The 288,358-nt window shown below is 42.5% G+C and overlaps 4 protein-coding genes and 2 non-coding genes across 11 annotated transcripts; 4 read left to right on the forward strand and 2 right to left on the reverse strand.

Annotated features, from left to right (window-relative positions):
- Positions 1 to 2,711: 2,711 nt before the first annotated feature.
- On the reverse strand, positions 2,712 to 43,712 carry NSUN3 (NOP2/Sun RNA methyltransferase 3). The gene is made up of 6 exons (XM_038766092.1): positions 43,624 to 43,712; positions 37,291 to 37,400; positions 34,275 to 34,618; positions 32,392 to 32,546; positions 31,794 to 31,915; positions 2,712 to 3,229 (listed from the first exon to the last, which is right to left on the reverse strand). The coding sequence occupies exons 1-6, from the start codon at positions 43,633 to 43,635 to the stop codon at positions 2,968 to 2,970; spliced, it is 1,005 nt and encodes a 334-aa protein (XP_038622020.1). The 5' UTR covers positions 43,636 to 43,712; the 3' UTR covers positions 2,712 to 2,967.
- Positions 43,713 to 49,799: 6,087 nt separating this feature from the next.
- ARL13B (ADP ribosylation factor like GTPase 13B) lies at positions 49,800 to 97,054 on the reverse strand. Of its 6 annotated transcripts, none has more exons than XR_005456145.1 (10): positions 84,201 to 84,271; positions 82,257 to 82,506; positions 66,933 to 67,038; positions 65,499 to 65,701; positions 62,400 to 62,517; positions 60,792 to 61,026; positions 58,110 to 58,226; positions 57,056 to 57,124; positions 52,477 to 52,723; positions 49,800 to 50,897 (listed from the first exon to the last, which is right to left on the reverse strand). XR_005456145.1 is itself a non-coding variant. In XM_038766089.1 (10 exons), the coding sequence occupies exons 1-10, from the start codon at positions 96,925 to 96,927 to the stop codon at positions 52,647 to 52,649; spliced, it is 1,305 nt and encodes a 434-aa protein (XP_038622017.1). In that variant the 5' UTR covers positions 96,928 to 97,054; the 3' UTR covers positions 49,800 to 52,646. The 6 variants fall into 6 exon arrangements, 4 of the variants coding, with proteins under 4 accessions (XP_038622017.1, XP_038622016.1, XP_038622015.1 ...); XR_005456144.1 differs by having other exon boundaries at positions 49,800 to 51,496; XM_038766089.1 differs by adding an exon at positions 96,869 to 97,054 and having other exon boundaries at positions 49,800 to 52,723.
- On the forward strand, positions 77,199 to 78,350 carry STX19 (syntaxin 19). The gene has a single exon (XM_038766093.1). The coding sequence runs from the start codon at positions 77,199 to 77,201 to the stop codon at positions 78,078 to 78,080; it is 882 nt and encodes a 293-aa protein (XP_038622021.1). The 3' UTR covers positions 78,081 to 78,350.
- A 9,737-nt stretch (positions 97,055 to 106,791) lies between the features above and the next one.
- On the forward strand, positions 106,792 to 171,646 carry PROS1 (protein S). The gene is made up of 15 exons (XM_038766163.1): positions 106,792 to 106,873; positions 127,876 to 128,033; positions 130,116 to 130,140; positions 131,496 to 131,582; positions 133,165 to 133,287; positions 133,398 to 133,529; positions 140,292 to 140,417; positions 142,702 to 142,823; positions 148,023 to 148,141; positions 152,161 to 152,350; positions 155,541 to 155,708; positions 158,080 to 158,248; positions 160,408 to 160,556; positions 165,604 to 165,829; positions 170,095 to 171,646. Exons 1-15 carry the CDS (start codon positions 106,792 to 106,794, stop codon positions 170,244 to 170,246), a joined length of 2,028 nt encoding a protein of 675 aa, XP_038622091.1. The 3' UTR covers positions 170,247 to 171,646.
- An 11,561-nt stretch (positions 171,647 to 183,207) lies between these two features.
- Positions 183,208 to 183,278, forward strand: TRNAG-CCC. The gene has a single exon. It is a non-coding gene; the product is annotated as a tRNA-Gly (tRNA).
- A 61,740-nt stretch (positions 183,279 to 245,018) lies between these two features.
- LOC119945320 lies at positions 245,019 to 245,135 on the forward strand. Its single transcript, XR_005456189.1, has one exon. It is a non-coding gene; the product is annotated as a U5 spliceosomal RNA (small nuclear RNA).
- The last annotated feature ends 43,223 nt before the right edge of the window (positions 245,136 to 288,358 follow it).

Consider the following 288,358-nt stretch of genomic DNA (forward strand, 5'->3'; position numbering starts at 1 on the left):
GGATATCAAGCAGCATATGGAACCATTCCTGGATGGGACCGCACCTACAGGTAAGCAAGAAACATTTTCTATTAACTGCAGTGGTGGAAACTGGTGAACGGATCTGTATTTTGCTGCAGAGATTTTAATAGTGTGTAGAATCCCCACAGGAAAAAAAAGGCTGGTTTCCCTTTCCTCCTCACCTCTGCCACCTCCACCTCTCTGTGTCTGTCTCCCCACCTTTGGCCCATGGGGGCTGTGTCTGTACATCTGTACACACGGTCCCTCTTCTCCATCTGCCAGGACCGTGTTGGTCTATTCAGCTCCCTACCCGTTCCCCTGGGGTCCTTTCGGCTTTCCCCACAGCACTGTGAATATTCCTGGACCCCGCCTGGTTTCTCCCCACCAACTGTGGGTTTCCCTGAGCCTCTCTTCTCACCCCCGCTGTGTGGTCTCTTCTTTTCTCACTCCACCTTTCCCACCTCCAAGCAGGTGTTCTGGGAAGCTCGCTCACTCGCTGTCTCTCTCTGGTTCTCCCAGTCTCTTTGGCTAAGTATGTGTCTCTGGTTCTGACCCTGTTTCTGTCTGGGAATCTGGCCCTCTCTTTTGAACCCTGTCCTCTCTCTCTCTGGGATTCTTTCCCTGGGACAGTCTGTGTCCGCCCGGGACTCTGGCTTTCTCTATCTCTCTCTCCTCAAACTCCTGCCCTACACCTAGGAACAAGACCCAGTGAGAAGGTTCGGTTGAGAGGAGTAGAGTGGGAGCAGGGGTATAGTGAGAGAAGAGAGCGGATGAGAGGAAAGGCCAAACAGGCGTGCCCTTAAGCCGGTTGTCAATAGCTTCTGCTTGTTTTGGAGAGGAATGGCTATCACTGAAGGGTTTTGGGAAGTGGGGAGAGATATACAGAATGACACTTTATAAGCAGGATCAGGGCAGCAGAGTGAAGTTGGGACTGGAATGGGAGAGACTAGGACTGCAGGAGACCCGTGGGGAGGCGGATACTGTAGATAAGCCAGGATGGGACACGTGGCCGAACCACGGTGTTGGCTGGAAAGTGTTGTGGTGGAAAAACGGGCAGGATTTAGCAACAGACCCTCCTACTCTTATCAGTAATGTCACAATCACGGGACAACTCCACGACACCTCTGCTATCGGGAGGGACCCCAGCCCAGGGGTTGGGTAGGGATAGCCTCGCAGAGTGATTTAAGCCAAAATGAATCACGGCAGAGTGGATAGAACGGCGGCCTGGGTTCTAATCCCGGCTCCGCGGCCTTGGGCACATCACTTAACTTCTCGGTGCCTCGGTTACCTCATCTATAAGATGGGGATTGAGACTGTGAGCCCCACGTGGGACAGGGACTGTGTCCGACCCGATTTGCTCATATAATAATAATGACTGCATTTGTTAAGCACTTACTATGTGCAAAGCACTGTTCTAAGCACTGGGGTAGAGATAAGATAGTTAGGTTGCCCCACGTGGGGCTCACAGTAATAATCCCCATTTCACAGATGAGGTAACCGAGGCACAGAGAAGTAAAGTGGCTTGCCCAGGGTCACACAGCAAGTGGAGGAGCCGGGCTTAGAGCCCACGACCTCTGAGTCCCAAGCCTGTGCTCTTTGCACTAAGCCACGCTGCATCACTTAATACAGTGCCTGGCGTACAGTAAGAGCTTAATAAATTACCACCGTTATTACTACTAATTTGGATAGAGATGAGATGGGCAGAGAAGGAAGTAAAGAGTAGGTTCTCTTTCCTGTTTTGCTAATATCTGCCCCTACCCAATTTGAACCCAGCTGTGCGGGGGGCTTAAGGGGAAGCTGGCAGTTTAAACCTAAAGTTTTAAGTATCGTTTGAAGAGCCGTGCCAGGCAGATATAGAGCCAAGTGAATCCATCGCTGGCATGTAAGCTGGGCACTGTGGTAGAAATCAATACGACAAAGGCACTGGGTTTTCTGATGGGACATAATCTGCTCATTAGGATTCTCTTGTGTGCACCTCGAACGTGACGTCACAGAGTCACATACATTTCATAACCCAGTGAATAAAATGCAGCTCCAGATTGCAAGTGGAGGGGAATCATATTCCGTACTGCTCATTATGACGGCAATTATGTAACAAAACTCCAAAGATAGTCCCGTTATTGCAGTTATTAATCATACTAGTTTCTGTTTCAAGTACTTGCTTTATAGCCTGCTGGATAGACTACATTATTCTGCTTGCTGAATGTCGGAAGTCAAGTATGTGCACGTGAATCCACTGTCTTAAGGGCCTTCCACATAATTCAGCCTTTCAATTTGTATTTTGTTAATGTGTTAAAAAAAAAAACAGAAAAAAAAGAAGTCTGGTGTCAACAGAGTCACTGACCTTTGCAGTAAACAGAAGATAGTCTTTACCAGTAAGCAACTTGGCAAATAAGAAACCTATTTTTCTGGAGCTTGGAACAGTGCTGCTTAAGAAGCTCTTCTCTGAATACAAATCAGTCTTTCAGAAAACCAGTGAAACTAAAAAATGGGAAGGCCAAATGCCGAGTGTCTCCCCGTTTTAGACTGTGAGCCCACTGTTGGGTAGGGACTGTCTCTATATGTTGCCAATTTGTACTTCCCAAGCGCTTAGTACAGTGCTGTGCACATAGTAGCGCTCAATAAATATGATTGATGATGATGAGAAAGGTTCAACACATCATTGCTTAATCAGGAAAACCGTTAAGAGGTTTTAATTGCACCCAGACCACGCTGGCTCCAGTACAGGTCTGATGATTTTAAGCCTGAAATCCAGGATAGAAAGAAAGCAGGGGGATGTCTGTGAAAGATGATGGCAAAGCACCTTGAGTCACTGCTCTTGAAGCATTTCTGAAGAAAAATCTGAGCCTTGGTCTCTTACAAAAAGATAGCAACAACCGGATTAGTCTTCCCGCGTATTTATTTTTCAGGTTGCTGAGTAAAGAACATAAAAGGGTGGTGTGGCCTGACTCGGCCCTGCGCCGTAGATCAGGTTTTCTGTAATTTAGCTAGGTACATCGGGCCCCAGGCTCTCCCCGGGTCTGGGAGGACCAACACCCCACATCCCTGGGCCCCGGGGGCAAATGTGAAGTCCTGTGAGACGGCACTGGCCAGTCCTCCAATGTCCCCGGGGAGGACGTCGTTGCGAGAGTCTAAGAGGTGGTTGATGACGTGGCTGTTTTCAGCCTCGGAAAGGGTGCAGGTAGAATACACCAGGTATCCTCCGGGGCGCAGTGCCTTCACCCCAGACCTGCGGACATACAACACACACACAGAGACACGCATGTTACCTCGGAACAGCAGTAAACTGAATTGGGCCAGGGGTGGGGGACGGATAGCCACGGCTAGAAACTCAGCTAAGTAGCAGTGAAATCCGGCACTTCCCAACTCCACACCAGTCAACTGAAACAATAATTGGGCTGTGCAAATTAGCCCATTCCCATTCCCTCTCCTGGAGTCTAAATATTAGCTCAGTGCCAGGCAAAAAAAAAAAAACTAGGGAGTAAAGATTAAATTTAATTCATTCATCTTATCGCATACTCTTTGAATGGAATCTGTGGGTGCAGAAACTCACTGTATTGGCTCTTACACGGACGTAGCTAGAGACATTTAGAGCGGAAAGAAGTGCTGATGTGGTTCAAGAGGAGATGAGGTGAAGGGAGGATGGAGTGCACAGGTAAACATGGAATTCCTGCAGGCTAATTTGAATCTCCACAGGTGTGAAGAACTTTTTGGAGACGCTCAACCGAAGATTCAACACTTCGGGCAACTTGGTTTTTCCATGAGTCTGCAGACCACGAGGATGACTCTGGCAAGCTGGAACCCTGTTCCTTGGTTTCGACACCTATGAGGAGGGTCTCGCTCCCTATCCCTTCGTTTATCTCCCCCTCCCAACTCCCGTCAGTAGTTTCCTGACTTCTGGATGGAAGTTATAAATGACACTAGGAATACAGGGTGTGCATTCCCATCACACACCTTGTATGAGTGGGGGAAGACGGGGTGCTGCTCCCCCCCAGAACATTAAAGGAGCGGCAGGAGTTAAGGTGGAGGTCAGGCACGGGAGCAAGGGCGGTCTTTATTTTTGGCCTCCCCCTGCTCTCACATTTCTTTTTCAGGGGGATTTGGATCCATCACAAAGGTGTTTCAGAAGAAACGTGGAACCCTGATTGTCGCCTCCAAACGAAGTAAGTGGATTCACTTAGGTGTGGGGCTGGGTGGGGGAGTGAGGGTATGTTGTTGACCATAGTGTTTGTTTGTGGTGCATTTTCTCTTTAAAACACTTCAGGACAAGGCAGCTAAGAGGCTCACCTAGGTCTCTGCATTTTCTAGAGTTCAACAGATGTAAGTAGCCTGGGTCACTGATAATGGGAAAGTGGAGCACCCCCTAATTCCAGCACTCAGGCGCCCGCAGTTCACTTATGAAGTCCGTATCATGCAAGCAACAGTTCTTCCCAGCAGGAGGCTGAGTGAAGGGGGCTACCTTTTGTCATGAAGGCGGATGTTTTCATTCTAGAATTTGTCTGTTATAGCTCAGCTGGTGGCATGTATTCCTAGCTAAGAAACTGAGCCAATGGGCACTACATCATTTGGGCCAGTCAGATACTCCGAGGTTGAATTTGGGGGAGTTGTGCTACAAGTCTCTGTTTTTGTTTTTTTAAATCTCAGTGGTGGGGACGCTGTGATTTTTGAAAGGGTCAAGATACAGCTTGGAAGAAACCCAGGAGAGGCCAGTCCATAGTCCAGCGCTTGGCACACTGTAAGTACTGAATCAACATCATAATGCATTGAGCCAATTCACCTTTGACCAACATCAGTGCTACTGCAGAATATACAGTTACTGCTTCATAGGGACACACACTGCTCCAGATAGTGACTCATTTGGAGTGTTTTGGTGGTGGTGGTGGGGTTCCACCAATCAATAGTATTTATTGATTGTCCTATTGTGTGCAGAGCATGTAGGGGAGTACAATGGAGGCAAATGGCCCGATCAGGTGCCTCCGCGTTGGCAGCATTACAAACTATTTTTGGGTGCTATTTATCGATACTGAGGGGAATAGTTCAATAAGAAAATCATAGTTTTCCTGGCATCTGGGCCTAGTACCAGCATAGAAAGTCAAGCAGTTTTATTTGGCTAGATGTCACAGTGGAAGTGTTCATTTAATTGACAGCAAACTTTGGAGATGAGAATCGACACCTATTAATAAGTTTGTCGAGGACAAGAGACCTTACCGGTTTACTAACTCGTAATCATAAATCTTATCAATCAATGGTATTGAGCGCTTACTGTGTGCAGAGCACTGTACTAAGCACTTAAAAACATAAAGTAGGTACACTTACATCCTGCAATTACTGTATAATAATAATAATAGTATTTGTTAAGCGCTTGCTATGTGCCAAGCACTGTTGTAAGTGCTGGGATAGATACAAGGTAATCAGCTTGTCCCATTTGGGGCTCACAGTCTTCATCCCCATTTTACAGATGAGGTAACTGAGGCCCAGAGAAGTGAAGTGACTTGCCCAAAGTCACACAGCTGACAAGCGGCGGAGCCGGGATTAGAACCCACAACTTCAAGCATGGGCTCTTGCCACTAAGCCACACTGCTTCTAGTTATTGAAGCGTGGTTCTAGTCCAAATAACTGTGGTACTTGTTAAGTGCTTACTATGTGCCAAGCTCTGTACAAAGCACTGGGAGTAGATACAAAATAATTAAATCAGTTTGGACACCGTCCCTGTCCCACATGGGGCTCACGGTCTAAGTAAAAAGGGTGTAGGATTTAATCCCCCTTTTATAGATGAGGAAACTGAGACACAGAGAATTTAACTGACTTGCTCATGGCCACACTGCAGGAAGGGATTAGAACCCAGGTCCCCGTTCTTTCCACTATTCATTCATTCATTCAATCGTATTTACTGAGCGCTTACTGTGTGCAGAGAGAGCACTGTACTAAGCGCTTGGGAAGTACAAGTTGTAGGCCATGAGGCTGGGAGAAAACAGTGAGGGAGAGGAGCTCGGACTCGGGGAGAGCACAGAAGCCCTTTGAGAGGCTGGAGGTCCTGGGAGAATGAATCTACACTATGAATTAGCGTCCGGTCATCATCAGTCGTATTTATTGAGCACTTACTGTGTGCAGAGCACTTTACCGGTCAAACAGAAGTCCAGGCAGGAAGCAGGGACGGATTAGCCAAGTGACAACAGGAGCTGAGCCAGGAATGACTTAGGGACATCAGGAGAAACCACGTTGGAAAACAGGACCAGAAATTCAGCCTAGCCTCTTTAGCAGGGTCACCTCTGTTGGAGGGGCACCCATCTAAAGGCCTGAATTTTGTCAGCATGTCGAAAAGACTGTTGATTTGAGGAGCAGGCCTTCCATGCTGCTTTGGTTCAGTAGGGAGAGTACTGCAGGGGAAGAGGGAGGAGATAAACGTGGTCAGACGCCTGGCTCCCTTGACAGAGAGAAACGTCACTGAAGGGCTAAGTCCTGTGTTCCCACCTGTCACGTTCTTGGGGGTATTTTTGGGTGGCCAATTTGCACCAGGCAGCAGCATTAAAGGGGCTATCTTTTTCTGGATCCTCATACTTCAGTGCCCGCCTGAGTATTATCTTCACGCTCACTCATTTCAGCATCTCTCAAAGACCGGGAGCAAGGCTGGCAAGTCATTTAAACTCACACTGCTGAGGCTGGGGTAAGACAGAACCAGCATCTTTAGGGTAGAAAGGCTGGCCCATTTTTTGTTCCACAATGTACTTTCAGGAAAAGGGGTATAGAAACTGAGTGACAACTATCTCTCAGCTACATATCAGTACATATCTCCCTTTGCCACCTTCTTCCCCATTGTAATTTATTTTAGTGTTCGTCTTTCTTGCTAGCTGCTAATCTTGAGGGAAGGAGTCATGTGTTTAATTCTGTTGTACTGTCCCAAATACAGGGTCAGTACAGTGCTCAATAAATACTATTGTTGATGGAAAAAAGACGAATTATGCTAGACAGAGAGGTCCAACCTTAGTTAACTGCAGCCCAGGGCAGTGTTTCTTGGACCTTTGGAGGTAACCTTTTTGGGAAGACACCTCTTTTCTCGAGTCATTATACTACGTACATCTTATACTGTCCCAACATTAGTTCGTCAATCTCCCTGCTAAAATTCAATTCTGAGGACCCAGAAGTACCAGCTGCATCCTGTAATCCCTCCTATTATTATTATTACCACTATATTTGTTAAGCACGTACTATGTGTCAAGGACTATTCCAAGTGCTAGGGTAGATCCAAGCTAATTATTCTACAGGGGAGCATGGTGCCATGGGTCCTTACAGCACGGTACTGTTCAATAGATGTGTTTCATTTGTCGTCCGGTCCTCAAAGAAGCCACTTTTTTCACCCAGCAGCCACTTTACAGGCTCTGAGAAACTGCAGTGAACATGTCTGTTTCTTCCACAGAAGTGTGGTCTGTGTGGCAGGGATAAGTGCCATAAAGAAGCACCTTATTTCTGACCCAGTATCAGCCTCTAAATACAGTGCTGGAAGTTGCTTTGCTATATAATGGAATCCCCTCCACCATTTTCCAGAAGCCCTGGAGGTTCCCCTGAGAAACCTCTCATTTAAGTGCTGACCAGGCTTAACCCTGCTTGGGAGTAAAGAACTGATTCAATCCATCAGTCTTTGGAGCAAAATTGCTGTAGGGGGAAAAAAAAAGACTGATTTCGATTAATAGTGAAACACAGAATCTGAAAGATATTCTTTCCCCCAAGTAGAAGAATCATACAGAGATTGATAGTTCTTTGAACTTGGACTATGTTGTAGTCTTTCTGTGGGAGATCTACAAATTTCACAATTTCCATGGTATGTCATTTTTCCCTTTTTAGATTATGAAAAGCAGCGTGGCTCAGTGGAAAGTGCCCGGGCTTTGGAGTCAGAGGTCATGGGTCCAAATCCCGGCTCCGCCAATTGTCAGCTGTGTGACTTTGGGCAAGTCACTTAACTTCTCTGGGCCTCGGTTATCTCATCTGTAAAATGGGGATGAAGACTGTGAGCCCCCCAGGGGACAACCTGATCACCTTGTAACCTCCCCAGTGCTTAGAACAGTGCTTTGCACATAGTAAGTGCTTAATAAATGCCATTATTATTATTATGAAATTGGCCAGAAATGAATTTTGTACCATAAAGCTGCCTGGTGAACAAAGGACACTAAATAATGAAGTCAAACAGCAGATGTATATTTCCCACAATATTAAATGGCAAATTCCTTGTACTGTTGTATTCGGCCTGAAATCAATACTATTTACTGATTCCTTTTCAGTACCCAGGAGAGCACTGGAAGCTGGAAGACTGCGAATGAAGTTCGGCGGAGGACAGCCCCTTCGGCCTACAGAATTCCTGTTTTAATCCAGACATCTAAATGAAAGTTTTTTACAGCACTGAGCAGGTCAGTGGCACGTACTGGGTGCTACTGCACAATCTCAATCGGTATCACAAACTGGGGGACAGAGTCAGGTTGTTGCCTGAGTTGTTAACAGTTACCGAGTGCACACAGTCAGACTTCAACCAACCAGTGATTTTACTGAGCGCTTACTGTGTGCACTACGCACTTGGGAGAGTACAATACAACAGAGTCGGTAAACGTAATCCCTGCCCACAATGAGCTTACAGTCTAGAGGGAAAAACAAAGCAAAAAAAAAAAAAAACCCTAAAATCATTTTGAGGTAATTAATAGGAAAATCAATTTCCCTGGAGCTGGGTTTATATTAATTCTGTCTAATTAATTCACCTGACTCCTCCTTGCTGGAAAGGGACACCTAAAGGCATCTCTTAAAGACCGACAGAAACGTTGGCAAGTCGCCTCTAGGCAGTAAACCTGTTGTGGGCAGGGAATGTGTCTGTTTACTGTTACTGTGCACTCTCCCCAGCACTTAGTACAGTGCTCTGCACACGGAAAGCGCTCAATAAATAGGACTGAATGAATTTTTACACCTTAAACTGCTGAGGCAGAGGCAGATCAGAACCGGAAACTCCAGGGCAGAAAGGCTGGCCGGTTTTGGTTCTAAGCACTTGTTGAAATAGACATTCCCTAAAAGGGATATAGAAATTGAAAGAGAACTGCTTCCCAGTTAAGAATGAGACCAAAGTGATTACCCACATACCTTATCCAAAAAAAGAGCCCAGCTCAGAGGCATGCAGGCCAGTGACCTTGAAAAACTGATGTATTCAAAGATACCCAAACATGGCAGTCATTAAAAGTACCCAGGGGGAGAAGGCTGTTTCACATTGAAACAATATAAACCATAAGATGCATTATCACTTTGTGTATCATCATCATCAATCGTATTTATTGAGCACTTACTATGTGCAGAGCACTGTACTAAGCGCTTGGGAAGTACAAATTGGCAACATATAGAGACAGTCCCTACCCAACAGTGGGCTCACAGTCTAGCCCTTTCCAAAAGGAGCCCATTCTATTTATAAAAAGATCCTCCAACAGCTCTGGCATGATACTCTACATTCCAAACCCCATTTCATTCATTCAATGTCATATGGATTGAGCGCTTACTGTGTGCAGAGCACTGGACTAAGCGCTTGGGAAGTACAAGTTGGCAACACCTAGAGACGGCCCCTACCCAACAGCGGCCTCACAGAGACCCATTTCTCTGGTCCGTTCTTTCAGCAGAAGATTAAATCGTCTGCATTCCTACGGAAGGGGTCAGAGTTAATCTGCTTGCTAAAATGAATTATTTTCCCCACTGAAAAACCAGACCAAGCCGGGAGTAGAGTAGGGGAGGTGGATAAGGAACAATGTAGTAAATTCAGCAGTGCCATCTTTTGGCCCAAAGCAAAAACAGATTTCCCTTGCATTCATTCCTATCATTTGTGTAGATGGTCAGCGTGTCGGGGGATGTAAGATGTATTTTTTGAAAAGAAACAGAAATTCTTTAGACTGTGCCACCCAGCAGGCTAAATCTCAGTAGCAACCCAATCTTTTGTGAATTTGGGCAAGTTTGAAATGCAGTATATCTCTATGTCATTGGTTACACTTAGGTTTTAATTCATTTTAGTTGCTCTGTGTATTGACGCCACTTAATTCTCTCTCCTTCCTCTCCCTCCCCATCCCCCCTGCCTTACCTCCTTCCCCTCCCCACAGCACCTGTATATATGTCTATATGTTTGTGCGTATTTATTACTGTATGTATGTATTTATTTCACTTGTACATACTTATTCTGTTTATTTTATTTTGTTAATATGTTTTGTTCGGTTGTCTGTCTGTCTACCCCTTCTAGACGGTGAGCCCGCTGTTGGGTAGGGACCGTCCCTATGTGTTGCCACTTTGTACTTCCCCGGCGCTTAGTACAGTGCTTTGCACACAGTAAGCGCTCAAAAAATGCTACTGAATGAATGAGTTGAGGGACCAGAGGAGAGGCGAGGACAGACAGGGAAGAAGGAAGGTACACAGGTAGATTCCTCTGCTCTCAAGATAGACAGGACAAAAGGAAAGTAGGTAGGTGGGTACATTGATTCCTTTCCTCTCAGGACAAAGAGGAAAGAAGGAGGTTAGGTATGTAGGTAGGTAGGTAGATCAGAAGCTCCTCTCCAGACAGACAGGACAGAAGGAAAGTAAATAGGTAGATAGATTTCCCTCCTCTCCTCTGCTCTCCTGCCAAGACAGACGTGAAAGAAGTAAGGTAGGTAAGTAGGTAGATAGGAAATGAGGGAGGGAGGGAGGTAGATTCTTCTCCTTTCCATTATTCTCCAGACAAACAGGGCATTATTCTCCTCAGGAAGGTAGGTAGGTAGGTGGGTAGGTAGGTAGGAAGATATCTCTAATCTCATCTCCTCTCCAGAAAGACAGACAGACAGGAAAGAAGGGAGGTAGGTAGGTAGATTCTTCTCTCCTCTCCAGAAAGACAGGAAAGAAGCAAGGTGGGTAGGTAGGCAGGTAGGTAGATCTCTCTCTCCTCTCCTCTCCTCTCCAGACAGACAGGAAAGAAGGGAGGTAGGTAGGTAGATTCTTCTCCCCTCCTCTCCAGACAGGCAGGAAAGAAGGAAGATAGGTAGGCAGGCAGGTAGGTAGAGCTCTCTCCTCTCCAGACAGATAGGAAAGAAGGGAGGTAGGTAGGTAGGTAGATTCTTCTCTCCTCTCCAGATGACAGGGCAGGAGGAGGGTAAGTAGTTAGATTCCTCTCCTCTCCAGACAAACAGAAAGAAGGAAGATAGGTAGGTAGGTAGGTAGGTAGACACCTCCCCTCTCCTCTCCTCTCCTCTCCTCCCAAGCTAGACAGTAAAGGAGGAAGGTAGGTAGGCAGGGTAGGAAGATATTTCTGTTCTCCTCTCCAGACAGACAGACAGGAAAGAAGGAAGGTAGGCAGGCAGGTAGGTAGATCTCTCTCCTCTCCTCTCCTCTCTAGACAGGAAAGAAGGGAGGTAGGTAGGTAGATTCTTCTCCTCTCCTCTCCAGACAGACAAGAAAGAAGGTAGGTAGGTAGGCAGGCAGGTAGGTAGATCTCTCTCCTGTCCTCTCCAGACAGACAGGAAAGAAGGGAGGTGGTTGGTAGATTCTTCTCCTCTCCTTTCCAGATGACAAGGCAGGAGGAAGGTAAGAAGTTAGATTCTTCTCCTCTCCAGACAAACAGAAAGAAGAAAGATAGGTAGGTAGGTATGTAGACATTTCTCCTCTCCTCTCCTCTCCTGCCAAGATAGACAGTAAAGGAGGAAGGTAGTTAGGCCGGGTAGGTAGGTATTTCTTTTCTCCTCTCCAGACAGACAGACAGGAAAGTAGGCAGGTAGGCAGGCAGGCAGGTAGATCTCTCTCCTCTCCTCTTCTCTCCAGACAGACAGGAAAGAAGGGAGGTAGGTAGGTAGATTCTTCTCCTCTCCTCTCCAGATGACAGGGAAGGAGAAGGGTAAGTAGTTAGATTCCTCTCCTCTACAGACAAACAGAAAGAAGGAAGGTGGTAGGTAGGTAGGTAGATTCTTCTCCTCTCCTGTCCAGATGACAGGGCAGGAGGAAGGTAAGTAGTTAGATTCCTCTGCTCTCCAGACAAACAGAAAGAAGGAAGATAGGTAGGTAGGTAGTTATGTAGATACCTCTCCTCTCCTCTCCTGCCAAGATAGATAGTAAAGGAGGAAGGTAGGTAGGCGAAGTAGGTAGGTATTTCTCTTCTCCTCTCCAGACAGACAGGAAAGAAGGCAGGTAGGTAGGCAGGCAGGTAGATCTCTCTCCTCTCCTCTCCACTCGAGAGAGACAGGAAAGAAAGGAGGTAGGTAGGTAGATTCTTCTCCTCTCCAGACAGACAGGAAAGAAGGCAGGTAGGCAGGCAGGTAGGTAGATATCTCTCTCCTCTCCAGACAGACAGGAAAGAAGGGAGGTAGGTAGGTAGGTAGATTCTTCTCCTTTCCTTTCCAGATGACAGGGCAGGAGGAGGGTAAGTAGTTAGATTCCTCTCCTCTCCAGACAGACACAAAGAAGGAAGATAGGTAGGTAGGTAGACACCTCTCCTCTCCTGCCAAGATAGACAGTAAATGAGTAAGGTAGGTAGGCAGGGTAGGTAGGTATTTCTCTTCTCCTCTCCAGACAGACAGACAGGAAAGAAGGAAGGTAGGTAGGCAGGCAGGTAGGTAGATCTCTCTCCTCTCCTCTCCTCTCCAGACAGACAGGAAAGAAGGGAGGTAGGTAGGTAGATTCTTCTCCTCTCCTCTCCAGACAGTCAGGAAAGAAGGCAGGTAGGTAGGCAGGCAGGTAGGTAGATCTCTCTCCTCTCCTCTCCAGACAGACAGGAAAGAAGGGAGTTAGGTAGGTAGGTAGATTCTTCTCTCCTCTCCAGATGACAGGGCAGGAGGAGGGTAAGTAGTTAGATTCCTCTCCTCTCCAGACAAACAGAAAGAAGGAAGATAGGTAGGTAGGTAGGTAGACACCTCTCCTCTCCTGCCAAGATAGACAGTAAAGGAGGAAGGTTGGTAGGCAGGGTAGGTAGGTATTTCTCTTCTCCTCTCCAGGCAGACAGACAGGAAAATAGGCAGGTAGGTAGGCAGGCAGGTAGGTAGATCGCTCTCCTCTCTTCTCCAGACAGACAGGAAAGAAAGGTATGTAGGTAGATTCTTCTCCCCTCCTCTCCAGACAGACAGGAAAGAAGGAAGGTAGGTGGGCAGGCAGGTAGGTAGATCTCTCTCCTCTCCAGAGAGGAAAGAAGGGAGGTAGGTAGGTAGATTCTTCTCCTCTCCTCTCCAGACAGACAGACAGGAAAGAAGGAAGGTAGGTAGGCAGGCAGGTAGGTAGATAGATCTCTCTCCTCTCCTCTTCAGACAGACAGGGAAGAAGGTAGGTAGAGGAGATTCTTCTCCTCTCCTCTCCTCTCCTCTCCAGATGACAGTGCAGGAGGAAGCTAAGTAGTTAGATTCCTCTCCTCTCCAGACAAACAGAAAGAAGGAAGACAGGTAGGTAGGTAGATATGTAGACACCTCTCCTTTCCTGCCAAGAGACAGTACAGGAGAAAGGTAGGTAGGTGTCGTAGGTAGGTATTTTACTTCTCCTCTCCAGAGAGACAGACAGGTAGGAAAGAAGGAGGGTAGGTAGGCAGGCAGGTAGGTAGATCTCTCTCCTCTCCTCTCCTCTCCAGACAGACAGGAAAGAAGGGAGGTAGATAGGTAGGTAGATTCTTCTCTCCAGACGACAGGGCAGGAGGAGGGTAAGTAGTTAGATTCCTCTCCTCTCCAGACAAACAGAAAGAAGGAAGATAGGTAGGTAGGTAGGTATGTAGACACCTCTCCTCTCCTCTCCTGCCAAGATAGACAGTAAAGGAGAAAGGTAGGTAGGCAGGGTAGGTAGGTAGTTCTCCTCTCCAGACAGACAGACAGGAAAGAAGGAAGGTAGGCAGGTAGGTAGATCTCTCTCCTCTCCTCTCCAGACAGACAGGAAAGAAGGGAGGTAGGTAGGTAGATTCTTCTCCTCTCCTTTCCAGATGACAGGGCAGGAGGAAGGTAATTAGTTTTATTCCCCTCCTCTCCAGACAAACAGAAAGAAGGAAGATAGGTAGATAGGTAGGTAGGTAGACACCTCTCCTCTCCTCTCCTCTCCTGCCAAGATAGATAGTAAAGTAGAGAGGTAGGTAGGCGGCATAGTTAGGTATTTATCTTCTCCTCTGCAGACAGACAGACAGGAAAGAAGGAAGGTAGGTAGGCAGGCAGGTAGGTAGATCTCTCTCCTCTCCTCTCCTCTCCAGACAGGAAAGAAGGTAGTTAGGTAGGTAGATTCTTCTCCTCTCATCTCCAGCTGACAGGGCAGGAGGAGGTTAAGTAGATTCCTCTCCTCCCCAGACAAACAGAAAGAAGGAAGATAGGTAGGTAGGTAGGTAGATCTCTCTCCTCTCCAGACAGACAGGAAAGAAGGTAGGTAGGTAGGTAGATTCTTCTCCTCTCCTCTCCAGCTGACAGGGCAGGAGGAGGGTAAGTAGTTAGATTCCTCTCCTCTCCAGACAAACAGAAAGAAGGAAGATAGGTAGGCAGGTAGGTAGGTAGATTCTTCTCCTTTCCTCTCCAGATGACAGGGCAGGAGGAGGGTAAGTAGTTAGATTCCTCTCTTCAGAAAAACAGAAAGAAGGAAGATAGGTAGGTAGGTAGGTATGTAGACACCTCTCCTCTCCTCTCCTCTCCTCTCCTCTCCTCTCCTCTCCTGCCAAGGTAGACAGTAAAGGAGGAAGGCAGGTAGGCAGGGTAGGTAGGTATTTCTCTTCTCCTCTCCAGAAAGGCAGTATTGAAGGAAGGTAGGTAGGCAGGCAGGCAGGCAGGCAGGTAGGTAGGTAGATCTCTCTCCTCTCCTCTCCTCTCCAGACAGGAAAGAAGGAAGGTAGATAGGCAGGCAGGTAGGTAGATCTCTCTCCTCTCCTCTCCAGACAGAGAGGAAAGAAGGTAGGTAGGTAGATTCTTCTCGTCTCCTCTCCAGATGACAGGGCAGGAGGAGGTTAAGTAGTTAGATTCCTCTCCTCTCCAGACAAACAGAAAGAAGGAAGGTAGGTAGGTAGGTAGATTCTTCTCGTCTCCTCTCCAGATGACAGGGCAGGAGGAGGTTAAGTAGTTAGATTCCTCTCCTCTCCAGACAAACAGAAAGAAGGAAGGTAGGTAGGTAGGTAGATTCTTCTCCTCTCCTCTCCAGATGACAGGACAGGAGGAAGATAAGTAGTTAGATGCCTCTGCTGTCCAGACAAACAGAAAGAAGGAAGATAGGTAGGTAGGTAGGTATGTAGACACCTCTCCTCTCCTCTCCTACCAAGATAGACAGTAAAGGACGAAGGTAGGTAGGCAGGGTAGGTAGGTATTTCTCTTCTCCTCTCCAGACAGGCAGTATTGAAGGAAGGTAGGTAGGCAGGCAGGCAGGCAGGTAGGTAGGTAGATCTCTCTCCTCTCCTCTCCTCTCCTCTCCAGACAGGAAAGAAGGAAGGTAGGTAGGCAGGCAGGTAGGTAGATCTCCTCTCCTCTCCTGACAGACAGGAAAGAAGGTAGGTAGGTAGGTAGATTCTTCTCGTCTCCTCTCCAGATGACAGGGCAGGAGGAGGTTAAGTAGTTAGATTCCTCTCCTCTCCAGACAAACAGAAAAAAGGAAGATAGGTAGGTAGGTAGGTAGATTCTTCTCCTCTCCAGATTACAGGGCAGGAGGAAGGTAAGTAGTTAGATTCCTCTCCTCTCCAGAAAAACAGAAAGAATGAAGATAGGTAGGTAGGTAGACACATCTCCTCTCCTCTCCTCTCCTGCCAAGATAGACAGTAAAGGAGGAAGGTAGGTAGGCGGGGTAGGTAGGTATTTCTCTTCTCCTCTCCAGGCAGGCAGTACTGAAGGAAGGCAGGCAGGCAGGAAGGCAGGCAGGCAGGTAGGTAGGTAGGTAGGTAGGTAGATCTCTCTCCTCTCCAGACAGGAAAGAAGGCAGGCAGGTAGGTAGATCTCTCTCCTCTCCTCTCCTCTCCTCTCCTCTCCAGACAGGAAAGAAGGTAGGTAGGTAGGTAGATTCTTCTCCTCTCCTCTCCAGATGACAGGGCAGGAGGAGGTTAAGTAGTTAGATTCCTCTCCTCTCCAGACAAACAGAAAGAAGGAAGATAGGTAGGTATGTAGACACCTCTCCTCTCCTCTCCTCTCCTGCCAAGATAGACAGTAAAGAAGAAGGTAGGTAGGCGGGGTAGGTAGGTATTTCTCTTCTCCTCTCCAGACAGGCAGTATTGAAGGAAGGTAGTTAGGCAGGCAGGCAGGTAGGTAGGTAGGTAGATCTCCTCTCCTCTCCTCTGCTCTCCAGACAGGAAAGAAGGAAGGTAGGTAGGCAGGTAGGTAGATCTCTCCTCTCCTCTCCTCTCCAGACAGACAGGAAAGAAGGGAGGTAGGTAGGTAGATTCTTCTCCTCTCCTCTCCAGATGACAGGGCAGGAGGAGGTTAAGTAGTTAGATTCCTCTCCTCTCCAGACAAACAGAAAGAAGGAAGATAGGTAGGTAGGTAGGTAGGTAGATCTCTCTCCTCTCCTCTCCAGACAGAGAGGAAAGAAGGTAGGTAGGTAGGTAGATTCTTCTCGTCTCCTCTCCAGATGACAGGGCAGGAGGAGGTTAAGTAGTTAGATTCCTCTGCTCTCCAGACAAACAGAAAGAAGGAAGATAGGTAGGTAGGTAGGTAGACAAATCTCCTCTCCTCTCCTGCCAAGATAGACAGTAAAGGAGGAAGGTAGGTAGGCGGGGTAGGTAGGTATTTCTCTTCTCCTCTCCAGACAGGCAGTATTGAAGGCAGGCAGGCAGGCAGGCAGGCAGGCAGGTAGGCAGGTAGGTAGGCAGGCAGGTAGGTAGATCTCTCTCCTCTCCTCTCCTCTCCAGACAGGAAAGAAGGAAGGTAGGTAGGCAGGCAGGTAGGTAGATCTCTCTCCTCTCCTCTCCTCTCCAGACAGACAGGAAAGAAGGTAGGTAGGTAGGTAGATTCTTCTCGTTTCCTCTCCAGATGACAGGGCAGGAGGAGGTTAAGTAGTTAGATTCCTCTGCTGTCCAGACAAACAGAAAAAGGAAGATAGGTAGGTAGGTAGGTAGGTAGACAAATCTCCTCTCCTCTCCTGCCAAGATAGACAGTAAAGGAGGAAGGTAGGTAGGTGGGGCAGGTAGGTATTTCTCTTCTCCTCTCCAGACAGGCAGTATTGAAGGCAGGCAGGCAGGCAGGCAGGCAGGTAGGTAGGTAGATCTCTCTCCTCTCCTCTCCTCTCCTCTCCAGACAGGAAAGAAGGAAGGTAGGTAGGCAGGCAGGTAGGTAGATCTCTCTCCTCTCCTCTCCTCTCCAGACAGACAGGAAAGAAGGTAGGTAGGTAGGTAGATTCTTCTCCTCTCCTCTCCAGATGACAGGGCAGGAGGAGGTTAAGTAGTTAGATTCCTTTCCTCTCCAGACAAACAGAAAGAAGGAAGATAGGTAGGTAGGTAGGTAGATTCTTCTCTCCTCTCCAGATGACAGGGCAGGAGGAAGGCAAGTAGTTAGATTCCTCTCCTCTCCAGACAAACAGAAACAAGGAAGATAGGTAGGTAGGTAGGTATGTAGACACCTCTCCTCTCCTCTCCTGCCAAGATAGACAGTAAAGGAGGAAGGTAGGTAGGCAGGATAGGTAGGTATTTCTCTTCTCCTCTCCAGACAGACAGACAGGAAAGTAGGCAGGTAGGTAGGCAGGCAGGTAGGTAGATCTCTCTCCTCTCCTCTCCTCTCCTCTCCTCTCCAGACAGACAGTAAAGAAGGGAGGTAGGTAAGTAGATTCTTCTCCTCTCCTCTCCAGACAGACAGGAAAGAAGGAAGGAAGGTAGGCAGGCAGGTAGGCAGATCTCTCTCCTCTCCTCTCCTCTCCAGACAGGAAAGAAGGCAGGTAGGTAGGCAGGCAGGTAGGTAGATCTCTCTCCTCTCCTCTCCTCTCCAGACAGACAGGAAAGAAGGTAGGTAGGTAGGTAGATTCTTCTCGTCTCCTCTCCAGATGACAGGGCAGGAGGAGGTTAAGTAGTTAGATTCCTCTGCTCTCCAGACAAACAGAAAGAAGGAAGATAGGTAGGTAGGTAGACAAATCTCCTCTCCTCTCCTGCCAAGATAGACAGTAAAGGAGGAAGGTAGGTAGGCGGGGTAGGTAGGTATTTCTCTTCTCCTCTCCAGACAGGCAGTATTGAAGGAAGGCAGGCAGGCAGGTAGGTAGGTAGATCTCTCTCCTCTCCTCTCCTCTCCAGACAGGAAAGAAGGAAGGTAGGTAGGCAGGCAGGTAGGTAGATCTCTCTCCTCTCCTCTCCTCTCCAGACAGACAGGAAAGAAGGTAGGTAGGTAGGTAGATTCTTCTCGTCTCCTCTCCAGATGACAGGGCAGGAGGAGGTTAAGTAGTTAGATTCCTCTCCTCTCCAGACAAACAGAAAGAAGGAAGATAGGTAGGTAGGTAGGTAGGTAGATCTCTCTCCTCTCCTCTCCAGACAGACAGGAAAGAAGGTAGGTAGGTAGGTAGATTCTTCTCCTCTCCTCTCCAGATGACAGGGCAGGAGGAGGTTAAGTAGTTAGACTCCTCTCCTCTCCAGAAAAACAGAAAGAAGGAAGACAGGTAGGCAGGTAGGTAGGTAGCTAGTGCCAGGATAGACAGTAAAGGAGGAAGGTAGGTAGGCGGGGTAGGTAGGTATTTCTCTTCTCCTCTCCAGACAGGCAGTAGTGAAGGAAGGCAGGCAGGCAGGCAGGCAGGCAGGCAGGCAGGTAGGTAGATCTCTCTCCTCTCCTCTCCAGACAGGAAAGAAGGAAGGTAGGTAGGCAGGCAGGTAGGTAGATCTCTCTCCTCTCCTCTCCTCTCCAGACAGACAGGAAAGAAGGTGGGTAGGTAGGTAGATTCTTCTCCTCTCCTCTCCAGATGACAGGGCAGGAGGAGGTTAAGTAGTTAGATTCCTCTCCTCTCCAGACAAACAGAAAGAAGGAAGATAGGTAGGTAGGTAGGTAGGTAGATCTCTCTCCTCTCCTCTCCTCTCCAGACAGAGAGGAAAGAAGGTAGGTAGGTAGGTAGGTAGATTCTTCTCCTCTCCTCTCCAGATGACAGGGCAGGAGGAGGTTAAGTAGTTAGATTCCTCTCCTCTCCAGACAAACAGAAAGAAGGAAGATAGGTAGGTAGGTAGGTAGATCTCTCTCCTCTCCTCTCCAGACAGAGAGGAAAGAAGGTAGGTAGGTAGGTAGATTCTTCTCCTCTCCTCTCCAGCTGATAGGGCAGGAGGAGGTTAAGTAGTTAGATTCCTCTCCTCTCCAGACAAACAGAAAAAAGGAAGATAGGTAGGTAGGTAGGTAGGTAGATTCTTCTCCTCTCCAGATTACAGGGCAGAAGGAAGGTAAGTAGTTAGATTCCTCTCCTCTCCAGAAAAACAGAAAGAAGGAAGATAGGTAGGTAGGTAGGTAGGTAGACACATCTCCTCTCCTCTCCTCTCCTGCCAAGATAGACAGTAAAGGAGGAAGGTAGGTAGGCGGGGTAGGTAGGTATTTCTCTTCTCCTCTCCAGGCAGGCAGTATTGAAGGAAGGTAGGCAGGCAGGCAGGTAGGTAGGTAGGTAGATCTCTCTCCTCTCCTCTCCAGACAGGAAAAAAGGCAGGTAGGTAGGCAGGCAGGTAGGTAGATCTCTCTCCTCTCCTCTCTTCTCCAGACAGACAGGAAAGAAGGTAGGTAGGTAGGTAGATTCTTCTCCTCTCCTGTCCAGATGACAGGGCAGGAGGAAGGTAAGTAGTTAGATTCCTCTCCTCTCCAGAAAAACAGAAAGATGGAAGATAGGTAGGTAGGTAGCTAGGTAGACACCTCTCCTCTCCTCTCCTCCCAAGATAGACAGTAAAGGAGGAAGGTAGGTAGGCGGGGTAGGTAGGTATTTCTCTTCTCCTCTCCAGACAGGCAGTATTGAAGGAAGGTAGGTAGGCAGGCAGGCAGGTAGGTAGGTAGGTAGATCTCTCTCCTCTCCTCTCCTCTCCAGACAGGAAAGAAGGAAGGTAAGTAGGTAGGCAGGTAGGTAGATCTCTCCTCTCCTCTCCTCTCCAGACAGACAGGAAAGAAGGGAGGTAGGTGGGTAGATTCTTCTCATCTCCTCTCCAGATGACAGGGCAGGAGGAGGTTAAGTAGTTAGATTCCTCTCCTCTCCAGACAAACAGAAAGAAGGAAGATAGGTAGGTAGGCAGGTAGGTAGATCTCTCTCCTCTCCTCTCCAAGCAGACAGGAAAGAAGGTAGGTAGGTAGGTAGATTCTTCTCGTCTCCTCTCCAGATGACAGGGCAGGAGGAGGTAGTTAGATTCCTCTCCTCTCCAGACAAACAGAAAGAAGGAAGATAGGTAGGTAGGTAGATCTCTCTCCTCTCCTCTCCTCTCCAGACAGAGAGGAAAGAAGGTAGGTAGGTAGGTAGATTCTTCTCATCTCCTCTCCAGATGACAGGGCAGGAGGATGTTAAGTAGTTAGATTCCTCTCCTCTCCAGACAAACAGAAAGAAGGAAGATAGGTAGGCAGGCAGGTAGGTAGATCTCTCTCCTCTCCTCTCCAAGCAGACAGGAAAGAAGGTAGGTAGGTAGGTAGATTCTTCTCGTCTCCTCTCCAGATGACAGGGCAGGAGGAGGTTAAGTAGTTAGATTCCTCTCCTCTCCAGACAAACAGAAAGAAGGAAGATAGGTAGGTAGGTAGATCTCTCTCCTCTCCTCTCCTCTCCAGACTGAGAGGAAAGAAGGTAGGTAGGTAGGTAGATTCTTCTCATCTCCTCTCCAGATGACAGGGCAGGAGGAGGTTAAGTAGTTAGATTCCTCTCCTCTCCAGACTAACAGAAAGAAGGAAGATAGGTAGGCAGGCAGGTAGGTAGATTCCTCTCCTCTCCTCTCCAGACAGACAGGAAAGAAGGAAGGTAGGTAGGTAGATTCTTCTCCTCTGCTCTCCAGCTGACAGGGCAGGAGGAAGGTAAGTAGTTAGATTCCTCTGCTCTCCAGACAAACAGAAAGAAGGAAGATAGGTAGGTAGGTAGGTATGTAGACACCTCTCCTCTCCTCTCCTCTCCTGCCAAGATAGTAAAGGAGGAAGGTAGGTAGGCGGGGTAGGTAGGTATTTCTCTTCTCCTCTCCAGACAGGCAGTATTGTAGGAAGGCAGGCAGGCAGGCAGGTAGGTAGGTAGATCTCTCTCCTCTCCTCTCCTCTCCAGACAGGAAAGAAGGAAGGTAGGTAGGCAGGCAGGTAGGTAGATCTCTCTCCTCTCCTCTCCTCTCCAGACAGACAGGAAAGAAGGTAGGTAGGTAGGTAGATTCTTCTCCTCTCCTGTCCAGATGACAGGGCAGGAGGATGGTAAGTAGTTAGATTCCTCTCTTCTCCAGACAAACAGAAAGAAGGAAGATAGGTAGGTAGGTAGGTAGGTAGGTAGATCTCTCTCCTCTCCTCTCCAGACAGGAAAGAAGGTAGGTAGGTAGGTAGATTCTTCTCGTCTCCTCTCCAGCTGACAGGGCAGGAGGAGGTTAAGTAGTTAGATTCCTCTGCTCTCCAGACACACAGAAAGAAGGAAGATAGGTAGGTAGGTAAGTAGACAAGTCTCCTCTCCTCTCCTCTCCTGCCAAGATAGACAGTAAAGGAGGAAGGTAGGTAGGTGGGGTAGGTAGGTATTTCTCTTCTCCTCTCCAGACAGGCAGTATTGAAGGCAGGCAGGCAGGCAGGCAGGCAGGTAGATCTCTCTCCTCTCCTCTCCTCTCCAGACAGGAAAGAAGGAAGGTAGGTAGGCAGGCAGGTAGGTAGATCTCTCTCCTCTCCTCTCCTCTCCAGACAGACAGGAAAGAAGGTAGGTAGGTAGGTAGATTCTTCTCCTCTCCTGTCCAGATGACAGGGCAGGAGGATGGTAAGTAGTTAGATTCCTCTCCTCTCCAGACAAACAGAAAAAGGAAGGTAGGTAGGTAGGTAGGTAGATTCTTCTCGTCTCCTCTCCAGATGACAGGGCAAGAGGAAGGTAAGTAGTTAGATTCCTCTCCTCTCCAGACAAACAGAAAGAAGGAAGGTAGGTAGGTAGGTATGTAGACACCTCTCCTCTCCTCTCCTCTCCTGCCAAGATAGACAGTAAAGGAGGAAGGTAGGTAGGCGGGGTAGGTAGGTATTTCTCTTCTCCTCTCCAGACAGGCAGTATTGAAGGAAGGTAGGTAGGCAGGCAGGCAGGTAGGTAGGTAGGTAGATCTCTCTCCTCTCCTCTCCTCTCCAGACAGGAAAGAAGGAAGGTAGGTAGGTAGGCAGGTAGGTAGATCTCTCCTCTCCTCTCCTCTCCAGACAGACAGGAAAGAAGGGAGGTAGGTAGGTAGATTCTTCTCATCTCCTCTCCAGATGACAGGGCAGGAGGAGGTTAAGTAGTTAGATTCCTCTCCTCTCCAGACAAACAGAAAGAAGGAAGATAGGTAGGTAGGTATGTAGGTAGATCTCTCTCCTCTCCTCTCCAGACAGACAGGAAAGAAGGTAGGTAGGTAGGTAGGTAGATTCTTCTCGTCTCCTCTCCAGATGACAGGGCAGGAGGAGGTTAAGTAGTTAGATTCCTCTCCTCTCCAGACAAACAGAAAGAAGGAAGGTAGGTAGGTAGGTAGACACCTCTCCTCTCCTCTCCAGACAGAGAGGAAAGAAGGTAGGTAGGTAGGTAGATTCTTCTCATCTCCTCTCCAGACGACAGGGCAGGAGGAGGTTAAGTAGTTAGATTCCTCTCCTCTCCAGACTAACAGAAAGAAGGAAGATAGGTAGGTAGGCAGGCAGGTAGGTAGATTCCTCTCCTCTCCTCTCCAGACAGACAGGAAAGAAGGTAGGTAGGTAGGTAGATTCTTCTCCTCTGCTCTCCAGCTGACAGGGCAGGAGGAAGGTAAGTAGTTAGATTCCTCTTCTCTCCAGACAAACAGAAAGAAGGAAGATAGGTAGGTAGGTAGGTATGTAGACACCTCTCCTCTCCTCTCCTCTCCTCTCCTGCCAAGATAGTAAAGGAGGAAGGTAGGTAGGCGGGGTAGGTAGGTATTTCTCTTCTCCTCTCCAGACAGGCAGTATTGAAGGCAGGCAGGCAGGCAGGCAGGTAGGTAGGTAGATCTCTCTCCTCTCCTCTCCTCTCCAGACAGGAAAGAAGGAAGGTAGGTAGGCAGGCAGGTAGGTAGATCTCTCTCCTCTCCTCTCCTCTCCAGACAGACAGGAAAGGAGGTAGGTAGGTAGGTAGATTTTTCTCCTCTTCTCTCCAGATGACAGGGCAGGAGGATGGTAAGTAGTTAGATTCCTCTCCTCTCCAGACAAACAGAAAGAAGGAAGATAGGTAGGTAGGTAGGTAGATCTCTCTCCTCTCCTCTCCTCTCCAGACAGACAGGAAAGAAGGTAGGTAGGTAGGTAGATTCTTCTCGTCTCCTCTCCAGATGACAGGGCAGGAGGAGGTTAAGTAGTTAGATTCCTCTGCTCTCTAGACAAACAGAAAGAAGGAAGATAGGTAGGTAGGTAGGTAGACAAATCTCCTCTCCTCTCCTCTCCTGCCAAGATAGACAGTAAAGGAGGAAAGTAGGTAGGCGGGGTAGGTAGGTATTTCTCTTCTCCTCTCCAGACAGGCAGTATTGAAGGCAGGCAGGCAGGCAGGCAGGTAGGTAGGCAGGCAGGTAGGTAGATCTCTCTCCTCTCCTCTCCAGACAGGAAAGAAGGAAGGTAGGTAGGCAGGCAGGTAGGTAGATCTCTCTCCTCTCCTCTCCTCTCCAGACAGGAAAGAAGGTAGGTAGGTAGGTAGATTCTTCTCGTCTCCTCTCCAGATGACAGGGCAGGAGGAGGTTAAGTAGTTAGATTCCTCTCCTCTCCTCTCCAGACAAACAGAAAAAGGAAGATAGGTAGGTAGGTAGGTAGGTAGACAAATCTCCTCTCCTCTCCTGCCAAGATAGACAGTAAAGGAGGAAGGTAGGTAGGTGGGGCAGGTAGGTATTTCTCTTCTCCTCTCCAGACAGGCAGTATTGAAGGCAGGCAGGCAGGCAGGCAGGCAGGCAGGTAGGTAGATCTCTCTCCTCTCCTCTCCTCTCCAGACAGGAAAGAAGGCAGGTAGGTAGGCAGGCAGGTAGGTAGATCTCTCTCCTCTCCTCTCCTCTCCAGACAGACAGGAAAGAAGGTAGGTAGGTAGGTAGATTCTTCTCCTCTCCTCTCCAGATGACAGGGCAGGAGGAGGTTAAGTAGTTAGATTCCTTTCCTCTCCAGACAAACAGAAAGAAGATAGGTAGGTAGGTAGATTCTTCTCTCCTCTCCAGATGACAGGGCCGGAGGAAGGCAAGTAGTTAGATTCCTCTCCTCTCCAGACAAACAGAAAGAAGGAAGATAGGTAGGTAGGTAGGTATGTAGACACCTCTCCTCTCCTCTCCTGCCAAGATAGACAGTAAAGGAGGAAGGTAGGTAGGCAGGATAGGTAGGTATTTCTCTTCTCCTCTCCAGACAGACAGACAGACAGGAAAGTAGGCAGGTAGGTAGGCAGGCAGGTAGGTAGATCTCTCTCCTCTCCTCTCCAGACAGACAGTAAAGAAGGGAGGTAGGTAAGTAGATTCTTCTCCTCTCCTCTCCAGACAGACAGGAAAGAAGGAAGGAAGGTAGGCAGGCAGGTAGGCAGATCTGTCCCCTCTCCTCTCCAGACAGACAGGAAAGAAGGTAGGTAGGTAGGTAGGTAGGTAGATTCTTCTCCTCTCCTCTCCAGATGACAGGACAGGAGGAAGGTAAGAAGTTAGATTCCTCTCCTCTCCAGACAAACAGAAAGAACCAAGGTAGGTAGGTAGGTAGGTAGATACCTCTCCTCTCCTGCCAAGATAGACAGTAAAGGAGGAAGGTAGGTAGGCAGGGTAGGTAGGTATTTCTCTTCTCCTCTCCAGACAGACAGACAGGAAAGTAGGCAGGCAGGCAGGTAGGTAGATCAATCTCCTCTCCTCTCTTCTCCAGACAGACAGGAAAGAAGGGAGGTAGGTAGGCAGGTATGTAGATCTCTCTCCTCTCCTCTCCAGACAGACAGGAAAGAAGGGAGGTAGGTAGGTAGATTTTTCTCCTCTTCTCTCCAGATGACAGGGCAGGAGGATGGTAAGTAGTTGGATTCCTCTCCTCTCCAGACAAACAGAAAGAAGGAAGATAGGTAGGTAGGTAGACACTTCTCCTCTCCTCTCCTCTCCTGCCAAGATAGTAAGGGAGGAAGGTAGGTAGGCGGGGTAGGTAGGTATTTCTCTTCTCCTCTCCATGCAGGCAGACAGGAAAGAAGGAAGGTAGGTAGGCAGGCAGGCAGGTAGGTAGATTTCTCTCCTCTCCTCTCCTCTCCAGACAGGAAAGAAGGGAATTAGGTAGGTAGATTCTGCTCCTCTCCTGTCCAGATGACAGGGCAGGAGGAAGTAAGTAGTTAGATTTGTCTCCTCTCCAGACAAACAGAAAGCAGGAAGATAGGTAGGTAGGTAGATTCTTCTCCTCTCTTCTCTAGATGACAGGACAGGAGGAAGGCAAGTAGTTAGATTCCTCTCCTCTCCAAACAGAAAGAAGGAAGATAGGTAGGTAGGTAGGTAGACACCTCTCCTCTCCTGCCAAGATAGACAGTAGAGGAAGGTAGGTAGGCGTGGTAAGTAGGTATTTCTCTTCTCCTCTCCAGACAGACAGGAAAGAAGGCAGGTAGGTAGGCAGGCAGGTAGGTAGATCTCTCTTCTTGCCTCTCCTGCCAAGATAGACTGTAAAGGAGGAAGGTAGGTAGGCAGGGTAGATTCTTCTCCTCTGCCCTCCTCTCCAGATAAACAGGGCAGAAGGAAGATAGATAGGATTATTCCTCTCCTCTCCTCTCCAAAGAGAAAGAAGGAAGGTAGGAAGCTACAGAGGTAGATATCGTTCCTCTCCTCTCCTCTCCTCTCCTCTCCTCTCCTCTCCTCTCCTCTCCTCCTCCTCTCCTCTCCTCCTCCTCTCCTCTCCCTCCATCTTCCTATCCTGGTGAGGTAGGAGAGAGGAGAGGAAGATAGGTTGAGGAGGAGAAGGAATAGGTGAGAGAAGGAGAGGAGTTAGGTAGGTGAGGAGGAGAGGAGTTAGGTAGGTGAGGAGTTAGGTAGGTGAGGAGGAGAGGAGAGGAGATTGGTAGGAGGAGAGGAGAGGAAAGAGGAGAGGAGAGAGGAGAGGAAGAGAGGAGAGGAGAGAGGAGAGGAGGAGGAGAGGAGAGGAGAGGAGGAGGAGAGGAGAGGAGGAGGAGAGGAGAGGAGGAGGAGAGGAGAGGAGGAGGAGAGGAGAGGAGGAGGAGAGGAGAGGAGAGAGGAGAGGAGAGGAGAGGAGAGAGGAGAGGAGAGCGGAGAGGAAAGAGAGAGAGAGGAGGAGAGGAGAGAGGAGAGAAGAGAGGAGGAGGAGAGGAGAGGAGAGAGGGGAGAGAGGTGAGAGAGAGGTGAGGAGGAAGGAGAGGAGAGAGGAGAGGAGGAGGAGAGGAGGAGAGGAGATGAGGAGTAGAGGAAGAGGGAGAGGAGGAGAGAGGTGAAAGGAAGAGGAGAGGAGAGATAGAGGAGAGGAGGAGAGGAGAGGATAGGAGGAGAGAGGAGAGAGGAAGGAGAGAGATGATGGGGAGAGGAGAGAGGAGGAGAGGAAGTGAAGAGAAGGAGAGGAGGAGAGGAGAGGAGAGAAGGAGGAGGAGAGGAGAGGAGAGGAGAGAGGAGAGGAGGAGGAGAGGAGAGAGGAGCGGAGAGGAGAGGAGAGAGGAGAGGAGGAGGGGAGGAGAGGAGAGGAGGAGGAGAGGAGAGAGGAGAGGAGAGGAGGAGGAGGAGAGGAGAGGAGGAGGAGAGGAGAAAGGAGAGGAGAGATAGGAGAGGAGAGAGGAGAGGAGAGGAGGAGGAGAGGAGAGAGGAGAGGAGAGGAGAGAGGAGAGGAGAGGAGAGGAGGAGGAGAGGAGAGGAGAGGAGAGAGGAGAGGAGAGAGGAGAGGAGGAGGAGAGGAGAGAGGAGAGGAGAGGAGAGAAGGAGGAGGAGAGGAGAGGAGAGGAGGAGAGGAGAGGAGAGGAGAGAGGAGAGGAGAGAGGAGAGGAGAGAGAGGAGAGGAGAGGAGAGAGGAGAGGAGAGGAGGAGTGAGGAGAGAGGAGGAAGAAGGAGGAGGAGAGGAGAGGAGAGAGGGAGAGAAGGAGGAAGAGGAGAGGAGAGAGGAAGGTAGAGGAGAGGAGAGGAGAGGAGGAGAGATAGAGGAGAGAGAGGAGAGGAGAGAGGAGGAGAGGAGTAGGAGAGGAGGGAAGAGAGAGAGAGAGGAGAGGTGAGGAGGAGAGGTGAGGAGAGAGGAGAGGAGAGGAGGAGGAGAGGAGAGGAGAGAGGAGAGGAGAGGAGAGGAGAGAAGGAGGAGGAGAGGAGAGGAGAGAGGAGAGGAGAGGAGAGAAGGAGGAGGAGAGGAGAGGAGAGAAGGAGGAGGAGAGGAGAGGAGAGAAGGAGGAGGAGAGGAGAGGAGGAGGAGAGGAGAGGAGAGGAGGAGGAGAGGAGAGGAGAGTGAGGAGAGGAGAGGAGTGTGAGGTGTAGGAGAGGAAGAGGAGAGTGAGGTAGGAGTGGAGGAGGAGAGGTGGAAGAGAGGAAGAAGGAGAGAGGAGAGGAGAGGAGAGGAGAGAGAGTGGAGAGTGGTAGAGGAGAGAGGAGAGGAGAGGAGGAGGAGAGGAGGAAGAGAGGAGAGGAGTAGGTGAGTGGTGAGAGAGTGGAGAGGAGTGAGAGTGATGGAATGGAGATGAGAAGTAGTGAGTGGAGTGGTTGAGGAGAGGTAGTGAGGATAGGATAGATGTGAGTGGAGTGGAGGAGTGTGGTTGAGATGGTGTGGAGAGTGGTGGAGTGGAGTGAGGAGTGGTAGGAGTAGTTGGTGGAGGAGAGGAGAGGAAGTGAGAGGAGAGGAGGAGGTAGGTGTGTGGTAGAGGAGAGGAGAGGAGAGGTGAGGAGAGGAGAGGAGGAGAGAGGAGATGGAGAGAGAGGAGGAGGAGAGCGCGGAGAGAAGAGAGAGAGAGGACAGTAGAGTGGTAGGAGAGAGAGGATAGGAGAGAGGAGAGGAGAGAGGAGGAGGAGAGGAGAGGAGAGAGGGGAGGAGAGGAGAGAGGAGAGGAGAGGAGGAGGAGAGGAGAGAGGAGAGGAGGAGGAGAGGAGAGGAGAGGAGGAAGAGAGGAGAGGAGAGGAGGAGGAGGAGAGGAGAGGAGGAGGAGAGGAGAAGAGGAAGAGAGGAGAGGCGAGGAGAGGAGAGGAGGAGGAGAGGAGAGGAGGAGAGGAGAGGAGGAGGAGAGGAGAGGAGGAAGAGGAGAGGAGGAAGAGGAGAGGAGAGGAGAGGAGGAGAGGAGAGGAGAGAGGAGAGGAGAGGAGAGGAGGAGGAGGGGAGAGAGGAGAGAGGAGGGGAGAGGAGAGAGAGGAGAGGAGAGAGAAGAGAGGAGAGAGGAAGAGAGGAGAGGGGAGAGGAGAGGAAGAGAGAAGAGAGGAGAGGAGAGGAAGAGAGGAGAGGAGGAGAGAGGAGAGGAGGAGCGGAGAGGAGAGGAAGAGAGGAGAGGAGGAGAGAGGAGGAGCGGAGAGGAGAGGAGGAGAGGAGGAGGAGAAGAGAGGAGGAGAGAGGAGAGGAGGAGCGGAGAGGAGGAGGAGGAGAGGAGGGGGAGAGGAGAGGAGAAGAGGAGAGGAAGAGAGGAGGGGAGGGGGAGAGAGGAGTGGGGAGAGGAGAGGAGAGGAGAGGAGGGGAGGGGGGAGGGGGGAGAGGAGAGGAGGAGAGGAGAGGAGGAGAGGAGGGGGAGAGGAGAGGAGGAGAGGAGAGGAAGAGAGGAGGGGAGGGGGAGAGAGGAGTGGGGAGAGGAGAGGAGAGGCAGGAGGACAGGAGAGGAGGGGAGGGGGGAGGGGGGAGAGGAGAGGAGGAGAGGAGAGGAGGAGAGGAGGGGGAGAGGAGAGGAGGAGAGGAGGGGGAGAGGAGAGGAGGAGAGGAGGGGGAGAGGAGAGGAGAGGAAGAGAGGAGGGGAGGGGGGAGGGGGGAGGGGGGAGGGGGGAGAGGAGAGGAAGAGAGGAGGGGGAGAGGAGAGGAGAGGAAGAAGAGAGGAGGGGAGGGGGGAGGGGGAGGGGGGAGGGGAGGGGAGAGGAGAGGAGAGGAGAGGAGAGGAGAGGAGAGGAAGAGAGGAGGGGGAGAGGAGAGGAGAGGAGAAGAAAAAAAAAAGGAGAGGAGATAGTCTTAATTGACTGTAGGTGTATGTAGTTAGTCATTACTAGAGGAGGCAAGTCCCACAAAACCTTTGAATTTAAGCAGCCTGCTCTGTGGCATAGGGCTAAGGGCTTTGCCTCAGGACCTTGAGGTCATGGGTTCTAGTCCCACTTGGGAAATGAGAATTTTTAAATTCTCAGTATTACAGCCCAAGTTGGGAGAGTGGGGATTTGAACCCACGGCTGCCTTGCTTTCAAGGCAAGAGCCTTACCTCTAGGCTACGCCGGCTCTTACAAAGGAATGTGCTCGTTTCTCCTATTTCAAGCACAGCAGGGAATTTAAAGGGAAAAAAAAAAAACCTTCAAACTCTCCTAGGAGTTTTTTTTTAATCTTGTTCTTCAGAGGGCATAGTTGATGCTCCTCCTTTTTTGTGTACTTTAAACAAGATTCTTGCTGTCGGAAAAGCACCGTTTAAATATTATCAGAAATTATTTTATACAAATTTACAAACCTCACCAAATGATCTGTGCTTCCTTTTTCCATAAGTTCACAAATTAAATTTTACATGTCAAATTCTGAGGAGGAAACCAGAAGAGGTCAGTGTTTTAAATGTGATTTGATTTCTTCAGAGAAAATCGGTGACATGATGCATTACTGCAATAAAATACTCCTATTTCTGCTGTAAAATATAACCTTCCTCTAAGGGTTACAAAACTCCCTTGCCCAACAAAGACTTTCCAGGCCCTTATAACCATGCTTCGCCCCTCTTCTGTTTTTTTCTATATTTTCAATCCTACCCAAGTGAAACACTATACAAAGATAAGGCCGTATTCTAATCAAATTCCCTAACGGTATTTCTATTACCTTCTACTGTCTTTTAAACTTCAAAACTGGATTTCTGGGATGCTTACGATTCCTAGCAAGACTTACAAAATTCAATGAAAAATGCTAATTTAAGCAAAGCTCAAGAAATACATTTCAATGCTCATTACATTCAGCATCACTGCAGACCTTCCATGCTGTTTCTCTAACTCCCCGAAAAAGTGGGAGTTGGAGCATACTGCCACGGTAGGATCCCTCCCTAATTTTTCAGCGCTCAGAACAGTGCTTTGCACATAGTAAGCGCTTAATAAATGCCATCATTATCATTTAAGGAGAAACCGATCTGGCCAGACCTTTCACTACAGCTTACAGGTGGATAGTAAGGTTACCTGCCAGCCCCTACAAGTTCAGGCTTCTCTTTGATCCGATATGTAAACCAAGAAGCTTCCCAAAACCATAAGCTGAGCAAGCAGGTTACAGCTTCCCTGACATTTATCTGAAAAGGAAATGTGTCTACCAACCCTGTTGTATTGTACTCACCCAAGTCCTTAGTACAGTGCTCTTAAACACAGTAAGCGCTCAATAAGTATCACTGATTGATCTTCATTCCGAACTGAACTGATGTTCAAGCTACACTTCTGCTTTCCAAGTTTCGAAGAGCCTCAACTGGAATGGACCGCAACTTTTCTCAGCGGCAGTTGTGGAATCGAGATCCTTGGGTAAACCACACCTTTCATCATTCACTTAGAATATTTTCTATGCAAACTATTTTCTAAAATGCAGTAAAATCACCCGGTAGTAGGAAGACACCCGAAAGCATGTTTCTAACTACTCGCTGTGATGGCCCCTGTTAGAAGGGATGCCTTTCAGAGAAAGTGGACATCAGCTCGTGTCCTACATGCTCATCCGTGTTGCTAGTTTATCGTAACGGGGTTTACCAAGCATGGGAAACAATAAGGTTTTCAGGTTTTTTTCAATCTTACCATCGAGTTTTCCTGGTCATTAGAAAGTCTCATTCATAAGCCGGGAATCTACCCCCAACCTATCCCTGTCCGGAACATAAAATAATCCAAAAGGATCTCCTTCATCAAGTATAAGGGGTTGTGTGCTCTTTTCTTTTCAGACCATGTTACTCGAGAACAGTTTAGAACCATCCCAAACCCACTATTTAGTCTTGCAGGCCTTGCTGTTTCATGCAGCGGTATCACTGAGGCTAGACGGCTGCTGCCCAACAGAAGAGGAGGAAGAAAATCATTTACTGGGGAAGTCTAAGCCACCTTCCTGAAGACAACCTACAATAAATACCCTTTGAAAAAAACGTGCGATTTTTTTTTTTACTTCACATAAATGGGGTGCCGGATGGGTCAAGCTGCAAAACCCCTATCCACTTCAATAACTGCGCACTTGGCAGAATTTTAGGGTAGGATGTGAGGGGTATACCCATGGTGTTTTTTGAGTGCTTACTGTATGCAGAGCATGGAAAAGGACAGTGTAATAGAGAGGGGCTATAGACACACAAGGAGCTTTCAGTCTAGGGGGGGAGAAAGACATTCAAGTAAATTACAGATAGGGGAGATGGCCAAGTGTAAAGATATGATTCCAGGTGCACAGGTGTGGGAGAGGGAATAGGGGAAATAAGGTCTTATGTGAGGGAGTTCCAGCACAGAGGGGGGTCTGGGGCTAGATAGATGAGCAAAGTGCAGTGACAAGGCTGAAGTTGCAAAAGTGGAATGTGAGGACTAGTTTGGAGTAGGAACTCAGTGACGTGAGGGGGGACGGGAGAGCTAAGTGTGAACCTTAAAACCAAGAATAAGAAATATGTTCGATATCGTACATCCTGATTTAATAACAACCGTTCTGAAAATACAAGGTAATTGGTTCTTTTAAATGCTTTTTAGCAATTTTCCATCTCTCCCTTACCTTAGTAGCTCCAGCTGTAGAATAGGTAATTTCTTCCGCTGACCAATTCTGTAGGAAGCCTGCTGGCTATCAGATGAGAATAACCAGCTTCGATCATTTGAACACGGGGCATCAACTAAGACCTAGAACGGGAGAAGAGAACAGTGAATAGCATCTACACAATGGTCAAAAGTAACCCAGCGTCTACTTGTAGGGTGTGGAAAAGCTGAAAACACCCACAAGAATATTACATTTTGCCAATACTTTAGCAACCCTTGAAAAAAATCCTGATAAGATTTCACATTTATTAGGTGGTAGAAACTTTAGCAAAGGAGTTTTTTTCCATTGAGTTTACCACGATGCCTACTTCAAATTCAAAAGATCCCACTTTAATTCCTAAAAATCAGGTCATACAAAGTGCCGCACAATGGACTCACCATTGGTAGCAGTGTACATGTTTGTACACAGACACCAATTCCATGGAAGATCTTTTCTCTGAAACCTCTTTAGGGGCCTAGAAACAAGCTGCCCCAAAAATCTCAGGCCCAGAGAAACTTTAGTAGGTGGAAAACAGAGGGAGCAATATCTAGTCAAACTGTTAATATGCAGTAATGTTTACCTTGTCAAATGTTCCGGGCTGGACATCCCCAATCTCCCGTCCATCCAATTCGGAGACCTTAATTAAATTAACCAGGGGTTGTGGAACAAAGGATTCAAGTGTCTTTTTCAGCCACCTCGATCTCAGAACATCATATTCGTTACAGTGAAGATGACCTAAGGAGAAACGTTGAAAGTCAGCACTCTTATACTAATGAATCAGTATTTGGCATTTTAATCACTAATCATTATCTTATGCTTATTTAGAAAAATGTATAAAGCGTACAATTCAGGCAAAATGACATTTCCCCTTCCCTAAACGTAAGCAACAAAAATCATTACAGGTGCCGTGTGACCTAGGAGATAAACTTCCTGGCCCGTGACTCGGGCTCTCTAGGAGAATAAAGTAACTGGAAAAAGATGTCAGTAGGTGGGCACTCTCGGGTGCAACCAACAAGAGATGCACCCTGATAATAATAATAATAATGATAATAATAATAATGGCATTTATTAAGCACTTACTGTGTGCAAAGCACTGTTCTGAGCGCTGGGGAGGCTACAAGGTGATCAGGTTGTCCCGTGGGGGGCCTCACAGTCTTTATCCCCATTTTCCAGATGAGGTAACTGAGGCCCAGAGAAGTGAAGTGACTTGCCCAAGGTCACACAGCTGACAGTTGGCGGAGCCAGGATTTGAACCCATGACACTCTCCCCTGTCCCGTCGTCGACCCCTCGCCGCATCTTAACTCTGGCCTGGAATACCCTCCCTCCTCAAATCCGCCAAACAATCACACTTCAAAGCCCACCTGAAGGCTCACCTCCTCCAGAAGGCCTTCCCAGACTAAGCCCCCCTTCTCCTCAGCTCCCTCTCCCCTCCACATCGATCCGACTCGCTCCCTTTGCTCTCCCTCCCTCCCCGCCCCACGGCACTTGTGTATATATCAAGCGCTTAGTACAGTGCTCTGCACACAGTAAGCCCTCAATAGCTACGATTGAATGAATATATGTGCCTATCTATAATTCTATTTATTTATATTAAAGCCCGTTCACTTGTTTTGATGTGTATATATCTATAATTCTATTCATTTAAACTGATGCCATTGATACCTGTTTACTTGTTTCAATGTCTGTCTCCCCGATTCCAGACTGTGAGCCTGTTGTGGGCAGGGATTGTCTCTGAATTGTACTTTCTGAGAGCCCGGTACAGTGCTCTGCACACAGTGAGTGCCCAATAAATATGAATGAATGAACACAAGACCACACAGCATGTCTGCTAAAGGTCAACAATAATAATAATAATGTTGGTATTTGTTAAGCGCTTACTATGTGCCTAGCACTGTTCTAAGCGCTGGGGGGGATACAAGGTGATCAGGTTGTCCCACGTGGGGCTCACGGTCTTCACCCACGTGGGGCTCACGGTCTTCACCCCCATTTTGCAGATGAGGGAACTGAGGCCCAGAGAAGTGAAGCGACTAACCCAAAGTCGCACAGCTGATAAGTAGCGGAGCCGGGATTAGAACCCACGACCTCTGACACCCAAGCCCGGGCTCCTTCCACTATCATCAATCGTATTTATTGAGCGCTTACTATGTGCAGAGCACTGTACTAAGCGCTTGTGCCACGCTGCTTCTCTTATATCATTCACTGAAATGCCCAGACTTCTTTCCACTCCATAGGCCTCTAGGTTTAGAATCACTTTAGTACCCCCAGCTCGTCCTCTTAGACCGTAAACTCATTGTGGGCGGGGAATGTGTCTACCAACTTTGTTGTACTGTACTCTCCCAAGCACTGAGTACATTGTATAAATGCCCTTTATACATTAAGCGCTCAATAAATACCACTGATGATGAGGATGGGTTCCGTTATTTAAGATCTGACCCAGTAACAGGCCGAAAAAATCACCTTACCTGGTGAGGCACACTGCAGGAAGGCTATGGATTTCCCCCCAGGGGCAGCACACATGTCCAGAAGTCTTTCTCCATCCTTCAGCTCGAGAGCCAGCACCGGAAGGAGGGAGGCCGCATTCAGGAGATAGTATTTTTTCAGGTTACCAAACCGGTGTCTCTCTGGAGGCATTCGGCCAGGAGCTCTGCTAACGAAGCACTTCAGTGACTCGGGGTAATAAGGTAAAGTCCCTTGAAAGAGCTGGTGATATCCCTTCAAATGTAAATCTTTCTCCAGTTCAGAAGGATAGTTGAACCGATTGAACAGGACGGCATGTTGCCAGGACAGTGGAGAGATGAGGATGTCCCTAGGTGGATCAGAATAAAAAGCACGAGATTAACATTCCGAGTTTGAAAGACATACCACCTGAGGAAGCTGGGAAAGTCGCTGGCCTATTCTCTGGCCTGTTCTGGCTCATTAGTGGGAAAGTGGAAGTGAGGTGCCTTTTTCCCGACTTGTGACTGCCTTAAGTGCCTCTCCACAGTACCTCTCTCCAAGTAATGACGCTTAATTTGCATGATATTCGGTTTTAAAATGCTTTAGGTGTTAAAGTGCTTCCTCAAATGCTATCTAAAGGCAGCAGGCATCTAAAGAACGGACATCCACCAAACCTGTTTCAGTAGTTTAAAATGAAAGGCAGGGGATACAATTTCTAGAAGACACAGGGGAAAGCATCCCGCAGTTGCTACCTTTGCCTCTGTTTTGTCGAAGGCATTTAGAAATGAATCAAATCCTCATTCCTTTCAGACAAAGCTATTGTCATTTACAGTACACTGTAGCAGCTTTCGTTCTCTAATTAGAAAGCAAGGAAACCCAGGGAATGTCATTAACAGGACTGACAAGGCACTAAGTTGAAGTAGTACTGGGAGAGAGATCAGCACCAAGAAGTGAGGGCAGTGGAAAATAATATTTGAGGCCAGACTCTCCCTTTAGATTGCATTTGTATCCTAAAGGAGAATAACAGGGAAGGGACAGTATTGCCACCAGGAATTTACCGTTCTTTTGCTATCAAATTAAGTCTTAATTCCCACAGTGTGTAGCATTTCCACTGACATTTACCTTTCCTAAGTTTCTCACCCTGTTTAAGCTTGATTCCAGGTGGAGGAAATGGAGCTAGGCAAGCGGCAATGGAGCTCTAGACTGTGAGCCCACTGTTGGGTAGGGACTGTCTCTATATGTTGCCAATTTGTACTTCCCAAGCGCTTAGTACAGTGCTCTGCACATAGTAAGCGCTCAATAGATACGATTGATGATGATGATGACAGGAATGTGTCTGTGCGTTATTACACGGTACTCTCCCAAGCACTTAGTACAGTGCTTTGCACAAAGTGAGCGCTCAATAAATGCAATAGAATGAATGACCTCGTATCTTCCCCAGCGCTTACTACAGTGCTTGGCACATAGTGAGAGCTTACAAAATACCTCAATGTATTTTATTATTATTATGAATAGCAATGCTTGGTGGAAAAAATTTGAATTCATGTCATTGATTATGTAATCCACTGGAGGAGGCTTGTGCAACCAATTTAAAGCACCAAATCGAAGTGAGGCCTATTTTTAAACAGTTCAGCACACAATGTTTCAAGTTTATCATCATCAATCGTATTTATTGAGCGCTTACTGTGTGCAGAGCAAGTTTACACTGGTATTTGTGTGTTTGGAAAACCGTCGGCAGTGAGGGACAGCAGGCTGCCTTGTGGCTAAGAGAATGTCTCAAAATGAAGACGGGGTCCCCGTCACCTGACTGCTAGGATGGTCTCCTTCCCGTTGAACGGTGGTTGCCTTGGCTGATATCCCGGTATCCCTGCTCCCAGGACCCTACTCTTTCAACACAAAGCTACAAGGTCAAATGCCCTGGTGTCCGCCCCAGTCCTTAGTGCAGTGCCTGGCACATAGTAAGCGCTTTACAAATACTATAATTATTGTAATAATTCTTCTTATTATTATGTCTCTGACCTGACAGGCAGCATGGTTTAAGGGGCAGCTGGGCAGAGTCTTTTTCTTTTGAACCATCATCATCATCCTCAATAAATACGATTGATGATGATGGTTCAAAAGAAAAAGACTCTGCCCAGCTGCCCCTTAAAGATGTCACAGTGGACAGTGGGATTCATCCGTGGGCATGACTATCGCTGAAGAAGAATCTGGTGCCTTTCACTACCACCAGAGTAGGGCAATACTTGACGGAACAGTAGTACTTCTTTAGTAGCAGCGTTTACTTTCTAACAATTTACAGACGCTACTCACAAATGCTAGTAATAATAATAAGAATTATGGTATTTTGAAAGTCTTTACTATGTGTCAAGCACTGTACTAAGCCCTGAGGTACACACAAGATAATGAGGTTGGACACAGTCCCTGTTGCATGTAAGGGTCACAGTAACTATGCAGAGTGGGGGAATACAGGTATTTTGTCCCCATTTTGGAGTCACAGAAAATTTGGGTGACTTGCCAAGGTTACACACGGCAGGTTAGTGGCAGAGCCAGAACTAAGTTCCCTAACTCCCAACCCCATGCCACTTTGACAGCAAACATGGGTTGTTTTTATAACTGCAGCGTGCTCTATCAATTCTTTCACAGATTTGGATGGTAACACTCTTTTGAATTTAACATGGAAACCTGTGCAAAGTGTGGGTCAGCAGTATACGCTTTTAAGGATGGGCCCCTTCACCAGGAATTTGAAAAAAGTACCAGATCCTTTTTCTTCCCTTTGACCCCCAGGGATGTTTCCCCACAATGAAGGAGAGGCAAAGGAATAATATGGACTGCCTGCTTCTTCTCATTAGGCAAAGACTTTTCTGCCCTAACTACAACAGGCCCTAGGTCTTTCTTCCTAGAAATCATTTCAGAAAAGTCCAAAGAACAAATCCCATCTGATGGAATTCCAACCTTACCCGACTAGTATCAAATTTCCCTTTTCGCTTTCCCAGACACTTTCTGGGAGACTGCACGCACTATCAACAGACAAATTACACAGACCTTACTGTGGTCCACGCATCTCCAAGTTCTCTGGTGTACTGTTTGTCAAAATGGTCCAACACAACTTTGCAGATCTGCTTTGCCAGCTTCCCCTCCGTCTTTAGTTTCAACTAGAAGGGGGAGAAAAGAAAGATAACTTGGAATCGGAATTTTAACCATAATACACGAGCAAGCATAATTGAGAAGCCGCGTGGCCTAGTGGAAACAGCACCGGCCGGGGAGCCGGAGGACCTGGGTTCCAATCCAGGCTCTGCTGTGTGACATAACAGGGATTAAGACGGTGAATCCAACGTGGGACATGGTCTATATCTAATCGTATTTACTGAGTGCTTGCTGTGTGCAGAGCACTGTACTAAGCGCTTGGGAAGTACAAGTTGGCAACATATGGAGACGGTCCCTACCCAACAACGGGCTCACAGTCTAGAAGGGGGAGACAGACAACAAAACACGGAGACAGGTATCAAGTCATCAGAATAAATAGAGATAAAGCTAGATTCACAAGCTATATCCCCTCTGAAGATCTTTTAACACCCCAGCAATTAGTACAGTTTCTGGCACATAGTAAGTTTTTAATTTATACCACCAGTTGTTCCAGAAGCCTTGCCTCCTGGGTCCCTTCCCTTTCATCATCATCATCATCATCAATCGCATTTATTGAGCACTTACTACGTGCAGAGCACTGTACTAAGCGCTTGGGAAGTACAAATTGGCAACATATGGAGACAGTCCCTCCCCAACAGTGGGCTCACAGTCTAAAAGACTGTCTAAATTCAAAGCAACCTAGCCCAACACTGGCACAGCTACAGGCAGAGAAGCAGAGTGACCTACTGGAAAGAGCACGTTCCTGGTAGTCAGAGGTCTTGGGTTCTAATTCCAGCTCTGACAACTGCTTGCTGTGTGACCTTAGGCAAGTCACCTAATTTCTCTGCGCCTCAGTTTCCTCAACTGCAAAATGGGGATTAAATAGCTGTTCTCCTTCCTACTTAGACTGTGGGCCCCAAGCGGGACAGGGACTGTGTCTGACCTACTTAACTTGTACCTATCCTAGCACTTAGTACAATGTTTGACGCACAGTAAGCTCTTAACAAACGGCACTAAAAGCACATTTCATTTTTGTTTTTAATCTGCACTTGACTTTTGCATCGACAATGTCAGCGGACATGGAGATTTATCCATGGGGCTGAATATTTCCGAGAAGGCTCTCAATCAATCAGTGACATTTACTGAATGCTTCCTTAGTGCAAAAACAATCAATCAATCAATTGTATTTATTGAGCGCTTACTGCGTGCAGAGCACTAAGCGCTTGGGAAGTACAAGTTGGCAACATATAGAGACGGTCCCTACTCAACAGTGGGCTCACAGTCTAAGAGGGGGAGACAGAGAACAAAACCAAACATACTAACAAAAGAAAATAAATAGAATAGATATGTACAAGTAAAATAAATACATAAATAAAGAAATAAATAATAAAATAAAAACATTGAATGAAGTGCTTGGGAAAGCACAGTACAATTAATAGGTATGATATCTTGCCCCACACTACCAAAAATAGATTAGGGCAAGATTGGGGTGAGTACTGCAGAGTTTAACAGGACTGCTCAAATATTGAGGGTGAAGCCACTACCTCAACTGATCAGTGGTATATTCGGAGTGATTACTGGGTAGAGTGACTTGAGAGATTACAAGAGTTGGTAAACCTATCATCTCTCTCTACGTGTTGCCAATTTGTACTTCCCAAGCGCTTAGTACAGTGCTCTGCACATAGTAAGCGCTCAATAAATACGATTGATGATGATGATGATCTCTGTCCACAAAGAACAATCTAGGGCTGCTCTTTAGTCTAAGGCTTTAGGCTTAGGTTGAGTTGGGGAGGGAAGACGGTTTTCCTACTGCCAGGACGTAGGATTTGAGTCATTACTACTACTAATGATAGTGTTTGTTAAGCACTTACTATGTGCCCAGCAAGGGCTGGCCAAAAAACCGGAGAGAGCCAATATTCAATCACAGATGAGGAAACAGAGAACTTAAGTGACTTGCTGCTTTTGCTGTTATATCGATAGGTTGTACTGAACCATTTGACGCTTCCTCACTACACTTGTGGCCAATAACGCGCCCTGTGAGATGACCAGCCAGGGCATTCATTCATTCATTCATTCATTCAGTCAGTCATATTTATTGAGCACTTACTGTGTGCAGAGCACTGTACTAAGCGCTTGGGAAGTCCAAGTTGGCAACATATGGAGACGGTCCCTACCCAACAGTGGGCTCACAGAAGGGGGAGACAGACGACAAAACAAAACATATTAACAAAATAAAATAGAATAAATATGTACAAATAAAATAGAGTAATAAATACATCCAAACATATATACATATATACAGGTGCTGTGGGGAGGGGACAGAGGTGAGGCGGGGGGCCATGATCTTCGGTTTCTGAGTCAAGAGTTTACTATGGGCCGAACACTGTACTAAGCGCTGGGATAGAAACGAGATGATCAGGTTGGACACAGTCTGAGGAGTATTTAATCCCCGTTTCACAGGTGAGGAAACTGAGGCCGTCCGTGACCCCTTTTAACAGTGGAAATGCCTGAGCTTTCTGCCGAACTCATAAGCCTATTTAGAGTGCGGGACTCAGGTTACTTGTATGACCAGTTCTATAATATGTGTTTTCATTGTATGTTTCCCTAATGAGTATTTAGGGAATGTTCTCCCCACAACACACAACTTGTCTTTACAAAATTCAATGAAAAAATCCATCAGCCATACTTATTGAGCAGAGCACTGTACTAAGCACTTAGGCAAGTACAATATAACAACGTTGGTAGCTATGGCCCCCGAAAGAAAAACGTTTGGCAGGAATACATGAGAGTGATCAAAGCATAAGTTTCCCGCGATGGAATATTCTTTAGGTACACAACTGCCATGTTTCTGGAGAACTGACTGTACGTAGGATCAGGGATCTTTTTCACAAGTCCCCAAAATTCCCAAAGGGAAAAAAGTCATTCTGTATGCCCAGGTTGTTTTTTCTGAAGGCACACGGTGTCTACCGACTCTTAGATCGTACTTTCCCAAGCACTTGTACAGTGCTCTGCCCACAGTAAATACCATGGACTGATTGTTTCTCATGGCTACGAAAGCCCATTTACCATAGTGGGGAAACCCTCTGTAGGCTCTGGATGTTGAGGGTTTGGTCTTTTAGTCCTGTGGGAGAGAGAGAAGAGGAGAGACAGAGATGAGAGAGACTGTGTGTTTGTGGGTGTGAGAGTGTGTGTGTTGGTGGGGGGAGAGAGAGACTCAGTCACTCCCCATCCAATAAAAGATTCTTCTTCTCCAAGAAAAGGGAAGAGAAGGAGGAGGAGGAGGAGGAGGAAAAGGAGAAGGAAGAAAGAAGGAAGAAGAAGGAGAAGGAAGAAAAAGGAGAAGGAAGAAGAAAGCGAAGGGAGAAGAAGGAGAAGAAGGAAAACAAGGAAGGAGGAGAAGAAGGAAGAAAGAAGGAAGAAGAAGGAGGAGGAGGAAGGAGAAGAAGGAAGGAGGAGAAGGAGGAGGAGGAAGAAGGAGAAGGAAGAAGAAAGAGAAGAAGGGAGAAGGAGAAGAAGGAAAACAAGGAAGGAGGAGAAGAAGAAGTAAGAAAGAAGGAAGAAGAAGGAGGGGAACCTTGGTGTCATCCTGGACTCGGCTCTCTCGTTCACCCCTCACATCCAAGCCATCACCAAAACCTGCCGGTCTCAGCTCCACAACATCGCCAAGATCCACCCTTTCCTCTCCATCCAAACCGCTACCCTGCTCGTTCAAGCTGTCATCCTATCCCGTCTGGACTACTGCATCAGCCTCCTCTCCGATCTCCCAACCTCCTGTCTCTCCCCACTTCAATCCACACTTCACGCCGCTGCCCGGATTGTCTCTGTCCAGAAAGGCTCTGGGCATGTTACTCCCCTCCTCAAAAATCTCCAGTGGCTACCAATCAATCTGCACATCAGGCAGAAACTCCTCACCCTTGGCTTCAAGGCTGTCCATCACCTCGCCCCCTCCTACCTCACCTCCCTTCTGTCCTTCTCCAGCCCAGCCCGCACCGCACCCTCCGCTCCTCTGCCACCGCTAATCTCCTCACTGTACTCGCTCTCGCCCGTCCCGCCATCGACCCCCGGCCCACGTCCTCCCCCGGGCCTGGAATGCCCTCCCTCTGCCCATCTGCCAAGCTAGCTCTCTTCCTCCCTTCAAGGCCTTACTGAGAGCTCACCTCCTCCAGGAGGCCTTCCCAGACTGAGCCCCCTCCTTCCTCTCCCCCTCACCCCCCTCTCCATCCCCCCCATCTTACCTCCTTCCCTTCCCCACAGCACCTGTATATATGTATATATGTTTGCACATATTTATTACTCTATTTATTTTACTTGTACATATCTATTCTATTCTATTTATTCATCTATATCTATCTATTCATATCTATTCTATTTATTTTATTTTGTTAATATGTTTGGTTTTGTTCTCTGTCTCCTCCTTCTAGACTGTGAGCCCACTGTTGGGTAGGGACCGTCTCTGTATGTTGCCAACTTATACTTCCCATGCGCTTAGTACAGTGCTCTGCACACAGTAAGTGCTCAGTAAATATGACTGACTGATTGAGAAGGAAGAAGGAGAAGGGAGGAGAAGGAAGAAGAAGGAAGAAGAAGGAAGGAGAAAGAGAAGAAGGGAGAAGAAGAAGAGGGAAAACAAGGAAGGAGGAGAAGGAAGAAAGAAGAAAGAAGGAGGAGGAGGAAGGAGAAGAAGGAAGGAGGAGAAAGAAAAAGGAGGAGGGGGATGAGAAGGAAGAAGAAGGATAAGGAAGAATAAGGAGAAGAAAGAAGGAGAAGGACGAGGAGGAGGGGAAGGAGAAGGAAGAAGAAGGATAAGGAAAAATAAGGAGAAGAAAAAGGAGGGGGAGAGGAGGAGAAGGAAGAAGAAGGAAGGAGAAGGAAGAAAGAGAAGAAGGGAGAAGAAGGAGAAGAGGGAAAACAAGGAAGGAGGAGAAGGAAGAAAGAAGGAAGAAGGAGGAGGAGGAAGGAGAAGGAAGGAGGAGAAAGAAAAAGGAGGAGGGGGAGGAGAAGGAAGAAAAAGGATAAGGAAGAATAAGGAGAAGAAAGGAGGAGGAGAAGGACGAGGAGGAGGGGAAGGAGAAGGAAGAAGAAGGATAAGGAAGAATAAGGAGAAGAAAGAAAAAGGAGGAGGAGAGGAGGAGAAGGAAGAAGAAGGATAAGGAAGAATAAGGAGAAGAAAGGAGGAGAGGAGGAGAAGGAAGAAGAAGGAAGGAGAAGGAAGAAAGAGAAGAAGGGAGAAGAAGGAGAAGAGGGAAAACAAGGAAGGAGGAGAAGGAAGACAGAAGGAAGAAGGAGGAGGAGGAAGGAGAAGAAGGAAGGAGGAGAAAGAAAAAGGAGGAGGGGGAGGAGAAGGAAGAAGAAGGATAAGGAAGAATAAGGAGAAGAAAGAAGGAGGAGAAGGAGGAGGAGGAGGAGAAGGAGAAGGAAGAAGAAGGATAAGGAAGAATAAGGAGAAGAAAGAAAAAGGAGGAGGGGGAGGAGAAGGAAGAAGAAGGATAAGGAAGAATAAGGAGAAGAAAGAAGGAGGAGAAGGAGCAGGAGGGGGAGAAGGAGAAGGAAGGAGAAGGATAAGGAAGAATAAGGAGAAGAAAGAAAAAGGAGGAGAGGGAGGAGAAGGAAGATGAAGGATAAGGAAGAATAAGGAGAAGAAAGAACGGGGAGAAGAAGGAGAAGAAAAAGAAGGAAGAAAGAAGGAGAAGGGTAAGGAAGAAGGAGAAGAAAGAACATGGAGAAGAAGGAAGAAGGAGGAGAAGAAGGAAGAAGGAGGAGAAGGAAGAAGGAGGAGAAGAAGGAAGAAGGAGGAGAAGAAGGAAGAAGGAGAAAAAGAAAAATTACGGTATTTGTTAAGCAGTTACTATGTGACTATGTGGCAGGCACTGTACTAAGCGCTGGGGGCGGGCGGGGGTGGCAGGCGAATCGGGTAGGGCAGAGTTGTCTGGACCCTCCATGGGCCTCGCTGTGTCAGTCCCCAATTGAGGGATGAGCTAACTCAATAAATACGATTGATTGATTGATTGACTGATTGATTAACTGAGGCCCAGAGATGTTGGGTGCGTTGCCCGGGGTCACCCAGCGGACGACACTCCCCACGGGGCGGCCGGCGGACGGGCGCGGCGCGGCGCGGCGCTGCGCCCCCTGGCGGCCGGCGGCGAGCACGACGCCCCCTGGCGGACGGCGGACGGCGGCGGCACGACACCCACGGCGGGCGGCGGCGGCACGTGTTCCCCGTCCGCGCTCGGGGGGTGGGCGGGGCTACACTACCTTGGCTGGCATGTCCCCGGAGAGCCCCGTCTTCCCCGCAGGGCTCCCGAACAAGCCCGCGCTCAGCCGGCGGCTCGCTGCCCCTCTCGGGGCCGGGTTCGGCGCTCCAAATGGCGGAGGGCGAGATGAGCGGGGCCGCGGCCCGCCCCCTGGCCCCGCCGGCCAATAGGCGGGCGGCAGCCGGCCGCCCGCGCATGCGCAGCGCGCCGGCGAGGCACGCTGGGAGTTGTAGTCCCCCGCGCGCGCGCGCGCCGGCGGCCGCCGCCGACCCCGTGGTGAGTACGACGGTAGCGGTTAAACGCTGACTACGTGCCGAGCGCTGTGCTAAGCGCTGGGGAGGTGACAAGGTGATCGGGTGGTCCCACCGGGGGCTCAAAGTCTTCATCCCCATTTGACGGATGAGGTCACTGAGGCGCAGAGAAGCAGAGAAGCTAAGTCACCCGGCTGACAAGTGGCAGAGACAGAATTTGAACCCACGACCTCTGACTCCAAAGCCCGGGCTCTTTCCACCGAGCCACGCTGTAATGATGGCATTTATTAAGCGCTTACTGTGTGCAAAGCACTGTTCTAAGCGCTGGGGGATTTACAAGGTGACCGGGTTGTCCCACGTGGGGCTCACCGTCTTCATCCCCATTGTACAGAGGAGGTCACTGAGGCGCAGAGACGTGAAGCGACCTGCCCAAAGTCACCCAGCTGACAAGTGGCAGAGACGGGATTTGAACCCACGACCTCTGACTCCAAAGGCCGAGCTCTTTCCACTGAGCCACGCTGTAATGATGGCATTTATTAAGCGCTTACTGTGTGCAAAGCACTGTTCTAAGCGCTGGGGAATTTACAAGGTGACCAGGTTGTCCCACCAGGGGCTCACAGTCTTCATCCCCATTTTACAGAGGAGGGAACTGAGGCGCAGAGAAGTGAAGCGACTTAATAATAATAATAATAATGATGGCATTTATTAAGCGCTTACTATGTGCAAAGCACTGTTCTAAGCGCTGGGGGATTTACAAGGTAATCGGGTTGTCCCACGTGGGGCTCACCGTCTTCATCCCCATTTTACAGAGGAGGTCACTGCGGTGCAGAGAAGTGAAGCGACTTAATAATAATAATAATAATGATGGCATTTATTAAGCGCTTACTATGTGCAAAGCACTGTTCTAAGCGCTGGGGGATTTACAAGGTGACCGGGTTGTCCCACGTGGGGCTCACCGTCTTCATCCCCATTTTACAGAGGAGGTCACTGAGGCCCAGAGAAGTGAAGCGACTTAACAATAATAATGATGATGGCATTTATTCAGCGCTTACTATGTGCAAAGCACTGTTCTAAGCACTGGGGGATTTACAAGGTGACCGGGTTGTCCCACGTGGGGCTCACCGTCTTCATCCCCATTTCACAGAGGAGGTCACTGAGGCACAGAGAAGTGAAGCGACCTGCCCAAAGTCATACAGCTGACAAGTGGCAGAGACAGGATTTGAACCCACAACCTCTGACTCCAAAGGCCGGGCTCTTTCCACTGAGCCACTCTGTAATTATGGCATTTATTAAGCGCTTACTATGTGCAAAGCACTGTTCTAAGCACTGGGGAGGTTACAAGGTGATCAGGTTGTCCCACGGGGGGCTCACAGTCTTAATCCCCATTTTACAGATGAGGTCACTGAGGCCCAGAGAAGTGAAGCGACTTGCCCAAAGTCACCCAGCTGGCAAGTGGCAGAGCCAGGATTTGAACCCACGACCTCTGACTTCAAAGCATGGGCTCTTTCCGCTGAGCCACGCTGCTTCCGAACTTCCCAAGCGCTTAGTACAGTGCTCTGCCCACAGTAAGCGCCCCATAAATACGACGGAATGCATGAATGAATGAAGCACTTACGGGCGTAAACGCTTAATACGTGCCGAGCACTGTTCTAAGCGCTGGGGAGGTTACAAGGTGATCGGGTGGTCCCACCGGGGGCCCAAAGTCTTCATCCCCATTTGACGGATGAGGTCGCTGAGGCGCAGAGAAGTTAAGCGACTTGCCCAAAGTCACACAGCTGACAAGTGGCGGAGTTGGGATTTGAACCCATGACCTCTGACTCCAAAGCCCGGGCTCTTTCCACTGAGCTACTCTGTAATGATGGCATTTATTAAGCGCTTACTATGTGCAAAGCACTGTTCTAAGCGCTGGGGAGGTTGCAAGGTGATCAGGTTGTCCCACCAGGGGCTCACAGTCTTCATCCCCGTTTTACAGATGTGGTCACTGAGGTGCAGAGAAGTTAAGTGACCTGCCCAAAGTCACACAGCTGACAGTTGGCAGAGCCGGGATTTGAACCCAAGACCTCTGACTCCAAAGCCCGGACTCTTTCCACTGAGCCACGCTGCTTCTCCAATTCACTGGTCTTCGTAATAAATATGATGGCATTTTGTTAAGTGCTCACTATGTGCGAAGCACTGGTCTAAGCGCTGGGGGTAGATATAGGTCATCATGTTGCCCCACGGGGGGCTCACAGTCTTCATCCCCATTTTACAGATGAGGTCACTGAGGTCCAGGGAAATTAAGTGACTTGCCCAAGGTCACACAGCAGACATACGGCCGAGTCGGGATTAGAACTCATGACCGAGCCACCCAGTCGACTCCATTCATTCATACTGATTGAGCGCTTACTGTGTGCAGAGCACTGGTCTAAGCGCTTGACTCCATGGCCGCATCTCTCCCAGAACATCCCCCCACCCCCGCAATCCTTCTGGTACTGGACCCACAGTTTTCTTGGTAAAAAAGACAGAAGTGATTTACCCTTGTCGTCCTACTATAGCATCTGCTAAACTCCTTTTTTTTGTTGTTAATGGTCTTTGTTAAGCGCTTATTCTGCATCGCTGTTCTAAGCGCTGAGGTCAATTTAGGACACAGTCCATATTCATTCTCTCAATCGTATTTATTGAGCGCTTACTGTGTGCAGAGCACTGTACCAAGCACTTGCAAAGTACAAATCGGCAACATTTCCCACATGGGCCTCAATCTTAATCCCCACTTTACAGAAGAGGTACATTTCTGTAATTTTATTCATTTTTATTAATATTTGCTTTCCCCCCCTCTACACTTCTCATTGTGCCCAGGGAGTCTGTGTCTGTTCTATTGTTATAGTGTATTCGATCGTATTTATTGAGCATTTGCTGTGTGCAAAGCACTGTACCAGGAGCTTGGCAGAGTACAATATAACAGACTCATTCTCTGCCCACAACGAGCTCACAGTCTAGAGGGCAGACAGACATTTCCAAGCGCTCAGTACAGTACTCTGCACACAGTAACCGCTCACTAAATACGATTGACCGACTGCCTGACGGGTAACTGAGACACAGAGGGGGTATATGAGTTGCCCAAGGACCCACAGCAGACAAGAGGCAGAGCTGGGATTAGAATCCAACACCTATTTTGCTTTACACTTAATTCAACCAGCTTATACAGCTCAGCTTCTTTCATTCATTCATTTGTACCTATTGAGCACTTACTGTGTTCAAAGCACTTAGGAGAGTACAAAACAGCACACACATTTCCAGCCCACAAGCTCACAGTCTAGAGGGGGAGAAGGACATTAATATAAATAAATTATAGATATAGGGGCTGGAAGGGAGGATGAATAAAGGGAGCAAGTCAGGGTGACACAGAAGGGAGTGGGAAAACAGTAAATGGGTCTTAGGGAAGGCCTCTTGGAGGAGATGTGCCCTCAACAAGGCTTTTAAAATGAGGAGAGTAATTATCTGCGGGACTTGAGGAGGGCATTCCAGGGGGCAAGGGGCCAGTGAAGAGATGGAGGCGCAGTGAGAAGGTTTGATTTAGAGAACTGAAGTGAGGGCTGGGTTGTAGTAGGAGAATAGCGAGGTGAGGCAGGAGGGGGCAAGGTGATTGAGTGCTTTAAAGCCAATGGTGAGGAGTTTTTGTTTGCTGTGGAGATAGGCAACATAGAAGGGACAGGGAGTGGGGGAAAAGAGGACATAGAAGAGAAAGGCCTCTTGGAGAAAGGTATGGGAGTTCCAGGCCAGATGGAGGATGTGGGTAAAGGGACCATGGTGAGATAGATGAAAGTGAGGTGCAGTGAGTAGGACCTCAAAGCCACCAAAGACTAATTGTTCTCAGCATGTCAAAAAGACTGATTATTTGAGGAAGCAATATGTGGTCTCCATGCCGCTTTGGTATCCTAAGCTGTGTAGCACAGGAAAAGGGTGGGGAGGCCGATGTGGTCAAAAGGCTGCTCTATGATTGGGAAAAATGTCAAGGGAGAACCAAGTCTTGTGTTTCTATACGCTCTTTTGTATATTCCTCTAGGGGGATAATTGCTCCAAGCAATATAGTACTGTATTTACCCCAGTGCCTATTTCAATGCTTGCAAAGCTACTTGTGGGCAGCGAGCATGACAACCAACTCTGTGTACAGTGCTCTGCACATAGTAAACTCTCAATAAGTATGATCGATAATCCCTGGCGCACATTGGGCTCGCAGTCTAAGAAAGAGAGCATGTATCTTATCCCATTTATAAATTAGGAAAGTGAAGCTCAGAAAGGCTGTGACTCACAGAAGGCCACCCAGCAGGCTAATGGCAGAACTGAGCCCAGAACCAGGGTCTCTTGGCTGCGAGTCCTGTGTTCTTTCCACTAGCCACGGAGCCTCTCTGGCTGAGTGATCTAACACATACTTGTACAAAAGGGACTAGTGATCACTACAGCGCTTCTGGGCCACCAACACACGAGAAATATCTCACCTCCATGAACTAAAATGATTGGCAATAATACCGACAACACTGCTTCTTTGGAAGCAGGGATCCCTCACATTTAAGAGTATTCTGACGATGGCTGAATATTCATACCAACTGCTTCAGAAGGTAGGCGGGACCTCCTCGGCGCGAGGTATCCAGGAAGGTCTCTCTTTTTCGGTTCCATGCACAGAATTTAACTAAATACAGTGTCGGTAGTTTTCCTGTGGCTGGAGATAAACGGGGTGTGTGCCCTGTGGGATGGTGTGAGGAATCAGTGAAAATAGAAGTTGAAAACAAAACAATCATTTGGAAACAATGTTCTTGACAGTCACATGTATCGTCAGGTACAGAGACCCAGGAGTTCATGCTACAAAATCCACTGTGATCCTTTGTACCTTTGCTCCGCTTACCTGAGAACTTAATCGGAACACTTGCCAAATGAAATTAAAGCCAATGATAATTCAGAGCTGGAGCTTCGGGTTTACCAGAACAGTGATTCTGACTTCATTGAGATAGCTACAGGTAATAAAAGTCAAATAGGGGTAACTGGTCTTTCTGCTGCTCAGTGGTTCGAGGTGCTTTATCTCTTCCTCAAAGACCTCTGCCAGGGCTAATTTCAGCACAGTTTTAACTGCTTTAGCACTCCTTTGGCCTTTGCAACAAGTATTTAAAGGAAATCTCAGCCTCTTCTTGGCTGGCAATATCACGAGTTTCTCCAACTTAGAAATTTACAATCCTTTAGCTGGATACACTGGATGTATCATGGAACAAAGGAGCACGTTAGCAAATTAGACAAATTTCTGTCAGGAAGCAAGTCAATTAAAAAGCCTTTCAAGTACAGAATGGTTTGGGGCTTCTATACAACTGGATATACGTCTTTTTCACAAAGTTCTAGGGCTTACAAATTCACCGGCAACGTGGAGTTTTATCATCATATTACAACTGACTTCAAGACCAATAGCTCCAAATTAAACAACAAGTGGTCCACGGAGAAACAAGGAATTTTAATTAACTTCAAAACTGTGTATTGAACTAATAGTTTATAAATCATATGAACAATAAAATTAGAGAAAGTTTGGCAAGCTAAGGCTTCAACAGTGAGCTTGCTCTGCTCTAGGAATGCCAATGATTTAACAGTGCTTAAATCCAAAACTGTCCGATTACCTTAAAGTACCAATAATGCTGTAATAAATTGATACAATAAGAATGAGGAAAAAAACTTTCTGTGGTGCTCTAGATTCTCAGATCCTGTCATCACATGGAATGTCTTCTAAGCATCCATAATGTAACAATTTTTCCTCATCCATTACAAAATGCTTTGGTAAAATAACTCTAAAAATAAAATGGGATACAATATAAAATGTAGCAATTTGCTATCCCAACTACAGGACTCTCAGCTGTATTACTAAATCTCCAAAAGGTTTCAAAGACATAAAAATAAAATGATAGAAACATGATTGATATGCACTACTTTTATTCTTTACATGAAATATCAAGGCTAATGATTGTTAACAGTATAAATTCGGTACTGGCAAAAGAAAGCATTTAAAAATTAAAACCTATTTGTATTTACAAAATTGCTTTAAAAATATCTTGAGTTTTTCAAAATAATTATTAAACAGGAATCACTTTAGATAAGATATATATTAAACCTTTAAAGTTCATTTTCTTGTGATGTATTGTACTTCTTAATCAGTTCTTCTTTTTTGTTCTATTTTCAAACTAAGTTTTAGAAACCTATAGAAAACTTGTTGGTTCCAGACTGGCGATGAAAACAGAATATAAAGGTAACATTGGAAGAAATGACACCAAATTATAACAACACAAGTGAAATAAGGCACATTTCAGATTAACAACAAACATAATCTATCTTATTGGGTACAGACCATCTCTATATGTTGCCGACTTGTACTTCCCCAGCACTTAGTACAGTGCTCTGCACACAGTAAGCACTCAATAAATACGATTAAATGAATGAATCTTGACCCAAAGCCGTGTTCATCCTTTTAAATTCAAACTGTCATCAACTTTGGATTGCTCCAAATTATGGAATTTTTCAATGACTTGCTTGTTTCAATGTCTCTTCTCCCCACTATTTAGACTTGTGAGCCTCGGGTGGGATAAGGAGTGTGTATGACCTGATAAACTTATATCTACCCCAGAGTTTACGACAGTGCTTGTCACATAGTAAGCACTTACAGAGCACAGTAATAATCATAACTGAACTGAGTGTTTTTTTCTTTACTCAATACTGCCAGCACACTGCCCACAACACATGAACTCCATCATCCTAGTACGAGTAGGGATTACGGACTTCCAGGTGCTTAATCCAGAAGGTGCCACTGATCACCAGTGAAGGTAGTCAAAGTCAAGTTCAACGCTGTGTAATTTATTACCTTTTAAATTGTTTCGGCCGTACTGTTTAGTGTTTCTGCATACAGGATAGCTAGTTTCTGCTTCCCGTTTAAGTAGAAAGTACCTATTTCAACCAAGTTAATGTAGTCATTATTTTTTGAGGGTTATTCCAATCTATTAATACACAGGTTAGAATGAACCTACAGTCAACAGCAAAATTATATAATGTTTACATAACTACACATACAATCACACTCAACACTGGATTACTGCCTAAATTACTCTGTTACTTTTAATGTGAACTTATATTCTGCTTTATAGTTGAGTAGTCAATATATTTTAACAATCTATAGTCCATCACCACCACTTTTATTTCTTATCACACCAGATTCTAGATGCACAGGTTTACTTCCAGGTTTTAAGTTGTGCTTTTCAAAGACGAAATAGCTGCTCTTTCCTGGACTTTGCTAAGGTGCTTTTTGATAAAGATGCCTTTCCAGTTGCTCTTACCCTAAAGTATCTTTAACAGCAGGGCTGGAAAATGCAGCACACAGTGCTGCAGAAAAATGTCATTCAACCCTGGCTAAGGAGATTCTCCAAGGATCCGGGCTCAAAGAAGCTAGAGGATCTGATGGGGAAGGAGAGTGTGGGGAATGGGCCCGCTGGGCATTCTCTGAAACTCACCTGAGTCTTTAGGAGCATGTGGGCAGGGGAGATCTAACACCACTTAAGCTCCCTGGAGGTTTACTGGGCTGGAAGGGTCAGTAGACCTGAACTTCTGAACTTCTCTTGGGAACCCCTAAAGAAAAATGGGGTCATCCAGCAGTTTCACAAATACTTGCACAAATCCTCAGCCGACGGCTTTAAGCCCCCAGCGCCACTGTTATGCCATCTTCGACAAGGGAGACAAGTTTTAGCACGCCTCTCTTCATGCAGTAAGTAGTACCCTAGAGGCAGAATTAAAGTAACTTTCAAAAAGTAAACACCTTACACCTACAGAGGAGCTTGGACAATGGGAGAGCCCAGCTCATTATTTTGAAATTCACTCAGGAAGGGCTCTCAAATATGAATACAGTATAATTTATAAAAAGAAAAGGTACTGATCGAAGAAACTCCAAATTTCTTTCATTTATTAAAAAAACATCGTTCAAATATTAAACACTCTTTGGGTAATCCATTCAACTGGAATAATTTGGAATAGGATATCTGGTAGCGAATTCAGGCAATGCTAGTCTTCTCATGGGAATGTATTATTACTGGAAAGAAAATACACAAGCCACATAAATCTGTCCTACATATAATGGTTACATCAGAAGTCCATATCCCTTTCTAGACTCCATTCAGATGAAGACAGAGAATCCCTATGGCTAGAAATCAGTATTACCTAAGTGAACACAAATTCTCCAACATAAACTTTAGAAAAAAATATAAAAATAGAGTTAGAAACTTTATCTTAGAATTCCCAGGCTTTCCCTTACCATGCACAGAATATCCTACAAAATTACCTAAGTACAGAAATAACTGATTATTCAACAAATGAGCTACAGTAAGTGTGCAGGATTCAACGGCTCTTGGCTTGAAGGTACTTCCTTCATAACTTTGGCCACTAATGTTGTTTTATAAACCCAAGGGGGAACACTGAAGTGCCCGTTTGTTTCCAATCTACACAGTCATGGGAAGTCTATTAATCATTTTGTCCATTTCCTCTAAGTCTAAACCACAAAGAGCCAGCATGTGTTCTGAATGATAAGTCCAGTAGAAAAATTAAGTACAACTGACCTTGTGGTTGAAATACCATACCGAGGGATTCAAATGTGTCCTCTTGATGGAATGGCAGTTTCATTGTGTGATGTTTTTACCGTTTTGTTTGTTTTTAAAGATAAGTGTCAGATTAATTTCACCATTAAAAACCTGTTATTCTTGAAAAATAAGTATCACTTGGGATTTGGTCAGTGGATGACATCGTGGGTCTCGATGTTAGGCCTTTGTCGGATGGACAGAGGAGGCAGAGGCTTCCCGTAGAAATCTTTGCAAAGAAAAAAGAAACCAAAACAGTTATCAGATTTTCAACATCACTCTTTCTCTACAACATATTATAAGAGGCAAGCATCCTGGACCCTGGGACAAAAAAAAAAAAAATGGAAGAAAGCATTCTACATCAGTTGTACCTCATAGGACCCTAGAGAATTGTGTAAGTTCTGAGAACTCTGCTACTCTCTCCAAAAGTCCTGGGGAAAGCTATTTGGCCTGGGCTTCCAAGATAGCTGTGGGCTTCCCAAGACAGATATTGAGAGGTCCCAAAGCTTAGACAAATGCCTCAGAAAAAGATGCCTAGACCCAGCTGAGGAGCGGCATCTTAACACATTATTCAACTAGGCCTCTTACTCAAAACACCTGTTAAATGACTGCTTGACTAAGTACCTTCTGTTAAACAAATGTGGTCAATTATATTTGGAAAGCTTAGCTGACTAGGGAATTATAGAGTGTACCTCCCCAGACAAGATTTCCTTTGTATTTTTTTTGCAGAACCCATTAAAAACAAATCTGGGCCTTATCTTTGTGCTCAACTTTTTCCACAAAGTCAGTCAGACACTTTGGAGGACCATAACTCTTTTCAGGTCACTTGGGATGTCCAACGGTACAATCCGGCCAAGTTGAATCTCTTAAGAGTCGAACTTTCACCCAAGGAATAATGAACACTTATTTGGGGATTTATTATCACTATTATTTATAATAATAATAATAATGATGGTGTTTTGTAAGTACTTACTATGTGCCAGGCCCTGTCCTAAGCACTGAGGTGCATATAAGCAAATTGGGTTGGACACAGTCCCTGCCCCACGTGGGGCTCACAGTTTCGGTCCCCATTCTACAGATGAGGTAACTGAGGCACAGAGAAGTGAAGTGACTTGCCCAAGGCCACAAGTGGCTGAGCTGGGATTAGAACCCATGACCTTCTGACTCCCAGCCTTGTGCTTTATCCACTAAGCCACGCTGCTTCACTTTTCAGGCAAATGCTAACACCGGTTGAACATGTAGGAAATACTTGGAAACACTTGCTTGTTCCCCGAGTCTTCTGTTTAAATGATCAGACACTGGGATCCTGGTCAATTTGTGTCTTTTCACTGCCTTATAAGCTTGAAATTAATGCCATTTTAATATGATGGACCTCTGTACAGGAAGCTATTCAGGAGTAATGATTTCTGGATACTTCTGTTACTCCTAGCAGTTTTTGCTTCTCTCTCAATTATATGTATATGTTTCAGTTAGTTGTATTTGATATCCTTTATATTTCTGTTCCCGGGTTTATGTTTATTCTGCAACTGTGAACTTCTGTTTGTTTCTTCTCTTGAATTATATAAAATTTGGGGCTGGGTTAATTTCCATAGTGTTCTACAGACCACGCCTGTATGTGTGCAAAATTTCCAGTGGAAAATTACAGTTTGGGGCCTGAATTTCTCCTAATGTGAAGTACCAACCAAACATTGCTGGGAAGAGAAGCAGCGTGGCTTAGTGGAACGAGCCCGGGCTTGGGAGTCAGAGGACGTGGGTTCCAGTCCTGGCTCTGCCACTTGTCTCCTGTGTGACCTTAGGCAAGCTGCTTAACTTCTCTGTGCCTCAGTTACCTCATCTGTAAAATGGGGATTAAGAATGTGAGCCCCACGTAGGACAACCTGATGACCTTGTATCTATCCCAGCACTCAGAACAGTGCTTGGCACATAGTAAGCGCTTAACAAATACCATTATTATTACTAACTGCACTATATAGGCAGGATTAGCATGTCTGGAACCACATACCACTTCTCCTCTCCTACCTTGTCCTTGAGTCACTGATCTCAGATACTGGCAGATAGCATTCTGGGTCTTTTCACTCAGTTAAACTCTTTATACAAAGAATGCTAAATCGCAGATAGCTTGCAAATTAGCTATGGGAAATTTCTAGGGTTACAGCTACGTTTGTCTTATGGCTATTATTACAATTTTCATTTCCTTGAGTAGCACTGAGCAAAGAAACCAAGTTATTGAGTAAACTGTCCAAATCTAAGCTCAACCACAAATTACGCTTTCAGTTTTCATCTCTGGCATAATCATTTATGCACTGTGATCCAATAATTCCCAAGATGATTCTTGAGAAAACTGAGCCTATCACTGAAAGAGGATCCAACGGAATCCACACCTGACTTCTCAGGACTTGACCATTTAATTGGATTATTCCTGCCCTTTACATCTCTTCCCTAATTTTCCAATTGGCCATTTCCCTAACAATAAACTCCATTTCAGCACTATTGTTGATCCAGGAAAAAGAGCACTGATTCAGGAGATCTGGCTAACAGTCCCCGTTGGGGCTATATCCTCAAAGGTGAAGGTCCCTTATCCAAGAACCACTTTGGGGATTTCACAAGGTGGAGAGGCCTGGCAGGAATCCGGAAAAACAGACAGCTAATGTAGGAAGCTATCAGGCCATCACTGATAGGGACGGTTGCGGTGGCTCTGGCCATTAGATAGCCCTGTTTCTCAAAAGTCTCCATAGGCAATCAATCAATCGTATTTACTGAGCGCTTACTGTGTGCAGAGCAGTGTACTAAGCACTTGGGAAGTACAAATTGGCAACATATAGAGACAGTCCCTACCCAACAGTGTGAAGGTGTCTGCCTACTTGCTTGTACTTCATTCTCAATGGGGACCATGACTGGCAGGAAGGCAACTACCACTCAGAATAAATCCTCCGTTCAGGTTCCCCGTCTTGAAGCCTCACGGCCAAAACTTGTCTTCCCATGGTGGGGGCTCCATCATTATAAATTCCACAAGTTGGAAGGGCAGGAGGAGAAGAATGAACCCAAAATCAATTATCCCAACATCTCTGGACAGAATCCTGTGGTGTATCAGGTTAAAACTGAAGACTATAAAGAAATCTGGGGGTTATGTGTGCATTGTATTTATCCATGTTCTCTTTTCCCTCCCTTAACACTAACCGATATTTTATGGTTAGGTATGCAAACATTTTTGATTATTCAATAGCAATAACTGTCATTCAAGCTACAGGTTAAAACTGAAGACTATAAAGAAATCTGGGGATTATGTGTGCATTGTATTTATCCATGTTCTCTTTTCCCTCCCTTAACACTGATATTTTATGGTTAGGTATGCACACATTTTTCATTATTCAATAGCAATAATTGTCATTCAAGCTACAGGCAGATAAGTAAATACAAAGCATGCTTACATAGAAATAGAAAAATGGTGTGTCATGAACACAAATCTACAGAAATGAAAAAGTAACAACATTTAAACATCACAAAATAAACATTTGCAAAGCTTAAATCAAGTGATTTATGAAACTCTGAAATATATTTTCTGTATCATTGTTATCTGATAATTGAAGCAATCCCAAGCAAAATCCCCCCCTACCCACCCCTGCAAAGTTCCTCAGTAGCAAAAGCAACACTATCAGAAAAACAAAATATTTTGTTTCCTCTCTAGGCAGTTACCTATCTTCAAGTGCAATGAGCTATATTTAAAACAATGTAATGTTTCAAGTCAACCTGAAATTATTTCTTCATTCTGGCTTGCTGAGTTGTACTTCATGCTTTCTAAAAGGTGAGAAATTATAGTCTTTTACTTTCTAAGGACCTGTTTGATCAAAAATGTCTACACCTAATAGTTCTCACTGCCTAACAGTCAGGATTCACAGAAACTGAATTTAGAACATTAAATTACAGGAAACTACCAAGGTTATTTACAGTCAATTCTTGTTTTAGTGATTTCCACAAAAAAACCTTTTTAATTTTGAGAACATTTTAAAATTAACCTCTCAGTGTTATAGTGAAATTAATTCTCTAGTTAAACATAAATTTAAAAATATTTTGAAAACCAAATAGCCTACTGGTTCGAGAGAAAATCCAAATTTTGGTTTCCTGGTTCTCTCCTGAATTCTGCTACGGACTTCTGTGACCTTGAAGAGTTCATTTAATATTCAGTTTTTGATTTGAAAATAGGAGAGAAAATACTTAATATGTATGCAGTACTTTCAGATCATTTGATACTACATGCTTATTACGCAGGCTTGCTTTTCATTTTAAACATTAATATATTTTCCTATTCCTTTGCCAGCCCAAGTTAAAACTAAAACTAAGTACAGGTGCACTTTTCCCACCATACACAAAGTGATTCAGAAAGAAAAAAGATATCACATGGAATTTTGTAGTGGAAAGGTGAAAAAATATATGGGAAAACAATAAAAAGGTTTGGGATTTGAAGAGTCAAAACAGGTGTTCAACTTCAACAGTAAAGTGTTAGTTTGTTGCAGTTATGAGATGTCATGCACACAAATATCAAATAATGTGCTGTTTGAATTACCATTATGACGGGTTTCACCAAGAGGCTCAAGTTTTGGAAGTCTAGTGACTTTAGGGGTTCCCCAGCCAACTAAAGGAAGACAAAAACATTTAAAAATATAACTGATCTTTCAAACAGTAGTTCTCAGAGGGGCTCTTCCCCCATCAGGATTCATTAACACTGAGGTCAAGTATAATATGGAAGCAACAGTTACAGATTAGGAACATGCCTATTTACAACAGTCACCTCTGTTCATGTTCTTCCTGCTTAAAACTAGTATATTCCAAGTTTACATGTATTTTTCATTAGAGATTTATCCGTAATAATAAAAACCTGTTTTTCGCATTCTGTCCTTGATTTATAACATATCTGTTCCCCGCAATCTTTTCTTATTGTGATGGCAAAACAGAAAGAATTAGTAGCATGCATGCAAAAAAAAAAATCTCAAAAGATAGAGGAAGATTGTCTTGCGGTCATCCACATCTTGAATCCTCACAGGGATGCCGACAGTTTGCTCATTTGTTAGAATTTTGGCCATTTGTGTGACTTAGAACACTAGGTGACCAAACCCAGCAATGAAAGCGGCTATCTCTACCATGTAACTTCTAGAATCCAGAAATGGTGTGGTCCAGAAAGCTGCACTAGTGAAGACATGTGGCAAAAATGAATGTAAATGTGTTTAGGATTTTGGCCTAAATTAGACAGCATAGTAAGTAGGTAGAGAAGTTTTCAAATTTTAAACAGGCCTAACTGAACCCCTCACCTACCATCTCAAGTCCAGGTAATTTCCAGGGAATGTATCTAATCTTTGAAACACAGCTGGGGTTAAAAAAAAAAAAGGGACATAAAAATTATCTTGTTCACCTCCCAGGAAATAAGGTTATGTGCTTGGGACAAAACTGAAAATTTTAAAAGTCAGAGTTTTAAAATTCTCCAAAAATATCTGAGAAACTCAAAATGAAACATGCAGGCTGAAAATGACTATTACACTATATTTACTAAAAAAGAGACACAATTTTCTTATTTAAAATCTTAAATAAAACAAGTGCATCTATTATATGCCACATTTACTGACCAGGGAGAGGTGGTGGAGGTGGTGTTGGAGTCTTAGCATCAGATACTTCAGTATTGACAGGTTCTACCCGATGGCTTCTTTTTAATCTCAATTTCTTTGTTTTCTTCTTATTGTTATCTAAATATAAGGACAAAAATTAAGGACCTCAAAAGGTACATTATGGTGGAGGAATAAATACCACTTTGTTTTCCTTCTTTTGCAATTTTACATTAATGAGAATTTCCATGGAGATAATCAGCAATTATTCTTAATTCAAATTCAAGATTTCAATGGTGCCACTTGACTTATATTGTTGAGCATGCAATATTCCTCCAAATGATCATGTTAAGCAAATATGACATTCATCAACAAACTCAAAAGTGCAAAAAGTCTTCCAAAATTGCCTCAAACTGTCTGAAATGAAAGGAGCAGAAAAATTCTGAGTGACAAAAAGGCGAGCAACTTATTTGTAATACTGTTCTCAAGTTGTTTTAGCGGATTCTCATTTTCAGGGTCCCTGTCAGCATGAAACTTAGAACAGATTCAGGGAAGAGAAATTCCCTTGTTTTAGGAGTTTTTAAATCCCATCCCAAGGGGCTAACTGGAGTCTAGGGTATTCTTCCTGGGTATACCTAAGACCCGTAAACTATTAAATGCTTTACAAATTTTTTTTTAAATGCCTAATTCTAAGAACAGAAACTAACGGGTCTGATTTCTTATGCTTTCCAATGGGATTCAGTATCAGATTTCTACTGGAAATAAACTCTGCTAATATCTGACTATTCACTCAGAATAACTCTTAACAACGTGGGATAGCTACTTCTAAAGGAAAAGAAAAACAACTTCGCAAAATACCAAAATATGTATGTACATATATACACATACCTGGGAAATATTATATGGCAGTTCCAATACGTCAGGCCTAGATTCATGTTGTGAAATGGATCTACCAGTGGCTAAAGTATACCAAAAATTAAACAAAGCAGCTTTGCAATGAGACAAATTAGGTGCAGATTTGTAGACTATCAACACCTTGGTTGTGACCTGCAACCAGTATCAGTAACACAGACAAACATAATACTTATAGTAAGAATTTACAGATTGCCCAAATGATTGTAGACTGTAAGCTCGATGTGGGCAGGGAATGTGTCTGTTCATTGTTGAACTGTACTCTCCCTAGGGCTTAGTACAGTACTTTGAACACAGTAAGTGCTCAGCAAATACAACTGAATGAATGAATTTGGGGCTAACAGACAAAACTAGAGAAAATATTTTACATTAGTGTTCAATACAAGAGGTAGGCAAAGTGTATTGGCAGCTTGATGATCAAATGGAGACAGAGCTCAGACAGATTAAAAAAATGAAGAATGTAGAATTTAAATATACTGTATAATAAGTATTTATTTTATTTTTCATCCTGCATTTTTTAATACGTTTGCCTCATATTGAAGAAGGTGGAAGTCTGGTATATTTGAATGTTAAGGCCAAAAGAGGTGCAACATTTTTGAGTATAACAATTTCCAACTGTTTCATCAAATGATATTTAAAAAGAATTTACAGTGTTCAAGGCACTGTACTACGTGCTTTGGAAGAATACAACATAATGAATACATACTATCTCGGCCCTCAAGGAGTTTACAATCCAGCATTTTCTTAAGGAGTATTTTGGAGAGAGATGCAATAAAAGACTTGGGAAGATCAAGCAGTTAATAAGCCACAGAAAAAAGCGTGGGCAGGCATATACTCACACTTTATGACTCAAGCACCCAAAAATCCTCCCTCATAAGGTAATGTGATAACTTGAAAGCTAGTAACCATATTAGTTGAGAGGATCTGAAGTTAAGCCACAAGATACTCAATGGCAAGTGGTTAGGAAAAGTGAGACCGTAACCTTTTAGGACAGGGCTTGCAGAGAAACTCCCTCAAATGGCATAGTCTTTGTGTCTATACTAGTCAAATAAAATTTAGAGACTATACAGAAATGCCTTTCTTGTTTCGTGTCCGATAGGAATGAAACTTAAGTGTTAGTTTTGCAATTCTCAAGAAATACATGTGCGATTGTTGAAATAGAGGCTGGAAGGATTTGGAAGTCTACTCTGCTGATACCCTTTCTGGGCAGTTGAGGAAAATGTTTGGAAACTCTCCAAAGTCACAGAACTGCACTACTAATTAATGCAGACTGAGTTTGTCAATAACAAAAAAATAGTCATGTCTTTAAAATTTAGGACAAGGCATTAACATAGGAAATGAAAAGAAAAATGCTTAAAGCTAGCATATGTACCTGGAGATTACTGACTGAATTCCACAAAGGCCAATGTAGTCCAAGAATACTGGAATTAAATTTAAATCTACAGGAAATTTTAATAAATAAAAAAGGGGGCAGGAAGGGAAGACAATACAACAGCATCATGAGCTCTCACACAAGGGTTTCCTTCACCCAGGGAGAAATGGATGAGAAAAACTGGCTACTGATGATTATCTCCTGAAGATTTCCCATGCAAATTCTGCTTTAGAGCAAGACTATCGCCTACAATGAAGCCCCGTTTAATGTAATGAAAGCACAAAGGTTCAAATAGAGCAAGTGTGAAAACATCAAATACCTTTGGAGAAAAATAATCCCACAGTTTATGAAAAAGGGACCCAAAGCAAGAAAAATGTAACATACTCAGTAACAAGTGGGTCTTTTCAAATCAGAGTTATCACCTGGGTCAAGGCAATCGGAGGACTGTTGGTCAATCTCATCTTCATTCTCCAACTGCTGTGTTAATGCCATTTTATAAGTCTCTACTAGTCCACACTCATTTATTTTTTGGCTACTACAGCTGGTATGGCTCTGTGTCTCCATTTGTTCCTGCTCAGGTTTAGGTTTCGGATGAGTGTCGTCTCCACCACTCTCCAGCGGCTGCTTTTTTTTCTCTTTTTCAGTTTTTTTTTCATTCTAACAAAAACAAAGCCTATCAGTTTGCTGTGTGTGCCGTGAGTAGCTCTAGAATATTTGAATTTTAAAACAGTGAGGGTGAAGGTGAGAAGGGAATATATTTAAACTCTTGGATCAAAAGCAGCACCTTAACATGTTTCTTGAACAGAGCAGAAAAAAGCAGACTTCGGGTATTAGACAACTTAACCCAGGAATGTGAACACTGGGATAATCCAAAAGCGATACACTTTTCTCAGATAAAAAGCACATATGAAAAACAATTACTGGCAGATAGGGACTAAGTATTTTAGTAATAAATTGGAAAAGAAATCATACATGGAAACAACTGCATATGGCAAAATTTCAGTTGAAAGTAGAGTGAAGGTTTTGCTTTTTCAAAGAAAGTTATACTCTCTCAATACTATAGTCACCTAATCAGAATTAGTACTTTAAAGATATGATACATACAATTTCACCAAATTACCATTTATTATAAACTTTATATATTTCCTATGGATCATACTTTCCTACTGGTATGCTAACTTCTCAATGTAGTAAACATGTTTGTGGAAGGATTATGGTTTTCCATCTAAGTAAATATCGCAGTGGCATGCGGCTTTTTGTATTCATTTATGCCATTTATAAGGACCCATTTGTAGAACCACACATTGAACCTTCTCAGTATTTTTGCTTCACCAAGTGAAAAACAAGAAACAAAAGCAGACACAGTACTGAATTCAAGAAGGCAAATGAAGACAGGTCACGTTACAAAGCTGATTTATCCACCTTAGTATTATAGCAAATGCTACGTGTATATCACTGAAGAACTGGTAAAGCATTAAAATTAATAGTACGTTCAGTACTACATTCTAAATACACTTAGAAAACTATTTATGGGGTATAATATGCTTAAATTATATCTGAATACTGATCTAGCAAACATTAAAATGGCAGCACCAAAATAGATGGAGAGAGGAATATACTCATATGGTAATAGATCTCAATTCTTCCTAGAAATAACATCAGATACTAGCAATGGGCGATAGGACATACTTCCTGGAAGCAATGGTCCCTTCCTGTGACCATTTTTCCTGATGAATCATCAAAAACATCAAATCCTCACAAGAGGAGATGCAGGAATAAGATTTTCATTTCACCTAGTATATAAAACAGCTTCCTGTGATCCTCTTCTCCATCTTTTCTTTGCTTAACTTTTTCTACAGTGTTTTGTGTAACTATTGATTTTAATATAAGATGCTTAGAAGCCAAGGTGACGTGTATTAGTAGTTGGACACATCCAGATATGGGGGGAAAAACAAAACAAAGCACTGCTTTGCTACAAGTGAATTGGGATGCTGAATCCAACAGAAATACTTCTTCTACATTAATCATACCTCGAGTATTACAGCAGCTATAGGCTGAAAGGGATTATTAACAATGATTGGCTCTGTTTCCACCTCAAAAGGTCTGTTTCTCCCTTCGTGTTCTGCTTCTTCTCTTTCTTGTTGTTCCCTATTATGTGGAAAATCAAGAAGAAAATTGAATCCTTCTGGAAGATAAAGAGGCCTCCAAATGAGTTCATGTTTTTATAGCATATGTAATTTCACATCACAAATATTCCACCTTTGACAGTTGCTTTTGAGTTACGATCGTTCAAACAATGGCCATTCTTATTAAAAAATGCAATGACAACATTTTCTTACATCATCTATGGAAGTACAAGCTGCTGAACATTTCTTTATCTTTATTCACATGACTATTTTTTTACCCTGACTATATCTAGACCACTTTACCTAAATACCAAGGAAGCCAGCTAATAAAATAGCCAAAACCCAAAATATTCAAAATTCCTACATCAATAAGCAGGTTTACTGAACAGCTTTTTCCCACTGAAAAACAATACAAAACACTACAAATAGCCCTATCACTCAGAAAAATGCAGCCTATGAAGGACTAATCACTTCCAACAAAATCATTATATTAGTAATACAAGAGGTGCTGCTTTTTGGCAAAAGAGGTCTCTGAAAAACAAGAAACCAAAAACAATAAAACATTACAGGTGAGGAACTTTAATATGTTATATTACTATAATTAATCCCTGATATTTAATCAAAAATTAAAGCAATCTGTAATTTAATTTGAAATAAGTTCCAATTAATTATTTGAGCTCATCCTGTAAAACCAAATTTCAAATCTATGAGCCTCATGTTCATCTATAAAAACTAAGAAAACACAAAAACTTTACTATTTTATGGAGGCTATACATGTATTTGAATCAATGAGATTTCAACACAGAAGTCAAAAAGGTCAACGTCATCTCTTTATACGTCCCTAAGAGTGGAGCATTTTCATTTATAAAGAATGCTCACAGGTCTGAGTGGAGTCAGCATAAGCATTTGAAGGATAGGTATTGTAAAAAACTTGTTTTAAATATACTATTTTTTCTAGTCTTGAAAATGCTTGGAAAATTTCTTATTGCTATTGTAGACTTCATTTTTCATGAATGAGATTTCAAACAGTTCCAAACAAAATGGGAGAGTATGGTGTCTGCCCCACAAGTGCTAAAATTTTATTAAAGCAGAAGAAAGAATTTCAAAAAAACCTTAATTGCTTGAAGTCGGGTTGCTCTGTCCTTGACAGACAGTGCAATGAAAATATATGCTAACGATGAACTAAATACGAAAGCATGAAATAACCATGATAGAGTCAAATCAAAGATTTTAGAATAAGTTCATCTATTATTATTCATTCATTCAATCATATTTAATAATAATGTTGGCGTGCTTACTAAGTGCAAAGCACTGTTCTAAGCGCTGGGGAGGTTACAAGGTGATCAGGTTGTCCCACGGGGGGCTCACAATTTTAATCCCCATTTTACAGATGAGGTAACTGAGGCACAGAGAAGTTAAGTGACTTGCCCAAAGTCACACAGCTGACAGTTGGCAGAGCTGGGATTTTTAACCCAGGACCTCTGACTCCAAAGCCCGGGCTCTTTCCACTTGAGCCATGCTGCTTCTAATGAGCAGAGCACTGTACTAAGCATTTGGGAAGTACAATTCAGCAACAAATTACTTCTAAAATTAATAATCTTAAGTCTCACTAATAGTGTATGGAGATGTTGTGGGTTTTCACCATTTAGGATCAAGGGGAGAGACATGATAACCGGAAAGATACTCCACCAATTGAGTGATTTTTCCCCAAGCCAGGCGTAGTGTTCACCTGAGGCAGATTTGCCAGGCATTAGGAAGGCATTCTTGGAGCTGTCTAGACAGTGTCCCTAGATTGAGTCTTCATTCTCCATTTCCAGAAGGACATCAATAAGTCGATCATTAATATTTATTGAGCACCTAGCGTGCACAGAGTACTGTACTAAGAACCAGGGAGAGTGGAAGCAGACTCAGTACATACGATCCCATCCTCCAAGAGCTTAAAATCTAGAGGGGGAGTCAGACACTAAAATAAATTGAGGATAAAATAAAAAAAATAGATTATAAGCCTATGTACAAGTGCTTAGGTACTTGCCGGCCTGTCACAGATTCTGTCCCTGTTCCTTGATCCTGGATATTGTCGCTGTGGGGACATTCTGCCTTTGCCTCATCCAGTTTAGCACTGCCACTACCGTACTGCAGCGGGTACTAGTCCAGGTTGACACTTTTAAGGCACGTACTGAGTTACCCTAAGCTAGAGTCATGTTTTCTGGTCTGCTCATAACTCCCCTCTGGATAATATGGAAATTGGAAACCCAATAAGAGGTCATGTTCAAGTTATTTTCGCAGTTATTTTTGTTCTACTGAAAAACGAGGTCAGAAACTATTGAAGCTGACAAAATACAACTTTGCTTAGTGTTCCACAAATCAAGAATGAACAGACTTGCTCTAACTTTTTCTTAGAAAAAATTGAAAAAATTCAACATGCCACAAGTTAACAGAAAGAACAACCCATGAGAGAATCCCAACAAAATCTCTGAGAGAAATTCTAAGAACAGTAGTACAATCTACAATCTAGAGAAGCAGCATGGCTCAATGGAAAGAGCATGGGCTCTGGAATCAGAGGTCATGGGTTCAAATCCCGGCTCCATCACTTGTCAGCTGTGTGACTTTGGGCAAGTCAATTAACTTCTCTGGGCCTCAGTTCCCTCATCTGTAAAATGGGGATTAAGACTGTGAGCCCCCTTGGGACAACCTGATCACCTTGTAACCTCCCCAGCGCTTAGAACAGTGCTTTGCACATAGTAAGCACTTACTAAATGCCATTATTATTATTACTACAATGAGAAATACCTACCCCAGTTAAATTTTGGCATTTGGTACTAGGAACATTGCAAATGTATCTGTATCTTCCAACCTTGTGTATGAATTAAAACCATAGAAAAATGGCTTCTGTCATACAAACAGAGGAAACTGAATGGACAAAAACAATAAAAAAACAATTATTCTGAAACTTTTCATCCACTTGGCATTGAGATATATTTTTAAGCAGATGCACTCCAGTACCTTTCTTCACGAAGCTTTCTCACTCGTTCAGCTCTCTCCAGTTTCTCTTGCTCCTCATAAGCTCGTTGTTCTAAAGTATCTTTCTGGATGCGCTCATTTAAGGCATCAAAATCTTTTGCAATGATGTGCAGAAGCCAATAAAGGCCTTTTCTTATGGATTTGTCAATCTTCTTTCCATAGCCCATAACTGCTGAACAAGGCTCCTGAAAACATGAAAACATTACAGTGAATTCGATGTCAGGCTTTCAAATACAAACTTACAACCACAACTTGGCAAAACAATAGTATCTAAAAAGGTGAATGAACTATACAAAATAATGCTTCAGGCAGTTAGCCACAATACAGCAGCAGCCAACAAAAATTAATGCCATGGAAAACACTTGCTACTATAACTCAAAATTTTATATTTCAAAAAATCATTGAATGGAATGTCATTTTTGGATGAAATTCTTTATGGCAAGATTTCTAGACAAGTAATGCTACTTGTAATGACAGATCTTCTGGTGGGCTGACGTTCTATCAATAATTCCAAAAATAACACTTGCAATAGAGACTCACTCCTCCAAGAGACAAAGGCTCCCAATTACGTGAATCACGAGGAAAATACAATCACTGACTCAGACGAAACAGAAATCCAAGTTCACTGAAAGAGACACCAAACAAGTGACAGGGCTCTGACTATTCTGTGAACCTGAGTTTAAGAAGTATGGTTGAGCCTATTTAACCTTGAGGGAAGCCAGTCTTTTAACTAAGTTCACAGCTAAAATGAATCTCTGCTCCTAGATCTAATCCCTCTAATGAGATAGTAGTCCTTTTTGCATTCCACTGTCAATGGGGAGAGTTGGCAAAGCTTAGAGGCTGAATGTTGTCAAGGCTTGGCATTCTTACCTCACTTCTTCCCTGGCACAGCTATCCAGGCAGTGCTCACACTGGCACTGTAGTGAACAGTTGCAACAGTGAGTACTGGCTTTTATACCCCTAAGTTATGTTCCGGATCTGATTCTAACCACCACCACCATCACTGCTTGCATCAGTGAGCATTTATCAGGCATTCATGTGTACAACGTTACTAAGCCCTTGGACCGTTTACCAAATTAGGGAAATCCATGACCCCTGCTCTTAAGGATCTCACAATACAACCCACTGATGAATTACAACGCAAAATGATAACTAAGTCCAGGCGGGTTACCTCGGTGAGAATAAAGGATTATGTGATTTGGGGGTATCTATTTTTGAAAATCTTTGCAGCCCACATGTTATAGCTTTCAGTCAGCATTTTCACAGAAAAAGATAGGAAGTCATTTGGTACTGAAGCGTGTAGAGGGATTAAATGGAATTGATGGAATCACTGTTGATGAATCACTGCTAAGTGTAGTGCCACATTTATAGTACAGCAACTTTCATAACAGGTAAAAGACACGAGAAAATACTTACTATTTGACACAGGCATTTATGTTCATTGACAAGTTTTTCCAGCGATAAGCATTCAATTACATCTGCTTCTGCCAACGCCCCTTCTTTGTCTTGCTTATTTGCCAATCTAGAAAACAGAAAATTAGACATTATTTTACAAACTACCTTAACTAAGTCAAATGTAGGATTAAAAAAAAATGATTCCACCTCAAACTCATTAATCAAGAATTCTTTTCAAAATAGCCTGCTCATTAAAAATGGTCAACTTTCAGACTCCTTGTATTAACCCACTGAACTAGAAGTAATCCACACGGAAAACATTGTTTCTTCATTCTCCATGGAACATCTGGGGAACTCTAAAGTGTAACAGAGTTCAAAAAAAAATTAATAAATGGGGAAAAAATTGGATCTATATGACTCCAAAAAATTTTAGAAGGAACTCGGTGAGAGTACAAAACCACTAGAAGTTATGATCCAAATCAATTTTGCCATCAAATATGTTGCACATATTTTCAATTATATAGTTTCTGACAAATAAATTTGGATAAAAATAGACGGACGTTTCCTGGGAAAGGATGGTATGTGTCCAAATAACATATGTGACGTTTCCTTTTCCTTTCTTTTTTTTTAATAGGATTTGTTAAGCGCTTATAATGTGCCAGGCACTGTATTCAGCACTGGGGTAGATACAAGCTAAGCAGACTGGACACAGTCCATGTTCCACATGGGGTTCAGTCTCAAACCCCATTCTGCAGATGAGGCAATGAATGGAAGCACAGATAAGTGACTTGCCCAAGGTCACACAGCAGACAGGTGGCGGCCTCAAATGAGAACCTAGGTCCTTCTGATTCCAGGTCGGTGCAGTAATCACTAAGCCATTGTCCTTGAAATTGATTCCTTTAACTTGAGTCACTGAGGCAAGTTGAAGACAATGACTTAATTTTTAGGTTAACAATATCTTTGTTAAATAAATATGAACATTTATTTATTGTGGCTCAACAACACCAAGCACAAAATGGAAGACTGATTTACAGTAGGTCAAGAAATTGAGATCCAGGAATATTAAAAAATTTTCTGGCATAATGCCTCAGTGGCAACAAGGGGCTGAAAGACTAATATTTCAATGTTCAGCCCTTGATTTATCCTACTAAACAACACTGACATTTCAAGTAGTTATTTTGTCTGATTTCAAGGGATAGATTGAAGTGTAAACCTTACATAAGAGTTTGCACACAACATGAAACAACATTTAGATACAGCCTCTTCCTGCTCACCTATTTTTCACCAGTTTTAAAAATTAATAGAAATGTATGCCATTTCCTTTCACTCAAATTTGCCTTTCTAGTCGAACCTGTGATTCCGAAGTACAAAAGCTTTATACCGATTTTGAACTTTCAAGCCTGTATCGAATACTGCAAGCAGACGGTCCTAACAAGCATTTCCTGCTATTGGCCAGCTCTAATGGAAATGATCACCTTTAAACTAAAGGGCGGCTTCCAACAGGCAGAACCAGATTCCCCAAGTGTGAAGTAAGCAATTTGCTCTTCTAATTCCACAGCCCAGTGGAGAGCCTGGCTTCCACTCCCTCTAACTTTTGAGATAGAAACTAGACAGACTTTCAATTAAACCCACTAGAGGAGAACGCATACAGAAATTGGAATGTAAACGGCAGCCTCTTTATTTAAACAACTTACTCAAACCAGTCAAGTTTTTGCTTAAAGGCAGCACTCTGGAACTGCGAGGAGAAAAACAACAGCAGGACAAGATTTCAAGGTACAGGATTTGGTTTTATTTTGAATTTTAAGCTGCAAGTAGTAACTGCCCATCAATTATAGTTGTTACAAAATTATCAAAATAATCGAACAATGTTTGTGTTGGCTAAGCTTTGGTCCTGTTACAAGTAAACACTGTGTTTACTCCTTAATATTGCTGGAGATTATAAAGCTTGATGCTTCGGGAACTTTGCCACGGATCAAAATCAAACTGATGGTAAAGGACTTGCTTTTCAGTTTCAAGGCAACGGAGTCTTGCTACGGAAAAATCGGACAGGCTCAAAACCGTGCTTGAGATAGTTTCCTACATTTAAAAAGCGTCTTGAGAATGTATATTAATATTCTGACTTCGGCTTAAGCTTTTAAATAAGTGATTTTGAAGGGTACGAATATGGGGAAAAAATGCTCAAAACGGTGCTTTGTTCTTGACAAGAAGTTTTTTTTAACCTTTGACTAGTCTACCAAAACCTTCTTGAGCATAAAGTCGCCTATGAAAACACTGGACATTTACTAAAAATATTTATCTAGATGACGAATGTACAAAATGTAATAAAAATTATTTTAATATGAAACTTGGTCAAACCTTTATTCTTGATATTGGTTAGGCTGAAGAATGTAATCCAGTGGCATAAAAGACAGCTGTCAGAATACTTGCAGTAATATCTCTAAATGTCTTTCACTTGTTTTTCCTCTGACAAGGAAAACTTTCATTATTGGTATTAAATATTCACTTTGTCTAAATTGGCTAACTTTTTTTTGAGGGCTAAATTTTCAGAATTTCTAGCAGCCTCTGGGCTTGCTAGGTAAATGGCTACACGTTTTTAAAATAACATCATCTACAAGTCCCTTGGGTAACCGAAGTCCATTAGGTAGGTAAGAAATAATAATAGGCTCTTTAAAACACCAGAGAGATATCAGACCTTTTACAATCTAAATTTAGGGCATTTAACACAGAATAAATAAAATACGCATCTGATTCATTTTTTTCAGTACTTAGTTCTTCCTTAACATGGGTTGTGTTCTTCAAAACCCTGCATTAAATATAGTGTTGTGATAGTCATTGTCTGACGTGCATACACGCACACATACAACTAGTTCTTTCAACAACACACTGTGCTGTGTCCAGACAGAACTGTGTTAGAAGGATACTCCCTAATTCCGCAATCACGTCCCAGTCAAACTACGAAGACAAAACGTGTTCCAGCAGAGTGAAGTGTAGGAGAACCACTTCAAACCTACCAAAAACTATTTGAAACAATTAATAGGTAGGTGCTGGGGTATATGTAATACACGCAGGTCAGGCACAGTCTTCGATCCACAAGAAGCTTTCAGTCTAAGGGGGAAGGAGAACAGATATTCAGTCCCCATTTTACAGAAAGCTTGGGGAAAGAGACGTTGGGTGTGAATTGTCCAGGGTCAACGGTGGACAAATGGTGGAGCAGAAATAAGAACCTAGGTCCTCTGACTCCAGGCCCATGCTCTTTGCACGACGCCATTCGGCTTCTCAAACAAAAATTAATTTGGCTTAAGATAAGCAAAACAAGGCAGGACCCCATCTGTCCTGGGGCATACCTATTTCTCTTGCTTTCTCTTTCTGAGGCACGATCAGTATAATTCCAGACTCACCAATTCCACCCCAGGAGGATGCTGAACTGTGCCACTGCCTCTTCAGTAAACAAGCAACTAGTAGCCTGGAACATCTAAACACAGAGCCCTTAATAAAATCATATAATCCCAATAAGATGTCCCTGACTAACCTCTCATTTCCCCATCCGATTCACCTTCCATTCTGTGTCACTCATGTCCTGGGATCTGGGCCCTTTAAGAGCCTTGACACTCAGCACTTTGTATACATATCCTCATACTCTACTGTTTTCCCTATCTGCAATTTATTTTATTGTCTATCTCCCCACTAGATAAGCTCCTTGAGGGTAGGGATCATGACTACCGACTCTATGGAACTGTGCTCACCGGTGCCTAATACAGTCCTCTGCACACAATAAGCACTCAATAAATACCACTGACTGATTGACTGATTGAATAGGTGCTTAATTTTCCCAGCAGTAGTAATTTTTGAGAGGTGATAGAGTCAGTTGCTCCTAATGATCAGACTTCAGGAAATAGAATCCTGCCACATGCCTTTTGGCCTTGGACAAGTCATTATTTCTCTATACCTCAGTTTTCTCATCTGTAAAATAGGGATTAAATACCTGTTCACCTTTCTATTTAGACAGTGAGCCCTATGTAAGACAGTGAATGTGTCCAACTTGATTATTTTGTATATAACCTAGAGCTTAGTATTTGGCACACAGTACGCACTTAACAAACATTACTATTTCCCATTCTTCTATCTTCTGCTAAGTGTCCAAACAGATCAGCCCTCTTTCACTTGGGCAGTGATGTGTCAGGTTTTAAAGTGAGGTTCTTATATTAATTAAAGAGCCTTCTGTGTAATTCCCTACATGAGCTCCTTCATGAAAAAGGTTGTTTATGAAAATAATTTTAATCTCCATGATGTATCAATACATTCATACAGAAAATAATTTCAATGTTCTTAGACTACGACTTGGACGATCTGAAATGAATGGCTTGCTTGCTCTTAATTTAGGGTAGATTCTTAAATCAGCTGTATGTATACTTGCTATCCTCATTTTTGTCTGCAAGGAGTTTTTCCTAAAGTACACTCCAACTTGTTGGCACTGAAACTACACCTGTTGATCAAGTGGTCTTCATTTTGCCTCAGAGAACTATAGGCCAAAATATGTTATTTTAATAGTTCTGTTTTCATATAATACCATCCAAAACATATGCCCCCCCCAAAAAAAAACCCACACATAAAAGTGCTCTGTGAAATTTAACTGATTAATTGATTAAAAACAAGATTAAACTGGATGTCAGATTGCTGACATTGATTTCTATATAAAGAACTGAAATTTAGTTCATGTTTCTGGTTAGCTGGAAAAAAAAATCAAAACTGCTCTAGCTTTATTAATGACTGAAATGAGTTGTCACTCTAATGGAACCTTGATCCAGTTCCAAAATGAAAGGTGTCTTCATCACAATTGACAAAAAGTGGCCACCCTTATAATTAGACATATTTTTTCACTGACTTCATTTCAAAAAAAAAAACCAACAACAAGAAAGCGGACAGAGTCTTATTGTTCATTTGAATAAGAACCTAATAGACCTTCAGTAAACAACTTTGCTTATTATTCAAATTCCTAACCAGGCCCGAAGTCATGAAATTAAATGGAGTACAATAGTATAACAATGAACAAAGCAGTATTTAGTGGTCATTTTCTACTAATATTTTCAAAAATTAACCACTTACAAGCATTCCCATTTTAGTCAAAGCATACAAGCACAAAGAAAATGGAAAAGTCAACATCTATGAGCATTCTGATTGGCAGACACATATCTATACCACTGATTGCACCCAGTAATAATAAATGTTATTACTACTACTGCTGAGGTCCTAGTGGGCAGAGAACTTGTCAAACAACACTATTGCATTGTACTCTCCCAACTGATTAATACAGTGCTTTATAACCAGTAAGCACTCAATAAGCAGCATGGCCTAGTAGATAGAGCATGGACCTCAGAATGAGGTCATGGATTCTAATTCCGACTCCACCATACGTCTGCTGTGTGACCTTGGGCAACTCACTTCACTTCTCTGTGCCTCAGTTACCTCATCTGTAAAATGGGGATTAAGACTATGAGCCCTATGTGGGACAGGGACTGTGTCCAACATGATTACCTTGTATCTATCCCAGTGCTTAGTACACTGCCTGGCAAATAGTAAGCACTTAACAAATGACATTATTATTCACAAATACCATTGAATGATTGATGTTCAATCAATGATTGGCTGAGAGGGCTGGAGTCCAGGTGGAATGCTCTTCCTAGTTGCCGCATCCTAACCTCCCTGAGGAAGGACTCTAAGGAGTATGGAGGGGTTAATCACTGACAGGCCTTTTTCCTCTTTCTTTTTCCTTCCCTTTGCTGCCCCAAATCCAGTTTCTGCATGAGCAAGGCAAGATAAATCCAAATCATCCACCTTTGCCCTCTCCTTCCCTGGCCCAATTGGGAGTCATCACAGCCACCCCTTCATAGACACTGTACAGAAACTTCCCATCTGCTCAGACAGCTTCCCCATGAGATCACAATGAAGAACAAGGGAATCATGCTATTCCATCCCTTTCTGTCCAGACTACCTGCCTGATAATTCCCCTTTCTCCTGAAGCAGCTCTCAGTAATTTCTTCCCTTATCCTTTAGATTAATCCCTTCCCTCCTGGAGCTTCATTGGTTTTAGTCAGTCTGCATCACCTCTCCACCTCTTCTTTTTTTCCTCCTTTTGAGACACGGGAGATTGTGGGGAATTTTCCCCCACCCCTCCAAAAACCCTAATTCAGTATATTAGTTTATACCACTACACTGAAATACTATTAAACTACATACCCAGTTTTCCTCAAATGCAGAGGGTTGCATTCTCACAACACCCTACAGTAAGGAAAAATCGGGCTGTAATGTTTTCACCGTATCCGACGATGCTAGCCTGCACACAAGGCATTTCTTCCACTGCCACGGTGACCTGTATCCAAACAAGGTTGCAGGGTTGGACAGACATTTTCCGTTTCTCTACAAGTGTTCTAGTCAAAACATGTACTGAAAATATATGTTCTGGCGGAACTGGGTGCATTTATGAAAACTTGCTAGTTGAGTCATTTTTAAAGGATAACATAGGAATTGGTCTTTCAACGTTTTTCTTTCCCCAAAGAAGACCTTACTCTTTTTGCACCTGCAGAAAAAATTGAAGGTCATTTTTTCATACCTATCTCATTTTTTTTTTTAATTGCAGGCTTGTTAAATTATCACGGGTCAACAAATGTGTTACGCTGTGCTGAACCTGATTTTCAGGTCACTTCTCTGAATTCTTAAAAGGCTATAGGATTATTTTCAAATGCCCTCCAAAATGAACTTATTGGTGCTCCTCAACTGACAGCAAGCAGCTCTGAAATATTCCCAAAGAATATCTTTAATAAATCATGTCTTCTATTGTGGGTGACATGACTGTCGTGGTTTAGTTTGTGACAAAATAGGAATGATGTAGCTGTTTGAGAAAAGGAAGTTATCTGTCTATAAATAGCCTACCTTTCCTAGGGAAACAAAATAATGACCTAACATGACTGGATCATCACAATAAATTGAATAAAGTACTTGTAGCATGCTGGCAAGTGGCAAGTGTTAATTACTTTAGCATTCATCGGACCTTATAATAGAATCTTCCAGAAGTCAGGCAGATAACATGAACATGGTTTACAAGCTTGCACACCATCACTTCTCCACTGCACTTTGGAGCCACAAAAGGACCAAAAGTGAGGCAAATTCTCAGCGCCAAGGACCAGTGTGGTTTTGCTTATCCCCACAGGGATCCCAGGTGGAATCAGAAGCTCTCCTAGCCCCTAGCCATGAGTCCAGTAGAGCCAGACACCTGTCTCGTAAAGGCTCAGCTGAGATCTTAGACTACTAAGTAGTTATTAAAGGTATTAATTGAGCACCCACTGAGTGCAATACACTGTACTTAATGTTTGGAAAGTTCAGCTGAAGAATGAGAAGCATTCTCTGTCCACAAGAGCTTAAACTGTAGACGATCACAGTGTACAAGTGCGGAGGAAGGGAATAGTTAAACAGTAGTGCTGGAGGTAGCCAATGGATTGATGTAACTTGGCTGTTGGGAGTTAACAGGAACACTCTTGCCCCTTCATATACAATGGGCTGGCTATCACTCTTCCCACCTTCAAAGTCTTAATAAAATCACATCTCCTGTAAGAGGCCTTCCCCAACTAAGCCCTCATTTAATAATAATAATAATAATAATAATAATAATAATAATAATAATAATAGTGGCATTTGTTAAGCACTTACTAGGTGCCAAGCACTGTTCTTAGCACTGGAATAGATACAAGGTAATCAGGTTATCCCACGTTGGGCTCACAGTCTTAATCCCCATTTTACAGATGAGGTAACTGAGGCCCAGAGAAGTGACTTGCCCAAAGTCACAGAGTTAAGTGGCAGAGCCGGAATTAGAACCCACGACCTCTGACTCCCAAGCCGATGCTCTTTCCACTAAGCCAGGCTGCTTCTCATTTACCCTATGCCTCTCCCTTCTGTGTCGTCCTTGCACTTTGATCTATAACCTTTAAGCACTTGATATTCACCTCACTCTCAGTCCCGCACCACTTATGTACATAACCATAACTGCTTTTAATGTCTGTCTCCCACTCTAGACTGTAAGCTCCTTGTGAAGATAGAATTTCTACCAGATCCATTGTAACTGTACTCTCCTAAGCGCTTAGTATAGTGTTGTGCACACATACAGTATGTGCTCAATAAATAAAATTGATTGATTTTTCAGGCCTAAGCCCATAGCTACTGCCACTTGCTTGGTGCTGGTGGGCCCAGACGGTAAGAACAGCACATGAGCACCAAGTTCCCTCTTCACTTTCTTTCCCTCAGTCCTTCCCACTTCCCCTCCTCCTGCTATTTTCCCCCTTTCCCTCCTCCCGTTCCTTCTACTCTACCCCTACTCATACATATATAAGCTTAGTCATTTAAATTACTGCTTTTCAAAAATTTGTAACTGCTCTTGCCGCTAAATAACAATGATAATGATGGTATTTGTTCAGCACTTACTCTGTGCCAAGCACTGTTCTAAGCGCTGGGAGGGGGCGGGGGATACAAGGTCATCAGGTTGTCCCACATGGGGCTCACAGTTTTCATTCTCATTTTACAGACGAGGGAACTGAGGCCCAGAGAAGTGAAGTGATTTGCCCAAGGTCACACAGCTCACAAGTGGCGGAGCTGGGATTTGAATCCATGACCTCTGACTCCGAAGCCCGGGCTCTTTCCACTAAGCCACAGTGCTTCTGCTAAACCTACTGTATGGTTTGCAATTTGTTCCTGCTTTTCATCCCCATTAAACTGTCAACTCCTCAGAAACAGGGGCCATGTCTTCTACATTTATTGTATCAATCCAAATGCTTAATACAGAGCCCTGCACACAGAAGACTCTCTGCAAAACTGGTGATAGTGATGCTTCTCTATTATAAACTGAGAGTAGAAGCTGCATTTATAAACTGTTCCATACCAATGCCTCCTTTAGACTACACTGTCCAAAACTTATTTATGTAACAAAATCAGGGATGGAAAACATGAAAATCTTAGAACCAGTTAACATTGTGAGGAACCAACTCTCAATCCATTTATCTTAAAAATATGAATACTTGAGCCACTATATTGTACAGTTCTTACAGAAATTCTAGCAGCAAATATTCATTGTTTACCTGGGTTAAAGAGGTCATTAACCACTTCACATTTTCTCTCCTTTCTGTTTTCTCTTTCTTCATCATTTTCCTCCTTTAACTTCAATTCTTCTATCTTCCTGTTCAGGGAATGTGTGTGTTCGTTGTGGTATTGTACTCTCCCAAGCACTTAGTACAGTGCCCTGAACACAGTAAGGGCTCAATAAATAAGACTGAATAAATGAACTAGGTGCTTATGTGTGCTAATGTGTTTCACCCATGGGTGTGTTTTCGTATGCTCCCCTCCTCAACCTGAGACTTCTGTCTGTGTGTAAACATGTTTCTGTCTCTGTATATCTACAGGTCTGTGCACTAATCTTGTGTGCGCTGTGTGCTCATCTTTATTTCATGCTTTTTACGAAATAACGGCAAGAAGCTCAGCCCAAACATTTCCCATGCCACCATCTAGATTACCTCTTATAAAATATTGTGATAAAAGGTATTCATGTGAATTGCATTCCATTAATCAAGGACAGAATACGCTGTGAATATGTCTGAGTTCTCAAAAATATCAACTGAGTAATATTATTCTACCATTATCTGACGTTTACCAAAAACTTGATCCTTTCAAAATATTTTGTACTCATTTACAGAGGTCAGCATATTTCAGGGACTTTAACATTAAAGGCAGTTTATCATTTTTCACCACATATTTTTACCTTCAAAAGTAGGAAAATATCCGTGTTGGATTTTCTTCCCATAAAAACTGCCACTAATTTTTTTTTCTTTTACCTTTTACAGCACCCTTACTTCTTCTGCCCCCAAGGCACCCATTACATGTCCATGCTATTTCAATTTCAAGTCTCTGGTGGGCTGTGTGCCCTGAGGATGCCTAAGATTGAGTCATGTGGAAATTTTTTACCTCTTAATGGTAATTTTTTTACCATTTCACTCCTACGTGCCCCTTTTCACCTTCTCCTATTTTGGCAGGGGAGTGGGATACTTTTACAATATATTTTGGCCATTTTTCCTTACACCTTTTTATCTCTGCAAAATAGAATAGCCAGGTTTTGCCCTGGGAAGTAAATCTGTGTGTGCATATTGTTACAGGCAAAACATATATGCATATATATATTAACAGGTGGTAGTGACCCTGCATTAGAAAAGGAACAAACCACTGAATTCATTCTGGCTTCTTAGAAAGAGCAAAATGAAAGATCGCCTACAGGAGCTGAAGCAGCGCTCAAAGGAATTTGAACTCTCAAGGGTGAATAGCTGCACAGCTTCAGCAGGGGCAGAAGAACAAAGGGAGTTTCCACAACAAGCTGTCATTTACGAACGAGAACCTGTTGTTGAAAGGCACCTACATGAAGTCCAAAGACTTCAGGAGAATATTAACACTTTGGCAGAGGATGTTCAAAAATTTGGTCAGGAGCAGAAGAGCTTGGTGGCTTCGATGAGGAGATTCAGTGTTCTCAAGAAAGAGTCCAGCATTACCAGAGTGCTAAAAACAGAAGCAGAACATATTAATAAGGGCTTGGATGATTTTTTGAAAGAAGTTAAGAAGTCAGAAGCGGAAAGTGGACCATCATCAGCCATGACAAGGATTCTTAGGTCTCAACATGCTGCCATGTTCCGACAATTCCAGCGTATAATGTTTACGTACAACGACACCATAGCAACGAAGCGAGAAAAATGTAAGACGTTTATTTTCCGTCAGCTTGAAGTTGCCGGAAAAGAAGTAACTGAAGAAGAGGTGAACGATATGCTGCAACAAGGGAAATGGGAGGTTTTCAATGAAAGTTTGCTCACAGAAGTTAGTATCACTAAAGCTCAACTATCCGAGATTGAACAGAGGCACAAAGAACTTATTAACTTGGAGAACCAGCTAAAAGACTTGAGAGATATTTTTCTTCAGATCTCTCTTCTGGTGGAGGAGCAAGGAGAAAGTATCAACAATATTGAAATGATGGTCAACAATACCCAAGAGTACGTTTACAAGACGGAAGAGAAATTCAGACTAGCAGTGAGGTACAAAAAGAGAAATCCTTGTCGGGTGCTGTGTTGCTGGTGCTGCCCTTGCTGCAAATAACTAACACCCAACTTCGTAAGACCTTAAGTCTACCCTGCAAACATCGAAGAGCAGAAATTCAACCTCCCCAGGCACTCAATATGGGACCTTCTCACCCAATTTTATCTCGGATTTCAATTAACCACGGCCATCCCGGACCCCATTACCAAAAGAGTGGTACTGGAAAACTACGTCAAAGCACTTTACTTCCAAAGTGGTACAGACAGGCATTTGCATTATGATTATTATCATCTGGTCCTGAAGGAAAATAAACAAGCCATGGAAGTCTGACCGGGTGTATTACTCTTGCAGCAGATATGGTCTGGGACAGATGCAAATGCCAAACAGTCTGAAACACCATAAGGATCTTCAAATTTTTCAGTCAGACACCTTTTATTGGCATTTCATCTGCTTTACATAAATTATGTATTACTCACTATTACAAAGTGAGCATTTATGTTTAAAGTAGTTTCTAAGGAGCATGTTAGAACATGGAGTAATTATATGCGATGCAGTATTTCAAATATTATGACTTACTCTAACACACCTACAAATTAATCAAGAGCATTTAAAACAACGTCGGATGACTGAGCTGCAGGCTAACAGCTAACTATATACTTTGTGTTAAAGTCTGGATCTCGAAAACACTTTTACAGAACCACTAAGTTCATTTTATGTTCAAAGAGCCATGTTTCGGGTGTCTAGTAGTAGTAATAGTATTTATTAAGCATTGGCTGTGTGCAGAGCACCACACTAAGTGCTGGGAAAGAGTACATAGGTGGGAATTGAACATAAACCCAATCCCTCATAGGGCTCACAAACTATTACTATTTAAAATCATTTATTTGGGAGCCCCTTGCCCCAAGGGAGGCAGCATGACCTAGTGGATAGAGCTGGGAGTCAGAAGGTCATGGATTCTAATCCCAGCTCTGCCACTTGTCCGCTGTGTAACCTTGGGCAAGTCACTTCACTTCTCCTTGCCTCAGTTTCCTCATCGGTAAAGTGGGGATTAAGGCTGTGAGCGCCATTTGGGACAGGAATGGTCTCCAACCTGATTACCTTGTATCTACTCCAGTGCTTAGAACAGTGCTTGGCACACAGTAAGCGCTTAACAAATACGATTATAAGCAACAGTATGTATTCAGCGCTTTCTGTGTGCAAAGGACTGTACTGAATGCTGGGAGAAAATACACTGTTACGAATTAGAAACTCTCTCTGTCCCTTGGTGGGAGAGGGACTGTATCCACTTAGGCAGGAAATGTGTCTACCAACTCTGAGCACTGTACTCTCCCAAGAGCTTAGACAGTCAATCATATTTATTGACCATGTACTGCATGCAGGGTACTGTACTAAGCCCTTGGAAAAGTACAATGTAACAATATAACAGACCCATTCCCTGCCCACAACGAGTTTACAGTCTAGTTACAGTCTCAAGGATTTAGTACAGTGCTCTGCACCAAGTAAAGGTTCAACAAGTACAACTGATTGATAATAAACCTGTACCTATCCCGGAGCTTAGAATAGTGTTTAACACAGAGTAAGCCCTTAACAAACGCCAAAAAATAAAAATTCTTAAGTTTCACAATGTAACACATTGGGCAAAAGCAGCTTAAACTGGGTAAGTGATTTAATTTTTCTCATTCTGAAATCACAGTTTGCTGTCCTAGGTCAAGGAATCAAGAAAAAGGGCTTGTCCCATTTTTCACTTTCTCCTAATCACATAGTTGTAAGTATAGGATTTTTCTGCTTAATTGTACCGCTTACTGGAAAATCACTGTCATTATTATTCTTGGAGAGAAATGGAAGGGCAGTTCCATGATTGTATCTCTCCTAAGAACAGAAAGGATGACACGGTCAGAGTGGCAGACAAGAAAAATAAGGAAGCCACACTGGATGCTAGAAAGAGGGACATCAGCAGTGGCAGCATGGCTTTGGGCCTGGGATACCATCAGAGAACTAAACTGCCATGTGAGGGATACTACTCCCCTCCACTCCCCCTCATTTTTTTTTAGAAGGTTGGGGACGTGGCTGCTGTGACACCTGAAATCTGGGATGCCCAGACTATGAGTCCAAAAATGCTCCTTCGAGCCCAAGGTTCTTGAGCTCATATTGTGCTCACTGTCGTCTTTGTGTTCTTTTGTTTTTCTGCCTACATGTTTTAACCGTTTTTATGTGAGCTCCCCATTTGATACACCCAAGGGCCAAAGACTTTGTCATATTTATGTTTTGCAAATTCTTCCCCAATATTTAGTATATAATGATAATAATAATAATGGTGGTATTTGTTAAGTGCTTACTATGTGCCAAGCACTGTTCTAAGCGCTGGGGTAGATACAAGGTGATCAGGTTGTCCCACACTGTGCTCACAGTCTTCATCCCCATTTTACATATGAGGGAACTGAGGCACAGAGAAGTGAAGTGACTTGCCCAAGGTCACACATGACACACAGTAGGCATTAAATACATTAGTGGAAAAAATAAATAAATGAAAGTTTAAACTCCTGAAATGATGATCTTTTCTTAGCACAGCCACAGATATAAATGCTACCTTACACAGGTTAATTTGCCTTCTAGCGGCCGCCTCAGAGAATTAAAAAGTGACAGAGTCAAAATTGTATTATACAGAATATCAATCTAACAAATTTTTGAAGATCTATACCAGAGAACATGAGGAAAGTAATGGTTAATGTTAGCTAAGCTTAAAGTGCTTCCCTAGAAAAAGTGAAATGGATTTGTTTGGACGGAGATAAGAGCATCTACATAACAGGGACACCTGTCATGCATTTGGAGCTGGTTATACTATTCATTCTTTCAGTCATATTGAGCGCTTACTGTGTGCAGAGCACTGTACTAAGCACTTGGGAAGTACAAGTTGGCAACATGTAGAGACGGTCCCTACCCAACAACGGGCTCACAGTCAAGAAGGGGGAGACAAGACAACAAAACAAAACATGTAGACAGGTGTCAAGTCATCAGAACAAACAGAATTAAAGCTAAATGCACACCATTAACAAAATAAATAGAATAGTAAATATGTACAAGTAAAATAAATAGAGTGATAAATCTGTACAAACATGTATTTCCCAGCTTCATGTGGATTAAAAAGTGACAGAAATACAAAGCACAATTATGACAATGTTAATTTTATGAACTGCCTTCCTACACATTCCATTCCATTGGTTTTCGGCATGTAAAAATAAAAAGCCGAAATCATAAAATGACAGGATGTATAGGCGGCAGCCAACCAAGAGTCTTGGGTCACAATAATGAAGCCAGAGGAAATGGGCTTTCAAGGAGTTGGGGCGAACAGTCTACTATATGATTCAAGATGAGTCACGGAACCGAGAAACGAAGATACCTGTTCTCCCTCCCTACTTAGAATGTGAGCCCATGCAGGACAGGGCTTGTATCTGAGCTAATTAAGTTACACCTACCACAGTGCTTAGAACAGTGTTCGACACATAAGCTCTTAACAAATGCCATTAAACAACTCTGCTGTTCTAGTAATTTAGATTTCTTTTTTCAAATTGTGCAGCAGTTGCATCACCTTATGTCAAAAACGCACGATTCAACATTGCCTAGATTTTATTGGTATACATGGGTGCAATCACCCATCATGATCGAGGAATGAACCTTCAAGACTAAGCACCTACATGAAGGAACTGATTCTAGCGACAGTGGTACCAAAATAAGTAAAATCAAAATACTTTAAAATTATGCAAAATTCTCTAACAAACCAGAAACATGTTTGTGTGAGTTATTTTTAACTTTTTAAAAAATCAAACTTTGTCTAAAATTCACGAGGCAAGCCTAAACTGAGTACATAACCTGTGGTGGCCGGAAGCAACTACTCAGGTTCTTAGAATCATGAACCTTTTATCATCCAACAATGCACGCCTCACAGAGGTTACACTTCAAGCTTTCAGTTGCACAGGTCCATCTCTCCCCACTCACTACTACCCCAGAAACTTCACGGCAGTCTTCACATTACCAGAACAAATCGTCCTACTTTTAATTGCTTGCCTGAAGACATACCATTTGCATTCCAGTAGAAGTTAGGTGGTTATAATTTTTGCTGAAAACACAAAAAGGTTCTCTGTTTCTAAGGAAGTAACCTTGACTTATATAAAAAATCTCCTTGTCTTAGTAGCTCATAAACTTTCTCTAAAGTGTATACGTTCCACCAGGGTTACTTACACCAATACTGGCTTTCCTGATATCCTGGGATGTCTTAGAACTTCGGTCATTGTCTCTCTCGTCTCCTCCATTCGCTCCTCATCACTGGAATCCACCACAAATATGACCCCAAAAGATTCTGCATAGTAATTCTTCCAGATGCCGCGAATTCTCTTTCCTCCTCCCAAATCAAAAATGGTGACTTCAAATCTTCCCTGTCTAAGGTCAATTTTGGAAAATCCAACAGTTGGAGCTACATCTTCAGGACACTCTGTTTACAATGAAAGAAAGCATATATACTTTAAGTTTTAATTCACTGAATTTAATTAACATCGAACATGTGAGAAAACAACACGAATTCTCTTTAACAGAGTTTTGCACAAATGTAACCCTTATGTTACAGAACTGGGAATCCCCTGTTGGGAATTCTAAAACCCTGGATAATAATATTAGGGCAGTAAAAACAGGGCTATATATATATCTATCTATATATACATATACAGATAGATATATATAGTACATAATGTGCACACTGAGCAGGTTAAAAGAATATATATATACAGGCTCTGGATTTTGAAGTTGCTTTGCAAAATTTGGTCTACATAGGCAAGTCATTTTCCTGAGAAAATTAACTTCATCAATCGCATTGTATGAACTAAGTTTTAATGTGACCCATTTATTCAAAACCATTCATTCGTTCATTCAATCATATTTATTGAGCGCTTACTGTGTGCACAGCACTGTACTAAGCGCTTGGGAAGTACAAGTCGGCAACATATAGAGACAATCCCTAACCAACAACGGGCATTGGAGAGGGAAAAAAAAGGCACGCCAAATTTAGCCAACTACTATTAGAGCTGAATTTTGATCTTTTTTAGGGAAAATTATCACTGCAAGAACAATTCCCTAATTCTCAATTTAATAACAACACACTTGATGGACTTCTGTCTCTTGGCAGATCTGGAAGCTCAGACTTGAGTTTCTGGCATCACCAGAAACACCATCCGACATTAACTTATCAATATCATCCAGAGAGATGAACACTGCTGGAAAAACTTTCTCCCTAAGTCTGTTGTCGTATTCAATACAAAATGCACAGTGAACACCCATGTTTTGGCAGATCAAAGTGCCTTTATTAGATTATTGTGATACAGTTCTTTCCCTTCATTCATATCTCTGCACTGGGGCAGGCCACCCCTGGCACCAAATCCACAGCCTTGGTGTTGATTCCTACCTTTGCTTTAAATCCATCAATGGAATTTAATAAGTGCTCACTGTGTGCAGAGCATTCACTGTACTAAGCACTTGGGAGACTACAATATGACAGAGTTGGTAGACAAGTTTATTGCCCGCAATGAGTTTGCAAGAGAAGTGATGCTCAATGCTGCCACTCACATCTCACTTCTGAAAATGACAAAATAGTACGTGGGGAGGACTTTGGAAGAGGGTTCCCTCTTGGGGACGTACATTTCAGAAATAATAATAAAAATGGTCCCAAGCCCTCTAAACTTATACTACAATACACAATAATATGTGTTCCTAAATTGGCATAAGGTAGGAAATAAGAAGTAACCTTCAGATTAGGTTCCCTTCTGCCATAGGGTAATTCAATTGACTGTATAATTAAATTAAAGGAAAAGGGAAATTATGTAAATAGCTGTAATTATTATTATTATTATTATGGTATTTGTTAAGTGCTTAACTAAGTGCTGGGGTGGATACCTGATCACCTTTAACCTCCTCAGCGTTTAGAACAGTGATTTGCACATAGTAAGCGCTTAATAAATGCCATCATTATTATTACAAGCAGATTCATTCATTCAATCGTATTTATTGAGAGCTTATTCTGTGCAGAGCACTGTACTTAGCAGATCAGGTTGGACATAGTCCCTGTCCTGCAAGGGGTTCACAGTCTCAATCCCCATTGTACAGATGAGGTAACAGGCCCATATAAGTGTAGCTTACCTCCTTGGATGCCTTTGGCTGTTGCAGTTTTACCAGCATTATCGAGTCCCACCATCACAAGGGTCACCTTTCTTGAAATAATAACATTGAAAAGTCACTTTAGAAAAATATATTTGGGTTTTAAAAATTGTTTGCCATCAAAAATTATGATTCATATATTATCAACTGGAGCTTCAGGATAATCTGATTTCTGAAATCAGAATTCAACATCAGGCACGTTCCATCAGTAAACTCATACTTCTTTTTGCAATAATGTAACCACTTATAGAAGTCATATTAGAGAAGAAAAAGAGCAGATTTAAAAAGATACATAGATTAGCATTCTAAATTAAATCCTCAAAGATGTATACTGGAAGGAATACCAGGAAAATAAATGGAATAGGAATGGTTCCAACAAAGGAACAAAATTGGGTTTGGGTTGCATTAATTCTTTCTGTTTAGGTTTTAAATATTCAAGAGAAACACAGAATAAATCTTATTAAGAGAAGACATCCTCAAAAGCCAATAAACAAACCCTCAGATCTCTTTCAGCTCCCTTATTTTCAATCCATACTTTCTTTCAAGCCAGTGTCATAAAATGTAGTGTTGTCCATTAAACAGATTGAGGCATCTGTAATTACAGAGGCCTAAAAATACAAAACATCATCAAAAAAGACAGGGGTCATGTTTTGGATCAATTTCTGAAAATCTCTTAGGGAAAATGAGAACTGAATCAGTTCTGCTTATAGACTTCTATGACTCTTCCAAAGATAAATAGTTTGGACTTGGTGAAACAGACAGCTAAAGAAAAAGTCTGATTCTTGTTGGTTGCATTCATTTAGTAAGAGGTGGCAAGGCAACTTTTAAACATTAAGATAGTTAAAAAAAGAGAGTGTTTAAAGGATCTTCAATTTAAAATTATTCCCCTTGGCTAGGTGCTCACAAATCATTAGATTACTAATCTCAAAGGAAATGCAGAGAAATTTACACATAATTTTGAACAGCTTGATATAACTTCAGTAGGGGCAAGAGCCCAACAAAATAAAACTGAGCAGATAGTAGGCAAAAGAGCCAATCGCACATTTGAACACACAATCCTGTATCTTACTTGTGAATCTAGTGGTTTTAAATATTCTGCCCTCTGATCCCTGACTCAAAAGAAATAATTAGTTTCAAGAATTGACTCTAGCTCCCAAACTATAGCTTGCAGATGCCTGCTCAATAGCATATGGAATTATTTTTAGCACTACTAGACACTGCAAGTTACATTTTTTTTCTGATGTTCTATTTGGTCATAATATCTGCGACATTCCTTGGAAAGAGGGCGTTCTGGAAATCAGACATTTAGTGCAACCTAGTGGCTTGAGCGTATAAAAGCAACTTTGAAAGTTCTTAATTCAGATCTGTCAACATTTTTCCCCTTACGAATTTGGTCTTTAAAACGTTTGAAAAATATAGAAAAACATAGAGAAGTAGCCTGGCATAGTGGACAGAGGACAGGTCTGGAGTCAGAAGGTCATGGGTTCCAATCCCAGCTCTGCCACTTGTCTGCTGTGTGACCTTGGGCAACTCACTTCACTTCTCTGTGCCTCAGTTATCTCATCTGTAAAATGGGGATTGAGACCGGGAGCCCCATGTGGGACATGGACTTTGTGCAGCCCGACTTGCTTGTATCTACCCCAGCGTTTAGTACAGTGCCTAGCACATAGTAAGCGCTTAGCAAATACCACAGTTATTATTATCGTCACCCACTCACCTGCTCCCATGTCCCTGGATTCTCGAACTTCAGTAATGCACTTTGGACCGACCAGGAATGGAAATGACTGCAGGGAAAACCTGGGCCCTGGTCTACGGCCCTCAGCCTGGGGCGGTGGGGAATGGTTCTGCAGAGAGGGGCTGAGGGGTCCGCACTGAGAGTCTGGGTGGGGATGGGCTCTGGGGACAGCTACCTGACCCCTCCAATTCATCTCCAAGGAGCCCCTGCCCCTCTCTCCCTCCTCCCCTGTCCCTTTCTCCCTCCCCATCTCCCCTGCCCCTCCCTCCATCTCTTTCCTCATCCACTGCCTCTTTCTCCCTCCCCATCTCCCCTTACCCCTTTCCCTGGTGAGGTGGAGGTGGGTGCCGGGGGAGGGGGTAAAACCATTTCTAAGAGTCTAGTTGGGGTAGGGCTGGCTGGAGTTGAGCAGATGTGTCCTAGGAGCTGGTCAGGCTGGCCAAGTGGTCAGTGGCTCCAGGAGCCTTCGCTGCTCTGAGGGCTGGGACAGGAGCTGGAGCCTTCTGAAGGGGCCTAGCCAGGCGTCTGGGATGCCAGGAGAAGGTTTGCTGGCCCTGGGGTGTGGCAGTCATTTCTGGTTTGACTTGGTTGGGGCCAGAGGGTCTGTGCCCTTCTAGAGCTGTCCCCTTCTAGACTGTGAGCCCGTTGTTGGGTAGGGGCCGTCTCTATATGCTGCCAACTTGTACTTCCCAAGCGCTTAGTACAGTGCTCTGCACCCAGTAAGCGCTCAATAAATACGATTGAATGAATGAATGAATAATGCGCCCAGCCCCAACAAACAACAGTATTAATACTAATTTCAGTAGGCAAAAAAATCCACCAGAAAGGGTGCTGCAGGTAGGGAGAATTAGCAAAGACCTTGGAAAGTTACACAAGAGCCCTTTGAAGAGTCTCTGTAGGCTGAGAAAGAGGACTTCAAAGTTCCCGGAAGGAGTGTTTTGGGAAGGAGTGTTCTGGGTTGCAAAGGAGTCAATGAAGTCATCTATCACCTGCTCAGGTTAGGGAAGGTAGGGCGAGTCCCAGAAGAAATGCCCTGCCCTGGAGAGAAGACAGGAAAGCCTTTGGATTGCATGATCTGGGAGGAAGAACAAGAAAGATACAGAAGGTAACAGGAAAAAAAAACCCAGACAGAGCCCTTCGGGCAGGGAAGAGGGAAGAAAAGTTCCCAAACTGTCATTCCATGTAGGAAGAAAGCTGAAAGCTCTCACATGCTCCGGGTTTAGATTTGGGAAGGGAGCGGGCAATGGGTAAGTCCACATCCAAGAGAAAGCATTCCAGAAAGGGAAAGAGGTATGCTCCAAAATACACATGCACACATTATCTACCTCAATCACTGCTAGACACTGTTTCTGGGAGTTTCTGGGAGTTGGAAGGTGAACTGCCTGGCCTCTACAAAAAGCACCCTTCAGGGGTCTCCTCCTACCCCTGCCCCACCCAACAAAAGTTGAGAGGGTGTGAGAGGTGGAAGGAACTCAAATGATAGACAGCGGCTTCTCACCAGGTGGAGCCATTGCGGAAAACAGGAATTTGTTTTTACATCTGTTAAGGGCAAAAATGGATAAAATCTACCACTGTATGGATACCATACATTTGTTTTGCCACCTCTAAGTCATCAAAACCTGATGAGAGCCAGGACAATGGAACCACTAGCCTTATTTTCTCCAAAAGCAGAGTTGGGGCTCTTGAAAAATCTGGTTCGCAGTTTCTAAACTTTCATCAGACTCTGACTTTAGAGCCATCACTAATAAATTAACTGTACTAGCAGTAATAATACTTACCAAGTGCTTACTTTGTGCAGAGAATTGTACTAAGGTCTGGGGAGACTACACAGGTGGGAATTAGACACAGTCCCTGCCCTCGGGAACCTCACAATCCAAAAATAAAAAGGGGGAGGGGGGACTGCTGATAAATACATAAGGAAAGATTAAGCAAAACACTAAGAGAACATGAGGATGAAGGTCTGTAGGGTACTGGGACAAGAGGAGCAGAATTTCGAGCTCCTCATAGCTCAGAGCCCACAGTCACAACCGCAGCCACAGTGCTGTGTCTACTTTTCCCTGTGCTGATGGAGGAGTGTGAGGCAGGTCGGGATGGAGGCTTTCAATGACACAGAAAACAGCCAGAGCGGGATCCCCGGGAAGGAGGGGTAGAGGTCTGGCAGAGGATGCTGAGAGTCCTTGGAGCTGCAACAGGGGCGTAGACGAATCCCGCAGCCATCTGGTGGAAAAGTCTGGGATGCAGTCAACATCGGCGTGAGTCCACACGAGTAACCTGCACTGTACAGCCCCCCACAACCCCCAACTGCAGTTCCCAGGGCCCTGCTCTGGGAATTCCACCTTAAATGCTAAAATTGGGGTCCTTATATCTTCATTCCCTTCACATGGTTAGTTTAAAATAGCATCAGAACAAAAATAAACAACCCCTAAAATGATTAATTCAACACACTGGTCAACTGAAAAGTTGAAGAAATTAAATAACGGTCACAAACGTTATTCGGGCTATTTATAAGCCTCTTTTTAATCTGGGAATGTAGTTTAAAAGTGTCAAATCCTCTATTTCTCATTACAATAGAATGCCAGTTACTTGAAGCAAATGCCAACTTGAAAGTTCATAAAATATGTTCCCTCCCCACCGCCCCTCTACCCCCACTGCCCATCTTGTGCTGAAGTGCCACTATGGTAAATTCCCATTCATGATCTCATCAATCCTCACAGCAACCCTTAAGTACATAGGACCAGTGATATTATTCTCCGTAGTAGGAGGCATAGAGTGGTTTTGTCCAAGGCTGCATAGTTAATCAGTGGCACAGCTGGTACACAGAGCTTAAATGCAGTATTATCTCATGCATGCTGAATGCAATAACACAAACTCAACTGAATTAAAATTTCAAAAGGTATTCCACTGACCACATCAGTATAACTCACAACTAGGTTCTTCTTCTAATTGGGAACAGCAGAAGATCCCACTTCTGGAACACCACTGGCGTATTTAATTTAAATATATTTTCTAACTTCTCACTCCTGTGTTGAAAAAAAAATCAAAGTTTTTTTTTTTCTTTGAGCCAATAAATTTAAACTTTTTTCAAAAAGCCTAAACTCTGCATCCGCAATTTGGTAATTTAACACTTCCTATTATGAAATGAAAAAACATCGTTAATCCAAAACATGCTTTTGTTTACTTTTTAATGCTTTTCAGCATCAGCAAAAATATTGTTTATCCTGAAGGAACGTGGTTGATAACTTGCACTGTTAAAAATGGACCACAGAAAACAGACAGTTAAAACTAAAATATCAGGGCAGCAGGCATCAAAAAAAAAAAAGCCCAAAATTTCCATGAAGCTAGGAGCTAACAGTATTCTGATACACTATTCATAAATAAATCATTGAGTTGGGACTCACCAGAGGATAGAGGTTTACCACTGTCACTCCCGTCTCCAGAAGGGGTTTCTAACTTTCCTATCCCAGCTAACTCTACCTCCATTCTTCAAATTTCATGAAGAATTTATTAGGTAGAATTTAATTAGGTAGAAATTTAATTAGGTAGAACTAAATTCTACCTAGGCATTATCCACAACTCCTCTCTTTCTCTTTCAACCTCCACATAGAGTCTGGTCTCAAAAATCTTATTGAATTTTACGCCAAAATAACTTCAAGTGAGATCTGCCCCTTCCCCTCCATCCAAAGGGTCAGCAAGCTGATCCAGGCACTTTTATATACTGGCTTTATTACTGCATCAGTCTCTTTCCTGACCTTCTTGTCTCTAGACTTGTCCTACTCACGTCCATACTTCATTCCACTGCCTGGATAATTTTTCTAAAGCATCATACTGTACACATTTCTCCACTCTTCAAAAAACTCCAAGGCTTACACCCATTCCTCTCCATACCCAGCAAAAATTCCTGACCATTGACTACAAAGCACTGATTCAGCACTCCCCCTGCTAATTATCCACTCAGCTCATACTACACCCCAGCTCCGACTCTTTGTTCTTTCTCAAGTTAACTTACTGTGCCTCATTCTCATCTCCCCACCTTCAAACACTTGCTTGTGTCCATCTCTCTCCCTGGAACTCTCTCCCACATAATGACTATCAGATCCAACTGCGAGTTCTGTGACCGTCCAGAGCTCTCTCCATTTTCTAAGCCTTTCTGAATCACACTCCTCCAGGAGGACTTCCCCAGTTCATATCTGATCTCCCCAGGTTAAGCCTCCTATCTAATACCTCAGCACTTTGGTGCCAACTACACACATTGTCCTTCATCCTCCTAACAGGATGTTTAAACAGTTTTTAGATAAATGTAAGGATGAGAGGAACATAATGGATCTCTGGAAGAAAAGTGAGGGATAAAGAGGGGACATCCCTAACCACTGGGACGAAGCATAGAAGGGCAATCAGCCCTGAATTCCGCCAAACACTCCATGGCCTTTGTTGAAGACTGAGTCCTGGGCTGGATGGACCAACGGTCCACTGCATTATTTTTTTTCCTAGCTCTTCACTTGGAGTACAGCATCAGATAATGCCTCTACAGACTTATTTATCTGAAGAATGCCTGGAATATCATAGCATTTGTCTATAAATTCCACGCACCAATTTGCTGAAAAACAAAAGTGCAGTTTGCTCAATTGAAAAAAGTATTGTGTTAAATAAAATGCTTCTAAGATCACAGAGTTGTGGTTTACACATTTGACAAGAGTCTTAAAAATATCTGCCTTATCCTGTGAAAGGACTGATGAAACAAAGGAAGTTTTCCAATTTTTGCAATAAACAGAAAAATAGATAAAGCTTGCTTAAGTGTTTGCTTAATGCACATTACTAATGCACATTTACATTATTTTCTGACCTTCATGTTTTAGGTTGCATAGTACAACACCAAGTAATAATCTGTACTAATCAGTATGAGCTGCTTAATTCAAAGCCTCTAGTTTCTATAAATACCAAGCACGTTCTGTCCAGGATCACCTGAAATCAGGACTGAAAACTACCACTGCAACCTTATTCAACTCTGAAGCACAAAGACAGGCATTCAATAGCAGCGGCAGGAGCAGAAAGAGAACAAGTACCCTTTGGTCTGTCATCTCCAAAAAAGTTTAAACAAACTGGGAAAGCAAGCGCTTCCCAAAATTTGAGTTCAAAGTCTTAATGGAAAATTTTAGTCCAGAATTAAATACAACCACCACAAAAGGGAAAAAAAACCCTCAATAAATCTGGTCTCATTACCTTCTGCAGTCAGTTATACTTAACAGCACAATCCACAATTCACTCTCTTTTAGGGTTGGCCATATCCACTGGAGAGTGGAAATGGAGGTAGAGCTGGATATGATCTTTTTTCAATTTTAATACTTTCATGGTCATCAGTATCACTACTATTAGTAAATAATTCATTCAGAACAACTAGTTGTCCGGGACTAGTTATGTTATATCAATGTTTATCTTTACGGTTTTTAAAACATATACATTTCAAGAAATTCATTCATTCAATCGTACTTATTGAGCACTTACTGTGTGCACAGCACTGGACTAAGCACTTGGGAAGTACAGTCGGCAACATCTAGAGACAGTCCCTACCCAACAACGGGCTTCCAAACTAGAAGGGGGAGACAGACATCAAAACAAAACAGGTAGACTCGTGTCAAAACCGTTAGAATAAACAGAATATGGTGGATGTAAAAAACTGATCCCTCAGAATTTTACATAAGGGCTGCCTGACACCAGTGTCCTCAGAAGAAACACAGGAGAAAGACCACGACAGCACTAGCGGTGACCCAGAGTCTACTTTTAGCACTAACATCCTGAATCTAACAGTCTACGATAGCTTGGTCCTTAATTTTTTTTTAATCAATTTATCCTCTCAAAAGGTATACTGGCACTACATGAAATTAAATATTGTACACAAAATACTCCTTACCCTGTGAGAATGGCTATTTGCCACGCTGCTAACAATTAAGATTATGGAAAGATGAGAAAGTATTTGTCTTGGTCCTTTTATACCCATCCGCAATCTTAATGGCTGTGGCTTTTTTCGTCTGTTCGTTTGCTTTAAATGGTATTCGTTGGGCACTTAACTATGTGCCAGGCACTGTAATCCAGTGCTGGTCGCTACAAGATGATCAGGTTGGACACAGTCCAGGTACCTCATGGAGCTCACAATCTTAATCCCCATTTTACAGATGAGGCAACTGAGGCACAGATCTATTAAGTGACTTGTCCAGGGTCACACAGCAGACGAGTGGCAGAGCCAGGAACCCAGGTCCTCTAACTCCTAGGCCTGTACTCTTTCCACAAGGCTATGCTGCTTCTCAACGTTGTTCATTAAAGAAGGGGATAACACTGTGAAAACGTCAGTCTGAACTTTATGGAGCACAATAACCCAATTCATTCAATCATATTTATTGAGTGCTTACTGGGTGCAGAGCACTGTACTCAATCTGCAGTTGTTTCCCTCACTCGTTTATGCCACTCATAAAACCAAACTAACTTTTCTAGGTGGATCTCACCAATCTTTATTTCATGGATCACTTTTCAACTTGCAGTAAGAGTTCAACAAATACCAGAACTAAACCATTATTTTCTTTACAGCTACACATTTGAGTCATTTAACCTACAGGTTTAACCTATGGCTGCTGGGGGGGAGGAGAAACTGTTTAAGATTTTAAGAATCACAGGTCTAGAAAAAGACTCCTTATGGGCGTTTGGCTCTTTGGAAGATCCAAAATAGTAAAATTATCATGACCCTTCAGATATCTAGAGGGCATCTTACAAAATTCAGAATTTCAAGGGCAATGGAAAACACAGTTTATGGAAAAGCATGTGTCGTCGGCTGTGAGAAATGTAATGCTCCAACATTAGGAACAGTGGAGTGAGGCCAATAGAAAGGCTGTAAAAAAATAGACAGATTTCATATGCCTTCTACCCACCAGAAAGTTCCATTTGCTTTGACAGACTCATTAAGACCTGGGCAACAGGGGAGGAAGGTGAATTCCTTGAATTGCTCCAGGTACTAAAGATGTTATCAATCACATCCAGACCACCTCAGTTCCTTCAAACCTGCTCTGTATAGGTAAAACGAAGAAATCATTTCCTTCCAAGTGAATCTGTAAAGGCAGTGTCTAGCTATGCACTACCTTTAATGACGTAGTTTTTTCCCCGAGTGTGCTTCAATTGGTTAAAATAACAGTTTGATTCTATACTAAAATCCAACTTGCCTGAAACCCCAGAGTTCAAAATGCTTTACCATATTTTGCCACCCGTCTTACTACCAAGGGAAACTTTAAATCAACATATCACTTACACGTGATTACCCACTAGAGACATGAAAGCAGAGAAGATGCTCCCGAAGGAAACAACACCTTGTTCCCTGACCTTTCATTCACTCAATTCAATCGTATTTATTGAGCACTGTGTGCAGATACTAAGCACTTGGGAGAGTACAATACAACAATAAACAGACACCTTCCCTGCCCACAACAAGCTTATAGTTGAGGGGTGGCTTACATTCTTGTACCCCCGATTTCACGTAGCTCAGAATAAGCCTTTTAAAAGCCACTAGTTGGGCAAGTGGTGATGAGTACTTGCAATACCAGACCACAGGGCAGAAATGGGGGAAAGTCAAGGAAACCATAAGAAATAAAGGTACTACCAGGTTGAAGAGAAGTACAAGAGAGGACCCAGGGCTAACATCCAAGAAATATAAATATGCTTTCCCCTCTATAGGCATTTTTGAAAGATAGAACAACATTTCCAACAGAAGTTGGTGTCAGCTGAGTTCTCTGGATTGAAAGCTGTTCAAGGAGAACTCTCAGTGTTAGAGGCTACACTACTAACGATGTTTCCAGTAGCAGTGACAAATGGGAACATTGTAGAAGGGTAAAGAGATACTAGAATAGTGCTCTGCACATAGTAAGCGCTCAATAAATATCATTGATTGATTAAAGAGTGAAAAGGGGGCTGGTTCGCCGCAGGCCCACGAGTTGGCCAGAAGGAAGGGTTTGTTATTTGGGTTTCTACTACAATAGAACGTCATCCAAGTGTCTTCAGGATAATCCAAACACCTTCCACCTCCTGGCAGGGCATCTCCAATCACCTAATAATAACGATGGCATCTGTTAAGCAAATACTGTGTACCAAGCACTGTTCTAAGCATTAAATACGAATTACACCCTGGGAGTCCCACGATGGCGTTTAAGCGCTTACTGTGGGCCAAGCACTGTTCTAAGCGTTGAATGTAAATTACATCCTGGGAGTCCCACGATGGAATTTGTTAAGCACGTACTATAGGCCAAGCACTGTTCTAAATGCAGAATATGAATTACATCCTGGGAGACCCATGGTGGTATTTGATAAGCACATACTATGGGCTATGCACTGCTCTAAGCGCTGAATATGAATTACATCCTGGGAGACCCACGTTGGTGTTTGCTAAGCATGTACTGTGGGCCAAGCACTCTTCTAAGCATTGAATATGAATTACATCCTGGAGTCCCACGATGGTATTTGATAAACGCGTACTATGTGCCAAGCGCTGTTCTAAGCGCTGAATAATAACAATGTTGGTATTTGTTAAGCGCTGACTACGTGCCAAGCACTGTTCTAAGCGCTGGGGTAGATACAAGGCAATCAGGTTGTCCCCCCGTGGGGCTCACTGCCTTCATCCCCATTTTACAGATGAGGAAACCGAGGCCCAGAGAAGTGAAGTGACTCACCCAAGGTCACACAGCTTTGAAGGGGCGGAGCCGGGATTAGAATCCAAAACCTACATTACAATGACGTCCATAAGAAACCATAAGAAACCAGTCCCGGGAGACCCACAATTGTGTTTGTTAAGCTTCGCTCAGTGGAAAGAGCCCCGGCTTTGGAGTCGGAGGTCATGGGTTCAAACTCCTTCTTCTCTGCCAATTGTCAGCTGAGTGACTTTGGGCAAGTCATTCCCTTCAAAGCCCTACTGAGAGCTCACCTCCTCCAAGAGGCCTTCCCAGGCTGAGCCCCCTCCTTCCTCTCCCCCTCCCCATCCCCCCGCCCTACCTCCTTCCCCTCCCCACAGCACCTGTATATATGTTTGTACAGATGTATTACTCTGTTTATTTTACTTGTACATATTTACTATTCTATTTACTTTACTTTGTTAATATGTTTTGTTTTGTTGTCTGTCTCCCCCTTCTAGACTGTGGGCCCGCTGTTGGGTAGGAACCGTCTCTATATGTTGCCAACTTGTATTTCCCAAGCGCTTAGTTCAAGGCTCTGCACACAGTAAGCGCTCAATAAATACGACTGAATGAATGAATGAATGAATCTGACTTCTCTGGGCCTCAGTTCCCTCATCTGTAAAAAGGGGATGAAGCCTGTGAGTGTCCCCGTGGGAAAACCTGATCACCCTGCAATAATAATAATAATAATGGCATTTGTTAAGCGCTTACTATGTGCAAAGCACTGTTCTAAGCGCAGGGGGGGAATACAAGGTGATCAGGTTATCCCACAGGGGGCTCACAATCTTCATCCCCATTTTCCAGATGAGGTAACTGAGGCTCAGAGAAGTTAAGTGACTTGCCCAAGGTCACACAGCAGACCTGTGGCAGAGCCGGGATTCATTCACTCAATCGTATTTATTGAGATCTTACTGTGTGCAGAGCACTGTACTAAGCGCTTGGGAAGTCCAAGTTGGCAACAAATAGAGATGGTCCCTACCCAACAGTGGGCTCACAGTCTAAAAGGGGGAGACAGAGAACGAAACCAAACATACTAACAAAATAAGATAAATAGAATAGATATGCACAAGTAAAATAAATAGAGTAACAAATATGTACAAACATATATCCATATCACCATCATCATCATCATCATCATCAATCGTATTTATTGAGCGCTTACTGTGTGCAGAACACTGGACTAAGCGCTTGGGAAGTCCAAGTTGGCAACATATAGAGACGGTCCCTACCCAACAGTGGGCTCACAGTCTAAAAGGGGGAGACAGAGAACAAAACCAAACACACTAACAAAATAAATAGAATAGATATGTACAAGTAAAATAAATAGAGTAATAAATATGTACAAACATATATCCATATCATCATCATCATCAACCGTATTTACTGAGCGCTTACTGTGTGCAGAGCACTGGACTAAGCGCTTGGGAAGTCCAAGTTGGCAACCTATAGAGACGGTCCCTACCCAACAGCGGGCTCACAGTCTAAAAGGGGGAGACAGAGAACAAAACCAAACATACTAGCAAAATAAAATAAATAGAATAGATATGTACAAGTAAAATAGAGTAATAAATATGTACAAACATATATCCATATCATCATCATCATCAACCGTATTTATTGAGCGCTTACTGTGTGCAGAGCACTGGACTAAGTGCTTGGGAAGTCCAAGTTGGCAACCTATAGAGACGGTCCCTACCCCACAGTGGGCTCACAGTCTAAAAGGGGGAGACAGAGAACAAAACCAAACATACTAGCAAAATAAAATAAATGGAATAGATACGTACAAGTAAAATAGAGTAATAAATCTGCACAAACATATATCCATATATACAGGGGCTGTGGGGAAGGGAAGGAGGTAAGGCGGGGGGGATGGAGAGGGGGACAGGAAGGAAGGGGCTCAGGCTGGGAAGGCCTCCTGGAGGAGGTGAGCTCTCATTACTCTATAAAATAAATAGAGTAATCATATAGTAATGTATATTATATTATATACATATATTTATACATTTATAAATATATATTCATATATTATATAAATATAGAATAGAGCAATAAATACGTACAAACATCTATAGAGGTGATGTGGGGAGGGGCAACAGAACAGTGCTTGTCACCCAATAAGGGCTTGCCCAATGCCAGCAGCTTTGTCGTTGCCCTGAGTGATCTGAGGCGGCGTTGAGCGCGTGCCAGGCGCCGCCCGCCCGAAGCGCGGGTCCTACCTGACGGGGTCCCGGCAGCGCTTGAGCCAGCTGCAGCAGCGGCCCATGAGGCCCAGCATCCCGCGCTCCGGGCTCCGGGCCTCCTCAGCCCCGGGGAACGACGGCGGCGGCGGTGCCGGTGCCCTGGCGCGGGGCCTCGGGCTGTCTGTCCGTCCGGGCCCTCCCCCTCCGCCGCGGGGGGCCCGCGGGGCTAAACGGAGCCCGAGGCTCCGCTCCCGCCGCCGCCGCGGCCCAACGAGCAAAGAACCAAGGGGCCGGAACCGGGGGGGAGGGAGACTGAGGGGGCGGGGCCTGGGGCGGGACCGCCCAATGGGCGGTGAGGGGCGGGGCCTAGGCGCGGGAACGGCCAATGGGCGTTAAAGGGGCGGGGCCGGCGGGCGGGAAGGGGCGGGACCGTGGGCGTGGCTTAGAGCCGGGGAGGGCCAATGGGCGTTCAGGGGGCGGGGCCAACGGGCGAGGAGGGGCGGGGATGTGGGCGGAGAGAAGGGACGGGGAGGGCCGATGGGCGTTAAGGGGGCGGGGCCTACGGGCGGGGAGGGGCGGGGATGTGGGCGGGGAGAAGGGGCGGGGAGGGCCAATGGGCGTTCAGGGGGCGGGACCAAAGGGCGGGGAGGGGCGGGGACGTGGGCGGAGAGAAGGGGCGGGGAGGGCCGATGGGCGTTAGGGGGCGGGGCCAACGGGCGAGAAGGGCGGGGATGTGGGCGGAGAGAAGGGACGGGGAGGGCCAATGGGCGTTAGGGGGTGGGGCCTATGGGCGGGGAGGGGCGGGGATGTGGGCGGGGAGAAGGGGCAGGGAAGGCCAATGGGCGTTAAGGGGGCGGGACCAACGGGCGAGAAGGGGCGGGGATGTGGGCGGAGAGAAGGGGCGGGGAGGGCCGATGGGCGTTAAGGGGGCGGGGCCTACGGGCGGAGAGGGGCGGGGATGTGGGCGGAGAGAAGGGGCGGGGAGGGCCAATGGACGTTATGGGGCGGGACCAACGGGAGAGAAGCAGTATGGATGTGGGCGGAGAGAAGGGGCGGGGAGGGCCGATGGGCGTTGAGGGGGCGGGGTCTAGGGCGGGGAGGACCAATGGGCGTTAAGGGGCGGGGCCTACGGGGCGGGAAAGGGAGGGTCTGTGGGCGTGGCTCAGGGCCGTGGAGGGCCAATCCCACTGTTGGGTAGGGACCGTGTCTATATGTTGCCAGCTTGTACGTCCCAAGCGTTTAGTACAGTGCTCTGCACACAGTAAGCGCTCAATAAATACGATTGAATGAATGACCAACGGGCGTTACGGGGGCGGGGCCACCGGGCGGGGGTGTGGGCGTGGCGTAAGGGTTGGGAGGGCCAATGGGCGTTAAGGGGGCGGTGCCCACGGGTGGGGAGGGCCAATGGGCGTTAAGGGGGCGGGGCCAACGGGCGGGAAGGGGAGGGTCTGCAGGCGTGGCCTAAGGGCGGGGAGGGTCAATGCTCGTTAAGGGGGCGGGACCAACGGTCGGGTGGGGCGGTGTTGTGGGCGTGGCCTAAGGGCGAGAGGGCCAATGGGCGTTAAGGGGGAGGAGACAACGGGCGGGGAGGGCGTGGCTGTGGGCGTGACCTGAGGGCGGGGAAGGCCGGTGGGCGTTAAGGGGCGGGGCTTACGGGCGGGCAGGGCTAATGGAAGATAAGGGGGTGTGGCCTTTGGGCAGGGAGGGCCAATGGGCGCTAAGGGGGCCGGGAGGGCCACTGGGTTTTAAAGGGACGGAGCCAACGGGCGGGAAGGGGCGAGGCTGTGGGCGGGGCCTGAAGGCGGGAAAGGCCGATGGGCGGGGAAGCTAAGTGGGGGGAAGGGGGCGTGGCCTGGGGCGGGAAAAGCCAATGGGCGGGAAGGGGCGGGGTCCGAAGGCGGGGCCTAGGGGGAAGGGGGTGTGGCCCGCGAGCAGGGAAGGCCTATGGGCGATGAGGGGGCGGGGCCTACGGGCGAGGAGGGCCAATGGGCGTTAAGGGGGCGGGGCTTAGCGGGAAGGGGGCGGGGCCCGCGAGCGGGGAAGGCCTATGGGCGATGAGGGGGCGGGGGTAGGGTTAGGCCCTGAAAGGAGCTGATGGACACAGCGCTCATTCCCCCTTTCCCGTTTCCGCTGCGATTTGAGGGCCGAGCCCTCCTGTGGACAGCCAGACAATAATAATAATAATAATGATGGCATTTATTAAGCGCTTACTATGTGCAAAGCACTGTTCTAAGCGCTGGGGAGGTTACAAGGTGATCGGGTTGTCCCAGGGGGGACTCACAGTTTTAATCCCCATTTTACAGACGAGGTCACTGAGGCCCAGAGAAGTGAAGTGACTTTCCCAAAGTCACCCAGCTGACAACTGGCGGAGCCGGGATTTGAACCCATGCCCTCTGACTCCAAAGCCCGCGCTCTTCCCACTGAGCCACGCTGCCCTCTTCCTCCCACTTTCCCTGCCTCTTTGGACTGAGGCTGCAAAGGTCACTGGAGCTACCAGGGAGAAACACCCACCGCTCCCCTCCTTCCCTTCCCTTGTACTCCCCACCCCTATTCCCGAGACACATTCCCTCTGGGAGCAGCTAGCGATGTAGAGGGACTGGAGAAATAGGGACTAAGATGCCCTCTCGAACCTTTCTGTGGCCTGGAGCTGGGGGAGATGGTGCTTCCATCCATTTCCTGGGGTGCCAAATTCCTCAGGCTGCCTCTGAACTCATTCATTCATTCAATCGTATTGATTGAGCGCTTACTATGTGCAGAGCACTGTACTAAGCGCTTGGGAAGGACAAGTTGGCAACATCTAGAGACGGTCCCTACCCAACAGCGGGCACGCTGTAACTCAGGGAACCCCAGTCCTGCTTTGTGGACGAGCCATCTATCTGGGCACCTCAGAGAGCAGATAGCGGGAAAGCAGGCTGTCGGAGGCCGCTGAAAGGAGCTGATGGAGACAGCGCTCATCCCCCCATTCCTGTTTCTGCTGCAGGGACACTTTACAGGCGATTTGAGGGCCGAGCCATCCTGTGGACAGCCAGCCAAGACCCTCTTCCTCCCACTTTCCCTGCCTCTTTGGACTGAGGCTGCAAAGGTCACTGGAGCTACCAGGGAGAAACACCCACCACTCCCCTCCTTCCCTTCCCTTGTACTCCCCACCCCTATTCCCGAGACACATTCCCTCTGGGAGCAGCTAGCGATGCAGAGGGACTGGAGAAATAGGGACTAAGATGCCCTCTCGAACCTTTCTGTGGCCTGGAGCTGGGGGAGATGGTGCTTCCATCCATTTCCTGGGGTGCCAAATTCCTCAGGCTGCCTCTGAACTCATTCATTCATTCAATCGTATTGATTGAGCGCTTACTATGTGCAGAGCACTGTACTAAGCGCTTGGGAAGGACAAGTTGGCAACATCTAGAGACGGTCCCTACCCAACAGCGGGCACGCTGTAACTCAGGGAACCCCAGTTCTGCTTTGTGGACGAGCCATCTATCTGGGCACCTCAGAGAGCAGATAGCGGGAAAGCAGGCTGTCGGAGGCCGCTGAAAGGAGCTGATGGAGACAGCACTCATCCCCCCATTCCTGTTTCTGCTGCAGGGACACTTTACAGGCGATTTGAGGGCCGAGCCATCCTGTGGACAGCCAGCCAAGACCCTCTTCCTCCCACTTTCCCTGCCTCTTTGGACTGAGGCTGCAAAGGGCACTGGAGCTACCAGGGAGAAACACCCACCGCTCCCCTCCTTCCCTTCCCTTCCCTTGTACTCCCCACCCCTATTCCCGAGACACATTCCCTCTGGGAGCAGCTAGCGATGCAGAGGGACTGGAGAAATAGGAACTAAGATGCCCTATCAAACCTTTCTGTGGCCTGGAGCTGGGGGAGATGGTGCTTGTATCCATTTTCTGGGGTGCCAAATTCTTCAGGCTGCCTCTGAACTCATTCATTCACTAATTCAATTGTATTTATTGCGCCCTTACTGTGTGCAGAGTAATCAATCAATCGTATTTATTGAGCGCTTACTGTGTGCAGAGCACTGTACTAAGCGCTTGGGAAGTACAAGTTAGCAACACATAGAGACAGTCCCTACTGTACTAAGCGCTTGGGAAGTACAAGTTGGCAACATAACATAACTGGCGAGAAGCAACGTGGCTCAGTGGAAAGAGCCCGGGCTTTGGAGTCAGAGGTCATGGGTTCAAATCCCGGCTCCGCCAATTGTCAGCTGGGTGACTTCGGGCAAGTAATTTCTCTTCTCTGGGCCTCAGTGACCTCATCTGTAAAATGGGGATGAAGACTGTGAGCCCCCCGTGGGACAACCTGATCACCTTGTAACCTCCCCAGCGCTTAGAACAGTGCTTTGCACATAGTAAGTGCGTAATAAATGCCATCATTATTATTATTATTAACATATAGAGATGGGCCTTACCCAACAACAGGCTCACAGTCTAGAGCTCATACTCCTTGATTACCCTCCAGCATATGTTGCCAACTTGTACTTCCCAAGCGCTTAGTACAGTGCTCTGCACACAGTAAGCGCTCAATAAATGCGTTTGAATGAATGAACGAATAAATGAATTTCATTCAATCATTCAATCGTATTTATTGAGCGCTTACTGTGTGCAGAGCACTGTACTAAGCGCTTGGGAAGTACAAGTTGGCAACATATAGAGCCGGTCCCTACCTAACAGCGGGCTCACAGTCTAGAACTCATACACCTGGATTACCCTCCAGCATATGTTGCCAACTTGTACTTCCCAAGCGCTTAGTACAGTGTTCTGCACACAGTAAGCGCACAATAAATACGTTTGAATATTCCATTCATTCAAACGTATTTATTGAGCGCTTACTGTGTGCAGAGCACTGTACTAAGCGCTTGGGAAGTACAAGTTGGCAACATCTAGAGACTGTCCCTACCCAACAGCGGGCTCACAGTCTAGAACTCATTCCCCGTGATTACCCTCCAGCGCATGTTGCCAACTTGTACTTCCCAAGCGCTTAGTGCAGTGCTCCGCACACAGTGAGCGCTCAATAAATGCGTTTGAACGAACGAATGAATAAATGAATCCACTTGCGGCACCACCTCCTCTTCGTGGGAGGCCGGGGCAGACGGGAACGGGGTGGGAAGTGGGGAGAGATGGGTTGGCATGACAGAGCTAGGCAAGCTGGCAGCGACAACCGTTGCTAGGAAGCAGCAGCGGCAGTTTACAGTGTGATGTAATGAATTAACACACTGAATTATTTGCAGCGTGAAGCAACTTCGAACGCTCTTCCGCACAAAAGGGTCGCTGACCCCAGCAAACTCTCCCAGCCTTCCCAGTATTGTACGAGTTTTTGCCTTTCTCTATTCCTGTGGGGTAGTGAAAGGCCAGGGGAATAGTGGGAGAAAAAAAACATTCATTTAGCTCTCCCACCTAAAAATGCTCATCCAACCCACCCCGCATACTTAGCTCCTCTAATAATAATAATGGTATTTGTTAAGTGCTTACTATGTGCAAAGCACTGTTCTAAGCGCTCGCGGGGAGGATACAAGGTGATCAGGTTGTCCCACGTGGGGCTCACAGTCTTCATCCCCATTTTCCAGATGAGGTCACTGAGGCACAGAGAGGTTAAGTGGCCTGCCCAAGGTCACACAGCTAAGTGGCAGAGCAGGATTCGAACCCATGACCTCTGACTCCAAAGCCCGTTCTCTTTCCACGGAGCCACGCTGCTTCTCTAATAATAATGATGACATTAAGCGCTTACTATGTGCAAAGCACTGTTCTAAGCGCTGGAGAGGTTACAAGGTGATCCGGTTGTCCCACGGGGGGGCTCACAGTCTTCATCCCCATTTTACAGATGAGGGAACTGAGGCCCAGAGAAGTGAAGGGACTCCCCCAAAGTCGCGCAGCTGACAATGGGCAGAGCCGGAATTCGAACCCATGACCCCTGACTCCAAAGCCCGGGCTCTTTCCACTGAGCCACGCTCTAATGCCAATCTTCCTGCCCGTGCTCTTTCCACTGAGCCACGCTGCTTTCACAGATCAATCAATCAATCATATTTATTGAGCGCTTACTGTGTGCAGAGCACTGTACTAAGCGCTTGGGAAGTACAAGTCGGCAGCACGTAGAGACAGTCCCTACCCAACAGTGGGCTCACAGTCTAGAAACACAGTCACAGATGAGGTAACAGGCACAGAGAAATGAAGTGACTTACCCAAGGCCACACAGCAGCCAAGTAAGCACTTAATAAATACCGCTGATTGATTAATCCTGCCAGACCTCTGTGGATAGATAAGTATATCTCTCTATTCCGGGCCTTGAGTAATTAGGAGTTCCCAGCTACATATCTACACTCAGGGACTTTAGGCAGTAAGTTTATGGTTCACCCTAATGTCAATATTAGCCCACAGTGCGAGTGGCAGACCTAACGGGGTTGCTGGGAAGAAAACGTTGACTGAAGTAAATGTTTTCCTACAAAAGATCACATTGCTTTATTCCATTCTTGGGCCTTGGGTGGTCATAGGCCTGTCGAGAGCTGTTGTCCTTCTCAATCACTGGCATTTACTGGAAAAGGAGGAAAAGGAAAGGAGGTGTTGGTTTCCTTTTTGCCCCACAATGTCGCTTTCGCACTATCCCTCCTCCCCCTTCCCTTTCCTTCCCTTAAAGCCCACATTATTCTCCTCTCCCACCCCCTCCAGATTCTTGTAGCCATCATCTACCGCCCCCCGGCCCCACCTCCAACTTCTTTAACGATTTTGACCCCTTCCTCACCTTCCTTCTCTCCTTCTCCATGCCCACTCTGATCCTCGGAGACCTCAATATCCACATGGATAGCCCTAACGACTCCTCTGCCGCCCACCTTCTATCTCTCCTTGACGCTGCCAACCTCTTCCTCCACCCCACCTCGCCCACTCACCAACTTGGTCGTACCCTCGACCTCATCATCTCCTACCGCTGCACTGTGTCCACCCTCACCAACTCTGAAATCCCTCTCTCTGATCATAATCTTCTCACCTGCCTCCTCACTCGCACTCCTTTCCCCTGTAAATCCATATTGCTCCCTCACAGAGATCTCCGCTCTCTTGACCCCATCCATCTTTCTGAGCGCCTCACACCCCACCTCACCTCCCTCTCCTCTCTACCCAGTCTTGATGATCAGATTACTGCTCTCAACTCTACCCTTTCTACTCAGCTCGACTCCCTCGCTCCCCTTTCCCTTCGCCGCTCTCACACCACTAACCCACAGCCCTGGATCACTGCCACTGTCCACCTCCTTCACTCTTATGTTCGAACTGCCAAACGCTGCTGGCGAAAGTCTAAACACCATGCCGACCTCGTTCACTTCAAATTTATCCTTTCCTGCCTTAACTCAACCCTCTCCTCTGCCAGACAAAACTATTTCTCCTCCCTTATTGACACCCATGTCCATCATTTATTTATTGACTCATTTATTTATTTCACTTATACATACCTATTCTATTTATTTCATTTTGTTAATATGTTTGGTTTTGTTCTCCGTCTCCCCCTTCTAGACTGTGAGCCCACTGTTGGGTAGGGACTGTCTCTATATGTTGACAACTTGGACTTCCCAAGCGCTTAGTACAGTGCTCTGCACACAGTAAGCACTCAATAAATACAATTGATTGATTGATGAAGCGCTTACTATGTGAAAAGCCTGTTCTAAGCTCTGGGGAGGTTACAAGGTGATCAGGTTGTCCCACGGGGGGCTCACAGTCTTCCTCCCCATTTTACAGATGAGGGAACTGAGGCCCAGAGAAGGGAAGTGACTTGCCCAAAGTCTCACAGCTGACAATTGGCGGAGGCGGGATTTGAACCCACGACCTCCGACTCCCAAGCCCGGGCTCTTTCCACTGAGCCACGCTGCTTCTGAAGATTGTGAGCCCCCGCCATGGGACAACCTCATCACCTTGCATCCCCCAGCGCTTAGAACAGTGCTTTGCGCATAGTGAGTGCAAGCGCTTAGTACAGTGCTCTGCACACAGTAAGCGCTCAATAAATACGATTGATTGATTAATAAGTGCCATGTGAGCCCACTGTAGGGTCGGGACCGTCTCTCTATGTTGCCAACTTGGACTTCCCAAGCACTCAGTCCAGTGCTCTGCACACAGCAAGTGCTCAATCAATAATAATAATTGCATTTATTAAGCGCTTACTATGTGCCAAGCACTGTTCTAAGCACTGGGGAGGTTACAAGGGGATCAGGTTGTCCCACGGGCGGCTCACAGTCATCATCATCATCATCAATCGTATTTATTGAGCGCTTACTATGTGCAGAGCACTGTACTAAACGCTTGGGAAGTACAAACTGGCAACGTATAGAGACAGTCCCTACCCAACAGCGGGCTCACAGTCTAAAAGGGGGAGACGGAGAACACAACCAAACATACTAACAAAATAAAATAAATAGACTTCATCCCCATTTTCCAGCTGAGGGAACTGAGGCCCAGAGAAGTGACTTGCCCCAAGTCACCCAGCTGACAAGGCGGGATTTGAACCCACGACCTCTGGCTCCAAAGCCCGGGCTCTTTGCGTAGAGCCACGCTGCTTCTCATACGATTGAATGAATGAATCATCATCATCATCATCAATCGTATTTATTGAGCGCTAACTATGTGCAGAGCACTGGACTAAGCGCTTGGGAAGTACAAATTGGCAACATATAGAGACAGTCCCTACCCAACAGTGGGCTCACAGACTAAAAGGGGGAGCCGGAGAACAAAACCAAACATACTAACAAAATAAAATAGAATAGACTTCATCCCCATTTTCCAGATGAGGGAACCGAGGCCCAGAGAAGTGACTTGCCCCAAGTCACCCAGCTGACAAGCCGGGATTTGAACCCACGACCTCTGGCTCCAAAGCCCGGGCTCTTTGAGGGGAGCCCCGCTGCTTCTCATCCGATTGAATGAATCATCATCATCATCAATCGTATTTATTGAGCGCTTACTATCATCATCATCAATCGTATTTATTGAGCGCTTACGATGTGCAGAGCACTGTACTAAGCGCTTGGGAAGTACAAATTGGCAACATCTAGAGACAGTCCCTACCCAACAGCAGGCTCACAGTCTAAAAGGGGGAGCCGGAGAACAAAACCAAACATACTAACAAAAGAAAATAAATAGACTTCATCCCCACAGTCCCTACCCTACAGTGGGCTCACAGTCTAAAAGGGGGAGCCGGAGAACAAAACCAAACATACTAACAAAAGAAAATAAATAGACTTCATCCCCATTTTCCAGATGAGGGAACCGAGGCCCAGAGAAGTGACTTGCCCCAAATCACCCAGCTGACAAGGCGGGATTTGAACCCACGGCCTCTGGCTCCAAAGCCCGGGCTCTTTGCGTAGAGCCCCGCTGCTTCTCATCCGATTGAATGAATGAATCATCATCATCATCATCAATCGTATTTATTGAGCGCTTACTGTCATCATCATCAATCGTATTTATTGAGCGCTTACTATGTGCAGAGCACTGGACTAAGCGCTTGGGAAGTACAAATTGGCAACATCTAGAGACGGTCCCTACCCAACAGTGGGCTCACAGTCTAAAAGGGGGAGACGGAGAACACAACCAAACATACTAACAAAATAAAATCGACTTCATCCCCATTTTCCAGATGAGGGAACTGAGGCCCAGAGAAGTGACTTGCCCCAAGTCACCCAGCTGACAAGCGGGGATTTGAACCCACGACCTCTGGCTCCAAACCCGTTCTCTTTGAGGGGAGCCCCGCCGCTTCTCATACGATTGAATGAGTGAATCGTTATGATGCGGCCCACCACGGCTCGCTCGGGGAGGGGGCGGTGGAGGGATTCGAACCCACGTCCTGGGCCTCCGGGGGGGGGGGGTCGGCCGGCCTCCCTCCGGGCCCCTTGGGCTTCCTGGAAATGTGTGTTTCGTTTGGGGGGCTGGGGAGGGGGCGGGCCTGGGGCCGGGCTGGGGAGGGGCCTGGGGCCGGCCGGACCACAGCCGCCCCGGCCATGAAGCGACCGAGTAGACGCCTCCTGGCTCTCCTTTGGACCCTGCTCCTGCTGGGCCCCACTTGCTGCCCGGCGGGCCACTGTGAGTCCCTCCCTAGCCCCCTCTCCCCTTCCCCATCAATCAATCAATCAATCGTACTTATTGAGCGCTTACTACTGTGTGCAGAGCACTGTACTGAGCGCTTGGGAAGTCCAAGTTGGCAACATATACAGCCCAACAGTGGGTTCACAGTCTTCCACACTGCGCGACCCCGCGGGGGGGGGACGGGACCAACAGATTTGTCCTCCGTCTCCCCCTCCTACACTGTTGGGCCTAGCTGTTGGCGATTTGCACTTCCCGAGCGCTTAGTACAGTGCTCTGCACACAGTCAGCGCTCAATAAATCGGTATTGTTGTCCGGCTCCCCCTTCTAGACTGCGACCCGTTGTGTTGTCGATTTGCACTTCCCGAGCGCTTAGTACAGTGCTCTGCACACAGCGCTCAATAAATCGGTTTTGTTGTCCGGCTCCCCCTTCTAGACTGTGACCCGTTGTGTTGTCCATTTGCACTTCCCGAGCGCTTAGTACAGTGCTCTGCACATAGTCAGCGCTCAATAAATCGGTTTTGTTGTCCGGCTCTCCCTTCTAGACTGTGACCCATTGTGTTGTCGATTTGCATTTCCTGAGCGCTTAGTACAGTGCTGTGCACACAGCGCTCAATAAATCGGTTTTGTTGTCCGGCTCCCCCTTCTAGACTGTGAACCCCTTGTGTTGTCTATTTGCACTTCCCGAGCGCTTAGTACGCTGCTCTGCACTCTGTCGGCGCTCAATAAATCGGTTTTGTTGTCCGGCTCCCCCTTCTAGACTGTGAACCCGTTGTGCTGTCGATTTGCACTTCCCGAGCGCTTAGTACGCTGCTCTGCACACAGTCGGCGCTCAATAAGTCGCTTTTGTTGTCCGGCTCCCCCTTCTAGACTGTGAACCCCTTGTGTTGTCGATTTGCACTTCCCGAGCGCTCAGTACAGTGCTCTGCACACAGTCAGCGGACTGTGAACCCCTTGTGTTGTCGATTTGCACTTCCCGAGCGCTTAGTACGGTGCTCTGCACACAGTCAGCGCTCAATAAATCGGTTTTGTTGTCCGGCTCCCCCTTCTAGACTGTGAACCCGTTGTGTTGTCGATTTGCACTTCCCGAGCGCTTAGTACAGTGCTCTGCACACAGTCAGCGCTCAATAAATCGGTTTTGTTGTCTGTCTCCCCCTTCTAGACTTTGAACCCGTTGTTGGGTCCATCTGTTGTTGATTTGCACTTCCGAGCGCTTAGTACGGTGTTCTCTCCCTTTTAGACTGTGAGCCCACTGTTGGGTAGGGACCGTCTCTATATGTTGCCAATCTGTACTTCCCAAGCGCTTAGTTCAGTGCTCTGCACATAGTAAGCGCTCAATAAATACGATTGATTGATTGATTCTGCACACAGCGCTCAGTAAATCGGTTTTGCTGTCTCCCCTTTAATAATAATAATAATGATGGCATTTGTTACGCGCTTACTATGTGCAGAGCACTGTTCTAAGCGCTGAGCACTGTTCTAAGCGCTGAGCACTGTTCTAAGCCCTTTCTAGACTGTGAACCCATTATGTTGTCGATTTGCACTTCCCGAGCGCTTAGTACAGTGCTGTGCACACAGTCAGCGCTCAATAAATCGGTTTTGTTGTCTGTCTCCCCCTTCTAGACTGTGAACCCGTTGTTGGGTCTATCTGCTGTTGATTTGCACTTCCCGAGCGCTTAGTACGGTGCTCTGCACACAGTCAGCGCTCAATAAATAGGTTTTGCTGTCTGTCTCCCTCTTCTAGACTGTGAACCCTTTGTTGGGTCCATCTGTTGTCGATTTGCACTTCCCGAGCGCTTAGTACGGTGCTCTGAACACAGCGCTCAATAAATCGGTTTTGTTGTCTGTCTCCCCCTTCTAGACTGTGAACCCGTTGTTGGGCCCATCTGTTGTTGATTTGCACTTCCGAGCGCTTAGTACGGTGCTCTGCACACAGTCGGCGCTCAATAAATCGGTTTTGCTGTCCGTCTCCCCCTTCTAGACTGTGAGCCCACTGTTGGGTAGGGACCGTCTCTAGATGTTGCCAACTTGGACTTCCCAAGCGCTTAGTACAGTGCTCTGCACACAGTAAGCGCTCAATAAATACGATTGATTGATTGAACCCGTTGTTGGGTCGGGACCGGCCCTGTCTGTTGTCGATTTGCACTTCCCGAGCGCTTAGTACGGTGCTCTGCACACAGGAAGCGCTCAATAAATATGTTTTCTTTTGTTGTCCGTCTCCCCCTTCTAGACTGTGAACCCATTGTTGGGTCGGGACCGACTCTATCTGTTATCGATTTGGACTTCCCAAGTGCTCAGTACAGTGCTCTGCGCACAGTCAGCGCTCAATAAATTGGTTTTGTTGCCTGTCTCCCCCTTCTAGACTGTGAACCCGCTGTGTTGTCGATTTGGACTTCCCGAGTGCTTAGTACAGTGCTCTGCACACAGTCAGCGCTCAATAAATTGGTTTTGTTACAATAATAATAATAATAACAATGGTGGGGAAGCAGCGTGGCTCAGTGGAAAGAGCCCGAGCTTTGGAGTCAGAGGTCATGGGTTCAAATCCTGGCTCCGCCAACTGTCATCTGTGTGACTTGGGGCAAGTCACTTCACTTCTCTGGGCCTCAGTTCCCTCATCTGGAAAATGGGGATGAAGACTGCGAGCCCCCTGTGGGACAACCCGATCACCTTGTAACCTCTCTGGCGCTTAGAGCAGTGCTTTGCACATAGTAAGCGCTTAATAAGTGCTATCATTATTATTATTATTACTTGCTAAGCGCTTCCTATGTGCCCAGCACTGTTCTGAGCACAGGGGGAGATACAATAATAATAATAATAATAATAATGATAATGGCATTTGTTAAGCACTTCCTATGTGCCAGCACTGTTCTGAGCTCAGGGGGAGATATAGTAATATTAATAATAACGATGGCATTTGTTAAGCGCTTCCTATGTGCCAAGCACTGTTCTTAGTGCAGGGGGAAATACAATAATAATAATAATAATAATAATGGCATTTGTTAATCAATCAATCATATTTATTGAGTGCTTACTGTGTGCAGAGCACTGTACTAAGCGCTTGGGAAGTACAAGTTGGCAACATATAGAGACTGTCCCTACCCAACAGTGGGCTCACAGTCTAAAAGGGGGTGACAGAGAACAAAACCAAACATACTAACAAAATAAAATAAATAGAATAGATAGGTACAAGTAAAATACATAAATAAATAGAGTAATAAATATGTACAAACATATATACATATATACAGGTGCCAAGCACTGTTCTAAGCACTGGGGAGGATACAAGGTGATCAGGTTCTCCCCCGTGGGGCTCACAGGCTTCATCCCCATTTTACAGATGAGGGACCTGAGGCCCAGAGAAGCTAAGGGACTCGCCCAAAGATACAAGGGGATCAGGTTGTCCCACGTGGGGCTCACAGGCTTCATCCCCATTTTCCAGATGAGGGAACGGAGGCACAGAGAAGTCACGTGGCTTGGCCAGAGTCACACTTATTATTACTCAGGGCTCAGGAGGAGACGGCTCGTCTCGGTTGCCGGATTGCCCTTTCCAAGCGCTTAGTACAGTGCCTGGAACCCAGTGAGCACCCAGTAAATATGGCTGAATGAAGGAGAAAGGGAGGTGGGTGAGGAGGAGGAGGAAAAGGAAGAAGAGACACATAATAATAATAATAATGTTGGCATTTGTTAAGCGCTTACTATGTGCAAAGCACTGTTCTAAGCGCTGGGGGGGATACAAAGTGATCAGGTTGTCCCATGTGGGGTTCACAGTCTTAATCCCCATTTTACAGATGAGGTAACTGACACATGAGAAGCAGCATGGCTTAGTGGAAAGAGCAGGGGCTTGGGAGTCAGAGGGTGTGGGTTCTAATCCCAGCTCCGCCGCTTGGCTGCCGGGTGACCTTGGCCAAGTCACTTCACTTCTCTGGGCCTCAGTGACCTCATCTGGAAAATGGGGGAGGAAGACTGTGAGCCCCACGTGGGACAACCTGCTGACCTGGTTATCTACCCCTATAATAATAATAATGATGGCATTTAGTAAGCGCTTACTATGTGCAAAGCACTGTTCTAAGTACTGGGGAGGTTACAAGGTTGTCCCACGGGGGGCTCACAGTCTTAATCCCCATTTTACTGTGAGCCCACTGTTGGGTAGGGACTGTCTCTATATGTTGCCAACTTGTACTTCCCAAGCACTTAGTACAGTGCTCTGCACACAGTAAGTGCTCAATAAATACAATTGATTGATTGATTTTACAGATGAGGTAACTGAGGCACAACCCACTGTTGGGTAGGGACCATCTCTATATGTTGCCAACTTGTACTTCCCAAGCGCTTAGTACAGTGTTCTGCACATAGTAAACGCTCAATAAATGAATGAATGAACAGAGAAGTTAAGTGACCTGCCCACAGCTGACAATTGGAGGAGCCAGAATTTGAACCCACGACCTCTGACTCCAAAGCCTGGGCTCTTTCCACTGAGCCACGCTGCTTCTCTATTCTGTATTATTTACTCCTGTGCTTAGAACAGTGCTTGGCACATAGTAAGCACTTAACGAATACCATCATTATTATTATTATTATTATAAGACGAGGCTGCTTCTCTATTCTGTATTATCTACTCCTGTGCTTAGAACAGTGCTTGGCACATAGTAAGCACTTAACGAATACCATCATTATTATTATTATTATTATAAGACGAGGCTGCTTCTCTATTCTGTATTATCTACTCCTGTGCTTAGAACAGTGCTTGGCACATAGTAAGCACTTAACAAATACCATCGTCATTATTATTATAAGACGAGGCTGCTTCTCTATTCTGTATTATCTACACCTGTGCTTAGAACGGTGCTTGGCACATAGTAAGCACTTAACGAATACCATCATTATTATTATTATAAGACGAGGCTGCTTCTCTATTCTGTATTATCTACACCTGTGCTTAGAACGTGCTTGGCACATAGTAAGCACTTAACGAATACCATCATCATTATTATTATAAAACGAGGCTGCTTCTCTATTCTGTATTATCTACTTTGCTTAGAACAGTGCTTGGCACATAGTAAGCACTTAACGAATACCATCATCATCATCATCATTATTATAAGACGAGGCTGCTTCTCTATTCTGTATTATATACACCTGTGCTTAGAACGTGCTTGGCACATAGTAAGCACTTAACGAATACCATCATCATTATTATTATAAAACGAGGCTGCTTCTCTATTCTGTATTATCTATTCCTGTGCTTAGAACAGTGCTTGGCACATAGTAAGCACTTAACAAATACCATCATCATCATTATTATTATAAGACGAGGCTGCTTCTCTATTCTGTATTATCTACACCTGTGCTTAGAACGGTGCTTGGCACATAGTAAGCACTTAACGAATACCATCATTATTATTATTATAAGACGAGGAGGGGGATGAGTGGAAGGAGTGTGTGAGAATTATTATTATAAGATGAGGAGGGGGATGAGTGGAAGGAGTGCATGAGAGTACATGGATTATCCCAAGTCTGGTTTGGGGATCAATGACTCTCCCCCCTCCCTTCCTCTTTGAACCCTTAGCTCCTCTACTAGACGCCCCTGGCCCCTTGTGTGACTCGTGCACTTGGAGCCCTGGTTCTCTAAATGGCCAAACTAGCCAAGCATCGTGAGAAGTTTGGCCGTTGGTTTGAGATCACTCACTCAATTGTATCGATTGAGCGCTTACTGTGTGCAGAGCACTGTACTAAGCACTTGGAAAGTCCGATTCGGCAATAGAGACAATCCCTGCCCATAATTGGCTTACGGTCTAGAAGCGGGGAGACAGCAAAACAAGCCAACAGGCATCAAGTTCCTCGAGGCCAGGGATTTTTATTTTTATTTGTTAAGCGCTTACTATATGCAAAGCACTGTTCTAAGCACTGGGGAGGTTACAAGGTGATCAGGTTGTCCCACCGGGGGCTCACAGTTTTAATCCCCATTTTACAGATGAGGTAACTGAGGCCCAGAGAAGTTAAGTGACTTGCCCAAAGTCACACAGCTGACAGTTGGCGGAGCCGGGATTTGAACCTATGACCTCTGACTCCAAAGCCCGGGCTCTTTCCGCTGAGCCACGCTGCTTCTCAATTGAGGCTACCAACTCTTTTGTGCTGTAGTCTCCCAACCGAAGTGTACATCGCTTTGTACACAGTGGATGCTCGGGACATACCTTGTTCAGCAGGCCCCGCCTGTTGGTTATGTTGGATATGTTGCCAACTTGTGCTTCCCAAGCGCTTAGTACAGTGCTCTGCACACAGTAAGCGCTCAATAAATACGATTGATTGATTGGTTGGGCCCAAAATTGGTTGGCTGCTGCCCAAAGTTAGGAAATCAATTCGAACTTCATTTGCAAACTAGGAGTGGCAATTTAAACCTTGAATAAAGAACAAAACCTAAGGGTTCCTAGGGAGGCATCTTAGACTCCAAGTCCAAGGGATTCTCAGCCTTGACAGATGGAATAATTCGGTTTATCAAATCTAATTATTTCTCTCAGGAGGTTGGCTGACGTGCATCACTCTAAAGCTGATTACTTAGTGATGTTTTCTAAATAGGCAGGACCATGACTAGTCATCTACTGTTGGGTAGGGACCGTCTCTATATGTTGCCAACTTGTACTTCCCAAGCGCTTAGTACAGTGCTCTGCACACAGTAAGCGCTCAATAAATACGATTGAATGAATGAATGCATCTTGTGGCAGGGAATCAGTGGATTAGAACAGGAGACCTGAGCGTTGTGTTTGGGGCTACCAGTGGTCTTCAGGAAGCCTACTGCTCCAGAGGTTGTGGTCATCTCAGGGGGGCCTGAGTGTCCATTAGAGAAACATCGCTCACTGGCACGGTCCATCAGTATGGGGATGCTCTGAAGGTAAGAAGCCATCATCATTAGGAATAAATAATTTGAGCAGAAGTGATCAACTGGGAAAATCAGAGGAAAGGCAGGGCTGGTTTGGGACACGTTAGACAGCCCCACCATCCTTCCCGCCTCACAAGCCCGTTACCTTGGCATTTTCCTTGACTCATCTCTCTCGTTCAACCCACATATTCAATCTGTCACTAAACCCTGTGGGTTCGACCTTCACAACATCGCTACAGTCCTCCCATTCCTCCCCATCCAAACTGCTACCCAGTTGAAGCTTTGATCCTATCCCACCTTGATTACAGTGGTTTGCACATAGTGAGCGCTTAATAAATGCCATCATTATTATTATTATTACTGCATCAGCCTCCTTCTTGACCTTTCCTGGCTCCTGTCCCTCCCCGCCCCCCAACTCCAGTTGCTGCCCGGGTGATTTTTCTCCAAAAATGTTCAGTCCATGTTTCCCCACTTCTCAGGACTGTCCAGGAATTTCCGATCCACCTCATTGTCAAACGGAAACTCCTTATATTGGCTTTAAAGCTCTCCGTTACCTTGCCCCCTCCTACCTCACCTGGCTACTCTCCAAATATAACCCAGCCCACACACTTTGCTTGTCTAATGCCAACTTATTCACTGTACTTCTATCTTATCTACCTTCCCGCTGACCTCTCGACTCTGTCCTGCCTCTGGTCTGAAACACCCTCCCTCTTCTTAGCAATTAATTTCCCCACCTTCAACGCCCTCCCTCTTTTAAGCAGACAATTTCCCCACCTTCAAAGCCTTATTGAAAGCACATCTCCTCAAGATACCTTCCCCTACTAAGCCCTCATTTCCTCCCTGTATTCTCCCCTCCCTTAGCTCCATAGCACTTATATCCAAATCTGTAATTTATTTATTCATATTAACGTGTCTCCCCTGCTAGACCGTGAGCTCGTTACAGGCCGGGAATGTGTCTACCGACTCTGCTATACTGTATTCTCCCAAGCTCTTAGTACAGCACTCTGCACACAGTAACCACTCAGCAGATACAATTTATTATTACTATTTTAAGACACCCCAGATATTTAGATGAAATTGAACTCTTGGACTCACCATATAGTTATTTTTAATGCTAGAACCCTTGGATCTGACCATTCCTGAGGATAACTGAAGTCACCCTGAGTGTCCCGGAGCCACCATGGAGCAGATCTGGGCCTTTCACAGGCCAGAGTCATACTCCTAGAGTTTGCCAGAAGTTAAATGCTGTGCCATTTCATTCATTCATTCAATCGGATTTATTGAGTGCTTTTGATCTGCCTTTCACGGTGTTGCCGATATTACCATGGTGGGTCCGCAGGGTCGGCGTTCTGGAAAGCTAGATAGGAACTGGAAAAGACTAGAGGCCCGGAAGCTGGATGAGGAGATTACTGAAGTAATTATACATGAGATGATTAACAGTCTGACTAGGGCTGTGGCTGTGGGAGTGGAGAGGAATGGGTGGATCCAAAGGATCTTTCAACTGATAATTACTTTTTTAATTAAGTGGAAAATAGTCTTTCCCTCTGTGGAAAGCCATTTCTGCCCACTCAATCCTTAGTCTTTAGCTGACACATACTGTAGAAAAAAGCTTTGGGTAAATTTAATTGGAGACCCAAACCTGTGATTAACTGAGGGTGGAACAAACTTAGCAAACTGGTTTATTAGCAAATCTGTTTGAAAATTTAAGTACTGTAAAAATGATCTCATTGCCTTTGAGTGCCCAGAAGCTAACAGTTACTTTTATGCAGTGGGTACATGTAAATTTGTCTCTGTAATGGTTGCGGGGAACCCTCATTAGTAACCCAGAACCATTTGTTTTTTCTCTTTTACCTACTTGGCCTGGCTGAGTACCGTTCTCTGAAACGTTTTTCATCAGAAATATAGAAAGAATACATTAAAAGAATACCATCAGTGGTATGTTATATTTCCCTGATAAAGGAAATCATATCTAACGAGAAAGGAGCAGTTGAAGTGACAAATGTCCTGAAGAATGTTAAGGTGATACATTGGGAAAGCAACAGAGTGAAAAGGAAGCCAGCAGGTACTGCACACCTGCCATGTGCAAAAAAGCATAATGGGTGGTGGGTATTCAAATTAAACCTAATTCCTACCCTAGGTTAGGGAGCTATAACTCAGTACAATCAAGAAACGTACTTGATTACAAAATGCAATATTGTAAATATATGTGTTGATTGAGAGACAGTTGTGGGCCATACCCTCAGCCATAGATAATTTCGCCAGTCGGGAGGGTTCCTGAAGGTAGTGGGCTTAATCTGTGATTTAAACCCATTTTTATTTGTCCAGGAATTTATAAGTTCTAAGCTGAAAAATAGTGGCTTGGGGAAAGAAAAAAAATTCACCCAAATTTTTCAATATTCTATGAAAGCAGCCAGGGCTTCCTTTCGGAAGTTTCTCAAAGCTGTACTGCAAGGCATGATAATATTGCTTCACCCCAAATTTTATACCCAGTGACCTACCTGTGCTTTGCTACTAGAAAATGGAAAAAAAAAAGTTTTTAAAAGAGAGAAGGTATGTGGTATTGTGGGCAGGAGAGGAGAAAATAAATCACGCCGATAACACAACTTGGAAGGGGAGACATTAGGAGCAAGAGGGCCATTTGAAGATGAGCATGGCTGAAATGGAGAGCTTGGACTGAGGCAGACTAGGGAATAGCAAGATAATATGGTGGCGTCAGATGGTAGAGAACGTCCCTTCGTCCCTCATACCCTCAGCCCAACTCTCTCACACAAGGGCCCCCATGGCTCCTGTTTCCCTTGATCTTAGAGACAGAAACCATGAGCAACAGCAATGAGGACATGGCAGAGAGGGTGCTACAAGAACCTCCTCCATACAAGAACCTCCTCCATGATAATGATGGTATTTATGAAATATTTACCCTGTGCCGAACCCTGGAATGGATACAGTCCCTGTCCTACATAAGGCTGGCAGTCTGAGAGGGAGAGAGAACATGTATTTTCTCCCTATCTGAGAAATGAGAAAATCGAGGCCCAGAGAGGTTAAGAGACTTGCCCAAGGTAACACAGCAGGCAGGTGGCAGAGTCGAGATTAGAAGCTGGGTCCCCTAATTCCAAGTCCTGTGCATTCCCCACTAGACCAGGCTGTTAGTTCATGGAGCTTATAAGTACTGCTGTGATTTGCTTCATAAGGTCAACACCTTTAGTCGGTCAGAGAATTGCAATTTGAAAAATAGCCATGAACTTTGGACAGCAATGATACCCTTCTTGTTGAAAACAAAAAAAGTAATATCTCCCCTAGGCAGGCCACCATGCTCTGAGATAAAGTGACCCTATTATTCTCTCCCTGCTTGTTTTCTAAGCACACAAACATATTAGAATACCAAATTGAAGCCGTTACCAATGATCTGCCTCACTCCACAAGGAATTCGTCCTGCTAACTGAAGAAAAACCAATACAGAAAAGGTGTGCCTTCCAGTCCAGTGAGGTGGGATTCAGTCGCACTAGGAACATCTTTTTTTCTCAATTTAGACCAGCAACATTCAGTTGTTTGGGCCACTCTGAACAGATCAAGCATATGTATTTATTAAACTATCCTTAGTGACATTTACTGTCATGTTTTGTTACAGAAAAAAGGAGAATTAATTCGCTTGCAGTCTGGAGCACAGTAAGCGCTCAATAAATATGATTGATGATGATGACTCCCAGGCCCGTGCCCCAACCCCATGCAGCAGACAAATGGCAGCAAACTTTGTGACTCCCAGGCCCATGCCCCATCCCTATGCAGCAGAAGCCTTGTGACTATATTTTAGACTGTGAGCCCACTGTTGGGTAGGGACTGTCTCTATACGTTGCCAACTTGTACTTCCCAAGCGCTTAGTACAGTGCTGTGCACACAGTAAGCGCTCACTAAATATGATTGATGATGATGACTACCAGGCCCGTGCCCTAACCCCATGCAGCAGACAAATAGCAGCAAACCTTGTGACTACCAGGCCCATGCCCCGTCCCTATGCAGCAGAAACCTTGTGACTACCCTTTAGACTGTGAGCCCACTGTTGGGTAGGGACTGTCTCTATATGTTGCCAACTTGTACTTCCCAAGCGCTTAGTACAGTGCTCTGCACACAGTAAGCGCTCAATAAATATGATTGATGATGATGACTACTAGGTCCGTGCCCTAACCCTATGCAGCAGACAAATGGCAGCACACCTTGTGACTCCCAGGCCCATGCCCCATCCCTGTGCAGCAGAAACCTTGTGACTACCTTTTAGACTGTGAGCCCACTGTTCGGTAGGGACTGTCTCTATATGTTGCCAGCTTGTACTTCCCAAGTGCTTAGTACAGTACTCTGCACACAGTAAGCGCTCACTAAATATGATTGATTGATTGATCCCCATTTTACAGATGAGGTCGCTGAGGCACAGAGACTTAGACTGTGAGCCCACCGTTGGGTAGGGACTGTCTCTATATGTTGCCAACTTGTACTTCCCAAGCGCTTAGTACAGTGCTCTGCATACAGTAAGCGCTCAATAAATACGATTGATGATGATGACTACCAGGCCCATGGCCCATCCCTATGCAGCAGAAACCTTGTGACTACATTTTAGACTGTGAGCCCACTGTTGGGTAGGAACTGTCTCTATATGTTGCCAACTTGTACTTCCCCAGCCCTTAGTACCGTGCTCCGCACACAGTAAGCGCTCACCAAATACGATTGATGATGATGACTACCAGGCCCATGCCCCAACCCTATGTAGCAGACAAATGGCAGCAAACCTAGTGACTACCAGGCCCGTGCCCCGTCCCTATGCAGCAGAAACCTTGTGGCTGCCTCTTAGACTGTGAGCCCACTGTTGGGTAGGGACTGTCTCTATATGTTCCCAACTTGTACTTCCCAAGTGCTTAGTACAGTGCTCTGCACACAGTAAGTGCTCAATAAATACGATTGATGATGATGACTACCTGGCCCGTGCCCTAACCCTATGCAGCAGACAAATGGCAGCAAAGCTTGTGACTACCAGGTCCATGCCCCATCCCTATGCAGCAGAAACTTTGTGACTACCTTTTAGACTGTGAGCCCACTGTTGGGTAGGGACTGTCTCTATATGTTCCCAACTTGTACTTCCCAAGTGCTTAGTACAGTGCTCTGCACACAGTAAGCGCTCAATAAATACGATTGATGATGATGACTACCAGGCCCGTGCCCTAACCCTATGCAGCAAGTGGCAGCAAAGCTTGTGACTACCAGGTCCATGCCCCATCCCTATGCAGCAGAAACTTTGTGACTACCTTTTAGACTGTGAGCCCACTGTTGGGTAGGGACTGTCTCTATATGTTGCCAACTTGTACTTCCCAAGCGCTTAGTACAGTGCTCTGCACACAGTAAGCACTCAATAAATACGATTGATGATGATGACAACCTGGCCCGTGCCCCAACCCCATGCAGCAGACAAATGGCAGCAAACCTTGTGACTCCCAGGCCCATGCCCCGTCCCTATGCAGCAGAAACCTTGTGACTACCTTTTAGACTGTGAGCCCACTCTTGGGTAGGGACTGTCTCTATATGTTGTCAACTTGTACTTCCCAAGCGCTTAGTACAGTGCTCTGCACACAGTAAGGGCTCAATAAATACGATTGATGATGATGACTACCAGGCCCGTGCCCCAACCCCATGCAGCAGACAAATGGCAGCAAACCGTGTGACTACCAGGCCCATGCCCCATCCCTATGCAGCAGAAACCTTGTGACTACATTTTAGACTGTGAGCCCACTGTTGCGTAGGGACTGTCTCTATATGTTGCCAACTTGTACTTCCCAAGTGCTTAGTACAGTGCTCTGCACACAGTAAGCGCTCAATAAATACGATTGGTGATGATGACTACCAGGCCCGTGCCCTAACCCCATGCAGCAGACAAATGGCAGCAAACCTTGTGACTACCAGGCCCATGCCCCGTCCCTATGCAGCAGAAACCTTGTGACTACCTTTTAGACTGTGAGCCCACTGTTGGGTAGGGACTGTCTCTATATGTTGCCAACTTGTACTTCCCAAGCGCTTAGTACAGTGCTCTGCACACAGTAAGCGCTCAATAAATACGATTGATGATGATGACTACCTGGCCCGTGCCCTAACCCCATGCAGCAGACAAATGGCAGCAAACCTTGTGACTCCCAGGCCCATGCCCCATCCCTATGCAGCAGAAACCTTGTGACTACCTTTTAGACTGTGAGCCCACTGTTGGGTAGGGACTGTCTCTATATGTTCCCAACTTGTACTTCCCAAGCGCTTAGTACAGTGCTCTGCACACAGTAAGCGCTCAATAAATACGATTGATGATGATGACTCCCAGGCCTGTGCCCTAACCCCATGCAGCAGACAAATGGCAGCAAACCTTGTGCCTCCCAGGCCCATGCCCCATCCCTATGCAGCAGAAACCTTGTGACTACCTTTTAGACTGTGAGCCCACTGTTGGGTAGGGACTGTCTCTATATGTTCCCAACTTGTACTTCCCAAGCGCTTAGTACAGTGCTCTGCACACAGTAAGCGCTCAATAAATACGATTGATGATGATGACTCCCAGGCCTGTGCCCTAACCCCATGCAGCAGACAAATGGCAGCAAACCTTGTGCCTCCCAGGCCCATGCCCCATCCCTATGCAGCAGAAACCTTGTGACTACCTTTTAGACTGTGAGCCCACTGTTGGGTAGGGACTGTCTCTATATGTTGCCAACTTGTACTTACCAAGTGCTTAGTACAGTGCTCTGCACACAGTAAGCGCTCAATAAATACGATTGATGATGATGACTACCAGGCCCGTGCCCTAACCCTATGCAGCAGACAAATGGCAGCAAACCTTGTGACTACCAGGCCCATGCCCCAACCCTATGCAGCAGAAACCTTGTGACTACCTTTTAGACTGTGAGCCCACTGTTGGGTAGGGACTGTCTCTATATGTTGCCAAGTTGTACTTCCCAAGCGCTTAGTACAGTGCTCTGCACACAGTAAGCGCTCAATAAATACGATTGATGATGATGACTACCTGGCCCATGCCCCAACCCCATGCAGCAGACAAATGGCAGCAAACCTTGTGACTACGAGGCCCATGCCCCATCCCTATGCAGCAGAAACCTTGTGACTACATTTTAGACTGTGAGCCCACTGTTGCGTAGGGACTGTCTCTATATGTTGCCAACTTGTACTTACCAAGTGCTTAGTACAGTGCTCTGCACACAGTAAGCGCTCACTAAATATGATTGATGATGATGACTACCAGGCCCGTGCCCTAACCCCATGCAGCAGACAAATGGCAGCAAACCTTGTGACTACCAGGCCCATGCCCCGTCCCTATGCAGCAGAAACCTTGTGACTACCAGGCCCATGCCCCGTTCCTATGCAGCAGAAACCTTGTGACTACCTTTTAGACTGTGAGCCCACTGTTGGGTAGGGACTGTCTCTATATGTTGCCAACTTGGACTTCCCAAGCGCTTAGTACAGTGCTCTGCACACAGTAAGCACTCAATAAATACGATTGATGATGATGACTACCAGGCCCGTGCCCCAACCCCATGCAGCAGACAAATGGCAGCAAACCTTGTGACTACCAGGCCCATGCCCCATCCCTGTGCAGCAGAAACCTTGTGACTACCTTTTAGACTGTGAGCTCACTGTTGGGTAGGGACTGTCTCTATATGTTGCCAGCTTGTACTTCCCAAGCGCTTAGTACAGTACTCTGCACACAGTAAGCGCTCACTAAATATGATTGATTGATTGATCCCCATTTTACAGATGAGGTCGCTGAGGCACAGAGACTTAGACTGTGAGCCCACTGTTGGGTAGGGACTGTCTCTATATGTTGCCAACTTGTGCTTCCCAAGTGCTTAGTACAGTGCTCTGCATACAGTAAGCGCTCAATATATACGATTGATGATGATGACTACCAGGCCCATGGCCCATCCCTATGCAGCAGAAACCTTGTGACTACATTTTAGACTGTGAGCCCACTGTTGGGTAGGGACTGTCTCTATATGTTGCCAACTTGTACTTCCCCAGCCCTTAGTACCGTGCTCTGCACACAGTAAGCGCTCACTAAATACGATTGATGATGATGACTACCTGGCCCGTGCCCCAACCCTATGTAGCAGACAAATGGCAGCAAACCTTGTGACTCCCAGGCCCATGCCCCGTCCCTATGCAGCAGAAACCTTGTGACTACCTTTTAGACTGTGAGCCCACTGTTGGGTGGGACTGTCTCTATATGTTGCCAACTTGTACTTCTGAAGCGCTTAGTACAGTGGTCTGCACACAGTAAGCGCTCAATAAATACGATTGATGATGATGACTACCAGGCCCGTGCCCTAACCCTATGCAGCAGACAAATGGCAGCAAAACTTGTGACTACCAGGCCCATGCCCCGTCCCAATGCAGCAGAAACCTTGTGACTACCTTTTAGACTGTGAGCCCACTGTTGGGTAGGGACTGTCTCTATATGTTGCCAACTTGTACTTCCCAAGCGCTTAGTACAGTGCTCTGCACACAGTAAGCGCTCAATAAATACGATTGATGATGATGATGATGATGGAGCGTACTTGACTTATTTGCATCGCTAATTCCAAGGTCTGCGATTTGAAGTAGACTATATTATGTCCACTTCTATCAGTGTTAAGGTTTACTCCCTGGTAGCAGAGGAGTTGTTAATACTAATTGTAATAATAATAGTATTTTAAAAGTGTTTAGTATGAGCCAATCAATCAAGCAAGGACTACTAGAAGCAGCATGGCTCAGTGGAAAGAGCCCATTCTTGGGAGTCAGAGGTCTTGGGTTCTAATCACGACTCCGCCACTTGTCTGCCATGTAACTTTGGGCAAGTCACTTCACTTCTCTGTGCCTCAGTTCCCTCATCTGTAAAATGGGGAAGAAGACGGTGAGCCCCACATGGGACAACCTGATTACCTTGTATCTACCCCAGCACTTAGAACAGTGCTTCGCACATAGTAAGCACTTAATAAATACCATCATTATCATTATTATAAGCAGTGTGGCCTAGTGGAAGGAGCACGGTCCTGGGACCGGGGTTCTAATCCCAGCTATGCCACTTGTCTGCTGTGTGACCTTGGACAAGTCACTTAACTTCTCTGGGTCTCAGGTCCCTCATCTATAAAATGGAAATTCAATACCTGTTCTCTCTTGGACTTAGACTGAGCGTCCCATGTGGGAACTGATTACTGTGTATCTACCCCAGTGCTTAGTACAGTGTTTGAAACATAGTAATCACTTAACAAATGCCACTATTTTTATTATTATTATTATTGTTTTAATGGACCCTGGAGGGGAATGACTGTGGCGTAAATGCAGCAGGGGCCAAGGGGATCTCCTAGAAACAACCTTTCTTCTTTGTTGATTTTGGTACTATGTAACATACATCTAAAGATAATAATAATAATAATAATATTGTTATGTATTTACTTACTGTGTGCCAAGAACTGTAGTAAGTGCAGAGGTAGGTACAAGAAAATTAGGTTAGACACAGTTCCTGTCCCATATGGGGCTCACAGTCTCAGCGAGTAGGGAAAGTGGGGGAGCGGGGGCGGAGAGAATGGGTATTTAATCGTCATTTTACAGATGAGGAAACTGAGGCTCAGAGAAGGTCAAACATGTCCCCAGACTCCCAAGCCTGTTGTGTGGAGTGGGAGGAGGTTGCCATGACAGTCACAAGTTGCCCAGAATTGGTCCTTAAAGCAGTTTGGGCACCCATAGTTAGCCATACTCAAAAATGAAAAGTGGGCACCTAATCTTGTTATTACATTATGCCCTTTGGGAGGAGCATTAACTCTCTCAAACACTTAGGAAATCATTTGTTGCACTGCAGCAATTTATGCAAAAATAGGTTGCAAAGTTCTAAATGCAGCCCCCAGGGTCAGGAAGAGTTAATGGTACTTTCAAAGTGCTTAACTTTCAACCACTGAGTAAATCTAGTCTGTGGGAGAATTAGGCTCATTGATCTTTATCTGCCAGTGTGTTGCTCAATTGTAGAGCATTTTCTAGTTTCTTTCAAAAATATTTATGGCCTCCAACAGGGAACAAGCTGCATTTCAAACCCAACATAAACAGTGTGAGTCTGGAGAACAAGCAACACAAATGAGAAGTCATGTCAGTAAAGCCCCATCAAACAACCCAGACCAAAACAACCCACACTGGTGCTGTAACACACAGCACCAGAGTCAGGGACAAATTGAGGGCCTGTGGAAGCAGATGTCAAAGAGAAAGTAGAGAAAAGAGAAAATAATAATAATAATGATAGCATTTATTAAGTACTTACTATGTGCACAGCACTGTTCTAAGCGCTGGAGAGGTTACAAGATGATCAGGTTGTCCCATGTGGGGCTCACAGTCTTAATCCCCATTTTCCAGATGAGGTAACTGAGGCACAGTGAAGTTAAGTGACTTGCCCAAAGTCACACACCTGACAATTGTTGGAATTTGAACCCATGACCTCTGACTCCGAAGCCCGTGCTCTTTCCACTGAGCCACGCTCACATCTCCTCCAATCAATCAATCAATCGTATTTATTTGGGAATTTATGTGTGCAGCACACTATACTAAGTGCTTGGGAGAGTCCAGATATAAAAGAGTTGATAGAAACGGTCTCTGCGCACAATGAGTTGACCGTCTAGAGGACGAGGAAAAGCCTGCAGCAGCCGCTATTCCCAGGGGTCATCCATCCGAGTACTAACCAGTTCTGACCCTTTTTAGTTTCTCTGATCAGACAAGACTGGCTGAACTCAGGGTGGTTTCCCCAAATAATCTTTAATTTCCCCTCTATACATCACCCAACTGCCACTTCAACTATTCCACTCCTCCTAATCACTTACACACACATCCTCTGATCTATTACCCTGCCTATGTGTAATTTATTTTAGAGTCTGTCTCCCAAGCTTGACTATAAATTTCTGTGAAGGCAGGGGTCATTTCTCCTTTTTAGTAGTAGTGATGGCATCTGTTAAGCACTTACTATGTGCAAAAGCACTGTTCTAAGCGCTGGGGAGGATACAAGGTGATCAGGTTGTCCCACGTGGGGCTCACAGTCTTAATTCCCATTTTACAGATGAGATAACTGAGGCACAGAGAAGTTAAGTGACTTGCCCAAAGTCACACATCTGACAAGCAGCAGAGCCGGGATTAGAACCCATGACCTCTGACTCTCAAGCCCAGGCTCTTTCCACTGAGCCACGCTGCTTTTCTTTCATAGTCTCCCTATTGCTTAGTACAGTGCTCTGCACACAGAAGGCACTCAATAAGTGTTATTGATTGATTAACTGGCAGACTTCTCAAGAGAGCAGCAAATTTGGGGTGAAACAGATGAACCAAAAAATAAAACCCTTAGTGTGAGCACTGCAAGGTACCTGTAAATGTCTTTTTCCAACACTGAGTTCACTGCTCCTGGTTTGCAAGGCAGTATGAATCCTAAATAAGTGCCCTGAGCCACTAGCACCCTAATCCTAGTCCTAGTTCCTTTGAATCCAGCTGATAATCATCCCTAGAGTTCCTCAGATTTCCTTGTAATACCCAGCCTCAGATATAAGTCCTCTCCCATATCCCAAACTGTTTCTCCTGTGATGAATCAATATCTTTCAGTGTCATTTTGGTTGTAATGAATCACCTTCCGATAACTTTTCTCCATCCTGAGTGACAAATATTCTAATGGTTCTCTGCTTCTCCTCTTTGTATCGTGGCTCAGTGGAAAGAGCAAGGGCTTTGGAGTCAGAGGTCATGGGTTCAAACCCCTGCTCCGCCAATTGTCAGCTTTGTGACTTTGGGCAAGTCACTTAACTTCTCTGTGCCTCAGTGACCTCATCTGTAAAATGGGGATTAAGACTGTGAGCCCCCCGTGGGACAACCTGATCACCTTGTAACCTCCCCAGCGCTTAGAACAGTGCTTTGCACATAGTAAGTGCTTAATAAATGCCAATATTATTATTATTACTATTATTTGTATGTTAGGCATGAATCAAAGACATAATTTTACTCAACCAGTCGCTAGACTGTAAACTCCTTGAGGGTAGGAAACATGCTTTTTCCCCTCTAGGTTTCTCTTATAAAGACGTGTCTCCACCCTACCCAAACGTGAGTTGAGAAAGCTTTTCAACTAGGGGTTATTTTTATGTCTGCCTGAGGCATTCCCTTTTCCAGAACATCCTCTAGCTTCACGGGACTCAGAAAATCCCGGCTTTGAAGAATGAGGCTTGTTTCATTTCATGTGAGAGAAAGTTGACGAGAATCCTGCCCCTGAGTCAAAGGGGTAAATAGATCAGATCCTACCGGCTCTGTACTTCCTTTCAAAAATTCAGATGTTATTTTGTGGCGGGTGAAGGCAAAGAAGGCAATAACTGAAACCTTGGCTGAGAAGGTATTATTTTTCTTATCCTTAAAACTGTTTCAAAGACTCGACAGCAAGCATAAAAATAGCATCCTTTAACATTGTTTTGATTTCCTAAATTACTTATCCTTCATTTTCAAGGATGATACTAATAATGATGAGATCCTTTCTCTGAATGTGGGTGTGACTGACACTCCTTTCTGTATCGTTTGCAGCTAAAAATACGTCTTTGCTGTATTAATTTACCCAGTACCGGGCCCATCTCTGTTTCTGAGTTTGGCTCTTGGTTGGGAACGGTACCCTCTCTTGATGGCTACCAGGCTGGTCTGTCTGCTTCCCGTATCTTCTGAATAGTCCACTGCTATGTTTTATTATTTGAAACTGTGCTTCTCAAATGACATACCTTAAATGAAAAACAGCAGTGGGTTTTCACAGAGATAAAGAAACAAGATTTAAAGGTAGATGGCAGTTTACTGTATGTCTTATGAAATAGCTGACCTCATTAACGGCCCAAACAAATGAAGTGTTTGCATCCCTGATGTTCCTTTTGTTGCCTATCTTTACTAATCTCTTGAATAATGTTCTTGGCTGGTAAGTAGGCTCACAAAGACCCAATGTCTATTTTGCAGTCACTATATCAACAGAACTGCTGCAGGATTTCCAGCAAGGTTTTGCTTGGGCAAGTAGTAGAGGGTCAGTTTGCCCATAAATACTGAAAAATAACTTATTCAACCATCGGCTGACCTCGTGTTCAGGCAGGTGAAGGAAATGATGTAACTACTTAGTTCACTCTTGGACGTTTGACAATGCAGCCAATGCACCACTCTTCATCCCCCTTTTCAATTTCCATCAGCAGCAGCATATGGATGGGGAAAGGAGATAAGGCCCAAATCAGCCCATTTTGCTGCAAGCTAGGCATACTGGCAAAAAACACTTGCTTAGGGGAAAAGGTTGAAACGACTGTCTCAAATGAGTTTCTGCATTTTCTGTGGATTTTGATTCCCGAATGTTTTTCCTGATCCCAATTGACACTGATGGTAGAAAGTTTTCCCTACTGCATTTGTTTCTCCTTATTACACCAACGATCCCATTTAACTCTGTTCTCCTCTCAGAGATCACATTGGTCTCATTTTTGATAAGTAATTTCATTCCTGTTCAGGTGATTGTGAGTGGCGGAGAACAAGGGAAGTAAATCTAGGCGTTCCATATGCATGAACGCTGTGATGCTATTGATATTGCGTCCAGTTGATATCACAGCTTTTTAAAATGGACCTTAAATATATCAGTAATCCCACTTCTACAGAATGAGTTGGAACAAAGCATATTTTGGAAATATGATTTTTCCAGAGAAATAGAAGAACCAGGAAATGCTTGATTTTATTCCACCCGGAGTGATTATTTTCCATTACATTACAGTAACTTTGTGGTCTAGGCTCATTGTTCACTGTTGAACCCACTTTGGAGAAAGGTGATATTTGGAGTTAAAAGTCCTGAAATTGCATAAGATCTAGTATATTCTCTGCTCAGAGAGTGCCCTATAGTCCCCATTAGCAACGTATCTGTCTAGTACCTGAACTTGTTGAAAAAAAATAGTCTACCCATCTCAGTTATAAATGTTATAAATTGTTTTCATTATGACCATTCATCCAAAACCTTTTATCTCATTCCATGTGAAACATAGGGCCTTATAACAATGCACAGTTCTAAAGAAAAGTCTATGAAAGATTAAGTAAAATAGTATTTTTTGTCTTTTCAAAGTTTTGTCTAAGCAGCATGCTTCCGAGATCCTGGTTAGAAAACGGAGAGCCAACAGCTTGATTGAAGAACGCAAACAGGGAAATCTCGAAAGAGAATGCATTGAAGAACTGTGTAATAAAGAGGAAGCCAGAGAGGTCTTTGAAAATGACCCTGAAACAGTAAGTACTGGAAAAGGTGTTCAGAGGTGAGAATGCTGTTGGGTTCAGAGAAGTGGAAATGGGGTCTTTCTACGGGAAAGGTAGAAATGGTAGTCTCAGAGAAGCTTCAGCCGGGCATTGTAGTTTTGACAGTACATGTTTGGAAGGGTTGTGTGTGTCGGCGGGAGGATAGATGAGAGTGAAGTCTAAAATGTCTATCCTGCCATGGGTTTAGGGCATAGATTACCCAATACGTTTGGCCCTTCCCTAAAGGGAATATTACTACAATCTTTTTTTGTAGCCTCAGGACCCCACCCCCAGAAGCCTAGGGTTTGGAGTGGGGATAGAGACTGGACACTTTTAATCAATCAATCAATCAGCCACATTTTACTCTCATTCCACTCTGTATCCCATACTGCTGGGGGTAGTGGGATTTGGTGGAGAAGATATGTTGCCAACTTGTACTTCCCAAGCGCTTAGTACAGTGCTCTGCACACAGTAAGCGCTCAGTAAATACGATTGATGATGATGATGATGATGATGAAGATATCTTGGATTCAAAATAATGAGTCCCTCATCCCAAGTTCTGCAGTTCCTTTTGGGACCTTTCAGCTGTTTTTATCAATAACTGCAAAGAATAGTTGAAAATCAGTAGCATCATGGTATAGTGGGTAGAGCACAGGCCTGGAAGACAGAAGGACTTGGGTTCTAATCCCTGCTCTGCCATTTGTCTGCTGTGTGACCTTGGGCAAGTTACTTAACTTCTCTGGGCCTCAGTTCCCTCATCTGTAGAAGGGTGAGCCCCATGTGGGACATGATTAATTGTACCTCAGTACTTAGTACAGTGCCTGATATATATCAAGTGCTTAACAATACCGCAATTCTTATTTTTATTGTTGGGAATCTGTGGGCTTAACTGGAAGCCTGCTCGGAGCTTCAGATTCTGGTTAAGGAATCCAGACCCTTTTGGTCCCAGTGTGGGGACTTCCACGGATGGGGCTGGGATTTTGTTTCAGCCTGAAGAAACTTCAGGGATCCACAGGGATCCCTGAACCAAGAATTGACCTGGTCTGGTTTCCTTGGGGTCCTGTTTGTCGTTCACCTGCCAAGGCCTCTCCGAAGCCTAGAATAGCCCAAGTGCTCTGGTGCTTGGGGATTCCCAGGCCCTGCACACTCGATCAGCGAGGCCTCGGGATGGGCACATTGTGAGGGAGAGCAGGAGAACCCTGCTCCCTGAGATTAGGGAGGTCTGACCTTCCCAAGTGGGGTTTTAATAATTAAGAGAGATGAATGAATGGATTTACATGCAAAGAGAAGTATATTTTATAGCCTGACTGAAACCTTAACCAATTAGAAACAATTTTTTTTCAATGAGCTATAGTAATAATATTAGTAATTTTGTGGCATTTCTTAAGTGCTTACTATGTAGCACTGTACCTGGTGGGGTAGATAAAAGATAATCAAGTCCCACATGGGGCTTACAGTGTAAGCTTCTAGGCTGTAAGCTAATTGTGGGCAGGGAATGTGACTGTTTATTGCTCTACTGTACTCTCCCAAGTGCTTAGTACATTGCTCTGCACACAGTAAGTGCTCAATAAATACGATTGACTAACAGATACTTTATCCTCATTTTGCAGATGAGGGAACTGAGGCACAGAGAAGTTAAGTGATTTGCTCAAGGTCACAGAGCAAGTACCTAGCAGAGCAGGGATTAGAACCCAGATTCTTTGACTTCTAAATCCCTGCTCTGCTGTTTCACTGGTAATACTCACAGTATTTATCAGGTGCTTACTGTGTGGAAAGCACTGTAAGAGGCCCTGGGAAAATATGCATGGGTGAGAATTAGATACAATAGGGCATTAGACATGCTAGCCCATACCTAGAATAAATAATAAAAATTAGTTACATGGGTTTCAAATTTATAGATCTAATAGGTTTCAATTATTGGAAAACTGCTTCTGATTGTGGGCATATTACATATATAAATGCATGGTGCTGTAGATATTGGTCAGTTTCAATGAGAAAGCTAATCATATTTATTGCAGTTCTGCAGTTACATTAAAATTTGTCTATATAAATTTTCTCCACCTTTTTCTCTTCCAGAACTATTTTTACCCTAAATACCTAGGTAAGTTGAAAATAGTATAGATCACCCACCCTATACCCACAATGTAGTGTATTTTTCATTTTTTTTAACATTAATTTCAGGTACCCAAAGATATGGAATATAATTGCAAAGTATTTATTTATAGGCCCTTTAGAAATAACTTTAATTATTATGCACCTTTTTGGAATTTAGTTTTGTTACTAATGGAATATGCCTTTAATATAGAGATTCTTCCCATCATCTAAATTACTCCATGCAGTAAATTTGATATTTTGGGAAAAGCAAGCCTCTAGGGAGACATTTAGTCTTGAAAATGGGCTTCTCTAAACACTAAATCTACACCCAGACCGTATCTTAGAGGCTAAAAAGAGTTGCGTCTAAATCTGAAAGAGCAGCAAGGCTGAATTGAAAAGAAAAAAAAAATGAAGTGGGACAGGTAAAAATATATTATGAATATATTTCGATGTGTTAGAGAACAATTACTGGGCTTCATTCTTCCCTCCTAATGTAGCTTTCTTACTGCCCCCAAAGACAACAGAAAATTGGAGGTCTAGTTATTTGTATAAGCAAGTATATGGGGATCATTACTCATCTGGACTCTAGCCTGTGAGCTCGTGGTGGGCAGGAATGTGTCTGTTGTTATATTTTACTCTCCCAAGCACTTATTACAGTGCATTGCACACAGTAAGCACTCAATAAATACAACTGAATCTGTATAGCCGGGACTGCCTAGGACGTTCCTGTTTTGCTAGTGGAAGGGCAGATAGATGGGTCCCCTACTCCGTCCACCCTCTGAGAAGTTGTACATCTTTGGAGTCAGGACCTCTTAAGCATAATATGCAAATCAGTGTTAAGTATGACTCCAGTAAGACAAAGAAATAAATTAGAAGGTTTGTTTTTAATTGCCAGCCACTATACTTAAACAAAATTGTTCTTAGTTTTAAATTTTATATGAATATGAATATATGAATAAACTTTATATTAAATTCTGATCAGAGGCCCTGAAAACATATACATAGTGTCCTTAATATTCAAAGATTTCAGCCCGGGGGAAAAAAATTCCTCCTTGAAGTATAGTGGCTGAAAATGCAGTCTGGCCTAAACGTAAAGTTAATGTGGCACCGTTTCTATTTGTAGATATGTTTATATCTGTTTTCCTCAATAGAATAAAAGGAATATGTTTCTGGCTTGTATTGTACTCTCCCAAACCTTTAGTTACACTGTTTTGCACCCAATGTGTGCCCAGTAAGTTCCCTCCAGGCTTATTTCTACTCATTTCATTTGAGCAGGTCCTTTCAGGATAACAGACACAATCTAAGTATACTAGCTAAGTAAGTATTGAAGCATACGTCATAAGATTGTGGGGTTTTTTTCAGCTTGCCTTGGCGCATTTCAACCTGGACGATTTGTGCCTGCCCGTCAGTCCACCCACGCTGTCACTGACCTGAGGTCCTGCGTCACTGGTAAGTACTAGTAATATCTATTTTCCGCAACAGTATGCATTTAAAAGGGAAAAAAAAAATGTTGGCATCAACTTTGATACCCTTAACTGAAACAGTTCTTGCACAACCTTAGGGCAAGGGAAAAATTTCCAACTAGCATATCGCTCGGCTATGTGAATCATGTATCGTTACTTTAAAATAAAATTGATCCATAACAGTTTCAGTTAAACAGTGACGTGTGTTTGCTAGGGGTACAGGTCATTGACTGTGGTCTTATTTTGTTTTGTGTTCATACTTTCAGAGTAATTTTTCACCTTGGGTGAGTTTCTTGACCGTGTCAAAGAAAGCCATGATTTTTCTAACAAATTAGCATCAAGATAGGAGTAACATTAGTGAAAAGTTTCTCACTTAGCAGACCAATCGTCTCCCTGCCAACTGCCCATCAATCACCTCTTCATTATTGAGGATTGAGGATTTCATTGATCATCAGCTCTTCCCTGGTTGATTATCAGGAGAGGTACATCTCAAACCAAGCAGTGTGGCAGCTAGTTAAAAGTTTGAGGGAGAAGCCATATCCTTCTTCTGGCCTAGAACTCCTTCCCCCTCTTCATACTGGATAGACCACCACTCTCCCCACCTTAGAAGCCTTTTTAAAGTTATTCCTTTTCTAAGAAACCTTCCCCAACTAAATTCTCATTTCCCATACTCCCTCTCCCTTCTGCATCACCTAAGCACTTGCATCTGTACCCCTTAAGCACTTGATCTTCATCCCACCCTCAGCACCAAAACCCCTATGTACATATCCATAATTTACTTTAATATCTATCTCCCACTGTAGACTATAATCTCCTTGTCATCAGGGAATAGGCCTATCAACTCTGTTGTAATTTACTCTTCCAAGTGCTTAATATAAGTGCTCTGCACATAATAAGCACTCGATAAATACAACCACTGATTAAATGACCTGCGTCTTCTTGTATCCAGGCGGAGATGGGTTGAGGAAGGACTGCCCGCTAATTCCTCAACGGCTGTGCTATGCAAAACACATAATGAACATGCTCATTATATAAAGAACTGATCGTAACAACCCATAAACAGTAGGCTTTTAAAAATTCAGTCAGACAGTATTTATTAAGTGCTTACTGTGTGCAGAGCACTCTGCTAAGCACTCGGGAGAGTACGATACAACAATAAACAGACACATTCCCTGCCAAAAATACTCTAACAGGCATTTATGTAAAAGAGACAAAGTATATTTTTCCCTCTGAATTACTCGAATAATTTGCACAAGAATGGCTATCGGGATGAAGATCTTAATTTACAAGTAACTCAGAGGATATTTTGTGGATTTTTTTGAGGAATGATCGATAAATAGTCTTATCCCTCTCTTGGGTCACTTCACTATGCAATGATCAACAAAAAGTATTTATTGAGTGCTTACTGGGTGCAGAACACTGTACTAAGTGCTTGAGAGAGTACAGTACAAGAGAATTGCTACACACATTCGCTGCCCACCACAGCCTTACAGGCTAGAGATTTAAAGAAAAGAGAATCTCAGAGAAAAACATGTCAAACATGTTAAGGCTCTTTTTGTTTCCTACAGCAATTCCAGACCAGTGCTTCCCTCTGCCATGCCATGAAGATGGCTATCTAGTTTGTAAAGATGGGAAAGGCAGATACACCTGTGTTTGTAGGTCAGGATGGCATGGAGAAAGGTGTGAAAACGGTATGTATAACGACCCATTCAGCTTATAGCTAGAATTAACTGTTTGAAGAGGCATAAAAAACAAGAAATAGGCATGGTGTCAATTAAAAATGTTTGACTTCACTTTCTAGATATAGATGAATGTGAAGACCCTCTGAATGTAAATGGAGGTTGCAGCCAAAACTGTATTAACTATCCTGGAAGTTTTCACTGTTCCTGTAAAACGGGATACCAAATGCTTCTTAATAAAAAGGATTGCAGAGGTAAGGATGTAGCAGAGCCCTCCCACTGTGTAACAAGAGTCCTGCAATTTGCAAAAAGTTATATGGTTATAGAGGAGCAGATAGATTCATTCAAATAGTGAAGGCCACAGTGGAGTCATAAACCTGGAAGGAATCATGAGAGGTTATTCAGTTCATCACCATACCTTCATACAAAATCCCTCAGTCAGCCAGCCTTCCCCCAGTCCAAACCATCTTGTTGGTAAAGGTTTCCAAAGCAAAGGATTCCACATCCTCCCTCAGGAACCTATGCACTCCATTATAATAGTTCATCCCTCACAGACAGAGAATTATGTTTAAACCAATCCCATTTGCTGAGCAAGAGATCTTTATATCTTGTGCTCAATCTGCTAAAAACAAAATCACCAGTCATTATTCCCTCTATAATAATCCTTCGTTCTCTCCAACCCCTTACTATCCATCCAAATGGTCACCACCCTGGTCCTGGGGCTTGTTACATCTCAGCTTGATTTCTTCATTAGCCTCCTCGCCAATCTCCCTGCCCCAGGGCTCTTCGTCAATTCATGGATCATTTTTCTGAAACAGCATTCTGCAAATGTTCCCCACTCCTCAAAAACCTCTAATAGCTGACTACTTGCTGTATTAAACAGAAACTCCTGACCATTGACTTTGAAGCAGTCAATTAGCTCTCTACTCTTTGTATCCATGCTCTTCTCCCTCTACTCCCTAGCTCACATTATTTGTTCCTGTCAAGCCAGCCTACTCATAGTGGCTCATCTTTGCCTCACCTTCCACCAACCTAGTGTTCATGTTCTCCCTTCAGCCTGGAACTCCCCATCTCTTCATTCACAACAGGCAGCCCACTGCTTTCCCCATCTTCAGAGCTCTTTGGAAATCCTATTTCCTGCAGGAGACCCATCCCAGTTCATTTCTAATCTCTCCACCTTCTATTCCCACTGCTGCTATTTTAGCACTTGCAAGCCACCTAAACTCTGAGGTAGTCACTGGCTTAGCATTGTACTCAAGTACATATCTTTAGTACTAATACTTCCTCCTATCTATGATTTATTTTAATGTCTGTCTCCTCCTATAGACTGTAAACTACTAGAGTTCAGGGATCATGTTTACTAATTGTACCAAGTAGGCCCTGGATACTTTTAAATGACTGATGGATTCATGTATGTGAAGAATGTTAAGCCTTCTGTATCCAGATTAGGTGATCCAAATTCCTTTAGACCTGCCTCAAAAACACTGTCTTTCATCCTTAAATCATCTTTGGGATTCTTCTTGGAATCAGCTGATACTACTTTCCCTCAAAAATGTGGACCTCAAATGGGACCAAGCATTGCCAAGTGCAGCATGAATTCTACTTCCCAAGCACTTAGTACAGTGCTCTGCACACAGTAAGTGCTCAATGAATTCAGTTGAATGAATATATAATATAGCATGGTGTGATGGAGAGTAGCATTGTACATAGTATAGCTGGTTCACAGAATATTTCGATCTGGCCCCTCTGGCAACTATCAAAGCATTTTTGCGATGGTATCAATTTAAAACTAAGTTAATAATCAGAAGTGCCTTTAAGTTGAAGGAACTAAATGATATAAGTCTTATAATATACATGAAACATGCAGTTACCGGTGAAAACATTCATTATTTTGATCAATTTTGCTAGTGGCTGTGCCAGAAGTATTGGGTGGACACACTTGAGAACCACAATTATTACAGTAGAGTGAAAGTACGATTTAGAGACACTTGAGGAAGGCCTTTCTTAAACAAGTCATCTTTTTCCAAGCCCTTATCCCATCTGTAGTCAAATTCTGCCTTTATCAGCCTAAACAAGGCTCCCTTTGATGCCGGTAAATCAGAATGGTCTCTTCACTGAAGCTTTAGATAAGGAGGCTAGTGTCAGGATGCGAAAACCAGAGCCACTCTAATTGATTCAGTAGATTAAAATACGGTATTCAGCATGTTGACTTGTAAGTCAAATGCCAAGGACCATCAAATAAAGCCCACCATGAAAAAGCAACTCACATAAGAACACAAGTATGTGTTTTCGTATACTTCATTTTATATTGCATTTCTCGTGACATCAGACTGATAGAATGCAGAACATGAAAACATATGCATAAGCTGTATGAAGTATAGGTACAGCCAAGATGTAGACATGCACTGTATCAAATTGCCACTTATAAAACAAGAGCAAGCAACAAGGTAGCCAAAGACCAGGCCCAACATGCGATGGAACACAAATTTCAAGCAGACGTTAGATGTCACTATAGGGCCGGAGAATACGTAGAAATTAACCTGAAAAAATATGTAAACTTTTCCCTGCATGTACCCCATGTTGAACAATTCTATCCATGTGTTTTTACTTTCTTCCAAAATTTGGGTTTTTGTATTTGTTTTGTCAACAGTGTTTAATGATGAAATAATCAAGTGTAGCTTTAGCTAAGCATGCAATGCTCATTCAGGTAGATGGGGTTGTGCTAACAATTTGAAAAAAAAATGCTTTCTCCATCTTCTTTTGTGTTTATTAAACTGTTTTTGTTTAAAATTCTTGATCTATATGGGCCACGATTCAAGCCTTGTTTAAAACAACACGTACCCTACTGGCTCTTTGGTGACTCATCAGACTGGGGTGACCTGCAGGAATCAGTCTCTGTAGGGATTCCAGATGTGGAAGGGAATGAGCCAGGGACCCCGCCGAGTTAAAGTTGGGGCAGTGACTCCCTTCCACTCTGCTGAGCTCCACGGGGACTGTAGCAATTGGCTAGGGCACAGACAGACTCTAAAAGACATTTCCTAGTGGGAGATGGTTCTTCAAATTGCCCAAATAATTTCCTCTCCTCTTCTCTCCCCTTCCCTTACCCCCAGCTAATAACAATAATAATAGTGTTATTTGGGAAGTGCTTACTATGTGCCAAGTACTGTGTTGAATGCTGGGGAAGATAATAGTGATGATAATAGTAATAATAATAATGAAATCTGTTAATCATTCAGTATGTGCCAGGCATTGTACTAAGCTCTGGGGTAGAAACAATACAATTAGATTGGATACAGCCCCTGTCCTACATGAAAGAAAACAGGCATTTAAATCCCCATTTACAGATGACTAAACTGAGGTGCAGAGAAGACATGTGACTTGCCCAAGGTCACACAGCAGGAAAGAGGTGGAGTAAGGATGGGAACCGAGGTCCCCTGATTTCCAGTTCTTTGCTCTTCCCACAAGGCCATGCCGCTCCTATGCAGAAGACACTGCTGGTTATCCTTGGTGCTCTTTCTTCAGGCAGTATTGCTACAGCTCTGGCAGGAATTTCTGTGTTGCTCACCCAGAAATAGTAGATCTTGGATTCACCGGTCTGTGAAGGGAGTCCAAATGTACTGGCCCTGAAGAGGTCCTTTGGCAGGCCCCCCAGTCATGTGGCAAATTTTAAATGAGGAGCCATGAAAAGGTTTGCCTCTCCTTCACAACCACTCTGCTCTCTGTAGAGTTCGGGTGCTCACAGATAAGTCTGTATAACTGGTTGCCCACATACTCGCAAAAGAATACAAAGAGGCAAAGATGGAGGATGAAATGTTTCAAGTAATTGAATATGCCTACTCTAATAACTATTTTCCTGGTAGGTCATAAAGACAACAGATTTTACTCCATCACGTCAGTTTGGGAATCACATTTCTGGGAATTATATCTAACAGAAAGGAGAGTCTAGGGCTTTTTTTGTGGTGGGGGGGAGGTCTATCCCTTTCAGGCCCTTGCACTCAAGGCAAAACTGAACTCTACATCTCATTTGGAGCAGAAAATGCAATCTGTTTCACATGCTGGCTCACATTTTTCCCATATGGATCAGATCAGAAAAGTTCACTCACCCCTCTGTCTCCATTTCCCTTATTTCGTAGTTATTTGTCTGGTTTTCTTCACATTCCTTTATCCACTAGCTGGCTGTCACTGACACATCATCTCCTGCCTCACCACCTCATCTGCTAAATCAGCCTAGAATTGCTAGTTGAGAAAGTTAACCAATACTGGTAAGCCAAGTCAACTACAGACTGCTTAGGTCTAATTCGACTGTTAGACGTTGTCATCCGCAACAGTATGCATTGAGCATCTACCTTGTTCAAAACACTGCTCGGTGGGCCGGAGGAATTTACAGGAGGAAAAGTAAAGGTCTCTGCCCTTGGGGAACATACAATCTGATTGGAGTTACTTGGGGATATTGTAATCCTGGGTGGGCCAGACCTCCTGGCCCCCAAGGAGACACACAAGCCCTCCTCAGATGCTGGAGATTGCAAAGATGTAGGTCACTGGCACTGGGGAGTGCTCCAGGGATCAGTGTCGCTGGTCAAACCGTTGCCTGCCCCTCTCCTTGGTTACAAGGGCTTAGACTTAGCTTTTTAAATTGTAAACACTCCACAGTACACATTTAACAGTGGTGGGTGGAAGCAGCAGTCCTAGTTTCAGATGGTGGGGTGGTGGTTGGATTTATCACTCTATTTAAGAGTAAAAAATAGAAGCAGCGTGGCTCAGTGGAAAGAGCACGGACTTTGGAGTCAGAGGTCATGGGTTCAAATCGCGGCTCCGCCACTTGTCAGCTGGGTGACTTTGGGCAAGTCACTTCACTTCTCTGTGCCTCAGTTACCTCATCTGTAAAATGGGGATTAAGACTGTGAGCCCCCCATGGGACAACCTGATCACCTTGTAACCTCCCCAGCGCTTAGAACAGTGCTTTGCACATAGTAAGCACTCTATAAATGCCATCATTGTTATTATTATTTATTACTTGTACATATTTACTATTTATTTTGTTAATGATGTGCATATAGCTTTAATTCTATTTGTTCTGACGATTTTGACACCAGTCTACATGTTTTGTTGTGTTGTCAGTCTCCCCCTTCTAGAGTGTGAGCTCGTTGTTGAGTAGGGACCATCTCCATATGCTAATGACTTGTACTTCCCAAGCGCTTAGTACAGTGCTCTGCACACAATAAGCGCTCAATAAATACGATTGAATGAATGAATGAATGGTTGGGTGAGTTGAAGAGTCACAAACTATGTACTTCTTGGGAGCCACGCTTCAATTCAAAAAGTCAAACAGTATGGCTTTGGTCCACATGTAACAGATAATGGGCCCCAATGCCCCTTTCAAACCTGGAGGGCAGCTAGCTGAGTTTCCTCTCAGTTCATTCAATCATATTTATTGAGCGCTTACTGTGTGCAGAGCACTGTACTAAGCAATTGGGAGAATACAAAACAACACTAAAGAGACACATTCCCTGCCCACAATTAACTCCATTTCATAATTGCTGTACAGCAGAGAATACCTGGCTGCCACTGGGGCTGCACTCCCTGTAATACAAATTTTAAGGGTGTGAACTGCACGTAGTAATGATAATAAAAATTGTGGTATTTATTAAGCAGTTACTATGTGCCAAGCACAGTACTAAGCACTGGGGTAGATACAAGATGATCAGGTCAAATCCAATCCCTACACTATGGTGGGGGGGGGGGGGGTGCTCAGTTTTAAGATGGAGAGCAGGTATGTTACAGATCCCCAATTTATAGAGAAGTTAAGTGATTTGCCTAAAGTCACACAGCAGGCAAGTGATAGATCTGAGAGTAGAACCCAGGGTCCCCTGACTCCCAGATTTTCCAAGCTTTTTCCACTAGGCCATGCTGTTTCTTACACTCTCTGCTCTTTTCCTCTTCCCTTCCCCTGATAGTGTAATAGAAATACGTTGGTTAAATCTTTCTTTCTCTACTTGTTTTTGGGTCTGCTCTGCCCTGTACTAGCCTGCGTGAAGCAAAGGATGGAGCTTTATTATGCCTCCTTTCCTTAGCAAGTAGTCTAGCCAGAGGAACACAAACCACCTCGCTTTTGTCCAGTTGAATCTCTGGGGATGTTTTGGTGAACACCCCAAGTTACACAATGTTAGAAGCTGCTCTGTGCTCACTCAGGCACCTAGGACAGTTCTAAATGTCAAGTGTTACAGACCCAGCAGCACAGCTAACAAAGCTCCAAAGTTATTTCACCGTTGTCCTTTTTAACTGGGTGGATGTGCAGGACAGCACGTCTTTCACATTAGTCAACTGCCCGACATTGTGGGGCTAAAGATTTGCTTGGTTCTCTTGTTCAGACCACTGACTGACAATGCCAAGTATCACACAGATTCCTGAAACCCTGGACTGACCCACTTTGGCGGACAAAAAAAAAAAATGTGTTTAGAGAACTCTGATTAATAACCAACCTACTTTCATTTCTCTCCAGGAAATTTGGGAAGATCATGGAGGTCTCCCCATACTGCTGAATATAGGCTAACTTGTAACCCTCGGAAATTGAGTTCTATTACTTTTAACTTCATGCTTTTTGGAATTATGGCCACTGAAATTAGTTTGAATTTTGAGTTACGAATATATTCCAGAACATACGCAGTAAGACCCCTTCCTGGTCTAAGCCTGTTGAAGAAAAAGAGCAGTTGGAATTGTGTCCTCCAAAATCATTGTTTATAAAGATACAATTAAAGCTGCATTTCCCTCAAAAGACATGAATGTGCATAAGTCTGGGCAATGAGTAATCTAGTGACCTAGAAGGATATTATGGATTTTTAATACTGTTTTTCTTCTGGCATTCCTTATGTCACACTAGATCCAGGGAATGAAAAAAAAAAAGGCAAGAGTTTATATTTCACTGGCATCTGGGAAAGTGGTGGTTTGAAGGGAGAGCAGAGGTGAACCAGCCCCTCTCATTGGAAGGTTTGTTTTTAACGTGTTTGTTTCATTTATAGACGTGAATGAATGCTTATCACAGCCAAGTGTCTGTGGGAAGGCCGAATGCAGGAACACCGAGGGAAGTTTTGAATGTGTGTGTCCTGAAGGCTTCAATTATAATCTCATAGCAAGGGATTGTGAAGGTGAGTCACGGTGGGGGCTGAGGAGGGAATAAACGGCCAATTAGCCCAACTCGAGGTCTCAAGGTATTGCTTTAATTTGTTCCAAGGCAGAGTTTGGGAAACTTTCTGTGCAGAATCAATCATTAAAATAAATACTACTTATTGTACTGAGCATGCATTATGTGTGGGGCACTACACTAAACCCTTGGGAGAGTACAGTTGGTAGACATAATCTCTGTCTTCAAGGAGCTTTACATCCTAGGCAGACACTAAAATAATTTACAGATAGGAGGAAAGAGGAAAAAGGGGCTATGTACGTGAGTTAATGCTTATAACCAGCTATGTAAGATGTGTACTTTAGTGCAATGGGAGGATTTGAGCTCACATCCTCAGATGGCACAGAAGGATAGAGGTGGCAGTTGGAGGGGGTATAACAATTGGGGAGAAAATAAATGAATGGAGGAAAACCTCTATTAAGAGATGTGATTACAGGAGGATTGAAGGGGGAGGGAGAGAGTACCAGGCTAAAGGAAAATATTACGATTAGGGTCAGTGGCAGAAAAGACAAGAATGAGGCAAAGTGAGTAGGTTAAGCCTGAGGGGAGTGAGGAGTGTGAACTGTAATGTAGGGGAAGAAGAGAGCGGTTAAGAGCAGAAGAAAAGTCAATGGTTAGAAGACTCAGCTTATTGAGAAGAGGAAGGAGTAACTATCAGAAGTTTTTGAGGAGTGGAGAGATATGGGCAGAATGAGAAATGATCTGGGCATCAGAGAGAAGTATGGACTGGAAGGGAGGTGGGTCTGGAGGCAGGGAGATCAGTGAGAATGCTGTTGCAAAAGTCAAGCTGGGATATCACAAATTCTGCCTGCTTGGATGGAAAGTAAATGGTGGATCTTGTCGATGCTATGGAAGAATTATTAATAGAACTTGGTGTCTGACTGAATACAGGGTTGAAAGAGAGGGAGAAACCAAGAATAACACCACATGAGCTGGATTCAGGGACATTTTCAGCTGTAATGGGAAAGTTAGGTGGAAGAGAGGATTTCAGAGGGAATAAAAGGAGTTCAGTTTTGTACATATTAAGCCTGAGACCCTGCTGGAACATCCATGTAGTGATGTCCTGGAACTAGGAGAAGATGTGGGATTGCAAAGAAGAAAGGCTGGGGCAGTGAGATAGATTTGGCAAACATCTGCAGAGAGGTGGTAGTTGAAGCTGTGGAAATAGATGAGCTTCCTGAATGAATGTAGATTGAGAATGAAACCTAGAACAGGAAACAACCTACAGTTGGGATGCAGAGGAAAAGATAGTGCAAGGGGCAGAGAATGATGATGATGATGATGATGGTATTTGTTAAGAACTTACTATGTGCCAGGCACTGTACTAATTGTTGGGGTGGATACAAGCAAATCAAGTTGGACATAGTCCCTGTCCCATGTGGGGCTCTCAGTTTCAATCCCCATTTTACAGATGAGTTAACTGAGGCCCAGAGAATTGAAGTGACTTGTCCAAGGTCACACAGCAGATAATTGGCAGAGCCAGGATTAGAACCTATGTCTTCCATCATGCCACTGGATGAACCAGAGACTGTCCGAGTGGAAGCTATTTGCATCAGGGTGGTACACTTTGGTTTGGAGAAGAGTTTAGCTTGCCACTTCAAAATCACCATAATGAAACTCTTCTGGGAGGAGTAGGACAAGGCTGGCTAGGCAAGAATCAGAATTTCCCTGTCCGTAATGACCGTGCCTCCAGCCCCAAACACACAATCCTGACTGCGGTGGTCGTCGATGGAGGCAGCGCACTGCTGGTGCCTGATGGGCTATTCCAGGATGATGTTCCCTTGAGGCTGGGAGGCCTGTGTCTACCACTGCTGTTGCCTGCCTCCTTTGGCCTCAGAAAGTCCTGCCCAAGTTGGAGTATTGATGTCTGTCTCCAACTCTAGACTGTGAGCTCATTGTGGATAGGTAATGTGTCTGCTATATTGTTATACTGTATTCTCCCAAGCAGCTAGTTCAGTGCTCTGCACACAGAAAGAGCTCAAGACAATTGACTGACTGACAGGGCCCATGGCTACCCTGGGACCACAGAGCTCCCTGCAATGTGCTGTCTTTACCCAATGCTGGGCTTCAGTTAGCAACTGGCCCAGACTGTCCCTAGTTCCCTCCTCCCACCTCCAGGCCCCTTCCCCTCCTCTGATGCTGTCACCATAACTTCAAATCCTAAAGCATACCATTAAATAAGGTGCCCCCTTGCATCAAAATCGAACCTTAAACTGCAGTCTCGAGCCATGTGGTTTGTTTTGTTCCAGATGTGGATGAATGTGCAGAAAACATGTGTGCTCAGCTTTGTGTCAATTTTCCTGGAGGTTATTCCTGCTATTGTGATGGGAAGAAAGGCTTCATGCTTGCCCCCGACCAGAAGAACTGTGAGGTAACATTTTACAAAATTGAACTCTTCTCTACCTTCTGGTTTCAAAAGTGACAGCTGGTTGCATCTCCCTGAACAGATGAGGCACATTAGGAAATTCCAAACACATGCTTAACGGTTTACACAGACTAAAAGTGGATCAAAATCAGTTGTCTAAGTTAGAATTGCCAAAACTAGGAATGGTTGAGAAGCTACAAATATAACTACATAATGATTTACATAAAATGTCTGTGTATTTATGCCTGCGAATCCAAACTGATTTTATCTGAAGACCCTCCAAATTTATGTACTAAATATTTTTTTGTTATTGTGGAACAGTATAAATGGGTGACATAGCTGTACACTTTTTCAATATTACTATCTTGAATTTAATATAACATTGTATTATCAATACTAATAAAATCCAGTTATCACTTTACTTTCTACTTAACATGGAAAATAACAAACTTCAAAGTAAAAAATGTATTTTAAAATGTTCAAAGCCTCTGAACACAAATTAAGTCAATATTGAAGTATCAATAAAAACTGTCCTATTTTATTCATCCTATTTAATGGTAATCAATCAAGTCATTCACTTGCATTTATTGAGTGCTTATTACACTGCACTAAGTGCTTGGGAGAGTACAATATAACAGAGTTGGTAGATACACTCCCTGCCTACAAAGAGCTTACGGTCCAGAAGGAGAGACAGACACATTACTATAAATAAATTGTTACAGATATCTACATAAGAGCTGTGGGGCTGAGGGAGGGGTGAATAAAGGGGGCAATTCTAGGCAAGGGTGATGCTGAAGGGAGTGGGAGAGAGGGTTTAGTTGTAGAAGGCCTCTTGGAGGAGATGCATTTTTAATAAGGCTTTGAAGGTGGGGAGAGTGAACATGTGTTGAATATGAGGAGAGAGAGAGAGTTTCAGGCCAGAGGCAAGGTATGGGTGAGTGGGCAGCAGCAAGACAGATGAGATCAAGGAACAAGTACATTGGCATTAGAGGAGAGAAGTGTTTGGGCTGGTTTGTTGTAAGAAATCAGGGACGTAAGGTAAGAAGGGGCAAGGTGATTGAGTCCCTTAAAAATGATGGTATGGGGTTTCTGTTTGATGAGGGCGTAGACGGGCAATCACTGGAAATTGCTGAGTACTGGGGAAACATGAATGGTTTTATAGAAAAATGATCCAGGTATCAGAGTGAACTATGGACTGAAGTGGTGAGAGACAGGAGGCAGGGAGGTCAGCAAGGAGGTGATGCAGTAATCAAGGCAGGATAAGGTAAATTCTTGGATTAACCTAGTATGTTTGGATGCAGAGGACAGGGTGGATTTTAGTGATGATGTGAAGGTTGAACTGACAGGATTTGGTGACAGATTGAATATGTAAGGTTGAATAAAAGAATGAGACCAGGATAACACCAAGTTTACGGACTTGTGATATTGGGAGGATGGTGGTGCTGTCTACAGTGATGGGTAAGTGAGAGAAAGGACAGGGTTTGGGTGGGTAGATTAAGAGTTCTGTTTTGGACATGTTAAATTGAATTTGAGGTGTCAGCAGGATGTCCAAGGACACAGAGAACTGGGGAATTTTATATGTATCTGCATACTCCTCTTTTTTTCTTCATTTGCCTGTGATCTTTCCTTTTCCTTAAAAGAGTAGAAAGCCAACTCTGCATTTAAAAGTGAGGAATATTTTAAGAGTGCCAATATAGCACTCAAACATCTGACTGTGCACCTGGTTAAAGGTTAACCGGAAGGAGAATTTTTGTATGTCTGATAAAGTCACTAAAATTCAGAAAATTGGAAAGATTCTGATGGGGATAAAGACTTATTTATAGAGTCAAGTCCTAGGTATTCTATTGTGTTTAGAATATTGTGTTAGTTTCCTCCAGGCTCTCCTTTAGCATTTCTATGACATCCTTTTGGAAGAATTAGAAAAGCAGGTTAATATTTTAAGTCAAAATTTTGGTCTTCACTATATCATTTTCTTTTTTTAATGGTATTTTTAAAGTGCTCACTATGTACAAAGGGCTGGGATAGATAAAAGCTAATCAGGATGGAACCAATCCATGTCCCACATGGGGTTTACAGTCTTAAAGAACCTGAGTTCTAATCCTAACTCAGCCACTTGTCTGCTGTGTGTGACCTTGGGCAAGTTATTTTACTTATCTGGGCCTCAGTTACCTCATCTGTAAAATGAGGATTAAGATTCCCTGGCCCTTGCTTTTCCACTAGGTCATGTTTCTTGTCAGTGTACTTAACCCAACAGCTATAATAGACCCAGCTCTCCTTTCCAGAATTAAGCTGCCCAAGAAGGGAGTGTCAGGGCCAGGAAAGGGTGGAAAGAGATGGAGAGAGTCAGGGAGAGCCAGGGCTGGCTTCCTAACTGCCCTCGGGCCATGGTTAGCAAATACCACCCTGCCCAGCCTGTGATGTCTTTAAACACAGAACCTTTCCAAGAGCCAGGGAGGTTTAAGGCTTATGTTGCTTAGTGAAAGGAACTACTATACTGTGGAGGACTTCAATGAAAATATTTTCCAGTGAATGATTTTCTTTATCCTACTTTAGCAGGATTGGTCATGCCCTAGACAGGTTCATACTTGTAAAAGGCTTCAACCAACTTCAAGTGGAAAAAAAAAACACACCTTGAATTTGTACATCTTATTGGAGCCGATGTTTATCAAAGATCTTTGAAGTCTGTTGCATTCTTTTATGTTTTTAGCTACCATATTTTGGCTCCAAGCAGCCAAAATATTCTCCCCTAGTAAAAGATTGAGAGAGGACCAAACTTTTTTTTTTTTCAGGGAACCTAGCAAAAAGCATAAAATATATATTCAGGGTAATAAATCAATCAGACTAACATCTCAAAAGCTTCTCTTCATCTTTGACCTGTTCTCGACCCAGTCACTGTTCCTCCTTACTATCACCGAAACCTGACTGTCCCCAGATGACATGGGCTCCCCTGCTACTCTCTCTAAAGGGGACCTCATCTTCACCCACTCCCCCAGACTCACAGGGAAGGGTTGTGGTGATGGCTTCTTTCTTGCACCCCAGTGCTGCTTTCTCACCATTTCATCTCTCCCATCCCTCTCCCTTCCTTCAAAGCCCATTATCATCTGCCTCTACCACCCACTCCAGATTCTAGTTAACAGTCATTTACTGGGGAAGCATTGTGGCTCAGTGGAAAGAGCCCAGGCTTGGGAGTCAGAGGTCATGGGTTCTAATCCCGGCTCTGCCATTTCTCGGCTGTGTGACTTTGGGCAAGTTCACAACTTCTCTGTGCCTCAGTTCCCTCACCTGTAAAATGAGGATTAAGACTGTGAGCCCCACGTGGGAAAACCTTGATTACCTTGTATCCCCCCAGCGCTCAGAACAGTGCTTGGCACACAGTAAGCGCTTAACAATTACCAACATTATTATTATTATCTACCAACCTCCCATGCCCCACTTCCAACTTTTTGAACCATTTAAATCCCTTTCTTACATTACTTCTCTTTTTTTCCAACCCTTCATTGATTCTTGGAGACTTTAATATCCACATAGATACTCTTGATGAAACTTCCCCTGCCCACTTTCTATCACTCTTTAACTCAAACTGATCTCTTGCTCCACTCCAGCTCGCCCACTCTTCAATTTGGCACACGAGCTCATCATCTCTGTCCACTGCACGGTCTCAACATCTCTGAAATCCCTCCATCTGAACACCACCTCCTCACCTGTCTTCTCTCCCACACACCTCCTTCCTGAAAATGTGCTGTTCCCCAACAGAGACCACCAATCTTCTGATCTCATCCAATTTTCTCAACTCATGATGCCCCATTTAGCCTCAATACCCAAATTCCCTACCCTTGATGACCAAATGATGCTCTCCGTATCACCCTCTCTAATGAACTCCACTCACTCGCTCCCCTATCCCTGAACGCTTTTGTAGAACGATGATCCGGGCAGCAGAGTTAAGTGTGGACTGGAGTGGGGAGAGTGAGGAGGCTGGGAGGTCGGCAAGGAGGCTGATACAGTAATCAAGGTGGGATAGGATAAATGACTGGATTAACATGGTAGTAGAACCAGTGTAGCCTAGTGGAAAAAGTACAGTCCTGGGACTCAGAGAACCTGGGTTCTGATCCCAGCTCTGCCACTTGCCTGCTGTGTGACCTTGGGCACATTACAATTCTTTGGTTCTCAGCTTCCTCCTTTGTAAAACGGGTATTTTATGCCGGTTTTCCTCCTACTTGGACTGTAAAATCCATGTGGAAAAGGGCTGTGTCCAAACTGCTGATCGTGCATCTATCCCCAGGCTTGGTATAGAGCGCACAACAAGGAACACAATCATTATTATCTAGTACAATGCCATGCATCAAATAGAGGCAGAAATGCATTACATAAAATTTATGATACAGTTAAAAGTGAATATGGCATTATATGGCCCTTAGGGCGCACCTACCAGATCATAATTGGGAGCAGAACTAAAATTCAGACATAATCCTAAACTGAAAAATAACTAGGAATCAAAGCTCCACTCCCCCAATCCTATGAGTAATCTCAACTGTCCATTAAAGAAATATGGACTCCACCCTTGGCTAGTTTGCAAAAAAGAAAAAAGATAAAAAGCCCAAGTATCATAAATTTTAATGGCTTACTTATCTTCTATGTAAGCAGCAACACCATCTGAATGCAAGAAATCTGCAATTTAATTTTGGTTCATTTTTTGTCTTGCTATGTGACTTTCAACAAATCACTTGTGGTTTCTACTTCTGTGTCCAAAATGTAAAACGTCTCTGCCTTTCTGTGGTGATGGGAGATTCAATTGATGTGGTTTCAAAAGCCCCTACTTTCTGGAGATGAAAGCCACTTTCTAAGTTGAGATAACTAATTCTGAGACGATCAACTAAGTTAAACCACAATATCTGCGGGATACTTGTTGGAACAGGAAAAGGGAAGTTTTACTTGTGATTGAAGAATTGACAGTCAATTGGATAGAGTCCCAAAAATTGAGTAACACTTTAATCCCCCCCAACTACTCAGAAATCATGACTAAAGGAACATACATTAATATGAAAGAGGTTATTATGTTATCACTATCAAGGGGATATTCAAGTTTTCCAAGCATACCATACAGGATGCATCTGACAAGAATCGCAGTGGAACAGTCATGCTGTGCCACATGACACAACCACAAAGCAATAACATATGCCTTTTGTTTGTTTGTTTCTATTTCTCCAGCCAGTTCCAATGTGTCTGCCTCTGAATCTTGACAAGAATTATGAATTACTATACCTGGCAGAGCAGTCTGTGGGGATCCCCAGTCTGTATTTACGATTTCGCTTGCCAGATGTCACCAGGTGAGAAGCATGAACTCAGATTTGGTTCCACTGGACAGTTCTCCCCTTGATTTTAGAGACCGTGGAGATGAGATGTGGGAGAAGGGATATGAAAGAGAGATCTTGAGTACTTAGTGACTCTAGCATATCACTTTCTCTTGTGATCTGTTTGGAGGTGTGCTGAATTGAAACTGCTTTATAAATTCACTCTAGAATGGGCTTGTCCACTTTGAAGAAGGCTTATACCTGGAGCCAGACCAAACTGAGTTTTGTAAAGAGAAGTGCCATGCATGATTTTGGTTGATTTGCCTCAGTGTTTTGACTCTGGAGGCTTCTTAGAAGGTTTCTGCTATTTTCAGGGCCAAAGGTTCTAATTTAGTTGCCACAGTGATATCAAGACTAAAATAATCTCCCTGCTTCCTTTTGCTTTCACCTTATTACCAGTCGGGAGCTGGAATTAAGGAATTACATTTTTTCCTCCTTTCATTGAGCAAATCCATTCTCCGTCCCACCTCCAGGTCTACAAAAGCAATCTTTTCTCATCAGTTCAAAACTCTTGAGAAAGTACTAGCTGTTCCCCTTTATGATGTTGATGATTTCCAGAGAGAAAATGCTTGGAGCATGACCCTTTGTACTATCAGTTCAGTCTGAATTTGCAAATAGAAGGAAACTCACTGTACAAGAGGGTGAACTTCTGGAAGATATCGAAGGCACACAGAGTTGGAATTTGGCCAGGCACTACTTCACATCAGCAGAATGCTGAGATGGTTTATGAAAGAGAAGGAAAATCTGTCTTCTTTCCAATCCAAATGATCCTGTTTTCAACTATAATCCCATGCAAATCCCCATCATGCCTTCCTAACCCTTCACTTTACCTTCTTCGGCACATTTTTAGCTTCTTTGGTAACATTCCTATTGAAATTCTAATAATGAATAACAGTTGAAAAGGACGGAGGCCCTCCCTTGGCACAAGTCATTGAGCGAGGCTAGGCTAGGGGTTCAGTGCAGTCCCTGTTGAAGCACCTGTGCTGTGGTAAGGGCCAGAATTTACCCTTGCCATGTCCCCTGGCTGCCCCATTCATTGTCGTATTTTTTGAGCACTTACTGTGTGTAGAGCCCCAGGTTCCCACGGATTAAACTTTCCAAGGATGCTAAGGCACATCCTGTTGGGATCACGGCTGCTCCATAAAGGGATTTGTATTCAGCCACCACAACCACCATATTCAGGGTCACCTCTAATGTACTAGGGGAGGCCTTACTGAGAAGTTCTGAGCATCTTGGCAGCATCAGAGGATACCTTCCCTACATGGGAGTCTCCAGCTCAGACAACTAGTCCCCTAGGAGCCCAGGCTTGGGGCTGTAACATTGCCCTTGACCACATCCACTCCAAAAACCAGTCGCCACAGTGTTCATTGTGCTAAGCTGAAGGGATAGTCTTTCAGTGAAGTGGTGACCCTTGGCAGCCAATGATATTTCACATTACCTGTTCCCTAAACTCACCAAGAGCAAGGACTTGGGACTGAGATCCCGTCGACTCTAAATTCAGAATCCTTAACCTTAAATCTCTTCAACTCTTCATTTTGTGATTTAACTTCACCCCCTGTTCCTGCCTGTAGGGAGATTGCTACCAAATGGTATAAAGCCACAGATTCAGTCTCTGTCTCTAAAGCTGTATTCTGGGAAACACACAATACAGCATCATACCCTTGTGAACACTGATTTGTAGGGGGCCATAAAATATAATTTTTCTTTATACATTTGAGTAAGATTAATAATTCCAGGGAGTGAGAATAAATCTGTGACAACTGCTACATTTCATAACCCACCCAATCAATTGTGTAATGGTATATGTAGGGAGAAAATTCCTTACTAGCTTGTTCAGCAATTAGCTAATACCCTGAAGCTTCAGCTTTAATTATCTTTATCTTGACCTAACTCAGATGACTAATGGTCATAAAATTATCCTGCTCCTCTTCTAATTCCCTCCTAAATCCCTTCCCAGGCATTCTGATTAACTTACTTGGGGGCTTCAATTCTGTTTCTCATTAAAGTTCCCTAAGTACGTCTCACATTCATTTGTGTGCTGTTTTATAGTAAATAAAATAACAGCAAATAGCCAATAATGTGTCTTCAGATGTAAAGGTAATAAGGCAGAGTTAAACATATTAACTAAAGCTAAAGTTGATCCAGTGATGAGTAGCATTTTAATAAATAGCACAGAATGTAATACTAATAATAACTGTGGTATTTGATAAGCACTTACTATGTGCCAGACTCAGTGCTGGGATAGATACAACATAATCAGATCCCACGTGAAGCTTGGAGTCTAAGTAGCATTTTCCAGATAAGGAAACCAAGGCACAGAGAAGTTAAGTGACTTGCAAATAAGCGGTGGAGTCAGGATTCAAACCCAGGTCCTTTAACACCGAGTCCCATGCTCTTTGAGTAGGCCATTCTGCTTCTTGTGGCTAGCAGGAGATCAAACCTATAGGCTATGAAAAAATACTGATGATAAGTCAAGTGGAGAATATTTTTTAGATAGAAGACTCAGCATGCTGTACCATACAGCTCTCTGGAAGCAACATTATTGAGAACTCCTATACTCCTTCCAGGTGTGGACTTAGAAAGTCAAAGCCTTTTGCACTGAAAAAAGCCCAACTTTTCATTCCTTTTTAGAATCTTTGAATCATCAACTCTAGCAGGGAGCATTTGTAGAAGTATGTGAATTAGATCATTGTGGCTTTTAAAAGCTGTTGGATGTGAAGCTGACAAATGCCTCGGGAAATTGTATATTGTTTTGGGCTGGCCACATTTGAAATGTTTAATTACTTTTGTAATTATGCAAATACTATCTTATATCTCTCTTTCTGGGCACGTATCTTCCTTCTCAGGCATGAACTCATGGGGGAATGATAGATTGGAAGGATAAGCACAGCACAAACTCTGTCGTCTTTCACAGAAGGATTATGGGTTTGGCAGACACTATATACTATATGCCCCTCTCAGGATTGCATCTGGAGAGTTTCCTTTGCTCTACCAGTCTTGGCTACGGGAGGGAGAGTCAAGCAGGGGCATTTCCATTCCTAGCTTGGGCAATGGCTAGGAAGTGGAAGGCAATCTGATACAAGTCAAAACTCACCTGTGCTGGGCAGCAGCGGTAAGGGAGAGAGTCGAGGGTGGAGACTCAGGTTTACTGCATGGAAGAAGGCAACGGTAAACCACTTCTGTATTTTTACCAAGAAAACTCTAGGGATATACTACCAGAATGATTGCAGATGGTGGTTGGCTGTATTGGGAAAGATGTGTCCATGGAGGCACATATGGACACATGTTTATAAGGCAATATGACTCTAGAAAAGAGAGAGTGATATTGTCTTATGAATATATGTATATGTGTGTGTATGTGTATGTAAGTTTGAGGTTTTTTACATGGACACATATATACACCGATGATGGAATTTAGTGCTTACTTTCACAAAGAAGCAATTCAGGTGCAGCCAAGTAGAAACAATATGGACGCTTTAACAATCAATAAATGGTTTTTATTGAGTGCTTACTGTGTACAGAACACTGGTCAAAGTACTGGGGAGAGTACATAATGCAAATGATGAGTTGCCATCAGAAAGAAATACATCCAATTGACTGATTCTGATGTTCTATCTGATAGAGAAGCAGCGTGGCTTAGTGGAAAAAGCACGGGCTTGGGAGTCAGAGGATGTGGGTTTTAATCCCGTCTCTGCCATTTGTCTGCTGGCACCTTGGGCAAGTCACTTAACTTCTCTGTGCCTCAGTTAAATCATCTGTAAAATGGGGATTAAAAGTGTGAGCCCCACGTGGGACAACCTGATTACCCTCTATCTACCCCAGCACTTAGAACAGTGCTTGGCACATAGTAAGCGGTCAACAAATACCATAATAATTATTATATCATTATTGTTATTATAACTAGAGTGGTAAGCTTTTGAACATATGACTATTCATAAGCATAAGCCAATCATATCATCCATATTTCATTACAATGATTTCACCCCACTGCTCAGGTTTTCAGCAGAATTTGATTTCCGGACATTTGATTCGGAAGGTGTGATCCTGTATGCTGAGTCCCTTGATAGCACTGCATGGTTCCTACTTGCCCTTCGAGATGGGAGACTTGAAATCCAGTTCAAGAATGAACATGCACAACAAGTCACGAGTGGTGGCAAAATCATTAATGATGGCTTATGGAATATGGTAGGTTTTCATTTTTTATGAAAGAACTGCGGGTTTTGATGCACTTGTGAGAATCATAGCAGTCCATTTGAGTAATAAAAGCATGTTGCTGCTATAAGTGGACTTTAAGTTTAGTTTAGGTTCACAAAAAAATTAAATTTATATGAAGTGTATGGAAATTTTGTTGGGTACCATTGAAATACTTGGGAATTATTCTATGGAAAACATTTTATTTTAATTTAGACACACATATTTTTGTCCGGAAATATATTTTGCTGTTTAGTAATATCCACTCTATTTTATAGAGAAATGAATATTTATAAGAAATAATTCAATTACATATCATAGGTGAGGGAATCACGTAAGTTGAGGATTTTTCAAAGTTAAAAATATTTTTAGGGCTGCAATGTTTTAATAATAATAATGATGGCATTTGCTAAACACTTACTATGTGCAAAACACTGTTCTAAGCGCTGTTTTGGACTTGTTTCTAATTCTGGTAAAAAATTGATTTTAAAATTTTAAAATTGTGGACTTAAACTTTCATTTTTATAATTTACATGGGACAACGTGCATGGAAAGCAGCTTTCTTTAGAAATACAGCATTGCTACTTCTTTAAGTTTGCAAACAATGCCAATGGCCAAATTAATATCTGTCACCATAGATCCCTTTGGCATAAAAGGTAGTGTTAAAGCGACCTTGCCTAATTTAATATTGGACTTCAACATTCCTGCACTTAACAATATCTAAATCTCTCTTGGAAGTCAGAGCTCTATATTGGAGTGAGAACAATAATGTCACTCACACATGGAAAGTGTGTGAGCTCTGTGGAAAGAGCCCGGGCTTTGGAGTCGGAGGTCATGGGTTCAAATCCTGGCTCCGCCAATTGTCAGCTGTGTGACTTTGGGCAAGTCACTTAACTTCTCTGTGCCTCAGTTACCTCATCTGTAAAATGGGGATTAATAATAATTATAATAATAATAATAACGATGGCATTTATTAAGCACTTACTATGTGCAAAGCACTGTTGCACTTAACTGCACTGGGGCCATTGTCAGGCCCCCAATCAATCAATCAATCATATTTATTGAGCGCTTACTGTGTGCAGAGCACTGTACTAAGCGCTTGGGAAGTACAAGTTGGCAACATATAGAGGCGGTCCCTATCCAACAGTGGGCTCACAGTCTAGAAGGGGGAGACAGAGAACAAAACAAAACATATTAACAAAATAAAATAAATAGAATAGATATGTACAAGTAAAATCCTATAGCTACCGTGAGGCGTGATGACTGTATACTGTTGATGACAATGGCGATAATGATAATAATAGGTACTTGCCAAGTACTTATTATGCGCCAAACATTACACTAAGTGCAGGGGTAGATATAAGATAATCACAGTCCCTGTGATGCATGAGGCCCACACTCAAACTACTAAGGTGAAGGATTTTAATTCCCATTTTACAGATGAGGAAACTGAAACTGTTCTAAGCCCTGGGGAGATTACAAAGTGATCTAGTTGTCCCACGGGGGGCTCACAGTCTTAATCCCCATTTCACAGATGAGGTAACTGAGGCCCAGAGAAGTTAAGTGACTTGCCCAAAGTCACACAGCTGACAAGTGGTCGAGTCGGGATTCAAACCCATGACCTCTGACTCCAAAGTCCGGGCTCTTTCCACTAAGCCACGCTGTTTCTCTTAAATATTGAGCTGATCTCACTTTTTGCACCTCCAAGAACCACAGCTGAAGCGGCGGCCCTTGCAACCACCGAGGGAATGCAGCCCTCTTCATATTCTGTGACTGAGAAAGACCCATGCTTGGCCGGGGAATGCTTCATTTTGGGGAACCTCTGATGTGGAGATTTTTTTCCAGTGAGGAACCTGGCATCAGGAAGGACATCAATGGAATTAGAGAATACCAGCTATTGCATAGGAATTCTCTTTCTAAAAGAAAGAGAATAGGCCTGGGTTCTCATCCCAGCTCAGTTATTTCCTTGCTGTGTAACCTTGGGCAAGTTCCTTAGTTTCTCTGTGCCTCCATTTCCTCATCTGTAAAATGGAGATTAAATAACTGTTCTCCCTCCTACCATATGGGACAGAGACTGTTTCTTACCAGTTTACCTCATATCTGCCCCAGTTTTTTGTACAAAACTCGGCACATGGAAAGTACTTAACAAGTTCCACTATTATTATTGTCATTATTATTATTAGATGTATGTTACACAACAGCACCAAAATCGGCCCCAAAAAGAGGTTGTTTCCGGTGGGTCTCTTGAACCTTACTCCACTTACTCCTGAGCTATTGAGTTGCCCTCTAAGGTCCCTGTGAAATGGGTGCGACTTCTGAACTGTGGAACTCAGAGGTAGGAAACTGAGTATCTAAAATAAAGGTACTGAACATAGAGGGATCTAGTGCTGTGTCAATAACAGACCACCTGAAAATTGAACTGACTGTGCTATAGAAGTCAGATGAGTAGTCACCCTTCCTCGGCACAGGTTTCTGATTTAATATTCTTGGAAGTAAATTCCACTGGACAATAAATCTGCAGTGCCAAAAGCTGCCTTTTATTTAAAAAAAATCATTCCCATGTCACCAATTACACGTGTTCAAAAAGCAGACAATTGTTAAATTGAGACCAGTTACCAAATTCACTAGACTGTTTCATTTTATTTCCAGTCAACTTCATATTTTCATGTACAAACCAAGTCCTCGAATACCAAAGTTAAGACTAACCAAATGTTAAATCCCAAAGAGGTGTTTACATTGGTGGGGTTTTTTTAAACTTTAATTTTGGCTCAACCATGTTTCTCTATATCACCACCATTTTTTTTTGATTAGCATTTTAAATGCACTTCGGTCTGTATCCCTAAGCAATTTGATACTCAACCCACACCCACAACACTTAAATTTATAGCCTTATACTCCACTGCTTCCCCTACATGTAATTTATTTTACCGTCTGTCTCACCCATTAGCCAGTAAGGTCCTTGAGGGCAGGGATCATGTCTACCAACTCCACTGTATTGTACTCTCCCAAATATTTACTACAATGCTCTGTACACAGTCAACACTCAGTATATACCAGTGATTGATAAATGGCTTAGAAGAGCTTTTTCATCAAAATTGTACTGTATAAAAGAAATGTTTTAAAAATATGACATTTAGGAAACCACTTTTCAAGATGCAAATATTGATTTGCTTTTTGTTCATAGGTGTCTGTTGAAGAGTTGGAAGGCATCATTAGTGTTAAAATAGCCAAAGAAGCAGTGATGAATATCAACAGGTCTGGAAGCCTTTTCAAATCCACCAGTGGTTTTCTGGAAACAAAAGTGCATTTTGCAGGGCTACCTCGCAAGATGGAAAACAATCTCATTAAATCGGTAATAATCCAAACTTTAAATATTCTGTTTCAACAGTATTTTTTACCTGAAGGATTTTTAAATTTTCTAAACATCATTAAGTTTTTTGGGTTTTTTCGCTGAGATTCAAAACTGAGAGGAAATAGATAAGTGTAGAAAAATTAAACAACAGTAATGATTTTTGACTGTTTTAAAAGAACATAAAAATGTTCTACATCTTGGTAAAATGCAGTGGAGGCTTTGAGTCTTTAGGTCTCTATGGAGACCTTTACTATTTAAATTATTAGGTGCTATTGCTATTCAGTGGTCTATAAAATTAGTGCTCTTCAGTTCAAAGACAAATGATAAAAACAATCAAGAAGGCCAGTAAATCTCAGATACAGATAGAGTGTGACATTAATTTAGCTCTAGAGCAAACCTTAGGGCTACGGAGCAATTGGAGCATTCAGCCTTCTTTGTGACTGAGGCCTGAACTTATCACAATCACCACCTTGGACTTCTAGAGCAATTTCATCAATGCTACTTGTGGGCCTGACTAATGGTTCACTAGCGTGAGAGGTCACCAAATCAATGAGGTCCTGGAACACAGTCACCCACCAGCAATAAACCAGTGCTTGTTGGTTTGTGAACAACATAAAGGAGCCCAAACAATTGCTAAATGGTGAACTCAGGCATGAAAACTACATAAAAGATAATTTTTAAGGGCAGAGTGCCACAAAACCTCAGAAAAAGGGACGCAGATGTAGACAGTAGAGAAGAAACAATAGCAGATTGACTATCTTGGCATTCAGCAATTAGGATTATATCAACTAGTTTAGAGAAAAGTCCCCGAGATGATTGCAACACTGAAACAGAAATGATGCTGGCCAGAGTGGCAGATACATAGAGCACTGAGGGACAATCTTTATAGGCACATGATGAAGGCTGGTTTGCCAATGCATTGGTTTTATCAACCACACCTACAGACAGATTTAATTTCATTATCTATACTGTAGCTTCTGAATCCTGAAAACATCCCTGTATTAAATCCCAAATCCCTCTGACTGGTAATATGTGGACAAATGATGAAGCTAAAGGGTCTCATTTTCCTTAACAGAAGAAATACACATTTCTCTACCTATATGTGCTTCTACAAATATTTGTGCATATGTTATACATACATATGCATTTATAGATGTATGAATGTGTAATGTATATCTGCCCACAAATTTATATGAAGGGAAGACAATAAGTTTAGGCTTTTACTGCATGCGCAATGAAGATCAGCTGTCCAGTTAAAGACAGAACAAGAGGAAAGAGCTTAAACTGCAACATGATGGACTAAAGTTAGCTGTAACAAGGAAGATTATTGGACACTGGAATGATTTACTGAGAGAGGGTGGGGAATTTCCTTTGGTAATTTTCAAAAATAACAAAGATTTTTCATCTAGGTGGCAAGTAGCTGTTGCCAGAGCTAATGACAGTGGGATGGTCTTTATGACCTCTAAGGTCCTTCTCATTTCTGTTATTTTCAGGTACTAAGTAACACCATAGGGGAAAAAAAATCCACAGTGAATTAAGGTTAAACCTCTGTTGCTTACCAGTACCCTTCAGTGCTGTACGAAGTAAGAGCTGAAGTACATTTGAACGCTGGGTTTGCAATAGGCCCACCTACTAGTCCCAGTTAATATTTTTCAAGTCAAGTTCTGTCAAAAGTAGGTTTTAAACAAGATCAGGATTGACCCAGAACAGGCCCTCTGTGCAATTAGAAACACACATCCAATCATCATCCTAGGCTAGCAAATATGAAGCTGCTCCAACTATTCAATTAAACTGTGATACAGATCAAAACTGTGAAAAGCAGAAACTGGCCTTTCACATTACCTGCCATGTTAAACCACCTCTTTTGGGTGGTCTTTTTCTTTAATCAAAGAGTTAAAAGCAACACAACAAATCACATAGTTGCTGAGCATCTGATGAATGTAGCTTTTTCAAATGAAGCCCTTATGGTAAGACCAAAAACATTCTTAAACCACTGCTGATCTGTTTATCACAATTACTGCAACCTTCAAGGGTTCAAGAAGTTTTAATCTTGAGGAGTACATTTTTTCTTTTTAGAAGAGAATGAAAAAGAATTTAGGGCTCCCTAAAATTATAGCTTTTTTGAGATATAGATTACGAAGCTATAAGACACCACTCAAAATTAATTTACCAAAACTAGATAATCTTAAATGTCAATAGTGTCCTAGTAGTAGTAGTAGTAGCTAGAAGTAGATGCATATGGGAGGGCCAGCAGAGACCACTCTATGTATGTGTCCCTAAAGGAAGAAAAACGATGGTTGGTTGTTTGAGTTGCCCAGAGATAAAATTAAACTTCCAGCAGAAATTGTGGTAACAATCTACTCTCCGGTAGATTAACCCTCGCCTAGATGGATGCATTAGAGGATGGAACTTGATGAATCAAGGAACTTCAGGAGTAAAGGAAATCATTCAGGAAAAGCAAAAAAGACACTGTCTTGTCACTGTGGAAAAAGGCTCCTATTATCCGGCTACTGGAGTTGCCCAGTTTGATTTAGATTATGGTAAATGATTTCTATTTATATATTTTTCTTTTCTATAGTGGTAATTTAATCAACCCAATTGTATTTATTGAGCACTTACTGTTATGTTGTTGTAGGTATATAGTTAAAAAATTCACTGGCATTCTTTTAAGAAATGGTGTAAAATTATTTAAAAATTAACAGATGGGCAGGTTTCTGGGTTTTTTTTGGTAGAGTTTCAGTCTTTATCAAGCTTCTTAACCCAGCTTTTTAAGGTTAACAGTGCCACATTCTTACTTTGAGAAAAATAAAATCTCAAGCATATTTCTATGAAGCCTGAAAATAATAACTGTTAACATAAGAGATAGCCTTCTGCTACAATATACGATTCCCTGCGTCATTGCAAAAACAGTGGAGTTCTAAAGTTGAGCTGTAGAAATGCCTTTTGCTGGTTATGTTTAGGGAAATTAAGCACCCCATGTATTTTGGTGTACACGTAATGAAGACCAACGGCTGTTTTTCTTTTAACCTCTTTAAATGCTACCCTGTGTGGTGCAGAGATCTTTTAATTTTTAAAAAAGTATTTTCATAGTGAACATAGGATGTATGTGATTAATGACTGAATTTACAAAGATTTACTAAATTTGGAGCCACCAAGATGCTTATATTCCTGAAGTAAAAAGGGGAAGAATTTATGGCACAGGTCACTGTTCTGTGTAAATTATATGCTGGATGTAACTCAATTTTTTTAACCAACTGACTCAGTTTACTAGTGAGTAGGGTGACTGGTCCTTACTTAGAACTTTGTGTGCCTAGAGTTTCAAGATTATCACTTCCAGATGCAAGTGTCCTTCATTTTGCACTGAGTTTGTAGTAATCTTTATGCTGGATGCAGCCAGCAGTTTTGAATTTAACTTCCAAGACCCCATTCTATTTTGTTTGGATCAAAATGATGGGTTTTCTCTGGATCTCTGCTGGGTAGCAGAGGAACTTATGAAAGGGAATGAAATGAAAAACAAAGGTTTGTTCAGGAAACTCAAAGAGGATGGAGTATGGCTAAACAGGACAGCATCTTATCAAAGGAAATACAGAAAGCTCCGGGAAGTCTCAGGAGTTCAGGAGGTGGTCAGGAATTGTGAGCTCTGCCAGGGCCCAGTGACAAAGGCCGGCATATATTTGTCTTTCTTTGTTTCCTCACATTCTTCTGAATTATGATAACTGCTGCCAGATCGCTGTAGGAAAATCTGGTCCAACTGTTGGTGGCTCTTTGATGACAATGCGCCTTTTAAAAATTCCTTGCAAAGGACAAATGGAATATCATCCAGTCCCCTAGCTTATTAGTAGGAAAATTTACACTGGAGGAGAAAATAGAAAATAAGTAAGCGGGGAGGACATAATCAATCGATGGAATTTTTTAAGAGCTTGCTATGTGCAGAGCGCATGATCCTCAAATACTTCCCATACTTCTAAAAATTAGATTAGCCTTATGCTTCAGCAGGAAGTATAACCTAAACTATTACTTTTTTCTTTTAAATATTATTCATTAACCATCTTATGGGCATCTCCAGTTCTCACATTTCTGTACTTTTCAGAAGAGTTTGATTTCTTTTCAAGTTTTATTTTCAGTTGGGGAAAGACCTCATTCAGGTAGGCAAACCGGTCAAAAAGCTGGATGCCTCAACTGCCCAGTGATGGCCGTGCTAGTTTTAAACCAAAGGGATGGTCCCAGGGAAAGCTCAGACCCCAACAATGTACAGCCACTGCCTTCCTCACCTCAGATCAATTTAATCATGCCAGACAAAAAGTTTTCTCTCGAAAAAAGACCAAAAAATAGGAAAGCCTAAAGAATTCCTAGAGAAGCATAAAATGGGCAGGCCGGTCAGATGGCATAATTCCTGGGAGCCAGACAAAAGAGAAAAATATCATACTAGAAGTGAAAATCCAAAACAAAGCAGCCCATCCCACTGAACCACCACTGGGGACAAAAAATTCCTGCTTTCCAGCATGGAAAGAACAAATAAACAAGCATTTCCTGTTTCTACCCTCCATTTTTCTTCTGTAGCCCTATTTTTAAATGATACTGAATAGGCCAACTTTTTAAGTAAATGGGAACAAAATGAGCTTTGGGAAGTATTACCGTGAAAGTTCTGCAGCTGCCTTGTAGTTTACTCATTTATTCTTCTGCTTCCTTCTTTGTACAGGTCATAGGGCCAGCGGTCAAGAGTGGCAGTTAAACCTGACCCTGACTATCCGCCCATCCACAAGCACTGGTGTAATGTTTGCCTTGGTTTCTGGTGAGAGAGTGCCTCTTGCTTTGTCTTTGGTAGACTCCAACTCCTCTCGTTCTCAGGTGATCTTACAGTCAAAAAGACTCTTAAATGACCTGGCCGTAAGGGCCCTAAGGAGAAAATGGGAAGCCATGCCAGAGTTTTTCTTGAATGAATAGTGAAGCTGTTAGTGTAGTTACATTGTCAGTGGACTGATGGAGAAAGCTAATTAGTCTGTTTAAGTCTTTGTATGTCTATCCAGTGTTCACATGGTGGTTTGCCAGCTAGACTGTCAGGTGGCGGATGGGTGGAGTGGGTGGGGATTGCCCACACCCTGTCTCTGTCTCTCCCCACTTTTCCAGGCCACATAATAAGTTTGCGTCTTTCCAGTGACAGGCAGACAACGGCACTGAAAGTGAGAGCATCTTGACGCTGTATCTACCACAATCTTCCCTCTCCTCCCTGGTTTATTAATGGACAGTATGCAGGGACTATTCAATCCTAGGAACAGTTCGTCCTGTTTGCAGAATCCCACAAATAGTCTCTCATCTCATTTCAACCTAGAAAGTTATCCTGCTGGTGCAGTGTTTGGATACATGGCATCTGCTTTGCTTCTTTCTGAGGAGCTTAAATGTTATCCTATTAACCTTCATCATATCCCTATGAAGTAGTTAAATGGTTTAATAAGAATCATTGAGCTCGATTTTCCAATCTGTGGGACAGAGTGAGACACAGGTGTGGTAATCCCCGCTCTGGGACTGCATGTCTGGTTTTCTGTTTGGTGTGCTAACAAAGCCACCCACTCAAAGCACATGCCTTAGAAATCAGAGTGCCTGAACATCTGCTGTCTGAACTGACCAATTTTCAGAACCCAATTTAGTTGGATATTCAGAAACAAAACCTAGATATGTGAAATAAATTGGGTAAGGGCCTATCAGAGAAAGCTAAATTTTTGTCATATCTCAGCTGGCTCTATCCCTGCAAAACTGGAGAAGTGACTACTGAAGATTAATAGGATTTTACAGCCTGACCAAAAAACTTAAAGATTAGACCCAGCTATTTGCCACTTGGCCAGTGCCGGCGACCAATTTGTCAATCATATTTATTGAGCTCTTACTGTTTGACAACACTGTACTGAGCACTTGGAAGAGTAAAACAATAAAAAGGCACATTCCTTGCCCACAATGAGCACACTGGCAAATGGCTGTGGTGGACAGGGCCTCTGCTTCTTGGGTTGAAGCTGGTTCTAAATAGACCCTTTCTCACTGTGCAGCCCATTCCCAGTCCAAGGAACAAAGGTGGTGTGTGTGCTAACCATCCTGCGAGGGCATCTGCAGCCACATTCTTGGTCAGGGACAGGCTGCCTTTGAACACCGACTCCAAACTGAAATCTGTCTCTTGCTTCAGGTAGCTCCGCATCCTCAGAGCTTCTGCCTTTGAGGGTCTGAAGGTAGTAATAATTGGAGGAGGCAGTGGCGGCTCCATTGGGGTGCAGAGAACAAACTCCACTTTAGGTCACCCGCATTCAAGTATTGCACTTTTTAGGCAAAAGGGGCTGAGTGCCAACTGTGCTACTAGTGAAGATGATAAGTACATGACCACTGAGCACTTCAGTCGGATGCACAGATCATTTTTCTACAAAACTGTCCAGTCCACGTTTCCCCACTCCTCAGGAACCTCCCGTGGTTGCCCATCCACCTCTCCATCAAACAGAAACTCCTTATTCTTGGCTTTAAAGCATTCAATCACCTGGCACCCTCTTACCAAACCTCTTTGATTTCCTCCTACAATCCAGCCCACGTGTTCTCTCCTTTAACTCCAACCTACTCACTGTATCTCGTTCTCGTCTATCTCACTGCCAACCTCTCCCCCACGTCCGGCCTCTGGCCTGGAATGCCTTACCCCTTCAAATCTGATAGACCATCACTCTCCCCACTTTCAAAGCCTTATTAAAAAACATATCTTCCCCAAGAGGCTTTCCCCAACTAAGCCCTCATTTCTATTTCTCCCACTCCCTTCTGTGTCATTGGATTTGCACCCTTTATCACCCCACCTCAGCCCCCCTGCACTTACATACACATCTGTAAATTATTTATGTTACCATATATCTCCCTCTCTAGACTGTAAGCTCTTTGTGGGAGGGAACGTGTCTCTCATGAGCTTAGTGCAGTACTCTGTACACAGTTCTCAATAAATACAAATGGTTGGTATCATTAATCTCAACCAACCAACTTTGGGGGGCATCACTGAAATAGGAAATTGGCACTTGGACTATACCCACATCGCTCATCTAGGTTAAAGAGTTGTAATCTTATATTTAGATTTTCATGTAACACAGAATATTGCTGGCAGTGAAAAATATCCTGTTGATGGGTCATGGATTTGGAAAGAGAAGAGAGGATCAAATAGAGATCAAATGGGGAAGCAGCGTGGCTCAGTGGGAAGCAGCATGGCTCAGTGGAAAGAGCCTGGGCTTTGGAGTCAAAGGTCATGAGTTCAAATCCTGGCTCCGCCAATTTTCAGCTGTGTGATTTTGGGCAAGACATTTAACTTCTCTGTGACTCAGGTACCTCATCCGTAAAATGGGGATTAAGACTGTGAGCCCCACGTGGGACAACCTGATCACCTTGTTACCTCCGCAGCACTTAGAACAGTGCTTTGCACATAGTAAGTGCTTAATAAATGGCATCATCATCATTATTATTATTATTGTTAGAAAAGTAACATGGCTTTTCTCAGTCAAATGCTCATATGTGGAGAAGTCCTGTGACTTCTTTTTGTTCCTGCCTGAAAAAAATCTGAGATCCCAGTCTACTGAACAGATTTTTTTTTTAACCTGTGATTCAGTCCCATCATAGGTCACCAGCAATTTACTGTGGGAGGAAGAGCATTTTTCTTACTCCCTATTGGGCTAATGTGAAGGTCTGTGGTAAAGTGAACCAAAGGGACTAACCCGGTTTTCCTTGCTCTGGATAGCCAAGATAAAACAGACTCACCACGGTCTCCCCGAGGCCGATTCAGAGAACAATGAGCTCCACCCTCAACAGAATTTCTTTGAAGCTGTGTGGGAAAAGTTGCAGAAGATTCAGGGATCTGGGCATAGAGAAAAAGAGTAGATCAATCAATCAATCGTATTTATTGAGCGCTTACTATGTGCAGAGCACTGATTACAGCTACCTCCAAACTACAGTATAAGGATTTAGCATTTGGGTTTCACCCAGACTTGGTCTTCCTTAGGTTTTGCTGCTCACCATTGGGTCTTTTGACCCACTATCCCCTCAGCATTTATGCACCAACTGGGCACAACCACCCTAATCACTTTTGTACTTATCTTACATACCCTATTACTTAAGCACTAACTCCTATACCTAATACTTATATACACATATACATATTTGCTTTTCTTTCCTATTCCTCTCTGAAAATTATTTTAGTATTTATCTCCCCTGATAGATTGCAAGCTTCTTGAGAGTAGAGATAATGTCTGTCAACTCTGTTGTACTCTCCAAAGCACTTCATTCAGTCCTTTGCACAGAAGTAAGGGCTCAGTAAATACCACTGATTGATCTGACTGTCTGGATGGAAAAAGGTGTAATTCTGAAAAAGAGGTGTAATTCTGAAATCCATCCCCTTGGACATTGATTAAGAGCTCTGCTCAGGGGATTGGATGGAAATGTAATTTGAAACCATTGGACAAAATGAAAGTTTTCAATTATCTGGGGATTTTAATAGAATAATGTTTTGAACTTGCATACCACTTTAAGTGTTCAAATGATGCCCCCTCACAGCAGAAGATAGGGATTAAGCAAAGGCAGAGCTATCAGGACTCTGTTACAGTCTGTCAGACCGGGGTAGAAATGACTGGGCTATGTTTTGAAGAAGAAACTAAGGCAGCCACTACTTTTTCTGGATTGTGGCCTTCTATACGTAGTGTTCTATTATCCCTATAGATCGGACCCTGGCAGTATGCTCTGTTTTCCATTTCCTTCCCCAAACTGCTTCCTCAGTTTTTTTTTTTTTAATGTTAAGTGTTAAATGCCTACTAAGTGCCAGGCATTATCCTAATTGCTGGGGTAGATACAAGCTAATTTGGTTGGACACAGTACATGTCCCTTATGGGACTCACAGTCTTAATCCCCATTTTGCAGATGAAGTAACTGAGCCCCAGAGAAGTTAAGTGACTTGCCCAATGGAATTAGAACCCATGTCCTTCTGAATCCAAGGCTCATGCTCTATCCACTAGGCACCTTGCTTCTCTTCACTCCTTTCACCTTCATTTCTTCCTGCCAAGAGTGACCCACTCAACTGGGCCCAGAGATTTGTACACATGATGCAAACTAGGCTCCTTGGCACTCATATTCTTGATGCAGTGTCCTCAATGGAATACGCTCCTTTGTAAACAGCCTTATAAGGTTGAAGTTACTTTATATGAATTGAAATGGAGAGGAAGTAATGTTTCTGGGACAGGATGTCATAGCAGTTGCTTAAGTATATGATTGAGAGCCTGAAGGCTTACTGTTTGACCTTGGAAAAGACACTTTCCTCAAAAAGATTTGCACCTAAAGACCTTTTGAAGTGAAATAAGATCATGCAGAAAAGTTTGATGAATTTAATCAGAAGAAAAGGTACCTGGGGTATAATGATAATGTGTGTGGCCTAGTGTGGTAAAAGCATGGGATTTGGAATCGGAAGACCCGTGTTCTAGTTCTGGCTTTGGACAAGTCACTGAACCTCCCTGAGTCTTAGTTTTCTCCTCTGTATACTTGTAAAAAAAGAGAGAACTTGAGCCCTGCGTGGGGCAGGACTTGGTCTGACCTGATAACTTTTTTATCTACACCAATATCTAGTTCGTAGTAACCACTTAATAAATGTCATAATTATTGTCCATTTTGTATCCATGGATATGTTTTCTGAAGCTTCCATTATTGCATTTCCCAGCTAAATCTTATGTTTCAAAGTCAATCTGTGAACTTCTTCCCTTTAGATTGAGTGAATAATTGGGTAGTTTTCTTTTAAAATGGAAATTCCAAATTTTAAATTTTTCCCTTCAAATGCAATTAAATATCAATATTCAAACTGAAGAGAATTCCATCTGCAATATACGTAACACCTGTTTATTCTGTTTTTCAGGATATTGTGCTAAATATTGATAATGTCACTGTTTCCTGGATAAAGTCCGTGAAATTGTGTACCCCACAACAAGCTCAAGTGGACCTCAGAGTAAATGCAAACTTGTTGGAATTGAAGAGCAGTTTTCCAACACACACTACTTACTCTGAAAAATTACAAGAGCAACTTGCTGTCCTGAACAAAGCAATGCAGGGACCTATTTCAACTTATTTAGGTGGTATTCCAGGTAACTACTTTCTTTATCTTTAACATTTTGACAAATGTGATACGATTGAATAAATGAATGAATGACATTTTATTTCCCAAAGCGTATGGAAAAGAGGCTGAAGTAAAGGGAAAAAAATCTGATCACTCTTCCCCCACTACTAATGGATGACTGGAACATTTTTTCTGAGGATCATGGTGCATTTTGTTTTTTCTTGACCCTCTTAAAACTAACAAGGTTTCTCTGCATTTAGCCAACCTAGCTCAAAAGAATTCCTTTCTCCATTGTGGAGTCTTGATTTAATTTGTTTAAATGTTGTCTAATGTTTTAGTGGTTTTGTTAATTGACCGGACAGATGGAACAGCAGATAAAATACTTAATTTTTTGCTTCCTTTTCTGTTGGCAACCATGTAGAATTTTCTTGGTGAATTTTGTAGAAGGAAGTTTAACTTCTTTATGCTTGGGAAATAGCTGATGGGAACTGTTTGGTGTGTTGGAGGCTTCCAGAGGCAGGGCATTTGTTAGACAATCTTAATTTTAGAAAATTTGTGTTTATTTTCATTTTTGTGGGTTTTCATTTAGAGCAAAACATGATTCTAGTTCAGACTCTTTAGCAGTCCATGACAACCTATCACAAATACATAGCTCTTTGACTATGCCTATCAACTGGTTGAAAGGACTTTCCATCCTAGATTATTTTTAGGCATATTCCCAGCCTGTTCCTATTTATTCATTCATTCAATCATATTTATTGAGCAGTTACTGTATGCACATCCCCTGTACTAACAGCTTGGGAAGCAATACAGCCATAGAGAGAGACAATCCCTGCCCACAATGAGTCCTATGCATTTCTTAGTTTCATGTCAACCCTTCCCAAGACTTCAAAACCACACTCTAATAAAATGCCTATTGTAGCAATCAGTCTTATGTGGATGAGTAACTTATCTTTCCACTTAGACCATTTATTTGTCCCTTATGTTCTCCATACTTGAGCTATTGATATAACTAGTGCATTAAAATGTAGCACCCAGGCTATCAAGATGATTAAATATAGCAAGCTGCTGGAGAATAAAGAAAACTTCAAGGTGCTCTGCGCCAACATGGTGGCAGCAGAATTGGACCCAAGAACTCAGCAATTCATGAACAGAAAATAGGTGCTTCTCCAAAACACAGTCTGTAAGTATGACAAGGAGACACCATCAAGACTGATGAAAATGAGTCTGGGATTAAAACTATCAGCAAAGTAGTTTCAAGAAACACACTAATACCCAGCAGCTCCTTAGGATTATATCACACAGGACAGGCAAAGACTTGTGATGGAACTTGGAAATTAAGCTAAGTTTGACCCTAATACCCAAACTTTAGGCATATGCTGACTGACCCTAAACAAAAGACTTTTTCTTAATCAATCATATTTATTTAGCACCTACTGTGTACAGAGAACTGTGCTAAGCTCTTGGGAGAGTACAATATATTCAACACTAAATAAGGGCCATATTGCCCCATATTGATTACCATAGCACCCCTGGTACTAAAGAAAACCGGTCAAATCATCCTTATCACTGGTCGAGAGATCTTCTACAAAGATGCTAACAACACTACAACAGTGTGGCCTAATGGAAGGAGCTCAGGCCTTAGAGTCAAAAGACCTAGATTTTCATTCCGGTTTTGACACTTGTCCAATGTGTGCTTTTTGACAAATCATTTAACTTATCTGTACTTCATTCACTTCATCTGTAAAATGGGGATTAAATTCCCATTCTCTCTCCCCCTTAGACTGTGAGACCCACAGGGGAAAAGGTCTGGGTCTGGCCCGATTATGCTGTATCAGTCAATTATTAAATGGTATTTATTGAGTGCTTACTATGTGCAGAACACTGTACTAAGCACTTGGGAGAGAATAATACAACAGAATTAGCAGACACTTTCCCTGTCCTTAATGATTTTATAGCCTATCATATCTACCTTAATGGTTAGTAGAGTGCTTAGTACATGGGATTCACTTAACAAACACCACAGTTATTATTATTACTTGGATCCCTTGAACATGCCTTTCGCCACTGAGGAAGAGGCCTTTTAAAATTTGGAAAACAGGTCAAATAGTAAGCACTTGTTCTACCTTCACAAAATCGCTAAAATCTGCCCTTTAATCTCCATCCAAACTGTTACTACGCTGATGCAACATTTATCCTATTCCCCCTCCTGACTCCTGCATCAACCTCCTTGCTGACCTCCCTGCCCCCTGGCTCTCCCCACGCCAAAATATACTTCAGTCCGCGGCCTGGATCATTTTTCCCAATGATTAAAGGAGAAGCAGCATGGCTTAGTGGAAGGAGCTCAGGCTTAGGAGTCAGAGGTTGTGGGTTCTAATCCCGCCTCTGCCATTTGTCTGCTGTGTAACCTTGGGCAAGTCACTTAACTTCTCTGTGTCTGTTACCTCATCTGTAAAATGGGGATTAAGACTGTGAGCCCTGCGTGGGACAATCTGATTACCTTGTATCTACCCCAGCACTTAGAGCAGTGCATGGCATGTAGTAACTGTTTAACAAATATCATCATCATTATTATTATTAAAAACTGTTCAAGCCATGTCTTCCCGTTTGTCAAGAACCTCCAGTGGTTGCCCACCCACTTCTATATCAGCAGAAACTCCTTCCATTGGCTTTGAAGCCGTCAATCACTTTGCCCCCTCCTATCTTACCTCACTGATTTTCTACTGCAACCCAGCATGCTCACTTCACTCCTCTAACACCAACTTACCAGTGTACCTTGACCTCTCCTATCTCACCACCGAACCTTCGTCCTGCCTTGTCTGTGAAAGATATTTCATAATTAGAACACGGAATAAATGACCCAAGACTTTAAAGATGCCAACGTCATCATCATCCTCAGGAAGAAAGTAGAGAAAGCTGACGCTTGAAACTAGTGGGGTATATTACTGCTTTCTATTTCTGGAAAGAACGTAATGAATGCAGTCTGCTAGGCACTAGATGACAGTGTAACTTTAGAAGAAGAATCCTGGAATGCAGTCAGCTCATCAGCACTGAAGAATGCTCACAGCAATGTCATTTTGCTGGTCTGGACATAGGCAGGTCAATGGGAGACATCATGATTCCCAAACAGCTTCTGTATGGTGAGTTGATTTAACTAAATAGTAAGCTCTTGGAGAGCAGGGAATGAATACGGTATTCTGCAATACAGTAAGTGCTCATTAAATAGCATTGATTGATTGATGGATTGAAAGGGGGTATATGCAAGCCTAGAAGACAGAGAAACAATTTAAATGTATAGGGCAACACAGACTTAAAAAAATGTGCTATGATAGTGCAATGTTGGGTGGATAACTGCAGGACATTGAGCCGGCAGACAACTGGGAAAGGGATTGCTCTCCTTGAAAAGAGGCTTCTCCTAGGTAGGAATACCATAAGCAATTTGATGAGAGTGAATGAGAAGGAAATCCCACACAACAGCCACCTTTGGTACTTTATATACTGGACAATTTCTTTTTTTGTTGTTGTTACCAGTCTGTGAGCCCGTTGTTGGGTAGGGACCATCTCTCTATGTTGCCGAATTGTACTTCCCAAGCAGTTAGTACAGTGCTCTGCACACAGTAAGTGCTCAATAAATGCGATTGAATGAATGAATCTGTCACTATTTTACCCCTTGTCTCCGTTGAATTTATACTACCTGTGCCTATCTCTCTAAATTCCCTGGGGACAGCATGTTTTCTACATTTTTTATTTGCTCCATTTGCTTCCAAGCACCTGTCTCAGCACACAGATGTTGAATGATGATGACAGCTAGAACAAAGAGAGGGGAAATGGGTTTGAGGATAGTGTATCAAGGACCCCTGGGTGCCAATACCTCTCCCTTTCCCCCTCAGCATGTTGAAGTTCTTTCAGGGGTGATTCCCTTTGCCAAACCACCTCCTCCCCACAACACAAAGAGAAGGCTGCCTGACCCAAATGACAGTCTGCAGAAACCTGAGGCCGCCCACAGCTCCTTTCAGTCTTTGCCACTACTCTGACGGAGAAACTCTGTGTTAGGTGATGACTAGATTATGTCCTGCTATCAGTGAAGTACAATGAAGATTGGACAAGGACGGACTGATCAGGCCCAGCCTGGAAGAATCAGTAGTTATGAAATCAGGTGGTCTGAATTGCTGGTCTTTCTTTGAGTATAAGTACCTGACCAAAAGTGAGAAGTATCAATGTTTTCCCAAATCTGTAAGATAAATATGGATGCTGCAAGCCATGGCCTGATGATGTAATATGTTGTTTGCTCAGATGTTCCAGTCACAGCTACCCCAGTGAGTGCCTTTTACAATGGCTGCATGGAGGTGAAGGTGAATGGGAGAGAGTTGGATCTGGATGAAGCGATCTTCAAACAGAACGATATTAGATCACATTCATGTCCAACAGTTCTGGAAGAAAACTAGACTTTCTAATGCTATTTTCCTCTCTTCAGATATAATTTTGTGTTTGGGTGTGTGTAATTATTCTCATGCTGTTATGAAAACTAACTGAAATATTTTACTTGAGTTGCACCAGGAGAGGCTCATGACTGACTACTTTTATTTTTATCTTCTTAAATTAGCAAGCTGAACCCATTTTTGAAAGAAAGGACCACTTACTGGATTTTTTTAAAATTAGCTTCAGTTGACATTAACCACTTAAAGCAGAAGATATAAAAATGTTTTAAAATTTTAATTTCAATGTATGTGATTTGTTTCAATTTCAGAACACTTGAAAAAGGAAACTGAACACTTTTAAATTGTGATGCCAATTTGTACTTCCCAAGCGCTTAGTACAGTGCTCTGCACATAGTAAGCGCTCAATAAATACGATTGATTGATTGATTGATTTAAATCAATGCCACTTTTGGCTTATTAATTCACGTAATACAGAGGAGCCAGAATTTCTGTTCTATTTGCCAAATATTTTCTTCCTGAAACAGAAACCTCAGTAAAGAGGACAATCGTATTGCAAAAAGATTGATTCAGTTGATTTACATCAGGGATAGACAGTAAGGAATTCTGCCTACTTTTCATATACATCCAGAAATATAAAGAGAACATATAATCTATCACCTTAATCAAAACAAACAAGAAAAGAGTTTGTATTCCAAATGAGAACATTATTTTACTGTTCATCATGAGGCTGAAACCAAATGCAACATGCCCCACAAGGTGTAAACAATACAAAAATTTCCACAACAATGAGTTCTTTTCCCTTTTACCTTGTGAAGTCTATTCAAAAGAATGGCCAACGGAAAGATACACGACAGTATTCAAGAGGATAAAGTTTAGGTTAGGGGTCCTATATAGAAATACAGTATTGCAGTCTGGTTTAAAGCACTTATTGAGAATAGTTTATGTAATAGTGTAAAAATGGCATCAAATAAAGATCTCATACAGAATGATGATTTATTTAAGTGCCAACACTCTTCCCTGCGTAACTTGATTCTTCCAGAGAATAAAACTGAATACTTCTGAGGTAGATATACAACTTCCTCAATTACTTTGCATAGGGTTTATGCTTCTCAAGTCTCTGAAAATCTTTTTAAAGGTTTCTTGCTATTTTGCAAATACTTTTGGAAAACTATACCTGAAATTTAGAACCTAAACTGTCATATATCATTCCTGTAAATAAGTGCAAGATTTTAAGGTATTAAGAGCGAACGGGAAACTTTCATTAAGTTGAGAATTGTGATAAAAAAGAGGACGCTCTAAGAAAAACTTATTAAAATGGTGTCAATTATAACTACGTAAAAGTGTCAAAGGCTTTTATAGAAATGTTCTACCTTATGTAACAACCCAATAAAATGAGTTGCAATTCACGATGTGCCTTAATAATTAAATTACAAAGTTTCCATTTTAATACCCAGTGCTGAATGAGGTAGCTAGTTCCATAAATATATATGGATCTCAAAATGTGCTACTAAATATAACCCTTGAGAAGAATGGTTCGCAATGGAATTTAAAAAGCCACAAGAAGTGGCATTCGTAGCCCCAGACATTTTCCCATCTCCATTGAGACTAAAATAAGAAAACACTGTTAGAAAGTAGCAGCTGTTTAATTTGGAAGAGACTCAGGAAGCAAGACCTCTTCCAGGCCTTGGTACCCCATCACATGCTATCCCAGCGCACAAGGACACCAGATAAAGATGTGGGATGGGGAGGGCTTAGTTAACTAGAAGCTGAATATTGAGTCAATGATACGATGTTATTGACTCTGAAACCATCATTCCTCGAGGCGCAAAATCGGAACCTCATCCTCTAGATCCTCTTCCTAGAGGTTAGAGACGGAATCCTTTTTCCACTTTAGCCTTAGCAGACCAGAGACAACTGGTGACTTGAACATTCCCTAACCATATTCCCTAACAAGCAGTATATTTAAGGCATTCTGTGTTAAAAAAAAGCTTAGTTCATACATAGACCACTCCTCATTTCCTGTCTGCAGCACCCTTACCCGTGACTGATTGGTCATGCACTGCATGACGGAGTATAAACTGTCTGCCCGTAAACCGTTACTTCAGCTATGCTGTGTTCTGCATCACCTACTTTCAAAATGGGATAGAGCTGAAGGCCCCAAAAAGAGCAATGAAAATTATTTACGAAATGGAAAATTGGCTTCACAAAGAAAATTAACGGAGTTGGGGTCAAAGAGACTCAGAGAGAAGACTAAGGGGTGATTTAGTAGCCAAACTTAATTATGTTTTATGGAGGGGAGAGTGATTAACTGTTCTCTAAATCCACTGATGGCCCAATCAGAGGAAATGGGATTAAGTAAAACAGGAGAGATTCTGGTTGAAGATAAGAAAGAACTTGGAGCTCTAGACAACCATGAAACAAGCTGTGGAGCAAGACTGAATGCTCACCAACCTTGGAGACCTTGAAGATATTCTGGGTGGTTTAGCCATTTGCCTCAAGACAGGAGGCTGAACCAGATCATCTGTCAAGGTCCCTTCCAGATCAATTGTTTAACACAGAGCATGGTACATGGTAGATTTGATGAATACCACTACAGCTGCTGCTACCACTTTAGGAGTCAAAGATTCTATAATGATCGGCTTCGACGGTTTATGCCCATCAGATGCATACAAAAGATTTGGATCATAGAGGGAAGCTAGAGTCAAATACAATAATATAAGACAGTTTGGGATTCTCAGTCTCCTGTTTGTTGGACAATTAATCTTTGGCACTAAAACCCACGGATATTCATCAGAACTTTTGGCTAATCATTTGCCACTCTAGAAACAACAAAATCATCTCTTGGTGTGGATTTTCTGTCCCATGTGCTCTGCCATCTTAGTTTCACAAATATCATAAAAGGCATCCAGACACATCTATGGGGATGCAGTGTGTCTTAAAAAACAGAGTGGTCCATTAAACATTCATTTTCACCCCTTTCAACAATATGCATTTGTATTTCTTGTGAATTACCCTTAGAGGAAGTTAAGAAATACAGGAGACAATTAAGTAACACAATTCAGAGCCACTTCCCCTAGAAATATTACTTTCTATGTCGTTAGAGAAGATTTTATTGTTTTTATATATTAGAGTCTTTTATGAAGTCTTTTTTTTGGATACCTGAATGTGTAATAGTCTCAAACAAGAAATAAAGGAAGTGATACAGTTCATATTTATTTTTACATCCTTGAGCATGATTTTGATTTATATTTGCTATATAAATTTTTATTTGCTGTACAAATGGTATATAAGAAGAACAAGGAAATTGATTTGGTTTTAAAGACAGCATATTACCTTATATTACCTAATACCATATTAGGGGCAGAGATTAATGTATAAAGTCGATGCTATATTTATGTCTGATTTAATCTTTACAGTTATTTGGGTTGGCTGAGAGCATTATTCAGAAAGTTATGTTTCTTCAAAAACCTTGAGTTTGCTAAATAAACTCAATAATCCCTGTACACAACAGTTTGGGATTGAAATGATGTGACAGAATTGAGAACTTGAGAAGTGTGATTTCATGGTGAATTTGAGATACATTCAGAAAGATGATTTGTATCCTCAATTGTGATATTTATCGAGAGCTCTGTAAAGTAACTAGTGTATTATTGGTTCTTCATTAACAGAGAAGTGACAACCCAGCAGAAAGGTCTCAACTCATTTTTATGTCCAAAATAAAGGAAAATAATTGAGAGAAGAAAGAAGTGAGACTCAAGGAATTTTATGTCTCCCCTTCTGCTTGTGAAGTCTTGGTCACATTTTAAAGTGGTCTTCTGTATAGCAAACTACTAAAATAGCTCTGAGAACCTTGAGGTTATTTAGACAGCAGTAAAACAGGGAGCCAGTAGCACATTGCATAGCAAATCATATTAAGTCCAGTGAAAATTGCTGACAAATCACCAATTGATAGTATTTACTGAGCGCTTAGTGTCTGCAGAACACTCTGCTAAGCATTTGGGAGTATAATAGATCCCTGCCCACAAGACTCTTATGATCTAGTGTAGGAGCTTACAATAATAGACAAAAGCAATTCAAAGCAATTCATCCAGGATCAATCAATGAGCGGTAACCACTGTAAACATAAAGCTTACACACACACACATGCACAGTTTTTCATTGTGCTTGACAATATTGCTTCTGTTGGTTTGAGGGTATAACTGAGAAGACTGATGCGTGGCTGAGAGCCTCTTCCATAAATTGCTTAGAGATAACTTGTGCACTCTGTGGAATTGTAAATCTATCATTTACTTCCAGGTTAGAGTATATTCAGTGGCACCCACTGAAATAGGTGCTGAGAGACGGAGCAACTCTCCCACCTTACTCTACTGCTCAACTGCAAGAACATTTGTCATAGTGGTTATTGGTATGGACTTTCTCTCTCTCTCTAGCCCAGAGCATCTTGTAGGTTGGTTGATGTTTGATCTTGAAGCCGTAAACAAGTCATAAGGGCAAAGAGATGGGGAAAAAATGGGAGGAATGAATGCTGTTAGGTAATTGGAAACAATTGGATTGGAAGGATTAGCTAAAACAGGAAGAGGGAATGATCTCCATATTCCATCCTCTCCAAGAAGAGCAGAGAGTAACTCAGGGTCAAGGGGCACAGAGCATGGTTTTACTCCAGGATAGAAGGAAACATTGAGGACCTTTTCTCCCATAGGGTCACAACAAGGCAAGGTGGAAGTTTTCTCCTCTTTGGGGTGTATAGGTAATCCCTACTCAAGAGAACAAAATAACTATTTTAGGCCAAAAGCTTACTATTCTTTGTAGGAAAGAGACTGGGAAGTAAAGATGCTTAATATTTTCACCTTATTCTTGGAATTTTATATTGCTGTCATGAAGATTATTCACATTTACTTAAGAACATCCCACACCAATAAATCTTAATAGAGATGTCTCAGAGGTAATCACGGGCTTTTGTATCAACCTGGTCATGGAATTATTTGCAAGACAACAATAAGATAAAAAATCCCTCATGTTTCATCATTCTTTAGCCTCACTGTCAGAAACTGAAATGAATTATATTTAGTCTTATAAGAACTAAGCCAATTATTTGTTATTTAACAATCTTGTTTCATTCCCCTGCTCTGAGCTTAAAAACCAACCAACATTTTGTTCTTTGCTGTCCATCAAGTTATTTTACTCTGTTGATCCTTTTTCCTACTCAGTTTAGATTTTAAGTACATGATTTTATTATTTTGGTTGGTTGCCCTATCATCTTTGCTAAGGTCAGCATAACTTTGAGGTAGCCCACAAGCCAAGGCAGGGAAAGACTAGGTCTTTGAGAAACTGGAGGATAGAATCAAGACGGCCTCCTTTCCCACTCTTTTCTATTTTTTTTCCACTTGTGTTAGAACAGAATCAAATCAGAGATATTCAGAATTGTGGTGCATAGATATGTGAGCTTGGGTAAAATGATTAAACTCTAATGGGAAGTAGCCTATCCATTGGAGAGAGCTTGTATCTGGGAGTCAGAGGACATGGTCTTTAGTCCCAGCTCTGCCACTGGCCTGCGGGTTAAACATGAGCAAATCACTTAAACTCTTTGGGAATCAGTTTCCTCAACAGTAAAATGGGGATGACAATCCTACCTCTCCCTATTGACAAGAATGTTTTGAGGATAGAATGAAATAATTGACATGTGTTTCTGAAAAATTTAAATTCCGTAGAATTTCAAAGTAGTATCTTCACTTTTAGTCCTGTGCAATGGTGCTTTTCTATAAACAGTCTTCAATTTGTCAATTTTAGGGTTAGAATCTGATTGTGAGAGGAACAGGAGTAGCTGGTTGGGCTTGGAGTGAGTGTTGAAAGGAAAAGGGGATGTAAGGGGCTGAATACTAGAGGGGATAAAGCAAGAGAGCAGGAGTGGGGTTGGGAAAAGAGAGGGGAAGACTCCTTGATAAATGGGGCTTTCTGCATAAACTTCTAGTGATTTCAGTATTAGTGAAGCTTTAAAAACAACTCCTTACTCTATTCCAGACCTAGGTGACTTTTGTCCTCCTATTGAGCTCCTACTGCATGGTTTAAATCTCCATTATTAATCAAAAGTCCCTCCTAAATCTTCCTTTAGAAGAAAAGGTCCTTGCTTTTATACTACCTTCATCAATTCAGTCTACAGATGTCTTTTAATGCTAGAAACTCACATTATATTTTCTCTGAAATCCCACAAGGTGGCAGCTGCTACATTACATTGTTCTGAGTTTTAACCATGTTCTGAGCATTATCTTACTGATACCCAATTTTCCTTTAATTTTTCACTTAGCAGCTATGATTAAGCAAGGTATAAAAACTTTTTCAAAATTAACTATTTAACTATTTTGAGGTAAATAAGAAATATATAGATTCAAAGATCACCACCCCACCAGTAGAGAATTACCAACCCATATAGATGAGTTTGCAGCTATTTTTGAAGATTTCAACCTCTTTCAGGAGCCTTCCCAGAAGCCGCAGGTGCCAGCATGATGGGGGAAAGAAAACCACCCTCATAACTTTTTGAGTTGGGCTCTCAGCCTTGCTCACCCCAGTTTCTGACAAGGCATGAGAGTTTCCAAAAAGGCATGAGAAGACCCCAAATGTCCAAAGAGCTAGTTTGTTGGCTTGATGAAGTCTGTCCTCTCCCAGTTCAACACCACAAAAATCCCGCTCCTTTTCCATCACTGCCCTAAACCTGAAAAGTTGCTTCCATGCCTCAACATAGGTAGCGTACAAAGCCTTATAACAAATGCATGATTGACATCTTCTCACTAATATATGTTGATGGTCATTATTAACTGAGAAATGGTCATATTTAAACACTCTCTGAACAGTGTAGTCTAGTGGAAAGACCCTGGGAGCCAGAGGACCTGGGTTCTGGTCCTGGCTCCACCAATTGCTTGATGTCTGACCTTGGGTAAGTCACTTAATGTCTCTATGCCTCAGTTTCCTCAACTGTAAACTGGGGATGCAATACCTGTTTTCCCTCCTACTTAGCATATGAGCCCCATGTAGGATTGGGACTGTGTCCGACCTTATTAACTTGTACCTAACCCAGAGCTTAGAACAGTATTTGACACAAAATATATCATAAAAAACAAGCAAACAACAAAAAAACCCTATTAGCTGGTGTTTGTGGGGTGAAATTTAAAACATTTACTTGTGGCAATGAAAACTATATATCAGTTGTTGATCAACTTTTAAAAAGATATTCCTCAACTCAGAATTTTATCATGAGTGGAGCATAGGATCCTGGATACCTGGTAGAGCCTGCTGGAATTTAAGCAAATGGACTAAATTAAATGATTTGGAAAAAAAATGGGAAATGTGATTGAATGACCCAAACCTTGAGTTAGTAATATCCCATATTCAGTGGGTAAATCGTTCTTTTTCTGAAGCACACAGGCATTCAGAATTCTGAAAAGGAGCCAGTGACATGTGGAGACAGCTTGGATTCCAGGTTAATAAATTTATTAAATGCTTATTATTTGCCAAGCACCTTACTAAGTGCTGGGGTAGATACACAGCACTAAGAGCTGGGGTAAATAGAATTAAATCAGATGAGACACAGTCCGTGTCCCACATGGGGCTCAGAAACCTAAGAGGGAGCAAGGATGGATATCTAATCCCCATTTACAGATAAAGAAACTGCACAGAGAAATTAAGTGACTTTCCCCACGGTCATACGGCAAGCAAATATAGTGGACTAGAACATACACCGCCGGATTCCCAGACCCTTGTTTTTTTCACTAGGTAAAGCTGCTCTGAGAACTTGCTGTAGGTGGAAGGACCAGACCGAGAACTGAGATTATTCACTTGCTTGCACCTACCTAGGAAGCATCCTAGCCAAGTTGCAACTATGTTTCCAGACCAACTTGGATACAGTGGCAACTGCAACTGTGGTCCCTGACAGCTCTTGCAGATATTGGATACTAAGGTGTATATAATACAGAAGGTGTGTTAGGCAAGGTACATAATGTTGGAAATCACATCACTAAACAAAGGTTTGTTTTGTTGAAGTCTGCCTGAGAATTGGGCATTTCTCAGGGTCCTCTGTGCTATCCCCAAACTTGCTCCAGGGGCATGGCATTCCCCTTCCAGTCTCTTCTGGCGTGGATGTTGCTTCCGAGCTACACTAGATGGTGGCAGGAGTCAAGGCAGTGGGAGACTGGGCATTTAAAATTAAAAGTACATGACATAAAAGGACCACAATTCTCTGTATTTGTACTGGACACGGGACAGACTATCTGCTATAAACCCGGATGAACGATAATCCTAAATTATAACTACCACCCCGACACATTCTGTTTGCCGGTTCCTTGGCTAACCATTTCCAAGTTATTGTACTGTTGTGGAAACAGGTGCCACAAGATGGAGCTAGGAGAACACAATAACAACAAAAACTGAACCCTAATGAACTCTTGTCATTTTCTCTTCAGCCCAATTCGACAACCTAATGACTAAAATCATATGAAACAAATCTGCAACTCAAATGTGGCTGCAGCTAAATTTAAATCATTTATCCTAGAGATCCCACCTTGTCACCGTGGTTGTTTATGTGGTTGACAACCGAGAACCAAAAAGTTGATAAAATTCCTTTCTTCTCATATGAATGCATCCGTTTGCCTTTCGCTGCAAAGATTTTCCTAACTTGAGCAATTTTTAAGTTTTGTTTCTAGCACGTGTAATGAAAAGGCATCCATAAAAAATTGAAGTGAACTTTTTCCTTGGTAACACCCCAAAATAGCACCAAAATCATTATGAAGTGTCAATATAACACTTTATACTTGCAATACGCTTCTTCACCCTTTTAATTATTTTTCATAACAGTCCCATGAGTTAGACAAATCACAAATGTTCTTTCTGTTCTTTGGATGGGGAAACTGAAATACAGATAAATTCAAAGACGTTTCCCAGTATTTCAGTAGAAGGTTCTGGGATCCAATAGTATATAACTGTCTTTGGAAGAAATTTCAGAAATAAACGATTGCATGCTTTTCTCGTCAACTGTAGGAAAATATTTGGGCATGATCGCATTTAGAAAACAAATGCCAAGTGAAAAGGGAAGCCACAAAATCAAAATCATATAGATTTTTATTGTTGATTGTGTAGTTATGCATCACGATCTGACCTCTGCTTTCATGTTTGCCTTAGAGAACCAGATGGGTTAGCAATGGAAAAGATGTATCTCGCTCACACACACATCCCTCATCTGGTTTAACATTGTTCCCCAGTAATACATTTTCAACTATTTCGGGCATCCAGTTTTTAAATGACTAAAGCAATAGGGTTTCCAGCATTTCACTTGGGAAGTAATTCCACTGCCTAATAGATCACTCTGTAGGACAAATGTTTCTGCTCACCCAGTTAAGCTGCCTTTTGATTAATGGAAATCCCCCAGTTTCTAGTTGAATCCCCACACCCTATCCCACTCTTCTCCCCATGCTGCTTATCCTACAAATACTTGAACAAAATGCCATATCCTGTCTTACTCATTGTTTGGCTGCACTTGCACATTTCATGTTTCCTCAGCCTTTCTGTATAGTGGAAGTCAAATGTTTCTCTGAATTCCTTTCAATTTTTCTAAACCTTCCTGGGCTGGCCATGCCCAGAACTCTCCATGTGATTCATGGAAGTCTTGGGACTTCTTCAAATAAAGGTACACTGTGCCTCTTTTTCCTTTTACTAATTACCTGAAAATAGAAGCAGTAATATGTCCAAGACTGAACTCCTTATCTTCCCTCCCAAACCCTCCCCTCTCCCTGACTTTCCCGTCACTGTAGATGGCACTACCATCCTTCCCGTCTCATAACCCCGCAACCTTGGTGTCATCCTCGACTCCGCTCTCTTGTTCACCCCACACATCCAATCTGTCACCAAAACCTCTGGTCTCAACTCCGCAACATCGCCAAGATCCGCCCTTTCCTCTCCATCCAAACCACTACCTTGCTGGTTCAATCTCTCATCCTATCCCGACTGGACTACTGCACCAGCCTCCTCTCTGATCTCCCATCCTCCTGTCTCTCCTCACTTCAGTCTATACTTCACTCTGCTGCTCGGATCATCTCTGTGCAGAAACGCTTTGGGCATGTTACTCCCCTCCTCAAAAATCTCCAGTGGCTGCCTGGCAATCCACAAATCAAGCAAAAACTCCTCACTCTCAGCTTCACGGCTGTCCATCACCTCGCCCCCTCCTACCTCACCTCCCTTCTCTCCTTCTCCAGCCCAGCCCGCACCCTCAGCTCCTCTGCCGCTAACCTCCTCACTGTACCTCGTTCCTGCCTGTCCCGCCGTCGACCCCCGGCCCACGTCCTTCCCCTGGCCTGGAATGCCCTCCCTCCGCACATCCGCCGAGCTAGCTCTCTTCCTCCTTTCAAAGCCCTACTGAGAGCTCACTTCCTCCAGGAGGCCTTCCAAGATTGAGCCCCCTTTTTCCTCTCCTCCTCCCCATCCCCCCCGCCCTACCTCCTTCCCCTTCCCACAGCACTTGTATATATTTGTACAGATTTATAACTCTATTTTACTTGTACATATTTATTATTCTATTTATTTTGTTAATGATGTGCATACAGCTTTAATTCTATTTATTCTGACGATTTTGACACCTGTCCACATGTTTTGTTTTGTTGTCTGTCTCCCCCTTCTAGACTGTGAGCCCATTGTTGGGTAGGGACCGTCTCTATATGTTGCCAACTTGTACTTCCCAAGCACATAGTACAGTGCTCTGCACACAGTAAGTGCTCAATAAATACGATTGATTGAATGAATGAATGAATAATTGACAAAGGTAATTGACAATAGTGCTGGCCATTAAAAAACAACAGAACAAAAACAACTTGGTTTTGCTCCTCTGAAGTCTCATCGTATTCTTCACACTTGTTCTTTCGGTATTTTGCTTTCTCACCTGGATCAATCATTCAGTGTTATTTATTGAACCCATACTATGTGTGGAGTACTGTACTAAGCATTTAGGAGAGCACAATACAGCAGAGTTCACAGGCAAGTTCCCTGCCCACAAGGAGCTTACCTGGATGTGCAGAAAATTGGGAGGAAAAAATTTCTGAAAAAGTTATGTGTAATAAATGCAAAAAAAGTGATTACTAGTTTAGTATTACAGAACCTATGGCTTGAAAGAATTCTGGGAAACCCTTCTTCCCTATTTCCATGCCTCCTGCCAATTCTTCTTCAATCTTCCCAGTTTCTCTGCTGAGGTATAGGATCTACTGATAGAAGGAGGAGTGGAGAACCGAAAAATTTTCCAGAAAATTAACCACAACACAATCAAAGCCCAATTTTCAACTCTCAAAAATTGCTTCAGACCAGATAGCTGGCTATATAGGCCTTCACGTAATATGAAAATAGGCAAATAAATTATGCAAATAGGGTTAGGAAAGTCCTTGTGGAAAGACTACTGAATTACCAGCTTCACTTCTTCTAAACTCACGCTGAATTTTTCTTCTGGCCTACCCATGATTATCAAACTGGAAACAATCATCAGATCGAAAAGTTATTTCTATTGTCAAGCAGTTTTAAAAAATGGTGTTCACACTGCTTGGAAATGGAACCAAAATGATCCCAACTGAGATTTTTTTTTTCAATATTTGTCAAGCACTTACTATGTGCCAAATACTGTTCTAAGCACTGGGGAAGGTAAAAATTAATTAGGTTGGACACAGTCCCTGTCATGAATGGGGCTCACAGTTTAAGTAGGAAGGAGAACAGGTATTTCCTCCCCATTTTACAGTTGAGGAAACTGAGGCACAGAGGAAATTTCAGTGGCTTGCCCGAAGTCATAAAGCAGGCAAGCTGGGATTAGAACTCGGGTACTCTGACTCCCACGTCTGTGCTCTTTCCACTAGGCCACACTGCTTCATCCCCAGTATTCTCATCCGCTCAGACAAGTCCAATAATAAGGCCTGTTGCTTTCATTTCTGCTTCTAGAATAGCCCATGTTCCTATGATGAATATGTGTTTTCCTGGTCTATTTCCTGGTCTTGTAGGATTGGGTTATTGAGTTTCGTTTTTGGCTGAATTAGAGCAGTATATTCGAGATTATATTTCATTAGTTTTATTGCCACTTGTTAAAATTTTATTTTCCTCCCTGTTTTACATTTTAGGCTGGCATCCTTTGCCAGTAGAATTAAGGATGCTGACATGAAATACATGAATCATAACTTTGAGTGCCGGGAGTATGCAATTTATACACAAAAATATGTGTCAAGAAAGTGATGTTTTATGATGCCATTAAACTTGCATGTTCACTCAACAGCCATCTAGACTTACAGGGCTGTATTTTTAATTTTATTTTTATCCCTACTTTGTTATTCATAAATTCTCTCAAGTGGTACATAGTATGCACTAATGCAGAGTTCATTCATTCTGAATTACTCTTCATCAGTCACTTGATCTCAGGGAGGCTTGATCTGCAGGATGCATTTAATGAGCTAATGCTACCAAAGCAGACTAGTAATTAAAAAAACAATCTTTTGAGACCATTTGGAGGTTCACCCAACCTACATAACTTCATTTCTCCTTACTTAAACGGAAGGGACTATAAAATAACAGGCATAATTACAGCAGTAGCAATATGGGAAGGGGTTAGAAGGACCAAGATGTAGACAGAACCGATTCTTCTGCAGTTCCATCGGTACTCATACAACCTTTCTATGCTTCAGTTACTTATTCTGTAGAATGGAGCAAAGAGTTCAGAGATATTGTGAATATTTAAATGTTCACATTCATCATTATCACCTCCTGAAATTATCATCTGTGGCAAACAGGCTGAAATATGCCAGTTATGTAGTATTAAATTCTTTGCTACATTTAAAGGCATTTAGAGGAGGACGTACTTGATCCTGTGATCAAGTTTCATCCATTCATTCATTCAATCATATTTATGGAGCACTTACGGTGTGCAGAACACTGTACTAATCCCTTGGGAGAGTGGTTCAGAAAAGCATTGGTGGTTCAGTGGTAGAATTCTCGCCTCCCATGCGGGTGACCCGGGTTCGATTCCCGGCCAATGCAAGAATCCCTTTTTAGAGAAGCAGTGTGGCTCAGTGGAAAGGGCACGGGCTTTGGAGTCAGAGGTCATGGGTTCAAATCCAGGCTCTGCCACTTGTCAGCTGTGTGACTTTGGGCAAGTCACTTAACTTCTCTGTGCCTCAGTTCCCTCATCTGTAAAATAGGGATTAAGACTGTGAGCCCCCTGTGGGACAACCTGATCACCTTGTAACCTCCCCAGAGCTTAGAACAGTGCTTTGCACGTAGTAAGTGCTTAATAAATGTCATTATTATTATTATTGTTAATAATAATAATAATTACAATGTAACAATAAACAGACACATTCCCTGCCCACAGTGAGCTGGGAAGGACGGATGAGCTTCTGTCCTGAAACTTCAAGAGCAAGAACTGATTATAGTAATAGTGTTTTGCTTAGAATCCCTCACATTTTCTCATCTCTGCCAGGCAGCAGTGCTCTTTCCACTGGACCAACAGCAGATATAAATGGCTCTAAGAAACTATCACTTAATCAATGGTATTTATTGAGCACTTACTATGTGCATAGCACTGTACTAAGCACTCGGGAGAGAACAATACAACAGAATTAGCAGACACATTCCCTGCCCCAAACAAGTTTACAGTCTAGAGGGGGGTAATACAGGAAATATGCTTTCCCAGAAACAGAGTATGCTTAAGGGCAGCTGAGTTTTTAAATGTTGCAACAAAAAGCTGCAACACAAACTAGGCCAATGGGGTTTTGTGGTATTAATGTTAACAAGAAAGTATTCTGAAAGCTTGAGAAGGTGAATATGATTGCACTGAACCCACGATGAGTGTTTTTTCATTAGACTTAGTACTATAAAACAAAGATTTGTCTGAAAAGAGTGGTCCAATAATTGCACTAAAACATTCTAATAGTTGTAATTTTTTCACTTTTTCATCTCTCTCCCCACAAACAAAGGCCAAGAAAAGGAGCAGACCTCAGGACAGGGAGGGTAAAACATGAGGTCCATGTTGACTTTTCTTCTAGCCACTGAGGGTCCAAACCTTTACCCATCAATAGCCATTGAAAAATATGGACCCCCAAACTACATGTAACATCAGCTGGTGAGAACTGGCCGGGAACTAACGAATTTCTCTGAAGGATTCTGATCCCACCATTTGCTCCTGAGGCACTTTATCTGACCCAGGGAACTTGGTGGCAAGATCCATGGCAGAGGAAGGCCGGGTGCAGTAAACCAAGACATAATTCCTGTTGTACAAACTTCCACCCTCTCTAATAGGAAAGTCTTAACCTCTGTAATGCAGTATTCCTTAAACTGACAAGGCCCATGACACGATCAGAAAGGTCATTTGGGGAGTTTGTTATTTAGAGATAAATTAAACACAAGAAAAATTAGACTCATGTGCGATTGGCACCACCATAATCATAATCAACATCAAGTTGAAAGTGAGAAATACACTGCATTTGAGAGAGATAAAAAGAGCAGAGGAGAAAAATGCATAGAATCCTAAGGCTGGAAAGGCCCATTCCCCATAATGCCTTCCAGACATGACCATTTGCAAACCATCATTTAATACTCCTAGTCAAAAGTGTTAACGCAAAGTTCGGGAAAGAAAGCAATGGAAGACACAGTTCAGTCACTCAATCAGTGGTATTTATTGAGTGCTTACTGTGTTCAGAGCACTGAATCAAGCACATTGGAGAGTACAAGCTCTCAGAATTGGCCTCATGAAAAAGGTTGAATGGCAAGAACTTTGCCCTTAGTCCCCAAAGGTCAAAGCATAAAATTTCTAGTTGCAAACAAGGTGAATGAGGAATTGCTTCTCGAGTCACATTATCGCTGTATTAGCCTAGACTGCTTAATAAAGAAGTTGTGTAATGGTCTTGAATAGTGTGTTTGTGTGGAGAAAACAACATCCCTGGTTTGGGTAAGATTTTACATCAATCGTCGCACGCTCTCATTCATGAATGGTGCAGTGTGTTAGGCAAAGAAAAATACTGTATTTACAGAATACGCCTGTAGAATTATGGGAGTTCCTAAATATGTCATCCATGGATCCCATTTAATGTTCACCATTTTAATTAAGTTAGGAGCTCTTTATGTTTTATTTATCATTTTACACATAATTAAATTTGGGGTCAAGCCGTGGTCATGCTAACCGCATCATTTGCAAATGTTCCTATGACAGGTTTTCAATTCAACATGGCAGTATTAAGGCCTGGCTTTTTTTTCTTTTTGGAAGAGAAAAAAAATCAAACCAACAATCACGGGACAGTCACAGTGACTTCCGTGAGGATTTCTAACATCAAACGGATTGATTCTCAAGTAAACATGAGTATTGTGTCACTTGACCCTTTTCTAGTCCAGCTATAATTGCCTGTTTGGTCTCACAGTATACATCTTGTCCAGTAAAATGGAAGTCCACTTTAGATAGTTAATATCTGCTAAGTACTGTGGATGGAGGGAAGGGGTTCACATTTTGTGAGTCAGGTGGCAATAGATTGGTCACTAGCTCTCTGCTAGGGTGACTTTCAGCAAATCATATGACTTTTCTAGACTTAAGTTTTCTTGGCTGCAAAATGGGGCTGATATCTTTAGTTGACCCTTAGCGGGAAAGGTGTAAAATTTACTATCTGCAACACACTTCAAGTTCTTCAGGTCCTCTGGGTTCTCCTTTTTATTACATTAAGCAAAAAGCTATTGAAGAATTGATTATTTAGTTTACTTCACAGAGGTATCAGAGCTCCAGTGTACATTAAGCACCATTATAAATCTGTTCTTGGCAATCACATTATATGATTGCCTATAAAAAAGACCCTACCTGAAGAGCAACTGGCCTCTTTCCTGTTAATTGCAGTGTTATTGGCTGGAGTATAAAGCACCCTGTCTTTTTGCTTGAGCTTTTAAGTGCTCTAACTTCAGTTCTCTGACCAACAAAGATCTGTAAATTATTGCTTAGAGCTAGAAACTTGACTGGAACCATGCTTTTCACATGGCTAAAATGCTGGGCCTTTGTAAAACAAAGGGATTCTAACAAATTGGAAGATAGAATAGGGGTGTTGCTGCTCACTCACAAAATAAATCTATTCTTTCCACTTGTTCAAGTCAAAAAGCAGCTGCATAGTGGATACAGGCAACCCCTACCCGTGGCAAAAAAATGTCCAGGGGGAAGAATCAGTCATTGGTATTTATGGGTCACTTACTATATTCAGAGCACTGTAAGAAATCCCTGGGAGAGTACAAAAAAGTTGGTAGACATGATCCCTGCCCTCAAGGAGTTTACAGTCTTGTGGGAGAAGTTCTCCTAGACAGTGTCTTCATTAGTACAACATTACATCCATTTTTAAATGGTATTTGTTAAACGCTGACTATGTGCTAGGCACTATTTTAAGCACTGGGGTAGATAGAAACTCATCAGGTTGGACACAGTCCATGTTCCACATGGGGCTCACAGTCTTAACTCCCATTTTACAGATGAGGTAACTGAGGCACAGAGAAGTGAAGTGACTTGCCTAAGGTCACACAGCAGATGTGTTGGAATTGGAATTAGAACTCCAAGTCCTTCTGATTCCTAGGCCTGAGCTCTATCCTAGGCCATGCAGCTTCTCAATTTTCTCATATTTAAAAGCTAAACTCTTAATTTGGAGAAAAATAAGATATATCTAAACCGTGTAGCAGAACAATATTTCCTTCCCTACTTTTTTGTCCTGAAACAGAAACACCACCCAGGATCAGTGTGTAAATTACTAGCAGAGCAAAGATGGGAAGATGCAGTCTTTGCTTTACCCTCCTAGTAACTCATGGGACCACTCTTCTTTTTAAGATGTCTTACTGTCCTGCCTTGATAGATGTACTATTCATTGGATGCACATCATCCCATAGATTGCTATGCATTGTAATGTTCATACATAAAAGCAAACTTAAGCATCCTAGTAACTAAATATGTTTGCTTTTTCTTTATTAATCATAATCATAATGATTATTATTATGGTGTTTCTTAAGCCCTTATTATATGCTAACCACTGTATTAAGCACTGGGGTAGACACAAAATGCAAGACAATCAGATTGGTCACCGTCCCTGGCCCACATGGCGCTCACATGAGAATCAACTCTAATTTGCAGAAGGAAAATGTTTTTTAAGAACATCTACTCATAAAACGGTTATCTATTGTAGAAATTGATTGTAGAAACTTCCAACAAGGCCAATACCACTCTGAGAAGAACACGTAACTTTCTCTAGGAAGCCTTCCACGAGTAATTCACAACACTTCATGTGCATCAGACCAACACCCTTTAGCACTCATGTACTGTAATTTTATCCTTAGCACGTGTGACACTTACATGTTTAATTTATGTATTACTTATATATCTGTGCCTTCAATTGCTTCATAAGACTTTCCCTGTTATCTTCTCTTGTCTGCTGATGAATCAGGCAGAAATGGTCTAGGTAGACCCTGGGTTGCATGAAGCATCGACGTCAATATAGAGCCGTAAATTGATTAGCAAGAGTACGTGCATCAGCCCACCTGAAAGGTGTGACCGGGTGAACAAGCTACTGTCAGTCTATTGTTGCTATTCACTGAGCGTATCCTCTATGCAGAGCACTGTACTAAGCGCTTGGGAGGGTACAATAGAAGCAGAGTGGCATCAGAGAAGCAGCGTGGCTCGGTGGAAAGAGCCCGGGCTTTAGAGTCAGAGGTCATGGGTTCAAATCCTGACTCTGCCAATAGCCAGCTGTGTGACTTTGGGCAAGTCACTTATCTTCTCTGGGCCTCAGTTCCCTCATCTGTAAAATGGGGATTAAGACTGTGAGCCCCCCGTGGGGCAACCTGATCACCTTGTATCCCTCCCCAGTGCTTAGAACATTACTTGGCACATAGTAAGCGCTTAATAAATGCTATCTTTATTATTATTATTATTACAATAAAATAGAGTTAGTACACAGGTTCCATGCCATTTATTAAGTGGCATGGCATTTATTAAGTGCTTACTATGTGCAAAGCACTGTTCTAAGCACTGGGGAGGTTACAAGGTGATCAGGTTGTCCCTCAGGGGGCTCAGAGTCTTAATCCCCATTTTACAGATGAGGTAACTGAGGCCCAGAGAAGTTAAGTGACTTGCCCAAAGTCACACAGCTGACAATCGGCCGAGCTGGGGTTTGAACCCATGACCTCTGACTCCAAAGCCCGTGCTCTTTCCACTGAACCACGAAAGTCTAGAAAGGGAGACAGGAAGCAATATAAGTAAATCCTGGCCCCCAAGCAGACTGAAGAGCTCACATCCCTGACTCCAGTCTGTCCCTAGCCCTCACAGATTACCACATTCTGAGGAGTGTGAATCTTTTCTTCTCTACCCCACACTTTTTCTTTCTACACTGGGTGATAGGGGCATCAGCCTGACTCCAGAATAGGGGGCAGGTCAGCCCGGCACTTCCCCTGTCCTCAAGGATTTGGCACCTCCTAATTTGGTCCCAGCATTTCTCCCTCAGACCACTCCTATTAGTGTTGCTTTGCCTTTCCTTTTATCTGGGCTAGCACAGCCTGCCTTTGGGAGCCTTGGACCAGTGTCAGGACAGGCCACGGTAATGAGATAGTGTGAGCCCATTGTTGGGTGGGGACCATCTCTCTATGTTGCCGACTTGTACTTCCCAAGTGCTTAGTACAGTGCTCTGTACACAGTAAGCACTCAATAAATGTGGCAGATGTAAGACACATCCCACTCTGAAACTGATAAGGCCATGGCAAAAGACAAACGCCCACCCACCAGCACTTAGAACAGTGCTTTGCACAGAGTAAGCGCTTAACAAATGCCATCATTATTATTACTCCTAATAACCTGGAATCCACTCTGGTAGGAGAAATTTTAGGAAAGCACACTGCTTCCCAATTTTCTGTTCTGCAAACTCCAGGTCTCTTTTGCAGCCTCAACCTGGAATGCTCTGAAGCCAAAGAAGAACCATTGCATGCTAAATCTCCAATATACTTAGCAATACCGGCTTTATTTCAAAGATATGAGTCGGATTCACTATTACATTTCTCCTGCGTGCGTTATCCAGATTGAATTTGGTAGCTTGACTTTCGCTTGACTGAAGCACTCCAGCTCTCCAAATGTGTGTAAACAGACTGAAATAGGTTTTTGTGAAGAAGACTGAAAGTGATTGACATTTCTTTCAGGAGGCAGACTATTTTCCCCTCTTATTTCCAGAGGTGGACAGCTCATAGGGCAATGTCTCTCCACCATTTACTAGCCAATGTCTCCTTCTAACAAAAAGAGTGGACAGGGTTGGTGGTTACAGGAAAATAGGGCCCAAATTTTTCTTCTCCACCAAGAGTAATTACTCTTTTTAAGGTAAGCAAATCCCTCCCTTGGTGTACAAAGTCCAATACTAAAGAGATCTGGAAAGTCAACTGTAATCACAGAATCAGTTTACAGGTCCCAGTGGTTCCTGGATCTGCAGTCACTGAGAACAGAGGGTCAATCCATTAGAGTAGGTGCTCTTTTACCTGCAAGAACCTGGGACTTTAAAAGATATTGTTCCTAGTCATACTCAAACTCTCCTTATTTATTTCCCCCACATTAAAATTCTCAGAAAAAATATTTAGATAGGTGTTAGGTAATGACACCTTGGGGAAATGTGTCTGATGAATCATAATAAACTGCATTCCAAGCAAATTATAATTGTTGCCCAGGAGGGAGACAGAGAAAATGAGAATGAAGAAATTCTTTCTGCTTCCCTTGGAGGGAATTTGGTGTGTTCTGTTGCACCTGATTTAAAATGCATATGGATAGAAGAACCAGGGAATGATACCAATTTACACAAAAATGATTTTGATTTTAAGTTCAGTGCAAAAGTCAAATATGATTCTGGCAGGCTTGTTTTTGTTTTTGAATAGTATTTATTTAATACTTACTATGTGTCAACCACTGTTCTAAGCACCAGGGTAGATAAAAGTTCATCAGGTTGGACACAGTCCCTGTGCCACATGGGACTCACAATCTAAGTAGGAGGGAGAACAGGTTTTTAATCAGCATTTGACAGATAATGCAACTGAGGCACAGAGAAGTTAAGTGACTTGTCCAAGGTCACACAGCAGACAACGGTAGAGTCAGCACTAGAATCCAGATCCTCTGATTCCCAGACCTGTGCTCTTTATACTAGAACATTCTCTTCTCATGTTCTTGAACCTTTGGGTACATTGTGGCTCAGTAGAAAGAGCCCGGGCTTTGGAGTCGGAGGTCATGGGTTCAAATCCTGGCTCCACCACTGGTCAGCTGTGTGACTTTGGGAAAGTCACTTAACTTCTCTGTGCCTCAGTTACCTCATCTGTAAAATGGAGATTAAGACTGTGAGCCCCCCGTGGGACAACCTGATCAGCTTGTAACCTCCTCAGCGCTTAGAACAGAGCTTTGCACATAGTAAGCACTTAATAAATGCTATCATTATTATTATTATTATTATCGGGTGTGGAAGCATGGAAGTACGTGTGATTGGAGAAGAAAGATTTCCTAAACTCATTAATGAGCTCAATCATTTTTCATTCATTCAATCAATCGTTTTATTGACTGCTTACTGTGTGCAAAGCACTGTACTAAGTGCTTGGGAGAGTACACTAAAACAATAAACATACAAATTCCCCTCCCGTGATGAGCTCACATATTAGCATATCCTATTAAAATGCTTCTGTCATCTCTGCAGTTTCAATGGGATTTTTGTAATGTAATGTATATATAATATATATTAAGTTGTCACCTAAATCCATCAGGGATCATTAGCTTTTTCTTATCATGTAAAGAGGGGTTCCCTTACCTTCCCATCTCACATTTTTCTTAAAACAGTGTTTGACATTCTTGAAGACTAAGACCTTCTGTTTTTCACAGAACAATCACAACCAAGATACAAGGGTCCCCCTTACACAGCTCACATTCATAAGGATTAAACTCCATCTGGTGAACTAAGTCTGGATGTAAGAAGGTGATTCTGTCTCCTAGTGGTTCAACAGGAGGCCCAATTAGTTCCCAATGGCTGGTACACCTTAATAATATGAGAATCTGCTTCTGCTGATGCAGACTGAGACCATCATCACACACTTACTATTTTAAAATCCCTCAACTTTATTAGCTTTATTGAACCGAATCTATCACAACCTGTAAAAGCATCCTATCTCTCATTTCTTCTGTCACTTTCAAAATCCACTTTCTGGGGCTTCAAATTCAGCCCTATGGGATCATCATTCATTGAAATTTTTTTAGGTTAGACTATTCACCTAACAGCGGCAATAAATGTCTCCACGTTGTTAATTTTCAATTAGTTACTCAAAAGCACTGCATTCAAAAGCTCCAATGCATTTGGGATTATCCACTCAGCTTTTTGACTTTTATGCACACTGAATTTAAGTTTCCAAATCAGGATACAGAGAGGTCAGAGTTTAACATCAGAGTTTATTACTATTTTGCAACTGAGAATGAAAGCCAGAGAAAAAACATCAAGTTCTAGGAGGAAGGATTTCTCTTTTTTAAAGGGCTATGTAACTTGGAGAAAAGGAAGGCTAAGAGGTATCTCAATGCCTGGACTTTTTTAAGAGGTAGATGATGACTAGTCGCTCTCTATTTTCAGAGAACAATAACATCAGGAGGGAGTTTGATAATCAATTAAGCATATTTATTGAGTGCTTACTGTATGCAGAAGATGGTACTTAGCAATTGGGAAAGGTCAATATAACAGAGTGGATAGACACGTTCCCTACCCAAAATGAGTTTACAGTCCAGAGCGGGAGACAGACCTTAATAGTAATACATAAATTATGAAGATGTATGTAAGTGCTGTGGGGCTGAGGGAGGGGTGAAAAAAATGGTGGAAATCCAAGTGCAAAGGTGACACAAGAAAGACCTTCCTGACAGAAGGGCAATGAGTTCTCAGTAGTTTGGGCATCAATCTACTTTTGGGAAAGGAGCTAGACCAGATGTCAAAAATTCAGGGAGAAACATAGGGATGAGGAGACCTCTAGTAATCAATCTGATACAGTTTCCTGTTCTCAGGCAGGTAACAATTAGCCATCCAGGACATCTTGAGGGACCTTCCAATCTACAAATATGAAAGGTAGCTAATTAGCCAGATTCCAGTACAGATATCAATGGAGACAGGTAAATCAACCTATCCCCTTAGTAGTGCCGATTCCCCTTTGGGGAAGAGAGGTATTAGACGGATCCATCTGGGGATGGAGAAAAGTGGGGAGAAGAGGGATGAGGATACAGCTTCATTCTGGTAAATCCAAGAACACTTGTTGTAGGAAAGGCAACCCCCTCAGGCAAATTTATTTCAGACTGACCATTTCCCCACTCAGTGCATTTTCCAATTTATTTTGAAACACAGAACAGTGGAGTTATCTGGGATGCCTTTCGGAATGGCCTTCCAGAGGCTGCTACTTTTCATGCTCTGGAAGGGTTTCCTCAAAGTCAAATTAGGCTCACTTTGTAGGAATGCTTCATGACCTTTCTTCTCCTGCTTAAAAAAGAATCACCTTTGCATTGTTTATAGATGGTTAAGAACCTCTGGCTCAGGTTGTTTCCATTTTACTGATAATTCAATCTGTTCCAGTGCAAGAAGGACTTAACTTGTTTATTGCAGGGACTTACTCCACTGGAGTTTCTAACAAAAGCCAAATTCCCCTTGTCCAGATGGCTCCTACTACCAAGCCAGAAAAAGAGAGCCTCTCTGTTTCCTGCTGCCTTGTTTATAGTGGCCCTTGATTGCTATTAATGATCTCCAGCTGTACCAGCTACCTAGTTATGCCTTCACCTCCCTTCCTTCTTGCCTTCCCCCACTTCGCTTCCATTAACCTCTTTGTGCCTGATCAGACTTGGCTATCTTTCTGCAGAGAAAACCAATCTGATATGCTGGGACTCTTCTTGAGACCTGAGCAAGAAGTTAATTTCCTCAGACCCTTTAACATCTTGGTTTCTCCCTTCTTGCTCCAGTTTTCTACCCAATATTTCTTTCAAAAAGTGACTTTGCACATTCATTCATTCATGCTCATTTATCGAGCACCTACTGTGTGCAAAGCACTGTACTAAGCACTTAGAAAAGTACAATATAACAACAGACACATTCCTGCCCACAACAAGCTCACAGTCCAGAGAGGGAGACAGACATTAATATAAATAAATAGATAAACAAATACATAAATTACAGATATATGCATGTGTGCTGTGGGGATGGGAGGGAAGGTGAATGAAGGAGCAAGTGAGAGCGGCGCAGAAGGGAGTGGGAGAAGAGGAGAGGAGGGCTTAGTCAGAGAAGGCTTCTTGAAGGAGATGTGCCTTCAATAAGGTTTTGAAGTGGGGGAGAGCAATCATCTGTCTGATATGAGGAGGTAGGATGTGGGCGAGAGGTCGGCGGCAAGAGAGAGGAGATCGAGATGCAACGAGAAGTTTAGCATTAGAGGAACCAAGTGTGCGTGTTGGCTTATAGTAGAAGAGTAGGTGAGGTAGCAGGGGGTAAGGGGATTAAGTGCTTTAAAGCCAATGGTGAGGAATTCCTTCTGCTTGTGTAGTTAGTACCCATGGCTTCCGCGGCAGACTAGAGGCAATGATTGAAGCTTACCTGTCGGCTTAGGGGAGTTCACCCATGGGAACAACTCCCTTCTCTCTTCCCTAGCCCAGTCTCCAATAATTAACAAATGTGGTAGGTTAAGTGCTTATTCTGTACAGAGTAAGCCTGTCGTGGGCAGGGAATGTGTCTATTTATTGTCATACTGTACTCTCTCAAGCACTCCGTAGAGTGCCCACAGTAATATGATTGAATTAATACTATGCGTCAACCACTGGAATAATAATAATGATGGCATTTGTTAAGTGCTTACTATGTGCAAAGCACTGTTCTAAGCGCTGGGGAGCTACAAGGTGATCAGGTTGTCCCACGTGGGGCTCACAGTCTTAATCCTCATTTTACAGATGAGGGAACTGAGGCACAGAGAAGTGAAGAAAGGGTGTAGAACCAAACACACCTGTCATCTGGGTCTCGTGGGAAGGCCAGGGACACCCCCAAGCCCCCGCTGCCACAGAGACACCTAATCACACCCCCACACAGTCTCCCACGGACGGGTTCACAGCCAGCCGTGTACGGCACATGCACAAAACACACACACTCGTGGACGCAGACCCACACTCCATTACACAGCTGACTCTCTGGTCTGGGAGAGTCCTCACCCCCGGGGTGGGTCTGCACTTCAAGCCACGCTGGCGTAAATGTAAGATAACCAAGTCAGAAACCGTCCCTGATCCACACAAAAGACTCACAGTTCAAGAGGGAGGGAGAGGAAACAGGTGTTAAGCCACCATTTTACAGATGAGGAAACTGGAGCATAGAGAAGTTAAGTGCGTTGTCCAATGTCACACAGCATTCTAGTGGCACTGCTGGGATTAGTTTGCTCCTCAAACTGGGGCCTATTGCACTGCTCAAACCCCTAAGCATGATGAAAAGTGTCATGCTCTCCTATTCCAGTTACTATGGCTTTTGTGGCTTTCCAGCCACATGCCCAACTCAGTCCCCTGAGTCCCTACCCTTTCATACTCCCCACCTCTATACTACACCGATTCTTTCAACTTTATTTCTTTCTACAGCTTCATAATACCATTATTATTATTAGGAACCTTGTCAGTGCCAAATCAGCTGCTTCAGTTGTCCCAGTTGCCTTGGCCGCTTCGATAGCCAATGGTCCCCCTCTCTGGATGATGGTAGGTGGGGACAAGAGAGGAGGAGGAGGAAGAGGGACAAGAGAAGGAAGGGAGGAGCAGCACTGGAAAAGTAGAAAAATGAAGTTCAAACAGAAAATAACAGTTTAAAAGAATAGCAACAGAATAGAGTATGGTATTGGTAGAAAGCCAGGAACCATGACAGCTGCAGAACCTCAGGTGAGATTAGAGGGAAGGAGGTGAGGCCAGTTGCTTTTACAAGCCTCAGTGCTAGAGGAGTTAGGTTTTGTAGCTTGACAGGGAAGATGTTGTGTACATCAATTCTGAGGTTCTCAGTGAAGCAAAATTATCTGTTACATGTTGGGGTGAAAGCACAGATTGCTATCCACAAGTAACTATAAGGGCAAACATTTAGCATAGCCCTAGACCTAGTCGTTATTTTTTTTTACTATTCATTCCATTGTATTTATTGAGTGCTTACTGTGTGCAGAGCACTGTACTAAGCACTTGGAAGAGTACAATACAATAAACAGCCACCACACCTAGCTTACAGTCTTTTATTAGAAGAAAAATGACTATACATCATCATAAATATGCCATTCTGGTGTCCAACTTTTTATCTGCTGAGGCCTATTTTGCCAAGTTTACACAGCTCTTTATACCCAACCAGACAAGAGCTTCTTCTAAATCACATCTGAATGTGGTCCATTTCCACTATTAAACCACGCAAGCCCATTGCCACTTTACAGTACACATAAATATGCACAGGGCAGCATGATAGTTCTTCTCAAGGCAGAAGCTGAGAGTCCCCGGGGAAAAAAAGGTACATTTTGTCATAGAGCAGCAGAGACCTGTCCTAAAATACAGATCTGTGAAAAGCTGCAGCAGTAACTTTGTGGCCTCCAGGGAAAAAGGTCTATGGATACTGGCTCCATTTATTTGATTCAATATTCACATTACTCCCCTCTTCTTGGAAAAGGTAGAAAGGGTTATCTGATGAAGAAAAGCAGTGTGGTTCAGTGGAAAGAGCATGGGCTTTAGAGTCAGGGGTCATGCGTTCAAATCCCAGCTCTGCTACTTGTCAACTGTGCGACTTTAGACAAGTCACTTAACTTCTCTGGGCCTCAGTTCCCTCATCTGTAAAATGGGGATGAAGACTGTGAGCCCCTCGTGGGACAACCTGATCACCTTGTGACCTCCCCAGCATGTAGAACAGTGCTTTCCACATAGTATGTACTTAATAAATGCCTTTATCATTATTATTTTTCCCTAGAAGACAGAGGGAAGCAACCCAATAAAATCTCTTCCCAGTTAGATTGAAGACTGCAGACTTTACAAGCTAAAGCAGTGAAGCAGTGGGGCTTAGTGGAAAGAGTCCCGGCTCGGGAGTCAGAGGTTGTGGGTTCGAATTCTGCTCTGCCACTTGTCAGCTGTGTGATGGGCAAGTCACTTGACTTCTCTGTGCCTCAGTTACCTCATCGGTAAAATGGGGATTAAGACTGTGAGCCCCACGTGGGGCAACCTGACAAACTTGTATCTATCCCAGTGCTTAGAACAGTGCTCTGCACATAGTAAACGCTTAATAAATACCGTCATTATTATCATTATTAAATAAAATGAAATAGCATAAAACTCTGAATGGCTTGGGCTGCTATAAAAATAGCAGTTTCTCAGAGTTCTCTTCACAGTTTCTAGCCAGTTTTAAGATCTGACTATTCTGTAGTGTTCCTTGTGTTTCGTGACCTAATTCTTTCTGGGATTTTAAAAAATTTGTAATTTTAGATCTATTCCAGCAATATCAATTTATTTCACTTCGGATCATACTTTTTCATGATCCAAAGTAAAACAGATCAATACTGCTTGAAGTAATCTAAAATTACAAATTTGAAAATAATTCCAGAAAGAAAACACTCTCTCTCTCCCCGCCCCACTTCCTTTTGCCAGTCTGGCACTTTTAAAAAAATCTTTCTGTGGCTAATCATATCAGCTTCTCTTCTCTGCTTATAAATAGCCATTATGACACAGTGTGCATCTGAGGTTGGTTCCAATGAAGCCCCAAAATGCCTTCCGCAATTTCTCCAGGAGGAACTGTTTTGTTTGTGGAAGCCCAGATTTGCCGAACGAATTCCCTAGATACTTACACAATCCAAGGGAGCAGATTACAGTTTGCTTAAAGTGAACAGATACATTCCAAAATAAAATGAGGACTTAGGGAATCAACTACATTTAACCATATAACCAGCTGTGCAAATTCTATCCTACAATTTATCCACTACTGTATTTACAAAACACGTAAGGTCATTTAGTTCAACACTCAGCTGGCTGCATCAGTGGGTGAGACTGTGAACTGATCCAACGGTGATTGATATCAGTCATTACTGGATATTATCGAAAGGCTAGCAGTGGTTCTGGCTCTTCTGAAAATTCCAATCCAACTATCAGTCTGTTCATGCATGGCTACCTTAAATCCCATTTCCCAAAAGTTCCCTCCCTGAAATATGAGTGCTGAGAAAATAGCTCTTTTCCCAGGGTTTCTTGCCATGGGTCCTCTAGGAGAGGAAGATGTGGGCGACTCATTGACCCTTGTTTTTGGAATCTATTTCTGGGTGGAAGGAGAAATAAAGACTTGGCTGTTAATAGTTCACTCCTTAGCATATCCCTTCCATGGTTTGTTCTCTCTCCAATATATTCATGATTCTCCAGGCAAATTCACTTTGCTTGTACCCACTTATCCATCCTTTAAAAACAAATAAACTTCAATTCACCATTCATTTACTCATTGAATTGTTATCTATTGAGCGCTTACTCTGTGCAAAACACTGAAACCCTGTACTAGGTGCTTGGGAGAGTAATAATAATAATAATGAAATTTATTAAGCACTTACTATGTGCAAAGCACTGTTTCAAGCTCTGGGGAGGTTACAGGGTGATCAGGTTGTCCCACGGGGGGCTCACAGTCTTAATTCCCATTTTACAGATGAGGTAACAGGCACAGAGAAGTGAAGTGACTTGCCCAAAGTCACACACTTGACAATTGGCAGAGCCAGGACTTGAACCCATGACTCCTGACTCCCAAGCCTGTGCTCTTTCCACTGAGCCACGCTGTTTCTCTATAACAACAAATACATTCCCGCCCACAGCAAGTTAACAGTCTAGAGGGAAAAGTTGAGTGATTTGTCCAAGGTCACACAGCAGCAGACACGTGGTGGAGCTGGGATTAGAACTCAGGTCCTTGCTACTCCAAGGCTGGGGCTCTAACCACTATCCCGTGCTGCGTCACTATCATCATACATCATTCAATTTCCCCATTTCCAACTAATTCAACATGAAAATTAAAATGATTACTTGCAAGAGGGATGGGAGTATGAAGAGGAAAATCTCCCTTACGCATTAGACTTTAAACTCCTTTAAACGGTTGTTTACTTAGGGCCATGTGTGCACGAAAAAATAGCAGCCTGGAACAATGTAAAAACAAGTAGCCTTTTTAGAGAATGCTCAAGAATGGAATTTCAGTACCAAGCCAAATATAGTATTTATTCCCTAGAGAGGATGTGTAGTTTTGCCTTTTCTAATGAGATGCACATCATAAAAGAGTGAATCTATGTTAACCTTCAGGTGGAGGCAAGTACACTGCAGCTGAAAAACTGCTGAAACTATATTCTAAACCAAGGGTGGGTATTTAGTTAGGCCAGAGGGCTACTAAACAAGTTTCTGTACGCTTTCAAAGCTGAATGCATAAAACAGTTGTATTCGTACCATCTATCAGTAAAATTGTTAGGACATTTATTGTACACATTTGAGAAGCAGCATGGCCTAGTGGATAGAACAGAGGCCTCGTTGTCAGAAGGACCTGGATTCTAATCCTGGCTCTGCCACTTGTCTGCTGTGTGACCTTGGGCAAGTCACTTAATTTCTCAGTGTCTCAGGTCCCACAACCGTAAAATGGGGATTAAGACTGTGAGGCCCATGTCGGACAGGGACGGTGTCCAACTCGATTTGCTTGTATCCACCCCAGTGCTTAGTACAATGGCAGGCATGTAATAATCACTTAAATACCACAGTCATTATCATCTGCACTCAGGGTTTACTTTTCATTTCTTTACAAAACTCATTTACTGTTCACAGTTAAAACTGATGCCAGAATACATCTTTCATATTTAAAGACCTCTTGAAATCCCACTGGCCCAGGAAGGAAGCCCAGAAAGGACTCCTATCCCTGTCACTGAGTCCACAACTCATCTGTTCACAGGAGGGCCTGCCATTGTGCCATCAGTTTTCCAGTCCCAGAATGAGTCAAGCGCTTACAGCATGAGGCCTTCTCAATTATTGGAACTTTAAGAAGGCTGTGACATTTTTGAGCTGAGCTGCCACGAGCCTGAAACCTTGCTTCTCTATCCTCCATGGCCTATTGCTCTCATCATCTCGGTTGTTTATGGAGTCCAGCGCTTAGAACAGTGCTTTGCAAACAGTAAGCGCTTAATAAACGCCATCATTACTATTATTATTAAGACATATAGAAAAACCTTTGCAAGGTGCCAGTGCCTTATTTAGAACATCCAAAAGACTGGAAGAGGTGAGGCTCATTCAAAAGCATTATCTGGGGTCATTTTAGTGCTAAAACTAGCTATTAACACAGTTTACCTGCATGTTGACCTTGGAATGATTTCCCTTTTTAGAAACTGAGTAGTCCTCACTCAGGAATATTTTCCCGTGAGGAGCAAAGTAATAAGGAAGAGGAAGTTGATGCGTTTGATTTGCAGAAAGGTGAAATCCTTGGGCTTATTGTGTTTATGTTCTGGATGGTTTATCTGGGAAATTAATGAAGTTGGGGGTCCAGGGGGTTGTCTTGGGAATATGGAAAATAGGCTCACAGAATGTACAGTGAGGAAGGCTGCCTACATCTGTAAAGCATATTACTAAACAAAAACCTGCCTATGTTTCTGCAACAGATTCCTAAGGCACAGGTCTTTCAGTTGTCTTGGAACAATGTTGAGAGATGATTAGCAGGAAGTCACCGTCAAACTTTATTCAAGTGAGGCAGATGATGGAACAAGATGAAGTGGAGTTAATTGAGATAGCTCAGCAGCCTTTGAAAAACCAGCTCTTTCAGGAACTGTGGGTGCCTTGGGATATAATTCAATTTCCTAAAGGAGCCTCCCTCCTACGGTGAGGTCTCTGAAGGTCTTAGGCACCTAGGGAAGCAGAGGCACCCAAACTGCACCAGGTTGAATGGATATCCATCCGCATCCTCTGGCCCTCCAAGTTCCAGCAAGACTGTGGGAGAAACTTAGTGCCTACTCATTTCCAAAGAGCCCTGACTAGCTCCCTAGATGGGAAACTCTTCCTGGATACTTAGGATTTCTGGCTTTCTGAGAAGTTCCGACAAATCCATCGACTGATCAAACCTACAGAGAACTTAGCAGCCAGGATTACTTTCAGGTTTACTGTTTACATAAAAGATTTGCCAGTCAGCTCTAGCATCTTGAGTGGGCAGTATAGTTGGAGGGCAGAAATTGTGATCTAATGCCACCCTGTTAATCTGAGCTAATTACTTAATCTCCTGGCCTTGATTTATATATTAAAAAATAGAGGTCAGCAACCACAACATTGTGAAGTTATCAAGGTATCAAAGATGTAGGAAGGAAGAGATCTGCTGACCCTTTTTAGACATATGCTTCCTTGGCCTGCTTAAGCCCTTGTTCCATGAGTATGATAGCATTCAGCCTCACAAAGTTAAGGAAACACTGATGATAAACCATTGTACATCATTTTTCAATTACAAAGGCCTCTAGAAAGATTACATAATGAAGTCACCTGGTGTCTCCGTTTCCTCATCTGTAAAAGCTTGGATAGTGTTTTTCGATCATGCTCTTGTAAGCTAGATAAGCAGCATATGATTTTGTAGCACTTTGCAAAAGTCAAGTGCTATGTAATAATAATGATGGCATTTATTAAGCACTGTTCTAAGCACTGGGGTGGTTACAAAGTGATCAGGTTGTCCCACGGGGGGCTCACAGTCTTAACCCCCATGAGGTAACTGAGGCACAGAGAAGTTAAGTGACTTGCCCAAAGTCACACAGCTGACAGTTGGCAGAGCCGGGGTTTGAACCCATGACCTCTGACTCCAAAGCCCGTGCTCTTTTCAGTAAATGCTAAACAAAACATTTCCAGTCATTCTGTACCAAGCACTTGGGAAGTACAAGTCAGCAACAGATAATAACAGTAATAATAATAATAATAATAATAATAATAATAATAATAATAGCATAGAGATGGTCCCTACCCAACAACTGTTAGGATCACCTGCAACTTCTCAGATGTTCACTGATTAGCAACCTGTGCTACAGTAGCTCTTTCTGATAAGCAGCAAAATATCCTTACCGAATTGGTAAAGTAGATTTTTTAACCCACCACTAAAGGTCCTTGAGGGCAGGGATCAGGAGAAGCAGTGTGGCTCAGTGGAAAGAGCCTGGGCTTGGGAGTTAGAAGTCATGGGTTCGAATCCCAACTCAGCCACTTGTCAGCTGTGTGATCTTGGGCAAGCCATTTAACTTCTCTATGCCTCAGTTACTTTATCCGTAAAATGGGGATTAAGACTGTGAGCCCTCCGTGGGACAACCTTGATTACCTTGTATCCTCCTCCAGCGCTTAGAACAGTGCTTGGCACGTAGTAAGCGCTTAACAAATACCAACATTATTATTAATAATCCCTACTCGAGTCTAGTTTTTTTTAATCATTATATGTTGAGCCTAAGGTTGAATTTGTCATATTGTAAATGCTTCAAAATTTATTTCAAATATCATCAAGTTTATTATTAGAGATAAATGCAATCAGTTTTTAATCTAGGGTCCCAAAATGGAAGAACGTGCTTAAGATTAGATTACATTAAAAGACAATATATTTTGCAGCAGAACTTTAAATATGCTCGGGTCATGGTAAATCATTTTAAATGGACACACACACACACACACACACACACACACACACACTGTCATGTGGCGCTCACGTATATGGTACATGGCCGTCATGTGCCGATCACGTGCACAGCCCTCGGCCTGTTATGTGGCGGTCACTTGGGTGGCACGCGGAGAGCACGTGGGGATCAGATCTAAACAAAAATCTTTTTTCCATGGAAATATTGGGCTGGCAGATCACTACGACCCCAACCTCTCTTCCATTCCCTCTGCCTCAGGCACTCTTGTAGAGAAGAGTTATGAAAATTTCTCTTATCTGCTATTCGATGAAAATGGTCATTAGGAGAGTTAATTATTTTCTAAGGCTTTAACTGATTATTGCATATGAATAATGTATTCACTGATTATTGTTCCCTTCCTATTAATTATCTTGAGTTACTTAGTTCAGAAGTAGATAGAAACCCATGATTGACTCATATGTCGTATAATTTACTTGCAATGGCTTTTTTCATCATAATGAGCTTTTTTGTATTTTCAGAGAACCTCCTTTTTGAGGAACTCAGGGCACTTTCTCAGTAACAACATGGTTCTCCTGGTGGCTTCTTCGTGCAGAAAGGTAGCTTGGGGACGCTCCTTTATGTTCCACAGTCATCGTTAATTAACACTTATAAAACAGTGAAGATTTTATATAATAAAGCTAATGGAACCACACATTAGGACCTGGGGTTCTAATCCTGATTCTGCCACTTGTCTGCTGTGTGATCATGGCAAGTCACTTAACTTCTCTATGCTTCAGTTACCTCATCTGTAAAATGGGGATTAAATCCTCCTCACTCAGACTATGAGCTGCTTTTGGGACAGGGACTGTGTGTGACCTAATTGGCTTTTATCTTTCCCAATGCTAAGTAATAATAATAATAATCATTTTGGTATTTGTTAAGAGCTTACTATGTGCAAAGCACTGTTCTAAGCACTGGGGAGGATACAAGGTGATCAGGTTGTCCCACCTAGGGCTCAAAATCTTAATCCCTGTTTTACAGATGAGGTAACTGAGGTCCAGAGAAGTGAAGTGACTTGCCCAAAGTCACACAGGTGACAATTGGCGGAGCTGGGATTTGAACCCATGACCTCTGACTCCCAAGCCCGGGTTCTTTCCACTGAGCCACGCTGCTTCTCATAGTAAACGCTTAACAGGTACCATAAAACTTGTACTTCCCAAGCGCTTAGTGCAGTGCTCTGCACACAGTAAGCGCTCAATAAATGCGATTGAATGAATAAAGAAATAGGAAGAGGATAGGTAGGAGTTCTGCATGGTGATACAAAGGTTGTGAAAAGATGGGGCCCTGAATCCTTGCCACCCAGGAGGCATCTGAGACCGTGGTGTCTCACTGCCTTCCCACCTGGGAGGCATCAGAGAAGCAGCGTGGCTCAGTGGAAAGAGCCTGGGCTTTGGAGTCAGAGGTCATGGGTTCGAAATCCAGCTCCGCCAACTGTCAGCTGCGTGACTTTGGGCAAATCACTTCACTTCTCTGGGCCTCAGTTACCTCATCTAGAAAATGGGGGTGAAGACTGTGAGCCCCCGTGGGACAATCTGAACACCTTGTAACCTCCCCAGCGCTTAGAACAGTGCTTTGCACATAATAAACACTTAATAAATGCCATTATTATTATTATCTGAGACCGTGGTGTCTCACTGCCTTCCCACTCCCTGCCTGTCATAATTAGGAAAAAGACTTGGCCTCACTGCAGTAGGACAGGCAGAAGGCTACTGAAAACATAGGACCCAAGCCACTGATCAGCTTTGTTACATTTACTATGCCAAGCGCTTAGTACTGTGCCCTGCACACAGTAAGTGCTTAATAAATATGATTGACTGATCCTGAGAGAAGCAGTGGAGAGCCGGAGAAGTACTCCCTCTTAGCGATGTACAGCTTTTTTTCCTTGTTCTGACTGGGGTGCTGTTTCTTACTGAATTTGCATCAGTATTTCATATACTTTGTCCATCCCCCCATGATAATAATAATAATAATGATAATAATGGCATTTATTAAGCTCTTACTATGTGCATAGCACTGTTCTAAGCGCTGGGGAGGTTACAAGGTGATCAGGTTGTCCCTCGGGGGGCTCACAGTCTTAATCCCCATTTTGCAGATGAGGGAACTGAGGCACAGAGAAGTGAAGTGGCTTGCCCAAAGTCACACAGCTGACAATTGGTGGAGCCGGGGTTTGAACCCATGACCTCTGACTCCAAAGCCCATGCTCTTTCCACTGAGCCATGCTGCTTCTCTCCCACTCTTTAGATTGTGAGCTCTCTGTGGGTCAGGGCCTTATCTGACTCATTATCCTCATACCTTTCTCAAGTGGTTTGCTTAGTGCTTGGCAAAAAGAAACAGCTTAATAAGCGTCAGAAATAATAACTGATAACAGTGATGAAAATACAAAAATTAAAGTGGGGGAGGGACTAAAGGACAACCTTCGCCATTATAAAAGAAATAGTGAAATGCCATCTTGTCTTTTAATAAAAACATGCCCTCTTCTCAGGTACAACTTATTTTTATTCTAACCAGATATATTACATTCTGCTTGAAAGGTGGAGTTAAAAACACAGCCAGACCTATTTAAATTATATAGTGTCATTTAATGATTCATTTCTGTATTTTTTTTTTGGTGCTGTCCTGCAAATAGCAAAAGAATAGGTTTAAAACTTAGCAGCTGCTATCTATAACAGTAACATCAGAAGCAATTGATATTAATTTCAAAATCTAAAATCAAATGAATACTTTTTTTCAAGATATTATCTAGATATCTACTTAGTGAGAGGCTTAGAGGGAAATTAGAAATTTTGAGCGCAATTTAACAGTTGTGATTTTGCAATGAAATAGGACTGAGCCATTTTTCTGTCACTGTAGTCTATTAGGAAAAATTATAAGGGTGAATTATGGGTCCGTACAATAAATTCAGATCCCAATATCAAGTTAAGGAGTATGGCTACTTTATATTAATTGGTTGGACTCCAGATGTCACCAAGTTGTGACATGTTCAAAGATGAGAGGGGCCAGACTAATAATTCTCTTAGAACTATATTCAAACTGTTTATAGCTGTTCCTCTTTAGTCACTTTGAACCGACACTGCACTGTATCACCTATTTCCATTTCTTGTGAATAGAATGCTTGCCTTTGGTTATGTGGCTTAGGATTGGGTTTATCAATGGAGCGCATTTGTTTAGAGCGGATATCAGCAGGAAAGCTATGTAACCACTGTTTGATGATCTGGAATGGGATGACAGGAGGAGCCTGAGCCAAAGGAAACTCTTTAAAGATGCAATAGAGCACATCCTCAGATCCATGTGGCAACGCAGGTGAATGGTGGGAGACAACTACAGTACAGAACAGTGCTCTGAACACAGTAAGTGCTCAATAAACACCACTGATTGATTGACTGGCAAGCTAAAATCAAGAAAGCAGTGGATGTTTCTGAGCAAAACCGTTGAGAGGTTCGTAGGGTTGAGGCTAAATCCAAAAGTCATCTGAGTGTACGGAACAGCAGGGGCCATTAGTGACACATCATCATCATCATCATCAATCGTATTTATTGAGCACTTACTGTGTGCAGAGCACTGTACTAAGCGCTTGGGAAGTACAAATTGGCAACACATAGAGACAGTCCCTACCCAACAGTGGGCTCACAGTCTAAAAGACTTGCTAAAAGCATGGCTCACATCTCCCTTTTCCAGTACATCTCCCTTTCAAATACAAAAGACAGTTATTCCTACATATGAAATACATAGTAGCCCAAAGGTTATGGAGATTGGTCTTCAAAACTCAATAAAACAGGTTGGCATAGTGGGTAGAGCACAGGCCTGAGAGTCAGAAGTGTGACCTTGCTGCTGTGCCTCAGTTATCTCATCTGTAAAACGGGGATTAAAGCCGTGAGCTCCATGTGGAACAGGGACTTGTCCAGTATGAATCGCTTGTATCAACCCCAGTAGCTAGTACAGTCACTGGAATATAGTAACTGCTTAATACCATTAAAAACAAACAAAAACTATTTCTACTCATCTAATCCTTGTAACAGTAGAAGATGATTTAGAGGTAAATATGAAATAACTAACAGACTTCAAAAAAAGTAAAATAGGTTTCTAAACTTCTTTGGCTTCAGTAACAAGCCCTATGAAAGGCCCATTGGAAATATTTATCTTAATATGGGATTTTTTTTAAATTTTTATCCCCATGGCTACCCTAAGAAAAAAATAATTCCTACTCTTTCCCATATAGAGTTATCCTGAATTTCTGTAATCACTGCAAAATTAGTATGCAAGGAAGTCTTTCATAGACAACCTCAACAGTTCAAGACTTAAAGTGTGCTTGTGTGCAGGAAACTTCTAGACCTCATTTTACACATTGAATCAATTAGGAAGAAAGTAGGCTTTTGATATTTCCCATGTACACGTGTGTTTTTTTTAAGGCAGCTATTGCAAGAAAGGTATGGTAGAGGGTTTAAAATACCATAGTCCTTATTAACTCCGCAAACCACACTAGGCTGTCATCATTTGTCTTACAAGAACTTTCCAAACACCAATACATTCCAAGTTACCCGCCTTTGAAGGTACAGAAGTAGTGTCTGGATCATGTTAGCACTCTGTTTTTCTTTAGTTCACAAATAACAAACAAAAGTGAAGGTTCAGAAAAGTCTAAGTCAAGTCAAGGGAAAAGTCTCTAATATCTTTTATCTGAAATTGGGGGATGGGTGAAATTTAGATAAGGGAAATAGCTGAAAAGAGTAGTAGGAAAATAAATTTTAATTAGGGAAAATGAGTCTGATGATACACTTTGGTTCCTGTCACTTTGACTAAGGATTGCTCGAGTTCTGGGACAGCATAATGCCTTCATGGTCAGAAACATGCAATCTCCATTGATAGATGGAGAGAATAAAGTGAAGTGATTTTTCCAAGAATTTGCCAACAGTAGGAGCAAAGTCAAAACAGTCTCCTTCCTAGGGATATTCATTACTCCTCAACCCTGATCACTTCTTTTTAAGGAGAACTGAATGGATACGGTATTTCTTAAAAATCACATGAACTTGGGAACATTGTAAAAATCTTGTCAACAAAATAAGCAAACATCTCACTGCTGTTCTCTTACAAGAACATGAGAAACACTCAAAGTTGTCAAATAATCTTTTTAGGAAATGAAAAGATGTGAATCTTAGGAAAGAGAAATATTACGTGAAGTCATGAGTGGAAGAGAAATAAAATCAACTCAGCATATTTCTTTGAATGAATACTTCTGAGGTTAAAGTGAATTTTTGCAAGATTCCACATTTTATGATGAGGACATTGGAATACCACAAGGAAGATTCTGTTATTCACAGCATGGATAAATACTGCATTTCATTACTGAGAGCTACAATAATCTGAGATTCACCTATCATACTACTGAAAAAATGGAAAGCATTCAAAATCAAGTAATGGATATTTTCACCCCTTCACAACGATATCAGGTGCATAGAATCCCCAGACACAAGAAACTTATGAATGAGGAGAGGAAATAATTTGGCTTCTTGAAATTATTTTTTTTATCATTTTCAATTAAAATACCATTCTTCAAGCATTTTATACACACACACACACACACACACACGACATTTTTAGCAAATTCCCCCCGAAATTTTCATCTCTATTGAAACAAAACAGATCTCAAATTTATTAGTTTACTTTGGTGGGTGTGGGCTCCAGGAAACAGTCTAAATTGAAAATGCTGAGCAGAACCATCCAGTCCCCACCAATGCTGCTAACTTAGTAGCAAGAGTGATGACAGGCTGCAAGGAATTGTGAATGTGTGCGATGCATATCTGATTATCCACCAAAGATTACAGTGAAATGTTTCCTGGTGGGATGGAACGTGAATATCAGCACAAATGGGCTGAGAGAATAAAGTATGTTGGAATCATGTGGTTTCCATTCCCAAGGTAAAGACACTGTGTGTTTATGTGCGGTGGTGTAAAGGACCTGCCTACTGCTCTCCAAACTGTAAGCTCCTTATGGGCAGGGAACAGGTCTAAGAACTCTGCTATATTGTACTCTCCCAAGTGCTTAGTTCAGAGCTCTGCACTCATTACATATGACTAATGGATTGATTTAAAAAACAGTAATTCGATTTGAATTCTGGGGCACGGATGACTCAGAGAACAGATTTGAGGCACTGGCAACTATGGAATCAGGAGTAATCAATCATATTTATTAAGCAATTACTGCCTGTAGAGCACTGTACTAAGCCCTTGGGGAGTACAATAAAACAGAGTTGGTAGACATGTTCCCCACCCACCTGGCCACCATTCCTCACTTCTTCTTACTTTCTTTAAAAAACAACCACCCAGAACTCATAGAATCACTGGAGATATCCTTGTTTCTCTAGACTCATGAGTGACTCGGGCATTTGGGGCCAGGTGGGGAGACACAAATGTCTCATGCCCCGGGATTTGGTACTATGGGATGAAGCATTTGGCATCACCTCTTCAGTCTTTTGAGCAAGTAAGAGGCTCTATCTCTTCCGCTTACCAAGTAGCATGCAGCCTCCATGTCTGGTGCTGAAATATGGAGTTGTGGTCCCCATCTCTGGGGTTGCAGGGCCGGACCAGAGGCCTCTCCCATCCTCAGCCCCTGTAACTGTGAGGATGAGTTGTCTGGAGTTGCCATGCCACGTCCATATCTGGTATACTTCCTACTGTCACCTTCAACAAGCCGCAGCAGTCCTGATGATGGGCCAACTCAGCTGGAGCTCGACGTGTTGTCACTGCCACTGAAGCGTGAGCCACAGCAGTTCCGATCTGAGTTCAGGTGGACTGTCCTCAATACCGCTGCTGCTTGCTAAAGGATACGAGGGGTAGGTGGGTGTGGTGTCAGGGGGGCGAGGGGGGAAAAGGGTCTTGCCCCAGGGGGTTTCATGGCTAATGGTGAAGAAGCAGCATGACCTGGGAGTTGGAAGGACCTGGGTTCTAATCCAGTCCAGCACTTGTCTGCTGCGTGACTAGGGCAAGTCACTTCATTCATTCATTCAGTCATATTTATTGAGTGCTTACTGCGTGCAGAGCACTCTTTGCACCTCAGTTGCCTAAACTGTAAAATGGGGAGTAAGACTGCGAGCCCCAAATGGGACATGTTTTGTTTTCTTGTCTCCCCCTTCTAGACTGTGAGCCTGCCCCTTCTAGACTGTGAGCCCGTTGTTGGGTAGGGACCGTCTCTGTAAGTTACTGACTTGTACTTCCCAAGCACTTAGTACAGTGCTCAGCACACAGTAAGCACTCAATAAATACAATTAAATGAATGAATGAATGAACATGGACTGTGGACAATCTGATTAGCTTTCATGTACCCCATCACTTAGTACAGTGCCTAACACAGAGTGAGCACTTACCAAAAACCATAAAAAAATAGCCTCAAGCCTAACCTCCTACTACCCACTCTGCTGATGGATTAACTAACAATGCAGCAGGGAGAAAACTTCATTCACTGGGCATCTACTATGTACACTGCACAGGGCTAGATGCTTAGAAGAGTAAAAGAGAAAAGACAGTTCCAAATGTTCTCTTACTTTCCCCCTCTTCCATTCCTCCTCCTTCTCCTCTTTCACTTTTTTACTCTTCCACACTCTTTTCTCTCTTTGATTTCTCCTCCATCTTTTCCCTTCTCTCCTATTTCTCTTCATTTTTCCTTCCTTCACCCTCTCCAAGTCCCACATCCTCAAGGCTTCACCTCAAGTTGGCTCCCATCTACTTGTGGTGTTGGCAGGACATCCACATGGAAATTAGGGATTTTTCAGTATCCACATTGATTTACTCTGGGAGCTTTGGATAAACAATTGTTGAATCATCTGTGCGTGTGTGTGTGTGTGTGTGTGCGCGCGCGCGCACACATGTATGTGTGTTGGTGTAATGGAGCAGGTCATATAAATGCATCCTTTCATTAATTTCCAGCATTAGTTCATGTTGCTATCGTTCTGACGAAAAGAGTCTCCAAGGCTTAGAAATATTTATACTTTAGCTTCTGAAGTAAGTTTAAAGCAGAGAAGCAACTCATCCCACTAGATCAGATTTGCATCCCCTTAGCCTACACACAGTGATGTACCGAGGTGGTAAGTTAATGAAAATTAAGGCTAAGTAAGATGTTTTGTTCTTCTGGCTGGCCTCGAATTTAAGTTTCCAACACTCTCATAGCTTCAACAGCTTCACTTCCTGGATAGAACATATTAATATTTTTCTTGAATAGCTGAACCTTACTCTAAGAAATAGGGGAAAGGGAGGTTTGCCTGCATAAAGCAATCCACCACTAGATGATTAAAAACAAAGCTGCTGAACTGTTAATGTTTAATATGAACAAGGGGAAAACAAATCCAAATGTACTCAGAGATACATCTAGCAGGAGCATTATGATAAACCTAATTTGGAACAGCTGGAGAGGTTTTCCATTTACAAATTGAATTTTGGGGGTACAACTCTCCTCCTCCATGTCCCCAGTCCAAGACTTCCACAGAGAAGTGGCCTTCTAGAACTCAGTAGGCTTTTTAGCTGGTCCTGCATTTCTTTTTTCATGAGGGGATTGATAAAAGGGCGGTGTGTGCTTTAGTCTTCGGTAAATCACCCACTCTAAAGTTCAGCAGGCAATCTACGAACAACGGGCTGATTATAACAGTAAGCTACAGTCATATCTCAAACTGATTCGGGGATGCAGTTTGACAAGACCTGCTTAAACAAACCTGAGCGTGTCAGTTATTTCCGAATGATTTAGTTGTTACAGTTGCTCATAACATAAAAGACGACAACCGGTCATTCCAGGGTAGGAAATTTTTCCCAGGGTATTATGTATCGTGTTTGGACGGTTAGAACTCCTATTATTTATTCCTGCTGATGTGAATTATTCTCCTCCCAATGAACCTGAGTCACATAAACCCCAACTCAGAAAGTATCGGAGCCTGTGCTTTTCTGCAGTACTCCTGGATTTCAAACTCACCTCCAGAAAATTGAAAATGCAAAGAACACACAGCCTTACAGTGTGCAATCAAAACCAAAATGGGTAACTGCAGAGTATTTTCCAACTTGGGAATGAGGTGCCATTTTTGGAGTATTCAGGGACTTGAAGTTTCTTGGCTCTCAGACAAAAATGAAGATGAGCAGCCATGGAGTGCCATTCTTATTACAGGTGTCTGAGGGGGATCATTGGTTTACTCTTACTTGCTTTCAAAGCCAATTCTGAACTGATGAATGGTGTCAGTTTGACAGCTCCTTTGGCTGAAATCCTTCATGCAGCCACAGTTTCAGCAGGGTAGTGACGCTGCTTTGTTTCACACATTTTATCAAAGAAATATTTTTAACCCTGTCTTAACCCAGCTCACAGTTCAGGCAAGTGACCTGTTCTGTCCCAGACTCTCTCGATAGAGATTGTAATCCTGGGCTAATAAACATCCAGCGTGACAGACATTTTATGATGAGATCTTTTTCCTCAAGAACCAAGCTGGAACAACCACATATATTTTACATAGATCATCACACTCACCAAGAAATGGGGACTTCAAGTATCTAGGAAGCAGTGTGAGCTGATCCAGGGAAGGGGATCAGATTCCTTTTAATTTTGCCTGGAACCACCCAGCTCCCTTCAGAGAAAAATAAGCAGAAAAATGAAAATGTTGACACAAATATAGCAAGATATTTTCTTCCATAAATTGAGCCTGTTCCTATCCCAATAAGGAGAGCGAACAGGTCATCTTAACTGTGTGTAGAGGGAGTGCAGCAAGGCCTAGTGGCAAGAGCTCGGGCTTGAGAGTCAGAGGTTGTGGGTTCTAATCCCAGCTCTGCCACTTGTCTGCTGTGTGACCTTAGGCAAGTCACTTAACTTCTCTGTGCCTCAGTTACCACATTTGTAAAATGGAGATTAAGACTGTGAGCCCCACATGGGACAACCTGATTAGCTTTTTTCTACTCCAGTGCTTAGCATACAATAAGCCTTAACCAATACCATTATTATTATTATTATCATTATTACTGTATGGGCTTTCACGGGGTGAAAAGAACTGTGTTATCCTCTTCCCAAACCCTTCACCCAACAGGGCACAGAGTAGGGAAGTTATTTTATACCTTTACAATGGGCATGCACTCACTGGCTTAGGATACCATTTGGAGGGGGCTAAGTGGGTCAGCAGAGGTGAGTTTTATCAACAGAGACACTATTGCTCTGCTATCTTTTGACAGTTTCACAGCTTTAAAAGACACACCAGAGAGGGGTCTTCAATATATGAATCTGCTCCTCAAATTTAGCCTTTGCTATATTGCCATTCCCTGTCCTTCTCAGACTGTAACAGTCATGGAAGGCTATGTGAGCCAAAATCCCTGACCTGCATTTCTTTCTACTCTTCAAACTCACCTTTTACTCATCACATATTGAGAAGATGCAGTTTCCAATTCAGCCAAGGATGGTAGAAATGAATAAAGGTAAAGAACACCGGCCACTGGGCAGCAGCCGCCCTTACAGATTTGCTGCCTGAAGGAGTATGTTCAAGCAGAGTATGTTCAAGGAGTATGTTGCCGACTTGTACTTCCCAAGTGCTTAGTACAGTGCTTGGCACACAGTAAGCACTCACTCAATCAACCAATCGTATTTATTGAGCGCTTACTGTATGCAGAGCACTGTACTAAGCGCTTGGGAAGTACAAGTCGGCAACACATTGAGACAGTCCCTACCCAACAGCGGGCTCATAGTCTAGAAGGGGGAGACAGAGAAAAAACCAAACATACTGACAAAATAAATAGAATAGATATATATAAGCAAGATAAATAAATAGAGTAATAAATATGTACAAACATATATACATATATACAGGTGCTGTGGGGAAGGGAAGGAGGTAAGATGGGGGGATAGAAAGGGGGACGAAGGGGAGAGGAAGGAAGGGGCTCAGTTTGGGAAGGCCTCCTGGAGGAGGTGAGCTCTCAGTAGGGCCTTGAATAAATATGATTCAATTGAATGAATGAATGAGTACATTGAGGGAAATTGCCCTGTTTCTTCCAAAGTTGTTGTCATTCCCTTGGGAGCCTCAGAAGAGAATGCCGTTAGGAACAGAGATGGGAATTACTCCCACTGAGATCCCTACTGTAATCATATTCTTACCCTGCTTAAGCTTCCACAAAGAGGCATAGTGGTACTTAAGTAAGGAGAAAATAAAATTTCACCTCATTTTACACGAAGTGAAAATGAAGCCCACCAAAGAATCACAGGACTTTATGCACAGGTCAATTAGTCAGTGGCAGAAGATGAATTAAGTCTTACAATCTGATTCCTTGGAAGACTCTCAAGCTACTTTTAAGGCTTTCAGTCTCATTGCACTTTTGGCCTCAGCTCTCCTAGTAGCAGAAAGATTTCTTCAGTGGTCCAGCATTCACTGTGTTCTAGTGGCCTGAATGAAAGGAGCATGGCTATGGAAAGAGCCCGGGCTTGGGAGTCAGAGGTCATGGGTTCTAATCCTGCTCCGCCGCTTCTCAACTGTGTGACTTTGGACAAGCCACTTCACTTCCCTGCGCCTCAGTTACCTCATCTGTAAAATGGGGATTAAGACTGTGAGCCCCACGTGGGACAACCTGATTACCTTGTATCTACCCCGGCGCTTAGAACAATGCTTAGAACAAAGCACTTAACAAATACCATCATCATTATTGTTATTATGTTGACCTGTCTTTATCAACAGAACATTTGTGGATGGAAAACTGAATCATCCTCTTGATAATTTTAGGTTTGCTCTTTGGTGCCCTAGACAGGGAGGAAATGCTGTGGTTTTTTGCAGGCTGTTATTTAACAATAACAACAACGACAAAAATCCAGTAGAAAACTGCCTTAAATAATGGAATGTGACTGCCTACTTCTTAGAAAAATGGTAGTTCAGTTTTTCATGTTGGGTCTTTTGAAAACTGTCGTTTTATGCAGGATGACAAGCAAATTTCATCTCATAGCCTGATCAGGGCCCCAGTAGTTGGGCAGATGTTCCAAAACCTTTGTGTTTGATCTTTAAAATTACGGTCACCTCAAAATAAAATATAATCTGAGGGACTGAGTAGGGTCATTATATTTTAGCATATACATTGCTAATAGAAAAACAGGACTCTTACTTCCTTGTAACTCTGCAAACAACTTTCCAAATACTGAAGAATCCCAGCTTCTGTGGCATTAATCACAGTTTGTTGTAATGACAGCTGGATGCTACTATTAATTATTATATATATTTTATATATAATAATGGTATTTGTTAAAGCTTTTACTATGTGCCAGGCACTGTACTAAGTGCTGGGTTAGATACAAGATAACCAGGTAGAACATAGTCCCTGTCCTAACAGAGAGTAGAATTTAATCCCCATTTTACAGATGAGAAAAGTGAGGCATAGAGAAGTTAAGTGACTTACCCAAGGTCACACAACAGACAAGAGGCAGAGCTGAGACTGGATGAAGGAGACATGGAGGCAGAGAATGAAGAGGACAGGGAGAAGAATATCGAAGTTAATTACCACGTTTCACTAAACTCCTACACAAAGAGTCCATTAAGCAATTCAGACAAAAATATTATTAGCTTCTACATTAAAACCACATTTTGGGATGGAAAATGAAACAGCAGAATTAAAGTGTCATCAAAATGGACAGGAAACATAAATAAAAAAAATAGATGCAGAGAGCCAGCCAAGAGACTAAAAGTTGCCAAATTGCAATTGAAAGAAGATAATTAGACCATTTACAGTTTTCACAGAAAATTGAAAATGAGACTTGAAATTTTAATATATAATTTCCACCTGTTATTTTAGCCAGGCATTTAAATTAGTTATTTTACACTTCTCAATGATTAACATCTTCTATTTCATAAACTTCAAATAATACAGTGTGTTTGTGCTAGTAAATCCTTTAGATTATGGAAAGTTTTAAGTCTACATCGATTTCTGATTTCAATAACATTATAACTGCTATTTCATTTTATAAAACCCTTTTATGATATGCAGGCTTTCTGTCACTATCTACTTAACAAATAGGATATCACATGGTAATATTACATAATAAATCAAATACAGGTGTAGGAAGTTGAAGACTTAGAGGCTTTGAGTTCCAATCCAGGCTTTGTCACTGACTCGAGCTGTTGCCGAAACAGTTGATTCAGCATAATGAAGTCTCCAGGTAAATATTACACACAAGTTTTGAAGTCTCATCATATTGAGGTTGGTATCATTCCCTAAAGTATAAATTATTCTACCACAACTAGGCCTTAATCTGGAATCTTATTATCACCTTGACCCAGGAGCAAGGAACATGAATCCTACCACAGAGAAGCAGCGTGGCTCAGCGGAAATAATAATAATAATACTAATGATGGCATTTATTAGGTTCTTACTATGTGCAAAGCACTGTTCTAAGCGCTGGGGAGGTTACAACGTGATCAGGTTGTCCCACGTGAGGCTCACAGTCTTCATCCCCATTTTACAGATGAGGTAACTGAGGCACAGAGAAGTTAAATGACTTGCCCAAAGTCACACAGCTGACAACTGGTCATCATCATCATCAATCGTATTTATTGAGCGCTTACTGTGTGCAGAGCACTGTACTAAGCGCTTGGGAAGTACAAATTGGCAACATATAGAGACAGTCCCTACCCAACAGTGGGCTCACAGTCTAAAAGGGGGAGACAAAACCAAACATACTAACAAAATAAAATAAATAGAATAGATATGTACAAGTAAAATAGAGTAATAGTGAAATAAATAAATAGAGTAATAATAAATAAATAAATAGAGTAACTGGTGGAGCTGGGATTTGAACCCATGACCTCTGACTCCAAAGCTCACGCTCTTTTTGCAAAGACCTTATTGTTTATTGAGTACAGGACTACTTCCCTCTGACACTGTGCCCTGAGGCAGTTGCATATCAACGTGCACTGACAAAAGCTGACCTGATGAGACTTCACACATCTGATCAATAAAGGCCAGGAGTGCCGGCAACTCTGCCATTCACCCCACTGCTAGCTGGCCCAAGGTCTCCAAGGTCAGTAATGGGGTTGTGGGGATAAGGACCTGAGGAGGGGATGTCATAAAGCCTGAGATGTTCTCCATCAGTTGTGGGTTTGACGGGAAGGGTGAGGTCTTAAAAGAAATGCATACCTTTTCATCAGTAATAATAATGATATTTCTTAAGCACTTAGTATGTGCAAGGCACTGCTCTAAGTGCTGGGGAAGTTACAAGGTGATCAGGTTGTCCCACAGGGGCTCACAGTTTTAATCCCCATTTTACAGATGAGGTAACCGGGGCACAGAGAAGTTAAGTGACTTGCCCAAAGTCACACAGCTGACAATTGGCAGAGCTGGGATTTGAACCCATGACCTCTGACTTCAAAGCCCATGCTCTTTCCACCGAGCCACGCTGCTTCTCCCATGGTTATGGTTTCTCTACGCTCCAGCTAACCTTTTCCTTTCCTGCTGTGACTACTTCTCCCCCATTCCTATTCCAATGCAGCCCTGGGAGGGAGGGAGAGATTTAGGATTTGTCCAATATTATCCAGAGACTGAAGTAGTAAAACCCCAACAATGGAACTCAAGATTTGAGGGAAAAAAATGTTTCCATGTTAGCCTGGTGGAAATCTCTTCCTCTCAAAGTGATGATTGAGTAAGTCACTGCTTAGAGGTCTTCCTTGACTAATCTCTCTTCTCTTTAAATGACGTCTATTTCTGCCCTTACTGAATCACCTATACACAGGAGTTATCAGCCCCTAGGATTTTTTTTAAGGGTCTCTGTTAAGCACTCACTCTATGCAGGGACTGAACTAACTTCTGAGATAGATACAAGATAATCGGGGTGGGCGCAGTCCCGCACAGGATTCACATTTGTAACCCCCATTTTACAGATGAGGTACCTGAGGCACTAAGAAGTGAAGTGACTTGCCCAAGGCCACACAGCAGAAAAATGGTGGAGCTGGGATTTGGAAACCAGGTCCTCCGGCTCCCAGGCCTGTGCTCTTTCCATTAGGCCACCCTGTTCAGCCCTCCCCTCCTCCTGCCTCCTCTAGCTAGGATTTATGTGCATTTCTTTAAATCTCTCTTGCTTACTTCCACCTGTATTTTCTTTTTGTGCCTGTATCCCCCACTAGATTTGTAAGTTCCTTTAGAGTAGTTCAACTCTGTTGTACTCTCCCAAGCATTTAGTACAGTGCTCTGCACAGAGTGAATGCCCAAGAGAGCAGCATGGCTAGTGGAAAGTGCATGGGACTGAGAGGCAGAGGACATGGGTTTTAAAACCAGTTCTGCCAACTGCTTGTTGAGTGATACTGGACAAGTCACTTAACTTCTCTGAACCTCAGTTACTTTAACTGAAAAGTGGGAATTGAATCCTTCTCCCTCCCATTTACACTGAGAGCCCCATGCAGGACAGGGATTATAGCCAACTTGATAAACGTACATCTACCCCAGTGCTTAGAACAGTGCTTGACCCAAAGTGAGCACTCAACAAATAGTACTAAAAAAATACAACTGATTGGGTTGATTATGTTTTGCGAATTCTCCAGGAAAATAGCCCCAGTCATCACGGCTCAGTCTTCCTCCTGTTCCCCTATATATCCTGCCCCACCATCCTTTTACCCTCAACTCAGCCCCAAATTCCCCCCACCCTACATTCCCTCTATTCTATATCAATTTTTAAAATTCACCTCCAAGTCGCTGGCTTTGTTGCTGCTGCTTTTTCTTCCATCACCCCAACCTTTTCTGTGCCTGACAGTCCACACCCTCCAGGGCTGACTGGGATGGGGTTGGGGCAGGACGAGGAGGAGAAGGAAGAGGAAGGGAGCAACAGAGAACTGTGGACTTTTCCTTCATGCCTCTCCTTTCTTTCCTCTTCTCTGCAGTGGGACCAGAGAAACATGGGCAGGCAGGGGGATTTAGGGGATGGAAGGAGGCAGGGCAGGAAATCCTGAAAGCTGTGAAACCCTGGGAAGGGAAGGGGAGGAGAGAGAATGGGAGTGGAGGGGACAGAGCTGGGGTTATATAACCTATAAGGGTCAGGGTGAGCTTCACATGGCTCTACAGGAAAGATGTTGAGCACATAACTACTAAGAGTCCTATAGCAGTGAAAAGCATTCCTCTGACGAGTAACTGCCAAAAATCCCACTTGTCCTTACCACTTACCTAAACCCATTCATTTGCTGTAATCCTATATGTTCTGGCAAAGTTTCTGCTGTTTACTGACTGGGTATTAAAATGTCAGAATGCTTAGAATCCTCAAATCAGGCAGACCTCACTTTAAAAATATTTCTTAAGTGTGTTGGTTGTTATTTTATGCATCACTGACCATCCTTTTTTGGCTTGTCTCTTCAGTGGGAGCTGTCAGAAATCTCTGATGCAAGCCTTTTTTTACCCTTTAGCTGCCTGAAGAAAACTACAGTTATATCCGTTCTTGGCATCTGAGGTTGACTATGACTCAGCTCCCACCCATGTGGGGTGGTTGAAAAGGCTGATAATAAAAATAATAATAATAATGGCATTTGTTAAGCACTTACTATGTGCAAAGCACTGTTCTAAGCACTCGGAAGGATACAAGGTGATCAGATTGTCCCACGTGGGGATCACATCCCCATTTTACAGATGAGGTAACTGAGGCACAGAGAAGTGAAGTGACTTGCCCAAAGTCACACAGCGGACAATTGGCGGAGCTGGGATTTGAACCCATGACCTCCGACTCCCAAGCCCAGGCTCTTTCCATTGAGCCACGCTGCTCTATTCCACACTGTGCGCTTGTAACATGTAAAGATAACCCTAGTTAAGCTAATGGGGCCACCATTTGAAGACTCTGTTGTTGTTTTCTAACTTGCTTCTTATTGAAAATTCTGCTTAAAGGAAGCAATTCTCTTCGTGTACCCCAGCTATTCTATCTCCTGTGGTTTGGGCTATATTATTTTTATTATTGTTTCTGACATTTATAAAGTATTTACTGTGAGCAGAACATTCTAATCCCTGGGGAAGGTCTCAGGATACAAATTCAGATTAGACTCCTAGCCTTCAATCTAAAAGGTGGGGGAGGTCAGAGAACCCCAGAAAAGCACAACCAGGTGCTTCCCATAGGAACCCAGTGCCTCACTGGCAGGGAGTTTCAGGCCTCCCAGATTCAGTTTTCTACATTGTCGGTCTATGTAGGGTTTCCTTATACCTAACATGCTTCTTTTTTCAATCCATACTATGTCGTATTTGGGAAGTTTAAAATCTTGCTGCTGTGCCGATAGAATTCCGTCATCAACCTGTGGGAGCTACTGGTTAGCTGTCACTAAGGTTTTGTACCATCTCATTAACCTGATTACTATTATTAAACCGATTCTCACAGGAGCCTCCTGCATCATCCATCTGTGAAAGCAATCTAGGCTCTGAGTTCAACTCACAGATGCAGAGAACTCGAGCACATCAGAACCCCATTCTTTACCTCCATCCCTTATTTTCCTCTTGGATCACCAACAAAATTTTTCACATTTCCTCAGGCATGTTATGGCTGGTTTATAAAGAAGCCCTGAATAGTGGTATTTCTCACAGTTTTCATTCTTAAGATTGGAAACGGCAAACAAGTGGGTGATTTAAATTGATTTGCATCAGATTCCAAGTTTCTTCTGACTGTTCTTATGTCAGGTGGAGATGAATTAGAGGTGGGGACTGGAAAGCTGTTAGTAAGAATGCTGTTGCTTTGGGCATTATAAGCACGCCTTGCCGCACCTTGCCCCAACCCCACAGAATAATAATCTGCTCTGGGGATAAATGATCTTTTTGCAATATGTTTAGAAAGATCAACTACATTCAGACTGCCCTAATTCTAGTATTGTTCCTCTCTGTAAACCCCAAAGATTCTGAAACCTCAAAGATTCTGAGGTGGCAAGATGTATTTTCATAATTTGCCCTCTTTCGTCCAATTAAGAAAGCTGCAGACACTCAGATAATCTCTAGATATACATTTCAACTCTGCATAGTTAATCAAACTCTTGCTGAATCCTTTGAAGTTGAGCATCACTAATATTTTTCCACTGTACAGTGCATTTTCCCACTGACACTAATACAGTTTCAATGTGGAACAGGAAATTTAGGAACACTGCTGATGTCTTCTTAAATGACTTATTTATTGTTCTAATTAATTCTCAGTCATGTTTTGGGGGCTTGTTATTACATTATTAGATTTTGGGTTCTGCCTCTTTCCCAACCATCTTGGGAGGAAAATCCTAAACTACAGGAACAGCTGTTAAAGAATGAGCTCACTAATTAGTTTCATATTGGGAAAATAAATAGTTTAACAAGTAACTCACTTTATTGTTTATTTCTTATGGGATAGTGTGGAAAGTGTTCACTCGTGATTTCACTGCGATAAAATAAACAGGATTCAAACTGTAGGCTTTTGTTGACAAATTTTCAGTACGTGGAGCTGTTCTAAATTAAAATAAAGGCCCTCTCTTTTAGGCTGGGGTTTCTTGGTTCATGAACAAGCCACTGGTAGCTAAATAGCTCTCCAGCTCACAGCAAACACCTACATCTGGGCAGCATGCAACTAATTTGCTCCTTAAAAGAATTCCAGAATTTGGTCTGCTTGTCTTCCTAATGTGTGAAGAGAGATTGAAAGTAACATGGTTTAACTACAGCCAAATGACCATCTCTTACACTTTCCCCATCAATTGTCATCGTCCTTTGGCTTATGCGGTGTTGTGAGCATCAGCTTTAACTCATTTTCCAAATTCTGTCCCGACTTTGACTTTATTGCGCTACAATTTTAGCCCTTTTTACCTCAGTCCCCTCTCCATCCAATATTCTTTACCTCATCTTTCCCCCTTTGTCCTCATCAAAAAGTTTCTTATCCTCATACCCAGCCTAAGTTATTTATGAAAAACAGTTCCCTTTAAAACAGTGCTGGACAAGTTTCACTGTCTCCTGTAAAATAACCACTGGTTGCGATCATTTTCAAAGATGCTGTTTTTTTCTGCCATCCCTTCCTTAAAAGATTTAGCATATCCTTAATCACACATCCAACTCTTTCCTCAACACCCTGAAAAGCAGTGGCACTCGAGCAGTATTATGAAGTTTGATAAGCCCGAGCCTGTTGCCAGATCGAGTGAATATAAACCATTTCTGTGTGGACCCAAAGAATCAGTTAGTATTTCCCTATATCCATCCCAGATTAACTATCATTTAATTTCATTTAACCACTTGCAGCGATGCTTGCAAGGAAAGTCAGTCAATACGAATGCCTCTGCTATGTTTTTTCAATTGGAAGGAATACTAGGTGGGCAGGGCTCCTAAATCAGTATGCAAAAACCCCCTACACTAGAGAGAAAAAGTACTAGTACCATGCTGTCTTTTTATGTACAGAATTCTGATACCCCCCGTTAATATGAATATGGTACCAAGACCACCTCCCCCACCTATGTACATCTGCACATTCTTTTACAGACAATATTGGTAATGAAGAAAGAATCATCAAAGCCATTTTGCAGCTTGCTGAACTGTTAGTTTCAAGCTGGTAAATGAGTACTGCTACTTACGAGAGAAATATTTCATGCCAATATGTACGAGCACTGTGTATCGAGTTTTTGGCTAGAGAAAAGAAAAGAGAATCAAATTTGTTTTCAAGGGTTTTCCAGAGCTAACTTTTTTGCTTTCTCCCTTCTCTTCCAGTCCCTGCTTCCTACCACCTTCCATATTAGAAAGATTTGTTTAAATGAGGGGTCTTTCCAGAAATCCTATTCTTCCTTTCTACCCTAAGCATGTGAACGGTGATTGAATACAGTACTAGGAGTCAATCTGGGGATCTTTGGGTAGATCAGCCACTCATCCCCTGCCTTTGATGATGTGTTGACACTGACTCTTACCCATGAAGTTGCTGCTTGCAACAGAAGGATCAATTTACATCAACGGTTATGAGAAGTGCTAGGGGATTGAAAGGGTAGAGAAATCTCACCGTGGCAAGCCATCAAAGGAGGCATTTATTTGCACCCTCTGAGCTGTGTAACCATAATTCCATTTACGTCTATGTGTCTGAGAGAAGTTGGAGTTGGGAAAAATAGGAAAAGTCATAAGTCATCTTAAAGTATTCACCCATCAAATCGTTCTGTTGTTGAAAAAAAAAAAAAACATTAAAATCACCCAGGCTCAGAAGGCTTGCCAGAAGTGTTCAACCTTCATCTCTACAAGGGTTTCACTTGATATGACTGTGCATGTGATTTTAAGCAAAATATAATAGAATCACCTTTACAACACAATTTTGCATTCAGTTCACTTGGTGGCTAAATATCCACAGTTTTTACATGATGTTACTTGTTGTTTACATTGATTGTTGTTCCAACTGAAGGCTAGCCTCTCCCAGAACAGGTATGGCCAGGCAATGAGGGATTGTGTGGACCAACTTGGGTGATGTTGGCCAGCTGTCCTGGAGGTTTGCTGGTCTCACTGCCTCTGAGTCAGGGAACCGTTTGGAGCCGGGTAAAAGGGAAACCCCCTCTCAGAATTGCAGTCTTGGCTACAGGAGGGAGAGGCAAGCAAGAGATATACTCATTTTGTTCCTAGTTTGGGCAGGGGCTAGAGAGTAGAAGGCAATCTCTCTACAAGTCAAAACTCCCCTGTGCTGGGCAGCACCAGCATGGGAGAGCATTGAGGGTGGAGACTCACGTTTAAAGCAAGGAAGGAGGCAATGGTAAACCACTTCTGTATTTTTACCAAAAAAACTCTATGGATCACTATCAGAACAATTCCATATGGAGGTGGGGCATTCTGGGAGAGATGTGTCCATGGGTTGGAAATTACCGGACAACGTAAGACAAGACAAGAAGAGCAACATGGGATAGGCAAAGTAACTTTCACTTCTCAATCCCTTTCGCCCTGCTCCTAGAGCTTTTATTGCAAAAGAATTTTGGATCCAGTCCAGTCATACCCTTACCCATTTAAAACATTTTTGGAAATAATGAATAGCTTTAGTTCCATAAAATAAATTGCTGTCTAATACTCATAGTCCCATAAAATAAACCTCTAATGTCCATAATAATAATAATAATAATAATAATAATAATGATGGCATTTATTAAGCGCTTACTATGTGCAGAGCACTGTTCTAAGCGCTGGGGAATTTACAAGGTGATCAGGTTGTCCCACTTGGGGCTCACAGTCTTCATCCCCATTTTACAGATGAGGGAACTGAGGCCCAGAGAAGTTAAGTGACTTGCCCAAAGTCACACAGCTGACAATTGGTGGAGCCTGGATTTGAACCCATGACCACTGACTCCAAAGCCCAGGCTCTTTTCACTGAGCCACGCTGTTTCTCTAAGCTTCTGTTTCCACTGAGCCCTTATTCACCACCACCCTGCCACCAGCCCCACAACACTTACATACATATCTGTAATTTATTTATTTATGCTAACGTCTGTCAACCACTCTAGACTGTAAGCTCACTGTGGGCAGGGAGCATTCCATTGTTGTGTTGTACTCTCCCAAATGTTTAGTACAGTGCTCTGCACACACTAAGCACTCAATAAATATGATTGAATGAATTCTTTCACATGAATATGGCAGAATTGATGAGTCTATAAAGTGAAGAAGTTAGGTCTAGTTGCATTGGGGAAATCCCACTAGCAGTAGTACAATCCCTCTGAATTATACCAGAAAAGATTTGATGGTAAGTTTGTTGCAGCATCGACTTTAGGGCAAGGGATCTTGGCACCCAGTGGTGGCTAATTCCCATCGTTAATCAATTGGTGACATTTTAATGGGTGCTTACTGTGTGCAGAGCACTGGGCTTAGTGCTTCATGTCCAGTACCCATATCTGAGATCCTTGCTTCTAATTCCCCTGGAATTTCTTTGGTTAGAAGGTTCCCTGTACAAAATAGCAACATCTCTTTGGGGAGACATCCTGCCTGTTTCCTCTTCTGAAACTGTTGTTATTGCTCCCTCTCTGCAATACATTCAACGTGCTCCACCTCATAGTCAAAGAAACTACAGTTTATGATACTGCATTAGAACTCTGAAGTTCAAGGTGAAATTGCTCTGAGGAATTTGAATGAGAAAAAATTTTAACTCAAGAGATCATGATTGATTTGCTCACATTTAAATTAATGCATTGTTTGGTTTTCCAGAAGCTCCGGGAGCCATAAATCAATTCTGTTCTTAAGCCTCTGAGCTTAAAAAATGAAACTGCATTTGGCCTTGCTTGTTCCAGTTCAAAAAGTCCCCAAACCCTAGCTCAAAGTCAATTTTCAATTTATCATACCGGAGCCCATCTCTGTTTGATAAACTGTACAGTAGGCTGAAGACTACACAGTGGGCATTTTTCTGGAACTTGGAATTTGAGCAATCTCCTGGCTGCATTTGTGCCTTATCATTTTACATCCATGTAGGTGTTTAGTGCCTTGTAATCATTCATCTAACTCGTGGCTGGGCATTCTCCCTCAACCCTCCCCTTGTAGCCTGCTCTTACATGAGCTCAAATCACTTTCTGGTGCTGGTATTGCTCTGGAGTACAGTACAAGACTTGGGGTAATGTAACTAGCTGGAGACAATCTCACTGCAATGAGCTTTGGACCATGCTAATTTTAGTAGCATTTTCATTTCACCATAGTAGTCAAAATGGATAAATATATGGCTTTTGATAAACACACAAATACGTAATGATGAAAATCTTCAGAGGTTATGGTGATTCGTACCAAAGAAAGGTTTATAAATATTGCGATTTTAGATGAGATCTCCATCTCACAGAGAGAAAACTGAGGCCCAAAGAGTCAGTGCAATTTTTCTGAATTCAATGACAGCATCAAAATCCAACTGCAACAAAGCTCTTTCTCCAGGCAGTTGGTCTACTGCCATACTCTGAAGACCTACACATTGTTTATACTGTGGCATCCATCTGATCTTCTAGACTGTGAGCCCACTGTTGGGTAGGGACCGTCTCTATATGTTGCCAAATTGTATTTCCCAAGTGCTTACTAGTGCTCAATAAATACGATTGAATGAATGAATGATCTGGAAAGCAATTATTTTATGCATTAGATAAATAAGGGAGTATTTTTAGCTACTCTTCCAGGATCTAATGCTTCACCTCTAATTCTTTCCTTATAATTTTTCTTTGAATAATGTCTAAATGATAGGGTTCTTAACATTTGCAGTCCGGTACTGAAAGTTGCTTAATTCTCATGAGTGAACTCAAGACAGATTTTTTCACATTTGAGCAAGTTAAATGTAATTATGTGAACTTGGTGGGAAAGCAATTTCCTAAAGTAAAATGCATATATTATTTCACTAAAGCTTAACTTAAAATGTACCTTCCCCCCTTAAAGATACAAGTACTATGTTGGATGTAAGACAATCCACTCAATAAAAAAAAAACCACCACCCAACGAAGCAAAACAAAAGAACAGATCTAATATTGCTTCTCTCCATTTCAGAGAGAAGGGTGATGGGGCTGCAGCTTGAAATGTGGCTGTGCTTTATGGAAATGAATGGATCTGATGTTCCCTTTATTGTCTTTTACATTATTTACACAGGTCCCATCTCTTCCCTGCTCTATTAACTTCAAAGTGAGTTCCATGTACAGAAGAGATAGGCAGGGTTGCAGTAGACGCCTAGCACGAGGAGGCCCGGACAGGGGATCAGACTTTGGTTGGCGTGTCTTTGTTCAGAGGAATTAATTTTGGTAAGTCACTGGAAGCACTGAGACAACAAATCCATGGATGAATTCACATGTTATAGCTAGATAACCTCGTTTTCCACACACACATAGCTGTTTCAGGCTGGAGATAGAAATGTGATTTTATCTTTGTCAGTGGCTAGGCAGTCAGTGGTATTTCCAAACATCACTAATTAGGAAGGAAGGCAATTTTCCAGAACTATTTAAATTGAATTAGCTTGTAACTGTCAGACATATATTGACCCATTCAGAAAGATTAAATGAACATTCAAAATCTTTATGCATATGAAAATTAAAACATTCTAGTGCATTTATTGACAGATTTGGAACACTGTCTTTCAGTTGTTCAATTGTGCTTGGCATTAAAGCTGTATTTAAAGTTGTTTCCTGATATATTCATTCATTTGTATTTATTGAGCACCTACTGTGTTCAGAGCACTGTACTAAGCACTTGGTTAGCATTCAATTTCTCTTTTGCTCCCACTTCTCTCCCTCCATTACCCCCGACCCTTGCCCTCATAAGATGCTTTGGTGTTTTACAGTACAAAGAGATAAACTCCCAAATCTGTGAATAAAATTCTAAATGAAATTTTTCTTTTTTATCCAGTCTCTGCCAGGGGCTAATAAGTCCATGAGAGAAGCAGTATGGTTCAGTGGAAAGAGCCCGGGGTGTGGAGTCAGAGGTCAAGGGTTCAGATCCTGGCTCCACCACTTGTCAGCTGTGTGACTTCGGACAAGTCACTTAACTTCTCTGTGCCTCAGTTACCTCATCTGTAAAATGGGGATTAAGACTGTGAGCCCTCTGGGGGACAACCTGATTACCTTGTAACCTCCCCAACACTTAGAACAGTGCTTTGCACATAGGAAGCACTTAATAAATGCTATTATTATTATTATGAGAGCAGCTACTCTGGAGACAGCCCTATCTCTTTTAGCCTTTCTCCAGTAGAGGAACATCACAACACAGGAAGCCTACTTTACTAAATGGAATTTCATCATCTTCATATGTTACTCATATATAAGTAAATAGAGTAGAGAGTTGTCCTTCTTCTTCAAAGATGCTACCTACTAGTGGTGCTCACTATCTCCATATGGTTGTCCTGGAAGTGACCAATGCATGTCAAAGTTCCTTCCCCTCTTCAAAAGAATATTTATTAAATATCCAACTGTGTATGTTATTTGCTGTTCAAAGCAAACTAAACATTCATAGACTTTGCACCCAGTTAACGTTCCCCTCAAAGGACTGAACTTTCAAAGAGTCATGAGGATGCCAGGATACACATTTTGACCTACATGAATAAAACCACCTTAATTTATAATCCAGGAGAGGAAACTATTGCCACACAGCTAAAGTATGTAATTGTGAAGCAAGGAAGCACATATTTAAGCCAAAACTAGAGCATCACAGGCTTGACTCATTTATCCCATGTCACTTTACATTCAATTATTGATGACTATGTTAGCATGCTGTAATTGTACCGTACAGCATCTTGTACAGGTAATGATATCTTGGAAATACACATTGAGATGTCTCTCTGCTATCAGTAGGTTTCTGAGGAATGAGACGAGGCAGTTTTTTAGGTGGTTTGTTAGGCATGCACAATATAAGAGGGGTAATGAGGCTGGTTTTACTGCTTCCGGATACATGTATCTCAAAAAGGACCTATATTAAAAACAACATGCTTCCCAGACTCTCAATTCCACCTCTTTCTTCATGAGAATTAGAAAAGGTCAGTTAAAAATCCTGTGCTATTTTGCTTGGGTGCATTACAGTTTTCATGTGGGAAGCTATAGATACCTGAACAATAACATCAACAACAACAACATCAACCAAGCGCTTAGTACAGTGCTCCGCACACAGTAAGCGCTCAATAAATACGATTGATTGATCAACTTGGAATCTTTGCCTGATCTAATACAACCCCTTTGCCATTCTCTCCTTCACATTTTGAGGGGCGCTGAAATTCTCTGCCACATCTGTAGGAAACTGGAGGGGATTAGCTTGGTGGTGGCCAGACAGGATGGTCATAACAGAACTGTGTCATAATTAAAGGATTCAGGTACAACATTTTCGAGATTGTGATTCCTACCCTCACTTTGCACAGGGTTTGCAGCTCCTAAAGAGGGAATGGCTATGGTGAAAGTGCCTGTCGTAGGATGATAATAATAATAGGATCTGGATTTTAATCCTGACTCTGTCCTTGCCTGCTATGTAACTTTGGGCAAGTCACAGTTCCGTGCCTCCGTTCTGTCATCTGTAAAATGGGAATAAAATGCCCTTTCTTCTTCCCTCTTACACTGTGAGCCTCATGTAGGACATGGACTGAATCTGACCTGATTAGCTTGTACCTACCTCTGGACTTAGTCAAATGCTTGGCACAAAGTGTTTACCATATAGCACAGTTATAAGCCCAGCACTGTACTAATGAATGGGGTAGATTCAATATAAACAGCCAAGACACAGTCTCTATTCCACATAAGGCTCACAGTGTATCAGAGAGAGAGAGAGGACAGGTAGTCTATTCTGATTTTACAGTTGATTAATTGAAGCAGAGAGAAGTTAAGTGACTTGCCTAAGATCACACGGCAGGGAAGTGTCAGAGGTGGGAATTGGAACCCAGGTCTTCTAACTCCTTTTCTATTAGGCCATGGGGCTTCTCCCAGGATAAAAAGGATAAAATCCTTCTCCCAGGCACCTTGCCATTGAGACAGAATGGCGTTAGTGTTCAGGATGAACTTCCAAAATAAAGTTTCAGGTTTCTGTGTGTGGAATTCCCAAGCAAGCCAATGACTGTTCCTGAAATGGGAGGGGTGTCTTGGCTTTAAAGTTTTGGAAATGCTGGAAGAATGAGTTCCAGGTTTTCAAAGAGAATGAGAATCTCTGTAATTCTCTGCTAACTTTGAGTAAAAATTGTTACACAAATAATTGAAAAATGTAAATGACTCAAACTCTCAGAGCTTACACTACTGACTGATTTCACGTTAGAGACCTCTGGAAGCTGTGAATAAACCTGTTCAGAACACCAGGGGCCCAATTCCCAAAACATCCTGATGGGCTTCCTTGTCGATTCAATTAGCCAGGGATCCAGCTGTTACTCCATCTGCACTGACATGGGGTGTCAAGAGGACTCTGTCCTCTGAATGATCCACCCCTTGAGAAGTGCTGGAGGCTCTGGTGATATCAAGGAAATGTTGAACTTCCTTCTGAAGGCATGGCTTGTTCTTAATGCCATTCCTTTGCCATTGCAGGTTGCCAGGCTCTCTTGGGTTCACTCACCTATGTGACAATTTAGATAACATCACTGGTAGGAACTCTGTTCTGGTTCAGGGCTGCTAGTCATAGCAGAGGAGGCAGCAACAGGAAAGAAACATATCTCTCTCTCTCTCTCTCATTCCCTCCCCATCCCTCTTTATTAGCACAGCTGAGCTAAAGAGAAGACTTCATTTGGGTGTGCATTGTGTGTTGTGTTGCGGGAAGGAGGTTATATGTTGTGGGCATATATGTGGGTGTAAATGTGTGTGAGTATTTATCCCATTCTACTGCTATTAATCATATTTATTGAGCACTTGCTGTTTGCAAAGTACTGCACTAAGCACTTGGGAGAGTACAATATAACATCAAACGCATTCCCTGCGCACAATGAGCTCACAGTCTAGAAACACATTCACAGTCTAGAGATGAACTCAGTCTACATCTCTTTTCTTTGGTGTTTCTGTTTCTGTTTTATTTTGTCGTCTTTTCTGTTTTTTTTTTCCTCCGTCTTAATCCACTGACTCCAACCCATATGGAAGATGCACCTCCCAGAACTCTGTATCACTTTGAATATAGAAAATATGGTCACTTTAACCCTGGCTTATGTTTATTCATTCATTCATTCAACCATATTTATTGAGTGCTTACTGTGTGCAGAGCACTGTACTAAGCGCTTGGAAAGTACAAGTTGGCAACATATAGAGACGGTCCCTACCCAACAGCAGGCTCACAATCTAGAAACATGGAAATCATGTTTACCACTGATTGCTAAGATTCTTTGACTTTTCTGCAAAGGGTGGAACAATCCCGATCTCCTATCATTCTGGAGACCTACAGAGATTTAGAAACTATCTACTACGAATTATGAGACAAGATCACCAACTTGCTTAAAGTATCAGTGAGATGCTATTTGAAAGACAATGCTTTCTGCTCACCATTCACTTGTTACATTCAAGATAAGGGTATGGGGGTTGTGGGTTCTAATCCCAGCTATGCCATTTGTCTGCTGTGTGACCTTCCAGGTTGGGTTTAGAGAATGCATTTCATCTGAAAATTTTAATAAAGGGTGAACTGAAGCCAAAGATTTGAATATGGAAAAATCAGAATTGGGTTACATTTCAATCAGGCCTGTCTACCTCATGGGATGCCCTAGGCATTTTTTTCACCACTGATGGCAGAGCCCCAACAGGCAGAACCCAGATATTAGAACCCAGGTCTTGGGACTCCAGACCTATGCTTTTTTCACGATGCCGCGCTGTTACTCATTTAAAACATTTTAAACCACAAATGCTGTGTTAGATTTACTCATCTATATTGTCTTCACAGGTTTATAAATCTGATTTCTAGGTTATAGACAACGAAAATAAAGAGTATAATGCATTAATAGTAGAAACGTAACGCAGTTTTGGTAGCAGAATTGTAAGAGATCTTCTAAAACATACTTTCCAATAGCTTTTCTCTCACGCTATGTTCTACTGCATCAAAATACTGTTGTTTATGTGTAAAACTTAGACACAACACAGATTTGACTAACATTTAACTTGGTCATCTGGAAATACCTATTGGTCCCAATGCAAACGAGGGCCCAATCTCATTGATAATTGAAATTAAAAATGACATCACGTTACCTTTTTGTTAAGATGGTAAGGAGCAGCAAAGGGTGACCCTTAAGAATGGGAGTCAAGGGACTCTGCTTAATTCACACACTTTAGCCATCTTGGGGAAGCTACCAAATTCTCAGACCTTGAGCCCATCACCTGTCCTCTCCTCACCCGGGAAGATGAATGGGATAATGTCTGCAAAGCACTTTGGATGCCTTTGAAATAACACTTTGCACTTATACAGAACTTATCTCAAACAACTTTAAAAAATAAAAACCTAGCCATAACTTAGTGTTATGCATTGCACTGACAGGCAGTATACGATGAGGCCAAAATGACCTTTGCATTTGACTGACTTCTTAGAATTTTGCCTTGGCAGGAGTTAGTGACTGGAAAATAAAATTTGTTCTTTTGAGAGTTATCTGTCCTTACAGAACATGACTTTTTTTTTCTGGGGGCAGGGAGGTGGGTGGTGGCCAATTCTAGTAGCAGTTAAGGGGAACAGAAAGGAATAAGAAAGAAAATGTAAACCCAAGCTATGGTGTTATGACACCAAACTCTACTAAGACCCTGGCAACACCTTGTAGCCAAATTGTAACTATTATTTAGAACACAGTATTGGGGCTCTTTCCATTGTCTTCTACGAGGTGTCTTTAGGGAAAAGAAGCAGAAGTAAATACATCTGGAAGACAGACTATATATTGTGAAGCTCTGCTTAGCAACTGTGGGTGAACAGTTTCAATTTCCATATTCTTAAATTTAAGGGAAATTATTCAAGCTCATCATCCTACAGAGTATAAAGAGAATAAGGGAAAGTGACCCCTATTAAATATAAAACTCTGACATGGATGAATCCTGCAAACGATGAAGTAAATTATTTGAATTGGAGAAGGCAAAGATGCATGAGACCTATTTTTGTGTTTGTATTAAACATAAGCCCTTTATTTGATCAGTGCTGTAGCGTGAACCGGAAACCATTTTTTCACATGTGCATCTGGATCTGCTTGCCGTGATAGTTCACTGACCTGTTTTGTATGAGAGAAGAATATTAAACTCCAATTTACTGGCAAACTTTAAGATTGCATTGGGGATTGAGATTAGAACATGTGGAGTAGGTTTTCTCTTACTAAGTCATCACTTCTTTTGTGTCTTCCAGATTTTCCTTCTGCACTGACTTGGGAATTTCAATGTGCTTTTGTGAGGCTCCTCTGTTGATTGACAGCATCAAGTTTGAGAATTCTTGCAACACTTCCAATTCAACAGCAGAGATGTATGTATGTGCTGAGAGCTATCAGACTAGACCAGAGAATCTCAAAATGTTAGTGTAAATTTAGAAAAGTAGAAAGTGTGGGTGAGCTATTTCCCTGATGAATGAATGTAGCTGTCAAGTGATCGGAACGGGGAGCCTGGGTCTTTTTTTACTTTCTCTATCTATGCCTAGGGCACATCAAATCACAACTGAATGAATGGAACAGCTCCAAAACTCCCTGTGTTTACTATTTGAACAAAACTGTGACTGGAACTAAAATACAAAATGTGGCCAGAAAAAATAAGAATGCAGAACTTGATAATACACCTTAGCATGCAGTTAAAATACTATATTTAGGACATACCCGGTACCCTATCTTGATACTGCAGAAATCCTTAATCTAATCATCAACAGTCCTTAGGGAATATATGCGAACATCAGTGAATTGAGTTTGGATTCCTTCTCATAGTTTCTTTTATTGTAATTGTATTGTAATTGACTCTTTCCAAAATTACCACTATTAGTATTGATACTTAAAGATGTATTGGAGCCGTCATCTAACTTGAGAATCCAAATAGTTTATTGATAGATGCTAAAAGCAGACAAGATTAAGACCTCCCTTATTAATAAACTGACTTCTGATGATATATACTCTGCCTTAACTAAACTCCTAATTTTCTTCAGGGAAAATTTTCCACTATTTTGTCCTCCTGTCTTTTCAAATAGTTTCCCAGTAGCATCCATGAAATTTGGTCACATTACTCATTTAATTTTTGATAAAGTGTCCTCAGGGATTTATGATTGCATACAGTCATTTCGTGTATACCTGCTATATTATAGATAATAACTTGCATACATCAATGTCTTCCTTTCTGATCTCTTTTGCAGTGGTATCCATTTTATGTTACTAATAATCTGGTCCTATCAGTAAACTTCTCTGGGAAGACAAATTTCCCATTGTTCCTTTTCAACAGAGGTGGGGTGTATTTTTTATAAATGAAGGGAGAAATGCTTGATATGGTTTATGAGGCAATTATAGATAATCTCCCCTTTCTCTATAAATCTATAGATAGATGGAGAGAGAGAGAGAGGAAAATAGGAAAAAGAGATAAATAGGAGAAGAGAGGAAAGGAACACAGACACATTCCCCTTAAGAGGAATCAGAGGGAATGAACTTTTAGAAACACAGGGTGCTTTTAGTTTTCCTATGGGAAACCAAATAGGAAAGAATTTAGACATCTGGAAGAACTTAATAAATGGGAGACTTTGCTTATCTTCCCCCTGTAGATGGCTTACATTTTCTAACTGTTTAATTGTAATGGGAATTATCTTCATTGATCAAGTGCTCCATTTTTAGGAGGGAGATAGGGATTTTATCTTTAATTACTACAACTTAAAAGTTGCCTCCATTGCCATTTAAATACTAAAACTTTGCTTTAACAACAAGGTCAAGTTATAAATGGCTGAGAAAAAGACTCTCCCATTTCAGATAATTTCATACCCCAAATTGTATTGTAAATTGTACCTTTGGCTAATGCTGCACTCAACATATTATTGTTTTTGGATAGCTATTATTTCAATGGTCTCTTGATGAAATTCTTCTAAACAGAAGTCAAACTATCTTGGGAATGTAAACCTTCCTTGAAATGATGTATGTAGTCAAAGTGGCCAGCCCTGTCCCCATGATATCCAAGGTCTGTTGTGCCAGGGGTGATGGGGAGGGGGGAGGAATACCCATGCCTGAAGCAGCCTCCCCTCTTTTGCCTGAACTTGCAGGAGTACATAATAATAACAGTAATAGTAATAATGGTATTTGTTAAGTGCTTACTATGTGCCAAGCACTGTTCTAAGCTCTGAGGTAGATACCAGGTAATCAGGTTGTCCCACAAGGGGCTCACAGTCTTAATCCCCATTTTACAGATGAGGTAACTGAGGCCCAGAGAAGTGAAGTGACTTGACAGCAGACAAGTGGTGGAGCCGGGATTAGAATCCATGTCCTCTGACTCCCAATGCCCTAGCTCTTTCCATGCTGCTTCATGCCAAGCCATACTTTCCCCTCTGCTGAAGCCCATGATAGCAAAAGCCTGCCCTCTCGACTTTCTAAAGCTGGAAGCTGTGGTGGGTTGGAGCCAAGCTGGTGCCTTGGAGTAGGGAGCAACACGAAGATTGCTCCTCAAAATTCTGTTTGTATGTTTTCTACTTAACTACGTCCTTAACTTGTAATGCTCCCATTGTCTCTAACTGATTATCTATAATATATTCTTTTTTTCTGGGTCTGTGAGCCCCATGCAGATCCTTGTGGGAGAGGGACCACATCTGAATTACTCAATCTGTAGTCACCCCAGTGTTTACTAGAGTACATACATACATGGATGAAGAGCTTAATAAATAGCATAACTAACTCAAGATAATTTTCCCCCGCTTAACAATTATTGATGGCAAGTACTAGAAATTGCAAAATTTACCCTCAGAAAGGCATGGACAGGTAACAACTCCAGTGTGACAAGGATTTAGGCACTACCTTCAGTTAATTTAAATTATTTTCCTCTCTCATGAACCAGTGTACCTCCTGTTGGATAAGCTGTGCTGACTTAGAGCAGGTATTTCAGGAAAAAAATCTAACATTAATAAAGAATTAGGAAACCCAGGATCAAACTGGCAGCTCTCTATCTTCCCCTTTCTCTTCTTAATATCTTCAGAGAACAAGCAATGGTCTTCTCTAGAAGCCACTACCTAGACTTCCCAGCAACTGACTTCCAGCACTGATAGTTACCCTCCTGCCTCAGACTGAAAAATGAATTTAAGGACAGCATTAACATTTCATCCCTTGCAGTGTTTTCTATCGGGGGAATAAGAGAATTTCTTTCAGCTGTTGGAAAGTAACATTCGCACTTCATAGAGTTTGAATTTCTTAGCTACAGTCTTGACAATGCATTCCTCTAAGGGTTCTGGATAGAGCTTAACTGTCTTTTCCCCTAGCTATCCGTTAGTCTTCTGTCTGCTATCAATTGAAAATTTTCATCTAAGTCCATATGCAAGAACAAGAGAATGGCTGACAACCACAAAAAAGAGTAGACCAATACATTCCCACAGCTCTTGGGAAAACGGGACTGGCAGAGAGATCATTCCTAGCCCTTAACATAAATGGATCGGGGCATGTGACTGGAAATCTGGGAACAGGCACTGGGTGGACTTTAAAACTGTGAACATATTTACTAATGATGAAATGCCTTTGGCTATCGCTCTGCAATTTCAAATGAATTCCCTACTCTAATTTTCTCACATGCAAGTCTACTTGTAGAGCCACAAAGCTGATCTTTTTGCTCAGAAGTGAATGTTCAAAATTTAAGGAACTCACACCCCAAACATTTGACAGGAATCCATCCACCCGTATTATTTATCAGGGAGGAAAAACAGCATGGTTCATAATTCTTTAGGTGATTTGGGAATATATCATCACATGACACAGATAATAACATCTGTAGTTAAGACTAAAAATTATTACACTTAATGTTTGTTTAACTCAGTTTCCCATTGTCTCATATATAGAGCATTGTATTGGAGACAATGGCCAATAACTATTCTCTGCCTTTTCATACTAAAATGGGTAGAAGAATAGGTGTGGCAGAGCTCATAATTGAAAACAAAATAGCAGCGAAATTACCAGGTCAGACTAATAGGTCACCCAGTTTAAAAACAGCGTGGCTCAGTGGAAAGAGCCTGGGCTTTGGAGTCAGAGGTCATGAGTTCAAATTCCAGCTCCTCTACTTGTCAGCTGTGTGACTTTGGGCAAGTCATTTAACTTCTCTGTGCCTCAGTTATCTCATCTGTAAAATGGGGATTAAGTCTGTGAGCCCCACGTGGGACAATTTGATTACTTTGTATCTACCCCAGTGCTTAGAACAGTGCTTTCCACATAGTAAGTTCTTAATAAATGCCATCATTATTATTAACTATGTATTGGACAGTAGTAACAGGATGCTTGGGGGAACCATGAGTTGGCTAAAATGTACCACTGAATTTATACTTCAAAATGACACTCCTGATGATGATTACGGTATTTAGTAAATTCTATGTGCCAAGCACTGTACTGGGGAAGCAGCGTGGCTCAATGGAAAGAGCACGGACTTTGGAGTCAGAGGCCATGGGTTCAAATCCCAGCTCTGCCAATTGTCAGCTGGGTGACTCTGGGCAAGTCACTTAACTTCTCTGGGCCTCAGTTATCTCATCTGTAAAATGGGGATTAAGACTGTGAGCCCCCCGGGGGGCAACCTGATCACCTTGTAACCTCCCCAGCACTTAGAACAGTGCTTTGCACATAGTAAGCACTTAATAAATGCCATTATTATTATTATTATTGTTACTAAGTAAATAGGGTAGATACAAGTTAATCAGGTTGGACATAGTCCCGTCTTGCATGGTTCTCACAGTCTAAGTAGGGGTGAGTAGGATTCAATCCCCATTTTGCAGATAAGGCACAGAGAAGTTAGTGACTTGCCCAAGGTCACACAGCAGGCAAGAAGCAGAGCTGGGATTAGAACAAAGTTCCTCTCGTTACCAGGCCTGGGCTCTTTCCACTAGGCTGCAATCTGCCAAAGTTGCCCAAGGCTTTGGCAGGCCTGGGATTCTAGCAATCCCCCAACTATCTGATAAAAGCCAAGGAGATGACCAGCCTAATTCTACTCCCCACAAACAGACATGATTGCCGGGAAATTGTTTACTCTGTTTAGCTGAAAGGGAGACATTACGGAAACAGGACAGTGGCTTTTAAGGGACTCCAGAGGTTTTCTGGTACAACTCTCTGCCTCGAACAAGTGAATGAATAAATCACTCAAGATAGATGATTGCCTAATCATTTTTAGCGGTATTTCTTAAGCACTTACTCTGTGCCAGACACTGTACTAAACCTCTGGGTCTAAGCAAACTAATCAGATGGCCATGGTCCTTGTCCCACATGGGGCTCATGGGCTTAATTCTCACTTTACTGATAAGGGAACTGAGGCACAGAGAAGTTAAGAGACTTTATATTCTTAAATACAAGTTCCATTTATAGTACATTCCAAAGTTTTATCCCACTGAGTGTGAAGTGGTTCTTCAATGCGCCTCATCAAAATCTCTCCTGCTATCCTTAAAGCTTATTTTTTATTTGCAGAACATGTAAAACAACTACTTAGCATTTTTCCCCACAAAGAACTTGAAATGCTTGAAAACAGTTATAGGTACTAGTTTCCATCTCTTTAATCACCTTTGTTACTTCCATATGGATCCTCTCCATTTTCTCTGCATTCTTTTCAAAAGGCAGTGCTCACCAGACATTGTACCGATCTGTCTCAATAGCTTGGAGCATAGCCCAAATCTTCTTTTCTGGCCCATGTTCGTCATTCTTTTGCTTACACAATTCAGCACCATATTAGCTTTTAAAAAAACAATTGCCCACTAAGGGTCCAATCGATCAATCAGTGGTATTTCTTGAGCACCTATGTACAGCATATCTTCTATCATCATCATCATCAATTGTATTTATTGAGCGCTTACTGTGTGCAGAGCACTGTATTAAGTGCTTGGGAAGTACAAATTGGCAACATATAAAGACAGTCCCTACCCAACAGTGGGCTCACAGTCTAAAATCTTCTATCTTTATTGTCAGACTGTTCACTGCACTGCTTGTCTTTGCCCAAACTGAATTTGTGTTGTTTGTTTAGGTTCATTTTGAACTTCATCCCATTCATCTTATTCTGGAAATCAGGACTGGACTGGCTCACCGGCATACTGAGAATATCCTGATAGACGGAGGTCCAGATATGCTGGTGGCTGGGTCCGCTTCAAAGTGACATCAGGCTTGCTCAGAGTTTGGAGTCAGCAAGGAGCCAGTCAGGCATGGTGTGTGTGAAGAGAGGCACTTCCATTACTTAAGCTCCCGTTGCCAATCTTGTTCTCAAGCAGTCAAGCTCGGATTTCCCAGTACAAAGTTTAGAGCCAGCCAGTTCAGTGTAGGGTCATTTTTCAACTGTGCTCACAGTCCCACACTGACTCAGAATCTCTCTGTCCTCCTTGTAGGCAGGAATTGTCTATACCAATTCTATTGAATTGCACTCTCCCAAACACTTGGCACATTGCTCTGTACACAGCAAGTCTTCAATAAACACCAAAGATCTATTGATTGATTGAGATCAGTAAATAATTCATCTCCCTGACTTCTGTGAAAAGTCATGAAAGGAAACAAGTTCCAACACACAGTTTGCCAACCTCTAGATTGTAAACTTGTCATAGGCAAGAAACATTCTGCTAATCCTGTTGCATTGTACTCTCCCAAGCACTTAGTATAGTGCTTTGCACATAGTAAGCACTCAATAACTCTTATTGATTGTTTGACTACCAGGGGTTTACCCCTACATAGCCCTCTTGGCCTGGCCATAGGCTTCTAGCTAGTTGCCCTGCTCTCCCCACAACCAGCTCTGTCACTAAAATCATTTCATAGATTTTCCTAGATTCCCCCCAACTTTTTTGTTGACATTCATAAGAAATATTCAGTGGCTGACTGAGTCCCTGACTGAACTGTAGAAAAAAAGCTTTGAGACACAGGACCCCTGAGGATTAGAAGCAACAGCAAGGCAGGGCTGCTTATTGAAGGTAAATATTGATTCTGCAAATATTTTGAACACTGGAAAAGCAGAATCTTCCACAGCAACTAAAAAGTCTTCATCATTTTCTGTGGTCCCTCCAACCCCATCCCTTCTGACATGCCAATTCAGGAGAACTATTCTTTCTTCCCATAACTGAGAATGAAACTTTATTCCCATCACAGACAAGGAAGTTTTATTCCTTTAAATGTAAATAGATTTTTTTTTTATTCCATTACGGGAAATGGATCTTTATAACCAGGAATGTGATAGAAAGAGAATGCTGGCACCAAACAGGAAAGACAAGACAAACTGATTATACAAAGAAAGAAGGAAAACAATAAAAGAAAACTCTCATTGACTTTACTCAGTGCTTTTTACCCCTCCATTTGTTAAAATAAATCTTCCACAATTTGATTTGTTCTCCTGGGTGGCACAGTCACCGGAATAATACCATTAGAGAAGTTAGGGTAAGAGGTAAAGCACGCTGGGAATTCTGAGCCTTTGATTTTAGTCATTCCTCATATAGTAAGTTGAGTAATTTTTCTACATTCCTATTAAAACTTTTGTTATATTTTGGAAGCATACTATTGATAGCATTAATAATAATAATAATAATGGCGGCACTTATTAAGCGCTTACTATGTGCAAAGCACTGTTCTAAGTGCTGGGGGGATACAAGGTGATCAGCTTGTCCCACGTGGGCTCACAGTCTTAATCCCCATTTAACAGATGAGGGAACTGAGGCACAGAGAAGTTATGTGACTTGTCCAAAGTCACACAGCTGACAATTGGCAGAGCTGGGATTTGAACCCATGACCTCTGATTCCAAAGCCCATGCTCTTTCCACGGAGCCATGCTGCTTCTACACAGGCTATGCCTGAATGGGTGAGCATTTTCAAAAAGGAATTTTGTGGGTCCTGATTTCTTCCACTAGAGTCCCCTGGGGCAGGAAGATGAGGATGCAGGAATCCTCATTGCTATTCCCATAGCTGTAAGCCTGCTTGTTCTCTTCCAGCTATAGAGAAGTCTCAATTCACCTAAAACTCTCAATCCATCGGTAATATGTCTTTAATCCCTACTCTGCACAGAGCACTGTACTGAGCACTTGGGAGAGTTCAGTAGTCTTAGTAGACATAATCCTTGACCTGAAGGTACGTGCAGACTAAAGCCTTAAATTACAAGTGCAGACAAATTCTGGTTATCAGTATTTCCCAATTCTGAAATCAATCTGCCATCCATCTCAATATCTGGGGAAAAAACTCATTAAAGCAAGGTTTAAGGCTAAGGTCAAGGCTGAGGTTAATGATAGGATTTAGGGTCTAGCTACAATCCTGTAGTGTGTGATTTTCAGCCCCTGCCAAGTTCACATTAGGAAATAGAAGGGAGAAAAACTGACCTCAGATCAGAATCAATAAGAATCTTTTCTGGTTATAAGAACAACACAGCAAAAGATTTAAGTAGCTACAACAACAATGATGTTAATACATTTAGATTGGACTTCAAATTTGACACAATGGGTGTGTTCCATGTCTCACTCGTTCCAACACTGAGTTATAGCACACTTCAGAGTGTCAGCATTCTAATAAGCCTTTCTTTCAAAGCAGTGAGTAGATTTTTCCTGTGATTTTGTCAAGTAGAGTATCATATCAAAGGATAAGTATTTGCCAAAGCCTTTCTTATGTCACAAAGAGTGGAGTTTTGTTTGAAGAATGTCAAGTTACAAGGCTGGCTCACACTGAGAAGATGAAAGGAATGAGTGGCTTTTCAGTCCGCATTGTTGTTGTTGTTTTTTTCCTAAAGTATTTTTGTCAACATGAAAGGACTTATTACTCTAAAAGAGAAATCTGTTCTCTGGAAACCAGTCAGTGCCCTCTAAGTAGGAAAATAATAGATTTACAGTTGAAAAAACCGTGCTTGACTACAGAGTCAAAGAGTGAAATGAGGACTGGCACTTGAACACACACCGGGGTGCCAAGCAGGTTTTGATAGGAGGTAGATAATTCTCAAAATTGAACTTCATCACAGAATATCAGTGGCATCCATTAGGCAAATTTAAAATGGTACAGTTTTTTTGATGAGGTTCTCAATCTAGCTACCAGGATGCACTGAAACACAAATGTGACCTAACTATGTACATCCTGCTAGTGCATTTGATATATGAATCAAAGGAATTTTAGAACCTGAGTTTTTAAATGTTTGATTGTCTCTTTTCATTATATATTTTGGCTAAGTTCTTGGTAGGAAATTGATGGCTGAACATTAAATAATTAATATTTTGACACAATCCTGGAGCTGTGCAATTTTCAATCCCTGCTCCTGGAGTAGGAGACAGTACTGCCACCTTACAGCCTAGTCAAATCTGGTTAAGAGTAAAAAGTTCACATTAGAAAATAGAAGCCAGAAAGACTCACCTCATATCTTCCGGTAAAATGAACCTGTTGGGTTATAGCATATCATGCACGGTATTGAAAAAAATGCAACATATGTTTGTGTGTCTCTACAACCTGAACTATGGGACAAGATTTCCTTAACACAGGATTTTGCAAGAATGCTACCCCTAGTTATGAAGGACTTCTCACCGGTGATCCCTCTCCCACATCCTTCTAGCCTGCAACTCCCTTCCCCTTCATATATAACAGACCAACTCTCTCCTGACTTTCAAAGTCTTATTAAAGCCTTTCCCAGCCAAGCCCTCATTTTACCTACTCTTCCCTTTGGTACTGCCTATGCACTCTAAATTCACCCTCACACTCAACCCCCCAGAGCACTTATGTACATATCCACAATTTTTAAAAATATCTGTCTCCCCCTCTAGCTCCCTGCATGCAGGGAACCTGTCTGACAACTTGCACTCTCCTAAGTATGTAGCACAGTGCTCTGCACATAGTAAGAGTGCATTTCCCTTTTGTAAATCGAACCTGGTGTGTTTTCATTTTCTGTAATAGTTTTCCCAAGTTACTGTTAAGAACTTCTTTTAGAAAGCTAACCATCATGTCATGAAATATCAGAATGCTAATCAATGATGAAAGCAGTTATCTCTCTATTAGAAAACAGCTCTCATAGCACATGAATTGACCTGGTATGGATATGACACTGCAAAACTGAGAAAGACTACACTATCAGATGAGTGAAAACTCACAGACAGAGGCACTGGTTACTCTTTAAGAGGCTTACAAAAATCTCCATTGAGACACACAAGTCAAGTAAAGAAGAAGGCACAAGAGGTGGATGCCAAACTGAAATACAACCAAGGCTATGCAGACAAAATGAAACCAAGAACTTCTACATATCACTAAACACATTATTTGGCCCTTTAGGTGCCACTGAGGGTGTAGAGCATTGTTCTCAGTACTTGGAATAGTACAATATTATACTAGTACAATAGTACAGAATTACTAGACATAAAGGTCTCATTAAAGATGAGGCCCTGCAAACAATAGAACTTTTTAAATTAATTAATTAACGATGGCATTTGTAAAGTGCTTACTATGTGCCAAGCACTGTTCTAAGTGCTGACACTGATCTAAGCACTGATGTAACCAATATGCAATGACCCTGCACTGTTCTCAACTACAAAGTCACTGCAACACTCAGAGACTGGATAAATCAGAAAGCACCTGGACCTGATAGCATATTTGCTGAGATTCACAAACATTGAAGGGAAATAATATCAATAAGAATAATAATGGCATTTATTTAGTGCTTGCTACGTGCTAAGAGCAGGGGCACATACAGGGTTATGCAGTTGGACACAGTCCCTGTTTCATAATCTATTTTATCTCCTATTGGCTGATGAAGAAACAAGTCCAGAGAGGTTGTAACTTCCCTAAGGCCACACAGGAAGCCGGTGGCAGAAATGGGACTTGAACCTGGTTCTCCTGACTCCCAGTCTCACATTCTTTCCATCAAACACTTACACCCGATGGTTCAAAACTACTCAAGACTTGACACCCTTCAGTGAGTATATATATTTCTTAGCCATTGCTAGTAACTCAGTGTTCCCACCATGAGGTCTGTTTCTTCTATTTAGTGACCAAATATTCTCTCATACCAAGACAATTATCCTTATAAAGGAAGAGGCCAGTGGTAGTAAAATATTGCAAGGAATGACTTAGAAGCCCTATTCTTTTCCATTTGGCACTTGGAGCTATTGGAGGTAGTAGCATTGTAATAGGTGAAAGACATCTGTGCTGCCGTGACTGTTGGGCATTGGGAGCAGAGTTCATTTTTAATACTCCCGTAATGAAATCTGCACAGATTTCCCTATCAGATTTCATTACTTTCAGAAAATATGTTCAAGTCAAAAAGGGTTAATGTTCTAATGTTCTAATCCTGGAGCAAGATTTAATCACAGCTGATAATGCTTGGAGTTTGCACCTCTCAAACCCCAAGAGGTTTTGGATCAGCATAAGGAATTGTTTGTTCAACTTCAGCTAATGCAGCATATTACTCAGGGACCAGCTTTGTTTCTGACAGCTACATTTAGCCACAACTGAAAGCAATAAAGGAACAAGACATTTCCAATAAACCCTATATAAAGAAGGAAAGATAAGGTTACACCTTTGACCTTCAGAGTGAAAACTGCAAAGTTAAGATTCAATACCCCAAGATTTGTCCATTCACCTCATAAAACGTCTCCTGAATTCCCCAAGTAATCAGAGTTGGCTCTGTTTGTGAAACAAAAATGGCCCTGTGATAGGGAGGAACGCTGACAGCTACTTATCACACAAGTATGTGTGTACACATACACACATACATTCATCTGAAGCTAACTGCCTCAGTATCATTTTATGTTTTGTCACCTTTGCTTTTCCCTGACGCATTTAATGAACCATATGTCTCTGATGGCAGTCAAGTAATACAGCCTGGCTTCTTCTAGGGTAACAGAAGACTAATTAAACTGACATTTTGGACTACAGCTCTAATGAGTTTTGATTTCTCATATGACTCTAATAATAATTGTGGCATTTGTTAAGTGCTTCCTCCTTTGTTAAGTGCCACTCACTGTTCTAAGCACTGGGGTAGATACAATTCACAAGTATCTACCTCAGTACTGGGGTAGGACTGTTTTCAATCCAGTCCCTGTCCCATAGGAGGTTCACAGTCTTGATTCCCATTTTACAGATGAGGTAACTGAGGCATAGAGAAGTTAAAAGACTTGCCCAAGTTCATACAGCAGACCTGTAGGCAGAACCAGGATTAAAACCCACCTCATCTGACACGCAGGCCTGTAATCTTTCCACTGGGCCATGCTACTTCTGTTCCAGATATGCCACAGGATTTCTAAGACTATTTTTTATTTATTTCCAAAAATACTAATGCTTAAATTGAAATATAGTAAATTTGTTATCTTCCATGTAGGTAGTTTAATTTGGAAGATCATCTTGAAAGTATTAAAGCCATGGGAAGTTGTGCAGGTACATTTTGGATTTTAGATACGTCTGATGACTTTCGGAATGATTCACCTTAGTTATGGAAATTTTGAGTTGGTTCGAAAATCTTAAGCGATTAAGGTATTACGCGATGGTCACTGGATCCTAACACAGTTCCAAACATGATCTGCCACCTCATCTAGGGAACAGTGTCTAAGGAGAGTAGCCATAAATCCCAGACTGAGGCGGTATACTTAGAAATTCAAGATTTCTGGGTGTCTTACCTTTGATCATAACACTGAGTGGCTTTCAGGGTATCAAATTTGATGAATGCTTCCTCGCATGTGTGGCATACTTAAACCCATAATTGAATCTGAGAAAGTTTGGAATACAAGAAAGTTTTCCTTGGACTACAGATTCTGTAAATACATGAAATATTGTCTCATATTCTCTCTTCCTATGCTCTCCTGCTTCTCAGAGAGCCTGAACAACATATCACAGCATGTTCTCAGGGTGTGAAATGCAGTTTTACATTTTATTTAAATGGTAACCCTATGAAAGTGCTTAGTTCAGTACTCTAGTACATAGTAAGCACTTGGTAAATACCGATAGACATGTGGGGGAGGCAGACAGAGCAAAACAGGTTGCGTAGACAGAGAAAGAAAAATCTCAAATTCTGGTTTTAAGAAGGTAATTGTAAAAGTGGTGATTTGAAGGATTTTTTTATTTTTGTTTTTAGGCAGTGTGCAAATCATCCTTAGCTTCCTTAATTGGGTGACGTTACCTGAAAAAGCAAATGTATTTGCCTTGAGCCTGATCATTTTGTTTTCCATATTTCAAACAAAAACTAAGACGTGCATTTCCTTAAGGTCACCAGCGGTCCTCAGAGAGGATCATTAACTTGCTGCCATTGCAAATAACTACTAAGGTTACTTGAAGTAAAGGCATGTTTGAGCTATTTGGAGGCCTTTGCTGTTTACAGAATACAGGAGAATCAGAAGATTTAATTTCTGTAAATCATCTGCACATGTGCTTTGTCTAAATTTACTTTCTGTCCTTTCCTTTACTGTGTTTGATTAATTTCATCCCTATTTTCTAGCACATCACTAGTAGCACCATTCCCTTATTTTACTCTCTTTCTAGTTCAAACCTAGTTGTGTTTTCAGTATGATAATGATGGTGTCTCCCATTGCGAATGACAGATGCATCTTAATACTGAGACTTCAGGACTGAGAACTGCACAAAGGACATATTTACAGTACTGGAGGTTTCTGCAGCACTCACACGTCTCTCTACCCTGCTGGTCCTATTGGGGCACAGAGTGCAATGAGTGGACTTGCTGCAGGAGTGCTGCACACCACAGAGTGAGTACAATTCTCTTCAAATTGCATAAATATTTCACCTTTTACTAAAGATTTCCATGGAGAGGAATAATGGAGACAACTTGTCAACTGTGTGACTTTGGGCAAGTCACTTAACTTCTCTGTGCCCTCAGTTACTTCATCTGTAAAATGGGGAATAAGACTGAGAGCCCCCCATGGGACAACCTACCCCAGCGCTTAGAACAGTACTTGGCACATAGTAAGTGCTTAACAAATACCATAATCATCATCACAATTTTTGGGTTTTTTTTTTAAACACATAGGACCCATTTTCACCAAAGGAAACATCAAATAGTACCAGTGCCGCGTCACAGTGCTGAAAAACAATTGTCTGGGTAATGACTACAGGCCTCGTTGATTAGTTATTTTTCCAAATTCCAACTGAGCCTATTCAACTTGCAAAACACCATTGATGATTCTTGGGTGAAAAACCTTTATCACTAATGATGTCCAAACGGGCAGAATTAGAACTGAAACCCAATCCTCCAGATTTCCAGAACAGTGCCTTTTTACCATGGCTGAATAAAATGATTAATCAGTGTTATCTACCTTAGAAGAATCAATAGTACCTTAGAGATGTAATTTCTATGTACCGATAGTAAAAGTTGTTTCCATCATGGTTCCATCGATTGGCTTGGAGATAGTTAACAGGGAGTGATTAGCTGAGAGGGCTGATTCATTGGAAGAGAAAGAGACAGGAGTAGAGAAAACAAAAAGAATGAGAAAAGGAGGAAAGGAGAGAAAAGAAAAGAGGGAAAGGTAAAGAGGGAAAAGGGAGAAGGAAAAGCAGGTAAAGGAGAGAAAGGGGTAGGGCCCTGTAGACTGCAGGCTGCAACCCCTCTAGACTGCAAACTCCTTGAGTGCAGGGTACATGCCTACCAACTCTGTTATACTCTCCCAAGTGTTTAGTACAGTGCTCTATATACAGTAAGTGCTCAATAAATATGATTGATTGATTGATTGGGAAGAAGGCTAGAGGTTGGGAAGCAAGATTAAGGATAGATTCTAAGAGCCTGGAGTTGGCAAAAGAGTTTTGGGAGGGGAAGACAGGATTAGTAGGCTCTGGTTATGGAGAGCTCAGTTGCAGAGGTAGAAAGGGCAGAGACTGTGGTGGGAGAAGAGGCCGTGATAAGAAAGGTGGGTGAGAGGTGAAGGCAGTGACATCCATGTGTAAATTAGATATTTTTGCCCTTTTTTTCTCTTCCTGAAATGTATCAGGGGGCAATGCTCAGTCACTTAAAAATGCATTTTCTCTTTTCTATGTCTTCCCACCTCAAACTGTTTTCTGGTACCGATACTCACTGTACAAATGTCTTCTTTGTACAAAAGCTGTACAAAAGCTCCCTCCTGACAAATGTCTCTTTGATCACATTTCAGAGCCATCACATTGTTTTCCTGTATGGGAAAGTGGGGGCTAGGGAAGAGTGGCAGTTATGATTCTGATGGGTGTTTTCAAACTATTTTTTATTGATGGACTATAAATACTTCTTCCCACCTATATCTTTGGTCTACAGAATAAGAGAAAGCATTAAAGATAAGGCAGAGTGGTAAACTAATCCCTTGACATGCTATCAGAAGGTTTTCTTCAGGAAAATTCTGCAAATGCAGCAAAATCAGATAAGGAAAGAAAGGCAAAACAAAGTGAAAGGGGTGAAAGAAAGGAAGATAGGTGGGAAAGAAGGCTCAGTGTCAAAGATCCCTAGCAGGACGAAAGAAGTGAGGCACTAGAGATAACTACACTATATAGAGAGAAGGCCGAGAAAGTAAGCATTTATCCATCTTAAATCCAAATCCTACCAATATTATAACAAAATTGACTGTATCTTTTTAAGAATCCAAAATGAAGAGCAATCTGTTGAAATATTTTCCTACTATGCAATTCTATTATTTTCCTAGTACAGTGGTAATAGTAGTTTAAAACACCTGTGTGCAGAGCACTTGTTCTTTATGCTGGGAAAAACTACACAGAAGAACAGGACACAGCCCATGACCCCTAACGCGGATCTCATTCTACTTATAAGTTTGAGAAAGGAGTCTGGTGACAGACAAATAAGGAAAAATGAAGCATCAAAAACCCCAAAAGTAACCTAAAAGCCAATGGCAAAGATAAATACAAAAAGAGCAATAGAGGAGCAGAGCCCTCTGTGGTTCCCTACCATTTGTGATTAAATTTCTATTTAGACTGTGACTCCCATGTGGAACAGGGACTGTCCAACCTGATTATCTTGGATCTACTCCAGTGCTTAGTACAGTGCTTGGCACATAGCAAGTGCCTAACAAATATTATTTAAAAAGGAGAAGGTTACCTTTAATCTTTGAGTAGGCTAAAATGTATTTGAGTTCGGAGACATTCTACTCTATAGGATGAACTTATATCTCTGGCTCTGCTTAGTTTTTAATCTACTGAGTAACAACCTTACTCCGGAAGACCAGATTTTCACTCTTAGCTGTTTTCTAAAAACTTAAATATTTAAACTATCAGTTTTCCAAATCTGTTCCCCAGGAAATTTGAATTATGAACCATGAATAATACAATGGCAGTGAAACAGAAGTAAATTTAAATTCAAAAAAACTCCAAGGAAGAGTCTAGCTTTCACCAGATGTAACATATTTCGTTGGTCTATCAATAGCAGAGGGCCAAGGCAAGAGAAAACTAAAAAGTTCCTGGGAAAGGAAAAAATAGAAAGTGTGCTAAATTTTCTTTTACTCAGGAAACTGTCTACACTAGCCAGGCTTAAGTAATGTATTAGCTTGCAACATGGCAACAGTACACACAACAAAAGATCTCCACTGGGTACAATTAAGTGCTGCCATAGAATATATTTATCTAGTCTGTACAATGACAACAACAGGTGAGGAAATAAAAGATTGGATCAAAACAGCTAGCAAATCTTTTGAAAAAGGCAGTGGTGGCAGCATAGTATTAGACTTCAGAGTAAATGGAAGGTCTTACAGACCTGTGTGCTGCCCAAAGTATGGATGTGAGAAACAGCTCTGCAAAGATACTATATGTACCTCTTAAAGCAGTTCCACTTGTGTCATTTGTGGGCTATATTCAACAACAGATTCCTGGAATGAAGTCAGTCTTCTACCACTGAAGCTATGCTCAGCTCTACATGACTTCACTAGGACACATGAGGAGAATGGGCAACAGTAGATTACCAAAAGAGTGGTTATGCGGTGGGATAGAATTGGACAACCAAAAACAAGGGGGACAGAGTAAGCATTTTAAAAATTCAGGAAACAAGGCCCCAGACAATATAACATCTCAGCTGATACAAAGGGTAAAAACGTTTTTGTGTAAATATTTTGTAGTGCTTAAACCGGCTGCATTTGCAAGGATTTTTAAATAATCAGTACTTTGGACTACACCAGATGAGACTGTGAGCCCCCCAAGGGACAGGAACTGTGTCCCATCTGATTTGCTTGTAGCCACCCCAGGGCTTTGTACAGTGCCTGTCACATAGTAGACCCTTAACAAATACTACAATTATTATCATTACAATTCCTTAATTAGAAGTCCTACGGCATCAACTTTCAACACTGATTTTAGGCCTTGGAAGACAATAGCACATTTTTTGAAGACAATGATATTAATTCTTGGGAGAGTACAATAGAACATCCTTAAGGATACAGTCTAGCATGGAGGCAGATAGTAAAATATTCGGCAAAGGGAAACAACCAAATATAAAGATACGCACATATGTACGTTGGGGTAGGAGAGGGCACATACCCAGATAACTAGGGGGTAAGGATTCAAGTGCAGCAGTGATGCAGTAGAGATCAGAAAATGGAGGCAGGCAATGCCTTGAAAAATAATCATTCATTCATTCAATCATATTTATTGAGTGCTTACTGTGTGCAGAGCACTGTACTAAGCGCTTGGGAAGTACAAGTTGGCAACATACAGAGATGGTCCCTACCCAACAATGGGCTCACAGTCTACAAGGGGGAGACAGACAACAAAACAAAGCATATAGACAGGTGTCAAGTCATCAGAACAAATAGAAATAAAGCTAGGTGCACATCATTAACAAAATAAATAGAATAGAAAATATGTACCAGTAAAATAGAGTAATAAATCTGTACAAAATAATAATAATCATTTTTATTATGGTATTGTTAAGTGCTTATTATGTGCCAGGCACTGTGTGCTAGGTGTTGGGGTGGATACTAACAAATAGGGTTGGACATAGTCCCTATCCTGCAGAGGACTCACAGTCTTAATCCCTGTTTTACAGATGAGATAACTGAGGCACACAGAAGTCAAGTGACTTGCCCAAGGCCACACAGCAGACAAGTGGCAGAGCTGGGATTAGAACCCATGACCTTCTGACCCCCAGGCCCATTCTCTATCCACGAAACCATGCTGCTTCCCTACCACGCCATGCTGAAAAAAGCTGAAGCACTACTGTAGATCTTTATTCTCTGCCTACTTTAAAAAATATATTTGGCATGTGTTAAATGCTTACTAAATGCCAGACACTGTACTAAGCCATGGGGTAGATAAGAAGTTAATCAGGTTGGACACGGTCCCTATTCCATATGGGACTCAAAGTCATAATCCCCATTTTACTGACAAGGTAACTGAAGCATAGAGAAATTTAGTGATTTGTCCAAAGATTAGATTAGAACCTAAATCCTTCTGACTCTTAGGTCCATGCTCTACCCCCTAGGTCAAGCTGCTTCCTCCCTTCCTCCTTTCTGTCCTTCACCCTTCTCATTCATTGCCTGCTGAAACACTCTTGAAATTCTATTAGTTATCCTTGACATATTTAAGCCTTACAAAGAAGACAGCTCTCCAAAAAGTTCTGTCAAAGTGCTTTGAAAGGTGAATGTGAATCTCTTCAAAAATTGCTTTCATTTAATACACTTGAAGATGTAATTTGTACTGAAGGCACATCTCCTCCAAGAGACCTTTCTTGATAAGCCTGCATTTCCTTTTCTCCCACTCCCTTCTGCGTTGCCCTAACTCTCTCCCTTTATTCAAGCCCCCTAGACCATAAGCTCATTTTGGGCAGGGTATGTATTTGATTTATTGTTATATTGTGCTCTCCCAAGTGCTTAGTGCAGTGCTCAGAACACAGTAAGTACTCAATAAATACAACTGAATTCACCCCCAGCCTCACAACACTTATGTACATATCCATAACGACTTTGGGTGAGTCACTTCTCTATGCCTCAGTTACCTCATCTGTCAAATGGGGATTAAGACTGTGAGTCCCACGTGGGGCAACCTGATCACCTTGTTTCCCCCCTGCCCAGTGCTTAGAACAGTGCTTCGCACATAGTAAGCACTTAACAAATGCCATTATTATTATTAGTTATATTCATGTCTGTCTCCTCCTCTAGACTGTAAACTCATTATGGGCAGGGAATGTGTTTGTTATACTGTTGTGTTGTACTCTCCCAAGCACTTAGTACAGGGCTCTAAATGCAGTAAGTGCTCAGTGAACATGATTTATTGATTTGGAAATGAAAGAGGTATTTTCTAGCGATAGAAGTTCTGGCTTTGCTCATGAGTTGCTTTACTGGTCTAAGGAGAGCATGACCTTAGAATGCTTGAAGTATCTCTCCTCTTTTTATTTCCCATGTAGATGTTAATTTGTAAAATTTAAAGGCAATACCCAAAGTGATTAGGTAATATTTCAGAGAGTCTATAATTCAGGAATGGAGAGAACCAGAAGTGGTATTTTACTTATGAAGTATAGTGTTTCACATGGTGCAGTTTTAAGGATTCTAGGTCTTCTACCTTGGTTCTGGCATAGAAAGAAATGTAGGACTTGAAGAGGGGTCTTTTTGCCCCTTCTAATCTCCAGCCCATTTTCAGTTTATTTCACTCAAGTTAATCAATCAATAGCACATTTTTTGAAGACCATGATATTAATTCTTGGGAGAGTACAATAGAACATCCTTAAGGATACAATCTAGCATGGAGGCAGACAGTAAAATATTCGGCAAGGGGAAACAACCAAATATAAAGATATGCACATATGTATGTTGGTGTAGGAGAGGGCACATACCCAGATAATTAGGGGGTAAGGATTCAAATGCACCGGTGATGCAGTAGAGAGGGAAATAGGTGAGAAATTAATCAGGGAAGGCTTGCTGGAGGAGATGTAATTTTAGTAGAACTTTGAAAGTGGAGAGAGAAGTGAATTGCCACATCTGAATGGGCAAGGAGTTACAGGCAGGAAAGAGGACATGAGCAAGAGGTTGGTGGTGATGAAATGAGACTGAGGCACAGTTAGTAGGTTGGCATTAGAGCAGTGAAGTGTATGGGCTGGGTTGTGGGAGAGATGTGAAGGTAAGTAGTGGGGCTAGAGAGAGCTGATTAAGTGCTTTAAAGCTGATGGCCAGGAGTTTCTTTTTGATGATGCGAGGGTTGGGCAGCCACTGGAGGTTTTCGAGGAGGGAAAGTGTGCACAGAATGATGTTTTAGAAAAAATGTCACGGGCAGTAAAATGATGGATGAACTGGACTGGAGAGGGTAGAGGCTGGAGGCAAAGAGGTCAAACAGGAGGTTAATCTCAGTCATTTTTTAAAATGGTATTTGGTAAGCACTTACTATGGGCCAGGCATGGTACTAAGTGCTGGGGTAGCCATCTGACAATTTGAAGCGAACCCTTCTGGTAGCAAAATGACAAAGACTCATTATTCCATAATAAGAACTGTAGGAACCTAGGTTAAGAAAAAAAATAAAATGAATTAACTGACTTCTACCACTGGACCCCAAATTCTTACAAGAGACGGTGAAACTACTAAATTACTACTACTACAAAATTACTAAATTACTACTACTGAAACTACTAAATTACTAAATTCACAACTAAATTAGAGGAGAGTTGATGATCAGCCCTGATGGAAAAAGCAAAAGCCTGGGACTCAGAGTTATAATCCTGGCTGGGCCAGTTGTCTGCTGTGTGACCTTGGGCAAATCATTTAACTTTTCCATGCCTCAGTTTCCACAACTATAAAATGGGGATTAGAAACCTGTTTTCCCTCCTACTTTGAAAGTGAGCCCCCTTGAGATAAGGGATGTATCCAATTCAATTAACTTGTATCTACCCCAAGGGTTTAGAACAGAGTTCTACACCTAGTAAATACTTAACAAATATAATTAAATTAGGAAGCATTTTCCTAAACATGTTTCACTTCTGTAAAATGAAGATACAACAATAACTCTGTCTCTACTTCACAGGAATAAGCATGAGCTAATACCTTAATTTATACTTCAGCTTTTTCCAAGAAGCTCCAAGGATTGGTGGAGATACGTTAGTATTAGATAGTTTTGTCCCAGTAGATGCAAAAGATTCACATTTTTAGTCTCCTGCGTATACTACTGTATGATCAGTTTATATTATTTTATGATCAGATTTTTCTAGAGTCCACAGAGAAACAGCAAATTGTATTTCCAGGGGATTTTTGAGTGGTGCGGCCAAGAATTTGTGGGTTGGAAAGGGGAAAGAGAAGGAACAAAAAAAGGAGGAAAAGGAGACATAAAAGATTAGCTTCTATAGACAGTGACATAGAGGCAGATATATGAGCAAGGGTAAAAGAAACAGGGATGACAGTTCCATATACTAGTATGAGAGGGATCAACATGGAAGAGGTGTGCACACACACAACACAGAGATGGGAGAGAGAGACTCACTCTTTCACACACCCACTGTCACAAAGACACACACATTCAAGTTCAGATTTTCTCAGTCTGTAGCCGACCAGTAGTGATATGAGGTAAGAAACAGCATTAGGAGAATGCAGCAGTTGCTGTCATGAGCTTTTTAGAGTCCAGCTACTGAAGCCTGGCCTGGAGCCAGTAAGAAGCCCTTCTCTGGGAACTTGGGAAGTAGAAAACAGCAGCAGGAACTCAGGAAAGTTAGCAAAAGTAGCTCTTTTTTTCCACCTCCTTCTGTAATGTGATATTTTAAGGTAATCAGATATGAGGTATTAAGTAGGGAAGGTTTCTATAGTCCAAGCATTCTTGGAACCGTCCCAGTAATGGCTAGGAGGTGGACTGTCAACCTCTGACCATCCCAGAGATGCAACAACTGCTACATCCCAGACTGAGCCCCCTGCTTCCTCTCCCCCTCCTCATCCCCCCCGCCCTACCTCCTTCCCCTCCCCACAGCACCTGTATATATGTTTGTACATATTTATTACTCTATTTCGTTTACTTGTACACATTTACTATTCTATTTTATTTTATTTTGTTAATATGTTTTGTTGTCTGTCTCCCCCTCCTAGACTGTGAGCCCGCTGTTGGGACTGTCTCTATATGTCGCCAACTTGTACTTCCCAAGTGCTTAGTACAGTGCTCTGCACACAGTAAGCAGTCAATAAATATGATTGAATACAACTCAGGGGAAATGTCGGATACAGTACTGCGTGGACCTCTGCTTAGTCAAAGGCTATGTCATGAAATCGGTACTCGATATCACTGCCACTGTGAGGATTCTCTGGGTGGGGTCTTTGGTCCCACGATCTCTAGCTATTTTAATCATCTTTAGTATATATGTATATACGTTTGTACATATTTATTACTCTATTTATTTCATTTGTACTTATCTATTCTATTTATTTTATTTTGTTAGTATGTTTGGTTTTGTTCTCTGTCTCCCCCTTTTAGACTGTGAGCCCACTGTTGGGTAGGGACTGTCTCTATATGTTGCCAACTTGTACTTCCCAAGCGCTTAGTACAGTGCTCTGCACACAGTAAGTGCTCAATAAATACGATTGATTGATTGATCTTTGGGAGAGCTCCCTTTCCTTGCCTCTAAGACTAATCTTCTGAGTTTGATTCTTTACACTGATTTTTATCATGTTTCATTAGGGATCTTCAGGTTGAATCTCAGTCATTGTATGTCTCAGATTCAATGCTATGTGGGCTTTTCTGTTCTCCCTTTCAGTCCTCTCAGAGCTCTTTGAATGAACTAGGCATCACTTTAACTGTTGGACAAGTAAATTATTTGATACATTTAACTTGAAATTATTTAAAACATTAACCTTTTTTAAATAAAACAGGAACTTTAAGACCAACCAGCTACTTTCACACATTGAAAAAAAAATGAAAAAAATATTCTTGTTCTCCTTGGTAGAGGAATTATACATTTTGAACTACATTTCCACTTGAATTTAAATCTCACTGTTTTACCCTATATGTTATAATTGAAAATGCAAATTGCTTCTTTGTAATTAGAATGCACCATAGTGTGGCAAATGGATAATATTAAGAATAAGTGAACAAAGGAGATTGTGTGGTCCTAGCATACAGACTTTGTCTGAGCTAGCTAACCAAAGATAAAAAAGTATTTTGCATTATTCTCAACCTTCAAGGCTTTCCTCATGTTCAGTGTAGCACACATTTGCTTGGATCTTATCTATGTAAATTGACCACCTGGACCCTATTGCAAATTGCAAGGGCTGATCCTGGAACTTGCAGCATATTTATATTTCGTACTGAGTGCTTTATTTGCATCAGCAAGCCATGTAGGCTCCTTTGGAACTTTGAAAAATGATGGGGATATTCAGACTTTAAAATCTTATTTTGACTCATTGCCAAGGTAAAATTTCAATATTGAAGGATCACAAGGGCAGACAGGAACAGAGTGTCAAAATTAATGGGCACCAATCCTATTCTCAGGTCAGCAGACCTCTTTCTTTACTGAGTATCGCATTGTCACTATTACTAAGTTGCACATGCATTTATATCCTTTTTCTTATTAATATGAATATTTCCATATATGTATGTGGGATTGCTTTCAGTTTCCAGGAAGGCTCTCTGCCCCTCGGATGAAGACTCAGACTAGATTCTAATTAAAATGACATAAATGTCAATATAAGACTCACAATGGAAAATTAGTTCCAATAACTGAGTGGTACAGCACTTAATCAATCTATGAATCTTGAATTAATTTCTCCCCAATATATTGTCATTATGTGTTCAATTTGGCCTGGTAAGATATATTAGAATTCCATTATTGGTGAAGAATTACTTATTTCTTGAATGTGCTCTTATATCATTCTCGCTTCCTTGGACTTCAACTTTTCATAGTCTGCTCCTATAGTTCATATCATGAATAATAAAACTATGAATATTTTGGATATAATAAGCTTATCTTGGTCTTGAAGCAAACCGATGTTTGATAGGTAAAGATCAAAACAAGTCTTTAAGGACTTGTATAAATATCCACTATTTAACTGCAGCCAGGAAAAGAGTCATAACTGAGCTTAATGTAATTAAATGCAGTACATCAATGTACTTTTAAGCCTGTCAGAGAGAAAAGCATATATGTGAATTCTTGACAGAAAGAAAAACATCGTAGTTATTTTCAGGGATGAGACAAGTTCTGATTGACAGGGATAGGGCAGGTTTCATTATGGACTAGGGATAAAACTGAACATTCTGAGGAAATGAGTAGCTGAGATGAACTAGGAATCATTTCCATTATTCAAGTAACTAAAAACAAGCCATGCCCTAGGGGTAGATGCTATAATACATTCTCAATTATCTGTGCTAACGGATGGACTCCATTGCACATATAGTTGAAGGCAGATAATCCACAGATATACTCACATACATGCACCCATCATTCCCTAAGAAAAAAGACTGTCAGTCCCAGATTCATTTCTCCAGCTACAACTGGACTGAGGTCCCTATAAAAAAAGTGGTGTGAATTTCTCCAATAACCAAATCTAGAGTTTCACCATTTACCACTCTCTGAATCTCTGGTTCAACTTTAGGAAAACCCATGACAGATTGTAAAGGCATCCAAATCCAATTACTCCCTGAATTTTAGTTTCAAAAAGTTTGTAAGATGAATGTGAGTCTGAATGAGTGTGCGTGCATTTTAGGTTTGCACAGAAACATAAGAGTGGGGCAGAGCTTCTCAATTAGGTGTATATTGCAGTAGGCACTTCACAAGGTGATAGATGAGAAAACTAAAATTTATGGATTATACACTGGGTGGATAATCCTGGGAAGCATAATTATTTGATTTTTGTACAAGAAATTGCCTGATCTGTGGTTGCAGAATTTCTTTCTTTGGAAATGTTTAAGGAAATGGGTAGTCCATATAGGTTGGGTCAAAGTCTATCTGATCTTGTAAAGTCTTTTTCAGCCTAATGAATCTACATATTTTATAATATATAAGACATAAAACATTTTCTAGGTTGTAACCAAATCAACAAGGACCGAGTTCTTTGTGGCACATACTTGGGGTCAAACGGATGCTAGGGTGAAAAAATAAAACTAAAACAAAGCTATGACACACTCGCACGTTCTTACCAGTGCTAATATTACCAGATTCATTTTTAAGCCAATGAAAAAGGCTTGCTTAGTACTGTTATAGAGTGCATTATATTTTGTCATTTGTTCATCACTTACCTTGGGCAAAGCACTGAACTAGTCCCGGAGAAACGTACTGAGATAGTAAGGAGTACATATGTATATTAAATTCAGTCATTCATATTTATTGAGCGCTTACTGTGTGCAGAGCACCGTACTAAGGGCTTGGAAAGTACAATTCAGCAATAAAGAGAGACAATCCCTGCCCACAACGAGTTTACAGTCTAGAAGGGGGGAGACAGACATCAAAACAAGTAAATAGGCGCCAATGGCATCAATATAAACGGAATTATAAATATATACACTTCAAAACATGCATTAATATAAATAGAATTATAGATATGTACACATATACACAAGTGTTGTTGGGCAGGGAGGGGGGTAGAGCAAAGGGAGCAGGTTCCTTCATTCATTCAATCGTATTTATTGAGTGCTTACTGGGTGCAGAGCACTGTACTAAGCGCTTGGGAAGTACAAGTTGGCAACAGATAGAGACGGTCCCTACCCAACAGCGGGTTCACAGTCTAGAAGGGTGGGGTGATGGGGGGGGGGAGGGCAAGCTGAGGAAAAGGAGGGCTTAAGTCTGGGAAGGCCTCTTGGAAGAGGTGAGCCTTCCGTAGGGCTTTGATGGGGGGAAGTGTGATTGGCATATTTGAGGAGGGATGGCATTCCAGACCAGAGGTAGGGCATGGGTCAGGTGTCGATGGTGGGACAGGTGAGAAGGAGGCATAGTGAGAAGTGGAGGAGTGTGTGGGCTCAGATGTAGAATAATAATAATAATAATAATAATAATAATAATAATAATAATAATAATAATGGTATTTATTAAGCACTTGCTATGTGCAAAGCACTGTTCTAAGCATCGGGGAGGTTACAAGGTGATCAGGTTGTCCCACAGGGGGCTCACAGTCCTAATCCCCATTTCACAGATGAGGTAACTAAGGCACAGAGAAGTTAAGTGACTTGTCCAAAGTCACACAGCTGACAATCGGCAGAGCCGGGATTTGAACCCATGTCCTCTGACTCCAAAGCCCGTGCTTTTTCCACTGAGCCACGCCGCTCATAAGGACAGAAGCGAGGTGAGGAAGGAGGGGGCAAGGTGATGGAGAGCTTTGAAGCCACTAGTGAGGAGTTTTTGCTTGATACGGAGGTTGATAGGCAACCACAACCACTGGAGAGTTTTGAGGAGGGGGGTGACTTGCCCAGAACATTTCTGTAGAAAGATAAGCCGGGCAGCAGAATGAAGTATAGATTGAAGTGGGAAGAGACAGGAGGTTGGGTGGTCAGAAAGGATGCTGATGCAGTAATCCAGTTGGGATAGGATGACTGATTGTACTAACGCGGTATTTAAGACATGGACTCTGGAACTCACAATAGAAAAGTTGTAGGGGAGATAGGTACACTGGGAAAGAAATGAGAGAGTCCACGGCTTGTCTTAAAAGTAGAAACATTTAACAAAGTACAAACCAGAGTTTGCTTGCACAAGAACATAGCTCTAACAAAAAAAAAATAGCCCAACTAATTAGTTTATACTTAAAAACAGGGATTGCTTAGTGCTGTAATTGTGGGGTAAATCTGTCACCTGAACTTGCTTTGTGAAGTGAAGCATTAGCAAATACCAAAGAGAAAACAGAAAAATGCAAAGTGAAATGACTTCACCACACTGAGAATGGGAGCAGGCAAGCCCTGGAATCTCCTACCCCATCACATGGGTCTTTCAAACTTTTTCAAACTTTCTGAAGTCCCCAAACACCGCTGCCCCTAATTCCTTTGGAAAATATGTGTTCTGTTAAAGTACAAGAATCCTTTTTTGTTTGTGCAATTGATAAGGATGATGATTTTTAAGATTACACGTACACACTAAGGATGATATGAAAGATTCATCCTTACCCTTGTTGATTTTCAGTAATGGAAAGACTCGTTAGGTCCAAAACACTGTTGTCACTGCAGCAACCATTGAATTATCTTACATGGATGTTTGCCAACTGGAGAACACGACTGCTGACTCTAAACTTTAAATGAACCCAAATATATTAACTATAGTGATATTTTAAAATGGGATGCCCCACTAGTATTGCATCCATATGTGCTGGCCTGAAATTGGGAAAAAATAGATTTAATATTTACAAGAAGTCAGGCCCAGAAAACAGCTGTTCCAAGGCTTGGTCCCTTTGGGTCTTTATATTCAAATGTCCCAGAATACATAATCCTGGTATCCATTCCAGAAAGGAGGAAATGCACTTTGAACAATGCAGCAACTTTGGACTGGACCCAGATTACTCAAGTTTTAAAAATAACTCTAAAATTGTATTATTTTTCAGTCTAATTAAATAGAACCTTTGGAAATCTTTGAAAAGAACATGCATATGTACTGCGTTATATATACCTTCAAATCAAGCACCAGAAAAAAGGAAAACTATTAGCACCATCCCACTATTAGAAAATTATCTTAAATCCTTCTGCCAACTCCAAATCATGCAGTCTAACTTGTAGTAATATCCTCCTCAAAACATTTTAGGATTTCCTCCAAGTTTTGGAAGAGTTTTATTTCAGACCCTAATATGGCAGAAGAAGTGTAAACCGGTGGTAATCAATGGTCTGAAAAAATGGGAGCTCCACATATTAACCTTGTTGATTCTTAAGCTAATCCTCATGTTTACAATGAATTCCTCGCACTCCCTTGTCATCAGTTTCTTGAGAATCATAATGAAGACGATGACAATTTTCTCCTAAAACATCTAGGAAGCTATAGAGCTGGCCAGTTACAAAGCAGATGGAATACATGGAGAAATTATGGTAGTCGGGGTCCAAATCGAGGGTTAGTTCTGATTAACATCGTATCAATTATATGAAGGAAAATATTTTGCGCCATCAGGAAAGCAAAGTTTCAGCTATGTGCACTGCTTCTCTTTCTGGCACTTGGATTCGGTTTTCTTTAAAGCAGCCAGTCACCTTGCCCTCTCCTATCTTACTGCACTGATTTCCTTCTACAATCCTTCCTTCAGTGGAAAGAGCACGGGTTTTGCAGTCAGAGGTCATGGGTTTGAATTCTGCCTCTGCCAATTGTCAGCTGCGTGATTTTGGGCAAGTCACTTCACTTCTCTGTGCCTCAGTTCCCTCATCTGTACAATGGGGATTAAGAACGTGAGCCCCCTGTGGGACAACCTGATCACACAACCTGGTCACCTTGTAATAATAATAATAATAATAATAATAATAATAATAATAATAATAATAATAATAGCGGCATTTGTTAAGTGCTTACTATGTGCAAAGCACTGTTCTAAGCACTGGGGGGGATGCAAGGTGATCAGGTTGTCCCACGGGGGCTCACAGTCTTAATCCCCATTTTACATATGAGGTAACTGAGGTGCAGAGAAGTTAAGTGACTTGCCCAGGGTCACACAGCAGACACATGGAGGAGCTGGGATTTGAACCCATGACCTCTGACTCCAAAGCCCGGACTCTTTCCACTGAGCAACTCTGCTAACCATCCTAGCACTCAGAACGGTACTTTGTACGTAGTAAGTGCTTAATAAATGCCATTATTATTATTATTATTATTGATATTTCTACAAAGCTTGGAATACAATGGATAGCTGGAAATACAAGCATTTTTACACAATCAATGTCTTCCTGCATAGATAGAAAATCCAACCTGATTAACTTGTACCTACCCCAGTGCTTAGAATGGTGCCTGGCACGTAGTAAGTGTTTAACAAACACAGAAAAAATGTAAATAAAAATATAATTTTTTTACACAATCACATTGTCTTCCTGCAGAGATTGAAAATACACAAAAAAATCTTTGCAAATAATTAAGCATCCTAATTCTGGATGGTCTTTGATTAATGTATTGGAAGGCAAAGAAAGCACCTCCAGAGTTGTGGAATGTGGGGCTGTGATAATACTGCAGCTGATGTCTCATTGTTCTACTTGAAGATTAATTATCTCCTTTCCTCTTGATAATATCCGCTTAGCACTTTATAAATTGGATCCTGCTATTAACACTATTCGTTCATTCCCTGGGAAGATGGGCTGAGTTTGCCATACTGAAGTGCTAGGCTTAGAATCACTTTTCATTTCCTCCTCAGCAAAATGTATGTTCTCTTAAATAACTTATTCTAATGCCTTTTTCCACAAATACTATAGCCATTTTAGATGCCTCACACTATACCCAGAGCTGGAAAAGACTCTATGGCATAAGACAAGACAAGGAAAAGACTGCAGAAAAGCAAAGCAGCTTCAATGTGTCATGTTGGGTTAAATAATAATAATAATAATAATGGTATTTGTTAAGCGCGCACTATGTGTCAAGCACTGTTCTAAGCACTGGGGTAGATACAAGGCAATCAGGTTGTCCCACATGGGGCTTACAGTCTTAATCCCCATTTTACAAGATGAGGTAACTGAGGCACAGAGAAGTGAAGTGACTTGCCCAAAGTCACACAGCAGACATGTGGTGGAGCTGGGATTAGAACCCATGACCTCTGATTCCCAAGCCCGTGCTCTTTCCACTGAGCCACCCTGTTAAACTACCGAGGCTAGGAGTTAAGACAGCACAGGAGAAAACGAGAATTTAGGGTCGAAACAAGGATTTATGCCAGAAGGCCATTGATAAATTGAAGGACAGAAATGAGACAAAGGCTAAAAAGGGAATTAGTTTCAGCTCTGGAGTTGACTGGAGTCAGTGGAATCAAGAAGCAGGCAGGAGCTAGGAAACAATTATTCGGCAGGAGAGCTGCTACGAGCAACGTATCTTTATGATGCGAGCATAAAAATAACCTCAGGTCAAGCAGACCCTTAATTACTGAAAAATAAGAATAAGTGCTTCCTAAGAAATGCCTCTTTGGGGATAGGCTTATTGAATTTTAATGCTGATATCATTTACAGCAGGAAGATGGACTTGAGTGATGGAAGCCTATTTCAACTTAACATAGACAATGACCGAGGGTGCCCCAGGGGAGGGAGGAGAGGAATTCGGGGAAGCTCATGCTGTTCTAAAACTTTCTTCGGCTCCACAAAACCTAATGCTGGGTTTCCATCACAGCAGTACACAGAGGACAAATAACAGAGAGTCAGATTCTGCTCGGACACCATCCTGGTCACATCCAAACTGTGACTCCTGCTAGGAAAAAGCCTCTCACAGTTTCCAATATCTCCTCCAAAACTTTGACTTCTACTACAGGAAGGGCACCGGATTTGTGGGCAGGAAATTTCTAGACTGTGAGCTTCTTGTGGGCAGGGAACATTTCTGCCAATTCCGTATATTGTGCTCTCTGAAATGCTTAGTGCAGTGCTCTGCACGCAGTGAGTGCTCAATAAACATGATTGGCTGATTGAGGCCTGGGAAACAGAGTATTCTGTTGCCAGGAGAAGGAAGATACAGAGTGCCCACAATATCCACCCTCCCATGTTCAAAACCATCAGGCACTGCATTATTGGTGTGGGGGACTCCACAGGCAAATTTTCCCCTAGTTAGATCATGCTAAACAATGAACAATGATCCACCTGCCAATCAGATCCTGCCTGTGGAAATCAATCCGAGAAGGGTGTGGGAGGGATAGATCATAAGCCATAAGTGGTCTAGTGGAAAGAGCATGGGCCTCGGAGTCAAAGGACCTGCATTCCAATTCCACCTTTGCCACTCGCCAGCTGTGTGACTGTGGTCAAATCACTTAATTTCTCTGTGCCTTAGTTTCCTCATCTGCAAAATGGGAATTCAATACCTATTTTCCCTCCTATTTGACTGGGAGCCCCAAGGGGGACAGGGACTGTGTCCTACCTGATTAATTGGAATTCACTATGTACTTGATACATAGCAAGAGCTTATTATTAATTTCATTGGAAGAATAGCAATAATAATAATAATTATGGCATTTGTTAAGTGTTCATTATGTGGCAGGCACTTTTCTAAGCACTGGGGTATATATATATATATATATATATATATATATATATATGATAATGGGTTGGACAAAGTCCCTAAACCAGAGAAGAAGTGTGGCTTAGTGGGCCCCACGTGGGACAACCTAATTACCCTGTATCCACTATGTACTTGATACATAGTAAGATCTTATTATTAATTGAATTGGAAGAATAGTAATAATAATAATGATTATGGCATTTGTTAAGTGTTCATTATGTGGCAGGCACTTTTCTAAGCGCTGGGGTATATATATATATATCTTATATATATATATATATATATATATATATAGATAGATAGATCTGTATCTATATATCTATATCTGTAGATATAGATATATACAGATATAGATAGATATAGATAAATATAGATATAGATATAATCAGGTTGGACAAAGTCCCTAAACCAGAGAAGCAGCATGGCTTAGTGAGCCCCACATGGGACAACCTAATTAACCTGTATCCACCCCAACGCTTAGAACAGTGCTTGGCACATAGTAAGTGCTTAACAGATGCCATCATTATTATCATAATTGCCACATAGGGCTTACAGTCTTAATCCTCATTTTACAGAAAAGGGAGCTGAGACACAGAGAAGTTAAGTGACTTGCCCAAGGTCATGCAGCAGACGTGGCAGTATCAGCATTAGAAACCCTGACCTTCTGATTCCTAGGCCCATGCTCTATCCACTAGGCCATGCTGCTTCAGTAATCTGAACAGTGATTCCCCCAGAGCCTCTTATTTGTCATGGGAGTCGTAGACTAGCAAAGCCGCAAAACTATCATGTACCCACAATCAGTCAATATAGTATTTGCAACATGTAGCTCATAAAACTGTCTAAGTTAAAGTAGAGATGACACCACTTGGCACTAGATAGTTGAAAGGCAATTGGAGGATTTTTTCACCCAAAGACATTACCCACCTGTCCCTACATCGGCTTTTCCATTTTTCTTAAAATTTCAATGTTTTGAAAAGACTTTTTCTTTGAGGATCTTAGACATGGTAAGTTTGGAAAAGGTTAAAGGGAAAATGACTCAACTCAAGCCCCAAAGTAGCTGAATCTCAAAGGGTTTGGTGTTTCACTTCAAAACCCTTTTTTTTCAGCTTCTCCTTTTATCCATATAGGCCTCTCTCAAATGATCAAATTAATTTTGTTTCAGAGGGAACATTCAAATCACCTGGCTCCCATCATTTCTCTTCAGTCTCCTTCTATGAGAATTGTCTTTCTCCTCCTGAGACTCTACCCTCACTGGGAGTTGAATAAGCTTCAGGTTTATAGATACATAGCAAGGCTTTTCTTCCAGATAAATCACATATATTCACTTTAGGTAAACTATTCTTGATTAAATTGAGTTTGTGAAAGGCCATGAACTAAGAGAAAACACCCACCTAATAAATTTCGTATTAGCTTAGTTTTATTAAAATGCTTATGTCTCCAAGTAATAATAGTATATTGGTAGGAAAAGTATTTAAGGTTGCAATTTGCATTTAAATAAGCTTTGAAGTACTGAATGGAAGCCAAGTTTTTCCAGTAAAATGGCACACTGCTGTGAAAAAGAGGATCTGAAGTAGTCAGCTTTTGAAATTTTTAAAATAATTGTCCCACATTATTCCCCATGAGGTAATTTTAAACATGCTGCTAATGTTATGGGGTAAAGAACCTGAAACAGGTAACAATGACTGAGTGTACAGTGCATTGCTTTGCCTAAAACTAAATCACGTTGCAGAAGAAGATCATTTTTGATGTTTAATTGATGCAACATAATACAAAGTCTTAGGTATTAAGGGGGCACAAGAGGAATGATGAGGGACAGTTTATTTGGAAGGCTTCAATTAAAATTTTCTCAGAAAGAATTCATACATAACTTTGGAGAACTGATCCTATTTCTAGAAGTGAGAGAGAGAGAGCGAGAGAGTGTGTGTTTTAAGTAATTGAAGCGGTTGAGTCAAGTTCAATTGTCAGTCCAGATTCTCACTCTTTACTCTTTCTTGGAACCTTGAGTTTCCAAGAAACCAAACAAAAACCGCACTTCCCAACAAATCCCTGGTACATAAATGATAAACTCTTCTTTTATTCTTCTAGAGAAGCAGCGTGGCTCAGTGGAAAGAGCCCGGGCTTTGGAGTCAGAGGTCATGGGTTCAAATCCCGGCTCTGCCACTTTTCAGCTGTGTGACTTGGGGCAAGTCACTTCACTTCTCCGTGCCTTAGTTCCCTCATCTGTAAAATGGGGATTGACTGTGAGGCCCCCCCGGGGGACAACCTGATCACCTTGTAACCTCCCCAGTACTTAGAACAGTGTTTTGCGCATAGTAAGCGCTTAATAAATGCCATTATTATTATTATTATTATTATTATGACCTGGGAGGTTTTAAAACGATCATATTTGTTCTCAATTATGGACAAGATAACTTCTGATTTGTACATATTTCTTAAAGGTTATACTTCATGTGCTTCCTTCAGCCTTCTCTGCATTTATTGTTATATTAACTGTGCTATTTTTTTTAAACACTGCATATTAAGTAATGGGGTAAATACAAGATAAACAAGTTGGACCCCATCCCTGTCCCACACGGGACTGACAGTCTAAGTAGGAGGGAAAATAAGTACTGAGTGCCCACTATACAGAGGAGAAAACTGAGGTACAGAGAAGCTAAGTGACTTCCTTGCCCAAGGTCACACAGCAGACAACTGGCAGAGCTGAGATTCAAACCCAGGTCTTCTTACTTTCAGACCTATAGTCTTTTCGCTAGACCAGGTTGTTTCCCATGCTACTTTATGGTTATAAATCCTAGCTGGTATAAGGTGCACTGGTAAAAACATTGATGGCGAGCTACATACTCTTGATATGTGAATGCTTAGATCGCTAAAAACCTGACTAATATAATAATAATAATAATGGTATTTGTTAAGCACTTACTATGTGCAAAGCACTGTTCTAAGCATTGGTGAGGTTACCAGGTGATCAGGTTGTCCCACAGGGGGCTCACAGTTTTAATCCCCATTTTACAGATGAGGTAATTGAGGCACAGAGAAGTTAAGTGACTTGCCCAGTCACCCAGCTGACAATTGGCGGAGCCGGGATTTGAACCCATGACCTCTGACTCCAAAGCCCGTGCTCTTTTCCACTGAGCCACGCTGCTTCTCAAAATGTTCAGCTTTCTAAATCTGCCTCATGGGTTTTGTGAGAATTTGGGAACTTTTCATCCTGAAGTGGAAGAAAAACAATAATTATATCAATGCATATTTCTCAAATACGATTGTCCTGTAGGAAAGTATAAAATTTGGATAAAATACAGGCACAGTGGTATTGTCTTAAAGAATGGTAAAATTACAAATTTTACTGTTAAACACTGTGCAGGAAGTTCCGGACTGAAGAGCTATTTGGGCATGTAAAGAAGGAAAAAATTCTGAAAAAATAACCCATTTCCAGGGATCTGAAACCAATAGCTGTACATTGCAAAGGAAATGAAGCTTTGAACTGTTAACAACCCACATATTCTTCTTCCCTGAGGACTTGGTACTGAATGTGTGCCAAGTTTAAAGTTTTAAAAGATACCCTTTGGGCTATCCAACAGCAAATGACTTCATAAAATGTCCTTGATGGATGAAAAACGTTTTTTGACTCATGTTAAAATACCTTTTTCAGACAGAGACAAATGGGTTTTACTATTGTTACTATTACTTAACTACGCCAATAACAAATTGCTTCTGGGCTTCTAGCAAGACCAAGCCATTTCAGCGTGAATACTAATGTTTTGAAAAGGCTGAAAGAAATCAGAAGAGGATATTTAGAATAGAGAGGGAGTATTATTCAGTGAAAAGCACAGAGGCCTGGGAATCAAAAATTTGCATTTATTTTTTACTCTTCCATGCACTTTCAATGGGTCTTGGGAAATATAAGCTGTGTTTTTATTTTCCCATCAAAAATATAGGGAGAAAAAACACAAAATGGATTTTGGTCCCTTGAAATTTGAGATAAGACATTCATTATAAATATGATGGACCACTTGTCAAATGGCAGAACAGAGAATGAGGATAGAGGTAGAGGCCATTGTAATAATAATGATAATAATGTTGATATTTGTTAAGTGCTTACTTTGTGCCAAGCACTGTTCTAAGCGCTGGGGTAGATACAAGGTAATCAGGTTATCCCACTTGGGGCTCAAAGTCTTCATCCCCATTTTACAGATGAGGGAACTGAGGACCAGAGAAGTTAAGTGACTTGCCCCAAGTCACACAGCAGACAAGTGGTGGAGCTGGGATTTGAACCCACGACCTCTGACTCCAAAGCCCGTGCTCTTTCCACTGAGCAAGTTGTTTCCCATTGTAGGAGCAAAGCTGTTGAAAATAGAAGTAGAGGTATTTGGAGAGTGGTACCCCAAGGAGAAGGGAGTCATGAGGGCCTGAAAGACTAAAAAGGATGGATCTTGACTCTGCTGACCATTTCCCAGAATTCTCACTCACTGCTCTTCAAGCTAGGTTTTTCCACAATCTTTCTGCCAAACCTTGGGCTGAATACCATGGCTTAGTGGCAAGAACATGGGCTTGGGAGTAAGAGGATGTGGGTTCTAATTCCAGCTCCGCCACTTGTCTGCTTTGTGACCCTGGGCAAGTCACTTAACTTCTCTGTGCCTCAGTTACTCCAACCGTTAAATGGGGATTAAGGCCTTGAGCCGCTATATGGGTATCCATTCAACTGCATTTTTTGAGCACTTACTGTGTGCAGAGCAGGGTACTGCCAGCTCTTATCTTGGCTCTGCCTACATCATCATCATCATCAATCATATTTATTGAGCGCTTACTGTGTGCAGAGCACTGTACTAAGCGCTTGGGAAGTACAAATTGGCAACATATAGAGACAGTCCCTACCCAACAGTGGGCTCACAGTCTAAAAGGGGGAGACAAAACCAAACATACTAACAAAATAAAATAAATAGAATAGATATGTACAAGTAAAATAAATAAATAGAGTAATAAATATGTACAAACATATATACATATATACAGGTGCTGTGGGAAAGGGAAGGAGGTAAGATGGGGGGATGGAGAGGGGGACGAGGGGGAGAGGAAGGAAGGGGCTCAGTCTGGGAAGGCCTCCTGGAGGAGGTGAGCTACATATCTGCTGTGTGATGATGGGCAAGTCTCAACTTCTCTGTGCCTCAGTTACCTTATCTATAAAATGAGGATCAAGACTGTGAGCCTCATATGGGACAGGGACCTTGTACCTATCCCAGTGCTTAGAACAGTGCTTTGGCACATAATAAATGCTTGATAAATACCATAATAATAATAATAATAATTATTAATATCATGATGAAGGCATTTACTGAACAACTACTGAGTGCATTGCGCTGTACTAAGCTCTTGCTGAGAACAACAGAAGCACAATGCATGCACAGCGGCTTCTGATAACTAACTGATAACCTTGCTATACTAAGTGCTGCTCTTTCATATTTACATGATTAATTTTATTTAGTTAGGGTCACAGACTTTTTGGTTTAAAATATTTCTAGAACTGTACAATTTTTCTACTGTCTCTGAAATGTAGACGCAACAATGTAGACCAATATCCAGAATTAATGAATTAAGTGCAAGAAATTTCTGAAGAAGAACTTCAGGAAAAGGAAGAAACTGTATATAGCATTATCTATGCAAAATCCCTGAAATGTTTTTACACATATTTTGACAGAGTTGAATTTCAATAACTAATATTGTGAAATAATATTGAATATTATAAATTACATGGTATTATTTTCTACAAAGTACTTTAAGTGCATGAATTATTTTGAACTGTAGATAGGTAACAATGTTACAGTCAATTGATTCTTCCAGTGTGAAAGAATTAAGACAACAACGTGCTGTCCAAAGTGATTTATGGTCCTATTTTGCTTATAGTAATGTCAAATTTCAGTTGTGGATCAAACTATTGCAAAGTGTCAAACAATTTTAAAAATATCTAAACAGTTGACTACACCTGTTTCCACTTTGCAAACCCTTTCAAGTTCATGGTACTTTAATCCAAAGGGAAATATTTAACTTGCCTTTATTATTTCAATAAAAAATTCAAATTACTGGCTGTTTTGGGATTTGACAAAATGCTGTGTAATGTGTGACATGAAAATAAACTCATAAGGTAGCAAATATTTTTGTATGTGCTTATTTGAAAAGTTATTTCTTGCATGGGATTTTAACTAGGTAGTTTCACCTTCAAAAGGAAAATATGAACAAAAAGAACAAAATTCTCTTGGAGTATATTTACCACCATGTCCTAATGAAACACCATTGGTCAATGTATTAGGTAATATCTCACAAATTTATTACTCATCAATCAATCAATCATATTTATTGAGCGCTTACTGTGCACAGAGCACTGTACTAAGCGCTTGGGAAGTACAAGTTGGCAACATATAGAGACAGTCCCTACCCAACAGTGGGCTCACAGTCTAAAATATAATAATAATAATGGCATTTGTTAAGTGCTTACTATGTGCAAAGCACTGTTCTAAGCACTGGGGGGGATACAAGGCGATGAGGTTGTCCCACATGGGGCTCACAGTTTTTATCCCCATTTTACAGATGAGGTCACTGAGGCTCAGAGAAGTTAAGTGACTTGCCCCAGGTTACACAGCAGCCATGTGGTGGAGCTGGGATTCGAACCCATGACCTCTGACTCCAAAGCCCGGGCTCTTTCCACTGAGCCACGCTGCTTCTCCCTAAATAATGGGATTTATTAAATGCTTAGTATGTGCAGAGCACTGTTCTAAGCGCTGGGGGGGATACAAGGTGATCAAGTTGTCCCACGTGGGGCTCACAGTCTTAATCCCCATTTTACAGATGAGGGAACTGAGGCTCAGAGAAGTTAAGCGACTTGCCCAAGGTCACACAGCAGACAAGTGGCGGAGTCGGGATTCGAACCCATGACCTCTGACTCCAAAGCCCGTGCTCTTTCCACTGAGCCGTGCTGCTTCTCATCATTCATGCATTCAATATTTTAAACCATGCCATTCTCCGTGGCACAACCCTAGCCATTTTAAATTCTCCAAAACATTCTTATTTACACACATGCTAAGTTCTGAGCCTCCCTAATTCGTTCACGAGACACCTCACGCTCTCCAAATATTGGGGATGTTCTTATATGACTTACACTTTTCCTGCCTTTTCAGCATTAACACACCCTCAAAGTATCTCTTCCTTGAGTACAGACCTGCTGTAGTTCAGTAGCCCTTCAGTTATTACCAGAAGATTAATGGCTGCACCTTCTCAGGCCTGTTCACCTCCTTGCTCTATTTCTGGATTCCCTCAGAACCTTCCTCCCTCGTTTTTTGCTCTGCAGCTCTAGAAATTTGTAGTAGTTCTGAGTGTCCTAGAGCATTACGTGGCTGTATAAGATTCATAGGATCATTAAACAAATTAATGTACATTTAAAAGTGCATAGAAAACATGAAGGGGGCATTATAACATAAAAATCCAGCATTTTTACTTAATTAATTCCATATGAAACTTTGAATTGACCTATGAGAGAAAAATTTTCTTAAACTAGAAGAAAAAACCAGGGACACCTTTTAAAATTAAGATTGTGCAGATCAGTGTCCATGTTTTTGCTGATTCCCACTTAATATCACCCTATAATATGTATACTCAGGCACACTGAGTAAAATTTGATAAGTTGGGATTTGTTGGAATTATCACAATATTTCTTCCATTGACCTTGTCTCATTTTATCATAATTAGTCTATGAATGTATCATTTTATTGTTTAGCTATCTATACTTTTCAGAAAGAGAAAGGGAAAGAAAGCCTCTAAGGAATAAATTATATATCTTTTTTCTTTTCACTTCCTCTTTCCATTAATAAATATTTTTTTCTCTTTACTCATTTTTCATGCTGTTCACATAATGTTCATTTCCATTTCACCCAAAGACTCTCTCACTAAGGGTCTTTATCACTAAGGGGCCACCTGGTTCATTAAGTACTGCCTTTTACAGGTTTGTAAAAGTCACATAATGTAACCTGATGTAATACTCAACAATGTCTTAGAAATCACATGGGAGCCCAACAAATGCTTAATTGGTAATGAAGGTGCTGCCAGAGTTCAAGTCACCGTGTGAATTGTTGCTACTTGTACATCATGTGAGCCAGCAGCATGGTGCTCCCAGAGGAGCAAAAATATTTCACTGCAGTTTCCCACACTTTATAACCATCTGTAATGAATGAATATACCATGCTCTGTTTCAAATATTGTAATTTTTTCAACCATAACTGTAGTACTTGTTAAGTGCTCACTAGTGCCAAGCACTATACTAAAGCTGGGATAAATGCAAGATATCAGGCCAGAAATAGTTTCTTTTCTACACCAGGCTCACAACCCAAGTAGAAAGGAGTATGGGTATTTAATTCTCATTTGACAGATGAGCAAACTGAGGCACAGAAAAGTTAACCAACTTGCCCAAGGTAACCCAGCAGGCAAGTGGCAGAGCTGAGTTCAGAACCTAGGTCCTCTGACTCTCAGGCTGTGCTCCTTCGACTAGGTCACACTTTTTCTCTAACTTTCATAATGTTAATGTGACTACTGAATTTTTGTAGTTTGGAACATCCCTAACCATACTTCAGCACTTCTCCTGATATTATTCCATGTAAAATTCCAATATGTTAGATCTTCAATTCTTCAATGCGGCTTCATAAATCTTTCCAAAAAAACTAAACCCTAATTATGCTCTTCAATCCCCAAAATACAATTCTCTAATTAATAGTTTCTCCAAGCAAATACTTTTCTTATAATTTTGAGTTTCCCTGTTTGGCCAAATAATTGCCACTAATCAAAACAACAGCTCTGGCCCTGCCAACTGTCAGCTGTGTGACTTTGGGCAAGTCACTTAACTTCTCTGTGCCTCAGTTACCTCATCTGTAAAATGGGGATTAAGACTGTGAGCCCCCCGTGGGACAACCTGATCACCTTGTAACCTCCCCAGCACTTAGAACAGTGCTTTGCACATCATAAACGCTTAACAAATGCCATCATTATTATTATTATTATTACTATTATTAAAGCATTCCCTCTGAGATGTGAGGAATCCTCTAGGCATTTTATCTACACAATAGATATGAATCAGTCACTCAGTAGTATCTATTGAGCAATTACTGTGTAAAGTATACTAAGGTACTAAGTTTTTTGGAGAGTACAACACAATTAGTAGAAATGCTCCTTGCCCAAAAGGAGCTTACAGTCTAAAGGAGGAGGCAGGCATTAATATAAATGAATTATGGATACATTTGTAAGTGCTGGGGTTAATACCATGGGCTTAAAGGGTACAGATCCAAGTGCATAGTTGATGTAGAAGGGACAGGGATCAAGGAAAAGAGGGCTTAATCAGGGTAGATCTCTTGGAGGAGATAGTTAAACAATGAACAACCACATTCACAAATTTAAATCTCCTAACTCTGGCCAAATGCCACCAAGAGCCACATCCCTTAGGGGAACACTGAATCTTCTTCAGCAGCATGGGTAATCTTAGAATCAATTCGGAGGCCTCTGATAAGCCAGCAAACCCACTAAGTAGTGCCTATCTAGGGTCTATGCATTGGGTCAAATTTATATTTGTTCCAAATACAACTTCTTGAAGATGTTTTCAATGGCAGAAACATTTCTTGAGTCGACAGTATTTGAAGGATATCTACTGAGTACAGGGCACTGCCATGTTAATCAGTGGTATGCTGCATTAGAAATTTCCCAAGAAAGAACAAGACAGTCCCAATCCTTAAGGATAATAGTCTAAAAAAAAATCACAAAAGAGACACCAGGACTCCATAAAAGCATGGAAACAAATGAAAACATACTCTCTTTCTCTTAAATATATAATTCCTGATACCTGTGACCTAAACACTAGAAAAAGTCAACAGCAAAAACTCTGATATTTTGTGAAATGTTGAATTAACAAAGACAGTATGACACTTGTCCTTGAGACCTCTATTAACATCCTCACTATGAAAAGGAAAACGATGTAACACTAGAGCTGAAACTTCAGTGGCTTTACGTTCTCTGCTACCCATAATAGGCCCTCCTTAACTTGGATCTGAGATGGATTTTCTATAATATTGGGATTAATAGGAAAAACAATATGCTAGAATATAAAATTAATGGTTTCAACTACCAGTGTTCTCTGGCACAGCAAAGCTCATTTCCTGCTGGGCCTTATATCACTTGCTCCCTGAAGCTCCCAATCTCACCACGCAGCCTAAAAATGCTGCCTCCAAAATGGAATCAGCCAGTCATGAAAGTTGTAAGAGATGGGAGGGGTTGAGAAAATGTTGCTGCAGAGGATTTCACAAAGATAACAGGAAAGATCTGCCAGGCAAGTGGAAATATTGCAATTCACAGATTTGCTTTAAATCAAGACTAGGTGATTCTGTCTCCTAAATCATTCCTAGCATAGTAGCTGGGGAAAAAGAGTATGAAATAGTAAGTGAATTTCCAGCAATAATTTGCCTTACAAATTCCCTTTGTCTCCCCTGAAGCTTTTACATGTGGATAAGTAACACCCACTTGATATTTCCTTTCAAATTCCTGAGGATCAGTTGTCAGTGCTCTGGGAGCTGAGATTTTATTTTCTTGGTAATGTAGGGGAAACTTCACCATAGGTGTCAATAATGATTGGTATGAAGTGAAAATTAAAGTGGCATAATATTTCAATTAAGAAATTAAACTCTTCACCGAAGCATAATATTTGGGATTCAGGTTGTAATTTACCTGAATATTCCACAGATGTGATAAAATGTGGATGGCAATTGAAGCTCTAGAGAAGGACGCCAATTTTTGTTCTGTTTCATTTTCCATGGTCTAAACCATAAGCTTGTTGTGGGCACGGAATGTGTCTGTTTATTGCTATATTGTACTCTTCCAAGCACTTATCACAGTCAGGGCTCTGCACACATGATAAGCGCTCACGAATGATTGAACAATTAAATGCATGCATGGATGAAAAAGATGCACCAAATAGCATAAATTTATAACCAGAATCATTTTCTTGGGCAGAAATCATTTTCTTAGGAGGGAGAAGATGTTTTTAAAATATTTCTTTCTGGAAGTTCCTTGAGTCACACTGAACACATTTTCTCAAATAAATTACCTCAGACTTCTAAGTTGGTGGGCCCAAGTGATAGAGTTATGAAGTGAGGTTACACGAAAAACTATAGTTTTATTTCTAAGAAATAGGTATCGACCTAAGTGTCTTAAGCCCTTTTCCTTTTAGGAGTCATAACCATCTCGGGGATCTGAGAGAAAAGATCTGGAAATTGGAACAGGCCATCGGCAAATAATCCCTGTCTTGCTTTGTGAATTACTTGAATATGAATTTATTTTGTCTTTTGGATGTGCCAAGCACTGTACTAAGCACTGGGCAGATAAAACAGAAAGCAGACTGGATATAGTTTTTATCCACATGAGGCTCATAAGTCTAAGGGGAGGGAAAATAGGTGTTTAGTCCCCACTTTACAGATGAGTAAACTGATGCACAGAGGAGTTAAATGACTTGCCCAGGATCACATAGCTGACAAATGGCAGAGTCTGAATTAGAACCCAGGCCTCCTGATATCCAGGCCCAAAATTCTTCCCCTAGACCATGCTGAATTCAGCTAAGGAGTATGAGATGTGAATTTATAGGACTGCAGCACATTGCCACTTGTGGAATGATCAGGTCTAGAGAATGACCCTTTAGTGGAAAGATATTATTGACTGAGATTTCCCAATTTAAGAGAATGTTCAGTAATGTTTCTGTGGATCAGTGGATTTCCCACTGGTTCAAATAATTCAGAATTCATTTAAAACTTTTATTAAAAGCTATTACTGTAGGTCCCTCTCTAACTCACCCTGCATGTTGAGTGGTTCATAGCATCATTCAAGGGCTTATCATTTTGGAATAAGAAGGGGGAGAATTTGCAGTAATGAAAATGGATAGGCCAAAGATAGTGGAAGTGAAAATTTTCCCAATTCCTCTTTTGGTCTCTTCCTCCACACTGTTTAGGAGATGCCTGCCAGGTCTGGTGACTGGCTCCTAAAGCAGTATATCTCACCTACTGGATGCTTGAAATTTGTGTACATTTGTTTCTACCATTGGATTGTAAGCTTCCTGAGGACAGAGACCATACCTTTTACTTCTACTATATGTTGCCAGGGTTTAGTGCAGTCCTTTGCACATACTAAGTGCTTAATAAAGGCTGCTGCTGCCATTTACAAAAGGCAAAAATTACATGCAGAAAGTTCAGGCCACATTTTTGTGAATTTCAAAGTGGTAAGATCTAACACATAAAAAATATGTACACAAATCTAGATATATTTCTTGCAAGTTTTAAGACAGTATTGGACAATTTTTTCAGCAGGAGGTCAATTTTCCAATTTTTTTCTTCTTTAAAGATCACTTACAATACCCATTTATACAGCTTGCTCTTATCTGTTTCACATATTTTAACTAGTGAGGGTGTAATGCTTCAGGTGTGTAGTAAATTGCATTGCACTCAGTAGGTGTTCACTAAAGGATATTACTGTTACTACAACATTGCTATAAGCAGTTTTTGGATTGATCATATTGCAGAACTGCATTATTCTTTGAGACCCTATTTTGATGCTTTATATATACATATATGCCTCTTTCTATATAGGCATATATATGCATAGCTGAAATACAGGTGATACTAATGAAATTTCTTAAAAAGTATTGATAAATTTTATGTAGAAAGTCTAGACGTCACTGCTATTTAGGCGACTGGACACTACAATTTCTCTGCAGGCTTTCAATTTGGAAGACACGTAACATACTATACTGGGCTCAGTAAATATTGTTGATAGCTGTTGGGTACAAGCTTGCTAATTTGGGAGGCAGCATGGCCTAAAAACCAGTGGGAATGGGAGTCATTCACTCAATCATATTTACTGAGCACTTACTGTGTGCAGAGCGCTGTACTAAGCGCTTGGGAAGTACAAGTCCGCAACATATAGAGACAGTCCCAGTAGACCTAAGTTCTAATATTAGCTCTACCACTTGTCTGCTGTGTGATCTTGGGCAATGTAACTTCTCTGTACCTCAACTTTCTCAACTGTAATATGGAGATAAAATACCTGTTGTACTTCCTTCAAACTATTTTCCCTATATGGATCAGGGACAGCATCCAATCTCAGTATCATGCATTTACTCTAGCTCCAAGTATAGTGCTTGTCTCATAGTAAAGGCTTAATCAATCAATCAATCGTATTTATTGAGTGCTTACTGTGTGCAGAGCACTGTACTAAGCGCTTGGGAAGTACAAGTTGGCAACATATAGAGACAGTCCCTACCCAACAGTGGGCTCACAGTCTAAAAGGGGGAGACAGAGAACAAAACCAAACATACTAACAAAATAAAATGAATAGAATAGATATGTACAAGTAAAATAGAGTAATAAATATGTACAAACATATAAACACATATACAGGTGCTGTGGGGAAGGGAAGGAGGTAAGATGGGGGGATGGAGAGGGGGACGAGGGGGAGAGGAAGGAAGGGGCTCAGTCTGGGAAGGCCTCCTGGAGGAGGTGAGCTCTCAGTAGGGCCTTGAAGGAAGAGAGCTACCATCATCATAAGTACAGACTAAATGAATTCAAATCATTCTGTAAAAGGTTTTATATATATATATATATATATATATATATATATATATGTACATATACTTATACACACACACACACACACACACACACACACACACATACATACACACTTCCAGACTTCTAGACTGTGAGCCCGTTGTTGGGTAGGGACCATCTCTATATGTTGCCAACTTGTACTTCCCAAGTGCTTAGTGCAGTGCTCCGCACACAGTAAGCGCTCAATACGATTGAATGAATACATATATATATATATATATATATACATACATATAAAATTTCAAAATTGAGTCATCCAGGGGTTGGTATATCACACTTTCAGAAATTGAGTTTCTACACACTACACACTACTTCCAGCTTTGGCCTTGGAGTGTGGGAGGGGCTATAAATTTGGGTTTTTAAACCTACTCATACGGTGTGAGGGTGAATGGATTCAAAACTGAGCCCTGAACCCTGACGTTTAACTTTGGTTTTTTATTTTCTCTTTTATTTCTTAGATCTTTTCATATTTTTTTCTGCTGACCCAGAAAGTCAGGTGGGCTTCTGTGGAATGCTTTACTTTCGGAAAAAGACTGTAGTTCATCTAAAACTGATCTGTTCTTAGCTCATGATTATTTCTCACCTTTGACAACAGTACCACTGAGAGGTCATAAGTCTCTTTCACACAGAAAAAAAAATCCCCTAATGTAGTTGACTCTAAGCCACCATTAAATCCACAGGTTTGGCACAAAGCATTAGCACTAAAAAAGGGAGTTCCTACATTCCATTTAAGCATACCCATAGAATAGAATCTATGTCATTGCACATTTCTTTTATTTTAAAATAAAACTTGTTCACTTTATATAAAATGTATCTAGTTTGTTCTTTAAATTAACTGTGCTATTCATAGCTATGCTATGACCAGCGAATCATAAAGCATTGGATTTTTTTGGTTGCTTTTCCCACTTCTGACCCTTGGCTAATGTCCTTCTCACTGCTTGAAAGTTCTTCCCCCATGAAATCCTACACCCACCAAACCACCCATTTCCCTAGCTTCAGGACCCTCCTAAAAAGGCATTCCTTGAGTATTTTTCAACCACCCAGATAGTGTCTGCTTTCAGTGCTTGTTAGCCACTTTCCCGATCTCTAAAGTCCTTCTAAAATCACATCTCTTAGATTAAACGTTTTATTCCCGGATTACTACCCGGAGGAGGCCTCTAAGTAGCCTCTTGAGCTCGGGCAGACTCACCTCCTCCAGGAGGCCTTCCCAGACTGAGTCCCCTCCTTCCTCTCCCCCTCTTCCCCCTCCCCATCCCCTGCCTTACCTCCTTCCCCTCCCCACAGCACCTATATATATGTATATAGGTTTGTACATATTTATTACTCCATTTATTTTACTTGTACATATTTATTCTATTTAGTTAATATGTCTTGTTTTGTTGTCTGTCTCCCCCTTCTAGACTGTGAGCCCACTGTTGGGTAGGCACCATCTTTATATGTTGCCAACTTGTACTTCCCAAGCGCTTAGTACAGTGCTCTGCACACAATAAGTGCTCAATAAATACGATTGAATGAATGAATCTCCTTCAAGAAGCCTCTCCTGACTCTACTTCTTATTACTCTATTTCACTTGTACATATTTACTATTCTATTTTATTTTGTTAATATGTTTTATTTTGTTGTCTGTCTCCCCCTTCTAGACTGTGAGCCCGCTGTTGGGTAGGGACCGTCTCTATATGTTGCCAACTTGGACTTCCCAAGCGCTTAGTACAGTGCTCTGCACACAGTAAGCGCTCAATAAATACAATTGAATGAATGAATGAATCTATTCTTGCTCTCTGCTTCTACACCTCTAAGCACTTTGGTACTCACCCCACCCCTTTGTCTTGTCTTATGCTGTCGAGTTGTTTCTGACCCATAGCGACACCATGGGCGTGTCTCTCCCAGAACACCCCCCCTCCATCTGCAATTGTTCTGGTAGTGGATCCAGAGAGCTTTCTTGGTAAAAATCCAGAAGTGGTTTACCATTGCCTTCTTCTGCAAAGTAAACTTGAGTCTCCACCCAGCACAGGGGAGTCTTGACTTGTAGCAGATTGCCTTCCACTCACTAAACACTGGCCAAGCTTGGAATGGAATGGGTAGGCCTCTGCTTGACTCTCCCTTCCGTAGGCAAGACTGGTAGGGTACTCACCCTGCCTCCACATCATGAATATTATTATTATTATTATTATTATATTTCTTTAAGTACTTATGTGCTAAGCACCATACCAAGTGTTGGGGTAGGCACAGGTCAAGCAGGTCAGACACAGTCCCTGTCCTCTTGGGCCTCCGAGTAAGTAATATACTTGTCTTATGCACATATCTTAATTCTGCTGCTTTCCTTTAATTAATAACATTGACTGATTGAGTAATCATGTCACCCCATCAGCCGCTTTTAGCACATATTGATTTATGTACTATAATCATTTGCTCATTTATTCATTTTTCCATGCTTTCACTATTACCAGCAATAGCTCTTCACCTCCTGCTTCCATTATGTGTGAAACATTCCTGTCTCTTTCTCTCCCCCATTAGATTATACATTTCTTGAGATTAGGACCTTATTTTTTATTTTATTGTACTCTCCCAAGCACTTAATACAGTGTTTTGTACAAAGTAGGTGCTCAGTAACTGCTATTAAGTTAGCAGAATGTGGGTTTGGAGAAATTTATAAAGATTCTGGTTCCCCCTTCTCTAACAGATTATTTTTAGGCCTCATTTTCCTCTCTAATGCTTGACTTTTGATTGAGGCTTGAACTTCCCTTCACAGAATGCCTGTGAATAACCCATTAAATTTATTCTATTGCATTCTCACCTTTTCTCCCTCTAAGTTGTGTGGCTAGATCTAGGTCTAAAACTGTTAATTGACCACTACAATATATTTCCTATTACTCTTGTTCCATGAGAATATTATATGTTCAAGGTTCCTTTAACATCATTTGTAGGAATTCCAAAGAGGATAAAATGTCTATATCCTCCAGAATGGCAACCTAAACAACACTTAGCACTTTCAAAGTCATTGAAAGTGTTCTTTAAGGTTGGTATAAATAACTCTATTCGGAATTGTGTAAAATAGCTTCTTCAGCATTCTTTCAGGAAAATCTGGTTTCCAATAGCTGCAGTCTCCAATGTCTAACCCATAGAGCTCAAATAATTTCACATAGGATGAAATTCTATATTTTTTAAATCCAGAATTTCTATTTTTAGATACCTGGGCAAGAACCAAGTTATTTAAAAGTCAATAGAATATACTAAAAATATTGCAGAACCATACAGGTTCAGGTTGTTTTTTGTTGTTTATTCAGCTTTTCTGTTTCAGGCATTTTAGGAAAGGAAAAAAGTGAGGCAGTTGAAGAAAATGAAAAAAGGAAAAATATTAATTTTCACTCATTTAATTTCTAGCCAAAACAGGTTGCCTTTTCTAGTCTTATCCAATTTTCAGAATGGAAGTGTTCACATATTACTTTCCCTTGGCCTTCTGAATTTTGACCTTCTAGGTCATCACACTTAACATTGCAGCCCAGCTACCTACTTATACCAGTCATCTGTCACATTTTTCTGTGGGACCCAAAAAGGTGAAAAAGAGAACTGTCATTATAAAAAGATTTTCTAGAGCCTGATGATGGAAGCAGGGTATTTTGTAATAAGCTTTTAGACAGCTGATCTCTTTGATTTTGAAAAATGATATCAGAGCAGTGCAATGTTCTTCACTTGTCATTTGAAATAATTTGATCCCCTAGCTCAATGTCAAGTGCATTTAAAAAATTAGTCTGGCCAGGCCTGTTCTGAATTTGCACTTCAAAAAAGTCGGTATTTATTACTAATAATAATACTATTACTAGTAGCAGTAATTGTAAAGTACAACCTTTGTGCCACACTCTGTACTAAGCAGTAGGGTAAATACAAGGGAATCAGGTCAAACACAGTCCCTGTACCACACTGGGCTCACAGTCTAACTAGGAGGAAGAACGGGTATTGAATCTTTATTTTACAGATGAGGAAACTGAGGCACTGAGAAGTGATGCAACTTGCCCAAGGTCACATAGCAGGCGAGTGGTGGAACTGGGATTAGAACTCAGGTCTTCTGTCTCCCGGACCCACACTCTTTCCACTATGCACAACAACTTCTCACACAACATATATTTTTCCCTTGTTGTTCCTAAATTCACTGTTCATCTCAATAGTCACCTGTCCCACCATAAAAAGCAACATAATTCAAGTTTTCTAAACGGCCTTTTCCCAGCCCTGTTGTCCAAGGATGCTTTTCCTCTGAGCCTACTGAAGAAATGGCTTTCTTGGGTGCAAGCAAGCCATTAGATTACTATAGCCTGGACAACCCAGAGGGCAGCCTCCCCGAGAGGAGCTGAAAGAAAAGGAAATAGGGCTTTGTCACAAAGTTATAAGGTTATAATTTGACGGGCTTCTCCCTTTACCTTTCCTTCCTGCTGTGTCAACTCTGGGGCCTGACTTGGCTGGGCCACTCTGGGCTTCTCTGGGGAAAGCAAAGAGACCAGATGGCAAGTGCGAGCCGTTAAGCAGGTCTCACAGTGGATGAGGGCTAGATCCCAAAAGAAAGCTCATTGGGTGGCAATGAATAAAGACCTAATTTATATTTTAGCGCCTTAGAAGGAGATTAAAGCCAACAGGGCCTGATTTTGACACTGCAGCTGGAGGTTTTCTTTGTCTTTCAACCAAGTAAAGCTGGATTGTGAAATTGGGGGGATTCAAAAGTTTGAAAAGATGCTATAATAAGAAGAGGAGGCAGGAAGATGAATAATTGTATAGCTGCGGATTACATACAAGATGTAAAAGGACTGTAGCTAAAGAGCTTCAAACTAATTTCCTCCATAACCCATAGAGATTATGGCTCAGGTGGGGAACAACCAGCAGGATCTGATAAATTCTTAAAGAATAATGCCCCTGCTTTCATGCAAATGCACTTGTACAAGTCAGCAAAGTGAAAAATAGAGAAAATAGATTTTTCTAGTTTTGTTAGTCATTGCTGAAGAGATACATTCATGAAACCAGTAAAGCAGGATTGCTTTTAGGAAAATGTTTTGGGTGAGACATCAGGAGCTTTAGAATATCTGCAATCTTAGCAAATGTGACAGTGTTAAAAATTAGTTACAGTATGAAGTACTCAGTATGAGAGTTTCTGAACACATCTAGCATTTTCAAATTTGTGCTTAATGTCTTCAATCTTTTCCTTTTTCGGTGTAATGGATTTAAAACCTCTCACTTGGGACAATTCTCCTGATTCTATTTCCAATGGAGGTGTCATATAAATACTAAAATTATGGAGTTTTAAGAGCAAAGGTAAACTGCTTTTTCACTTAAATTAACCTGATAGGGTGCAGGTTTTTCTGAAACATTCCTCTTTAAAAGGATGGCTGGAGATTGAAAGAGAACACAAAAAAAGCCCCATTTTTTTTTTCTCTCCCAGAAATTAAGTTCATAAACACACTGAAAACAAATGCAGTGAGGAGTGATTCTATCACTTTCCAATTGCTCAGCAGTTTCTCATGGAAGGACACACACCTAAAAAGAATTATGCTGGTGAAATGCTCACCATTACCAGCCTTGCAGAATTTTGCAGGACCGAGGTTACAAATTGCTGCCAATATGTAAATGGAGCTGCTTTTCAGACTAATTAACGGTCTGCCTCCTAGGGATAATGGTGTTGCTTATCCCTGGGGTTTCCTTACCATCTGCAGCCCCACTTGGGTGCCCAGGGTGAATAGACACGTTCCAAAGATGCTTTCAGGCCTATTATAGGACACCCCAGGGGCAGACCCCATGTCGTCCCACAAAAGCAGTTCTGTTTACACAGTAGTGGCAGTTTTTTTTCACAAGACTAGGAAAGCATCTGTGGGAGGTTGATAAAGTGAATGTCCACAAGGTTAGTGTTTCGAGGGATGTCTTATTCAAATGGAAAACTGCTGAGCTAATGAAAAGAACTACAAGCGGGTACTTGGACAACCAGTTGGACTGGGGGCTAAGAGAGGGATAAGGAGCGTGAATTGTTGGATTTCTTTTGGAGAGGTGCATTTAAGATAATAGATTTTTAATTTTTCCCCTTTGGTGTGAGCTGTGATTCAACTGTCTGTTGAGCCAGTAAGGGAAAGGACAATTTTCTTTTTCCTCACTTTTTCAATTGCTCACCAATTCTGTTTAGTGAAACTCGGCTTGCTAATTTTAGTCCATTCCTATCAGCTTTATTGGCATACTTATTTTAGACTGCAAGTCAAATAATAAATTTTGAAAAATAAGTTATATACTTGAATAGATTCAGTGTGTTCACAGACTAATTATTTTGACAGTGTTTTTAATTTTGTTTTTTGCTTTAATTACAGAACAAACAACAAATAGAAAAATATAGCATATAAATACAAAAATAATAAAGAAGGATCTGATTTACTTCTATTCACTCATAGCTTAAGTCTAGGAACCAAAAGTCAAATTTTCAATTTCTAGCTGCACTTTACCTAGTTTATCTCAATTCCCAACTCTAGGTTTCTATAGTGGAAGATTGGAGTTTCACTGTTTGTCTGGTATTTGTTATGAACATGTCCAAAACAGAACTCCTCATATTCACTCATTCATTCAATCAATCATATTGAGCGCTCTGCACTAAGCGCTTGGAAAGTACAATTTGGCAACAAGTAGAGACAATCCTGACCCAACAACTGGCTCACAGTCTAGAAGGGGGAGACAGACAACAAAACAAAACAAGTAGACAGGCATCAATAGCATCAATAAACAGAATTATAGATATATGCACAATAATAAAATAGAATAATAAATATGTACAAATACACACAAGTGCTTTCGGGCAGAGAAGGGGGTAGAGCAGAGGGAGGGAGTAGGGGCAATGGGGAAGGGAGGAGGAGCAGAGGAAAAGGGGGGCTCAGTCTGGGAAGGCCTCCTGGAGGAGGTGAGCTCTCAGTAGGGCTTTGAAGGAGGGAAGAGATCTAGTTTGGCAGATGTGAGGAGGGAGTGCATTCCAGGCCAGAGGTAGGACATGGGCTAGGAGTTGATGGCGGGACAGGAGAGAACGAGGCACAGTGAGGAGGTTAGCAGCAGAGAAGAGGAGTGCGCCAGCTGGGCTGGAGAAGGAGAGAAGGGAGGTGAGGTAGGAAGGGGTGAGGTGATGGAGAGCCAATAGTGAGGAGTTTTTGCTCCATGCAAAGGTTGATAGGCAACCACTGGAGATTTTTGAGGAGGGCGGTGACATGCTCAGAGTGTTTCTGTAGAAAGATAATCCGGGCAGCAGAGCAAAGTATAGACTGAAATGGGGAGAGACAGGAGGATGGGAAAACAGAAAGGAGGCTGATGCAGTAATCCAGTCTGGATATCGGGAGAGATTGTACCAACATGGTAGCAGTTTGGATGCAGAGGAAAGGGTGGATCTGGGCGATGTTGTGAAGGTGAGACAGGTAGGTGTTGGTGACGGATTGGATGTGAGGGGTGAATGAGAGAGCAGAGTCGAGGATGACACCAAGGTTGCAGGCTTGTGAGATGGGAAGGATGGTAGTGCCGTCAACAGTGATGGGAAAGTCAGGGAGAGGACAGGGTTAGGGAGGGAAGATAAGGAGCTCAGTCTTGGACATGTTGAGTTTTAGGTGGCAGGTGGACATCCACGTGGAGATGTTCTGAAGTTAGGAGGAGATACAAGCCTGGAGGGAGGGAGAGAGAAAAGGAGAGGAGATATAGATTTGGGTATCATCTGCATAGAGATGATACGTAGAGATCTTCCCACCCATGACCTCCCTGTAACTTTTCTATCACTGTAGACATCACCACGACTCTATCTCACAAGCCCATAACCTAGGCATTATCCTAATCTCTCTCATTCAGCCTACACATTCAATCTGTCACAAAATCCTGATGGTTCTACCTTCACAGTATCTCCAGAGTTCATCCTTTCCTCTCCATCCCAAAAACCCACCATGCTGATCCAAACACTCATCACTTTCCACTTTGACTATTGCATCAGCCTCCTCACTGACTTCCCTGCATCCTATTTGCTGCCTGGATTCTCAAAAAAAAAATGTTTAGTACATATCTCTCTCCTCTCAAAAACCTCTAATGGCTACCCAACCACCTCCACATCAAAGAGAAGCTCTTTACCAGCAGCTTTAAAGTACTCAAACAACTCTCTCCTCCTACATAATGTCATTGATTTCCAATTACAACCCAACTGACTTCTTATACCAATCCATTCTCTGTACCTTAATCTTGTCTATCTCTCCACTGACACCTTAGCCCCCACTTTCCCTTGGGCCTGGAACTCTCTCCCACTTCATATCCAACAATCCACTTGAAGATGTCCCCATCTTCAAAGCCTTATTAAAATCTCCTCCAAGAGGCCTTCCCAGACTAGGCTTATTATTTAACCTAACCACCTTCCTCTCTTGCAACAACAAGAACTTGGATGTATACCCCTTTGGCACTTTAATATTCATCCCAGCCCCATAATACTCAAGCAAATAGTCTGCTATCCCTAATCTATTTAATGTCTGAGTTCTCCTGTAGACCGTAAGCTCCTTGTGAGCAGGGATTGAATCTACCAACTCTGTCATAACGTACTCTCCCAAATGCTTGGTACAGTGCAATGCCCATGGTAAGCACTCAATAAATACCACTGATTGAATGATCTTGCTTTCTCTCCACTGTCCCATCCCGTGAGTAGCAGTCAGTATAATTATTCTAAGGAATAAATTCATTCATTCATTCAGTCAGTCGTATTTATTGAGCGCTTACTGTGTGCAGAACACAGCACTAAGCACTTAGGAAGTAGAAGTCGGCAACGTATAGAGACGGTCCCTACCCAACAACAGGCTCACAGTCTAGAAGGGGGAGATGAACAACAAGATAAAACATGTAGACAGGTAGACAGGTGTTACAGATGAGGCACCTCAAAGGATTTTTCAATATCCATAAATAAAACTTCCTTCTCGTGTTATTGCCTTGTGTAAAGAGTAATACCAACTTTCCGGAGGACGGAAGAAGCCATCAGGTCCACTGTGTCTGTTGACCCAAAGTCAGAGGGAAGAATCCCTCAAGCACAGTAAAATTAAAGTTAGTAATGTGAATTTGGTGAGAAATTGGAAGAGTTACTTCTTTTAAACTAAAGAATAAATAGAATAGAATTGTAGCTATATGCACATTAACAAAATAAATAGAATAGTAAATATGTACAAGTAAAATAGAGTAATAAATCTGTACAAAATAAATCTGCTTTAGTGAATATATAGCATGAATTTAACTAAACCTTTGTTTAGTTACACTCAGAAAATCAGTATGAAAGGAATGTAAATTTCCCGGCTCAATGTTTCACCCTAAACCACGGTGGAATCAAAAATAATCTCTGTCGCAGGTTTTACACCTAGGACTATTTCTTAGGTTTCCTCATACTGGTTTCTGTGTGCTTATCTCTCATTGAAATGGATTCTTTTAGGTGCTTAATGGAAAAGTTTTCTTTTTTATTTGTGACACAGGAGACCATACACACTTCTCACCAGATCAATGTGTTGCATTCTTTGCTGGTATCTCTTTTAACCTCACATAAATGGTTTTCTTTTTTTGTTGTAATCATGATGAAATCTACCAGCTACCTTATGAAACACACAGAGAGCTTTGTAAAATGGCATACAGTGTGCCTTCAGTTGGAAAGGTTGATGAAAGTATACTAAGGAAATGTCAGTGCCAGGCTTACTTGTGTGTCTGTGATCCTAGTGACTCATCAGTGATCTAAATCATAATAATCATTATGGTATTTGTTAAGTCTGCAAATGTCTAATCTCAAGAGAGTAACTCATTACTTGGGAACGTTATAGATGAGGCACCTCAATGGATTTTTCAAGATCCATAAATAAAACTGCCTTCTCATGATATTGCCCTGTGTAAAGAGTAATACCAACTTTCCGGAGGACGGAAGAAGCCATCAGCTCCACTGACTGCCTGTTGACCCAAAGTCAGAGGGAAGAATCCCGCAAGTACAGTAAAACCGAAGTTATTAATGTGAATTTGGTGAGAAATTGGAAGAGTTACTTCTTTTAAACTAAATTGCACTGACAAAAAAAATTGTTCCCTAACCAACTGTCTTTCCCAGTGGTTGCAGCCTGAGTTATTGATTATTTTAACATGCCTAAATATTTCTAAAATATTTTTTTCAGACCTCAACTGCTGGCATAATTCTACACCAATGGAAAATTATTCCATTGCAGCTCACAGTGATCTCTCTAAGGCCTCTCTCTAGAAACCTCCTCTTAACTTCTAAGCACTCATAAAACTGAAAAGTTTGTAAATGACACGTTCCAGCTGCTAGGAAGAATATTTAAGTGATTCCTACTCCAGTTTAAATTTCCTTTTTAAAAAAGTTGCTCAAGTTCAAACTGTCCAGCACCTGGCCCTGGGCTCTCATAATCAATTTAGTGTTAGGTAACCAGCACTCTTATATATTTAATATTACCATATCGAATGAGATCTAGCCAAATGTTTCTGACTGAAGGTTAAGGAATCAGTCCTTTTAATAGCAAATTCTTCAGTCATTATTTTTGAGGTCATTTATGCATAATGATGAATAGAAAGGATAAATTACCATAGGCAAATAGGTGTATGGCTTGGCAAGAACCAGGAGTAGGGACAGTGCCACATTAAATATACAGTCTGGGAAGGCCTCCTGGAGGAGGTGAGATCTCAGTAGGGCTTTGAAGGGAGGAAGAGAGCTAGCTTGGCAGATGTGCGGAGGGAGGGCATTCCAGGTCGGGGGAGGACGTGGGCCAGGGGTCGATGGCGGGATGGGCGAGAACGAGGGACAGTGAGGAGGTTAGTGGCAGAGGAGTGGAGGGTGCGGGCTGGGCTGGAGAAGGAAAGAAGGGAGGTGAGGTAGGAGGGGGTGAGGTGATGGAGAGCCTTGAAGCCAAGAGTGAGGAGTTTTTGCCTGATAATGAGTATGTGGGTTCTAATCCTGCCTCTGCCACTTGTCTGCTGTGTGGCCTTGGGCAAATCACATAACTTTTCTGTGCCTCAGTTTTCTCATCTGTAAAATGGGGATTAAAGTATGAGCCCCATGTAGGACAACCTGATTACCCTGTACCTACCCCAACAGTGCACACAACAGGCACACAGTAAGCACTTAATACTATTATTATTATTATTATTGTTCTCAATCAATCAATGGCATTTACTGAGGGATTAAGAGTACTGTCCTAAGTCCTTGGGAGAGTACAATATAAATGAATTGGTAGACACAAACCCTGGCCACAGGGAGTTGATAGTCAAGGGGGGACACAGACATTGAAATATGAATTATTTATGGAGCACAATCCCCCCCTGACATCACCCACTGGCCTGTCCGAAGCCCTGATTCACTCTCTGTCCCAAAGCCTCTGGTCCCGGGCAGGAGGGGAGACTTGGGAGCGGGGGGAGGTGGGGTGGTGAGAGGAGAGAGGGAAAGTGGTGAAGCTCACCAGTCCATGCAGGGAGAATCATTAGAGTCTGACATAAAGCTGGCTTGGCCTGGCTGGGCAGAAGGACCAGTTCCTAGGGGTTTATTTTGTTGTTCTTTTGGCGTAGTGGATAGAGCACGAGCTTGGGAGGCAGAAGGTCATGGGTTCTAATCCCGGCTCCACCACATGTCTGCTGTGTGACCTTGGGTAAGTCACTTCACTTCTCTGTGCCTCAGTTACCACAACTGTAAAATGGGGATTGAGACTGTGAGCCTCGCGTGGGATAGGGACTGCGTCCCACCCGATTTGCTTTATACCCACCCCAGAGATTAGTACAGTGCTTGGCACATAGTAAGCACTTAACAAATATCATAATTTTTAATGCTTTTTTTAAGGGCATACCATGTGTCAGGCACTGCATAAAGTGCTGGGGTAGATACAAGTAATCAGTCAGGACACAGTCCATGTCCCACATAGGGGTCACAGTCTTAATCTCCATTTCCCCCCCATTTTAGGGGCTCCAGTAGAGGAAGCTGCAGTTTGTCCACTCTGCTCCACTCATGGGGCTCCTGCCCAGGCTTTCCTGTGTGTCTTCCTGTAGCTTTCTTAACCCAGCTTTACGTCCCTTTTGTTCATTTCCCTTAGTACAGATGATGGTGCATGTTGTATTTGCATTCCATCATGTGGTAGCACACCATAAGACTTAGTGAGTGCTTTGAGTGAAGTTGAAGGCATGTGAGGTTGAAATACTTGAATAGTTTTGGACGGTGGCTGCTACCATCCTTTTCTCTAACTGGGAGCTACTTTACGAAGCACAGTGATGGGAACATTAGCCAGATGTCTAGACAGCTCTGAAATGGTTTTGCTCAACAGTGACAATGTTTAAAAGGAAAAAGAAATTTCTTGATTGTGGCCTGGATTGGAAGAACTGATGGCTAGCCCAGG

The sequence above is a fragment of the Tachyglossus aculeatus genome, chromosome 24 (assembly GCF_015852505.1).
Source record: "Tachyglossus aculeatus isolate mTacAcu1 chromosome 24, mTacAcu1.pri, whole genome shotgun sequence".
NCBI classification, from domain to species: domain Eukaryota; kingdom Metazoa; phylum Chordata; class Mammalia; order Monotremata; family Tachyglossidae; genus Tachyglossus; species Tachyglossus aculeatus.

Coding starts and splice junctions, on each gene's coding strand:
- NSUN3 (XM_038766092.1), bottom strand. Junction 31,916..32,391: donor AGCCCGGAACATTTGACAAG/GTAAACATTACT, acceptor CTCCCGTTCTAG/GTCTTAGTTGATGCCCCGTG. Junction 3,230..31,793: donor CTACAGCTGGAGCTACTAAG/GTAAGGGAGAGA, acceptor GTATGTCCGCAG/GTCTGGGGTGAAGGCACTGC.
- STX19 (XM_038766093.1), top strand. CDS start 77,199: ATGAAAGATCGCCTACAGGAGCTGAAGCAGCGCTCAAAGGAATTTGAA.
- ARL13B (XM_038766089.1), bottom strand. CDS start 96,927: ATGCTGGGCCTCATGGGCCGCTGCTGCAGCTGGCTCAAGCGCTGCCGG. Junction 82,507..84,200: donor AGCCAAAGGCATCCAAGGAG/GTAAGCTACACT, acceptor CATTGTAAACAG/AGTGTCCTGAAGATGTAGCT. Junction 67,039..82,256: donor TCAGGAAAGCCAGTATTGGT/GTAAGTAACCCT, acceptor TCTGTTTTCTAG/ATTGGCAAATAAGCAAGACA.
- PROS1 (XM_038766163.1), top strand. CDS start 106,792: ATGAAGCGACCGAGTAGACGCCTCCTGGCTCTCCTTTGGACCCTGCTC. Junction 140,418..142,701: donor CATAGCAAGGGATTGTGAAG/GTGAGTCACGGT, acceptor GTTTTGTTCCAG/ATGTGGATGAATGTGCAGAA. Junction 148,142..152,160: donor CGCTTGCCAGATGTCACCAG/GTGAGAAGCATG, acceptor CCCACTGCTCAG/GTTTTCAGCAGAATTTGATT.